Consider the following 288,358-nt stretch of genomic DNA (forward strand, 5'->3'; position numbering starts at 1 on the left):
GAGTCCTTGACAACTATGTTGGTGTTAGACGTGCGTCCGGTATCCGCCGTTAGTTCACAGGGAACTAGACAATTTATTGAGGCAGTGTGCCCCCGTTACCAAATACCATCTAGGTTCCACTTCTCTAGGCAGGCGATACCGAGAATGTACACGGACGTCAGAAAAAGACTCACCAGTCTCCTAAAAAATGCAGTTGTACCCAATGTCCACTTAACCACGGACATGTGGACAAGTGGAGCAGGGCAGGGTCAGGACTATATGACTGTGACAGCCCACTGGGTAGATGTATGGACTCCCGCCGCAAGAACAGCAGCGGCGGCACCAGTAGCAGCATCTCGCAAACGCCAACTCTTTCCTAGGCAGGCTACGCTTTGTATCACCGCTTTCCAGAATACGCACACAGCTGAAAACCTCTTACGGCAACTGAGGAAGATCATCGCGGAATGGCTTACCCCAATTGGACTCTCCTGTGGATTTGTGGCATCGGACAACGCCAGCAATATTGTGTGTGCATTAAATATGGGCAAATTCCAGCACGTCCCATGTTTTGCACATACCTTGAATTTGGTGGTGCAGAATTTTTTAAAAAACGACAGGGGCGTGCAAGAGATGCTGTCGGTGGCCAGAAAAATTGCGGGACACTTTCGGCGTACAGGCACCACGTACAGAAGACTGGAGCACCACCAAAAACTACTGAACCTGCCCTGCCATCATCTGAAGCAAGAAGTGGTAACGAGGTGGAATTCAACCCTCTATATGCTTCAGAGGTTGGAGGAGCAGCAAAAGGCCATTCAAGCCTATACAATTGAGCACGATATAGGAGATGGAATGCACCTGTCTCAAGTGCAGTGGAGAATGATTTCAACGTTGTGCAAGGTTCTGATGCCCTTTGAACTTGCCACACGTGAAGTCAGTTCAGACACTGCCAGCCTGAGTCAGGTCATTCCCCTCATCAGGCTTTTGCAGAAGAAGCTGGAGGCATTGAAGAAGGAGCTAAAAGGGAGCGATTCCGCTAGGCATGTGGGACTTGTGGATGCAGCCCTTAATTCGCTTAACAAGGATTCACGGGTGGTCAATCTGTTGAAATCAGAGCACTACATTTTGGCCACCGTGCTCGATCCTAGATTTAAAGCCTACCTTGGATCTCTCTTTCCGGCAGACACAGGTCTGCTGGGGTTGAAAGACCTGCTGGTGACAAAATTGTCAAGTCAAGCGGAACGCGACCTGTCAACATCTCCTCCTTCACATTCTCCCGCAACTGGGGGTGCGAGGAAAAGGCTCAGAATTCCGAGCCCACCCGCTGGCGGTGATGCAGGGCAGTCTGGAGCGACTGCTGATGCTGACATCTGGTCCGGACTGAAGGACCTGACAACGATTACGGACATGTCGTCTACTGTCACTGCATATGATTCTCTCAACATTGATAGAATGGTGGAGGATTATATGAGTGACCGCATCCAAGTAGGCACGTCACACAGTCCGTACTTATACTGGCAGGAAAAAGAGGCAATTTGGAGGCCCTTGCACAAACTGGCTTTATTCTACCTAAGTTGCCCTCCCACAAGTGTGTACTCCGAAAGAGTGTTTAGTGCCGCCGCTCACCTTGTCAGCAATCGGCGTACGAGGTTACATCCAGAAAATGTGGAGAAGATGATGTTCATTAAAATGAATTATAATCAATTCCTCCGCGGAGACATTGACCAGCAGCAATTGCCTCCACAAAGTACACAGGGAGCTGAGATGGTGGATTCCAGTGGGGACGAATTGATAATCTGTGAGGAGGGGGATGTACACGGTGATATATCGGAGGGTGAAGATGAGGTGGACATCTTGCCTCTGTAGAGCCAGTTTGTGCAAGGAGAGATTAATTGCTTCTTTTTTGGGGGGGGTCCAAACCAACCCGTCATATCAGTCACAGTCGTGTGGCAGACCCTGTCACTGAAATGATGGGTTGGTTAAAGTGTGCATGTCCTGTTTTGTTTATACAACATAAGGGTGGGTGGGAGGGCCCAAGGATAATTCCATCTTGCACCTCTTTTTTCTTTTCTTTTTCTTTGCATCATGTGCTGATTGGGGAGGGTTTTTTGGAAGGGACATCCTGCGTGACACTGCAGTGCCACTCCTAAATGGGCCCGGTGTTTGTGTCGGCCACTAGGGTCGCTAATCTTACTCACACAGTCAGCTACCTCATTGCGCCTCTTTTTTTCTTTGCGTCATGTGCTGTTTGGGGAGGGTTTTTTGGAAGGGACATCCTGCGTGACACTGCAGTGCCACTCCTAGATGGGCCCGGTGTTTGTGTCGGCCACTAGGGTCGCTAATCTTACTCACACAGCTACCTCATTGCGCCTCTTTTTTTCTTTGCGTCATGTGCTGTTTGGGGAGGGTTTTTTGGAAGGGACATCCTGCGTGACACTGCAGTGCCACTCCTAGATGGGCCCGGTGTTTGTGTCGGCCACTAGGGTCGCTTATCTTACTCACACAGCGACCTCGGTGCAAATTTTAGGACTAAAAATAATATTGTGAGGTGTGAGGTATTCAGAATAGACTGAAAATGAGTGTAAATTATGGTTTTTGAGGTTAATAATACTTTGGGATCAAAATGACCCCCAAATTCTATGATTTAAGCTGTTTTTTAGTGTTTTTGGAAAAAAACACCCGAATCCAAAACACACCCGAATCCGACAAAAATAATTCGGTGAGGTTTTGCCAAAACGCGTTCGAACCCAAAACACGGCCGCGGAACCGAACACAAAACCAAAACACAAAACCCGAAAAATTTCAGGCGCTCATCTCTACTATATACTGGTCACCACAATGCAGCACTGATACTGAGCACAGATATTGAGCACTGTTCAGGATACTAGAACTGACACTGGGCAGCGAGATACAGCAATGGACTACTGTACTGTACTACTATATACTGGTCACCACAATGCAGCACTGACACTGAGCACAGATATTGAGCACTGTTCAGGATACTAGAACTGACACGGAGCAGCAAGATACAGCAATGGACTACTGTACTGGTCACCACAATGCAGCACTGATACTGAGCACAGATATTGAGCATTGTTCAGTATACTAGAACTGACACGGAGCAGCAAGATACAGCAGCAATGGACTACTGTACTGTACTACTATATACTGGTCACCACAATGCAGCACTGATACTGAGCACAGATATTGAGCTGATATTTAGATGATATTGGGCTATTCAGGCAGAGAATGTAGCCACGTCCTCTCCGCTCAATCTACAATGCACGAGTGAAAATGGCGGCGTCGCGCAGCTCTTTATGTGGAATCCGAATCTCCCGAGAATCCAATAGCGGGATGATGATGTTTTCCCCCCGTTCGGGTTTTGCGTGTAAATCGGGAAGAACCGAGGCTGCCTCGGACCCGTGTAAACCACGTGAAGTTTGGGGGGGTTCGGATCTCGACGAACCGAACTCTCTCATCTCTAATATATATATATATATATATATATACACACAGGGCCAGACTGCCCAAATGCCAGAAGGGCCATTGGCTGGTGGGCCAGTCCGCTCAACAGAGAGCCGGGAAACACGCGTGCAGCGCAGCTTCAAGCTCTCTAGTCTATCCCCCGCAGCAGCCACACCCCCTGACTTGCGGCACACTCCCATTTGCAGTGTCCGTGCGCACCTTTTACGTCCCGTGCGCCCCCTTTCATGTGCACGCACACATGTATGCCTGGGCCGAAACAAGGTCCCAGTCCATCCCTGTATATATATATATATATATATATATATACACAATTACACACACATACATACAGCAGTGATGGCACAGTGGACTTTGGGGTCTTATGGGGACCCTCAGGGCACATCTGTAAGGGAGGATGGATGAGAAGGAAGATGTGTGCACATGTGTAGGAGGTGCACTTTCTTGGAGAGCAGCGCCGGATCCTAGTGTGCGCTGGCTGTGACTAAGAGGGAGCACAGAGCTTGTTTCCAACAATTTAACATTTACTCCAAACACAATGGTGCTCATGTAGAGTTGTGTCTAAATCAGCACAAAATGAAGTCCAAGTGTGTACTTCGAGACAGTAATTGTTTTGTTTTATCAGTTACGGAATAGAAATGTATGATGCAAAAACCCTAGCTACAGTATTCAGAACATGCTAGAGCTAAAAAATGTTGCAGTAATGCAGTACATTTTAGGCTTTACCAATTATTATGCACAAAATTGTACAGCCTTTAACTGCTGTTACTTGAAAAAATGTGCCTTTTGTTTGGTCCAGTATCATTCATGCAGTCTTTAACCACTTAACTATTTCCACAATTGTCTTTTGTGCTTGATATTGATTTATTATTTATTACCAGTTATTTATATAGCGCACACACACACACACACACACGCACGCACGCACGCACGCACGCACACACACACACACACACACACACACACACACTAATGCTAGGATTAATTTTGTTGGGAGCCAATTAACCTACCAGTATATTTTTGGATTGTGAGAGGAAACCGGAGTACCCAGAGGAAACCTACGCAAGTATGGGGAGAATATACAAACTCCCTCTACTTTATCTCCATCCAAGGCTTAATTAATAGACCCCTTAGTCTTAGTAACTGACAAGACTTAGAGAAAAGCGCTATGAATTGGGATATTGTTATGTAAAATGTGAATTACTGTGATAAGTCATTCTGCCACTTACACCTGCTTGTGCTTGGATCGGTTGGACAGAGGCATTCTGACATAGGGTAAATACAGTAAGGGTGTGTTCATGCAGTTATGAAAAAATGCAGACCAGATCAAAGATGCATGTTTATCTGACAAATCTGTATTATTTATGGGTCCAGGGATGGTGCTAGGGTGTTTGACGCCCCCTACAAACTATACATTTGCACCCTACCATACTTTATAAAGGGACAGCGCGCAGCTGAAAAATGGTGAGAGGTCTCACAAGAAAGGGATGTGGCCACACAGTAGTACCCCCTTTTCAAATTACGTCACATACTGTAGTAGCACAATTCTTTCCCCAGTACACCACACATAGTACTGCCACTTATACACTTAATGCCAACAGTAGTAGCACTGCTTATACACATAATGCCCACAGTAGTAGCCCCTCTTATACACATAATGCGGATAGTAGTAGTACCACTTTTACATAATGCCCATAGTAGTCTCGCCACTTATCCATAATGCCCACACCACTAGTAACACCTATACATAATGACCAGAATAGTACCACACCTTACACATAATGCCCACAGTAGTAGTGCTGCTTATACACATAATGCCCCCAGTAGTAGTGCTGCCATAGGCGGATCCAGGGGGGGCACTCGGGCTCGTTTCCCCCCCCCCCCTGTCATTTCTGACTTATTTTTTTTCAAAAGGAGAACAGCAGCAGCACTACTGCTATTTCCGTCAGTCAGATTTGATAAAAGAGCCGGCAGGCACTAGGACCCGCTGCTACTCTAACAGCAAGTCCGTGTGGTAACCAATGGGGATGCTGCAGCTCCAGCCTCCCCCTGCTCACACCGCAACCTACCTCCTCCACTGCCAGCCGGCCAGAGTCCACCCCAAGCAGGGTTCAGATGCCAGTATCGAGTAAGACTGTTACTTATGACAGCGCAGAAGGCTTCATCAGCCCTCACTGCACCGCACAGTTTCCCAGCACTTCCTCCTCTACTTCCTTTACCACCATGCTAGGTGCAGTCACACTCAGCTCAGCTTTGAGAAGGCGGCCCGTGTGATTGTGACAGGGCTGTCCTGCAGATGTCTTATGCTGCTTAAAGGAGATCCAGCTGGCTGCTTCTGCTGATCAAAGATGGGCAGTTTGTGTCCTGTAGTCTGAGTCTCACTGCAGTGCCCAAAACAAGGTATGCTGCACCTGCCACCACCAACTATAATAATTATATTGTGCTGGGGTGCCTTCCAGGCTCCCATAACTAATGGAACAGGTGACCAACATTTCAAGGCCCAATCAGCCTTTTCATCAGGGTGAAACACTGGAAATAAACCAGGATGTGCTCCTACAGCCAATCATTACCTGATGGCGTAATCTATGAGGCCACATCCCCTGTGATACCACACCCCTTATCTGGGAGCACGCGTGCCTTAGGTGCATGTAAATATAACTATTACCGTTCCCCTATCATGGTGCCCCCCTTTTATTTTCTTCTGGATCCGCCCCTGAGTGCTGCTTATACACATAATGTCCCCAGTAGTTGTGCCACTTATACATATAATTCCTTCAGTAGTAGTGCTGCTCATACATATAATACCCCCAGCAGATGTGCTGCTTATACACATAATGCCCATAGTAGTGTAGCTTATAAGGTAACGTCCCCAGTAGTAGTGCCTCTTTTACATAATGCCCATAGTAGTAGCGCCACTTATACATAATGCTCACAGTAGTAGTGCCATTTATATACATAATGCCCACAGTAGTGCCCCTTATACATAATGCCCACAGAACTGCCACTTATACACATAATGCACACACACACACACACACACACACACACACACACACACATACATACAGACATATACACACACACACACTTTCTTTCTCTCTCTCTAACTCACTCTTTTTCCCTTCACTTACATAACTAAGGGGGACATTTACTAAGCAGTGATGAGAATGGAGAACTGAGCCAGTGGAGAAATTGCCCCATCAACCAATCAGCAGCTCTGTATAATTTTATAGTATGCAAATTATAGATGTTACTTCAGTGCTGATTGGTTGCCATGGGCAACTTCTCCACTGGCTCACTTCTCTGCTCTTATCACTGCTTAGATTAGCTGAAGGCTGCATAAGCCTGAGGCCATATAAGAGCCCAACTTTTGGTGATTGGTTGTTTGATGACTAAGCAGTTGCTAGGCAGATCAATTTTCCGGTTGTTTTTTCCTATTGGATTAGAGCGTTGTCCATCAAGCTTTAAAGGGTTGGTCTTAGGATAGTATATAGGGCAGGGTCATGTGCCTCAGACTTCCTCTTGCCATTTATTGTATGGCCCAGGAAGGCTGAGTATATTCCACAGGTTATTTTGTACTGTGTTACCCTCTGTGCCTTTATATTGTTTCTCTGCTGCCCCTCCCCTTTTGTGCTCTTTCCTTTATAGAGTGATAGCCAGCTGTGCTGTGTGTTTTTGCTGCCACCTGATATGCCTCGTCCACACTGCTCCGCTCCCCCCTCCCGCCGCCTCGTGGAGGCCGTGGGCACCCCTCACTCCCGCTCCCATAGTGCGGCCCCCCGGAGGTTGCTTCCGGCAGCGGCAGGGCCGGGCCGCGGCGGCCCGCTCCCCTGCCAGCGAGATTCGTGCGGCTAGCGGCCGCTCTGCACGTGCCGCCGGGACGTGCGGCTCAGCCGGGCCGCGGTCGCGGGCGTCCTTGGCGGCCTCGGTGCACCGAGCGGCTCCCTCGCACGGTGCGCTGGTCGGCGCCGCGTCTCCTCTTCCCTCCCCGCCTACAGCTCTGAGCGACGGCTCGGGCGCCCACGTGGTGCCGGGCGGCCGCGACGGGGCTGTGCGGGGAGAGGGGGGGTTTACTTCACAAACAGGGGTTTAGAGTGTAGGGCAGCAGGGTCCTGTGACCTCGGTGCAGGGGGCTGCAATGGATTCGCCCGCATATAGGGTTGGGGATGGGGTGGCTGGGGCGGGCCCGGGGAGTTTCAGGGCGGGGAGTCTGACGGGGATTGCCGCGGCGCCTGCCCCGCTTGCAGTTTCGGGGCGTGGGTTCCCGGATGGGAATCCTGCATTGGGAACCTTTTTGCTGGGCTCCGCGTCGGCGTCCCCGGGCGTCGGGCTACAGGCGCCCCCCTGGCCCGCTGGGGGCGTTGCAGCTGGTGGCGACTCAGTCGTCCGTCGCGGTGGCGTTCCACCTATCCGGCCCTCCTCTTTCGTTTGCCGCGCCTCAAGGGTTCGCTGGGGGTCAGTTTTTCCCCAGTGGCCTTCCCTGGCCTCTTGCGCCGGCGTTCCCTGTGTCTTCTGGAGCGCCTTTCATAGGCCTACCGGTGACGTCCTCCCCACAATTTTCACCGTACTTTGCCAGCGCGGCCGTCGGCGTCCAGCCCACGTGGTCGGTCGGCGGCCCCCGGGTTATGGTCCCCCCCCCTGCCTTTGCGGGCTCGTATGCCGGGTCGTCCCCGGCTGGGGCGAACCCGTTAGCGCAATTTTTGCCCCCCCCCCCCCCCCCCCGGCGCCTCCCCAGTTCCATCCGGTTTTGTCGGGATTTTCTGGGTCGGTTGGTTACATTCCGCCTCCTGCGTTGCGGCCTGCTTACACCATTGGTGGCGCTGCGGGGGTCGGGTGTGCCTTCCCCCACGCCTTTTCGTACCCCTCCATTGTGGGTCCTCCCCCGCCGCTTCCTGCTGGCCCCCCTCCGCGGAGTGACTGGGCTTGGCCTCCTCCCCCGCCTGTTACCCCCATTTCTATTGATGCGCTGGTTTCCCCTGCACCTGTTGTCCCTTCTGTTTCTTCCTCGCAGGTGCTGGCTGGTTCCGGGTCTTCGTCGCGGAGGGGTCGGAGGTCGGAGAGAGCCGCGGCACCGACGGGGGAAGTTCCGCCGCCACCGGAGTCGGGCGCAACGGACGATGCTGTTCCGGGTCCTTCAGGCACTGGTGAGCACGTTATTAATTCACAATGTTTGTCTAGTTCTTCTTCCTCATTGTCTAGCAGTGTTTATTCAGGTTCTCCACGGCGCCCGCGTAAATTAGCTAGAATTATCGCGCGGCGCATGGCGAAGGAATCGCGAAAAGTGACAGCGCCGGCGTCGGCAATTCCCCCCGACCCCCCCCCCCTTCCCCCCGTTATACGGAGATGGTGCATCCGGGGGGTTCGTAAGCGGATGCGCGAAAAAATTAGGAAAGGGAAGTATGTTGACATCTTCACCCTTACGGATGAGATGCGGCAGGGTTTTGACGCAGCTAAGAAACCGGGTGGCATTGGGGAGAGTGCTTTCCGCAATTTTCACCAGTGGTTGCGGGGTTCTTGGTTTTTACGGCTTGCTATTATTATACATTATTATTATTATTATTATTATTATTATTATTATTATTATTATTATATTATTATTATTATATTATATTAATATATATATAATATATTATTATATTATATTATATTATATTATTATTATTATTATTATTATTATTATTATTATGCATTATACATAATGCTCACAGTAGTAGTGCCATTTATATACATAATGCCCACAGTAGTGCCCCTTATACATAATGCCCACAGAACTGCCACTTATACACATAATGCACACACACACACATACATACATACAGACATATACACACACACACACACGCACACACACACACACACACACTTTCTTTTTCTCTCTCTAACTCACTCTTTTTCCCTTCACTTACATAACTAAGGGGGACATTTACTAAGCAGTGATGAGAATGGAGAATTGAGCCAGTGGAGAAATTGCCCCATCAACCAATCAGCAGCTCTGTATAATTTTATAGTATGCAAATTATAGATGTTACTTCAGTGCTGATTGGTTGCCATGGGCAACTTCTCCACTGGCTCACTTCTCTGCTCTTATCACTGCTTATTAGAATATAATATTATCTGCGCTAACTCCTTAGTAGATTAAAAGAAAAGAAAAGAATGAAAAAAGAAGAAACAAAGACGTTTCAGCAGATATGACAAAACAAATGGTGCAGCCGTAGATCAGACCAGTACCCTCACTGGTTAAAGTTAATCACATAAGAAAATTCTTGGCGCAGCATTTAAAGGATGACAGTGAAGACAGGGACAATTGTCAGACTGAATTAATATAAATAGCATTTAATGATCACAAATTAAAAATGTTTTGCTTATTAAGCATACGGTTAAAAACACAATTCATTCACTGATAAGATACCTAATTAATTCAATAAAACGAGTATAACCTGTATAAAATACTCTATAATGGATGAATTTGATTGAAAGTCAACGCCTAAACGGCAGAAAATGTCCTGAGACCTGTTGTCCTTAGCCAGATAGGCTTGCACTTTATCTCACCAAACAGATCTGTACAGTTCAAAATAACAATCCTTTAACGGTATAGCCTCTTTCCTTTTACACTTTCCTGTGCAAATAGCTTGATACACACTGGGAACCTTTCCGTAACATACAGCTTTAATAGTATATTGGCAAGGATGGACCCACTACTTCCTGGTGATGATTAGCTGAATGCAGCGCTAATGTACCTCTCACTTTCAGTATGGTGGATCCCCATTTCCGCTGTACTTGTTCCCCTCCGCTGGTGCCGGCCGCCTCCCAGAGCCGTGGTGATCCGTCGCTCTGCACAGCTTGCAGGCTGTGGAACGCACCACTTCGGCTTCCGGTTTCACGGTTACCGGCTTCCGGTGATGTTTGTAGCCGGCATGTGTGGTCAGTGTAAACTCAGGGCTCGTCCGATCAGTTGATGCAGCTTCCAACGCGTTTCCCCCCCTTAGGGGCTTTGTCAGGGATAGCTGCTTTCAGAGTGCAAATGTCTTTTAAAGGCTAAATTGATGCCATAGTTGATCTTAATTATATGGTTACTTATTAACCCTTATGTGTCATAAAAAACTTTCTCATGCATAAAAAGCTTTCTCATATAAAAACCATTCAGTCTGACAAAAAGAAGAAAATAAAGAAAAGAGCAGAAAAGAAAAAAACGGAAAAGAAAAATATACATATATATATATATATATATACAATATGTGCACATATAAAAACATAAATATATACATATGTATATGAATATGAAACTAGATGATCAGTAGCTATTTCCTGTACTTTTTAATTTATTACAAAAAAGCAGCTAGGTCAAAATCTATATTAAGACCCTTAGGTAAAATTGTATCAATTTGATAAATCCACTTCACTTCCTCCTTAGATATTTCTGTTATCTTATCACCACCCCTCCAGTTATTCCTAATCTTTTTTTATCCCTATAAAATTCAAACCTGCAGGGTCGCTATTGTGGTGAGTTTTAAAATTATCACTGCTTAGTAAATGTCCCCCAAAGTCTTGCTGGCCGGATCTGTAGAAGCTCATCCTCCTCTGTAGCAGCCAGGTCCCATGTAGCTATGCCCCCTCAATCCAGTGTATCTCCGTCCCTCATTCTCTGTAGCTCCACCCCCTTTTCAGGTCCTGAACACTGGCGCTTTCACAGTGGGGGGAAGACATTTTAAAAGCTGCCGACACCGCTGCCTGTCACAAAGTGTGTACACCACAGCAGCAGGGGACTTCAGCACAGTTGCAAAGCAGGTAGAGTGCTTCTCCAGCCTGGCACCTCCCTGCTTTGCATCCCTTTGCTGAGCAGGTAGTGCCAGCCCTGCATGGGTCACCAGGAATAGATAAAATTAGCGGTTGATATGATGACAGTCCTCAGCACTAGTTAATTGCTTGTGAATGGCTATTTGCCAGTGATAAACTGACGCTGATCGATGTTATCTCTATTGCACCAACAGCCAACATTAGCGTGCAAGTTTAAGCAAATCTCTTTGTTTTTCGTATATGAGACAGAGAGTTGTTTCTGCTGTATAAGAGTGTTTTTTTTTTTGAAGTTTTATTGATGTCTAATATCAAATGCATTTGATGCTAATAAAATATATTATGAGTATTAAACTTACTGACCAAAATGGGATGTAAATGTACTGTATGTGACATAGCATATGCCTGTCATAAAATAGTCTTACACGGTACTGTTACCAATGCAGACACCTTAAAATACGGGCTGCTTTGCATGTGATTGCAATTGTGGCTTTTTTTTTATGAATCCAAATTGTGGCTACAATTGCAGCCAACTCTGTTTCAGCCCCATAATGTTTATAGAGGTTATACATTTATCCATGTTTTTTGATTAGTCTGTGAACTAGGATCACAAAATATACATATGTTTATTGAAATATTAACAGTAGTTTTGGGGGGTTTTTTTAAACAAAGCAATGGTAATATATTCCTACAAATTAAATGACACTCTTAAAAAAAAGAATGCCTGTCTAGTAATACATATCCACTTTCTTTTAGAATGATCAGTGGAAGTAAACACATTGCGTTGCTGTTGTCTACCAGAAATATTTTGCCTCAAGACTGCTGAGAATGATACAATTTACATTAATAGCACAGCTGCTGTATATGTGATGTAAGATACAGCACATGATCTTTCCTGATATCAGCACTGCAGGACATTAAGACAATTCAGGTAGTGATGATTGTTATTTATTTCTCTAAATGACAACACATTTTACTTTGTTTTCCTAATTGGCAAGTGCACATCTTTATATATCAAGTCTGAATTATTATATCTTACTCTAAAATTATGGTGTTCTACAGTGCTGAATTTCTGCAGAGAACAATACACCTCATGGGGGTGACTGACAGAGGCATAGCTAGTATAATTTAGTACAACTGATCCATTAATTGCAAAGAAAAAATATTTTGAATGGCACTATGGGGCCTAATTCTGAGTTGATCGCAGCAGCAAATTTGTTAGCAGTTGGGCAAAACCATGGGGGTCATTCCGAGTTGTTCGCTCACAAGCGGATTTTAGTAGATTTGCTCATGCTAAGCCGCCGCCTACTGGGAGTGAATCTTAGCATCTTAAAATTGCGAACGATGTATTCGCAATATTGCGATTACACACCTCGTAGCAGTTTCTGAGTAGCTCCAGACTTACTCGGCATCTGCGAACATTTCAGTGCTTGTCGTTCCTGGTTTGACGTTACAAACACACCCAGCGTTCGCCCAGACACTCCCCCGTTTCTCCGGCCACTCCTGCGTTTTTTCCGGAAACGGTAGCGTTTTTTCCCACACGCCCATAAAACGGCCTATTTCCGCCCAGTAACACCCATTTCCTGTCAATCACATTACGATCGCCAGAACGATGAAAAAGCCGTGAGTAAAATTCCTAACTGCATAGCAAATTTACTTGGCGCAGTCGCAGTGCGGACATTGCGCATGCGCACTAAGCGGAAAATCGCTGCGATGCGAAGATTTTTACCGAGCGAACAACTCGGAATAACCCCCCATGTGCACTGCAGGTGGGGCAGATATAACATGTGCAGAGAGAGTTAGATTTGGGTGGGATGTGTTCAAACTGAAATCTAAATTGCAGTGTAAAAATAAAGCAGCCAGTATTTACCCTGCACAGAAACAAAATAACCCACCCAAATCTAATTCTTTCAGCATATGTTATATCTGCCACACCTGCAGTGCACAGGGGGGTCATTCCGAGTTGATCGTAGCTGTGCCAAATTTAGCACAGCTACGATCATCTTGCCAGACATGCGGGGAAACGCCCAGCACAGGGCTAGTCCGCCCAGCATGTCAGTCTGGCCTCCCCGCACAAGTAAAAAAGCATCGCACAGCGGCGATGCTTTTGTACTTGAAGAGTAATTCCTGGCCAGCGCAGCTCCTGCGGCTGGCCAGGAGTTACTCATTGCTGCCCCTGGTCGCAGCGGCTGCGTGTGATGTCACGCAGCCGCTGCAGCCCCCCCCCGCTTGGTCCGGCCATGCCTGCGCTTGCCGGACCCCCTCCAGCCCAGCGACTGCCTCTGCCTGTCAATCAGGCAGAGGCGATCGCTAGGTAACCACGGCTTTCAGTCATCTGGCATGCGCCAGCCCACTGTGGCGCTGGCGCATGCACAGTTCTGACCCAATCGCTGCGCTGCGAACAACTGCAGCGTGCGATCGGGTCAGAATGACCCCCATGGTTTTGCCCAACTGCTAACAAATTTGCTGCTGCGATCAACTCAGAATTACCCCCTATGACAATGCTCAATAGTGTTTCCAAGAATGTAAGATAATGCATACCCTTAAAATATGGTCGCTTTACTATGCAGTCCTCTAGATCTCTGATGGTTTAACAATGCAGTTTCCAGATATCAGAAAGAGATTCAGATCTCTATCTATACTGAGGTCTCTTGTTGTATCTCAGTGGACACAAAGGGGGTCATTCCGAGCTGATCGATCGCTAGCAACTTTTTGCAGCACTGCGATCAGATAGTCGCCGCCTATGGAGGAGTGTGTTTTTGCTTTCAAGTGTGCGAACGCCTTTGCAGCCGAGCTGTACAAAAACAGTTTGTGCAGTTTCTGAGTAGCTCTGGACTTACTCAGCCGCTGCGATCACTCCAGTCTTTTTGGTCCTGGAATTGACATCAGACACCCGCCCTGCAAACGCTTGGACACACCTGCGTTTTCCCAAACCCTCCCAGAAAATGGTCAGTTGATACCCTTAAACGCCCTCCTTCTGTCAATCATCTTGGAGGTCCACATCTTGAACACTCCATGTCTATTATTATTATTATTATTATTATTATTATTATTATTATTATTAGCCTTTACTTATATGGTGCCACAAGGGATCCACAGCACCCAATTACATAGTACATAAACAAATAAGCAAAACAAGAAAATGACTTCCAGTTCAAGACAATATAGTACAAGTACAGGGTATATAAACGTAGTTGCATCAGCAGACGACACTGAAATAAATATCAGGGTGGCAGAAAACCAAGGGATTTTGACCCTCCTTCCAAGTTGATCGCTCAATAGCTATTTTTTGCAGAGCAGCGATCAGATAGTCGCCACCTCTAGGGGAGTGTATTTTCGCTTTACAAGTGTGCGAACGCCTGTGCAGCCAAGTGGGATGAAAATGTTTTTTATAGTTTCTGAGTAGCTCTGGACTTACTCAGCCCTTGCGATCACTTCAGCCTGTCCGGTCTCAGAATTGACGTCAGACACCCGCCCTGCAAACGCTTGGACACGCCTGCGTTTTCCCTACCACTCCCAGAAAACGGTCAGTTGGCACCCATAAGTGCCCTCTTCCTGTCAATGTCCTTGCGATCGGTTGTGCAAATGGATTCGTCGCTAGAAGCATTTCACAGCAACGATGCTGTTTGTACCTGTACAACGCGCGTGCACATTGCGGTGCATGCACAGTAGAGACCTGATTGCTGCACTGCGAAAAACGGCAGCGAGCAATCAACTCGGAATGAGGGCCTTGGTGGTGTAGTGTGTATAAGATACTTTGGGGGGTATTCAGTTGTTTGAAAAGTCAGTTGGGTGTCTTTTCTTTCCCTATCTTATAGACAGGAAAAAACAGACACCCAACCGACTTTCTCTGACGTCCTAGTGGATGCTGGGGACTCCGTAAGGCCCATGGGGAATAGCGGCTCCGCAGGAGACTGGGCACAACTAAAGAAAGCTTTAGGACTACCTGGTGTGCACTGGCTCCTCCCTCTATGACCCTCCTCCAGACTTCAGTTAGAATCCTGTACCCGGCTGAGCTGGATGCACACTAGGGGCTCTCCTGAGCTCCTAGAGAGAAAGTATATTTTAGGTTTTTTATTTTACAGTGAGATCTGCTGGCAACAGACTCACTGCAGCGAGGGACTAAGGGGAGAAGAAGCGAACCTACCTAACTGGTGGTAGCTTGGGCTTCTTAGGCTACTGGACACCATTAGCTCCAGAGGGATCGACCGCATGGAACCGGCCATTGGTGTTCGGTCCCGGAGCCGCGCCGCCGGCCCCCTTACAGAGCCAGAAGCAAGAAGAATCCGGAAAATCGGCGGCAGAAGACATCAGTCTTCACCAAGGTAGCGCACAGCACTGCAGCTGTGCGCCATTGCTCCTCATACACACTTCACACTCCGGTCACTGAGGGTGCAGGGCGCTGGGGGGGGGCGCCCTGAGAAGCAATAAATACACCTTGGCTGGCAAATATATCACAATATATAGCCCTAGAGGCTATATATGTGATAAATACCCCTGCCAGAATCCATAAGAAAGCGGGAGAAAAGTCTGCGAAAAAGGGGCGGAGCTATCTCCCACAGCACACTGGCGCCATTTTCTCTTCACAGTGCAGCTGGAAGACAGCTCCCCAGGCTTTCCCCTGTAGTTTTCAGGCTCAAAGGGTTAAAAAGAGAGGGGGGGCACTAAATTTAGGCGCAATATTGTTTATACAAGCAGCTATTGGGGGGAAAATCACTCAGTTATAGTGTTAATCCCTGCATTATATAGCGCTCTGGTGTGTGCTGGCATACTCTCTCTCTATCTCCCCAAAGGACTTTGTGGGGTCCTGTCCTCAGTCAGAGCATTCCCTGTGTGTGTGCTGTGTGTCGGTACGGCTGTGTCGACATGTGGGATGAGGAAGGTTACGTGGAGGTGGAGCAGAGGCCGATAAATGGGATGTCGTCCCCTGTGGGGCCGACACCAGAGTGGATGGATAGGTGGAAGGTATTAAACGACAATGTCAACTTCTTACAGGGCTGGATGACGTAAAACAGCTGTGGGACAGCCGGCTTCTCAGCCCGCGCCTGCCCAGGCGTCTCAAAGGCCATCAGGGGCTCAAAAAAGCGCCCGTTACCTCAGATGGCAGACACAGATGTCGACACGGAGTCTGACTCCAGTGTCGACGAGGTTGAGACATATACACAATCCACTAGGAACATCCGTTACATGATCTCGGCAATAAAAAATGTGTTACGCATTTCTGACATGAACCCAAGTACCACATAAAAGGGGTTTTATTTTTGGGGAGAAAAAGCAGCCAGTGTTTTGTTCCCCCATCAGATGAATGAATGAAGTGTGTAAAGTAGCGTGGGTTCCCCCAATAAGAAACTGGTAAGTTCTAAAAAGTTACTGATGGCGTACCCTTTCCCGCCAGAGGATAGGTCACGTTGGGAGATATCCCTTAGGGTGGATAAGGAGCTCACACGTTTGTCAAAAAAGGTGGCACTGCCGTCTTAGGATACGGCCACCTTGAAGGAGCCTGCTGATAAAAAGCAGGAGACTATCCTGAAGTCTGTATATACACACTCAGGTTATATACTGAGACCTGCAATCGCCTCAGCATAAATAGTGCTGCTGCAGCGTGGTCTGATACCCTGTCAGATAATATTAATACTCTAAGACAGGAAAAATAGTTTGCTAACATAGAGCATATTAAAGACGTCGTCTTATATATAAAGGATGCACAGAGGGATATTTGCCGGCTGGCATCCAGAATTAATGCAATGTCCATTCTGTCAGGAGGGTATTAGAAACCTGGCAGTGGACAGGTGATGCTGCCTATAAAAGGCACATGGAGATTCTGCCTTATAAGGGTGAGGAATTGTTTGGGGATGGTCTCTGGGACCTCGTATCCACAGCAACAGCTGGGAAGAAAACATTTTTTACCTCAGGTTTCCTCACAGCCTAAGAAAGCACCGTATTGTCAGGTACAGTCCTTTCGGCTTCAGAAAAGCAAGCGGGTCAAAGGCGCTTCCTTTCTGCACAGAGACAAGGGAAGAAGGAAAAAGCTGCACCAGCAGCCAGTTCCCAGGATCAAAAATCTTCCCCCGCTTCCTCTGAGTCCACCGCTTGACGTTGGGGCTCCACAGGTGGAGACAGGTGCGGTAGGGGCGCGTCTCGGGAACTTCAGGGACCAGTGGGTTTGCCCACAGGTGGATCCCTAGGTTCTGCAAATAGTATCACAGGGATACAGGCTGGAGTTCGAGGCGACTCCCCCTCGCCGTTACCTCACCTCAGCCTTGCCTGCTGCCCTCGGAGAAAGGTAATACTGGCGGCAATTCACAAGCTGCACTTCCAGCAGGTGAAATCTAGGTACCCCTCCTTCAACAAGGCCGGGGTTACTATTCCAAAATGTTGTGGTACCGAAACCAGACGGTTCGGTGAGACCCATTCTAAAATTGAAAGCCTTGAACACTTATATACGAAGGTTCAAGTTCGAAATGGAATCGCTCAGGGCGATTATTGCAAGCCTGGAGAATTTCATGGTATCACTGGACATCAAGGATGCTTACCTGCATGTCCCTATTTACCCTCTTCACCAGGAGTACCTCAAAATTGTGGTACAGGATTGTCATTACCAATTCCAGACGTTGCCGTTGGTCTGTCCCAGGCACCGAGGTATTTACCAAGGTAATGGCCGAAATAATTATCCCGTACTTGGACGATCTCCTTATAAAGGCGAGGTCCAGGGAGCAGTTGTTCGGCGGAGTAGCACTATCTCGGGAAGTGCTACAACAGCACGGCTGAATTCTGAATATTCCAAAGTCGCAGCTGGTTCCTACGACGCGTCTACTGTTCCTGAGTATGGTTCTGGACACAGAACAGGATAAAAAGGGTTTCTCCCGGAGGAGAAGTCCAAGGAGTTGTCGTCTCTAGACAGAGACCTCCTAATACGTATACAGGTGTCGGTGCATCAATGCACGCGAGCCCTGGGAAGGATGGTAGCTTCTTACGAAGAAATTCCATTCGCCAGGTCCCATACAAGGATTTTCCAGTGGGATCTGTTGGACATGTGGTCCGGGTCGCATCTTCAGATGCATCGGCGGATAACCTGTCTCCAAGAGCCAGGGTGTCGCTGTTGTGGTGGCTGCAGAGTGCTCATCTTCTAGGGGGCCGCAGATTCGGCATACAGGACTGGGTCCTGGTGACCACGGATGCCAGCCTTCGAGGCTGGGGGGCAGTCACACAGGGAAGAAACTTCCAAGGCTATGGAAAAGTCAGGAGACTTCCCTACACATAAATATTCTGGAACTAAGGGCCATTTACAATGCCCTAAGTCAGGCTAGACCCCTGCTTCAACACCGGCCGGTGCTGATCCAGTCAGACAACATCACGGCGGTCGCTCATGTAAACCGACAGGGCGGCACAAGAAGCAGGATGGCTATGGCAGAAGCCGCAAGGATTCTCCGATGGGCGGAAAATCATGTGTTAGCACTGTCAGCAGTGTTCATTCCCGGAGTGGACAACTGAGAAGCAGACTTTTTTAGAAGACACAACCTCCACCCGGGAGAGTGGGGACTTCATCCAGAAGTCTTCCAAATGATTGTACACCGTTGGGAAAGGCCACAGGTGGACATGATGGCGTCCCGCCTCAACTAAAAGTTACAAAGATATTGCGCCAGGTCAGGGACCCTCAGGCGATAGCTGTGGACGCTCTGGTAACACCGTGGGTGTACCAGTCGGTGTATGTGTTCCCTTCTCTGCCTCTCTTATCCAGGGTAATGAGAATAATAAGAAGGAGAGGAGTAAGAACTATACTCATTGTTCCGGGTGGGCCAAGAAGAGCTTGGTAACCAGAACTCCAAGAAATGATCTCAGAGGACCCATGGCCTCTGCCGCTCAGACAGGACCTGCTGCAGCAGGGGGCCTGTCTGTTCCAAGACGTAACGCGGCTGCGTTGGACGGCATGGCGGTTGAACGCCGGATCCTGAAGGAAAAGGGAATTCCGGAGGAAGTTATCCCTACGCTATTTAAAGCTAGGAAAGAAGTGAACGCTAACCATTATCACCGCATATGGCGGAAATATGTTGCGTACTGTGAGGCCAGGAAGGCCCCAAAGGAGAAATTTCAGCTAGGTCGATTTCTGCACTTCCTACAGTCAGAGGTGACTATGGGCCTACAATTGGGTTCTATTAAGGTCCAGATTTCGGCTCTATCGATTTTCTTCCAAAATGGAACTGGCTTCACTGCCTGAAGTTCAGACTTTTGTTAAGGGAGGGCTGCATATTCAGCCCCCGTTTGTGCCTCCAGTGGCACCGTGGGACCTCAACGTGGTGTTGGGTTTCCTAAAGTCACATTGGTTTGAGCCACTCAAAACCGTGGATTTAAAATATCTCACGTGGAAAGTGGTCATGCTTTTGGCCTTGGCTTCGGCAAGGCGGGTGTCAGAATTGGCGGCTTTGTCATGTAAAAGCCCCTATTTGATTTTCCATATGGATAGGGCAGAATTGAGGACTCGTCCCCAGTTTCTTCCTAAGGTGGTATCAGCTTTTCACTTGAACCAACCTATCGTGGTGCCTGCGGCTACTAGGGACTTGGAGGACTCCAAGTTACTGGACGTAGTCAGGGCCTTGAAAATGTATGTTTCCAGGACGGCTGGAATCAGGAAGACTGACTCGCTATTTATCCTGTATGCACCAAACAAGATGGGTGCTCCTGCTTCAAAGCAAACTATTGCTCGCTGGATTTGTAGCACAATTCAGCTTGCGCATTCTGTGGCTGGCCTGCCGCAGCCTAAATCTGTAAAAGCCCATTCCACGAGGGAAGTTGGGCTCTTCTTGGGCGGCTGCCCGAGGGGTCTCGGCTTTACAACTTTGCCGAGCTGCTACTTGGTCAGGGGCAAACACGTTTGCAAAATTCTACAAATTTGATACCCTGGCTGAGGAGGACCTTGAGTTCTCTCATTCGGTGCTGCAGAGTCATCCGCACTCTCCCGCCCGTTTGGGAGCTTTGGTATAATCCCCATGGTCCTTACGGAGTCCCCAGCATCCACTAGGACGTCAGAGAAAATAAGATTTTACTCACCGGTAAATCTATTTCTCGTAGTCCGTAGTGGATGCTGGGCGCCCGTCCCAAGTGCGGACTGTCTGCAATACTTGGGTTATTGTTGAGCCATCTTTTGAGAGGCTCTGTTGTGTTCATACTGTTAACTGGGTATATTATCACGAGTTGTACGGTGTGATTGGTGTGGCTGGTATGAGTCTTACCCGGGATTCAAAATCCTTCCTTATTGTGTCAGCTCTTCCGGGCACAGTATCCTTACTGAAGTCTGGAGGAGGGTCATAGTGGGAGGAGCCAGTGCACACCAGGTAGTCCTAAATCTTTCTTAGCTGTGCCCAGTCTCCTGCGGAGCCGCTATTCCCCATGGTCCTTACGGAGTCCCCAGCATCCACTACGGACTACGAGAAATAGATTTACCAGTGAGTAAAATCTTATTTTTCACACAATTGAATTCCACCCTTTAAATGGTGAATGGCTTTTGATATTTACCAATCAGGGCACCTGAAGCCATCTAACACTGCTAACACTTTGATTGGTAAAGAGTGTTGGATAGAGTACTGGGTGCTCCTTTTTTCCCCTTTATAAATGATCTCTAGATTAGTCTATTGGGGAAGCAGTTAGCGTCCCAACGGATGGGATCCTCAGTGGCAAACGCAGGATTTGCATGGGGGGGTTTCCAGAACTGGGTGGAGCCAATCACGGGGGTGGGGACTGAGGTGACCCAGTATATGCTGGGTCCGTAAAACTAGTGTGTCTGTGTATATATATATATATATACATACACACATATCTACATATATATATATATACCGTATATACACATATATATACCGTATTTGCCGGCGTATAAGACGACTGGGCGTATAAGACGACCCCCAACATTTCCACTCAAAATATAGAGTTTGTTATATACTCGCCGTATAAGACTACCCCCTTCCACTCACCAAATAAAACGTAAAAGAACATCAGATTTGTGACATACTGTATATTATGACCTGATAAGAGATTTGGATAGGGAGTATTTATCACAAGGTATGCATAAGAAGGGGGGAGGGGGCGAGGAGAAAGTTGTAAAATGTATAAAAGTATACCCCTGTGTGCATTTAGTGTTACCGGTTTCACATGAGTGCCATTAGTATTAGTATTAGTGCCATTACAGTACCTGTCATTGTCACCATTGTACGGCCACAACGCGACTGCAGCGCCTCCGGCCAGTCCCTGCATCTCCCTGTAATTGGCACTAGTGACCCGCCGCGGCCGCACTGGATACCGCGCGATACTGGATGGTATGTAGAATGAGGTGGGCGGGCATCGGGAGGCCACTATGGGCACCGGCCGAGTATCGGAAGGCCACTATGGCAGCTATGTCTATCCCAACTGAAGTGCACCCGGCGTATAAGACGACCCCCCCACTTGGAGGCATGTTTTTCAGGGCAAAAAAGTAGTCTTATACGCCAGCAAATACTGTATATATATATATATATATATATATATATATATACACATATACATAGCATATTAAACATGCATACATATATATATATACATATATACACACAGTACATGTATATATACACATGTATATATATCGTGTGTGTGTGTGTGTGTGTGTGTGTGTGTGTGTGTGTGTGTGTGTTTATATGTATGTATATACATGTGTATGAATATATACTGTATGTACTATAATTAAAATAAAGTAAACTTTTATTAAGCACTTACCAGTGCCACCAGGAATACAGCAGGCTGCAGAGGACGCTAGACAGCCATTAATAATACTCATGCAGCAAAGGAGGGGGGTTTCTGGGTGCTCGGAACCCTCCCTGGGTGCACCACTGATCCTGGTGGGGGGGCATGCGTCCCGAGTGCAGGATTTGAGGGGGCACCAAGGAGTTAGAGGAGCAGGGTTTTTTTGTTTAGTTTTTTTTACTGGCAGTGCTGTGCTGCCTTGGGAGACAGCAGACAGCTCCCAAGGCAATGTATCTGACTCAGCTGGCTCTGAAGCTGTGCGGGTGAGCTCCAGTACCTGGGATCTCTCCCATGTTGGCTACTGTCTTAAACTCTCTTCTTTGCCATGCAATGCTGCGACTAGCATGTGGTGCACCATACAAGCTACTATAGAAGCGCACTGTGCACCCAGTTATACCACTTTTACACTCGCAGGAAAGTTCATTCCCGGGAATGTGTCCCGGTATATTTGCCGGGACACATTCCCGGGAATGACCCTTTCACATTAGCGGGCTGACCCGGCATATTGCCGGGTCAGTGACGTCACCGCCGAGTCTCCCAGAGGCGGTGCTTGGAGATAATCTTCTCCAAGCACCGCCTCCTCCTATGAAGAGAACGGGTGCCGGGTCGCCTTGACCCGGTATACCCGTTTACACTGGCAGCTTCCCGGGACGGTCCCGGGTTCAACCCTGCTTTTGACCTGGGATGAAATCCCGGGATGCTCGTCCCGGGAAATTGTCCCTGTACCCATTTACACTGAGAAGAATCCCGGGATGATGCGCGTTCACGTGCAATATCCCGGGATTTTTCTGCGAGTGTAAAAGGGGTATTAGCAGTATTAACCTACGTTTTGCCTCCGAGATGGGGGGATTTGGTGTAGCTTATAGGGGGGTGTAGTGCAGTGATGTAGTGTACCATATAGGGTATGTAGTGTGGTCATGTATTGCAGTATATAGGGGCATGTAGTGCACCGATGTGGTGTAGCATATAAGGGGATGTAGTGTAGTGATGTAGTGTACCATATAGGGTATGTAGTGTAGTAATGTATTGCAGTATATAGGGGCATGTAGTGCACCGATGTGGTGTAGCATATAAGGGGATGTAGAGTAGTGATGTAGTGTAGCATATAGGGTATGTAGTGGAGTGCATAGGGGCATGTAGTGTAGTGATGTAGTTCAGCGTGTAGGGGATGTAGTATAGTGATGTAGTACAGTGGATAGGGGAATGTAGTGCAGTGATGAAGTGTTATGATATAGTGATATGTATGGGGACACACAGAGGAGCATGTAATTTAACACGCTGGTGGGGCATGTGACGCATAGGGCATTTGAGGCAAAAAGGGGAATATTGTCCAGTAGTATCAGTAGTATCCCCTTTTTTCAAAATGTTTGATAATCTGATTATTTTAGTCTGATAGGGGTTTTTTTTGTGGTGGGGGGCTCCAAATTACTGCCTTGCCCCGGGTGACGAAAATCCTAGTTTCAGCCCTGGCCATGAACTACTCAGTACCTAGGATCTGCCATGCACCATTCAGTACCTAGGATCTGCCATGCACCATTCAGTACCTAGGATCTGCCATGCACCATTCAGTACCTAGGATCTGCCATGCACCATTCAGTACCTAGGATCTGCCATGCACCATTCAGTACCTAGGATCTGCCATGCACCATTCAGTACCTAGGATCTGCCATGCACCATTCAGTACCTAGGATCTGCCATGCACTATTCAGTACCTAGGATCTGCCATGCACTATGCAGTACCTAGGATCTGCCATGCACTGCTCAGTACCTAGGATCTGCCATGCACTACTCAGTACCTAGGATCTGCCATGCACTACTCAGTACCTAGGATCTGCCATGCACTACTCAGTACCTAGGATCTGCAATGCACCATTCAGTACCTAGGATCTGCCATGCACTATTCAGTACCTAGGATCTGCCATGCACTATGCAGTACCTAGGATCTGCCATGCACTGCTCAGTACCTAGGATCTGCCATGCACCATTCAGTACCTAGGATCTGCCATGCACCATTCAGTACCTAGGATCTGCCATGCACCATTCAGTACCTAGGATCTGCCATGCACCATTCAGTACCTAGGATCTGCCATGCACTATTCAGTACCTAGGATCTGCCATGCACTGCTCAGTACCTAGGATCTGCCATGCACTACTCAGTACCTAGGATCTGCCATGCACTACTCAGTACCTAGGATCTGCCATGCACCATTCAGTACCTAGGATCTGCCATGCACTACTCAGTACCTAGGATCTGCCATGCACTGCTCAGTACCTAGGATCTGCCATGCACTACTCAGTACCTAGGATCTGCCATGCACTACTCAGTACCTAGGATCTGCCATGCACCATTCAGTACCTAGGATCTGCCATGCACTACTCAGTACCTAGGATCTGCCATGCACTACTCAGTACCTAGGATCTGCCATGCACTATTCAGTACCTAGGATCTGCCATGCACTACTCAGTACCTAGGATCTGCCATGCACCATTCAGTACCTAGGATCTGCCATGCACTATTCAGTACCTAGGATCTGCCATGCACTATTCAGTACCTAGGATCTGCCATGCACTATTCAGTACCTAGGATCTGCCATGCACTGCTCAGTACCTAGGATCTGCCATGCACCATTCAGTACCTAGGATCTGCCATGCACTATTCAGTACCTAGGATCTGCCATGCACTGCTCAGTACCTAGGATCTGCCATGCACTGCTCAGTACCTAGGATCTGCCATGCACTGCTCAGTACCTAGGATCTGCCATGCACTACTCAGTACCTAGGATCTGCCATGCACCATTCAGTACCTAGGATCTGCCATGCACTATTCAGTACCTAGGATCTGCCATGCACTGCTCAGTACCTAGGATCTGCCATGCACTACTCAGTACCTAGGATCTGCCATGCACTGCTCAGTACCTAGGATCTGCCATGCACCATTCAGTACCTAGGATCTGCCATGCACTATTCAGTACCTAGGATCTGCCATGCACTGCTCAGTACCTAGGATCTGCCATGCACTGCTCAGTACCTAGGATCTGCCATGCACTGCTCAGTACCTAGGATCTGCCATGCACTACTCAGTACCTAGGATCTGCCATGCACCATTCAGTACCTAGGATCTGCCATGCACTATTCAGTACCTAGGATCTGCCATGCACTGCTCAGTACCTAGGATCTGCCATGCACTACTCAGTACCTAGGATCTGCCATGCACTGCTCAGTACCTAGGATCTGCCATGCACCATTCAGTACCTAGGATCTGCCATGCACTGCTCAGTACCTAGGATCTGCCATGCACTGCTCAGTACCTAGGATCTGCCATGCACCATTCAGTACCTAGGATCTGCCATGCACTATTCAGTACCTAGGATCTGCCATGCACTGCTCAGTACCTAGGATCTGCCATGCACTGCTCAGTACCTAGGATCTGCCATGCACCATTCAGTACCTAGGATCTGCCATGCACTATTCAGTACCTAGGATCTGCCATGCACTGCTCAGTACCTAGGATCTGCCATGCACTACTCAGTACCTAGGATCTGCCATGCACCATTCAGTACCTAGGATCTGCCATGCACTACTCAGTACCTAGGATCTGCCATGCACTACTCAGTACCTAGGATCTGCCATGCACCATTCAGTACCTAGGATCTGCCATGCACTATTCAGTACCTAGGATCTGCCATGCACTGCTCAGTACCTAGGATCTGCCATGCACTGCTCAGTACCTAGGATCTGCCATGCACTACTCAGTACCTAGGATCTGCCATGCACCATTCAGTACCTAGGATCTGCCATGCACTACTCAGTACCTAGGATCTGCCATGCACCATTCAGTACCTAGGATCTGCCATGCACTATTCAGTACCTAGGATCTGCCATGCACTGCTCAGTACCTAGGATCTGCCATGCACTGCTCAGTACCTAGGATCTGCCATGCACTACTCAGTACCTAGGATCTGCCATGCACCATTCAGTACCTAGGATCTGCCATGCACTACTCAGTACCTAGGATCTGCCATGCGCTATTCAGTACCTAGGATCTGCCATGCACTATTCAGTACCTAGGATCTGCCATGCACTATGCAGTACCTAGGATCTGCCATGCACTATTCAGTACCTAGGATCTGCCATGCACTATCCAGTACCTAGGATCTGCCATGCACTACTCAGTACCTAGGATCTGCCATGCACTGCTCAGTACCTAGGATCTGCCATGCACTGCTCAGTACCTAGGATCTGCCATGCACTATTCAGTACCTAGGATCTGCCATGCACTGCTCAGTACCTAGGATCTGCCATGCACTATTCAGTACCTAGGATCTGCCATGCACTATTCAGTACCTAGGATCTGCCATGCACTATGCAGTACCTAGGATCTGCCATGCACTATTCAGTACCTAGGATCTGCCATGCACTACTCAGTACCTAGGATCTGCCATGCACTACTCAGTACCTAGGATCTGCCATGCACTACTCAGTACCTAGGATCTGCCATGCACTATTCAGTACCTAGGATCTGCCATGCACTATTCAGTACCTAGGATCTGCCATGCACTACTCAGTACCTAGGATCTGCCATGCACTACTCAGTACCTAGGATCTGCCATGCACTATTCAGTACCTAGGATCTGCCATGCACTATTCAGTACCTAGGATCTGCCATGCACTATGCAGTACCTAGGATCTGCCATGCACTCTTCAGTACCTAGGATCTGCCATGCACTATCCAGTACCTAGGATCTGCCATGCACTACTCAGTACCTAGGATCTGCCATGCACTGCTCAGTACCTAGGATCTGCCATGCACTATTCAGTACCTAGGATCTGCCATGCACTACTCAGTACCTAGGATCTGCCATGCACTGCTCAGTACCTAGGATCTGCCATGCACTGCTCAGTACCTAGGATCTGCCATGCACCATTCAGTACCTAGGATCTGCCATGCACTATTCAGTACCTAGGATCTGCCATGCACTGCTCAGTACCTAGGATCTGCCATGCACTGCTCAGTACCTAGGATCTGCCATGCACCATTCAGTACCTAGGATCTGCCATGCACTATTCAGTACCTAGGATCTGCCATGCACTACTCAGTACCTAGGATCTGCCATGCACCATTCAGTAACTAGGATCTGCCATGCACTATTCAGTACCTAGGATCTGCCATGCACTATTCAGTACCTAGGATCTGCCATGCACTATTCAGTACCTAGGATCTGCCATGCACTGCTCAGTACCTAGGATCTGCCATGCACCATTCAGTACCTAGGATCTGCCATGCACTGCTCAGTACCTAGGATCTGCCATGCACTGCTCAGTACCTAGGATCTGCCATGCACTGCTCAGTACCTAGGATCTGCCATGCACTGCTCAGTACCTAGGATCTGCCATGCACTACTCAGTACCTAGGATCTGCCATGCACCATTCAGTACCTAGGATCTGCCATGCACTATTCAGTACCTAGGATCTGCCATGCACTGCTCAGTACCTAGGATCTGCCATGCACTACTCAGTACCTAGGATCTGCCATGCACTGCTCAGTACCTAGGATCTGCCATGCACCATTCAGTACCTAGGATCTGCCATGCACTGCTCAGTACCTAGGATCTGCCATGCACTGCTCAGTACCTAGGATCTGCCATGCACCATTCAGTACCTAGGATCTGCCATGCACTATTCAGTACCTAGGATCTGCCATGCACTGCTCAGTACCTAGGATCTGCCATGCACCATTCAGTACCTAGGATCTGCCATGCACTATTCAGTACCTAGGATCTGCCATGCACTGCTCAGTACCTAGGATCTGCCATGCACTACTCAGTACCTAGGATCTGCCATGCACCATTCAGTACGTAGGATCTGCCATGCATTACTCAGTACCTAGGATCTGCCATGCACTACTCAGTACCTAGGATCTGCCATGCACCATTCAGTACCTAGGATCTGCCATGCACTATTCAGTACCTAGGATCTGCCATGCACTGCTCAGTACCTAGGATCTGCCATGCACTGCTCAGTACCTAGGATCTGCCATGCACTACTCAGTACCTAGGATCTGCCATGCACCATTCAGTACCTAGGATCTGCCATGCACTACTCAGTACCTAGGATCTGCCATGCACCATTCAGTACCTAGGATCTGCCATGCACTATTCAGTACCTAGGATCTGCCATGCACTGCTCAGTACCTAGGATCTGCCATGCACTGCTCAGTACCTAGGATCTGCCATGCACTACTCAGTACCTAGGATCTGCCATGCACCATTCAGTACCTAGGATCTGCCATGCACTACTCAGTACCTAGGATCTGCCATGCACTACTCAGTACCTAGTATCTGCCATGCACTATTCAGTACCTAGGATCTGCCATGCACTATTCAGTACCTAGGATCTGCCATGCACTATGCAGTACCTAGGATCTGCCATGCACTATTCAGTACCTAGGATCTGCCATGCACTATCCAGTACCTAGGATCTGCCATGCACTACTCAGTACCTAGGATCTGCCATGCACTGCTCAGTACCTAGGATCTGCCATGCACTGCTCAGTACCTAGGATCTGTCATGTACTATTCAGTACCTAGGATCTGCCATGCACTGCTCAGTACCTAGGATCTGCCATGCACTATTCAGTACCTAGGATCTGCCATGCACTACTCAGTACCTAGGATCTGCCATGCACTGCTCAGTACCTAGGATCTGCCATGCACTGCTCAGTACCTAGGATCTGTCATGCACTATTCAGTACCTAGGATCTGCCATGCACTGCTCAGTACCTAGGATCTGCCATGCACTATTCAGTACCTAGGATCTGCCATGCACTGCTCAGTACCTAGGATCTGCCATGCACCATTCAGCACCTAGGATCTGCCATGCACTATTCAGTACACACAGCATCATGCAGTAGATGAATCGTTTGCTCCTGCACAATCTCTCTAAAACAGCAATATTGGATTCATTAACACAATATTACATTTGGTTAAATAACACTTTGCTCTAACTATAACTTTTTTAATTATACCATAACTATATATATATATATATATATATATATATATATGGATTAACTATATGGATTAACTGACTATTCGCAAATACAATCTCACAAGGATTCTACAAATCTGTATCTGCAAGATTTTACAGACTATTCAGTAATAAAAAGAATTTCCAAAGTCCTATGTACTGTATAATGGTGTTCAAAGTAAATTCTGGAATAAATAAAGGACCATTTAAATAACTAAAATGTCCTGAACATTTTGGGGGATCATGGCAATCCAAGCTGCAGTTGGGTCTCTGTGTGTGCCCGGATGGGGCTCTTGCTGAATAACTGTATGATGCAGGCTGTCATGAATATTAATAGTAGAATGTCTATCACATCAATTAGTTGTAATAAGGATGTTTCTCTCACCAAATTCAAGATCTGAAGAAGCTTTTCTACCGGAAGATAGGGACAACATACATTAGAACACTGCAACTGGCTGTGTCACTACAAGTCCCGGACTCTCTTAACTGCAGCTAGACTTTCTGGATTTTCTATAGCCTCATTCTGTTTTTGGTGCTCTCATCCCTCCTGTATAGACTAGGAGGGTCATTTACTAAGGGTTAATTTTCTGTTCCATTCTATTTTAAGGTGATTTAGTGGTGATTTTGACAATCGGGTTTAGGCAAAACCGACTTCAAAATCCCCTCAAAATCACCAGAAATTCAACTTCAGTCGATTTGAAAATAGAACCTCAATCACCATTTTCAATTGAACCATCAGAAACAGCTTTGCTTGATTTTAAATCATGTGGAATCGTCTGAAACCTCCATATGATGGAAAAAACATGGGAGAAGCATGTGGGGCACTCTGTGCAAATCATGGCATTTAAAGGCACAGCGATGATTTAAAAAAATTGTGGATATGCAAATTAGCACATGAATTCAGGTGTTTGTGCATGTGAGATGTTTTGGCAAATAAGGATGCTTTGTTTAGTGAAATCTATTTTGAGTAATTTTTTTATTAGCTTTTGAGTTGATTTTGAGCGATTTTTGACTCAATTTGTGTGTGAATTCACCAGATTTAGAACTTCAAATAGAAATCACATTATCCTGCGATTTTAAATAGAACTCAAAATCGACTTTTAGTAAATGAGCTCCATCAGATGAGTCTGCACATGGGCAACCTTCTCTCTAGAAGCTCCACTGCACATACATGCAGAGGTGTCTACTTATACGAGATGCTTCCTGCTGCATTAACACATGTAAGCGTCGCTACTGTGTTTAAGTAAGCAGCATCAACGCTGTTTCCAACCAGTGACGTGCGGTGAGGTGAGGCAGAGCCCTTCCTGTCATATTAATGTATAAGCCCGAGTTTCGACTATAGAAAGTATATCAAAAATACAAAGAATATATCAGAAATACAGGTTGAGTATCCCTTATCCAAAATGCTTGGGACCAGAAGTTTTTTGGATATCGGATTTTTCCGTATTTTGGAATAATTGCATATCATAATGAGATATCATGGCGATGGGACCTAAGTCTTAGCACAGAATGCATTTATGTTTCATATACACTTTATACACGCAGCCTGAAGGTAATTTTAGCAAATATTTTTAATAACTTTTTGCTTTAAACAAAGTGTGTAAACATTCACACAATTCATTTATTTCATATACACCTTATACACACAGCCTGAAGGTCATGTAATACAATATTTTTAATTACTTTGTGTATTAAACAAAGTTTGTGTACATTGAGCCATCAGAAAACAAAGGTTTCACTATCTCACTCTCACTCAAAAAATTCTGTATTTCGGAATATTCCGTATTTCGGAATATATGGATATGGGATACTCAACCTGTATCTTCTTTGCATTATTCTAATCATTTTTATAGTCAAAAAGTAAAAAGTTTATGGCAGGTGAGGCGCCTACCTTATCCGCTCATCTTTGACAAAGACTTACCAAATTTCCAGCTGTGTATACTGCTACACTTGTCTATAATGCCCACATGGACCCTTGGGCTCATATATTGTGTGTAAATCTGGCTCTGGTACTAGCCAGTGCCTCCTGAGCCATTTACCTCACGCCACTTCCCTGTTTACAATTACATCTGAATCACCCTCTAAATAAGGATGACTTTTATAAGTGACATTTTTAATTTGGCACAAGATGCAGGAGATAACGCTTTTAATATCCCCCAGCTGGGAAAAATCTTATTTTTTGTGCACTGTTTCAATTACTGCCTGATTATCACCAGACAGTAACTACCAATATGGCACATGGTTTGAATCAGGATACGCCCCATTTCTATAGAGGGTGTTCCCATGTGTTTGCAGGCCAGAATGGGGGAGATAGAGAACGATGGCTGTTATTCAGGTTTGTTAGCAAACCACAAAAGCACACTAATGGCCAAAACCATGTTGCACTGCAGGTGGGGCAGATGTAACATGTGCAGAGAGACATAGCAGTAAAATGAGCCTCCTATCAGAAATCTTATTAGAATGGGTCAGTAGAGTTATGTAATCAAAGATGTTGTTCCCAGCTACAGCATCCAGTCAAGTTTCATATATCAATAGGTACGGTAGAAGTGGTCCACTGTTCCATTGCATTTCTACCTAGTGGTTTTTATTAAGGCAATTAGGGGCATGAGTTCACCCTGTCTATTTATGGGGAAAATTGACTTATCATGATTTTCCTGAGTGCAGAATTACACATTAGCATTATTATCCATTAACACATTTTTGATAATATACAATACCCTATACATATACAATATATTCCTACCCAATTTCAAAACGTTATCATTGTAACAGAAAAAAAAACACATGATACCGGTACTAGACGTGTCATCGTCTGTAACTTCTGATTTTATCTATTCCAAATTCCAGTTGGATTTGTCTCTAAAGTATTCCATGTTGGAATATTCTTAAGGTCTTTAATATAAAATCTCTCTGATTGATATTCTTGTTGCAAATGTGGGAAGTAGTATCACCTGAAACTGGAGGATGTGCTTTTTCCAGGATGGAAGTTCTGCAGCCACCATTTTCCTTAAGAGCATGAGAAAGGCAAATTACTTCTATAGCAATACATATCACTCTACCCAAAAAAAGATCCAGTTGGGAACCAATCTAAACCCTAATTAGCAGATCATGTTAATACATTTTAGAAGTAATCAATACATTTATATAAATATAAAAGCATCTGTCCATCAACATATACATTTAAATCCTATATAAAAATCTATATAAAAATAATATCAAAATCAATAAACTAAGAATAAATATGAGTGATTGCATATAATTAATATGAGTGATTTACTGCATGCATATAAAAAGGTTGATAAATGCAGAAACTATGTTTATAAAAATTAAAGTACAAAATTATATACATCTATTACAGTCAATTCAGAAACTCCTTCAATTGAAAGTCTTTGTTGAGGCCATTTGGAATAAGTGTTTTAATTTAGTAGATCAGTTGCACTTCTGATTTAGCTAATTCTTTTGCAAAATCATTTGTTGCTCAATTATTGCTAACTAATGTAAAGAAAGGGCAAATGTATCCAGCCTTTTTTTGTATATTCCTAAGGTGCTCAACAAATTTTATTTTTAGAGTTCTGGAAATTCTTTCAATGTAATGTTTTCCGCAGATGCACTCTATAGTGTATATTACTGTTTTAATTACTTATTGTAAACTCATCAATAGTAGTTTATTTTGAATCCAATAATACATATATCCGTTTGTTTTCACACTAAAATTTTACACATAATGCAGAAATTACATCAATAAAAAAAAATTAATGTGTACTTTACTTAGGTGAGGGAGATAAGGTGGTATGATAAGGTATCATTAAGTTATCCTTCAGATTTTGAGCCATCCAGTAAATAATTGTTAGTTTCTCCGAAATTAATTAACCCTATATCTGATTATTTTATTAAATTGGCCAATGTTTTTGACTACTCTTTCAATTTGTTTATACTGTGAATTATAATCTGTTCTAAATGCTATCTCAAATTTGTTCTTGCATTCACCTTTTTTTTTCTCTCTTAGGGCCAGCAATGTATCTTTAGTCATTAAACTAATGTTATCTAAAATCTTTTTGCGACCTTTGACTCTTTATGAACCCTCATGGTTCTGGCTTGGTCAGAGAATACAGAATATTCTGTGCAATTCTTCTCAGCCTTTAGGAATTGAATTAAACCAATAAATATTGCAGCAACTACTTGCTTGTAAATAAGTCCTGGAGTCACTAGGTTTCAAATAATTGCATGTGTGAATATGGCCCTACTTAAAATAAATATTTAAAGCCAGAGAGCTCTTTAAAACTTCACTAATATAAAACATAAGTTTAATATTAAAATTGTTCTGTCTTAAAAATTTGCAAAAACTATTTATTGTTTCACCTCTCAAATAAAAACATTATCGCTGATGAATCTCGACCAGGACACTAAATTTGTCTCAAAAGGATTATTATTCCAAATGTAACATGATTATTACATGCCCATGAATATGTTGGCATAATTTGGGATGAACTATGTGTCCATTGCTGTTCTGACTTTTTGCAGATAAAAATCATTAAAATGTAAACATGTATTGGAAAGAATAAAAGGTATACCATGCTTTACAAATTTTAAAAAAAGGTATATCTTTCTTTCTTCACAATAATTATTTTGCTTTTGAGACTGATTTTATCTGCAAAATGTTGGAACAGCAATGGGCCATGGGTTTTTCCCAAGTAATGCCACCACAGAATGTCCCGTTTAGTCAGATGCAATTATACAGCTTTTCAGCTCAACATTTAAGGGGCGATGTATCAAGCTTGGAGAATGATAAAGTGGAGAAGTGGGCCATAGCATAGCAACCAATGACCTTCTAAATGTCATAGGCTGTGCTAGACAAATGACAGAAGCAAATTGGCCTCTTTGGGTAAATTCTCCACCTTATTTCTCTGCAAGAGGCATATTCAATTAGCAGCAGGGTTTACATTGCAGTTAACTGATTATGTCACAAGGGGAAGGTTATTCAATTAATTAACCTTTCCCTTGCACAGTAATCACTGGGTTAATGCATATTATCCTATTTATTCTGCGTAAAATGCAGTAATAATAGGTTTCCAAGGGAGTTAAAATGCAGAATCTGCATTTTAATATGCAGATTTTTGTGCAAGGAAAAATCCTGCCTATGATAATTAGCACACAGAATTCCCCCACACCTAATTGAATCAAGCAGCACTGTCAATTAGGTGCAGGTAAACCAAGAGGCTAACAGAATATACCCCCAAGGCTTGATACATCTTCCCCTTAAATTGTGAGATTGATGGGCATGTTCTGAAAAATTGCAATTGAAGTTTTCTGAAAATTGCTTGAGGGGAAATGGCTATACATCCTTCTGCAAAGTTAAAAACTGCAGTTTTTGCATTACTCCTCAATACTAGTCAAAACTTACCTTTAAGGGGCATATTTAACAACGAGTGATATTCTTATTATCACTCGTTATGAATGACAAATGATGCTCTAACCAATCAGCTCCTGTCATTTTTCAAACACATGACAGGAGCTGAACACATGACAGTTAGGAACTGACTGGTTGAAGCAATAAATAAAATGTGTAACACCTTATCTGCCCCTTGTTCTCAATTCCCTCAAATGCTCCATAAACTCATAAACTTTGTCAAAACTCTAGACACACAAGAGTAAATTTAGATGCATGATATCAAAAAAAGATAATTTTGCACTACACTATGAAGTGTGAGCTAATACTGTATATTTTGTATATGAATATTGTATTATAATTAGAGATGTGCACCGGAAATTTTTCGGGTTTTGTGTTTTGGTTTTGGATTCGGTTCCACGGCCATGTGTTGGATTCGAACGCGTTTTGGCAAAACCTCCCTGAAAATTTTTTGTCGGATTCGGGTGTGTTTTGGATTCGGGTGTTTTTTTTTACAAAAACAGCTTAAAACATAGAATTTGGGGGTAATTTTGATCCCATAGTATTATTAACCTCAATAACCACAATTTCCACTCATGTCCAGTCTATTCTGAACACCTCATACCTCACAATATTATTTTTAGTCCTAAAATTTGCACCAAGGTCGCTGGATGACTAAGCTAAGCGACCCAAGTGGCCGGCACAAACACCTGGCCCATCTAGGAGTGGCACTCCAGTGTCAGACAGGAAGGCACTTAAAAAAATTAGCCCCAAACATCACATGATGCAAAGATAAATAAAAAAAAAAGAGGTGCAAGATGGAATTGTCCTTGGGCCCACCCAGCCACCCTTATGTTGTATAAACAGGACATGCACACTTTAACAAACCCATCATTTCAGCAACAGGGTCTGCCACATGACTGTGGCTGAAATGACTGGTTGGTTTGGGCCCCCACCAAAAAAGAAGCAATCAATCTCTCCTTGCACAAACTGGCTCTACAGAGGCAATATGTCCACCTTCTCCTCATCCTCCGATTCATCACCCTTTTCACTGTGTACATCCCCCTCCTCACAGAGTATTAATTCGTCCCCACTGGAATCCACCATCTCAGGTCCCTGTGTACTTTCTGGAGGCAATTGCTGGTGAATGTCTCCACGGAGGAATTGATTATAATTCATTTTGATGAACATCATCTCTCCACATTTTGTGGAAGTAACCTCGTACGCCGATCGCTGACAAGGTTACCGGCTGCAGTAAACACTCTTTCAGAGTACACACTGGAGGGGGGGCAACTTAGGTAAAATAAAGCCAGTTTGTGCAAGGGCCTCCAAATTGCCTCTTGACTGCCTGACGTGCCTACTTGGATGCTGTCACTCATATAATCCTCCACCATTCTCTCAATGGTGACAGAATCATATGCAGTGACAGCAGACGACATGTCAGTAATCGTTGGCAGGTCCTTCAGTCCGGACCAGATGTCAGCACTTGCTCCTGACTGCCCTGCATCACCGCCAGTGGGTGGTTTTGGAAATCTGATCCTTTTCCTGGCAGCTCCAGTGGTGGGAGAAAATTAAGGAGGAGCTGTTGGCGGGTCACGTTCCACTTGACTTGACAAGTGTCTCACCAGCAGGTCTTTGAACATCTGCAGACTTGTGTCTGCCGGAGAGAGAGATACAACGTAGGCTTTAAACCTAGGATCGAGCGCGGTGGCCAAAATGTAGTGCTCTGATTTCAACAGATTGACCACCCGTGAATCCTGGTTAAGCGAATTAAGGGCTCCATCCACAAGTCCCACATGCCTAGCAGAATCGCTACGTTTTAGCTCCTCCTTCAATCTCTCCAGCTGCTTCTGCAAAAGCCTGATGAGGGGAATGACCTGACTCAGGCTGGCAGTGTCTGAACTGACTTCACGTGTGGCAAGTTCAAAGGGTTGCAGAACCTTGCACAACGTTGAAATCATTCTCCACTGCGCTTGAGTCAGGTGCATTCCCCCTCCTTTGCCTATATCGTAGTCAGATGTATAGGCTTGAATGGCCTTTTGCTGCTCCTTCATCCTCTGAAGCATATAGAGGGTTGAATTCCACCTCGTTACCGCCTCTTGCTTCAGCTGATGGCGGGGCAGGTTCAGGAGTGTTTGCTGCTGCTCCAGTCTTTGGCACGCGGTGGCTGAATGCCGAAAGTGGCCCGCAATTCTTCGGGCCACCGATAGCATCTCTTGTACGCCCCTGTAATTTTTTAAATAATTCTGCACCACCAAATTCAATGTATGTGCAAAACATGGGACGTGCTGGAATTTGCCCAATTGTAATGCACGCACAATATTAGTGGCTTTGTCCGATGTCACAAATCCCCAGGAGAGTCCAATTGGGGTAAGCCAATCTGCGATGATGTTCCTCAGTTTCCGTAAGAGGTTGTCAGCTGTGTGCCTCTTATGGAAAGCGGTGATACAAAGCGTAGCCTGCCTAGGAACGAGTTGGTGTTTGCGAGATGCTGCTACTGGTGCCGCCGTTGCTGTTCTTGCTGCCGGAGGCAATACATCTACCCAGTGGGCTGTCACTGTCATATAGTGCTGAGTCTGCCCTGCTCCACTTGTCCACATGTCCGTGGTTAAGTGGACACTGGGTACAACTGCATTTTTTAGGACACTGGTTAGTCTTTTTCTGATGTCTGTGTACATTCTCGGTATCGCCTGCCTAGAGAAGTGGAATCTAGATGGTATTTGGTACCGGGGACACAGTACCTCAAGAAATTCTCTAATTGCCTGTGAACTAACGGCGGATACCGGACGCACGTCTAACACCAACACAGCTGACAAGGCCTGAGTTATCTGCTTTGCAACAGGATGACTGCTGTGATATTTCATCTTCCTCGCAAAGGACGGTTGGACAGTCAATTGCTTACTGGAAGTAGTACAAGTGGTCTTCCAACTTCCCCTCTGGGATGACAATCGACTCCCAGCAGCAACAACAGAAGCGCCAGCAGCAGTAGGCGTTACACTCAAGGATCCATCAGAGGAATCCCATTCAGGAGAGGACTCGTCAGACTTGCCAGTGACATGGCCTGCAGGACTATTGGCGTTTCTGTCTAAGGGGGAAATTGACATTGAGGGAGTTGGTGGTGTGGTTTGCAGGAGCTTGGGTACAAGAGGAAGAAGGGATTTAGTTGTCAGTGGACTGCTTCCGCTGTCACCCAAAGTTTTTGAACCTGTCAATGACTTCTGATGAATGCGCTCCAGGTGACATTTAAGGGAGGATGTTCCTAGGTGGTTAACGTCCTTACCCCTACTTATTACAGCGTGACAAAGGCTACACACGGCTTGACACCTGTTGTCCGCATTTCTGTTAAAATAATTCCACACCGAAGAGGTGATTTTTTTTTGCAATTTGACCAGGCATGTCAATGGCCATATTCATCCCACGGACAACAGGTGTCTCCCCGGGTGCCTGACTTAAACAAACCACCTCACCATCCGATTCCTCCTTGTCAATTTCCTTCTCAGCGCCAGCAACACCCATATCCTCATCCTGATGTACTTCAACAGTGACATCTTCAATTTCAATATCAGGAACTGGACTGCGGGTGCTCCTTCCAGCACTTGCAGGGGGCATGCAAATGGTGGAAGGCGCAAGCTCTTCTCGTCCAGTGTTGGGAAGGTCAGGCATCGCAACCGACACAATTGGACTCTCCTTGGGGATTTGTGATTTAGAAGAACGCACAGTTCTTTGCTGTGCTTTGCCAGCTTAAGTCTTTTCATTTTTCTAGCGAGAGGATGAGTGCTTCCATCCTCATGTGAATCTGAACCACTAGCCATGAACATAGGCCAGGGCCTCAGCCGTTCCTTGCCACTCCGTGTCGTAAATGGCATATTGGCAAGTTTACGCTTCTCCTCAGACGCTTTTAATTTTGATTTTTGGGTCATCTTACTGAACTTTTGTTTTTGGGATTTTACATGCTCTTTACTATGACATTGGGCATCGACCTTGGCAGATGAAGTTGATGGCATTTCATCGTCTCGGCCATCACTAGTGGCAGCAGCTTCAGCACGAGGTGGAAGTGGATCTTGATCTTTCCCTATTTTACCCTCCACATTTTTGTTCTCCATCTTTTAATGTGTGGAATTATATGCCAGTAATATATCAATAGCAATGGCCTACTGTACCGTACTGCTATATATATATATATATAAATATATATATATATATATATATATACTGGTGGTCAGCAAAATTCTGCACTGTCCTCCTACTATATACTGCGCACAACTACAATGCAGCACAGATATGGATAGTATACTTGACGACACAGAGGTAGAGCAATGGACTACTGTACCGTACTGCTATATATATATATATATATATAGCTTCGGATCGGCACTCACCCTTCCTTAGGTTTAATGCCCCGGTGCCTTCTGGTAACAATGATGTATCCAACGGTTCCTAGCAAGCAGCGGCACTCAAGGACTGACTCAAGAGCAGTATAAGGTGAACAGTGTTTAATCCATATCACAAGACAAATAAATCCATCCAACGTTTCGGGGCGCGAGCACCCCTTTTTCAAGGACAACAAGTGAGAAGTGAAGGAGTGAGAAAAATAATTACCTTTATGTGAGATGAAATCCCGCCTGCGGGAAGTGCGGCAATCAATCAGGGGAAGACGCTACCACGCTTCCCTGTGTGCACTGGAGTGACATCATCAACCTGTGCCGGTCACATGGTCCGACGTCGCGACGTGGAACATCCGTGTTCCCCTGGCAACCACTTACACCGGCGCTGACCTCCCGGGCAGCTATTCCTGTAACCAAGGCAACCCAGAGTATTGCGGGTAATCCAGTCGCGGCGGCACCAGTGTCGGCACTGCGAACATGTAAAAATAGTGAAGTGACTTTGAAATTTAAAATCAATGTGCAAGGCAGCATAAGTTAATAATAAATTATGTGGACAAACCATTAAATACTTCAGGTGTATGTTATCCTCACAAAACATGCAGACCTGGAGACACAACTGCTCTATACACGAACACTATACATATATTTATATATTATGCAGCAACCTGGTAACCCACAGATGGTGTCTGTAACTAACAGACTGCCCCCTGTAGTGCCAACCTGCTCTGCAAATCATTTTATGTAAGACATAATACTACTAAATGTAAATGATATAGATAATGTGCATTACTATAAATGGCAACATAAAGCAACTTTTCAGAACACACTCCATTGCATTTTATCATTTAGTCCTTTTGGCTTGATGGTGGACAAATGATACATCCATCTGGCCTCCATTCTTAACAAGTCCCCAGCTCTGTCACCACCCCTTAAGCTCTTTGTGCAGTGATCAATAATCTGGAACCTCAGATCCCCCATGGTGTGACCATGTTCAGCATAGTGGCGGGCTACTGGTTGTTCCGACGTTTTGCCCGCTAGTGCAGATTTAACAGCTGATCTATGTAGTGCAAGACGTTCGCGGGCACTGCGAATGGTCTTGCCCACATATTGTAAATTACAGGGGCACGTAATCAGATATATCACAAAAGTGCTCGTGCAGGTGAGTACATGTCTGATGCTGTATGATCTACCAGTTACACAAGAAGTGAACATGGGCCCAGCGGTCATGAACCTACATGTTTCGCACCCCAAACATTTATAGCATCCTGAGGGTCTGGATAAAAAAGTGGTAGACGTAGGGTTCCCAAACCCTGTGATATCTGTGTGCACAATTTGATCTTTAAAATAATTATTTTTCTCACTCCTTCACTTCTCACTTGTTGTCCTTGAAAAAGGGGTGCTCGTGCCCCGAAACGTTGGATGGATTTATTTGTCTTGTGATATGGATTAAACACTGTTCACCTTATACTGCTCTTGAGTCAGTCCTTGAGTGCCGCTGCTTGCTAGGAACCGTTGGATACATAATTGTTACCAGAAGGCACCGGGGCATTAAACCTAAGGAAGGGTGAGTGCCGATCCGAAGCTATATATGTACGGGACTTTGAGGTTATTACCGCATCGACCATAAGGGACAAGGCACCCCCCACTGTTCTATTGCTGAATTTATATTTCTTTGATGACTAAGACTAATACCACATAATGACCCTTCATGGAAGGATGAAAGTGTGAAGGCAATCACAGCACGGACCCCTGCACTCTCCTAAGCACCTATTTCACCTGCACATGTTTTGCACAGCAGCACTAAGCACTTTCAGCCTGGATACTGCTAAGCACTGACACTTTTCTTAAGCAGCACTTTAGTCTCAGGACATTAGCACTCGTGACTTTGTGCATATCCGTTTCAACTCAGTGTTCCTTTTTTTGATCTATATTATGGCGCATGAACACACCCCGGGATACGGGGGTTTACCGACTAATTTAACGGACACTTACAGCTTTACTGATGCGGATGCAGACAGATTGAGATTTACAGAAGATCTAACTGAAGCAGATGACCAGTTAAGCATGGAGGATATTTTTCATCAGTTAGTTAAACTGAAGAGGCGTGAACTGGATTTTCTAATGCACGGCATCTCTTTGTCAAACTATCATAGGGATAAGATGGTACCGCGGGGCTTTCGCATCCGCAATGTACCTACTATAGGACGGTTTAACTCTGAGTTCTGTAGCCGTTGGATAGGCATTTTGAACAAATGTAGTATGGATTTAATGTTGTTGGTTGTGGAGGAGGCCGGCCGGGAACTTAAGGTTACCCGTGAAAAGATTATGCAGTTGGAAACAACTCACAAGGACGCATTAAAAATGGACTCCAACCAAAACATGATCCAAAAACTACAATTGCAAGTCAATAAGTACAAAGCTGAGCTTATAAAATTTAAACGGGGGAAACAATTAACCGTCAAAGAAGATTACGAAACCAACAGGGTCTATCGCTGGCTCTCTGGTGGTGATCCAGGCAACCACAGGCCCTACAACTTTAGGTCCAAACACAGTTGGCGCAAACGTCGCGAAGATCGCCATAATGATCTTATAACTTCAAACAGTGACAGCGAGTTTGCCATGGGCGATTCAGAAGGGCCACCTGATACCTCAAGTGTCCCTTTAGGGACCTCCCCTGCCACCGCGGCAGGCACAAGAGCAAGAGGACGCCCACCCGCAGGGGCCAGCAAAACACAAGGATCCAAAAATGCTTCTACAACAACGAAAAAGAAAGCCTAATTTACAACCTGTCGGACCGACAGCTCAGTGATGTGGAAATCAAATTACTCAACAATGGTTTATCCTTTGTGCCGACCAACAAATTTGACGAACTAGGATGGCAAATCGAACTACATAAGTTCGCTCGCAAGCTTCGGCTACAAGAATTTTTCCAACAACATACTTCTTCATCTAGTCCGGATCCCCATCAAGCATACATCAGTTCCATGCGTAAATCTCAGTTTGACCCTGCGTCGACGAACGCATCTATTAAGTCGTTCATCAGACTGATAGATGACTCAGTAATTAGATACACAGCCACACCACCTGTGGCACACTACAACTTATCCAGATCCGAGTTTAGAGCAATGAAACAACTGGGTTCCTGTAGGGACATAGTCATCCGCCCCGCTGATAAAGGGGGCGGGATTGTCATAATGAATTTGGCAGACTATAAGTGACTTTGATGGGAGACCGTCTGTTATTGATGCTTGTTGTGAAGATTTCAAATTTTTCTTTGCCGCCAGTCCATAACATGAAGACGTCATCTATATATCTGGAATAGTGTAAGATGTACTTTGTGAATTCGCCACTGTTAAAAAACATTAGTTGTTCTTCCATCAACATAAATACGTTGGCAAATGAAGGGATACATTGCTCCCCATGGAGCAGCCGCTTAGTTGGCGGTAGAATTTCCCGTCAAATAAAAAATAATTGCGGGTCAGTGTTAGTTCTAATAGTTGGAGAAATAAACTGTGGTCCAAACTTTTCATGTTTGATTGGACCAAAAAAGACTTCATTGCAATTAACCCCTGATCGTGCGGGATGCTCGTATAGAGACTACAAATGTCTACAGTACAGATGATGGTCCCTGTGGGTACCATGCCCACTGTTTTTAGCTGATTCAGGAAGCTGGTGGTATCTTTGATGTAATTTTGTTGTTGACTAATGAGTGGCTGAAGGATGCTATCCAGAAAGATGAATATGGGCTGGTAAAGTGCGTTGTGCACGGAGATTATGGGCCTGCCAGGCGGACTGTCCATGTTCTTATGGATTTTGGGGACTAAGAATAATAGCGGCACTACAGGAAACTCTTGTTTAAGGGCACTGCATAATTTGCTAGACATAAATCCTGATGCACAAGCTGCATCAAGTATGTCATCAACTTCTGCCTTGTATTGTTTGGTCGGATCTGTAGTCAGAGCTTAATATACATTCGTATCCGCCAGCTGTCGATATGTCTCACTTTTATAGTCAGTCAGATTCATTATGACTATTCCGCCCCCTTTGTCAGCGGGGCGGATTACGATGTCTCTATAGGTTCCCATTTTCTTTAACGCTTTAAATTCAGATCGTGACATGTTGTAATGGTTATTTTGGTCAGCATTTGTGTATTTCGTTATTGACTCATCCAGCAATCGAGTGAAGGTCTTTATAGATGAATTGGACGAAGTCGGGTCGAATTTGGAGTTCCGTACGGAATTAATGAAACTTTGATGTGGTTCAGGTGTAGCAGTAGATGTGTGTTCCTGAAAGAACTCTTGTAAGCGGAGTTTACGGGTAAACTTGTTTAGCTCGGTTTGCCAGGTTAATTCGTCAAACCTGCTTGTAGGAACAAATGACAGGCCGTGATTAAGAACTTGAATTTCTAGCTTAGTGAGTACACGATCTGAAAGTCAACAACCAAATTACATCAAAGATACCACCAGCTTCCTGAATCAGCTAAAAACAGTGGGCATGGTACCCACAGGGACCATCATCTGTACTGTAGACATTTGTAGTCTCTATACGAGCATCCCGCACGATCAGGAGTTAATTGCAATGAAGTCTTTTTTGGTCCAATCAAACATGAAAAGTTTGGACCACAGTTTATTTCTCCAACTATTAGAACTAACACTGACTCGCAATTATTTTTTATTTGACGGGAAATTCTACCGCCAACTAAGCGGCTGCTCCATGGGGAGCAATGTATCCCCTTCATTTGCCAACGTATTTATGTTGATGGAAGAACAACTAATGTTTTTTAATAGTGGCGAATTCACAAAGTACATCTTACACTATTCCAGATATATAGATGACGTCTTCATGTTATGGACTGGCGGCAAAGAAAAATTTGAAATCTTCACAACAAGCATCAATAACAGACGGTCTCCCATCAAAGTCACAGCTCAATGTGACCCCAGCAGGCTAAATTATTTGGACGTGAACGTTACCATTAGAGATGGAGCAATACACACCGAGGTGTACCACAAGCCCACGGACAAAAATACCCTTTTGCGCTATAACAGCCATCATCCTATAGCCCTCAAAAGGGGGCTACCCAAGTCGCAATACATCAGGGCAGCCAGAATTACAAGTGACCCTGACAAACTCAAAGGGGCTTTGATGGATGTAACCGAACGGTTCAAGAACAGAGGCTACAAGAGTGGGTCACTACAGAAATATGAGCAACAAGTAACAGCTATGAACAGAGATGACCTCTTGAAACCCAAAATCAAGAGTGACCAGGCAATCATACCCTTTGTCTCACGGTACAACACCTCCAGTCCAGTGGTTCCTCGAGCCTCAATGCGCTGTGGCCCATAGTGGCGACAGATAAAAATCTTACCACGTTACAGAAGAAGAGGCCCATTGTGTCACACCAAGGGCAGAAGCATCAAAGATTTCGTGGTCCACTCTGATATTACAGGTTTCGACTCCTTACCAGTTGCCAACTTCTTAACAAAACCAGCAGGCTGCTACAAATGCCTACGCAGTGATTCATGCAAACATATGATCACCGGCCCGACGTTCACCTCCAGCTCGACAGGTAGAATATATAACATCAAGCATGTGCTCACATGCACAACGGCATATATTGTCTATTTAATCACCTGTCCATGCAAGTATCAATACGTGGGCAAGACCATACGCAATGCCAGGGAATGCTTTGCGTTACATAGATCTGCGCTAAAGGCGGCACTATTACTGAAGAGATCTGAACAACCTGCTGCCAGACATTATGTAGAAAAACAACATTCCTTGAAGGATCTACAGTTTCAAATCATTGACCACATACCCAACAATCTGAGAGGTGGCGACAGGGCTGGTACTCTGCTCAAACGTGAGGCCAGTTGGATGTTCAAGTTGGACACCGTGAGACCGAAGGGCCTCAACGACAGAATACAATGGAGTGTATTCTAATTCGTATTTCATTGGCCAACGGGGCCAAACGGAATGTGGACTATAGCTAGTGCCACATAATTGGACGTGGTGATAGTTTACTTACATAAGTCCCAGTTCATCAATAACGGTAGCTCTCAGACAATCTAGTCACATGCAGTATCTTTGTCTCTTATTTGGTTGTTTTAGCAATGTTATCACTGCCATCACCTTAGGATGTGTATCTGCGGGTACACTGTATAAGCATTTGCCTGTTCTATCACATGGTGCCAGATTCGACATCATTAACATGTTTTCATATAACATTTATTGCCACTCCAAGACCGTTGCATGCAGGCAGCTTTAATTATACGACTTAGTCTCAGACTTATAGATCCTTCTTAAACATTTACAACTGCACATGTTGGTTTTACACCTGTCACTTTTAATTCGCAGCCCGGTTCCTTCACCTCCGCGATCGGGAGACCACGGAAGTCCCAGGCATCCATGACAACATCAGCTTGTTAGGCTGCCATGGCAATGTCGGCATCCAACGATGCGCAGGATGATCATGTGACCGAGGCGCACACACGTCACACTATCTGGGACGTAAGCTTCACGTTCCCCCGGACACTGCTGTTCTTCCCGCCCGCGGGTCTTATTCACCATAAAGGTAACACTTTGTTTTTGTTCTTATTCACTCTGTATTTGGCTCACCTTGACAAAGGGGCTTGCGTGCCCCGAAACATTGGATCACCCAGCCTTTACTATGGATTAAAAAGCACCAGCACTTTACCTGTTTCCAGCCGTGTCAGTCTCTGAGTGCCGCTGATTGTATCACAGTGTCTATTTATATATATATATATATATATATATATAGGTGGTCAGCAAAATTCTACACTGTCCTCCTACTATATACTGCGCACAATTACAATGCAGCACAGATATGGATAGTATACTTGACGACACAGAGGTATAGCAATGGACTACTGTACCGTACTGCTATTTATATATATATATATATATATATACTGGTGGTCAGGAAAATTCTGTACTGTCCTCCTACTATATACTGCGCACAACTACAATGCAGCACAGATATGGATAGTATACTTGACGACACAGAGGTAGAGCAATGGACTACTGTACCGTACTGCTATATATATATATATATACATATATATATATATACTGGTGGTCAGCAAAATTCTGCACTGTCCTCCTACTTTATACTGCGCACAACTACAATGCAGCACATATATGGATAGTATACTTGATGACACAGAGGTAGAGCAATGGACTACTGTACCATACTGTTATATATATATATATATATATATATATATAAAACTAAAGATCCCTGCACTCTCACACAGCTCAGCCAACTACTGGGGTGCCAATCAGAGTCCGACCCACACAGAGGTGGGACCCATAGTACAATACAGGATGAACCACAAAGTGGAACAGATAGCACTCACCAGATTTCAAATCAAAGATTCAGCAAAAAGAATATTTAATGTAAATGGTAATCTCACAGTTCAAAGGTAATGTCCATATCTATCCGACGTTTCGGTCCAAACCAGGACCTTTGTCAAGGATTCACAGCTTTGTCAAAACAGTCAGCATCACAGCAAAAGTCAATATAATAGGTAACTGGAGTCTGGAGATGTTGCCTCACCGGCCCCTGTTAAATAGCCAGCATAATAGGCATGTTTGGCGCCTAATTCCACCCCCACTAACGTAGGAAGTGGGGTGGAACGCATTGGTGGAACGCAGACATCACTTCCGCCATTGCCGGAAGTGTGCTGGGTCCGCACTGTTGGAGGGAGTCATCGGGCGCCCCGTGCTGCACAATCAGGAAGTGGGCTGTGTGTTGGAACGCAAACGTCACTTCTGTTTTCACCGGAAGTGCGTTGAGCCCAACTAGTGTCGAGTGAACCAACGCGTTTCGTCCCATCTGGACTTCATCAAGTCCCCTTGATGAAGTCCAGATGGGACGAAACGCATTGGGTTCTGCCTTGATCTAACCTTACTCATTGAAAGTTAAGCTATACTCCTCTTTTTTTAGTTTTTGAACGCTATTTTTTCTTTTATCCATTTACCTTTTATGCTGAATGTTGCTCCCTTTTTTACGCTCTCCTGCCTGTTATAATGAGTCTTAGATGTCTATATTAGTTTTTATACTTTTACACCCAGTATTGTTTTAGTGTTTTCTATGTGCAATAAATTGTGTATACCTTTTATATAAATTACCCAGCTTTGGTATTGTTTGACACCATTGGTCGCTATTTATTACCTCACCTTCCGTCCACAAATTTGTCTCCCTTAGGTACTAATACCAGTACCTCTATATACCTGAGGTAAAAAGCTGACGCCCTGTTAGACCATAGGGAGTGTCTATAGGCGGGTTTATTTGAATTTTTTCTGCACTGTTCCCATACTAGTGTTCACAATAGAGATACTGCATCTGTGGCGCTGGTAGCTTTCCCGGTACACATATATATATATATATATATATATATATATATACTGGTGGTCAGCAAAATTCTGCACTGTCCTCCTACTATATACTGCGCACAACTACAATGCAGCACAGCCATGGATAGTATACTTGACGACACAGAGGTAGAGCAATGGACTACTGTACCATACTGCTATATATATATATATATATACTGGTGGTCAGCAAAATTCTGCACTGTCCTCCTACTATATACTGCGCACAACTACAATGTTGCACAGATATGGATAGTATACTTGACGACACAGAGGTAGAGCAATGGACTACTGTACCGTACTGCTATATATATACTGGTGGTCAGCAAAATTCTCCACTGTCCTCCTACTATATACTGCGCACAACTACAATGCAGCACAGATATGGAGCGTTTTCAGGCAGAGAACGTAGATATTTGCAGCACACTGAGCACAGATATTTGCAGCACACTGAGCACAGATATTTGCAGCACAATGAACACAGAAACTGAGAGAATGCAGCCACGTCCTCTCGCTATCATCTCCAATGCACGAGTGAAAATGGCGGCGACGCGCGACTCTTTATATGCAATACGAATCTCGCGAGAATATGACAGCGGGATGATGACGTTCGGGCGCGTTCATATTAACCGAGCAAGGAGGGAAGATCCGAGGCTGGCTCGGACCCGTGTAAACCATGTGAAGTTCGGGGGGGTTCGGATCTCGAGGAACCGAACCTGCTCATCTCTAATTATAATAAGCATCAATATTATATACCTTTACATTAAACATTTGTGGAAAAGTGTACATATTACACCATGATCTAAGGACAGACTTTTGTCTGTTTACTAGAATATATATATATGCAGAGTATACTTTTAAGGACATAACATTTCCTTTAGGATATCCCTAATAAACTGTTGAAAAAAAAGCATCAGTGTATTAGATGGTATACAGTATACTAGGATGTAACAAAGGGCCTAATTCTGAGTTGATCGCAGCATCAAATTTGTTAGCAGTTGGGCAATACCATGTGCACTGCAGGGGGGGGGCAGATATAACATGTGCAGAGAGAGTTAGATTTGGGTGTGGTGTGTTCAAACTGAAATCTAAATTGCAGTGTAAAAATGAAGCAGCCAGAATTTACCCTGCACAGAAACAAAATAACACACCCAAATCTAACTCTCTCTGCAAATGTTATATCTGCCCCCCCCCCCCTGCAGTGCACATGGTTTTGCCCAATTGCTAACAAACTCGTTGCTGCGATCAACTCAGAATTACCCCCAATGTGTATTGTAGGGATGCGGTCAGGTTCTCAGCTGTTGGTATCCCAACAGTCAGAAGACCAACAGCAGGGAGGGGATAACCAACAGTGGGGGGTTGGGTTAGGCTGCAGGAGGGGATGGTTAGGGTTAGGCTGCAGTAGGGGTGGGTTAGGAGTAGGGGTAGGAGTAGAGGTAAAATACTTACCGGGATCTGCCAGGATTCCACTGTTGGTCTTCTGACAAACATAATGTGCGCTGATACCACTTCTTTCCCATAATGCCACATAATTCGTCTACCCCTTTAAGCTGTGTAACCATGTAGTTATATGCAAAGCAGTATGTGTGTGTCTAAGTAACAGTGTATTCTTTACAAGTTCTTGTATATATCATCATCAATTTAAAACATTATGGGCCTGATTCTAAATCACACACAGACGCGGCTGTCTCATTTAACCTTTATGCTGATTTCTTTAAAACTGAGATACCCACTTGCAGTACCTTGCATCTGAGGAAATATGTCTGTGTGCATCTTCAGACTCACTATTGGTGCACTATCGAATGCACCATCAAAAAATTGTGCAACCCTATGGCAGGTGCCGTCCCTCTGAGCATGGCTATTGTGTGAGTGGCTATGGCAGAAAAAAAATGCCCATGTCTGCCTAGCTACCTCCGTGTTACCTACCAGAAACGCCCGCTAAAGTCTACACTCCCTGCATCCAAATTCATCCTGCGTCTCTGTGCGGTAACAAATAGGATGCATGTGCAGCGCTACTCAGACATGTGCAGTAAGCTATGTAAAAATATCAGCATTGGGTGCGGTTAGCCTACGACTCAGAATCAAGCGCTATGTCATGTTCTCAAAGCCTGAACAAGCTCTGACACCTAAACAATAATGAAAGTGATTGGACTTGTACACACGCTCTTTCTGACAAACATTTGCTTTGCTTTGTGTTGACGTTTGAGAAATCCCTGTGATGGGCAATTGGTGGTCCGCAAAAATTTGTGAAGAGGTGTGAGTGGCCTATGGGGAGATATGTGTAGAACGTGGGGGAGTTTTGCAGCACACATTGAATCTGAAATTTTGTATGGGCATTTTGTGGCAGATGGGAGTCTTATGGCATGTGGGGAAATTTTGGATCAAGTGGGAGGACTGAGTAACATGTGGTGTAATATTGGTTCAAGGGAGTGGCATGCCGGAGCATTATGGGATTAGTGATATGGAGGTTAAGATAAATGCATGGCCCTTTTGAATGGGAATGTAGTTATGTGACCAGAAGTCAGGAGACCGCCGGTCACAATTCTGACCCCTCCACCCCGTCCCCTGAAAATCCCTACAGTCGGCATGCCAACTATAGGGACTATTCCCACTCATGGGTGTCCACATCATCCATAGAGTAGGAATAGAACCCTGTGGCTGTGATCCTGGCATCGGGCTGCTGACCGCCTGGATCCCGGCCGCCGGTAAAGCATACCCGACCCTTTTGAATGTTAGTGACATTTGAGGCATATCAGTTGTTTACCACTGAACTATCCCATAGAGCAGTGATTTTCAACCTTTGTAAACTTGTGGCACACTAAACAACATTTGAAAATTGCCAAGGCACACCATCAGTTTTCTTAATCAATATAATATAAATATATAACAAATATAAACAGTAATAAAACAGTTGGACCCCGCAGAAATAAAATAAATAGCTTCACCCCCACTATAAAAAAAAATACATTGGCTCCCGTAGAAATAAAACATAGTAATTCCACACACTGTCCCCACATATTAATGGCACACACTGTCCCCACATATAAAAAGCACACACTGTCCCCACACAGTAATTCTACACACTGTCCCCACATAGATAATAATTCCACACACTGTCCCCACATATTAATGGCACACACTGTCCCCACATATTAATGGCACACACTGTCCCCACATATTAATGGCACACACTGTCCCCACATATTAATGGCACACACTGTCCCCACATATTAATGGCACACACTGTCCCCACATAGTAATGGCACACACTGTCCCCACATATTAATGGCACACACTGTCCCCACATAGTAATGGCACACACTGTCCCCACATAGTAATGGCACACACTGTCCCCACATATTAATGGCACACACTGTCCCCACATAGTAATTCCACACACTGTCCCCACATAGTAATTCCGCACACTGTCCCCACATAGTAATTCCACACACTGTCCCCACACAGTAATTCCGCACACTGTCCCCACATAGTAATTCCGCACACTGTCCCCACATAGTAATTCCACACACTGTCCCCACACAGTAATTCCGCACACTGTCCCCACATAGTAATTCCACACACTGTCCCCACACAGTAATTCCGCACACTGTCCCCACATAGTAATTCCACACACTGTCCCCACATAGTAATTCCGCACACTGTCCCCACATAGTAATTCCACACACTGTCCCCACACAGTAATTCCGCACACTGTCCCCACATAGTAATTCCGCACACTGTCCCCACATAGTAATTCCACACACTGTCCCCACACAGTAATTCCGCACACTGTCCCCACATAGTAATTCCTCACACTGTCCCCACATAGTAATTCCGCACACTGTCCCCACACAGTAATTCCGCACACTGTCCCCACATAGTAATTCCGCACACTGTCCCCACATAGTAATTCCACACACTGTCCCCACATAGTAATTCCGCACACTGTCCCCACATAGTAATTCCACACACTGTCCCCACACAGTAATTCCGCACACTGTCCCCACATAGTAATTCCTCACACTGTCCCCACATAGTAATTCCGCACACTGTCCCCACATGGTAATTCCACCCCCCCCAGGTAAAAAAAAAACCCACTGGCTCCAACCTCAGTATACAGCTCAGTCCTTAGCATTGGGGCAGTGAGAAGCAGCACAGAGCGTTCCCTCCCTGCATCGCGTCGGAGCAGAGCACACCATGGAGAAGCGCTGGACGGGCGGGGGACGGCGATACCACGTGGAACGGGTGACCTATGAGTCATGCGGCGGTGCATCACTGCAATAGGTCACGGCCGGCCCACGGAGGTTCTCTGCGCTGCCCAAGCCTGATATCAGTTACTGCTGCAGGTATTAGTGGTGTGGCAGGCATCTCTGGCGGGCGGGTAGCGGCGGCACACCTGAGGACTGCCTGCGGCACACTAGTGTGCCGCGGCACAGCAGTTGAAAAACCCTGCCATAGAGTCATACTAATACATGGAATTAAAGTATTAATAGTAATGAAACTAGAGTGAGCTATTGGAGTCTCTGGTCAATCTTCTTTCTGAAAATAAAGAAAAAGATATGGAATAAACAAGATAAGAAAATATCCATGTTTTTGACCATGTTCCTTCTAAGACCTTGATTTTTTTGTGCACATTTTTGATATCCTTGTAGATTTTACAGATTAAATTTAAGGAAATTTGTTCAGTTTTTACCTGATTATGTTAAAGTGTGGCCAAGTATGTTACATTATATTTTTGTGTTTGTCTTGTTTACCCTAGCAAAATGAAAAAATATTTATTTCACTGCTGCATATTACAAAAAGATACTCCAATTTTTCCATTAAATCCATCAAGCTATTAATACAAACTTGTTAATAGATATATAAACCAGTTCCAGTCGTCAAAGGATTTTGAATAGTGATGAGCGGGTTCGGTTTCTCGGAAACCGAAACCCCCCGAACTTCACCTTTTTTACACGGGTCCGAGGCAGGTTCGAACCTTCCCGCCTTGCTCGGCTAACCCGAGCGCACCCGAACGTCATCATCCCGCTGTCAGATTCTCGCGAGATTCGGATTCTATATAAGCAGCCGTGCATCGCCGCCTTTTTCACTCGTGCATTGTAGATGATAGGGAGAGGACGTGGCTGGCGTTCTCTCCGTTTATTGTAGAAGTTGATTGGTTTATTGCTTAATTGTGGGGAGGACTGGGGAGCAGCTGTTAGGAGGAGTACAGTGCAGAGTTTTGCTGATAAGTGACCACCAGTTTTTATCCGTTCTCTGCCTGAAAAAAACGCTCCATGCCATATCTGTGCTCAGTGTGCTGCATAATATATCTGTGCTGAGTGCTCACACTGCTTAATTGTGGGGACTGGGGAGCAGCTATAGCAGGAGTACAGTGCAGAGTTTTGCTGACAGTGACCACCAGTATACGTTGTCTGCCTGAAGAAAAACACTCCATATCTGTGCTTAGTGTGCTGCTTTATTGTGGGGACTGGGGACCACCAGTATAATTAATATTATATAGGAGGAGTACAGTGCAGAGTGCACTGCTGTACCTACCTCTGTGTCGTCATCCATTAAGTATACTATCCATCTACATTCTATACCTGTGGTGCATTTTAGTTTTGCAGTTTGCTGACACAGTGTCCACCAGTATACTATATATAGCAGTACGGTAGGCCACTGCTGTACCTACCTCTGTGTCGTCACTCGTCATCCATTAAGTATACTATCCATCTACATTCTATACCTGTGGTGCATTTTAGTTTTGCAGTTTGCTGACAGTGTCCACCAGTACACTATATATAGCAGTACGGTAGGCCACTGCTGTACCTACCTCTGTGTCGTCATCCATTAAGTATACTATCCATCTACATTCTATACCTGTGGTGCATTTTAGTTTTGCAGTTTGCTGACAGTGTCCACCAGTTTACTATATATAGCAGTACGGTAGGCCACTGCTGTACCTACCTCTGTGTCGTCATCCATTAAGTATACTATCCATCTACATTCTATACCTGTGGTGCATTTTAGTTTTGCAGTTTGCTGACAGTGTCCACCAGTATACTATATATAGCAGTACGGTAGGCCACTGCTGTACCTACCTCTGTGTCGTCACTCGTCATCCATTAAGTATACTATCCATCTACATTCTATACCTGTGGTGCATTTTAGTTTTGCAGTTTGCTGACAGTGTCCACCAGTATACTATATATAGCAGTACGGTAGGCCACTGCTGTACCTACCTCTGTGTCGTCATCCATTAAGTATACTATCCATCTACATTCTATACCTGTGGTGCATTTTAGTTTTGCAGTTTGCTGACAGTGTCCACCAGTATACTATATATAGCAGTACGGTAGGCCACTGCTGTACCTACCTCTGTGTCGTCATCCATTAAGTATACTATCCATCTACATTCTATACCTGTGGTGCATTTTAGTTTTGCAGTTTGCTGACACAGTGTCCACCAGTATACTATATATAGCAGTACGGTAGGCCACTGCTGTACCTACCTCTGTGTCGTCACTCGTCATCCATTAAGTATACTATCCATCTACATTCTATACCTGTGGTGCATTTTAGTTTTGCAGTTTGCTGACAGTGTCCACCAGTATACTATATATAGCAGTACGGTAGGCCACTGCTGTACCTACCTCTGTGTCGTCACTCATCATCCATTAAGTATACTATCCATCTACATTCTATACCTGTGGTGCATTTTAGTTTTGCAGTTTGCTGACAGTGTCCACCAGTATACTATATATAGCAGTACGGTAGGCCACTGCTGTACCTACCTCTGTGTTGTCATCCATTAAGTATACTATCCATCTACATTCTATACCTGTGGTGCATTTTAGTTTTGCAGTTTGCTGACAGTGTCCACCAGTATACTATATATAGCAGTACGGTAGGCCACTGCTGTACCTACCTCTATGTCGTCACTCGTCATCCATTAAGTATACTATCCATCTACATTCTATACCTGTGGTGCATTTTAGTTTTGCAGTTTGCTAACAGTGTCCACCAGTATACTATATATAGCAGTACGGTAGGCCACTGCTGTACCTACCTCTGTGTTGTCATCCATTAAGTATACTATCCATCTACATTCTATACCTGTGGTGCATTTTAGTTTTGCAGTTTGCTGACACAGTGTCCACCAGTATACTATATATAGCAGTACGGTAGGCCACTGCTGTACCTACCTCTGTGTCGTCACTCGTCATCCATTAGGTATACTATCCATCTACATTCTATACCTGTGGTGCATTTTAGTTTTGCAGTTTGCTGACAGTGTCCACCAGTATACTATATATAGCAGTACGGTAGGCCACTGCTGTACCTACCTCTGTGTCGTCACTCGTCATCCATTAAGTATACTATCCATCTACATTCTATACCTGTGGTGCATTTTAGTTTTGCAGTTTTCTGACAGTGTCCACCAGTATACTATATATAGCAGTACGGTAGGCCACTGCTGTACCTACCTCTGTGTCGTCATCCATTAAGTATACTATCCATCTACATTCTATACCTGTGGTGCATTTTAGTTTTGCAGTTTGCTGACACAGTGTCCTCCAGTATACTATATATAGCAGTACGGTAGGCCACTGCTGTACCTACCTCTGTGTCGTCATCCATTAAGTATACTATCCATCTACATTCTATACCTGTGGTGCATTTCAGTTGTGCGCAGTAAAAATAGTAGTAGGTCATTGTTATTGATACTGGCATATAATTCCACACATTAAAAAATGGAGAACAAAAATGTGGAGGTTAAAATAGGGAAAGCTCAAGATCCACTTCCACCTCGTGCTGAAGCTGCTGCCACTAGTCATGGCCGAGACGGTGAAATGCCATCAACATCGTCTGCCAAGGCCGATGCCCAATGTCATAGTAGAGAGCATGTAAAATCCAAAACACAAAAGTTCAGTAAAATGACCCAAAAATCAAAATTAAAAGCGTCTGAGGAGAAGCGTAAACTTGCCAATATGCCATTTACGACACGGAGTGGCAAGGAACGGCTGAGGCCCTGGCCTATGTTCATGGCTAGTGGTTCAGCTTCACATGAGGATGGAAGCACTCATCCTCTCGCTAGAAAAAAGAAAAGACTTAAGCTGGCAAAAGCACAGCAAAGAACTGTGCGTTCTTCTAAATCACAAATCTCCAAGGAGAGTCCAATTGTGTCGGTTGCGATGCCTGACCTTCCCAACACTGGACGGGAAGAGCTTGCGCCTTCCACCATTTGCACGCCCCCTGCAAGTGCTGGAAGGAGCACCCGCAGTCCAGTTCCTGATAGTCAAATTGAAGATGTCACTGTTGAAGTACACCAGGATGAGGATATGGGTGTTGCTGGCGCTGGGGAGGAAATTGACAAGGAGGATTCTGATGGTGAGGTGGTTTGTTTAAATCAGGCACCCGGGGAGACACCTGTTGTCCGTGGGAGGAATATGGCCATTGACATGCCTGGTCAAAATACAAAATAAATCAGCTCTTCGGTGTGGAATTATTTCAACACAAATGCGGACAACAGGTGTCAAGCCGTGTGTTGCCTTTGTCAAGCTGTAATAAGTAGGGGTAAGGACGTTAACCACCTCGGAACATCCTCCCTTATACGTCACCTGCAGCGCATTCATCATAAGTCAGTGACAAGTTCAAAAACTTTGGGTGACAGCGGAAGCAGTCCACTGACCACTAAATTCCTTCCTCTTGTAACCAAGCTCCTGCAAACCACACCACCAACTCCCTCAGTGTCAATTTCCTCCTTACCCAGGAAAGCCAATAGTCCTGCAGGCCATGTCACTGTCAAGTCTGACGAGTCCTCTCCTGCCTGGGATTCCTCCGATGCATCCTTGAGTGTAACGCCTACTGCTGCTGGCGCTGCTGTTGTTGCTGCTGGGAGTCGATCGTCATCCAAGAGGGGAAGTCGGAAGACCACTTGTACTACTTCCAGTAAGCAATTGACTGTCCAACAGTCCTTTGCGAGGAAGATGAAATATCACAGCAGTCATCCTGCTGCAAAGCAGATAACTCAGGCCTTGGCAGCCTGGGCGGTGAGAAACGTGGTTCCGGTATCCATCGTTAATTCAGAGGCAACTATAGACTTGATTGAGGTACTGTGTCCCCGGTATCAAAAACCATCTAGGTTCCATTTCTCTAGGCAGGCGATACCGAAAATGTACACAGACCTCAGAAAAAGACTCACCAGTGTCCTAAAAAATGCAGTTGTACCCAATGTCCACTTAACCACGGACATGTGGACAAGTGGAGCAGGGCAGACTCAGGACTATATGACTGTAACAGCCCACTGGGTAGATGTATTGCCTCCCGCAGCAAGAACAGCAGCGGCGGCACCAGTAGAAGGATCTCGCAAACGCCAACTCTTTCCTAGGCAGGCTACGCTTTGTATCACCGCTTTTCAGAATAGGCACACAGCTGACAACCTCTTACGGCAACTGAGGAAGATCATCAAAGAATGGCTTACCCCAATTGGACTCTCCTGGGGATTTGAGACATCGGACAATGCCACCAATATTGTGCGTGCATTACATCTGGGCAAATTCCAGCACGTCCCATGTTTTGCACATACATTGAATTTGGTGGTGCAGAATTATTTAAAAAACGACAGGGGCGTGCAAGAGATGCTGTCGGTGGCCCAAAGAATTGCGGGCCACTTTCGGCATTCAGGCACCGCGTACAGAAGACTGGAGCACCACCAAACATTCCTGAACCTGCCCTGCCATCATCTGAAGCAAGAGGTGGTAACGAGGTGGAATTCAACCCTCTATATGCTTCAGAGGATGGAGGAGCAGCAAAAGGCCATTCAAGCCTATACATCTGCCCACGATATAGGCAAAGGAGGGAGAATGCACCTGACTCAAGCGCAGTGGAGAATGATTTCAACATTGTGCAAGGTTCTGCAACCCTTTGAACTTGCCACACGTGAAGTCAGTTCAGACACTGCCAGCCTGAGTCAGGTCATTCCCCTCATCAGGCTTTTGCAGAAGAAGCTGGAGACATTGAAGGAGTAGCTAAAACAGAGCGATTCCGCTAGGCATGTGGGACTTGTGGATGGAGCCCTTAATTCGCTTAACCAGGATTCACGGGTGGTCAATCTGTTGAAATCAGAGCACTACATTTTGGCCACCGTGCTCGATCCTAGATTTAAAACCTACCTTGGATCTCTCTTTCCGGCAAACACAAGTCTGCAGAGGTTCAAAGACCTGCTGGTGAGAAAATTGTCAAGTCAAGCGGAACGTGACCCGTCAACATCTCCTCCTTCACATTCTCCCGCAACTGGGGGTGCGAGGAAAAGGCTAAGAATTCCTAGCCCACCTGATGCAGGGCAGTCTGGAGCGAGTGCTGACATCTGGTCTGGACTGAAGGACCTGCCAATGATTACTGACATGTCGTCTACTGTCACTGCATATGATTCTCTCACCATGGAAAGAATGGTGGAGGATTATATGAGTGACTGCATCCAAGTAGGCACGTCAGACAGTCCGTACGTATACTGGCAGGAAAAAGAGGCAATTTGGAGGCCCTTGCACAAACTGGCTTTATTCTACCTAAGTTGCCCTCCCTCCAGTGTGTACTCTGAAAGAGTGTTTAGTGCAGCCGCTCACCTTGTCAGCAATCGGCGTACGAGGTTACTTCCAGAAAATGTGGAGAAGATGATGTTCAGCAAAATGAATTATAATCAATTCCTCCGTTGAGACATTCACCAGCAGCAATTGCCTCCAGAAAGTACACGGGGACCTGAGATGGTGGATTCCAGTGGGGACGAATTAATAATCTGTGAGGAGGGGGATGTACACAGTGAAAGGGGTGAGGAATCGGAGGATGATGATGAGGTGGACATCTTGCCTCTGTAGAGCCAGTTTGTGCAAGGAGAGATTGATTGCTTCTTTTTTGGTGGGGGCACAAACCAACCAGTCATTTCAGTCACAGTCGTGTGGCAGACCCTGTCGCTGAAATGATGGGTTCGTTAAAGTGTGCATGTCCTGTTTATACAACATAAGGGTGGGTGGGAGGGCCCAAGGACAATTCCATCTTGCACCTCTTTTTTCTTTCATTTTTCTTTGCATCATGTGCTGTTTGGGGACAATTTTTTGGAAGTGCCATCCTGTCTTGATTGACACTGCAGTGCCACTCCTAGATGGGCCAGGTGTTTGTGTTGGACACTTGTGTCGCTTAGCTTAGTCACACAGCCACCTTGGTGTGCCTCTTTTTTTCTTTGCATCATGTGCTGTTTGGGGACAATTTTTTGTAAGTGCCATCCTGCCTGACACTGCAGTGCCACTCCTAGATGGGCCAGGTGTTTGTGTCGGACACTTGTGTCGCTTAGCTTAGTCACACAGCGACCTTGGTGCGCCTCTTTTTTTCTTTGCATCATGTGCTGTTTGGGGACAATTTTTTGGAAGTGCCATCCTGTCTTGATTGACACTGCAGTGCCACTCCTAGATGGGCCAGGTGTTTGTGTCGGACACTTGTGTCGCTTAGCTTAGTCACACAGCCACCTTGGTGCGCCTCTTTTTTTCTTTGCATCATGTGCTGTTTGGGGACAATTTTTTGGAAGTGCCATCCTGCCTGACACTGCAGTGCCACTCCTAGATGGGCCAGGTGTTTGTGTCGGACACTTGTGTCGCTTAGCTTAGTCACACAGCCACCTTGGTGCGCCTCTTTTTTTCTTTGCATCATGTGCTGTTTGGGGACAATTTTTTGGAAGTGCCATCCTGTCTTGATTGACACTGCAGTGATACTCCTAGATGGGCCAGGTGTTTGTGTCGGACACTTGTGTCGCTTAGCTTAGTCACACAACCACCTTGGTGCGCCTCTTTTTTTCTTTGCATCATGTGCTGTTTGGGGACAATTTTTTGGAAGTGCCATCCTGCCTGACACTGCAGTGCCACTCCTAGAAGGGCCAGGTGTTTGTGTCGGACACTTGTGTCGCTTAGCTTAGTCACACAGCCACCTTGGTGCGCCTCTTTTTTTCTTTGCATCATGTGCTGTTTGGGGACAATTTTTTGGAAGTGCCATCCTGCCTGACACTGCAGTGCCACTCCTAGATGGGCCAGGTGTTTGTGTCGGCCACTTGTGTCGCTTAGCTTAGTCACACAGCAACCTTGGTGCGCCTCTTTTTTTCTTTGCATCATGTGCTGTTTGGGGACAATTTTTTGGAAGTGCCATCCTGTCTTGATTGACACTGCACTGCCACTCCTAGATGGGACAGGTGTTTGTGTCAGCCACTTGTGTCGCTTAGCTTAGTCAAACAGCCACCTTGGTGCACCTCTTTTTTTCTTTGCATCATGTGCTGTTTGGGGACAATTTTTTAAATCGGCCATCCTGTCTGACACTGCAGTGCCACTCCTAGATGGGCCAGGTGTTTGTGTCGGCCACTTGGGTCGCTTAGCTTAGTCATCCAGCGACCTTGGTGCAAATTGTAGGACTAAAAATAATATTGTGAGGTGTGAGGTGTTCAGAATAGACTGGAAATGAGTGGAAATTATGGTAATTGAGGTTAATAATACTATGGGATCAAAATAACCCCCGAATTCTATGATTTAAGCTGTTTTTTAGGGGTTTTTGAAAAAAACACCCGAATCCGACAAAAAAATTTCGGTGAGGTTTTGCCAAAACGCGTCCGAATCCAAAACACGGCCGCAGAACCGAATCCAAAACCAAAACACAAAACCCGAAAAATGTCCGGTGCACATCACTAATTTTGAATACTTCAACATAACACAAATCTTATAGATGCAAGGGCATGTAAGAAGTTCTGATGGAACTCAATGGTACCAGCACCTTTTTTTTCTCCAGAAACAGGAAGATCTTTGACCATCATCACTTCATCACTGATATATTTGTCTGGAACTATTAAAATAAATAGTAATTACAGAACATAAAGCTATGAAGAACTGGTTACATACACTATACATATGGTTGATGTCAATATCAGTGACTTGTAAAAAAAAAAAAGTGTCTTTACATATGTTGCTCTTGTGGCCATACTGACTTTAACACAAACCATAATACTCAAAATAGGACAAGAGAATGGGATTAAACATTTTAAACATAAATTGCCACAACTAAGACATCGATCCCATTTGGGGTGAGACTTCTGCTGTACAAGACACACACATTGCTGTAAGTGCTCTGATCATGACTTCTCTATTACACTGTAGTTAGTTATGCACACTAGTGTAAAACTTAAAAAAAAAAAAAACATTTTTTCTGCATACTTATAGTGCAGGGTGCTCGAGTATTAATATCATATACAAACATACTTCCCAACATCCTGGAACTGCTACCCTCTATGCACCTCTAATTGACCTTTAGGCCTGCCTCACTTTCTTGTCACTCTGAGTATATACATCATGAAAAATTGTGAACTGAGAATTTTTAGTTTTCAATTCTCTGCCTTCTTGGTCAGAATTTTTTCAGTATTCATCATTCCTGCCTAATAAATGTATCACTTTCCGAAAAACTGCTCCTTTTGCTGAAAGTTATATATTTCTCCTTATTGCCGGGTCTCTTATGGTCTGTTTTGATGCAGCCGCAGCCCCCCTACCTCCCACCCCCACCTGTACCTTATTGCTGTGTCTGGCAACAGAGGTCCCCCCACCGTCCCCAGTCACTTGGCGATCAATACTGCCGGGTCGGCACCCTACAAACACTGCCGCCTGCACCCAATCCCGCCCCCTCCCATGGCATATAATTGCTGGGACCCCGGCAAATCACTGTAGCTGCAGCATCCCACACACACCCTCTATCCTCCCATTCTCCCCCACATCATGTTATTGCCCCCCACCTTTCGCTACAAAGGAAGCACCACAGCCAAGCCCCCCAGTTCGGGTCTCTCCGGATGCAGAAGTCTCTCTGTAAATGGCAGCTTGTGATGTGTTTCAGGAGCTGTTCGCCATCTCAGAATGGTGAACGGTTTCACGTTCAAACTCCGAAAATAAAGTATTTTCAGAGTTTGATGAATGTCACAATTGCTACATCCCCTGGGATGTGTGGAAATTGTGACAGTTAAAGGATAATGAATATGCCCCTCTGGGAGCATGCATGTGGCATCTATGTATTTGCGGTTCTGTTGTGCCTTTCCCCCTTTCCAACCTTTCCTCCTGCCCGACAATGCAGACAGCAGGTGGGATGGGAGGACAGTGCCTGAAAAGCAAGGCTGTTTCACCAAAATCGGGATGGTTGGGGTGTATGTGCAAATTGACTGAGAAAGGACTCCTGGCCCCAGCTCTGTACCACAATGAGGAGCCAGCAATAATGCATTTGTTTTGTCCCTCTGTGGCTGCTGACATTGAATGGGTTGTCTCTGCCTGTGCCCCCTAAAATGCTTAATGGCCCATCATGCAATGGAACTGCTCACTCTCCATGAGGCTCCTGCCCTTCCTTGGTCCATTGTTGCTGCAGATTTCTTCGAAAGGAGGGAGGAAGAGCTGTGTTAGTAGTGGATGTATATTCCGGTTGGTTCACTATAGATTTTCCTCCCAAACTTACAAGTGTCACAATCATCAACAAAATGAAAATACATTTTTCTGCATATGGCATACCATGCAAGCTATTTACTGACAATGACATGCAATTCATGAGTTCAAACTTAGACCACAAGTTGAGAACAACGTGCAAGATGTTCTGCAGAGATCCAGGCTGTGGCTCAAAGTTACCCATGATAAAACATCCACCCCACTGCTCAATACCGTTGTCCCCAGTGCTGACCATCCACATCCAGACCTCCATCAGGTTTGACAGAGTCAGGACTGTGCAGGGATCTTCAAACAGCCCAGCCAGCTATGTGGCGCAATCTGATGGTGCCTTGCATAAGTGCAACAGGCGCCAACTCATAGAGGTGTGTGAGCCAATGCCTTCACCTCACGTGACACCAACTGAAGTGGTCAGAACACCCATGGACAATCAGTTTCCTGAAGAAGCTTTTGTTTCACACTGTTCCTGCATCCAAAACTGTCTTACACTCACACAGCTGTTTATTGTTCTTTATGTTGAAAAAGGGGACTGTAGATGTATGCTGTATGTGGACAGTGGAAGCTGAATAATTGCCATCCACTTGTTATACAGGAAGTGTTTGTTACATAGGAAGTGCCTCTGCAGCTATTGTTCTGCAGGACTGCAGCTAGTAAAGACACACTTTTTCAGCTCTCCAGAATGCTTCAGTGATTTGCACACAGACCACTTTATAGTATCCATCAACAATAGTTCTATCAATATCCTCTATAGCAGGGCCACCAAGAATTATGTCAGGACCTGAAGATAAGGTGTGGACACAGAGGGCATGCACCTAAAGGTGAGGCGGGTCATGTAGCTGTGTCATATTACAGTTATACCTCCCCAAAAAAGGTGGACCCCCACAATGGCTCGAGCTGATGCACTTTTGTAGTAGACACAAGACAAGGGTTTGTTATCAGTTGGCATTAAAAAAAGTTAAAAACTATACTAAGATAGCTCTACATTTTATAAGTTGTCACATTTAACTCACCTATAGCAACAATTAAGCACATCAAAGTTATGTTTACGCCTAAATTCAATGTTACTACATAACACTTGTTAATATACAGTGTGTAACAAAACTGCAAGAACAGCAGGAACAAGATATTTCTTGTGAACACAACTCGTTTTGGATTTAAATTGAAGTTACAGTATTATATAAAAAAAAATAGATATCCTCGGTGCTGCATGGGTTTTTTCTCTGTTTTCTCCTGTCTTTCTCTTACCTCCACATCCCCCCAACCCGCACCCACACACTTTTTCTCCTCTTTTTTTCCATCTCACCTATTTCTCTTCTCAGCACTTGATTTTATAAAACATTTCTTAAGAAACACCTTTTTTTCTTTTTCTCTTACTATTGTACTTTTTAGGACATACTGTAGTCACCTTTCCTCTTCAACATAGTGCATTTATTGTACATTCTTTATGTGATCTGTGCAACCCTGTGTGCCTTTTTCCTTATAGAACTTTGGTTGATACCTCCACAATTTTGTGTGATAAAAGTGTCCTTTTCTGAGACACTGACACCAATTCTTCCAGCATCTCGCCCACTTTTTCAAGTGCTTCCTTCGGTCAATCACCACCTTCAAAAGAATTAGTGTATAGCATAAGCCTCAGTACATACTGTACATCACAACTGTCCTGATTTCATTCTTCCTGAGTTTGGCACTTTTGTTCCATCTCGCAGAACATTGGAAAGTTTGTCTGTGTCTACCATGTTAATTAATTAGGAGATAGGATTGGTGTTGATGCCAGCCTAGCTCACCTTTCAGAGTTTTGAGACAGTTTGGATAGAGTTGACCAGTGTGTTATAATAGTATCACAATTAATCTTAAAAAGAGCAGAAACATTTCCCATAACTTTTTCTACACACTTCACTAACAAACTACTTTTTGATACCCACAATTTAGATTCCTATATTTTGTAGCAAATGTCTTAAACAGGATACATGTCACAGAGTACATAACTCTCAGCTCTTTGCATTGGGATAGATAATGATGTGTGCCATGGATGCTTCACTCATGCTGTCCCTTATACCCCTTTTCCACTAGCTAAATTTACCCATGTTTTTGCACGGAGGCGCGCATCAATACAGGTTTTTAGTAAGTGGAAACGGCTCAACACGTATTGAGTGATCCTGGAATCCTACCCGTAGGCTACCTGGGTTGAACACGGTAACACGGTAATGACCCGGGTAACTGTGCAGTGGAAACGGTCTTTACCAGTGTTTTCAGACCCAAGTAACGAGTGACATCAATAGCTTTTACAGAGCTTACCCGGGTTAAGTGGAAACAGATCCGACCCGGGAATAACCGTGTCGAAGTGCAATGGAAACGGCGGGGCTGACACGGGTTGTTGCCGGGTTAAACATCCTGGATTGGAACCGGTACTCAGGTGGAAAAGGGGTATTAATCACCTCATCACCTTATATACTGCAGCTATATAGGTAGCTACATTGCTATAGTGTGCACATCACCTGTTTACCGCTGCTTTCTATACAAGCTATGGTGGACAGGACAAACTTCCCAACATTCCAACTGCCAGGATAAAGGGGCAGATGGTCGGGATAGAGGACAGCGTCCTCACATAGGGACTACCTGTATACAGGATATACGTGCTTCAAGAAAGGTGAAGTGAAGCTTTTTTAATCCTTAATGAACGCAATTACAACGCATTATGAAACCACTTTGACAGTCCTATTAAAGCAAGGATAAACTGCCACGTTGCCATTTCTATTGTTTTTCAAAACCCATGTGTACAAACCCAAAGTGCCCTGTACTAAGATGATATAATTTCAAATTTTAAAGTCAATTTGGGATGACAAAATCCACCCTTCAATTTCTGATATCCATCAATAACAGGATGATAAGTGAGTAATGAAATGGTTAGAATTGATTGCTAATGAGGTGACCCAATATACTTCATTGCTTCATAAGTGGAATTAGCTACTGACCCGGCAGACCCCTTGCTTTTATCACTGTGACCCATGACATGTAGAAAGACACTTATGTGAGGTCACTTATACATCTAGAATTTGCTTTCAGAGGAAACCAATTGCTTATAATATGATGAAAAATATTTACTGCAACAAATCTACATAAAAGAGGCAAGACTTTATCATAGGTGCATAATGTATAATGTTCATAATGCATTTACTCTAATGTAGGAAAGTTGTTAGATTTTCATATACATATTTTAGAGGAAACCATGCTTAATACCATTGCAATACCTACTGATGCATCTTATTTATCCTATGATGTCTACAATAACATGACTTTATTATTGTTTTCCTGAATTCTAGCAAAAACAATTCTAACAAATATATTGGGATGATGCATTAACTGTATTATTGCAACTGGTCTATATTTTTATAACAGACACACTCACAAATATACACACATATGCAGATAATACATTACTATAGAGCTTATAGATTCTGTGTATCACAGATACACATGTAGTGTGTGTGTGTGTGTGTGTGTGTGTGTGTGTGTGTGTGTGTGTGTGTGTGTGTGTGTGTATATACTGTATATGTGTGCGTGTGTGCAGAGACGCACACGTGTATTTGCACTGAATATATATATATATATATATATATATATATATCCTATAGTTTGTGCATAACAAAGGATGGGGGGAAGGGGACATGCTTTACATACTGTCCTGTAAACTCTCCAGTACTGCAGGTGTTAATGATCAACTGTTATTCAGGCATTAAAAGTGATAGACACTCTATAAGTGTTCAAGCTAACAGATACATACATTTATATACGCATATATAGGAAATAAGGTATATAGCTGTTAAAGAAAAACCATTATAAAAATGAATGAAATTGCAGTGGTGGCATACATGGCTAGGGGGCTGTATTTCTGGCAAGGAATGAGTTAAGGAGAGACAGGGAGAAGGAGGGAGAGGGGAAAACAGAGCAGGGAGAGAAGCATGAGAAAGAAAGAGAGAGAAACGAGAGGGGGTTGAAAATAGTGAGAGAAAGAGAGAGAGAGCCCACAGAACGGATGTTTGAGAGAAGGAGAATAAATGATGCCCAACCCCCCCACCCCTTCCCTCTCCCTCCTCTCTCTCTCCCTCTCTGTCTTGTTGTTTCAAACAATAGACACAGACTCCCTCCCTCTATCACACACACACATACACACACACATACACTCAGCAAGAGGCAGTGAAGCTCACACAGGAGCCCAGAGAAGAGAATTAAAAAAAACATACACAAAACATCAAGCCGTTTTAATGCCCCACCGGCCGCCGTGTGATGGACGTTAGGTTCTACCCTCCTGCCCCCACCAGCGTGGGCACCTTATCTACAGACCCCACCTGCCTCAGCCCCCTGGACTTTTACCACTGCAACAAGGTACCGTCTTACTAACACTCTGCGACAGCTGCTCCTCATAAATGCTCTGCTCTTACTGACTGCTTTATCTTACTGCTGGGGTGAGAGAGGGTAAAGGGCAGCCGTGGATGGGAAGTTTGTGTGGCAGCGCTGCCTGCATGGATGCTGCAGCACATCATCATTAGTCATGAGTACTCTCAGCCCTCTCCTGTGGGAGCTGCTGCAGGAGAAGTTGTGCTGGCCAGTGTTACTCTACATGCCATGGTCAGGCTGGGGGGTGCTGGGTGTCACTCACACCACCTGCTGATCTCCTCCACTACTTAGTTGGGGCTTTTACTGGAGGGCACAGGGCACAGGCTCAGTCCTGGCAGGGACTGGGGGATGCTGTTAGGAGATGGTCCATAGACAGTGTCCTACGTGCAGCACAGAGTGTAGCACTTTGGGATGACAGGTCGCTGTCTTATCAGATAGGCATAGTGTGGGATGCTTGCTTAACTCAATTGTTGCAAATAAGTTGATTGGCCACTTATTATGGATGATGCACAATATGATCAGGTGCACTGTGATAGGAGGTTGTGGTCAGATATCCCTGAAAAGAGTTAAATGGATAAAAGCCGGATCCATGCTAAGTATAATGAAGAAGCTGTATCCATACTAAGTATATTGCCATTGTAGGTAGCTTGATCCCATCATGAATGAAGGTTTGCCCATGGCTCCCTGTATGTGTCACTCCATTATCCTGCACAGGTGACAAGTCACTGAGGCACCACAAGCATGCCTGAGACATTGCCCAAGGAATACAAACACCTTACAACTCCTGACATTGCCTCTGCTATTGGCTGCACTGTGTAGGCTGTCCTTCCCACTTCCAAATCCCCCAAAACCATTCCTAACGTGTCCACCCTCCCCTCTCCGGCCATTAAAAATAAATGATTATAAGATCACGCCTTCATTTCCATGTGTATGGAAATGTGCCCGGCTTTAACCCTTCCATCTCCAGTCCCAAAATAAAAATAGAAGCTACAAAGTGTTGTAATAAAAGTGTAGAGTGCATTACAGCACTATTGTTACATGCATGAGCAGGGTTTGGGGATGTCAGTGGTTGTGGTGCAGCATGAGGCAGGAACATGCCCCCATCCCTCTGCCAGGGCTCAGAGGAAAGTTGCAGTGTGCATGGTAAGACGTGCTAGAGGCGGGCTACATACATAGCACAGGGCAGCAGCACTGTGGCCGGGCTAACTAGCCATGTTCCGGATTCTAGACAAGTATCTCAGGGTGAGTATGCCTGCAATATTATACATTTCTTCTCTTTGCTCATTTCCGATCTTACTTACTTTATGCACCTCTGTGTACCTCCAGGAATTGCTCAGAGAGGGAAGTCAGATTATTGGCATGCATGCTCGGTAGCGCTGTGTGGATTGCTTTACATTGTATTGCCTGCCCTGTACTGGTGCTAAACCTACATTTAGCTCATTCTATAGGCTTACACATTGTTGGTGTAGTAGCATCCTGCACCTGTGTGATCCCTGGCTGCCTGGATGGGGCACTTGGTGCTGAGTAAGGCGCACTGTTGGCGGAATGCACTGTCCACCCTATTGTCATTGTGACGGATCCTCACAGGGCCCTTTGTGCCAGAACAAAAGTTACAAGGACTGGGAATACCTCTGTTTACGCTGCTCTAAGCCCTATTTACAGTGTGAGCCCTGGAGATAAACAAAGCAGTGCTGCAACTGCAATGCATTATCCTGTATGTAGGGGAACTAATGAGGACTCAATAGACAAATACACTGTAACGTTTCTGCTGCTACATATTGTTTCATTTCACCATCTTCATCATTTCTTTTTCTAATTTAAAACCTACTTTATGTCAACCTACAAATATCGTAGTGTGTATACTGTTAGTAAACTAGAGTGGCCATATAAATATATAGAGAGAGAGAGAGAGAGAGAGAGAGAGAGATTTATAGATAGATAGATGATAGATAGATAGATAGATAGATAGATAGATAGATAGATAGATAGATAGATTAGATAGATAGATATAGATATAGATATATATATATTTATAGATAGATAGATAGATAGATAGATAGATACATATATAAATAGATGATAAATAGATGGATAAATAGATGGATAGATAGATAGTGTAGTAAATTAGTACTAAAGGAACGTGTCCACACGTGTTTTACAGACAGAGTATTTTGGCCACCTTGATATTATTCCTAATAGGCAGCTGACTTCTGTGACACCCAGCAGATGTCCAAACTTTTTTGTCTTGTAACAAAAGTTTAGGTGACACAATAATGAATCACCTGTCCAAATAGATGTTGCTATGTTTGGTGGTAAGTTGTAAATAAATATTGATCTTTTGTTTCCTTTGGATGATACTTGTGTGTGTATACTCCTATGTAAACTGCTACACGTATATATCTGCGGCTATGTAGTGCTAAAGTAAGTACATACACAAAACTGTATGTGTAGATTTGTGTATTGCTAACTTTTTTATGCATTCATAGATATATATACGTGTGTGTGTGTGTGTGTGTGTGTGTGTGTGTGTGTGTGTGTGTGTATATATATATACATATATATATATATATATATATATACACAGATGTGCATATTTGATCATACTGCATTTTACAAATCAAGTTAGAATTACTATACAATGTAAAGTGGAGCTTCTGTATTTGTACTGTATATTGTTGAGACATATGCATACTATGAACCTTTGTAACAATCGTGTGCATATATGGGTGTGTATTTATTTATTTATGCTATAAATAAATCTATCAATATTTTTAGTACAAATAGACTATTGCATATAGGATAATTTATGTGGAAATAGCAGTGATAATAACCATGACACCTGTGACAAACATGAGCAGTAAATGATTAGTTAATAAAGCACAAGGTGCCTACTCCTACCCCCACACACACCAACCAACACACACACACACACACACACACACACACACACACACACCAACCAACACACACAAAAGAAATATGGCAAATACTGTATACCGGTTAATGCTCTCAAATTCTCAAATGAAGACAAAATGTTATAATTATATAACTACTGAACGTTTGGGCGACACTGTACCAATAATTCAAAGTATCTAGCAATGCATCAGTGTCACAAAGCAGGCCTTTGTAAAATAAAGAGATTCAGTTCTCTGTCATCTTCCTAGGTGCACTGTCCAGGGTAAAGTGCTCCATGCCGGTACCTGAATAGGTTCTCCTTGGGTACTAATTAAACATGAGCATGGCTAACCAGGAGAGTCAGTTTCTCCTATTAAACATTTCAACCATAGAAATACATACAGAGAGATCATTTATACAAATGTACACAATTATATAGATAGTGCATATACTGTAGCATGATGCTAAAATGTCACTTTTAAAACAAAAAAAAAATATGCTGTACATAATTGCATGTGCACACACATGTATATACAGTGTGTGAGTGTGTGTATATATATATATATATATATACATATAGTGTATATATATATATATATAGTATATGTGTGTGTGTGTGTGTGTGTGTGTGTGTGTGTGTGTGTGTGTGTGTGTGTGTGTGTGTGTGTGTGTTTATATATATATATATATATATATATATATACACACACACACACACACACACATACACCATGTGTATACTGTATTGTCATATGTGTATCATAATTACAGTGAAAACAACTAAATTATGAAACTTTCACCATCCTGGATATGTATGTCAGCCTACACATGTATGCATTGACCACATGTATTTCTTCTCAGTTAATATTTTCAGAATCACTTAGGCCTCCATTTGCAAAGTAATATTAAAATAATTCTAGATTTTATGTTTTATGTTTGTATGGTAGTCTGTAATAAAAAAAATATATATATCTTAAGGTGCTGCACACTCAACTGCATAAAATGGCATGTAGACATTTCAAACATACTGTACACATGGATCAATATTATAATTGCAATGCCGAATATTACCACTTGGTGCCGCTGTGGCCTCTGCTTCAATTCTGCACTTTGCTAGGTCAGAGAGATAAGACTGAGTGAAATTGGTTTGTCACTCTTGGATTAAGAAGAAAAATTAAACCTTGCATTCACTGTTCTACATTTTTTGTGCAATTAACAAGAAAATATCAAACATCTGAAAGTGTAAGCATTTTGTGAATTAAGAGGGGAATTTAAGATTTAGATGCTCAACAAGCTGTCATTGTTATAATCCGAGTTTAGTTAGTTGGTTAATTACATGTTATTCTGCATGTTAATGAATAAAGAGTTATGGTCTGTCATTTGGTTTTGCTATGGATGTTCTGTAGCCCAGTAAAGCATTTGTGTATAAAGCATAGTTGAGGGTTGTGAAGCTATTTATAATGTAATATTTGGTACAAAGCCAACCTTTGGCTCATGGGCTGTTTGCAATGTGAACCTATTGCCAATACACAGCTCTGGCGGCCATTTTGTGCGCTGAATGATGAGGATGGGGCCTACCCATTAACTGTGAACCATTGACATCACTCAGTGGAGTATTAATTGTATTAGTAGTTTGTACTGTCATACTTTTTCCATAATTCAAATTGAGCAGATAGTAAAAATTCATATATGCTTCTTAAAAGAAGCTTAATAATGTAGAAAGACCCATAACAAGTGGGGGAAAGAATTAAGACAACAAACACGTAAATAAGAAATACTGATATTGAGAATATAGCTGTGTACTTGTGTTTACCAAGTCACATGTGTCTTGAATACAACATCAAAATCAATCAAACAAAACAGGTGCTATTTTAAAATCCTAAATCTCCAGTTCACTATCCCTTTTGGAACCATCTATTGTGGTCTGTACTCAAGTTATATGACTGTGCTCAAAATCTTTATCTTGGTAACTTTGCAATTACTTAGCAGAAGTCAGTTACCATGCATGTAAAAAAAAAAAATATGCAGCTGTAAAAGCAATACCGCAGAGATGTCATAGAATGAAAATGTCAATGCCCGCCTCTAAACCCACCTCTTCTGCACCATGCCAGCGACTCACGCCAATCTAATGCAAATTTACCTTCATGCTCGTGAACCTGGGACCTTGAAAGTGCAGCAGAATTTTGATTTATAACTACTTCTAACAGGCACCTTGGGTATTTCTGCAGTTTCCATTGAATTCACTTTTACACTCAGTACTACGAGTAATATTAGGGGTGTTGACAAGGATCTGTGGAACCTAATTTATGCTAAGTGATAGTGAGTAGTATCCAAATTATTACACATTTTGGAAGTATAGCAAAAGTCTTGAATTATATTTCATGCATTATTTGAACATCTCTGAGGTCCCTATTTATCAAAATTCAGTGATAAAGAGGATTTTAAATATTTTTCCATTGCATATCGCCTCAATTTATACATTAAAAGATAGCCGCCCTGGCTCAGCAATATTCAGCTGTCTTGGCAATTCTAGCCTTGAGTGGCAAGGGTTAAATTACTGCTGTGCTAGACTAGTCTAGGAAGGAGTATGCATTTTTGTCTAAAAATGTTTCTAGTTTGACAAAAATCTATTGCTGTTATCACGGCACTATATGAAGAAAACATTGCTGCGGCATCTGAACTATACATTGTTACATCCATGACACTAGCCCAGAGTGGTACTGGTTCATGTATTACCTTCCCAATATCTGTTTAGATATATTCATGTGTGAACTGGACAGTTGCCTTTCACTTGCACAGTGGAATGGAAAGGCCAGATTTGAGATCTCTGTTCTCCTACTAATCAATAAATTAATAGTAAAAAAATAAATAAATAAAATACATTAAAAATAAGTATAAAACTATTGGGAAAAAAAAGTATTTCTTCAAAGAATAAGGCATGGGGAAGCTAACCGGTATATTGGGCAAATTGAAAAAAACAAAACTATTGACCCTAAGAGTGCTATTTATTATATTCATATTTTAATTAATATAAATAATTGGGCTCTAGGTCCAGCTTATGTGGAAATGTAGGGATGAACAACCAACCTTATCTTGGTGCTCTATAATTCAGTGATGGCTAACCTTGACACTCCAGCTGTTGTTGAACTACACATCCCAGCATGACTTGCTTCATTTTTGTTATTTGGCCATGCTAAAACTGATGCAGGGCATGCTGGGATGTGTAGTTCAACAACAGCTGGAGTGTCAAGGTTAGCCATCACTGTTGGGTCATTTGTCTTTTCCCCTATTTATACTTTTCTTTGTTCCTGAAAACAAAATAGATATCGCTAGGACAAACCCTATTACTTGTGTGACTGTGTACAAGGAATATAGGCAAACATTTTATCAGTAGAATCTGCAATGATGCTAATATGAGATTTTCCACCTTGCATGTTTTCCATTACTCTAAAATGCAACTGGGTAGCAGTCACAATTTCTGTAACTGGTAGTTTTTTGTTTTGGAGAAACAATGGTGGCACAGTTTAAAATTAGACCTTTAGTTTTTGCAGAGAAGAATTGGTGGAAAAACGTGATTGCATGGGGGTGCAGCGTTGGATGTTTTGCCACTGCCTATAGCCCACTATCATGTCAGGACAAACACAGTAAATCTGAAATTGGGCTTCACTGTGCATACATAGCCCCCCGCATATGATCAACGGATGCCATGGGAGTATATACCGCGTTGCCAGGCCAAATTCCGCTGTGGGCCGGAGCTGATGATGCAGTGTTCCACCCCAGGTTTTCATGTTTTTCAACCATAAAGCAACAGATATAAATAATAGCAATGTCTTTTACATAATTGTTTTACAAATTGGTGAATATTCTCTTTGTCATTTAGAACATAAGTATAATACACTTGTTAAAGAACGAAAGTCATATAATGTAATGTTGCAGAGGAAAACTTATAAAACTGATTTTGTATTTCTATTTTTAAATAATTTTATAAACATTTGAGGAGCAAATTCTGGACAGCTGAGGATGGTGTAATCAAGTCATGTATAAATTATTACTGAGTACATTTGTGGCTCTGGGACCTATTTACTAAGCCTTGAATGGAGATAAAGTGGACGGAGATAAAGTACCAGCCAATCAGCTCCTGTCATGTTACAGGCTGTGTTAGAAAAATGACAGGAGCTGATTGGTTGGTACTTTATCTCCGTCCACTTTATCTCCACCCAAGGCTTAGTAAATAGACCCCTCTGTTTGGGATTTACTTTTGCTACAATATTGGATGTTGTGATGGGTAATCTGGACAACACTTTCGAGGGTATTTAGGTAAGATAGAAGTGAGATAAAATTGTGAGATAAAGTACTACCTAATAGTCTTCTACCTTACATTTTATTTTACAGGCTGTGTTTGAAAAATGACAGCTAAAAGCTGATTGGTTGGTACTCACAATTTTATCTCTCTCAGAGCTTTGATAAATACCCCCCTTTGTGTGCAGGATTGAGGAATTTTTCATAATAATACATGTTACACAGGTGATACATACTGCATTCACTGCACTTAATTAGCAATGTGTGGATGTTTAAATCTAATTCCTATGTGTCACATGGATTAAGGTTGGGAACTCTCAGTGACATACTCGTTTGGGTTATTTCCAGGTCAATTTGCTTTGCTCACTGTAAGATATATAGATATTGTATTAACCTTTGCTAGTTTCTCACTGTCTCTTCATTTACTATTGCTTATGCATTGTTAGAATAAGTTCCAAATTGTCAAATATTTTTTTATCTATAACTGTATTTCATTGGTGATTTTATTAGTTTACATTTTATTATTTCAAATACATGTACTTGTTTATTTATTAGTCTTTTATTTGGAGACAAGTTCCATGTACAAAGCTTCTAAACAAATGAGAGTGCAAGGTGAAATACTACTTTACCTAAGAGAAACTGAAGAGTGAAGACTTCTGAGTCTTTCAGTGTATAACAGTATTCATAATACAGGTTGAGTATCCCATATCCAAATATTCCGAAATACGGAATATTCCGAAATACGGACTTTTTTGAGTGAGAGTGAGATAGTGAAACCTTTGTTTTTTGATTGCTCAATGTACAAACTTTGTTTAATACACAAAGTTATTAAAAATATTGTATTAAATGACCTTCAGGCTGTGTGTATAAGGTGTATATGAAACATAAATGAATTGTGTGAATGTAGACACACTTTGTTTAATGCACAAAGTTATAAAAAATATTGGCTAAAATGACCTTCAGGCTGTGTGTATAAGGTGTATATGTAACATAAATGCATTCTGTGCTTAGATTTAGGTCCCATCACCATGATATCTCATTATGCTATGCAATTATTCCAAAATACGGAAAAATCCCATATCCAAAATACCTCTGGTCCCAAGCATTTTGGATAAGGGAGACTCAACCTGTATAAGGGAAAGAAGTGAGATAACATACCTAATTATAACATTAAAACCTTAAACATACATTTAAGATATTTATTCTGTATTTTTTTCCCTTTAATTCTAAATCATTGTATAATGTCAGGCAGCTGACATTTAATACATAGCCACTAAAGTTCTTCTTAATTTACCTGCATTCAATTTCTAAAGCTTGAGCACCATACAAAAGCCACAACTCAATAAGCAATCTACAACAGCCCACATCACAGTATTGCTACTGATGCTGGACAAGCAGGACCACATTAACAATGGCGTGGCTGGAGCTACAGCTTCAGGCATCCACATAACAATAGTCCCACTATCTCAGCAGCACGATGATGACAAGCTGCCATAAATCACAACATTATGCAATGTTTCTATATTTCTGTATTTGTAGAGAGAGTTTGACTGATGGGCAGGCACACCCATGTGGCTCTGGTCACACCTACACTGCTGCTGGTCACAGCGCATCCCCTAATGCCCCCTACACATATGGCGATCCACCGCCGAGCTGCCCAATGGCGGATACGGCCGACGGGCAACCCGGCGGTGGGGGGGAGGTGACAGGGGGAAGTGAAGTTTATCCACTCCCCCCATCACCCGGCTCCATAGCACTGCTTGCTAATATGGACGAGATTGTCCATATTGGCCTGCATGCATAAGCGACCTGGCACCAACGATGAACGCGCGTGGGGACGCGCATCGTTCATCATTGGTGCCTACACACTGACCGATATGAACGAGTTCTCGTTCATTAATGAATGAGAACGTTCATATCGTTCACTGTTATCGGCCTTTGTGTAGGGCCCTTAAGTATAGTTAGAGGGCATTGCAGTAGTCTAATCCAGATGATACAAATTCATGTATGACTTTTGGCAGATCTTCAGAGGAAATAAAGTGCTTCATTCTGGATATGTTCTGCAGATGAAAGAATGAGGATTTGACTGCGGCTGATATCTGATGTTTAAGATGTTTAAGTGTCAAGCCACCATGGGCAAAAGTATGTGGACACCTATTGTAATTAGTATGTTTGACCATTTCAGCCACAACTACTGCTAATTGGCGCATGAAATCAAACATACAGTCATGACAGCTCCATAGTCAAACTTTAGCATTGTAAGTGAGTCATATTATACTGATACTACTGAAGAGATCAGTGACTTCAGTGTGGCACTGTCATATACTGTCACCTTTCCAATAAGTTAATCAAATTTCAACCCTGCTAGAGCATGTTCCAGGCTGCCTCTGGGAGCAACATCAGCACAAGAAATGTTTGTTGGGACCTACATGAGTTGGGTTTTGATGGGCAAGCAGTCGCACACAAACCTCAGATCACCATATGCAATACCAAAGATGGCTGGAGCAGTGTAAAGCAGACATCATTGGACTCTAGAGCAGTGGAAATACATTCTCTGGGATTACCAATCACACATCATTATCTGGCAATTTGATGGATGGATCTGTGTTTGGCAGATGCTATAAGAACACCTCCTTTCTGCATGTGTATTGTCAAATGAAAAGTTTGGTGGAGGAGGAATAATGGTTTTGGAGATGTTCTCATGAATTAGCCTGGGTTACTTAAATCCAGGGAGGAGAAATCTTCATGCTACAGGCCCCTGTTTGCAAAGTTAGATACATCAAAACATTTTTAGCTGAGTATGGTATGGAAGAACTTGACTGGCCTGCACAAAGCACTGACATAGTGGGTCATTCCGAGTTAATCGTAGCTGTGCAAAATTTTGCACAGCTACGATCATCTTTCCTGACATGCGGGGGGACGCCCAGCACAGGGCTAGTCCGCCCCACATGTCAGTCCGGCCCCCCCTCGCAGAAGTGCAAAGGCATCGCACAGCGGTGATGCCTTTGCACTTCAGGAGTAACTCCCGGCCAGCGCAGCTTTAGCGTGCTGGCCGGGAGCTACTCCTCGCTCCCTGGCCCGCAGCGGCTGCATATGACATCATGCAGCCACTGCGGCCCGTCCCCCATTCGGACCGCACCACAAAACGGCGGCCAAACGCTGCCGTTTCGCCTCCTCCTGCCCATCGATCGCGGCAGAGGCGATCGCTATCCTGCTACGGCCTTCGGCTGTCCCGCATGCGCAGCAGGGACCCGTTTGCTCTGCTGCGTGAAAACACAGCGAGCGAACAGGTCGGAATGACCCCCATAATCCCATCGAATACCTTTGGGATGAATTGGAATGTCAGCTGCGAGCCAAGCCTTATTGCCTAACATCAGCGCTTCACCTCACTAATGCTTGTGTGACTAAACAGATGCGAGTCCCCGCACTATGGGGGTAATTCAGAGTTGATTGCAGCAGCAAATTTGTTATCAGTTGGGTAAAACCATGTTCACTGCAGGTGGGGCAGATATAACATTTGCAGATAAAGTTAGATTTGGGTTATTTTGTTTCTGTGCAGGGTAAATACTGGCTGCTTTATTTTTACACTGCAATTTAGATTTCAGTTTGAACACACTCCACCCAAATCTAACTCTCTCTGCACATGTTATATCTGCCCCCCCCCCTGCAGTGCACATGGTTTTGCCCAACTGCTAACAAATTTGCTGCTGCGATCAACTCTGAATTACCCCCTACGTTCCAAAATGTAGTTGAAAGCCTTCCCAGAAGAGAGGTGCCTGTTAAAGCACCAACTAGGGAACCAACTACAGTACATGTTAATGCCCATGGTTTTGTAATATGAGATGTTCAAAAAGCACATATGGGTGTGATGTTTGGGCCACGTAATATATAGATATATTGTTTATTTCAAAACATTAATCAGTGGTTCCCATGACATTTTGTGGCATTGTGTATTATACTGCTTGTCACAACTTACAAGAAGACTGTGACACCCATATTGTGTCTGCAACATATTTATCCAAGATAGAAATATGATCATATTTTTGCTCCCATTACAGGATTTACTCTTGGGATCTAAAACTAATTGTATCATTATCCGTTTACATGTTGCTTTCACGGGGAATTTAATTACATTTTTTTGTTATCTGTGTACTACAGAAATCAAATTTCAGCCAAGCTTTATGAGCAGTCCACATTATATTCATACAGCCATTCAAATAAATGTAATCAGATGGAGAATGTGCAAGGGACTGCACTGAGCCATTGTCCCCAGTAAGAGACAACCCTTCACTCCCTAACGTGGTTCTGGGCCAGCTTGTTTTGTAGTGGCTCTTCATTACAGTTGTTTTCTTGTTAGACATATTCCAAGAAATTACCGTTAATTTCAGGACAAATCTCATCTGACATCTGATTTGTTGTTTTTAAATCTTTTCATTTGGGAGGACTAAAGTCAAATATAACAAACTACATTAAAAAGCAAGAATGATCATAAACACTGTAAAATAAGATAAACTATTGTGTATATAATTCAAGAATTATGATAAGGCAGTTTAAAAGGCAAGTGTATCTTAATATGTTTAGATTTAAAGTATTTTAGTTTTCTCTACTTATTCAGTAAGATATAGCGGTATATTCAATAAAAGTCGGATCCATTCCGACATGCATTTGTCGGAAAAAACTGCCCATATTGAATAGGTCGGAACCCCTTCTGACCGATATCTGTCGGAAGCTGCCATCTTTCCGACAAGAAGGCAGCTTCCGACAGCTATTGAATACACCCCATAGTGATATTTAAGAACAGAGCATATTTCTCTGTATATTCCCTTTGATACTAGGTCATAAAACCTAAATTACTTTTTAAAGAGGTAGCTCTTTCCTTCTGTGCTTTAGCCATGTATTTATGGTATTTGAAGCAAATTTGATTCTTAAGGGGAGATTTATCAAAGCTTGGAAATAGATAAAATGGAGAGAGATAAAGTACTAACAAATCAGCTTGTAACTGCATTGTTATAGGCTGTGTATGAAAGATGACAGGAGCCGATTGGTTGGTACTTTATCTCTCTCCACTTAATATCTGTCCAAGCTTTGAAAAATCCCCCCATTAGTCTGGGAAAGCCATAGTTACATCATTGGTCACTAGATACACTTTGATGTGTCAAGATAATGGTCTGATGGGGAACCTTGGCACTCCAGCTGTTGTTGAACTACAATCATTAAGTAATAGAAGAGCATTTGTGGAACATCAGGTCTCAGAAGCCCTCACATGTTATGCTAAGCCAACTCTGCTTCATGCTCTTCAGACTGCAACTGGTATCACATCATGCCAGTGGACCCACATTATAGTGTGACCATCCCAGGCTGGCATGGCCTGGTGCTGGACAAACACTTTTGTAGCCCAAGTTATAGTGCTGGTTAATTATTTTAGACAACATATTAGTACATTATTATTTTCACAATGATTGCAGGCATATGTTTACTCTGACTGCAATAAGATACTGTATGTGGCCACATACATACGCAGTTTGATGAGTCTGTATGTACTGTATAGTGCAACTCTGATATTGTACAAAAGAAAATAATGACAATAGGCTGCAATTTCTACTACATCAGGCCCAGCATGTCCTTCTGTATCTTAGCAGATACTCTAAACTCGGAGTTAGACTGACACCAGTGTAATGGTGCGATTAGCTTCCTATCATTCCCTATACTATGCCGCATTGGCCGTCTATCTGGAGAATCGTAGAATAAGCAGCATGGTCAGGTATGTGACAAACTGATGCAGATTTAAGACTGGAGTCCCATGGATCTACAGACCTTCATTCCTCTGCCATTTTGGAATAGTTCATAGATTTAATTGCGGGCTTCACTCGTTCCTCACTGTCTGTAGAGGAAGTTGGCACCACCTGCTTCTGCAGGTCATAAATTATCCGTGGGGGAAGTGAGAAAGACAGATCAGGAAGTGCAGGGACAGCTGAAAAAGGGAGATGTACATGACTGATAATTAGGACTCGGGCACCAAATGGGAAACCGCAGAAGAAAAGAAACAGTGATGGATGAAAAATATCTGTCTCACGTTGCTATGTGGGTCACAGCAATATGGATGATGAAATGTATGCATGTATACCACAAACTGCAATGATTGGAGTGCTTGAGAAGTGTTTAAAACATATCCTGTTATAGTTTTTGTTCATTATGAATCACAAGACTTCAGCTACAAACTTAATGTTACTTTAATATATTTGGAGTGCAAGTGAACCCCTTTACCATATAACAGAAGTCAGTTTAACAACTTGTTCCAAATTGTGCATTCTTCTTGTGTGGACCAAGCACAACTATATCTGAGATATGTTCAAAACTTTTTTTTTGCCAAACTTTAGGTAGAATCCGTCTAATTAAATGGCTTCACTTAACAAGGACTGGTGCAGAGGCACAGCCAATAGGAAGCTTATAAGGTATCTAGCTACAGTACACAAACATTTCAAAGTTCTCCATCATCAATGATTTGAATGAAAGCAATACATTCAGTGAGGGTCTAATGGGGGCACCCCAGATGTGCTATTAAGGAGATGAACAAAAACATATATGAACCCCTCCTAGTAATTTTGCTGGGCCTCCGCAGTTGCTGTAGCAAATCATGGTTCTGAACGCTTCAATCTTATCTACGCCTTATTTAATGTCAAATATAAATATGATAAACCAAATTATTATGCATCAGCATCAAAAGATCATAACATACTGTGCCTCCAGTATAAAGGTATGCTAAATCAAAAACTATAAGTAAATCCTGGGGAAATAAAGAGTTAAGATTGATGATGATGATGATGATGATGATGATGATGATGATGATGATTATTGTGGTGGTGTTGTTGTTGTTGTTATTATTATTATTATTATTATTATAATTATTATTATTATTATTTTTATTATTATTAAAACAAAATTATCCCATGTACATGACATCTATGTATCAAACAAAGTATTTATATAATGCTATCCTTTCCTGCAGTAAATATGACTAGTTGCGCCAAGAGAGGGGGGGAAAGGGTACAAATTACCTGGGCCCAGGTCTGATGGAGGGGCCCAGTGGGGGATCTGGGCTTCCTCCCCCCTAAGTGGCAGCAGAAGCTGCAGCTCTTCTCCTCAGCCCAGCACACGTTGCTGTGTGCTGGTCCGCAGTGTGGCCATGGTGGCGCTTAAAATAAAAAAAAATCAGTCTTTTTTCTAAGGATGCATGGCCACACCTCCTGTGATTAGGCCATGCCCCATTAAAAGGACCTGGGCCCAGCCAGCCTCTCTACTCCCCTGAATATGACCATTTACTTAAATAAGCATTATTGATAACAGCTAGGCAGAACATATACTGTAATGAGCATAATCATCAACAGGATAAAACAAAATATGATAGAACACTAGGCCTGTATACCTATCTGCTGTGACTGGTGTTGCCTTTGATCTAATAATAAGTTATGGAGAAAGAGTGAGTCGGGGTACCTCTAGGAAACCACAAAAAAATGCAAAAATGGAGATACTACTAGAATGGTAAATTATCAGAAAAAGAGAGATCTCGTTTCATTGGCAAGTATAAGATTGGCGAAATTATTCAATCTATAAATAATTTGCGCAAAGGATTGTTTTGCTGCTTTGTTGAGATCATTTGTAGGCTGATTATGTCCAGTATCAAAAAACATCTTGCACCCCTGTCAGAAATCTATAAGTCCACCAACATTGTATTAGTAATAAAAAAAACTTTCAAACATTTTGACAAATGTAATAGCTTCTGATTGGGCAAAGTGCAGAATTTTCTAAAATTTTGCCTTGAGATTTAAAGCAATGATTTTTATTAAAGGCAGTACCAGCTTTTAAGTTGAATAAACTCACCACAACTTACTAGAATAATATGTTTGTCAGTAACAGTCATGTTTGGTCTTCCAAGTGACAATTTCAGGGAGAAGTCTTAATTAAAATTTCAAGAGTTATGCTGGTAACTTATTGTACCTAACATAAGGATTTTAATTTGACGCATAGTTTTTTTCTTTTCACAAAATCCCTGTCTTTTTTCATTACAAGAATTTTGTGTCTCATGTCAGTGATGCTAATATTTGTTAGACAATTGATACACTGAGGGGGGAATTCAGTTTATTAATTTATTCCCCTGGGATATTCAGTTTTCCCCGATACCTGAGGCAGCCGAAAAAAATCCCTGAAAATCAGCCTTATCAGCCACTTTTTTTTCCCCGCAAAAAACACATAGATCCGGGAACTTATCTCACCCAAAAATGTAAAGTTTTTCAGGAGAAAAAACAGGGATTAATTGAATTGCCTGAAGCTAAACATCAGGCAAATATAGTGATAAACTTCTAATTTGTTTTCTCCTGAAAAATTATCAGGTCCAATTGTATCTCCATGAATATTGGTTCATTCCCATATGGCTGTTTCTATAGTGTGGAGACAATAAGTAAGCAATTTAGTGATGAGCGGATTCGGTTTTACTCGGTTTTACTCGGTTCTCAAAACGGCATCTTATTGGCTCACGGATGTCACGTGTTTTGGATAGCCAATAAGATGCCGTTTTGAGAACCGAGTAAAACCGGTTCACTAGTAAGCATAACTATCAATTTGGGTATTGATTTTAACTTTCTTCCTTCCCAATTACCAAACAAGTCTCTTTTTAGTCACTGCCAGTAGGGCATTTTATCCTCACCTTATAACCATGCCTCTCTCTCCCTCTACATTTTATTGTGCTGAGTTTCTAAAAATAATTGCCTGCATATCTAACATGACTGGTGCTTCATATGTAAAATTTATGAGCTCCAGAGTAAGGAAGAAGAAAAAAACACTTTTCTTTCATTGCATTATTCATGTCACTCTCATAAGTTCATATGTAGAGGTTTAAAAATAGGGCAATGCAGCCACCTTTATATCTGTATAAAGGTGATTTTGGGGTTAACCGTAATCAGAATTTCTCATGTTTCACAGTCAAATAAACATAATTAGTAGAGAATATCACAGCAACAATAAACTTAGGGATCCTGGGCGTCTATGTATCATTTTTTGATATGTTAATAAGAGCTGGTTTTGGCTAAAGGGTGAGATGTAACTGATTATTATATAGCTGTAATATAATTTAGTTAGTGATCACAAAATAACTAAAATAGCTTTTTTTGTGTGTTGAAGTGTAAAACATTTTACAGCCCACGGTTGATAAGTACAGTACTGAAGCAGGGTTTTAGGGTGATGTAAGACAGGATCCCTCAATACTGACAATTTTACAGCCAGCAAAGTATTTTGATTTTGCTCAGAAAATGTCTTTATCATGGCCATGTGCCAGGGAAGGAGCATTCACAATTCCCTTAACTATCAACTGTTTTTTAAGCTAGAAAGCCCTTGGGGATAAATGCAGTAGGGTTCGTGTTGCCAGAGGTGCAGGACTTCGGGCGCGAATACCTGTATTTTTAAAGGGCCAATCATTGCAAAGGCTTAACCAACATGGTTATGCCATGTAAATGATTGCCGCTTTAAAAATCCAGGCATTCTCGCTCAAAGTCCCGTATCTCCAACAACTCAGACCCTATTACATTTACCCCCTTGTATTCAAAGTGCCTCTCTGACACCACCCTAAAAGGGAATATTATATCCAAATGTTGTATAAATTCTAGTGGTTATTTATTCAGGGTCAGGAGACCGATGCCGGCATCCTGGCTGTAAGTATAGCTGTCAGGTTAGGGCTGGGGGGGGGGATACGTTTAAGCTCTAATGGGGGAGGTTTAGGATTAGGCTGTGGGGAAGGGGGTTTAGGCACCACAGGGAGGAGGTTAGGGTTAGGCACTAAGGTGGAGGTTAGGGTTAGTCTGCGGGAAGGGAGGGTTAGAAGGTAGGGGAGAAGGGGTAACATACTTGTCTTTCTTCAAACATCGGGATGCCTGCATCGGTATTGTGACTGCAGGCATCGCTTCCCACGGTCAAACATACTGAACCCTTTATTTTAGAGCAAAGCTGGGTACACACTGGGCCTTTTTCAGATGTGGTTGTTCTTGCTATTGCTGTTGCTATATTGGCCCTCATTCCGAGTTGATCGCTAGCTGCTTTCGGTCGCAGCGCGGCGATTAGGTGGAAAAGCGGCATTTCTGCGCATGCGTATGGGTTGCAGTACGCACGCTCAAAGTACTTTCACACAAAACTATGCAGTTTTACACAAGGTCGAGCAACGCTTTTCTGTCGCTCTGTTGATCGGTGAGTGATTGACATGAAGTGAGTGCTTCTGGGTGGTAACTGGCCGTTTTCAGGGAGTGTGCTAAAAAACGCAGGCGTGACAGGTAAAAATGCAGGCATGCCTGGAGAAACGGGGGAGTGGCTGGCTGAACGCAGGGCGTGTTTGTGACGTCAAAGCAGGAACTAAACTGTCTGCAGTGATCAAAAGGTAGGAGTAGGTTTTGAGCTGCTCAGAAACTGCATGAAAATTTTTCCGAGCAGTTCTGCTAGCCTTTCGTTCGCACTTCTGCTAAGCTAAGATACACTCCCAGAGGGCGGCGGCCTAGCGTGTGCAATGCTGCTAAAAGCAGCTAGCGAGCGATCAACTCGGAATGAGGGCCATTATACCATACGCAATTGCGATTATATGTTAATATGGGTAGAAGCTAACCTGGGCATAGAGACTGCTGTCACATTATTTCCATCTGATGGCATATAATTGCTGATACATCAGTACCATCATCACAAATCGAGTCATAACGCATCGAGTCTGAGTGCCTCTGAAGACGCACAGGCTGAGTTGCTCTCTAAGGACGCAGAGGGCTGTCCAGCAGCAAGTAAGATTGCAACTGCTAATTAAAGCACGCCCAGAAAATGCCATCTGAACGGCCATGACATGCCTGCATTTACCCTACCACTCCCCGTTACCGCAACTAAAACTACTATATAAGGACTGCTTTGAAACTACAAACCGGAGTTCACCAACTCCTCAAAATTAACATCTGCGGTCTGTATTACCTGATAATTCAATGCTTACAATCTAGATTCCCTGCCACATGTACACGAAGACACATTCACTAGGGTTACATTTGTTGGGAGCCAATTAACCTACCAGAATATTTTTGGATTGTGGGAGGAAACCGGAGTACCCGGACAAAACCCACGCAAGTACGGGGAAGATATACGAACTCCGCACAGTTAGGGCCATAGTAGGAATCGAACACATGACCTCAGTGCTGTGAGGCAGTAATGCTAACCATTACACCACCCATACTGCTATCTCCTCTAGCCCCCAATTGTGCTTGTCTTGGAGTTATACTTGACTCCTCCCTCTCCTTCAGACCACACAATTAGTATTATGTCTGCCTCCTCTCTCTTACAAGCCCTACATTGGCTGCACCTCTCCTTCAGAACCCAATTCAAGCTTCTCACACTTGCTTACAAAGGCCTCACCCATTCCTGTCCCATTTACATCTCAGACCTCATCTCTAGGGAGGCTAATCCCGCGAATCTGATCGGCGGGATTCTGGCCCGAAAACACTGGGATTTGAATCCCGGGATTGGTGCTTCCAATCCCGGGATTCATGGGATTACACTGCACATGCGCAGTTCCCCCGCCTCACTTCCCCTGGCAGCATCTCTGCCCGGACAGCGCTGAGCACCCAACTCAGACAATGCTTTGAGAAGCCGGATAGCCTCACCTTCTTCCCCCACTGGCAGTCTCTTTCCACAAATAGTGCTGAGCACTCAGCTCAGATGCTGCTTTCTGAAGCCGGATAGCCTAACCTCCTTCCCCCACTGACAGTCTCTTTCCATGAACAGTGCTGAGCACTCAGCTCAGATGCTGCTTTCTGAAGCCAGACAGCGTTACGTCCTCCCCCCACCGGCAGTCTCTCTCCACTAGCAGCGCGGAGCACCCGGCTCAGACGCTGCCTAGCAGTGCAGCATCGCCTCCTTCCCCCACTTGAAACCCCCCTGACCCTCTCTCCCACATACATAAATTGAAGCTGGACAGGTCACTCCCAGGAGATTGAGATTTTTCAATCCCAATACCCGGGATTGAAAAAATGGCCCGGGATTGGCCTCCCTACTCATCTCCCTTCACACTCCCAACTGCACTTTTTGCTCCTCTAATGGATGCTGTCACTCCTCAGTGGATTACTTCCTCCCGTTCCCACCTTCAAGATATCAGCCATAGTGTCCCCTACCTCTGGAATTCTCTCTTGCTCCCCACCAGACTGTCCACCTCTCTACAAAACTTCAACTAGTCTCTCAAGACCTACTTCTTTAACAAAGCCATTCAGCTCTCATCCTAACCCATTGCCCTATGCTCACTGTCTACCCAGTCTGTATCACCCATGTCTGTCTGCCCCCCCCCCCCCCCCCCTTTAGATTGTAAACTCTCATTAGCTAAGCTCATTTCCCTCATGTGCATTGGCTTCCTTACCAGCATCTGCTCCATCCCTTAAATGGCACCAAACCATTGGTTTCTGCCACCATCATGCTAATTTGAGTGCCATGACCACTGATGCAGCAATGTTTATAAACTATGTACTTTTTTACCTTGTCTTGTTATGTAATTCACTGTTTTCTTATGTACTCATGTATGTATATACATTGTTAGGCGTTGCAGAACCCTTGTGGCACCATATAAATAAAGGATAATATTAAGCAGCATATGTGTGCCCCTGCTTGCACTTTTGTCATGGCACATGCACCTCTGAGTGCTGTTCCCATGGAATTCTTTGGCGCGATTTCAGGAGTGATGTTGGTGGTCCTAGACCATGACATCACTCTCAGGGGGCCCGAGCAGGAGGTGGAGATCTGTACTGCACATATGCAGAACAGATTTCCTACATAAGAGATGGGGGACCCAGCAGACAGCACAGATGCATGGTATGTGGTTGTGATAGGTAAAGCCCAGCTGGCTGCGGTCACATCCCATGCATTAGTGCCAGGTTAGTGCGTAAGACAACATACTGGTGTTAATCACATCTAAAATGTGCACGACACAACAAACCAAAGCTTTCAGTGTCACCATAACCACTGTCATGCCCACTACTGTTGCACTGCATTTCAGTTTACAAAACACATCATGTTTGATTCACTTTCATGTACCACATTTAAATGCATTCTGAAAGCCTAGTGAGCTTCAAGTGAGCTCCAAGCAAAAATGAAAAATGATATATACAAACATGTTTGACGTGTGTTTACAGTAGCATTAAAAAACAGTAACATGTTGTCAGTGGGCACTTTGCCATGCGGGCAGTGCTTTTCTGTATCTTTCTCTTAGATCACATTAGCAAGTTCAGAGCCAAAGGTTGTGTGATTAACTAAACAGTACAAATCAGTAAAATGTAACTGTGGCTATAAAGTGATATCTAGATGAAAGATCTACACTGTCTAGTTAAGCCCAGTACACACTAGCCGAGCCCCCAATGACGCCGAGATTGGTAGCGGCGGGAATCCATCGGGGACACTTGCCGATACCAGTGGGGAAGGGAGTGATGGCAGGAGGCTGCGGGAGGACAGACACCCATGCTGCAACTGCAGCATGACTGTCATTAATGAAGACCTCCCTCATCTGTACATGTTCAGATCAGGGAGGGGGCGTTAACAATGCATGGGAGCACGCATCGTTAACGACATTGAGTGTACACACTGGATGAGATTGTAATGGATCTCGCTCAGATTGGCCCTTCTGGGCGAGATCTTTTACTTTCTCGTCTAGTGTGTCTGGGGCTTTAGACAGTCAATAGCTTGACACCTTATGGTTGACATCGACATGCATTAGGTCAACAGGTACAAGCGATCAATATAAAAATGGTCGACACACAAATGGTTTTTCACGTTTTCCCAACATTTGCTTGATTTACTATCCACATGGACTATGATTGGGAATAATAACCTGTGGTGAGTGCAGCGGTAGCCTGGTGAGTGAAGCAAACCCATGAGGGTTTATGTTTCTACTGATGGTGGTCACAGAACCTGAAATATACAAGATGTGGCCACAAGACACATGTCGACCATTTTGATATTGACCATTTAACCCTGTCAACCTTAACCACTGTCATCCTTTTATCTGTCGACCTTTTGTGCCTGTCGACCATGTGGTGTCACGTTATTGACTGTCTAGACAGTGTAGATATTTTATACCACTCCCTATAAAGTAATATGCTGTGGTAGCAGTTAAACCTGAACTATTGTTATAAAGTAACAGGCAGTAGTAGCAGCCAAACTCAACCTGCAGAGATAATAAGGTAATCTGCAGTAGTACCTTGAACCTTAGTTATAAGATAATAGACAGGGGTAGTAGTGAAGCGTGAACCATGGGGGGTTTTCAGGTTCGTTAGCAAACCAAAAAAGCACACTAATGGGCAAAACTATGTGTACTGTAGGTGGGGCAGATGTAACATGTGCGGAGAGAGTTAGATTTGGGTGGGGTGTGTTCAAACTGAACTCTAAATTGCAGTGTAAAAATAAAGCAGACAGTACTTATCATGCATAGAAACAATGTAGCCCACCCAAAACTAAATCTATCTGCACATGTTACATCTGACCCACCTGCAGTGCACATGGTTTTGCCCATTAGTGTGCTTTTTTGGTTTTCTAACAAACCTGAATAAGGCCCCATGACTGCTAACTAGTATTCTGCAGTGGAAAACAAACTTTAATATAATATGCAGTCATAGCAACACAGAGTCTCCTACTAAAATCATCTATTTAAGAAAGAGGGTTTAGAAAGGAGAAATATACATTCTCCGGTTTTTACCAAGAATACAGGTTTTCCAAATCTTCTAAGAAGTAGTAAAGTAGCTTCCATTCGTGAGTGGCGCCTCATTCTAATACCCCTTTTCTACTAGCTCTAAAAACACGGGTAAATGCGCTGGGGTGGAAACCTACCCGGGTAGCTTGCCAGGTTGAACACGTGTTCAACCCGGTAAGCTGTGTAGTGTAAACGGAAGCATCGACACGGCTCCCGTTCACAGTGTATGGAAGGGTGACGCTGGGAGATCATGTGATCTCCCAGCGCCGCCCCTGCAATATGCCGGGTTGGTAAGCTCAGTGTAGAAGGGAACTCTAGCACGGGTCGCAGCCATGTCAGGCTCCCGGCTGCGATCCATGCTAGCAAGTGGAAAAGGGGTATAAGATACATATGAGCTACTTAATTCACATGTGATTCCGTGAAACACATACCCCATTGAGGACAGGTGTGAGGTTTGGGAACACTGTTTCTCTTATAGTGAAATTAAGAAAATGCATTCAAGGTATGTTCAGCTGATTATATGAGAATGTCATCACTTGACCATACATTATAATTTATAAACACCAGAAATCAGCAGCTCTGGTTACTTCATTTTAGTTGGAAAATGTCTAAATTCTCTAATAAACTGATGCATGGGGGCTCACAATACAGAAGCGCTGGCAGGAAACGAGGGGGCGTGCAAGGGAAATAGGGGACTATGTGAAAGAGGGGCTATCTATTTAGTGTACAGAAAGAAAACAGACAAAGATAGGGCAATGCGCATTGAGGAAATTCTGTGGTTTACACATGGAATAATATAGAGTCAACTGCTGTGGCCTACTAAGGGATAAACTGTTCAATGTCCATTAGTTTGTGGGAGGCCATTAACCAAACACTTCACTAACAGAAAAATTATTTTTATATGTAAACCACAAAACATTGGAATGTGCAAAATATCTCTCTGTGTGTTATGTTCTGCGTACTTGGAACCCAGGAGATTGGGTGGCGCCAGGAGAGTTCCAAGTACAGACGCGTGAAGCTGCAACTAGACTGAGATACGCAGCTTCTCCTAACAAAGATCCCTGACTCCGTTGTCCTTCCCAGTGGTCGACTAACGCCTGCAAGACTATGGTTTCTTGTGCCCATGTCAGCCGCATTTTAATGGGCAAATTAGGTCCGCCCTGACTCCGATACCCTTAATAGGAGACAAGGCGTTAACCGAGACCAAGGAGAACAAGGGGAAAACTAACTAAGACTTAAACGACTAAAGCGGAAAAGGATCCAAAAAATAACAAAGAAGTATATGTGCGGCGCGGCCACCTGGGACAACAGCAAATTAAGTAATACAGCCTAACGACCAAATACAAACCCATCGTAATAAGGCTAGGACAGCAATGCCTGCAAAAATGACACAACCAAAAATGGATAAAGAAAATATGGCTTCGTCCATAATGTGCGGCAAAGCCGCTACTCATGACACCACAAAAGGTGTGCACAGGAAACTACCAGAACCCAGAAGCTTCGGATACCAGACCACTCTGCTAGAGGGCACCTCGGAGGGCAGCAGGAAATGATCCCTCGGACTGGACTCAGGAAACTGGACACTGGAGTACACCAGCTGGATGCAGGAACACACCAGAGGCAGGAAGACAGGCTCCAAAGGAAGCTGCTGACAGGGACCAGGAACAAGCTTGCAGGAAGCTAACCAGAATCTGGAACATACAGGTACAATAACAAACTTCTATCACTGGTGCTGGATTGCAGGGCTAGCTGTGTAATAAGGAATGCACGCCCCAATCAGGATGGCTGGAAGCCAGGCACAAGGTAATGGCCAAAATACTGGCAGGTGATGCTACACAGACAAGAGCCAGACTGCAGTACACAGATTCACCACATAATGACCAAATATCTGACAGGTGAGGCTTAACACATAGAAAACAGGCTGCAGTTACACAGACTCACCACCTGCGGCCAACAAGAGTCTTCTAAACAAGTACAACAGAAATCCTGGCATGCAAACAGAAATATAACATAAAATTCATGAACAGAAAGCAAAACAGGAATGAACCACTGCTTGTGGTTCATAACACTGGTGTTTCCTTCAGAAAACGGTGTCACTGGAACATGAGTTAGCTCATTCTTATGTTCCCACCAGTAGTTTCCTTAATTTACATGTACAAGTGGAGTAAGATTTTTTTAAATAAATGACAAAACCACACAGCATTCATTTAGTATAAATATGGAAACAGCGAGGTGACAATTTTGAAGCTGCCAGATCTATATATTAGCCTGTAGAATTTATAATCCATCTAAATATTCTGCTATGGGTGATGAATCAAGTACATTCCTGAGAGCATTTAAACATTATCAAAATAAATAAATATATTAATTATATCTATACTTAATATATAGACCATGTAATATTGTTTACTATGCATTTATAGATGATCTATGGAAGTCCTGTAGTGCCGTGCCGGTATCTTGGACATCATTGTCCTGATCTGTAAATATACATGGAAAGAAGCTTGTAAGAGAGCTCTTGTACAACCCACACCTTTAGAGTGGTCTATTTTTAAATAGGGTAGAAAGACCTGAGTATGTGTACACTTCGACAGATTAATAAAATATATAAAAACTATTGACACCATTTATAAAAATATCATTCAAATTTATTACAATGAAGATTCATATAAAATTGTGACCATTCTGTATGACAGCTGTAAAATTCTCCGCTTTTTGATGTGTACAATTAGTCCTTCATAGGAGTACAGAGATTCATAATGATATTTTCATTCAGAATTTCTACACAGTAATCCTAAGCGTTTTGCCTTGTAGACTTCCTTGGGGGTATGTCTTTATAGTTTTTCAATCAAAGAAAAGATCTCCATTGTATTGCATCATTGGTTTTGATGACGTTTTGAATAAAAAGGTGGTTTTCTTGGATGGCCCTCTGTTATAGGCTTAAGGTAACTGGCTGCAATTCTTTAGAGCTTGTAAAACAAGGAATGATTGGAAACAGGTATATAATAAGGCTTCAGCAAATAAATGGTTCTTAAGTCTTGACCATCAGATCCACCAGTCTTTGTGAAGCAAAAACAATCTGCTGTAATTCAACTCAAAGTCTGAGTCTTCTTATGTTATTGTATGCAGACCAGTAAGTGTTGAGGTTGGGGCATCCCTGCCATCAGTCCAACCTGGAAAATCAGGGCACACTCCTATCATCCAAAACTACCACCTGATCTAACCAACCACATTCATTTATGGCTGGTCACAGCCCTTTGTTCAGACACATTGGGTCTGTAGTAGATGTTGGCTAGGGCCATAGAGTGTAAATGAGTTGAGGGAACATAGTGGCCACCTTGGGGCGCAAACAGTTTAAATGTGACCTGCATACTAGTCTTTCCTGTAGCAATGAAGAACTGTAGTTATAAACTTGGTAACTAATTACTATAACAATCATTATGCAAAAAAAATATAAATCAGACTTTGCTGCCATATCCAGCCAAAGTCCACCCCGTATCATAGTGAGTAATTAGCCTGTCCTGTTAGCAGTACTTTATGTTATAACAGACTATGGGCTTTATTATGCTGTTCTAAAAGGGTTCACTACGATATGCCGGCGGTCGGGCTGCCGGCGACCAGCATACCGGCGCCGGGAGCCCGACCGCCGGCTTTCCGACAGTGTGGCGAGCGCAAATGAGCCCCTTGCGGGCTCGCTGTGCTCGCCACGCTACGGGCACGGTGGCGGGCTACGCGCGCCACACTATTTTATTCTCCCTCCAGGGGGGTCGTGGACCCCCACGAGGGAGAATAAGTGTCGGTATGCCGGCTGTCGGGATCCCGGCGCCGGTATACTGTGCGCCGGGATCCCGTCAGTCGGCATACTGAAGACCACCCGTTCTAAAAGCCTTCCTAAAATTGTTATTTGTGTGGATCACACTTTCCTATATGAGATGAACCTTAACTAAGTCAAGTTCAATAGTGATAACAAAAGTAATGGAAGGGACTCAACTAACTATGTATTTTTTTTTTAAACCTACAAATTTTTCTAAATATACCTACTTTTGTACCCACAACAATATATAGACATACCTGCCAATATACAGTATTTGTCCTGGGTAAAAAAAAAACTTATGGTGTGTGTGAAAGCCGCGCCATTTTTCAGAGTCCTGCGCATGCGCTATAGACTTTGGCACTATGGCAGAATCTCTAGTGCTCAGTGCGCTAGCAGCGGCGGTGCCGGCTACGGGAGAGGAGGGGGCCCACACACGGTCACTGATAGACGCCAGAAAGGTAACTATAGAAGAAACGGGTGCAGTGTGGGCCCCCTCTGGACCCAGGGGCCCATGTGCACCGCATACACTGCACCCATTATAGATACGGCACTGTAGATAGATAGATAGATAGATAGATAGATAGATAGATAGATAGATAGATAGATAGATAGATAGAAAATAAGGCCAGATACTACTTTTATTAGTCAGATGATTATGTCATCATTGGTGTAGTATAGGGGCAGGTTGTAATGAAAAACCAGCACGGGAAACTTATAGAAGCATCCCTAAAGGGGGCAGGGTCTGTTGGAGGGTGGAGTCTGTTGAGGGGGGCGGGATTCCTCCTCATAGGGTCTGATTCTGAATTGGGATCAGTTGCGGCTTTCCTTGAATCTTTTGCTGCAGTTGCATCTGTGACTTTATGCTAATGATGCTACAATGCCATCCTGAACTCTGATCCCCAAGTCCCCAGTACCTCCTGAAAGGTGGAACTCTCTAGTTTATTATCCCATACAAAACTAAGAAATCTATTTCCAGGAACTTGAGATATCTGCAGTCAAGCAAGCTGCCCTCCCACCAGAAAATGATTAATATTAACCCCACTCCACTATCCACCCCATTCCCATATTTATTAAACACCGGGAGGCACTCAATATCCTGGCTGTCGGGATCCAGGCACTCTGCATACCAGCGCCCGGATCCCGACCGCCAGAATACCGAAATCTATTCTCCCCCTCTTGGGGTGTCCACTACTGGGGTGTCCATGGAGAGAGAATAAATAGCATGGTGCGAGCAGCGCGCCACCGTGCCCGCAGCGTGGTGAGCACAGAGAGTCCGCAAGGGGCTCTTTTGCACTTGCCCCGCTGCCGGGATCCCAAGCGTTGGTATATTGTAGTACACTCTTAAACACCTGGAAGTCATGTACCAGGGGCCCTTCATTCAGCCTAATGCCCCCTTCTACAGTTTAGTGTTCTCCCTCCCACCCCATCTGTGCAGTAAAGGAGTAATTAGCAGAAATTACTGCACCAGGTCCTACATGCTGAGCGGGAGATAGAACTCCCCCTACAGCCCGTGGGACATCAAAGCTGCCACTGATAGCACCCCCCACCCCTACCGCTGGAGGATGGGTACTGGACCCAGTGCATTGCTGTGCCCAGGGGCCTACACTGCTGTTAAGATGGCCCCGCTGCAGCATTCAGATAAGTAAAGCAGTTTATCAAAGTATCTTCTTTCAGAGCTTTATCACCTGATAGCTAATGCCATTGTTGCCTATAGGTTACATAATCACACCTTTTTCCGGTGAGGGATCTTCACAAGGCTTACATGCACATATGTGGCCCGATGCCCCTTCATAGGGATCTGTTCAGGATTCTGTTGTTTGGCATCCCGGGAGTTGGAGTGCAAACGCTGGAATCCCAACACTGCTCAGAATGCCGATGCTGGAATCCTGACATGAATAAAAATTCCGGTGCCAGGATCCTGAACGCCGGTAGGGGGTTTAGGTTTGGGCACCACTGCGAAGGGTAAGGTTTAGGTTGCGGTGGGGGGTTAGGGTTCGGGGGGTAGTGGAGGAGTGTAAACATACTTACCCCTACTTCAACATGGTTCTCTGCTTCGAGATGCTTGTGTCGGTCATATGACCACTTGCATCCCATCTGACAGGGATATCATATGTATCCTCTTTCATGGGCAATAGACAAGCTACTGTAGGTGATGTGCTATCACCTAACTATTCACTCTTAACTGAAACAAAATCTTGTCATAGCCACTGCCCCAGCCCAAAACATTTGATAAATAGTTCCAAAAATATATTCCTTATGCTGCCATATGCGGCAATAACGAATGTTACATTTCAGGGCTTAATATATTGATGTTTGCTCTAAGTTTTGGTATAACCTTTATTACTAGTATGATGGAACTACAGTATACTAGATGTTTGGCATCGTGCACCATGAATGAGATGTTGTGTTTACTCCTATAACAGTGTTAGGGTCTCCTGCCCTGTGCTGCCACGTCGTCATGGCAACCGGGAGACAAGTGCTAGTGGAGTAACCTGAGCGCAGCTGATACTCCGGTTCGGGTCTTTTGCTGTGCAGTGGTTATAGGCTCTGTGCACGGCAGGGGATCCGGTGCTGGTTTTTGTGCTCACAGTCTGTGAGGTCTGAGTGGGGCGTGGACAGCACCTGCTTTATAAGGCCTCTTTTCATGGTAAGCAGATGCTGCTGAATCTTTGTTGGTTAGTCAGTTCATGAAAGTTAGCCAGTACTGTGTAGCTTTGTATTTGTTTGTTGCTTACTGCAAATAGGCCTGGGGATTTGGTATTACACTCTGCCAATCCAGACCTAGCAGTAAGACTGGAGTCAGTCGTTTAGCTTGCTGGGGTTCTGTTACTACTCTGTGAACTTAGCAAGTTTGCGGCTGTATTCTAAGACTTGCCTGTCTAATCCTGTCTCACTGTGCTAGGTGTCAGGGGTCAGTTTAGTGGCAGTAAGCTAAAACCTGTGCACTGCAAGTGAGAATTAGGATAGTGGAGATTCTCCTTGTGTCTATCATTCCATCTCTGACCAAGGAGTTTACTGCCACACCCGTTGGTAACCCTTTAGGGTTTTGCTGTTGCCCTTAGCAACAGCATTTCGGGTTCTCTACGTATTAAAACACAACATCTTGCTTTTCCATCTGAGCAGTTCTAATACAAGGGAGATACCCAGTTCCTTAGCCTCTGGGCTTCTCTGTTCACTTTGTGTGTATTTTGTTACCCTATCACCTTCTGTGTACGTTATGTCATATCCCCCAGTTTGTCTGTGAGTCCATCTGTTTTGCATAACAGTTCAAACACCAGTACATTCCTGCAGACACTGGAGTGCATAACAGTTCTGACACCAGTACTTTCCTGCAGGCACTGGTGTGCATAACATATTCAGCAGCCTAATACTCCTGTTGAAATTTTGTGGGAATATGGAGCATACCCCTCAAAATACGTTGCAACAGGTGGTCGATCAGGTGCAGGTCCTGACTCGACAATTTAATGATTTGTCCATTAAAATGCACACCTCCCAGGCTGCTGGCGGAGCTCCCGCAGCAGCAGCACCTGCAGGGGTTAAGGAGCCGAAAGTAAATCTCCCGGATCGTTTTTCTGGAGATCGCTCGCAGTTCTTTTGTTTCAAGGAGAGCTGCAAGCTATACTTCCGGCTTAGGCCTCAGTCTTCTGGGTCGGAGATTCAGCGGGTGGGCATAGTGATTTCCTTGCTACAATGAGACCCACAGGTCTGGGCATATGGGTTGCAGCCTGACTGTCCGTCGCTTAAAAGTGTTGATGCTTTTTTTACGGCACTGGGCATGTTGTATGATGACCCTGACAAGACGGCCTCAGCCGAGGCTCAGATTTCGATCCTTAAGCAAGGGCGAAGGCCAGTTGAGGTTTACTGTACGGAGTTTCGGAGGTTGGCCCATGATACCCAGTGGAATGACCCAGCCCTGAGACACCAGTACCGAAGAGGTCTTTCTAACCAGATAAAGGACCAACTGGTACAATATCCCTTGCCTGATAGCTTGGATCAGCTCATGCAGTTATCCATCCGGGTGGATAGACGGCTGAGAGAGCGTAGGCTTGAAAGGGAGACTGAGATTTCCTTCCTTCCCAAGGGAACCTCAGACTCTGAGGAATTTTCTGAGGAGCCTATGCAGATTGGGGCTACCCGCCTCTCCTCGCGTGAGAAGACGCGGAGGAGACAGCAGGGGTTGTGTTTGTACTGTGGGAATAAAGGTCATGTGGTAGTATCATGCCCAGAAAAGCCGGAAAACTTCAGGGCCTGAGGGTGATGGGAAATATCCTGTCAGGCCAGAAGTCAGAATTTCCCAAGAAGACTTTTATCATTCCGGTGACCTTGAAGATCCTCGGTCAAACTGTCAAGACTGAGGCCTTTGTGGACAGTGGGGCCGACGGGGTTTTTATGGACCGCCAATTCGCCCTGAAACACTCTGTTCCCTTAGTACCCTTGGCATCGTAAATTGAGATTTGTGGGTTAAACGGGGAACCATTATCCCAAGGTAAAATTACCTCTTGCACTAGCCAGATTTCTTTGTTTATTGGAGCCACACACTCTGAAAAATTGTCCTTTTATGTGACTGTCTGTACTTTTGCCCCATTGGTGTTGGGGTTACCCTGGTTAAGGGCCCACAATCCTCAATTTGACTGGGTCTCTGGGGAGATTCTTAGTTGGGGTACTGATTGTTTCAGGAGTTGCTTGAGCCTTCCAGTCAGGCTCTCGCAGCTAAGTTTGCCAGGATTGCCAGGGTGTTATGCAGATTTTGCGGACGTGTTCTCCAAAAAAGTTGCAGAGGTACTACCTCCCCATCGCCCCTATGACTGTGCCATTGATTTGTTGCCAAATGCTAAGCTTCCCAAGAGCAGGTTGTACTCCCTGTCACGTCCTGAGACTCAGGCTATGGCAGAGTACATTCAGGAGAACTTGGCTAAGGGATTTATCAGACCTTCACAGTCTCCAGTTGGGTCGGGGTTCTTCTTCGTGGGTAAAAAGGACGGTTCGTTGCGACCCTGCATCGACTTCAGGGAATTGAACCGTATCACGATTAAAAACTCATACCCACTGCCTCTCATTTCGGTCTTGTTTGACCAGCTTCGTACTGCCACCATTTTTTCTAAGATTGACCTACGCGGTGCGTACAATCTAATCCGAATAAGAGAGGGGGATGAATGGAAGACTGCCTTTAATACCCACTCAGGGCATTATGAATATTTGGTGATGCCTTTTGGGCTCTGTAATGCCCCGGCAGTCTTCCAGGATTTCATGAATGATGTGCTCAGGGAATATTTGGATAGATTCTTAGTTGTATACTTAGATGACATCCTAATCTTCTCCCATTCCCTGGAGGAACATCAGAAGCATGTACGCTTAGTCCTCCAGAAACTCAGAGACCACCGGCTTGGGGCGAAGCTGGAGAAGTGCGAATTTGAAGTTCAGCAAATCGCATTTCTAGGATATATTATCTCCCCAGAAGGTTTCCAAATGGAGGGTTCCAAGGTACAGGCAGTCCTGGATTGGGTGCAGCCCACTAGTTTGAAGGCGCTTCAGCGTTTCCTGGGCTTTGCGAATTTTTATAGACGATTTATCGCTGGATTTTCGTCTATAGTGGCGCCCTTGGTGGCACTCACTAAGAAAGGGGCGGATGTTGCTCACTGGTCTTGTGAGGCTAAAGCGGCTTTTGCCCGTCTCAAAAGGGCATTTGTTTCGGCCAAGGTGCTGCGACACCCAGATCCAGAGCGTCCTTTTGTGGTGGAGGTGGATGCCTCTGAGATGGGTATTGGGGCAGTGCTTTCTCAGATGGGAGTGTCTGATAATCGCCTTCATCCCTGTGCTTACTTTTCCCGTAAATTTTCGCCTGCCGAAATGAATTATGACGTGGGTAACCGGGAATTGTTGGCTATTAAGGATGCACTCGAGGAGTGGAGACACTGGCTTGAGGGGGCTAAGTTTGTGGTCTCAATTCTCACTGACCATAAGAATCTGGCATATTTAGAGTCAGCGAAGCGTCTCAATGCCAGGCAGGCACGATGGGCTTTGTTTTTTGCTCGCTTTAATTTTTTGATACCATATCGCCCTGGGTCAAAAAACATCAAGGCTGATGCGCTCTCGCGGAGTTTTGCTCCAATCCAGGAGACCACCGAGGAGCCGTTGCCCATTGTTTCCCCATCATGTATTAAAGTGGGCATTACCCAGGACCTCTTATCATTAGTCCTTAGAGCACAGGAGCAGGCTCCTCCAGACCTTCCGGTAGGTCTTTTGTTTGTGCCTCCTAGGTTAAGACAGCGAGTGTTCCTGGAATTCCATGCCAAGAAGTCGGCAGGTCACCCGGGTATTGCCAGAACTCGGGAGTTGCTATCTAGGGCGGTGTGGTGGCCCTCGGTGGCTAAGGATGTGGATCAGTGGGTTCGGGCATGTGACATCTGTGCCCGAAATAAGACTCCTAGAGGGGTTCCTGTTGGCCCATTACATCCACTCTCTATCCCATCTAAGCCATGGACCCACATTTCAATGGATTTTGTGGTGGACTTGCCCAAATCCTCGGGGATGACAGCCATCTGGGTTGTCGTTGACAGGTTTTCGAAGATGGCGCACTTCGTTCCACTGGTTGGGCTGCCATCAGCCAGACGCCTGTCTGAATTATTTATGCTGCATGTTGTGCGTCTCCACGGGTTGCCACTTGATGTGGTCTCTGACCGCGGATCCCAGTTTGTGGCCAAATTCTGGAGGGCATTTTGTTCCGATCTCCAGATTTCTGTCAGCTTGTCGTCAGGCTACCATCCGCAGTCTAATGGGCAGACTGAAAGGGTGAACCAGTCCTTGGAGCAGTTCCTCAGGTGTTATGTCTCCAAGTGTCAGACTGACTGGGTTGCTCATCTGTCCATGGCGGAGTTTGCCTATAACAACGCGGCTCACTCTGCTACAGGGATCTCTCCCTTCCTTTGTGTGTATGGGCATCATCCTAAGGCCAATTCTTTTGACCCCCTGGACTCCACGCCTGGTGGTTCCTCTGTGGTTTCGGTCCTTAGAGGTATTTGGCGGAAAGTGAAGAAAGCCCTTGTGTCTGTGTCATTAGTGACCAAAAGGATTTTTGATAAGCGGAAAAGACCCTGCAGCTTCAAATTAGGAGACTTCGTCTGGTTGTCTACCAAGAATTTGAAGTTGAGACAGCCATCTCATAAGTTAGGGCCCCGGTTCATCGGCCCTTATAAGATCACCAGGGTTATCAATCCGGTGGCATTTCAGTTAGATCTGCCCCGTTCTTTGGGTATCAATAAAACATTTCATTGTTCCCTTTTAAAACGGGCGATTAGTAATCCTTCTTCCAGTGGAAGACCTTCCCCTCTTCTGATACGTGGCCAGAGGGAGTTTGTTGTTGAAAGGATTCTTGACTCCAAGGTGGTTCGGGGTCGGCTGTCATTTTTGGTGCACTGGAAGGGGTATGGCCCGGAGGAGCGGTCGTGGGTGCGCAGTTGTGATCTTCATGCCCCCAGACTGATACGCTCTTTCTTCTCGCAGTTCCCCGATAAACCCGGTGGTAGGGGTTCTTTGACCCCTCGTCAGAGGGGGGGTACTGTTAGGGTCTCCTGCCCTGTGCTGCCACGTCGTCATGGCAACCGGGAGACAAGTGCTAGTGGAGTAACCTGAGCGCAGCTGATACTCCGGTTCGGGTCTTTTGCTGTGCAGTGGTTATAGGCTCTGTGCACGGCAGGGGATCCGGTGCTGGTTTTTGTGCTCACAGTCTGTGAGGTCTGAGTGGGGCGTGGACAGCACCTGCTTTATAAGGCCTCTTTTCATGGTAAGCAGATGCTGCTGAATCTTTGTTGGTTAGTCAGTTCATGAAAGTTAGCCAGTACTGTGTAGCTTTGTATTTGTTTGTTGCTTACTGCAAATAGGCCTGGGGATTTGGTATTACACTCTGCCAATCCAGACCTAGCAGTAAGACTGGAGTCAGTCGTTTAGCTTGCTGGGGTTCTGTTACTACTCTGTGAACTTAGCAAGTTTGCGGCTGTATTCTAAGACTTGCCTGTCTAATCCTGTCTCACTGTGCTAGGTGTCAGGGGTCAGTTTAGTGGCAGTAAGCTAAAACCTGTGCACTGCAAGTGAGAATTAGGATTGTGGAGATTCTCCTTGTGTCTATCATTCCATCTCTGACCAAGGAGTTTACTGCCACACCCGTTGGTAACCCTTTAGGGTTTTGCTGTTGCCCTTAGCAACAGCATTTCGGGTTCTCTACGTATTAAAACACAACATCTTGCTTTTCCATCTGAGCAGTTCTAATACAAGGGAGATACCCAGTTCCTTAGCCTCTGGGCTTCTCTGTTCACTTTGTGTGTATTTTGTTACCCTATCACCTTCTGTGTACGTTATGTCATATCCCCCAGTTTGTCTGTGAGTCCATCTGTTTTGCATAACAGTTCAAACACCAGTACATTCCTGCAGACACTGGAGTGCATAACAGTTCTGACACCAGTACTTTCCTGCAGGCACTGGTGTGCATAACAAACAGTTGACCAAACTTCTGTGTTTAGAACATGATCACTGTGTGCATAAAATCTTTATTGTTGTAGTGGTACATTGTGTTATGTTACAGGTTTAGTATTGGTTGTGGATTTAACTGTCAGAGATCAAATGATATGTGTAAATGTACCACAAAGCCACACTTCCTGCTTGTATAAAATTAGCAAATAAAGGAAGTCAAGGTATACGTCCCTAGGCAAGGGTGTGAGTCAAGTGCATTATATTTGATGACAGATACATGTTATTGTCAAATCCTACAAAACTAATTAAGAAAGTGGGGGGGGAAATTGCAACACTTGCACTAAAAGCTCAAGTGTTAACAAACTTCTTACTTAAATGTTTAAGTGCAGCACATTCTTTTTGTAAATTTGTTATACATAAAACATGGGTTAGTCCCTATGCCATTTTAGGAAAGTAAACATAATTGGTGATGTATGGTTGCGTTATGCAGCTGCGCACATCACTGATAATTATGGTACCTCAACATTGCAGATTTTCCTATAGGGAAATATAAACTATATAACCATAGGTTTTCAGCAGGTCGTGTAGAAGGAGGAGGATGTGTGAAGGTCCCGGTCTGGTAGGAAAGGTTAGGACTTCATTAATTTCATTCCTAAAAGAATGTGCCTGATAATTAAAATATTTTGCAACAAATATCCATACTCTGACAAGCCTAAGTAAAAAAAGACACCTGTTCTAAGCACATGTACATTTATAATCCAATCTTTTGTTCTACAGACATACAATATTCATGTACTCCGTGCTTTCAGTGCAGTTCTGTGCATGATACTGCATACTGAATTTGCCAATTAGGAAATAATGTTTACATGAAAGAATAAGAAATGTAAATGTCACATTTAAAAACAAAAAATGCTAACAAGCTGTAGTAATACTGGTTTCATGTTTTAGATTTATAACGGGAAGTACCGAGCTTCATCAAATGATTAAAAGTGTAGTAAGCTTAATTCACTCATGTCAATTCAATTTTTCCTTTGCTTGCATTCAGTTTCCACTGTTCAGATAAATTAGTTGTTAAGAGATGGACAATTTTGAAATACACTAACACTGATACACTTGCTAATCACTTTGTCCCATTTAAGTGAGACTACATTCAAGGGCTCAAGGATGTTTTAGCTTTAAAACTGTGTGACTTTTACTGTGAAATTGCATATACTTTTCTAAATAACAATATTACCATTTGTGTCGCTAAAAATATTTGTAACCACTGTATAGTTATAACTATATGTTGCAATATATATACTATATAGTTTTTATTGTCTTTAATGTTATTTTTAGATTGAAATACTGTAACATCAGTTTCATTTAATAATACTTTATAATACTTTATTTAAATCTAAGCTTGTCGGCCAAACCAATAACATAACTAACTTCATGCAAATTGCCATGGTGGAAATGTTTACCTCTGTAACCTAGTGCACACATAATTTGTGATAAGTGTTATGAGGAGTTAAAACTTAGCTACAGTTTGTATATGTATACATTCTGGAGATAAGACATCCTCAGTCTGCAGGTGCAGCCACAAAGACCACAGACTAATCTTCTATTGGGGGAGCTACAAGCTTCTGTTCTCTATCTTCTCTCTTTCTTACCGTCTAACATTTCATATCATGATTTTTAAATTTTTTATTTTTAAATATGATTGGTTAGAAATTGTTAAGCATAACCAGACCGAACTAAAATTGAATGCAGATGCTGTTTTGTAGGTCAGCAATAGCTGGAGAAAGCTATAGATTTGTTACTATTTTTCAGTTGTTTGTGCAGTAAGATGTCACATTAACACATTACGGGCTAGATGCATCATTGCTTGGAGAGTAATAAAATGGAGAGAGATAAAGTACAAGTCAATCAGCTCCTAACTGCCATGTCACAGGCCCTGTTTGAAAAATGACAGGAGCAGATTGGCTGGTACCTCTCTTCATTTTATCATTCTCCAAGCGTTGATCCATCTAGCCCACCATCTTGTAGGCTGGACGGCTGGTCCAAAATTATTATCATTATTGGTTACTTACTGTATATAAAACCACCAATTATAAAGTGCTGTATAGAGAATAAGGGGTATATTTACTATTGGTCAGTTTTTGAAAGTCACCAATGATTGCCAGCTTTGACCAACAGTGTTAAAGCAGTGACAGAAATTAATGCTAAACCAGCCTCCTCATTATGATGTCATTAAGGGAGCATTTTTCACCCTGCGTGCATTTTTGGAGTGTTACATGACATTGGAGTACCCAGAGGACAAATAGGGATACTCTGGGAAAGATATAAACTCCACACAAATAAAAACTATGTTTGGGAATCTAAATCACCACACCCACACTGTGTGAAGCATTGCTAATGATTGTGTCATTGTCCTACTTGATCATGGGGCCCAACCATAGGCGTGCGCAGCTAATTTTATTAGGGGGTGCACTGCTGGAGGGGCGTGTCTAGCACCGCCTTTTGGGCATGTCTAGCACCGCCCAGGGACATGTCTAACACTATTTTACATTCTCTCAGTAATCAAATGGCATATTCTAATTTATCCCTAGTTCCTAATAATACAAGTAGATACAATACACCCCAGAGAAATAAAATGAAACATAATGGTGCGACCAGTAGCCACTACTGACTGTCCGCTACGGCATAACCCTGAGTCCTAGCTGCCGCTGCACCCTATCGCTGCTTAGTTCTACCACTAGGTCAGAGATAGGTTGGGGAAGTGTAGAGTGTGGTGGGCCTTGGTGCAAAATTCACATTATGCCACACAGTATGAGACGAAATTCACATTACGCCACATGGTATAAGCCAAAAGTCACATTACGCCACACAGTATGAGCCGAAATTCACATTATGCCACAGAGTATGAGCCAAAATTTACATTACGCTACATTATGCCCCAGCCTTAATAGACCCCATAGTACCCCCCAAACACATTATATAATACATAGTGCACCCTAAACACATATGCCACACAGTGACCCGCCCCCCCACTCATTATGTGACACATAGTGCCTCTCCAAATACATTATATACTATACATTATACTTTACTCATTGTGGGTGTGTTCGCAGCTGAGCGCTCCTCGACATCTGCCACTCCATGCATACACAACTACTGCCGTCCTTTCTCCTTCACCCCCTCCTTCCCTGCAGTCCTGTTTACATGTGGGTTCCAGTAGCGGGTGCAGCTGACAAATGCATCCTCTACTGCCCCTGCAGCGGTGTGTCTCTTCCCCTATCGCCAAGCCTGCTGACGGGGCGTAGCGGGCAGGTGAAGAGAGGGAAGCGGCGGGTGGAGGGCTGGCGCGGGTGAAGAGAGCGGGGGTGGGCAGGTGTAGAGAACAAGGGTGGGAGGGCATAGCGAGCAGGCGGACGGCCGTAGAGAGCAGGCAGTCTGTGCTGGCGGGCGAAGGTGGGTGGGCATACACAGTCAGGAATAGAACTGGAAGCTTGGCAGTGACTCAGTTACAGGTGTGTGTAAGGGGGGTGCCGGACATTAGGGGGTGCCTGTGCGCACCAGGCACCCCCCCTGCGCACGCCTATGGGCCCAACTAGAGTTTAATGCCAATGTTGGTGGTGGTTGTAGATGATTCACATTATTTGGGTTATTCAAGTTTGTTAGCAAACCAAAAAAGCACACTAATGGGCAAAACCATGTTGCACTGCAGGTGGGGCAGATGTAACATGTGCAGAAATATTTAGATGTGGGTTGGTTATATTGTTTCTGTGAGTGGTAAATACTGTCTGCTTTATTTTTACACTGCAATTTAGATTTCAGTTTGAAGTTGAACACACCCCACCCAAATCTAACTCTCTCTGCACATGTTATATATGCTCTACCTGCAGTGCACATGGGGAGTAATTCAGAGTTGATTGTAGATGTGCTAAATTTAGCGCATATACGATCAGTTTCTCTGACATGCGGGGGCACGCCCAGCACAGGGCTAGTCCGCCCCGCATGTCAGGCCCTACCCCCCCCCCCCCCCACACACACACACACACAGGTACAGAAGAATCGCACATCAGCAATGCTTTTGTACCTGGCGAGTACCTCCCTGCCAGTGCAGCTCCTGCGCTCTCTCTGCCGCCGCTGCAGCCCGCCCCACCCCAACGGTCCAGACACGCCTCCGTTGTCTGGACCGCACTCTGCCAACGGCGTACTAATGCCGTTGGGATGCCCCCTCCCGCCCTGGGACCGCCTCTGCCTGTCAATCAGGCAGAGGGCATCGCAGCCCAGAGATGCCGATAGCATCTCACTGGGCTCCCAAGGTGTGCACACGCAGTGCGGCTGCTGCACGTGCGCACTCCACAAAGTAATACAGACTGTGATCGTTGCTGCTGCTGTGATCCAGTCTGAATTACCCCATGGTTTTGCCCATTAGTGTGCTTTTTTGGTTTAATAACAAACCTGAATAAGGCCCTTTGTTCAGCCGTCTTCCAGTTGTTCATATCTGTTCAACAAAATTGTAATATGTCACCAGCCCAAGTGTGTTGCATGTTTTTTTTTTTAACCTATTTGCAACTGCTAATACTATTTAAACAAGATGTAATGTCAACTTAACAGACCTTAGTTTACAGCCCCAGGAAGTGGGGGCTAATATACATGACATATTTCCAAAGTTTTTGCTTAAATACTATGTTAAATACAGTCGAAGCCTCATAATAACTTGATTGTGTCATGGCTCCTGGATTGGAGGTATGGGCTAGTGTATGGTTCTATCATAAAGAGAACACTGATTTTAATAGCATTGCTCTGAAAGTAATCTAAAGTGATCCTGTTTCAAACTTCTGTCACAATGCTATTCAGATTGATTTGACGAGGAAATAGTTAAAAGTATTTATCTGTAATTATTGGGCCTAGTAAAACATTACGCAAAATATTCCTTATAGTATTTACTGCCTTACTGCATTCAAAATAACTAAATAACATTATTTTAGACTGGGTGTTTATATGGGATGTAGTTAGTTATGTGACCGCTGGTCACAACATCTCCCCCTACATCCCGCCCCCTGAGAATCCAGACAGCCGGCATGTCAACTAGCAGGGACTATTCCCACTCGTCGCCACCGAGTACACAGCATGGCGAGCGAAACAAGCCCGCAAGGGGCTTGTTGCACTCGCCCCCCCACCGGCATTCCGTTTCCGGGATCCTGGCGGTGGTATGCTGACTGGTGGTATGCCAGTTACGCATACCCATGCCATTTATATAGATATCCTGCCTCACCCCCCCATACGTCACGATACAGACATATTATCATATAGGGCCAGATGTAATAGCATCCGAGTTTGCCGGTAGTGTGGGATGCTGGTATCTCGCACCCCCGGCAAACTCGGATGCTATTACATTTGGAGCATAGATTTAGTAAGATGATTAGTAGGTACCCTATTTTGTGCAGCAAACCTAAATATGCCCCTTAAAGTCCCCGCATTCCACACGACAGTCATACTTGTTAGTTTTGATTTGTTATTGACTATGTTACCAATATTTTTTTCATATATATATCTCCTTTCCTTAAACTTTTAAATTACATAGGTGTATTAGTAATAGCACTACAGAAATATTGTCATGATTTTTTATTAACATAAGTAATAACACATTGCATTAATAATGGATAAATTGTGAGAGAACCTCAAGTCATCACCTTCTCGAGGACAGGTTTTTCAAACAGCCATTTGGCATGTTATCAAGCCAAGCTCCAATTGGCTGAGATGTGTGCCATTTTGCAAGCAGCACCTGCCATTAGCTGTACATTAAAGATGGCCACATATTAGTCTCCCTGGCGATCTTACTCAGTTATTAGAGGAAAACAAACACATTCTGGAATGTATACTATGAATAGTGCCATTTTTGCTCTCTCCTAGAATTGTCAACTTCACATAGGTTGTACTCTTGTCACAGTTGTGAATGATGTTTTGCTGCTTCTGTTTTGTTCTTTGACGGAAGTAAAGATTTATACAGATAACTAATTATATTCTGGAGGAAACCAGAAGTAATTTTTCCATGTTTCTTATCTGATGGTGCGGTGACAGGAGGAAATACAAAGTACCTGACAAGCCTGGTGTATTCAGTCGCAGTGTTATCGCTGTATCTCTGTTTTCCAGATTCAGTTAAATTGGTTTGATTTCTGAGTGCTCTTACTGACAGACTAACCTCATTTGCTCATGCAAATCTATGGGAACGATCTGAACGATGGCATTGTTTGTGTAACCTCTTGTCCAGATTAATGTACAACACCTAAGAGCATATTGTTTTACTACATCTATATGCATAAATTCTATTTTGTTTATACAGATGTAGCTAGTCTCATCATGTGTATGCACGTGTACACACATAGCGGCAGTGACAAGGTACAATCAGGTGCAACTATTCTCAACTGCGATTAGGTAATGCAAAATCTATGGGCTGCGAGTGTAACTATAAGCATGTGCCCATGTACCATTACCGTAGAATAGATGAGGCTGGCTACATCTGTATATAATACGGGTTGGGTATGTTATGCCCGCTGCCGGGATCCCGGCAGTCAGCATACCGACACCAGGATCCCGGCAGCAGAATGCCGGTGGGGGGCAAGTGCAACAAAGCCCCTTGTGGGCTCCCTGCATTCACCATGCAGAAGACTTGGTGGCTCACTGCACTCGCTACAGGTTCTATTCCCACTTTATGGGTGTCGTGGACACTCACAAGTGGAAATAGGCCCTGTCTAAAACTATAAACTTGATGGAACAGTTCTTTTGCCAGCTTACTATGTTACAGACATTGGTCAGATCCGTAACTAAACATTTTGGTTCCCTGTGCCCCTCCCCCCCTCTATTTTAAATAGGGAACCTTTTTAAGCGTGGGCCAAAAAGGGGAATGGTCACACAATAGGACCAATTCAAATTATGACACATAGTAGTGACACTTAGTCATGTTATACAAAACAGAAGTGCCCCTTATACATATTGCACCACACAGTAGTGCCCCTTATTCACAGTACACCACACAGTAGTGTCCCTTATACACATTATACCACACAGTAGTAGTCCTTTTACACTTCACACCACAGTAGAGCCCCTTATTCATATTATGCCACACAGTGGTACTACTTATACATGTTACATCAGACAGTAGTACCCCATATTATGTTATTATTACCAGTTATTTATATAGTGCACACATATTCCGTAGTGCTTTTCAAAGAATATTTGGCCATTCACATAAGTCCCTGCCCCAGTGGAGTTTACAATATATATTTTTTGTTAGGAGCCAATTAACCTCCCAGTATATTTTTGGAATGTGGGAGAAAAACAGAGTACCCAGAAGAAACCCACGCAAGCACGGGGAGAATATACAAACTCCACATAGTTAAGGCCATGGTGGGAATTGAACCCATTACACCATCTGTACTGCCCAATAAACTTTATGCCACACAGTAAAGCCTCTTAACATTATGCCACAGGAGTACCCCTTATACACATTAGACCACACATTATTGCCACTTATTCATGTTATGCCATAGTAGTACACATTATACACATTATGCCATACAGTAAGGGCCTCCCCTATTTGTTACTAAAGAGTGAACAGGGCTTCATGATCAAGGTCACTTATATAATTGTGGCATGGATACTCTGCCTGCTTAACATGACCAATACCTGGTGGTCTAGAGAGGGCAGTGGTAAATGGCCGGTGGCCAAGGCCAAGGCCACCTACCAGTAAGCAGTGAGAGGCTGCAGTTGGGAGAGTCATGTACATCTTTGCTTCTCACCACCTGCAGCACTCTCCAGTCTCAATCTTCTATCTTTTGCCACTGACCGGTCCTGGTCAGCAGCAACATATTTTCTTTTCTTATCCAGCCAGTTTCCGCCTATGTTCTTTCTTTAACGTGCTATCTTCTGACCTTTTCCACAGCTGCTAGAGGTCTTCACCTGACATCTTCTTCTCCTGACTGCTGTCGCACTGAATACTCTGCTTGTCAGAGTAATAGCCAGTTACGGCTCCTCACGTGATAGATCTGCCTGCTCATGGCATCTTGATTGGCTCACATCCAATACCTAGGTCAAATAGCTGCTGCTGCCTAATGGATGCAAGTCTGCATGCCGCCGCCAACCAACAAGCAAATACAGGTTATGCCCCCATGGCATCCTGCACCCTCTGCCATGACACTGGCCACACACCATCCTCCTCAGTTATGACCTAGGCACTGGTGTATCTATAATGGGTGAAGGGTGTGCGGTGCACATGGGCCCCTGCGTCCACACTGTACATCCTGCATCCATGTAATTATACTTGCATGTCTGCCATCTGCGACTGTAGCCGACACAGCATCAGAAATCACTGGTAAAATGACATCGTGGTCATTTTCCCAATAGAGAAGTCTTCAGGAACAAGGCACAGGTGCCATGTTCCCGTAAGTCTGTACGTGTGCAGTAAACTCTGGCATGAAGTAGAGTCTACTGCACTCAGTGCGCAGGTAGAGAGGAGGGGCCCACACGAGGAGGGGCACATGGGGCCTCTCCTCTCTTAAACTGTCCCTGGCTACTGGGTATTGCCTTTTATAATATATACATTGTTCTTGAAGAAATGACGATCTATTGCACACTGTTTCATTGCTGGGTATACAATCACTGGCATATTAGATAGTGATTAGAATTATCTCTGACATTTTATGTATTACTGGTACGATCTGGACAGTTTTTTTTCCATTTTATTTGAAAAATTGTCTAGTTCTGTATGTAAGAGGTAATGTGTGCTGAAGGCAGCAATGGATTCTATTCTGCATATAGCTTTAACTACTGTATTACTAGTGATTGACCTGGGAGACATCTCTAGTGGTACCATGGATGGATAAATTGGTAATTTTCACAGTCATCATAGGACACTACTGGGACTTCCTTTGAGATTGAAAATAGAGGGATGACACAGACATATTTGATATCTGTGGGGGTACTATGGTATTACATAATCCCAATAAATAATGCAGCAATCCCTTGAAAATGAATGTTTTTACAGAAATGACCACATTTTCTACATGAACAATAGGCCCTTAAATGTGAAAATCGCAAATTAATTAAAAATGTACACAAGTAAACAAGTATTTTCAGTAAGGGGCAGAGAAATGTCTGATTCCTAATATTTCATGCTCGGAAAAACATTGATATGATGGTTTCCGGTTCTCACTCCATGTACAAACTTACTTACGATGGAAAGATCTGTTCATCCAGAAGTTCCATACTATTAGGCCAACATGATCAATTCCTCCGCTTCTTCTATGATCCAGTGATGTGAATATAGCATGTTGATATACTGTATGTACAGCTGTTGAATGTCGAGCTGCCTTTTCCTCCCTACTTTCTGTTTGTATATTTAATTGTTTTCGGTAATATGTCAGTACTTTGGGGTCTATTTACTAAGCCTTGGATGGAGATAAAGTCGCTGGAGATAAAGTACCAGCCAATCGGCTCCTGTCATTTTTCAAACGCAGCCTGTAACATGGCAGTTAGGAGCTGATTGGCTGCTACTTTATCTCCAGCAACTTTATTGAATCAATTAATTAAATCAATATAGACTACTTTGCATACTGGCCCAATACAAAGTTGTCCCTAATAGCTACCTATTTTGTATTTATATAGCTCTAAACAAACTGCTTAAATGTTAACAAATATAATAAATAGCAATTAGCATACTTGTAATTGAAAATTGTTAGGTTGGCATAACCCGATATAACAGCTCTTCTTTTTGTAGAGTCATATGCATGCCATTTGTCAAGTTTCAGCATAATCTAATAACTCCCAGTCTTTCTACGTTTTCCAGTTGCACTAACCTGTGCTGAATATATTAATTGATGTAAAAGACCTTTTTACATTAGAGAATTGAACTCAGATTACAACAATTGGAAAAAAGTAAAAGGAACAGCAGTACCTTGTATACTGACAGAAGTGTTTTAAGAGAGGAGAAGGCCCATATGCAGGCTCAGTGCGGGTCCCCTCCTCGCTGGCTGGCATGCCAGAGTCTACTGCGCCTGCTCTGGTCTCGGGGATCTTATGGTGGCCGTGTCAGCTGTATATGGTGGCTGTGTCATGTTCCCAGTGACCGATCACATAAAAATGGCCGTTGCGCTATTTTCCCAGTAATTTTATGCTGCCCTGCAGCGCCGGTCAACATAAAACTGGGGAGGTAAGTGTTATTAAGGGTGCAGGATGTGCAGTGTGGGCCTCCCTGAAAACAAGGGCTTGTGTGCACCCATTATACTTTAGATACACCAATGTGTACTAGGTGAAGAAAGTGTTTTAGAAAGGTGTATGTTGATTAGTATAAACATGACAAGAGTAATATTCTCAGAATATGATACCTGTATGTATAGTTTTTACTCTGCCTGTAAGATAAACCTTTATATCATTGGAAACCAAAGTTATTAACAAATCATAATGCTTCATAATCCTGTAGCTGCAGTACATAAGGCAACTGTTCTGTTTTTATCCAATCAGAACGTTCATTATTCAGTCCACTTCACTTGTATCTCTACGTTCTCATCACGTGCTTCTAAATTGAAATGAGTTTTTCCCTGTACTATTTAATGAGGCTGAGCAATTACAGAGAACAGCTTCCAAACGAGAATGTTTGTGGAAAACAACATGTGCATAATTAGTCCTTAATGAGCCATTGTGTGTGTGGTTTTTTTTTCCCTGTTAAACGTGCAATTAAATGTATAATGGTTTATAAGATGTAAAATAGCATGAAAAAGGAAGCAAGTGTGGTTAGGTTTTACTGTTAACCCATTCCCTGCCATATATTAAAATATAATTTAACAAAAAGCAGTAGTTCACTGTATGTGTCTCATTTTATTTCAGAAATTGATTTAAAAGAATGCATTTTATGCAATTCTAAAAATAGTTTCCAAGTCTTTAACAAGAGCATTTTAAAATACTAAAAGTTACAGTGTTGTCAAGTGGTGTTGTCAAACTGTACTGATTAAATTAAATAGGAAATGCAACAAATTGCTAACCCTGCTAAGAATTGCATTTACAGCTTCACGGACTGTTTTTAAAATATCCTCTCAACTATTTGTTGTTTTGATAATATTGTGTGTAACAGCATTCTTTTTGGTCAAAGGGCCACATCTAATACTCGAGAAAAATATTATGTGAAGGGGTAGGAAAGACATAAGAAGATTGGGTAATGCATGTAAAAGGAATGAGAGAGATGGGGGAAAAGGAGGAACAGGGTGATGGTAAAATATTACACAGTGTTTTAAAACTGTTCGGCAGGCTGTCAGAATTATTATATGAGGCCAGTGACAGACTGGGGCTTCAGTGTGGTCCTGGAGTGTTGGGAGTCACAGTAGCATGCTGTGAGTCACTGGGCGTGGCCTCGTGGCATGCTCAAGTCTAAGCATGCTGGCCGTGCAGAGCACCATTTGACAGATGCCCCGTCTGGCCCTGTATGTGGTAAATAGGTGCATATACAGTAATGTCATTTCACCTTGTTTGTAATGACATCCGAAAAAAAAAGTAGTACAGTCAGAATGTACCACTTCTTGTTCTTGTATTGTCGTGATCTCAACACTTCAGCTCACTACCCCTGGGGTAACGAGGCGCCCAACCCTTTACGCAGCTAAACCTGATTACTATTGGCACGATATGTGTGATAACGGGGATCATTTTAGAAAGACGATTGGACGTGATATATCATTTGAATACCGCTCACTATGCTATTATGTGAATTGGAGGTACTATGTTACATAATATGAATTGGCAGCCCTACTTTGTGACATAATATGAACTACAGCACTACTAATGTTCATAAAATAAATTAGTACTATGGGGAATCCATTAACTAAGGCACTACAATGGATTAGAAAATGAACCACTGTAGGGCACAATTATGGGGCATAAATTAACAACCGCTATGGAGAGGTGTATCTCTAGAACCATTAGGACAGGGGCCCCTTAAAAAATGTTGCTATGCGGCCTACAAAGTTCTGGCTATGCCTCTTCCCAATTGTTTGATAATTTGATTTACTTAAAAACACGAATCAGGCCCTAAGTAAGATCTTGCATCACTGTTTAGCACATGGTCTCTTAGCACTAAGATGTATTAATAAGAGAGTTTCCGGAGAGGTGGCACCATAACTCACCTCTCTGGTGATCTCTGTCCTGCCTGTATGACATCAATTATGCAATATGTTACCGCTCCTGGCGGGCACACCGCACATGCGTGAGATCTCATGAAACCGCAAGATCTTAATCAGATGTCCACTTGTACCCACGGGAGGAAGCGCTGAGCAGACAACAGAACTGCTAAGCACTGTAACATTTAGCACCATTCTCAGATGGTGCCACGTGCTACAGGGCAACAATGAAAAAGCTCAGCTTAACCTGACACCCAAAGCAGCTTAGCTGGCTAGAGCAATTGCAGTACTGTATTTACACAAGTTGAAGGCACCACTGGAGAAATCACTTATTTGTCCATGGTCAGCCTTGCAATACATTTTAGGGAAGCGGTATATTGGAGGCTTTTCCGTTTTTCAAAAAAAACTGCCAAAATGTATTTACCAGATGGAAAATAAGTGGTCACCTAATAAGGACACTATTCAATAAATAAATGGTAAAATGAATCTGAAAATCGGTTTGTACATATTTATACACATAGCTCACTAGTGAGTAAAAATGTGTTCTCTGATTAGGGGTTCCAACATCTAAAAAAAAATCCCCATATCAATTAACCAAAGTACTTCATTGAACCATAATCGTACAGGGTTCGCCAAAATACAAATATACTTTGGCAAACAGAGGTCCCTGGTAGCGATGGAAGCACTTTGTTCTTCTTGTATTCTGGAAAGCGCTTTTGGGAGGCTTATAATGTCCAATACCCAGAGCTGCCCACCAAACAAACAAAAAATAAACCCCATCCACTTCATACTGTTATGGCCTAGTGGTATAATCAGATCTTTTTCATGTACATAGAGCAGGAAACCACCCCTTCATAACACTGAGGATGCATTGTTCAATCATGTGTCCACATTCCACGGGGGTGGTCTTCAGTATGCCGACTGACGGGATCCCGGCGCACAGTATACCGGCGCCGGGATCCCGACAGCCGGCATACCGACACTTATTCTCCCTCGTGGGGGTCCACGACCCCCCTGGAGGGAGAATAAAATAGTGTGGCGCCCGTAGCGTGGCGAGCGAAGCGAGCCCGCAAGGGGCTCATTTGCGCTCGCCACACTGTCGGTAAGCTGGCGGTCGGGCTCCCGGCGCCGGTATGCTGGTCGCCAGGAGCCCGACCGCCGGCATATCGTAGTGAACCCATTCCACAGTATCGGTACATTTCTGACCAGCTTTGAAGTTCATCACCTGCTCGTAATGGAGGCAGGCATTATCTGTGGTGAACTGGTTATCATGAAAATGTAGCTTAACACTTCACTAAAGGGCCTTACACATTGATCGATCCGCTGCCGAGCTGCCCGACGGCGGATACGGACGATGGGCGACCCGGCGGTGGGTGGGCAGTGATGGGGGAAGTGAAGTTTCTTCACTCCCCCCGTCACCCGGCTCCATAGAAGTGCAGGCAAATATGGATGAGATCGTGCATATGCACAGGCGACGGGGCCCCGCGCATCGTTCATCGCTGGAGCCTCCACACTCAAAGATATGAACGGTATCTCGTTCATTAATGAACGAGATCGTTCATATCTTTGAATATTATCGCCCAGTGTGTAGGGCCTATAAGAAATACTGACATCAATTTGTGCCTCATGCCACAATGGTGAATACTGGTTTAGTCCCCTGAACGACTTCATCCATTATGTGTAGGCAAAAACGCGCGCTCCCAAAAAAAACAGCCTTGCAATATTGTGCCCAAAATTCTACAAAAGACTCAAGTAAACGTTATTGAATTACATAATCTTGTTCTTTGACATTGGACCAAGATTGTTCAAGTCCCATGTAATGAAAATGTGTATAATACTGTTTTAAACCATTATTAAAACATCAGTACAGCAGATCTAGTAGAAATAAAAGGTGTTTTTATTATGTGATACAAGCACCTGTTGCATGGAGGGTGGTCAAGCAATTACTAGGTTTATAAGATTGGAAATTAATGTCCCTCATCTAGAACTCCCAAGTTCTATTAATGCTATTTTCTCTCTGTATTTCTGGTAACAAAATTGATTAAAGTCACAGTCTTGGCTTCTTCAGTTAATGATTCAAGGAATCTGAGGAATTTCTTCTAAAGTAAGAGCTTGATACAAAGTATTCACTGCTATAATAATTCTCTTCCTATGCCCAGTCCACTGTGATCGTAATAAAGGGTTCTATTCAATAGTGGCCAAATGTAATATCTAACCTTGAGGTGCACAAGAAAGCATTTATCTATTCCTTCTCTACTGTGCATCTATCACTCTCCGAATACAAAATAATTACTTCTGCAAGCAGATTACATTGGTTTACAATGTTGAACACAAAACATTGTGACACCACATTTTCTAGACAGAATCTGTGAGACTTGTTTTCAGTTTAATGTAGGTGTGTTCAGAAGTTACACAGCTTCTGCACATTGGGGGTCATTCCGAGTTGTTCGCTCGCAAGCTGCTTTTAGCAGCTTTGCACACGCTAAGCCGCCGCCTACTGGGAGTGAATCTTAGCTTATCAAAATTGCGAACGAAAGATTCGCAATATTGTGAAAATACTTCTCTGTGCAGTTTCTGAGTAGCTCGAGACTTACTCTGCCAGTGCGATCAGTTCAGTGCTTGTCGTTCCTGGTTTGACGTCACAAACACACCCAGCGTTCACCCAGACACTCCTCCGTTTCTCCAGCCACTCCCGCGTTTTTCCCAGAAACGGTAGCGTTTTTTCGCACACACCCATAAAACGGCCTGTTTCCGCCCAGAAACACCCACTTCCTGTCAATCACATTACGATCACCAGAACGAAGAAAAAACCTTGTAATGCCGTGAGTAAAATACCTAACTGCATAGCAAATTTACTTGGCGCAGTCGCACTGCGGACATTGCGCATGCACATTAGCAACTAATCGCTCCGTTGCGACAAAAAAATAACGAGCGAACAACTCAGAATGACCCCCATTGCCCTTTCTTAGTTATATTGTATATCTGCCTGATCTTCCCTCCCAACATACAGCTTTAAAATGGGAACTCTATGTGCTTATGAAAAAGACTGTTTCCTCAGGGCCTTCGTAGTAATTCTAAGGGGTCTATTTACTAAGCCTTGGATGGCGATATAGTGCATGCAGATAAAGTACTGGCTAATCAACTCCTAACAGTCATTTCTCAAACCCAGGCTGTGACATGGCAGTTAGGAGCAGATTGGCTGGTACTTTATCTCCGTCCAAGGCTTAGTAAATAGACCCCTAAAGCACCAGACAGCTGGGCACATGAGTAACAGGTGAGCATGGTGCATGCAATTCCCAACATTTCCCGGAGGCAGTACAAAGGTTCTGGCTGTAAGGTTGGTGTAACATCTTCTCAGAAAGGGAACTGTAACACCTAAATCTATGGTCCAAAGTGAGTGTTTTATCTATATATTAATAGTAGAAGGATAACTTTTATGAGTGACATTTTTATGATGCCATTATGATACTGTTATGTGGCAAAACGTCTGCCTGCAATTTACAATGTATCACCATTGTGCTCTGGAAAATGTGACAGTTGGTGAACACTCCCTGTGCACCTACTGGTTGACCTGGAACATGCAAGCTGCTGGGTGTTCTGGAAACTGTGACAGTTATTTGCAGTGACGCACTAACCAGGGATTTTTTTAAACTGAAAATTGGTCAAATGTTCTGCTAAGGAAACTTTGTCCTTTTAAAACCGGGCACATCAGCTAGTATTACAAGTTAATACTGACTAATTTAATTATTAAGAAAGTGCATTACTAGTACAGCCATACATTTCTATCTCCTAAATTATAGGCCAAGTTTCAGCTGTGGATACCTTATTACCAGTGCAATTCAGTATTCCAGTATGGGGGCAGCTGCTCCAAAAAGCTGTTGCACCACAATCATTATCACAGCTACAGAAGTTGCTGTGATATTTACCAGTGTCCATATGGCCGATTGCGGTCACACGCAGGGTCGGACAGGCCCACAGGGGTACAGGGGAAACCACCGGTGGGCCCTACTGCCTGGGGGCCCACCTACTGCTTTAAGGATCAGGTTCCAGTCTGTGCACTTGAATTATACATCATACATATGTTACCTTATACTGGACTGTGGTGTATTTTCTACAGTGCATTACTGTTATTAATCTGTTATTAATCTGGTAAATGATCATGCATGCAGCAGCTGAATTTACTGTATACATTTATGAAGGGGCCCAGATGTTGCACTCTCTAATGGTTAGTCAAACTAATGAGGTGGCAGGCCACACCCCTTCAGCAGACTTGCCATAACCCTAAACATGGGCCCCGTTGGGCCCTACATGCCCCAGTCCGACACTGGTCACACGTGCACAGCCAATGGCCGCACCATGCAGGGGTGGCAGATCACTCTTTTCAAACCCAACCTCCTTCCCATAAGAAGGAACATTGCTGTGGGAACAAATAATTTGAACTCGCACATAAACTTTCAGTTTTCAGTTTGCTGAGTACTAGGCAGTCCTATCGGGCCCCTAATAATGAATGAGCCTGTTACATAAAACATGTGGAAACCATCATATCCACATGTATAACTATCCAATAACATATGATGAATAGGCTCTTTAGTAGCAATGACAAAAGTCCATGGTAGTGATTAAATAGTAAAGTAGTAGTAGTAGAATAAATTTAACAAGCATTTCCAGCCACAAACACATCTTAAGACCATATCTGCTCATGCATGGCCTTGTAGTTACAGGGACCATTAACTTGGAAATTTCACATACAGCATTACCTCCCCACTACACTACTGAAGCTACTTCTAAATACTAAGCCCTTTGGCCAGGTCAGGTACTGAGTCACTGTGACATCACATGACCTTCTCTAGTAAATTAATCAACCATGTTGACGAAACATTGGTGGCTCTGCCCCAGTGCATAAATCCACCAATTTAATTAGTATAGGGCATTACTGAACAACAATTATTTCAAACTGGCATTCACTGTCTGCTTAGATAGTTAAGAGAACTACCTCCCACTGAACATTGCAACATGCCTCTTAGGAATGAAACAGACCATGGTATACATATTTAGTTAAGTAGAAACACTCAGATTGTTTGATGTATATTACTCATTTCAGCAATACATGGTCTATCTCTTGCTCCTTGCATCATTGTTTTAGTTTGAAAAGGAACCAAATGTTATGTAAGCAAGTCATGTCATAAGTTCTTTTACCTACCACAAGCCACCTAAACATCAATAACATATGTATTATGACTTGTTAAATAATCTAAGAAAAGACAGAATGCCCATGGTACGCTTCCAGGGGTGTATCTAGGGGTCTGAGTGCCTCTGGCAAAGTAGGGAACTGGCGCCCCCCACCTCCCCCACCCAGGGACACAGAGGGGGGAGTTACAGATAGGCTGAGGTCAGGGACACTGATGCCCCTTTCACATCGCACTGAAAACCCGGTACCGACATGGCATATTGCCGTGTCGAAACGGGTCCGTGTGCGATGTGAAAGGTCCAATTGTGAATTAGCGGGTCGCCTGACCCGGTAATTCAACCCGGTAAAAAAGAAGGGTTCTTACCGGGTTGATTACCGGGTCAGGCGCAGTGTGAATGGGAGCCGTTCCGATGCGAATCGGCTCCCATTCACAGCATAGGCAGAGGCGGCGCAGGAGATGAGCTCATCTCCCGGCGCCGCCTCCACCCCCGCCCCTGCTGCTGCTACTCCCTCCGCTGCTATGGCAACCGACCCGGTATATTGCCGGGTCGGAAAGCCAGCAGAGGAGCGCAAATGCCGGATCCCACCCGGTAAGTACACGTTTGTCTTACCGGGTAGGATCCGGCATTTGCGATGTGAATGCGGTTTGAGGGGGAATTACAGGGAGGATGCGGGTAGGGACAATGAGGTGGAGGGCTTACAGGGAGGCTGAGATCAGGGACACTTAGGGGCAATTACAGGGAGGGTGTGGGCAGGGACACTGAGGGGGAATTACAGGAGTGTGCAAGCAGGGACACTGAGGGGGAATTACGGGGATGGTACGGGCAGGGACACGGAGGTGGAATTACAGGAGTGTGCGGGCAGGGACACTAAGGGGGGAGTCACAGGGAGGCTGAGGTCAGGGACACTAAGGGGGAATTACAGGGAGGGTTCGGGTAGGGAAAATGAGAGTCAGGGCCTACAGGGAGGCTGAGGTCAAGGACACTGAGGAGCAATTGCAGGGAGGGTGTGAGAAGGGACACTGAGAGGGAATTACTGGAGTGTGCGGGCAGGGACACTGAGGGGGGAGTCACTGGGAGGCTGAGGTCAGGAACACTGAGGGAGAATTACAGGGAGGGTGCAGACAGGGACACTGAGGAGGAATTACGAGGAGGGTGCGGGCAGGGACACTGAGATGGAATTACGGGGAGGGTGCAGGCAGGGAGACTGCGGGAATTACGAGGAGTGTGCAGGCAGCGATACTGAGGGGGAATTACGAGGAGGGTGCTGGCAGGGACACTGAGATGGAATTATGGGGATGGTGCAGGCAGGGAGACTGAGGGAATTACGAGGAGTGTGCAGGCAGGGATACTGAGGGGGAATTACGGTTAAGGTGCGGGTAGGGACACTGAGAGGGAATTACAAGGAGGATGCGGACAGGGACACCGAGGGGATATATGCACACATACATACATACATACATACATACATACATACATACAGTTAAAAACCCCTCTCTAGGTGTGATGGCACTACATGTCCCAGCAAATCCAGTAGACAAGGTGTGCTGGGACTTGTAGTCTCAACACAGCTAGACAGGCAGTCACTGGTCTAGATACCTCTCCATACAGAGCTCTTTGTAACCTGTGATCCAGACTGCCAGGATAGACCATGCAGTGCAGCTACGGTACCGCAGAAAATGTACAGGTATGCTCATGCTGCACTGCTGACTGGTGCTGATTGTAGTGGCTGCTGTTTGGTGACAGACCGCGTTGGACCAGTGAGAAGGGGAGCGGATGAGGAAGAGGAGGTGCCTTGCCCCTCCCCATACCTGAAAGTGCCCCGCTCCCCGGCTATATTCACCATCATTGTGACCGTAGTCACAGAGAGTGTCAGAGTGCAATACGCTTCTGAGAGTCTGGCAGTGGATGAGCACTGCTAAGGGATGTACTCAGTGAGAACTACTATGTCATTCTATCCCCTGGTGCGGGTGGCACTGCCAGGCGGCGCCCCCCCCCCCCCTTAGCCGGCTCCCCTGGCAAGTGCCATCCTGGCCAATAGGAAGATACACCCCTGTATGCTTCTGTTAACAAGTATCTATAATGTTTAATGTGAGGTAAATAATATATTGTGTAATAAACTTTTTACCTAAAATTAGTACTTTAAGGTTTTTCTTATTCATATTTGTTTGTCTTGCAGTTTGATGGGGAGAACATGTATATGAGTATGAATGAAAGTAACCAGGACTTCCTTTCATCAAATCAGGTAGGTTCCGCTCTGCTTCCCTTGTGACACTTGTGGTATAGTGGTTATTACATATTGTAGACATAAAGGTCCTCCAAGGTTTCCTTTCTTGTGTCTTTCTTAATGGAGAAGTCTTAGGTTTACAAGATGGATGAAGATATTGGTGACATCAGGTAAGACTTTATTCCAGACTGATGATGTCACTGAAACAAGCTAAATTTGGATTGCGGAATTTAATAAAACAAAAACAGTCTAAACGATTGTGTATTTCTGCAAAATAAAATGATAGATTTATATGGCTCTGCCAGGTCTTTTGGCTTATAAATGTGGAGGAAAACAGCCTTCAGGATATTGGCTTAGTTCAGTGGTTCTCAAACTGTGTGCACTGGCACCCTGGGGTGCCTCAAGACACTTGCAGGGGTGCCCTGGGTTGGTGGATTCACAGCCAATTAAATATATTTAAGGACCATGTAATAGACAAAACAAGTGTTTGTGGCTTCCAATCATAAAATATGTGGACAAAAAGAAGTGAATCCTTCCCCTCACCACATAACTGAACCTTAGGATAACATACTGTATAACCACAATTTACTTAATTTTATATTTTTTCTGAATTTCTCAATAAGAAACTTTCGGTCTAGGGGTGCCGTGAAAAAAATTCTGATACTCTGAAGCAAAAAGTTTGAGAACCACTGGCCAAGTTGGATATATAATTCCATGATTTTATATATAAATCATAAGTCTCAACTTTGTCAAGTGTTCAGTGTTGCTATATATTGTGGACCCTAGCTTCTGTGCCCTGGAAAATATCAAGAGTGTCCAAGAGGGGTAATCCTCAAGTAGAACAGCTGTTGTTATTATTATGGGGTGCGGAATGCATGACCGGCAGTCAGGAGACCACTGGTCAGCATACTGACACCGGGATCCCGGCAGCGGAATGCCGGCTGGGGGGGGGGGGGGGGAGCGGGCCCAACAAGCCCCTTGAGTGGGAATAGTCTCTGTTGGTTGGCATGTCTACCATCAGGATTGTGAGGGGGCGGGATGTAGTGGGAGGTTATGTGACCGTTGGTCTCCTGACCGCCGGTCACATAACTACATCCCATTATTATGTTCATGTTATTTCAGTTTTATTTTATTGATTTATGTTTTCTTATACTTTGCTATATGCATACAAGTTGTATTATGTAATAAGGATACAATATATTTGCCTTTCTAATGTGTCATAACTTATAACTACAGGGAGTTATGGTTGTACTAACACCTGAGTTTTTAGATGTAGTAGAGAACTAGTGCAGCATAAGGCAAAATAACTCTTCATGTACTTCATTCTAACCTTCTTATTCTGCATATGCCAGATCATGTGACATGGGCGTCTTGACTCTGCTTTATATCAAGCCTTGCATTTGAGCTAAGTCTCGTTTTGCCTGCCTATCTGCGATTGGCTGACCCCCCTTATTACAGTAATTACCCTTCTTGTTTCACTGTTACTTTAGTATTGTTATGGGAAGAAAGCTGTTGTGCTTTATTATGTACAAATGATTCTGTTTGTGCTACCACAACAGCACAGCAAAGAAAATACCTTCTAAGTGTGCCCGATCACTGCCATTCTAATTCAGTTATGTATGTGACAGGCACATCTGTTACACTGAATTTACATGTTTACTTAGAACTATACGCCCTGCAAGCTGTGAGCTATGGACACAATGACAATGTTATAACATCACTGTACCACATGTTTTTCTCTACTGCCACAAAAGTGGGCACTCTGAGAGTATAATAGAGGCCCTCTTGGGCACACACAGTGTAAGACTTGCAGGTGCATTGACATCAGTCATGGACATTGATGACATAGAGTTACTTATGCAGATGCACTTGCGTTGCTCTTATTAAAATACAGTATCTGTGTCTTGCATAAAATGTTAAGGAATATGAAGCTCCATTAACCCCTTTAATGCCATCCATGCAACTGTTATTAGAGAATTGATTATCTAATGTAATTCATTCCCATATTAAAATGAGGGCAATAAAATATGGTTAACGTCATTTTAAACTCTCTATACCCCCAGCCATGACCAGCTAAATTGCATGGACATGTCTTGTTAGTCCCATCCAGATAAGTCATTGAGACAGCTGCCCCCTTCTTACTGCACATTATGGCAGCTTTTAGGGCTGTCTGTGCCTGCAGGAGAAATACAAATTATATAATTCCACCTATTTAAATGAAATCATGGTGACACTCCTGACTGCAACGCAGAGTGAGATTTTCCGTTCCAAGCAGACGCCGGCGGTAATGAAAGATGACATCCAGTCATTCAACAATGACCTCTTGACCCCCTTAGAGAGAGGAGTGGGGGGACACAGGGGGATATAATTTGTGTGTGACTGGGATTGTATACGGAAGCCTGCTATTGTTTAGCTAGCACAAAGAGGGGCCTTTTCTGAAGAGTTAAAGGATGAATGGAGTGTGCAAATAATTGTGTCATTCTGGGCATATAGCCATTGGAGGATTCTTGATGACAAAGCTTTAATGGTTTAACACAGCAGTACCACTATGGAGTAAAGGTGCACTCATTGTTTTAAGGAGGTAAATATGCAATTATTTACTCTTCAAGCCCTATAACTAAAATGACATGACTTTATTACATATTGCTGCTCCTGAGTCTTTTATATTGCCATGCACAGAAACAGAATATGCTTTCCTTCATCTTAAAATAAAGAGAATGATGCACAAATGTGCACTGCAGCCTACAATTCTGTTGTTATGTTGTTATGTTACTGTTTTCTTCATTTCCTTACCAACACTGCGCTCTTTTTGGTGTTTTACTGCAAGCAAGCTGTGTGTTACTTACTGTAGCTTACACTACAATCTACAGTGGCTTTTTATTTGTGTCTATGGACTTCTCTAGTGTTTTGTGTCTAGTGTCATTATATACATATATACCTACCTCCCTCAGCAGCCTTTCATTGCTATCAACTACAGGAGTCAGTCAATAAAATCTAGAAACCGGGTGAAACTGTATTAGTAGTGTGCTACCTATAGAAAAGAGAAACAATGAATTAGGGCAGTGGTATTTATTTACCATCGTTGTCTGGTATAAGATTCTGTTCAGCTCTGTTATAAGGCCACTAACATTTTATTTCCAAAGACAATTATTTATTTATTTTGTACATAAAGCGACCAACAGTATGTTTTACTGACATATTCATTTGGTGCAACAGCAACTTTCATCCAGTGCTGAAACTGTAAGTGGCATATATGGGTTGGGTATGCGTGACCGGCGGTCATATTACTTGTGCCCAGGGACTATAAGCAATGTCAAAAGCATCAGTGTCATATTTTATTGTTATTGTTGTTTTGTAAGGAGATTGACCATATTTTTTTGACATAGAATAATTTGTCTTATTTTTATACTGTCAGCGAATTTACAGCAACTGTGCATAATTTTTTATTTTAACATAACGTTTAGACAAGAAGGGTAAAAGAGCAATCCCAATTAAGGGCCTAATTCAGACCTGACTGCAGCAAATTTGTTCCCTAATGGGCAAAACCATGTGCACTGCAGGGGGGAAGGTGGGGGGGGGGCAGATATAACATATGCAGAGAGAGTTAGATTTGGGTGGGTTATTTTGTTTCTGTGCAGGGTAAATACTGGCTGCTTTATTTTTACACTGCAATTTAGATTTCAGTTTGAACACACCCCACCCAAATCTAACTCTCTCTGCTCATGTTATATCTGCCTCCCCTGCAGTGCACATGGTTTTGCCCACTAGAGAACAAATTTGCTGCTGCCATCAGGTCTGAATTAGGCCCTGAATACATTAAAGATGCATTATTCGGCAACCAAAGAACATATCAGGTGCAGTAATAAAACAATGTATCATATTATTTCCTGCGTGTATCACACAGCTATTAACCAGCAGTGAGCCTGCACAAGGATTATGCCAACATTGGTAAAAAGATAATTAAATGTGCTGGACATTGATATAATGATTGCATGTTGCTGCATTGCCAACCCAGCTTACATAGTGGAATACCGGTAGCAACGTAAGTGGCTGCCACTACTTGCTTCCACACCATTCAGGCCTCAAGAAAGGTTTGGTGCAGGATACCGGCAAACAATCTAGCTTGTTTTGTGTATAATGCATTCCTGCCTCAGTCAGACAATGGGGGCCCTTTGAAAATGGGGTTCCACACTCTTCTGACCATCTTTCACTCCATTTGAGCTGTGCACCTGTTATAGAAATGTAACTCTTTGTTTATACCATGAATGAAAGTTCAGGTGACTTAAAAAGAACTCACAGCATTAAAAAAACCTCCCAATTTGTAGTCCCCCACATACACACCGCTCTCAAAACAGAATGCAACACTTGCACTAGCCCACAGTGCTGCTGTGTTTACAACAGACAAATCTGCTTCCTTCCAACAATTCTCAGAGAGTTTGAATCTCAGGAAATGTCGCTTTCTCTCGATGAACAATAACGGAACGTTTATTAGAGGACGAAAATACTCTGGGTATAACTTCTGAGATGTTAAGGAAGGGAGATTTAGGTAAAGAGGAAAGTCATTTTGCAGTTATCTTACTAAAGAGATAAGTTAAACAATGTTTGGGGTTTTTTAGGCTTCAATACATTTTTACATAACAAAAATAAATACATCAGTTCTATAAGGAGCGTGGTGGATGAGACTAAAATCTGTAGCATGTCTAGAAATTCTTGATTATGTTCCTTCTGATTGGTTGCTCTAAGTTACAAATATGGAGGTATTTGACCATCAGGTATTTGCTTCAGACTGGCTATTCTTAAAGGAACACACCACTAAATATACAACCTCATTCGTGTTAGCCTTATGTAGCTGTTATATCCAGAAGGAAACTTTACTGGTCTACATTCCAGCGATGACCGAAGCCTTTAACTAATTCAGGCAGTATCAAGGCACCCTCTAGTGGGCACCACTACAGAGGGCCAAATCATACAGCAGTAAAATATAGAGAATAATGTGTGTTTCCTCCAAATTATGTTAAATTGGGGAAATATTATGTTTTTCAGTTTTACCTTTTGCATAAAGTTTGGTCTGTTTTATTCTAAAATCTATCCAGGAAATTTCCAATCATTAAGCAAACTTTCATTTATCACTGCCTTCTCTTCCTGCAGTTTCTAACACTTATTGTATCACCCTGAAGATGATAAATGCACCCAATGTATCTAATGTATGCCTTAAATTATGACATTTTATTCCAACCATTCCAACTAATGTGCAGAAATGTTTACTACAAAATGTTTATATACATACTCATTGTAATTTGTTATGTCATTCATAATATATTAGACTATAATCTTTAGTTTAGTTTAACAGGTGGAATTACAGACTGAGTTTAAGATATTCCCGGGGCTATACCAATAGTTAAGAAACCACGTTTAGTGGTTGTGTATATCAAATGGCAAAAAGCTCTATCAAAGGGTTTCATTGGCAATACCATGAGGTAGCTATCGCCATCACAGGATAGCAACATATTGATAAATAGGCCCAGTAGGCTGAAGATACATGGAGCAAGAACACATACACACTTTAATTGAGACAAAGGCTGATATCCTATTACATGCGGTCATTTACAGCACAGTAAAAACTGGCTTTTTAGCCTGATTTTTTAGCCAATTATAGCCCCTTTTTACTAGTGATGTGCACCGGAAATTTTTCGGGTTTTGTGTTTTGGTTTTGGATTCGGTTCCACGGCCGTGTTTTGGATTCGGACGTGTTTTGGCAAAACCTCCCTGAAAATTTTTTGTCGGATTCGGGTGTGTTTTGGATTCGGGTGTTTTTTTACAAAAAACCCTCAAAAACAGCTTAAGTCATAGAATTTGGGGGTCATTTTGATCCCATAGTATTATTAACCTCAATAACCATAATTTCCACTCATTTCCAGTCTATTCTGAACACCTCACACCTCACTATATTATTTGTAGTCCTAAAATTTGCACCGAGGTCGCTGGATGACTAAGCTAAGCGACCCAAGTAGCCGACACAAACACCTGGCCCATCTAGGAGTGGCACTGCAGTGTCAGACAGGATGGCAGATTTAAAAAATAGTCCCCAAACAGCACATGATGCAAAGAAAAAAAGAGGCGCACCAAGGTCGCTGGATGGCTAAGCTAAGCGACCCAAGTGGCCGACACAAACACCTGGCCCACCTAGGAGTGGCACTGCAGTTTTCTAGCGAGAGGATGAGTGCTTCCATCCTCATGTGAATCTGAACCACTAGACATGAGCAAAGGCCAGGGCCTCAGCCGTTCCTTGCCACTCCGTGTCGTAAATGGCATATTGGCAAGTTTACGCTTCTCATCAGATGCTTTTAATTTTGATTTTTGGGTCATTTTACTGAACTTTTGTAGTATACTTGACGACACAGAGGTAGAGCAATGGACTACTGTACCGTACTACTATATATATACTGGTGGTCAGCAAAATTCTGCACTGTCCTCCTACTATATAATACTGCGCACAACTAAAATGCACCACAGGTATGGATGGATAGTATACTTGACGACACAGAGGTAGGTAGAGCAGTGGCCTACTGTACCGTACTGCTATATATTATATACTGGTGGTCAGCAAAATTTTGCACTGTCCTCCTACTATATAATACTGCACACAACTAAAATGCACCACAGGTATGGATGGATAGTATACTTGACGACACAGAGGTAGGTAGAGCAGTGGACTACTGTACCGTACTGCTATATATTATATACTGGTGGTCAGCAAAATTCTGCACTGTCCTCCTACTATATAATACTGCGCACAACTAAAATGCACCACAGGTATGGATGGATAGTATACTTGACGACACAGAGGTAGGTAGAGCAGTGGACTACTGTACCGTACTGCTATATAATACTGGTGGTCACTGGTCAGCAAAATTCTGCACTGTCCTCCTATACTACAATGCAGCACAGATATGGAGCGTTTTTCAGGCAGAGAACGTAGATATTTTCAGCACACTGAGCACAGATATTTGCAGCACACTGAGCACAGATATTTGCAGCACACTGAGCACAGATATTTGCAGCACACTGAACACAGAAACTGAGAGAACGCTGCACGTCCTCTCCCTATCATCTCCAATGCACGAGTGAAAATGGCGGCGACGCGCGGCTCCTTATATAAAATACGAATCTCGCGAGAATCCGACAGCGGGATGATGACATTCGGGCGCGCTCGGGTTAACCGAGCAAGGCAGGAAGATCCAAGTCTGCCTCGGAACCGTGTAAAATGGGTGAAGTTCGGGGGGGTTCGGATTCCGAGAAACCGAACCCGCTCATCACTACTTTTTACTGTGCGTTAAATGACCTGTTATCGGTTGATAACACGTGGCATTCTGGATACGTTGCCAGACCCATGTGTTACTAAAATGCAGGGAATGGCATCATGGAACAGCATTCTCTTATAGTTACTCACAAGTGGAAGAAGACACTGAGGGGAGTTCAAGATCCATTCCCAGACCCTTTTCTGCACTGTGTGCCCCGGCACACTGGTTGAAAACCGCTGCTTTAGTCCATGGATCATAGGCCAAGGTGTTATACAGTAAGCATGAAACAAGAAATACTAATTCCACTAAACTATTATAAAATAAAATATGGGAGCAGATATATTCTACATAATCTAATTTAAAAAGCAAACATGAAGACTGTAAACAGTGTTAACATTAAACTCCTACTTGAATAACTGTGACCTGTGCAGCAGCACTCAGCCTATAGTCTTGTGGTTCACAGAACTATAGCAAAACTTCAGTGGGCCCCCACGCTCTATTTTCTGCACCCAGCAAGAACTATGTGCCTATAGTATCTGAGGGCCTCATTCTGCTCATGTGAGAAACACAGGAGCAACACATGCACTCTTAGGGCTTTCCCATCCACGTTATGTAGTGTTCTTTGTTTGCATAGAGCATAAGGAAAATGAATGATGAGTATATCATGATGGGTAATTGTAGTGATCTTTTTATGTATAGAGGGTTTGGGAGACTGACAGTCATGATGCAAGCAGTCTATATACTGACCCTGGCATCCTGACTGCTAAAATCCCGACAGGTGTGGTAACATAAGCTAACCTTAACCCTCCCCCCGCCTGAAGCCTAACGCTAACCCTCCCCACACAGCCTAACCTTAACCATCCCCACACAGCCTAACCCTAACCTCCCCTGTCTGCAGCCTAACCCTCCCCCATGCAGCCTAACGCTAACCCTCCCCACGCAGCCTAACCTTAACCATCCCCACACAGCCTAACCCTAACCTCCCCTGTCTGCAGCCTAACCCTCCCCCATGCAGCCTAACGCTAACCCTCCCCACGCAGCCTAACCTTAACCATCCCCACACAGCCTAACCCTAACCTCCACCAGATCCTTATGGACGGGATTCCAACATCGCCATTCTGACAGGTTGGGATTCCGGTGTCGGTCTCCTGACTTCCGCAATCCTGTACATCGGGATGCCAACTACATCCTGTGATGGGTTAGTGACCTTGATGTATATAAAGTGTAACATAATTGTTTTAGTGTTCTGCATAGTGTTCAGACCATGTAATGTAAATACTGTGTACTGTAGTATTAGCATAGAATGTAAAACCTACTGTCCAACACTGATACATGGACACACAAACAGTCACATCCCAGGTCAAGCTATGAGCCACCCAAAAAGTCCATTATGGATGATGCTCCACCCGTTGTTGTATAAACTTAAAGTCTGTCCCTTTCAAGGTCCATGATTTATTGTAGGACTTTTCCACTGAAACCTGGACAGGTGGAAGGTGTGGTGTAATAGAAAATTCTTATGATCATGTCTACTAATCAGATTATGTTGGCAATTTGATGTATCCTATATCTGCATAGAAAGTAATAGAATAATCATATGCAGTCATCATGCCCTGTGGAATAAGTTAACTTTTCTATGTCTATATCGAGGGTGTAGTACGGCTGACCGGCGGTCTCCTGACCGCCGGTCAGCTTACCGACGCCGGGATCCCGGCGGGGAGGGGCGAGTGCAGCAAGCCACGCTGCGCTCGCCACGGGTTCTATTCCCACTCTATGGGTGTCGTGGACACCCACGAGTAGAAATAGTCCCTGTTAGTCGGCATGCCGACCATCGGGACAGTGACCCGTCGGGCTGGTGGAGGTGGTCATGTGACTGTCGGTCAGCTGACCGGCGGTCACATGAATACCACCCCTATATCGAGTGTAATAGACTTGTATTGTGCTTATGTCCAATGGATAGGTCATATTGGATAGGTTTAGGGTCTGCATAGTGGGGCTAATTCAGACCTGTTCGCTCGCTAGGGTTTTTTTGCAGTCCTGCGTTAGCATAGTCACCGTCCATGGGGGAGTGTGCGAGTGCAAGTGTGCGAATGCATGTGAAGCAGAGCTGTACAAACAGATTTTGTGCAGTCTCTGAGTGGCCCAGGACTTACTCAGCCGCTGCGATCACTTCAGCCTGTCCGGTCCCGGAATTGACGTCAGGAACCCTCTCTGCAAACACTTGGACATGCCTGCGTTTTTCCAAACACTCCCAGAAAACGGTCAGTTGACACCCACAAACGCCCTCTCCTGTCAATCTCCTTCCAAACGCCCGTGCGAACGGATCCTTCACACAAACCCATTTCTGAGCGATGATCCGCTTTGTACCCGTATGACGCACTTGCGCATTGTGGTGCATACGCATGTGCAGTTTAGACCTGATCGCCCGCTGTATGAATATGCAGCCTAGCAATCAGGTCTGAATTAGCCCCCGAGTGTAAAAGAATTGTATTATGGTCACGGACAGAGGATATGTCATTTGAATAGGCACAGTGTATTATGCCTGTATACAGTGTAACAGAATAGTGTTATGTTTATATCCAGGGGTTAGATTACATGTTGGGTGATGGCTGTGTCTTACAGATAATTACTCAAGGACAGCAAAGTGAAATAGTCCCTAAATGTTCAGCAGAGGTTAAACTTTGATTGGAATGTTCCATATAATCCCTTTTCTCTGCTTCTCAATTGTAAAATGATTGCTCCTTTAAATAACTCTGTAATGTTTTTTCTGTAGTACAATGAAAATTAGTGAATTATAATCAAAACTACTTCAAATAAATCATTGATATAAAGATTGTTCTGGCAGCAACAGCAAATTGTGTCATTTTACCAACTCTAAACATCTTACTGCGGATAAAATGTATTCTGCCTCTTCTTCAAAAAAACATCTCTTTTTTCATAACGTCAGTTGCTCTATAATGCCATCGCTGAAATGATTTTACTTAATAAAAACGGTTGCCATAGAAATTCCATTTCTCTCTCTCTCTCTCTCTCTTTGCATCTGTCTCTTCTTATTTTTATCAAATCGTTCCGCAGAAGTCTCTCTCTTTTTTTTCATAAATGCAATAACCATTTCTCTGATAACACAGCCCATAAAAATGATTGCAATTCTAGTATACATATCTTGTTTTTCTTTCCTTTTTTTCCTGGTTTTGCAAATGCAGCTATATTCTACTGCCTAGTAACACATATGCGTCAGTGTAAGATGATATATGTTTTCTGCATTTTGTGCTTTTATTCATAGTTCCGTTTTTAATCTTTTGCTGCCAGTATCAGGGTTAAAAGTGGTGAGAAAAGAAATGATCCCTAAGTCTACACCTGAAAAAGATGGCATTAATATAAAACTGTAGTTATTCCCAAGCTGGTAGTTAGGCAGAAAATGCAGCTACCTTCGGTGCAGCTAAGCCTGGATCATCATCAACAAGTAAAATGAACGTGCTTTTTCTTATTAAATGCATTAAAGCACCTCAAAAGGCACAGAAGCATGAAATATTGCTGCAGGACTGGTAAACTGCCAATATGTAACAACAACATATTGCTCTGTGCTGATTAGTGAGATAGGCATAGCTTGGCTTCATTGTTGCACCTTTGGCTATGCCATTACTAACCAAAGATAGATAATAAACAGGAACTGACTACATAATTAGTAGAGACAGACAGAGGCCCAGTTAATGCCTCCGATGCCAACAGACTTGTCTCCTCTCTCCAAAATCTTTCGGTAAACCTATTAGGGTATATTCAATTGAAGTCAAAAGCTGCCGTCTGTCGAGAAGACGGCAGTTTTCGACTTTTTAAGGTCGGAAGGGGTTCTGACCTATTCAATCAAACCCCAATTTTTTTCAAGGAATTCGACTTGTCAAAAAGCATGTGAATCAGCGGAATAGCTGCCGATCCACGTGCTTGTGTAGATAACAGTTTTGGACCCCTTTTCGACCATCTCAATTCGACTTTAAATAAAGTCGAACTGAGATGGGGAGAGCAGTTCCGGAGACTGGAGAGCCGGGTTGGGGACGGGGAGAGCCGAGGCGGGGACGGGGTGAGCAGCACTGGAGGATGTCACAGCCGCTACTCACAGCAGCGTCCACTCGGCTCCAGCAAGCAAGACCTCACTTGCTGGAGCTGGGTGGACGCTGCCGTCAGCGGCGGCTGTGATGCAGGGACTGGGAGAGGAGAGGCAGAGAGACGGGGGGGGGGGAGACTGATGCAGCGGCGGCTGTGATGCAGGGACTGGGGGAGGAGAGGCAGAGAGATGGGGGGGAGACTGATGCAGCAGCGGCTGTGATGCAGGGACTGGGAGAGGAGGGACAGGAGAGGCAGAGAGATGGGGGGGAGACTGATGCAGCGGCGGCTGTGATGCAGGGACTGGGAGAGGAGGGACAGGAGAGGCAGAGAGATGGGGGGGAGACTGATGCAGCGGCGGCTGTGATGCAGGGACTGGGAGAGGAGGGACAAGAGAGGCAGAGAGACGGGGGGAGACTGATGCAGCGGCGGCTGTGATGCAGGGACTGGAAGAGGAGGGACAGGAGAGGCAGAGAGATGGGGGGGAGACTGATGCAGCGGCGGCTGTGATGCAGGGACTGGGAGAGGAGGGACAGGAGAGGCAGAGAGATGGGGGGGAGACTGATGCAGCGGCGGCTGTGATGCAGGGACTGGGAGAGGAGGGACAGGAGAGGCAGAAAGATGGGGGGAGACTGATGCAGCGGCGGCTGTGATGCAGGGACTGGGAGAGGAGGGACAGGAGAGGCAGAGAGACGGGGGGAGACTGATGCAGCGGCGGCTGTGATGCAGGGACTGGAAGAGGAGGGACAGGAGAGGCAGAGAGATGGGGGGGAGACTGATGCAGCGGCGGCTGTGATGCAGGGACTGGGAGAGGAGGGACAGGAGAGGCAGAGAGATGGGGGGGAGACTGATGCAGCGGCGGCTGTGATGCAGGGACTGGGAGAGGAGGGACAGGAGAGGCAGAAAGATGGGGGGAGACTGATGCAGCGGCGGCTGTGATGCAGGGACTGGGAGAGGAGGGACAGGAGAGGCAGAGAGACGGGGGGAGACTGATGCAGCGGCGGCTGTGATGCAGGGACTGGAAGAGGAGGGACAGGAGAGGCAGAGAGATGGGGGGGAGACTGATGCAGCGGCGGCTGTGATGCAGGGACTGGGAGAGGAGGGACAGGAGAGGCAGAGAGATGGGGGGGAGACTGATGCAGCGGCGGCTGTGATGCAGGGACTGGGAGAGGAGGGACAGGAGAGGCAGAGAGACGGGGTGGGAGACTGATGCAGCGGCGGCTGTGATGCAGGGACTGGGAGAGGAGAGGCAGAGAGATGGGGGGGAGACTGATGCAGCGGCGGCTGTGATGCAGGGACTGGGAGAGGAGGGACAGGAGAGGCAGAGAGATGGGGGGGAGACTGATGCAGCGGCGGCTGTGATGCAGGGACTGGGAGAGGAGGGACAGGAGAGGCAGAGAGATGGGGGGGAGACTGATGCAGCGGCGGCTGTGATGCAGGGACTGGGAGAGGAGGGACAGGAGAGGCAGAGAGATGGGGGGGAGACTGATGCAGCGGCGGCTGTGATGCAGGGACTGGGAGAGGAGGGACAAGAGAGGCAGAGAGACGGGGGGAGACTGATGCAGCGGCGGCTGTGATGCAGGGACTGGAAGAGGAGGGACAGGAGAGGCAGAGAGATGGGGGGGAGACTGATGCAGCGGCGGCTGTGATGCAGGGACTGGGAGAGGAGGGACAGGAGAGGCAGAGAGATGGGGGGGAGACTGATGCAGCGGCGGCTGTGATGCAGGGACTGGGAGAGGAGGGACAGGAGAGGCAGAGAGATGGGGGAGACTGATGCAGCGGCGGCTGTGATGCAGGGACTGGAAGTGGAGGGACAGGAGAGGCAGAGAGATGGGGGGGAGACTGATGCAGCGGCGGCTGTGATGCAGGGACTGGGAGAGGAGGGATAGGAGAGGCAGAGAGATGGGGGGGAGACTGATGCAGCGGCGGCTGTGATGCAGGGACTGGAAGAGGAGGGACAGGAGAGGCAGAGAGATGGGGGGGAGACTGATGCAGCGGCGGCTGTGATGCAGGGACTGGGAGAGGAGGGACAGGAGTGGCAGAAAGATGGGGGGAGACTGATGCAGCGGCGGCTGTGATGCAGGGACTGGGAGAGGAGGGACAGGAGAGGCAGAGAGACGGGGGGAGACTGATGCAGCGGCGGCTGTGATGCAGGGACTGGAAGAGGAGGGACAGGAGAGGCAGAGAGATGGGGGGGAGACTGATGCAGCGGCGGCTGTGATGCAGGGACTGGGAGAGGAGGGACAGGAGAGGCAGAGAGATGGGGGGAGACTGATGCAGCGGCGGCTGTGATGCAGGGACTGGGAGAGGAGGGACAGGAGAGGCAGAGAGACGGGGTGGGAGACTGATGCAGCGGCGGCTGTGATGCAGGGACTGGGAGAGGAGAGGCAGAGAGATGGGGGGGAGACTGATGCAGCGGCGGCTGTGATGCAGGGACTGGGAGAGGAGGGACAGGAGAGGCAGAAAGATGGGGGGAGACTGATGCAGCGGCGGCTGTGATGCAGGGACTGGGAGAGGAGGGACAGGAGAGGCAGAGAGACGGGGGGAGACTGATGCAGCGGCGGCTGTGATGCAGGGACTGGAAGAGGAGGGACAGGAGAGGCAGAGAGATGGGGGGGAGACTGATGCAGCGGCGGCTGTGATGCAGGGACTGGGAGAGGAGGGACAGGAGAGGCAGAGAGATGGGGGGGAGACTGATGCAGCGGCGGCTGTGATGCAGGGACTGGGAGAGGAGGGACAGGAGAGGCAGAGAGACGGGGTGGGAGACTGATGCAGCGGCGGCTGTGATGCAGGGACTGGGAGAGGAGGGACAGGAGAGGCAGAGAGATGGGGGGGAGACTGATGCAGCGGCGGCTGTGATGCAGGGACTGGGAGAGGAGGGACAAGAGAGGCAGAGAGACGGGGGGAGACTGATGCAGCGGCGGCTGTGATGCAGGGACTGGGAGAGGAGAGGCAGAGAGATGGGGGGGAGACTGATGCAGCGGCGGCTGTGATGCAGGGACTGGGAGAGGAGGGACAGGAGAGGCAGAGAGATGGGGGGGAGACTGATGCAGCGGCGGCTGTGATGCAGGGACTGGGAGAGGAGGGACAGGAGAGGCAGAGAGATGGGGGGGAGACTGATGCAGCGGCGGCTGTGATGCAGGGACTGGGAGAGGAGGGACAGGAGAGGCAGAGAGATGGGGGGGAGACTGATGCAGCGGCGGCTGTGATGCAGGGACTGGGAGAGGAGGGACAAGAGAGGCAGAGAGACGGGGGGAGACTGATGCAGCGGCGGCTGTGATGCAGGGACTGGAAGAGGAGGGACAGGAGAGGCAGAGAGATGGGGGGGAGACTGATGCAGCGGCGGCTGTGATGCAGGGACTGGGAGAGGAGGGACAGGAGAGGCAGAGAGATGGGGGGGAGACTGATGCAGCGGCGGCTGTGATGCAGGGACTGGGAGAGGAGGGACAGGAGAGGCAGAGAGATGGGGGGAGACTGATGCAGCGGCGGCTGTGATGCAGGGACTGGAAGTGGAGGGACAGGAGAGGCAGAGAGATGGGGGGGAGACTGATGCAGCGGCGGCTGTGATGCAGGGACTGGGAGAGGAGGGATAGGAGAGGCAGAGAGATGGGGGGGAGACTGATGCAGCGGCGGCTGTGATGCAGGGACTGGAAGAGGAGGGACAGGAGAGGCAGAGAGATGGGGGGGAGACTGATGCAGCGGCGGCTGTGATGCAGGGACTGGGAGAGGAGGGACAGGAGAGGCAGAGAGATGGGGGGAGACTGATGCAGCGGCGGCTGTGATGCAGGGACTGGAAGAGGAGGGACAGGAGAGGCAGAGAGATGGGGGGGAGACTGATGCAGCGGCGGCTGTGATGCAGGGACTGGGAGAGGAGGGACAGGAGAGGCAGAGAGACGGGGGGGGGGGGGGAGACTGATGCAGCGGCGGCTGTGATGCAGTGACTGGGAGAGGAGGGACAGGAGAGGCAGAGAGATGGGGGGGAGACTGATGCAGCGGCGGCTGTGATGCAGGGACTGGGAGAGGAGGGACAGGAGAGGCAGAGAGATGGGGGGGAGACTGATGCAGCGGCGGCTGTGATGCAGGGACTGGGAGAGGAGGGACAGGAGAGGCAGAGAGACGGGGGGGGAGACTGATGCAGCGGCGGCTGTGATGCAGGGACTGGGAGAGGAGGGACAGGAGAGGCAGAGAGATGGGGGGAGACTGATGCAGCGGCGGCTGTGATGCAGGGACTGGGAGAGGAGGGACAGGAGAGGCAGAGAGATGGGGGGGAGACTGATGCAACGGCGGCTGTGATGCAGGGACTGGGAGAGGAGGGACAGGAGAGGCAGAGAGATGGGGGGGAGACTGATGCAACGGCGGCTGTGATGCAGGGACTGGGAGAGGAGGGACAGGAGAGGCAGAGAGATGGGGGGGAGACTGGGGAGAGCCGCGGGCAGACGGGAGAGAGCAGCGCTACAGCAGCAGCTACATAGCGCTGCTCTCCCCGTCTCTCCCATCTCAATTCGACTTTTTTAAAAGTTGAAATGAGATGTCATTGAATAGCCCAGGTCGGATCCATTCTGACGAATGTCAGAATGGATCCGACTTCAATTGAATATACCTTATCTACTTACAATGGAACAACCATGTTTAGGGCAGAACCATCAGTTTATTAAGATGTATTAGTATAACTATGATTTCCAATATAGGGGGGTATCCAATTAGCCACAATGCCATTTCAACCAATCAAAATGGCCGGATACCGCGATTAATGACCGCCGTTTTGATCTGCGGAAATTGGACCCATGATCGCGCAAAAGCACTTGGGATCGGGGATAAGTACATGATCCCATTTGTTATTGCTGCTCCAGCAAGCCACATACTGTGGATTATGCGCACCCGAAGCATAATCCCTAATAAGTGCCATCATTAGGGGAGGAGTGCTCCACATTAGTGCTAATTGGATGTCCCCCAGTGATACAATTACCTGTGGTCACTGACTTCGATAATGGGATACTCCCAGAAAATGCTGCTTTTGTGGGGATTCTGTGTTTATTGTTTTGTTACTTTTATACATGCAAAAACATTGAAATGGAAACAATTTGGTATTATCTTGTTTTTATTCTAAACAGTGGGAGAATGTTAGAAGACAGGGTTTGGGTTGGGCATAAGTTGTCTTGGATGAGGCTAGAAGCGAGAGGGAAGATGGTCCAATTGGAGAGTGTCCTAGGATGTCGGATGAGGGAGAGGGAAGATTAAAAATAGGATAACTGTATCACATCAAGATAAATATAACAATGTTGCTTAAACTATCCTCAAATAAGCAAGCAACTGCATAATGTGATTATATTTATTGTTTGCTCTGATGCTCCTTCCTCTTTAAAAATTTGCTGTCATGGTATGATGGCTCTTTATCATAAATAATAATAATAATAATAATAATAATAATAATTATTATTATTATTATTATTATTATTATTATTATTATTATTATTATATAGCACTTTTCTCCTAATAGGACTCAAAGTGCTTTACAATTGTCTTTATAGCTCAAAATACAAAACAAGTTTAACAGTAGATATTAGGGAAATGCTTGAGTAAATAGGTAAGTCTTTGGTCTCTTTTTGAAGGATTCTAGAGTGGAGGCCTCTCCTCTGTGTGGGGAAATGAGTTCCATAGAATCGAAGCCACAAAGTTGAAAGGTCGACCCCCAGATGAATTCCGGAAGATTCTACATACTGTTAGTAGTCCTTCATCTACAGATCGTAGTAATTGAGTGGGATAGTTAGGATTCAGAAGCTGCTTCAAGTACCTTGGGCCCTGGTCATGTAAGGCTTTGAAAATAACTAAGCCAATCTTGAAAATTATTAGCCATTTTACAGGTAGCCAGTGAAGGGAGTAGAGAATGTGTGTTATGTGGCTGGAACAGGGCTCGTTGGTTAATAGTCTGGCAGCTGCATTTTGTACCATCTGCAAGCGGTGCATTTCTTTTGCTGCATGAGTACAGCATGCATCATGATGTCGATCAAGCTTGGAGAATTGTGTTTGCTACTTATACTTGTACAAGTACTTTCCTGTTCTCAGTAATTTTCTAGACTTGGCCATGGCCATATTGATGTTATACCACACACCCAATAATATACCTTGTCATTAGGCCATGATCCCTATGCTATTGTTTTGTGAGAACTTTATCGAGCCTCCAGTAGATTGACAGGATGAAAAAGGATTATGAAGAAGAGAAAGCAAATAAAGGAACTGAACTAGGTCATATGGGTATATTTACTAAAGAGCAGGTTTTTAAAAGTGGATATGTTGCCCATAGCAACCAATCAGATGTTACTTATTTATCTAGCACCTTTTAGAAGATAAGAGCTAAAATCTGCTTGGTTGCTATGGGCAACATCTCCACTTCTAAAACCCTGCACTTTAGTAAATATACCCAATAATATCTGCAAACAGACTTACTACTACCACCATCAAGCAAATATTTCTGTTTTTTTAAAGCTTAGACCTTTTTAAATTTACTATTTACAATGTCCAAGTATATATTATGCATTTTCCTTAGTTGTTGCTGGGCAGACAAAGGGAACATTTCTGAAAACTGTTTTATAGGTAACTGCAAAACATTGGTGATGTTCATAACCAAGGACACTTTAAGGATTTGGGGGGCTGAGGGCAAAATCCAGATTTATAAGCGCCCACCATATGGGCTGCTTCTCCAGTTTTGTATACACAAAGCTGTTAATTGTGCTTATTTTCATTTAACTAATGTCTATTGTGTTAATAAGTCACAGCAACTCTTATCTTATGTGAGACTCAAGTAGGAACCCACTCCTCATAGGGGTACATTTACTAAGCAGTGATAAGAGTGGAGAAGTGAGCCAGTGGAGAAGTGCCCATGGCAACCAATCAGCACTGAAGTAACATCTATAATTTGCATACTATAAAATTTTACAGAGATGCTGATTGGTTGGGGATCCGGTCTGAAGATCGACAGTGTCTAGGTCGACAATGTTTAGGTCAACCACTATAGGTCGACAGTCACTAGGTCGACAGGGTCAGAAGGTCGACATGTTCTAGGTCGACAGGTCAAAAGGTCGACATGAGTTTTATTTTTTTAAACTTTTTCATACTTAACGATCCACGTGGACTATGATTGGAACGGTAATCTGTGCCGAGCGAAGCGGTAGCGGAGCGAGGCACTTTGCCCGAAGCATGGTGAGCGAAGCGAGCCATGCGAGGGGACACGGTGCACTAATTGGGGTTCCCGGTCACTCTACGAAGAAAATGACACCAAAAAAATATAAATGTCGACCTTTTGACCTGTCGACCTAGAACATGTCGACCTGGCCCTATCGACCTAGTGACTGTCTACCTATAGTGGTCGACCTAAACATTGTCGACCTAGACACTGTCGATCTAATGATCCACACCCGATTGGTTGATGGGGAAATTTCTCCACTGGCTCACTTCTCCGTTCTTATCACTGCTTAGTAAATGTACCCCAAAGTTTGCTGTGTCTTATTTCTTAAAACTGAAAATATTTCATTCATTTATCTGTGTAAATTAACAGCAATAATAAGAACAGTACATGTCATGTCATATAATTGTCTTGGTTTTAGGTTTCAAAATGATGGAATCCCTCTACTGTAAAATATGCTTTTAATGAGCATAATAGAGATCCATGTTCAAGGTAATCTAACCATCACTTGTCTCCTTCTGAAAGAAACAAGGGAAATTTTTGTCCAAATATATAAAAAAAATATATATATATTAATGATAAAAACTATATTTTCTATGTAATTTGTAAAGAATTCTAACATGGCATCACTGTTGAATGCTACAGGTTTGGTATGTAATTTTACAGAAAAATAACTGCTAGAATGATCACTCTTCCCCAGGGTCACCGTGAGGAGCTGTGGTCATTTCTAAATGTAATTTGGTATATTTTGGTGATGCTGTTCCATAGTACTAAAACACCAAGGAGCGGTATATTATCAGAAGAAATGTGCATAAACGGCAATGGAAGGAAAAATTTACATACATATTTTTTTATTGATATGTACTAAAGAGAAGACGTACCTCTGCAAACAGTAAAGCAGGCAGCTCAATAGGCAACTATAGCTTATGTACACCAGCTATTATCAAGATCATTTATTACTTACCTACTCAGCAAATGATCCAGTGCCAATATCGCCATCATCAGCTGCTGAGACCTGATTTCCCTCACATGCTGAGAGTGAGGGAAACAGGGATTCTTGTCAATTATAAAAGCATAATATATATAAAGTTTTTTCAAAAATGTTTTTTTAAATTATGTCATTGTTCCTCCCATCAGTACAGTAGTAGGGTACTGGCCTGATAGAACAGAGGTGAGGATTTACTCACTTACAGCCTGTGCCGTAGTTTTACCATCAGCGTATTCTCTCACCCTCTTCGCATAGGGATTAATGGCACATTCTGCAGTAAACGTTTCCTGTTTCGCAACGATGATCAATAGGGCAGGTGCATATGGTCAGAGTTACATGTATTTTTACTACATTTGCACCCAAGTCTTATGTATTTTAGATAATAGATGCCACACCTGTTCTCTACTTTAATCAAATGTTTCATACAGCAGTTATCTCACTGTGCAGTTGTTTGGAAAATGACATGTAAGAATAACAAGCACTATTAATTGCACACAGTATATAGAAAGATGTGGCTCTGTTCATGGTTTTGTACATAGATAATTAAAATAACCAATGGGAATGATTAATACACAGGTTCTCAAAGTCAGTCCTCTGGACATCACACGGTTCCTGTTTCCCAGGTCACCGGTGGATTTTTAAAATGTGACAGTTGGTGATACATAGTGCACCTGCTGTGTGACCTGGAAAATGTGATCTGTGTGGGGTCCTGAGGACTGAGTTAGAGAACCAATGTATTAATATATAGCACAAGGGAAGTAGTGCTACACAAATGTTAGTTTTCCATAATCACTGTACCCGTGGCATTTCTAGAGAGGAGGTAGCCTGTGTGCAGCTCCGGCTGAGCCCCCTCATCTCTAGCTGGAAACGCTGTTACTCTGGGCACTAAGGTCCTTAGTGGATCCTAGTGCTTTCCCAGAACCTAGAGCGTATGCGCCAATCACCGGGAAAATGGTGCCGTGCCATTTTCCCAGAGATTTCTGCAGCGATGTTGCTGCGCAGTGGGATGCCAGAGGGTAAGTATTGAAATGTATGGGTGCAGGGTGTGCACCCATTATAAATACGCCAGTGACTGTATCCTTTTCTACCTTACTTTTTAATTACTTTTTATATCTCTTATCCCTGCTTCTCCTTTATTTAACTTTATCCCTTACCATCTGAATAAATATATATTCAGGGTAAAAGACCAAAATGTTAGCACATGCCTTTGACACTTTTGTAAATGAAACCACAGTTTTAATTGAAGATCTGTGAGTATGTTTCTTTACTTTTTCCTTTTAATATTTACAGTTTTGCACTTAAGCATGTAACTCCTCTTGCATGTTTTTACATTACACATAGGGGGTCATTCCGAGTTGTTCGCTCGCTAGCAGTTTTTAGCTGCCGTGCAAACGCTTTGCCGCCGCCCACTGGGAGTGCATTTTAACTTAGCAGAAGTGCGAACGAATATATTGCAGAGCGGCTACAAAGATTTTTTGTGCAATTTTAGAGTAGCTCAAAACCTACTCAGCACTTGCGATCACTTCAGACTGTTTAGTTCCTGTTTTGATGTCACAAACACACCCAGCCATGCCTGCGTTTTTCCGAACACTCCCTGAAAACGGTAGTTGACACCCAGAAACGCCCACTTCATGTCAATCACACTGTGGCCACCAGTGCGACTGAAATGCTTCGCTAGACCCTGTGCAAAACTACATTGGTCGTTGTGTCCGTACGATGCGCGTGCGCATTGCGCCACATACACATGCGCAGTACTGCCGTTTTTTAGCCTGATCGCTGTACTGCGAACAAATGCAGCTAGCGATCAACTCGGAATGACCCCCATGCTCTGGAATTGAGCGCATACTGATATGCACAACATGGCATTCTCACTTAGGCAATGCTCAGTGGGGAGTGTTGATGCGCGCTGGGTATGGGTGACCAGCGGCCGAGATCCTGGCAGTCATCATACCGACGCCGGTATCCTGGCCGCCAGAATGCCGGCAGGGGGGCAAGCACAACAAAGCCCCTTGCAGGCTCACTGTGCTTGCCATGCTGCGGGTTCGGTAGCTCACTGCACTCACCACAGGTTCTATTCCCACTCTGTGGGTGTCGTGGACACCCACAAGTGGGAATATTCCTCGACCCCTTGCTGGCATTCTGGCGGCCGGGATCCTGGCGTCGGTATGCTGACCACTGTGATAGTGACTACATCCCGTTGACGTGACTGCTAGCTATGCAGTCGGTGTTAAGTGAAAATATATCTGTTGCCATGCGTATCTTTTACACCTAGAATAAAGTATGTGCAAGTGCCCGTCATACTTGCCTACTCTCCCAGAATGGTAAACAAGATCATGCCCCCCTTTACACTGCCCACCTGTCCACAGTTGGTAAGTATGGTGTACACTAATGATGATGACTTGCAAGCCAATTGTACATATCATATATTTTCATACAGGGCCTGATTCTGAGTTCTGCACTGTTGCGTGGCTTCACGCAGACTTCTGATTATCGGGAATCTGTGGCTGAGCAAGGTCCATTCTGCGCGGAAATTCAGTGCTGCTCCCATGCTGTATGGTTCATCACTCTATATCGGAATCAGGTCCTCAGTACACATTTGTTTGTGTGCATGTAGTGTAGTATGGGGAATACATACAGTACACCCAAGTTCCTTCCTATTTAACATTCATCATTAAAAGTTAAATTCTAGATGTGGAACTAACCTACTTACAAACCACATTATTGATTCATTCAGTGTGCTTGATTCAGAGGTGGAAGCAGCTGCAACTGCATCTTTTGGCTGTCGTCCATTTGCGACTTTGTGCATTTGCCACTAGAAATCCCTTCCATGATGTACGTCAGTGCGTATGAATGTGCAAGGACTGAGACCCCCACTATTAGGCTCTGTAGATGCTATAATACCACATCTTTAGACTCCACCATTGGTCGCACCATTGAAACTTGCACCAGCCCTATGGCAGGCACGGCTGCCCTCAGGGGGGGACTGCGGGGACTCGAGTCCTGGGCCCGGCCAGTGAGGGGGCCCATGGACCAGATAATACAATCCACAAATTGCAGTATATTGAATCTCAAGCTGGTGTTGTGAAACCAGTAGTTCCAGTATGACTAGTCTGAAGCTGCTCTGAACTACAAGCTTCAGCATTATATATACTGTATATATATTATGTTGTCTGCAATTTCACATGTTTAAATAATAATAATAATAATAATAATAATAATAATATCTTGATATTGCTACAAGATAGATTACTTCTATATAATTGTTATATTATTTATATCCTTCCCTGCAGGAAAAAACTGCAACAATTGAGACCACTTGTAATTAAATCAGGCAGTGGGGGAAGAATGTAAAGTGATCTGTCATTCTGGGAGCTATTTTATACTCTGTTGCAATGCATATCAAACAATACCTCTTGTCTGTGGCTGCAGGTGTCCTTCTTATCTGCCAAATACTTGTGACTCCCAAATGTATTATTTGTAACTTTCTGGCATGACCTTGTGTCTTCAAAGCAGGGGGGCACCCAGATTGTCAGCTCTGTGTTTGTAATTTAACAATGGATGAGATAATTGTAAATAGCCACCAGCACTGACAAATCTTGCATTGTGTTAAATGGAAGAAAACCAGTAAAAACTAGTGTTTTACATGTTGTGATATAGGATTTGTGAAAAAAACAAACCATAGGGCAAATGTATAAAGCTGTGTTCATATGTGTGTATCCATTCACTAGACATGTTTATATTGTCCACACATGTATACTGCGTTACACACCAAGCAAAATGCTTTTTTCCCACTCACAATAAAGTGGTATGTACTGTATAATATAAAATATTCAGTCAGACTGATGCATTTTCTGAATAGTAGATGTGCCCCTCGGATTACAGGCCATTCCATTAGCGTATCCATTAGAACATGTTTCCAAGCTTGTCTGTTCTATTACATTCCAGCTCCCACCTTAACCCCTTCCTGCCAGACAACCCGGGACTTGCACACATACTAAATACAGCATTTCATTTTCCTCACATTAATTTCATTATATTCATAAGTACATTTTACATATGATTATATTTCTATGATAACATGAAATCACAGTGGACTGCTGCACATAACTCATAATCTTAAGGTCCATACACACTTAACGATATAATGAGCGACGTCGCTCATTTTCCCCCTCCTTGAGCGACGTCGCTCATTATATCGTTAAGTGTGTATGCCGCCAGCGACGATCGATGCGTCCACGACCTTCATGCAGGGCTGGCGGGGGCGTGACGTCACTGAGCGATATGAGCGGTCATATCGCTCAGTGCGTACAGGCGGCCGCCGACCGGCCGGCCCGGGAGGGGTAGACGTTAGACGATGTCGCTCACAGAGCAACATTGTCTAATGTGTATGGGCCTTTAGATTTTATAAATCTGTCTCCTTTTATTTGTTCCTCACGGAGGGGTCTATTTACTAAGCCTTGGATGGAGATAAAGTCGATGGAGATAAAGTACCAGCCAATCGGCTCCTAACTGTCATTTTTCAAACACAGCCTGTGACATGGTAGTTAGGCACCGATTGGCTGGTACTTTATCTCCAGCAACTTTATCTCCATCCAAGGCTTAGTAAATTGACCCCTTAGAGACAATTTTTTAAATATAATTTTTTACGTTTACCACATCTCATGTACTCCATTAGTGTCAATTGGTGAATGTTTGCAGTACAGTCCCAACTTATTTATTTATTATCAGTTATTTATATAGCACACACATATTCTGCAGCGCTTTACAGAGAATATTTGGTCATTCACATCCGTCCCTACCCCAGTGGAGCTTGCAATCTGTATTCCCTACCACGTGTACACGCATTCATGCTATGGTTAATTTGTTGGGAGCCAATTAACCTACCAGTATATTTTTGGATTGTTGGAGGAAACCGGATTACCCGGAGGAAACCCACTCAAGTACGGGAGAATATACAAACTCCACACAGTTAGTGCCAGGGTGAGAATCAAACCCATGACCTCAGTGGCAGTAATGCTAACCAGAGGCGTCACTTACCATGGTGACACCCGATGCACCATATGTCGCAAAAAGGGGATGTGGCCTAATGGAAGGGCATTGCCTTGCAGAGGGGGCGTGGCTTTACATCCCAGTCCCCATTTTCGACACTCCAGGGGTCTGGGAGATGTATACTGACACTGGAGACTGCTGTGGTTGCAGTGGCAGCTTCTGCCCTATGGCAGGAGCCGATCCCTGCATACATTGTTACAGTGCAGCACCTGCCTCCTGTCACTGAGCAGAACCCGTCCCCTCGCACCCCCCTTGTGACGCTACTGATGCTAACCATTACACCATCCTTGCTGCCAGAGGAGGATTAAGACCTCATGGGGCCCTAAGCAAGAAACTAATTTGGGGGCCCCCTCCCTCAAACAATCCATAGCATGATATTTTCGTTCCTGATATGTCTCTTAAATTATTTGTTGTTTTTCCTCCTTATATTCTATGACCGTACATTATTTTCCCCTTCACTGATTGCACCACATCCACTCACTGACTGCATGTTATATCAGCATTTTATAATGCCCATTATTACCCTCTTCAGTCAGTGTGACTGTATTGATTATATATCAGTGACCCCACTGGCAGGCAGGTCCCAATCACCTATACACATAGGGGGTTATTCAGGTTGGATTGCAGATTCTGCTAAAAAGCCACATGCTGGGCGCCGACCAGCGCAGGGCATGCTAATTGGCAGCCAGTGATGTGAAGATCGCAAAATAATGATGTCCCCCAGCATCCTCAGGTAGTGCTGCATATGCAGGAGGTCCGCCGCCATTTTCTTGATCATCACGCAGCCACCCCGAAAAGGGTTTGACCACACATGCATTGACCGGACCACTCCTCCACAATGGCAAAATGCTGCCCCCATGCCACCTGCTGCTGTCACTCAAAGTGTGATCACATCCCTCTGGGATGTGATCGCACTGTGACTGCTAGCGCATGTCGACCTAGAATTCTTGTTGACCTAGTTACTGTCAACCAATAGTGGTCGACCAAGACACTGTCGACATAAGTGTGGTCGACCTTCAATACCCAGGGCCGTAACTAGGTGTGTGCCAGCGGTGCCTGGCACACAGTGCATGTGTACTGTGGGTGCAGGATCGCTGGCACAACCCGCAGGGCTGCTACTGTCTATCACGGAGGCAGCTCCAAAACCACTGCTGCTAGCTGCAGCTCCTTCACGGCGCACCTAGTTACTTACATGACACAAGGCAGCACTGCGGCGGCCCATCAGCAGGCTACGCCTCCTCCCTGCAGTGCTCTCTCCGGCCACAAGCCTGCCACAACTCTTCTTGTCAATGTGAGTGCTGGGCAGCCGAAGCCCCACCCTGCCCCTAATTCCCAGGATCCATGTCCTGCAGTGCAGTGAGTGTCCACAGGCTCCGACCCCTCCCTTGTCCCCCTCTCTGGTTGCAGCTCTTGTTAGTGTGAATGGACAGCCGAAGCTAGGCCTACTCACTCCATCATGTCCTGCATTTGTATCCTGCATCAAGGAGAGTGTCCGCAGGCTCCACCCCCTCCGCCTCTCTGGCCCCAAGTCTTCTTGTCAGTGTGAGTGGGCAGCTGAAGCCCCGCCCACGCACTCCCTAATGCCCTGCATCCATATCAGACAGTGCAGAGAAAGTGTGCTTTCAGTGCCCACGCTCCCCCCCCACACACACACACACACACCTACGGTGCCTCCCGTAGGGGAACAGAAGCCGGCAGCTAAAAGTCAGTGTAGATGGAATGTAAGTAGTTGCAATAGTTGCTTTATTTCTGAGTAAGGGAAGTGGAATGCAACACACACTCTTATACACACACACACACACACACACACACACACTCTTTACCTTGTGTAATGTGTATAACGGGATTCTATAGTGTAACATGTATAAGGGGTAAAACATGTGACTAACGGATGCTACTGTGCAGTAGAATGGGACCAACGGACGTTACTGTGCAGTGTAATGTGACTAACAGACACCACTGTGCTGTGTAATGTGACTAACGTGTGCTACTGTGCTGTGCAACGTGACTAACGGACACCATTGTGCTATGTAATGTGACTAACGGACACTACTGTGCTGTGTAATGCGGCTAATGGATGCTACTGTGCGGTGTAATGTGACTGACAGACGCTACTGTGCAGTGTAATGTGACTAACAGATGCTACTGTGCTGTGTAATGTGGCTAATGGATGCTACTGTGCGGTGTAATGTGACTAACAGACACTACTGTGCGGTGTAATGTGACTAACGCATACTACTGTGTGGTGTAATGTGGCTAATGGATGCTACTGTGCGGTGTAATGTGACTAATAGACGCTACTGTGCGGTGTAATGCGACTAACGCATACTACTGTGTGGTGTAATGTGACTAATGGATGCTACTGTGTGCTATGTAATGTGAATTGGTACTATTCTGTGGCCACGCCCCTATATTTCTGCACATACTGCCCTATTTTAAACATGGAGGGGAGGGGGGGCACCAATTTTCTTTTTGGCACACAACACCAAAATGTCTAGTTACGGCACTATCAATACCACACCCGTTGAGACACAGGCAAGCGCTGGATCTGGCACCTAACAGCTGTCCCATCACTGGCAGCCTGCCAGGAGTATTCAGCCAGCCCAACACTCTGACATTTTTGGCAGAGGTTGCGGTCCACCGGAAATGCCCTCTATACAGCCTTATTGGCGTGTCCCCACCCCCGGAACCCACAGGGCCCCCTGTTACCCACAGGGTCCTAAAAAGCTGCCTTGGTTGCCTTGTGGTAAAATCTATTCTGCTTGCTGCCCATCCTCTAATTCCATGCATAGGCACACAGTTTGGGAACCATTGTAATATATGCATGCATGCTACTGTATGTAAATTCCCTCTAGACATGCTGATTCTCAGTTGTATTTCTATGTAAAAACACAGGTGCATTTACCCAAAAATACACAATTACATCTATACATGCTGAGTCTCTATTAACAGTATTATCATGTTTGCAGATTCACACTCGGTTATCATATATACTGATTCAGATGGATCTTAAGGTCCATGCAACTCATCATATATATGTAATTGTGTGCTTTTGTGTGAACGCATTCTCAGCATTAGCCTCTATATGTATAGAGTATATATTTACATAGCATGCATGCACATACAGTATGTTTAATAAAATGTTGTGAAGCGTGAGCAGGTACATCTATACTGCCTAGTCCTTGGTGATGAAGGGATTTGTTGTGTAACCAGTGTAATTATGCTGATTGGTTATTGTGCAGTGTGATTTTCCTGTATATATGATCTTCAAAAAGAGATCTCACTGAAATCTGACCCATTTAGAAATTGTTTTTAACTAGTGAACAGAGACATGTCAGATACACGTCAGTTACAGTCTTTATGTATTCATACAGTATATGGCCTCAGTTGGGGGAGTATTTATTGAAGTATTTTTGTAGTCAGTACATCAAATAAGACCTATTTTGGAGAATTGATGCATTATTTAAGTATTTAGGTTATTATGAGGTTACCACACAGGCGCTGTAAGAGAGGAAGAGGCCCGTACGCAGTCTCCAGTTGGGACCCCTCCTCTTCGTTGGTGCAGTAGACTCTGGGATTGTGCCAGAGTCTACTGCACATGTACTGGTCTCTGGGAACATGGCGCCCGCGCCACGTTCCCAGGGACATCTCTACCGCGCATGTGCGAATCACCAGAAAATAGCTGCTCCAGCCATTTTCTGAGTGAATTTTGCCGCTCTGCAGAGAGGAGATGGAGAGGTGAGTATAGATAAATGGGTGCAGGGTGTGTGGTGTGTGGGTCCATCTGGACCCAGGGGCCTCTGTGCACCACACACTTTGCACCTATTATAGATACACCAGTGCACAGAAGGTATCAGAGATCTCTGCGGGGGGGTCTTTTGTTTTCAGTCCCAAAAGCAATGCCTGGAGCTTTTTATAAGGACTGGAAATACGCACAATTTACATGGTGTTATCCATTGTAGTCTATAGGCTACATTTTCACATTTATTTTTGTGTATAAGGATCTCGTTTCGGCAGCCTATTCTTCATATGACTGACCTGGTAACCGCTGAAGCACAGTAGGCATGCCACGTCCAATCACATCATTCGACCTTGTTTCCTGTAATGCAATGCATGAACCATTAATCCACACAGAGGATGATGCAGTTAACTGAGAATCGCAACATCACGCCCCCTATACATGCATTTCACTAGGAATAGGTCGGTTGTATGCCACACTCATGGTACCATCAGACCAAAATCTACGAGTTTGGGGTGAGATCAGGCCGCCATGGGGTGAGTTCAGCTGTTGTTGCCAGAGTTTCTATGCCATTGCAACAGCAACTCGACACTCTTGCTCCTAATTAAATTGAACCCTGGAAAATGTTTTGAGTTTATCATAAATTTGTGTGTGTCATGCATTTATTTTAAATACTGTAAATAATACTTTTTATTGTTCCCATGTAATAATGTTAGTATGTTGTGCTTCTGTATAATCTCTATTGTTTAATTATGTGTACCACCACAGAACTTGTTAAATAGTCTTCCACATATGCAGACATAACCTCAGAGAGTTAGACAGTTATACTTTATTTCCTCTTTATTTTAAATATTTTAAAATAAAAATGGTGATTTTTATTTTATTTTATTATTATTATTATTATTATTATTATTATTATTATTATTATATTTATTTTCAAAAACATTTTTAATAATCGCAATATAATCAGATTGGGTTTTTTAATGTTCCATTGCAAGGTGTTTGATTACTTTTCAGGAAACATTCAGGATTGACTGATTGATTGATTGATTGATTGATTGATTGATTGATTGATTGAATGAATGAATGAATGAATGAATGAATGAATAAAAGAAAGAAAGCTTCAGCTGAGTGCAGATGAGGAAGAGAGAGGTTTTACAGATAGAAGCAGGCACATGCAACTGATACCGCTTTCACATCGCTAATGCCGGATCCCACCCGGTAAAAGAAACGTGTCCTTACCGGGTGGGATCCGGCATTTGCTACCCTCTGCTGGCTTTCCGACCCGGAAATATACCGGGTCGGTTGCCATAGCAGCGGAGGGGCGCAGCAGCAGCAGGGGCGGGGGTGGAGGCGGCGCTGGGAGATGAGCTCATCTCCTGCGCCGCCTCTCCCTATGCTGTGAATGGGAACCGTGTCGCATCGACGCGGCTCCCATTCACACTGCACCTGACCCGGTATTCAACCCGGGTATAATCCTTCTTTTATACCGGGTTGAATTAGCGGGTCAGGCGACCCGCTAATTCTCAGAAAGTGCTTTCACATCGCACACTGACCCGTGTCGACACGGCAATATGCCGTGTCGATACCGGGTTATTTGTGCGATGTGAAAGGGGTATGACATACCAATCCACCCAACCTAGTTTTAGTTTTGTATGTCCCTGTGAATTTGCGACATTCCACTAGGTGTTGTGAGTATATTCTGCCAGGATCCCCCTGTGTTGTTATTTCAGATTAACGAGACAAAAATATTGTGATCTATATTAATGGTTATGTGGTTATGTTATGTTTATTATATGTACTTTATGGAGTCGAGTTATTAAAGGTTCTACAACTGAAAAGTGGTGGTGTTGCCTATAGCAACCAGATTCTATCATTTTCTAGGATGCAATTGAGAAATGACAGCTAGAATCTGATATTTAAATTACAATTGCCTCCAGGTTGCCAGCTATACTTGCCTGTATTATCCCCTCTTGAGCCGGATCTAGACCTTTTGGCACCCAGGGCAAAAAAATAGGGGCGTGGCTTCATGAAGAAGGAGCGTGGTCAGTTATGACCCCTGTAGCTGGGACCACAGGAGTATTGCCCCCAGTACTGTGCCCCCTCTAGAGTTGTGCCCCAAGTAGTATTGCCCCAGTACTGTGCCCCCTGTAGAGTTGTGCCCCAGTAGTATTGCCCTCAGTACTGTGCCCCCTTTAGAGTTGTGCCCCCTAGTTGCGCCGCTTACAAAAAATAAATTAATTAACTAATACTCACAATCCCCACTCCAGCTTCCCGACCGTTGCTGCCCTCCATCTCCAGCCGCCAGCGCCGCTCCTCGGATCTATGGGAGAGACGTCATGATCCTTTCTTATCTATGCATAGTACATATATATTAATAGATATAATAATAACCCATGTTAAACTTGGATTCAGTATGATATCCCAGTTGTCAGGATCCCAGCGGTCAGGAGACCGAAGCTGGGACCCCAACAGCCGGAGTACCGGCATGAGCACAGTGTGTCCCCTAGCGGGCACGCTGCGCTCACCGCGCTTTGGGCACGGTTGCTACCTTTGGTCGCCACAGGGTTATATTCCCCCTCGGATGTGGTGAGTACCACCATCCGATTGGGGATTCCAGCTGGCAGTCAGGATTACGACTGCCAGTATTTCACCCGGTTTCAGGATTCCGGCGTATCTTGACAGCCAGTATCCCGACAACCGGCATAATTAATGCCTCCCGTTAAACTTAGTGATAGTATAGGTAGATGTGAAAACTCTGCAAAAGGGTTGGTGCAGTTGGTCCAACACCAGTAGCCAGAGATAAGTGATGTGATGCAATGTGTCAGGACTATGTAAAGACATATTTTTCACTTTTTATACAATCTAGTTAAATCAGTTTTTTTCCCCAAACATGTACTCTTTACACCTAATAAAGCAAACCGACAGATTCCAGGTTTTTTCCAGGAGGTAATTATCTCTAAAATGAATGTGCAGCTGTCACAATAGGCACATTATTAAGATCCCCATTCTATAGTAGTGTTGAGTTACTCTGACAGCACCAACATGGAGCTGATAACGCTTAATTTGCATTTCTATTATGGGCAATGAATGTGCAGATATTCCCACAATGCTTTGCAATATTATTATGTTATTTTTTTCATTTGTTTGTTCACTTCCTGGATACTGTGAAATATTAATTTCCTACTGAAGAAGAGCTGCTATAGTAACAAAACTGTAATATAGTTACCATATACTACAAATTTATATCTCTCTATATATATATATATATATATACACATTAATCATACATAGTCGGCACTCATCTAATTGCATTCTAAACTATATTTTATCTAAAATCAGGGAATTTTAGTTTCCAAAATATTGCAATAATCTGTCAAGCTGACCAACCACAGCAAGGACTTCCCTCCTGGTTAGTCCCTACACTGTTTCTCAAAAATATATAAGCATTGCTCTGCATTATTTGCCTCATGTACCACACAGACTTTAAATATAAATTATACTTCCATGGGTTTAAGTACTGGCTCACTGGCTTAAAAAAACAGAACCACACCCAAGCATATCAATTACTGAGCACCCTTCCCAAGTATACCTTGACTTAAGGCCAGCGCCATCTTCTCAGTGATATCTTCGGAAAGATGGCACCCACACATTGAAAGCAAAAACTCTGGCACTGGGCCATAGTCTTTTCTCTCTAGTGCACATGCGCCATCTTCCCAAATATCACTGAGCAGAAGGTACCCACTTCCCACAAGCGAGGTAGAAGCAAGTGCCCTCCCCTTGCCCCCTCCCCCCCAGATAGAATGGCACCCCCCGTGGAGTGCACGGGGCCACGCAATAATTACTTTTTTACATTGTATTATTTTAGGAGGCATGGATACACACCCTTTTAGGCCACGCCCCAGTTCATTCTACATCCCTGCATTTGAGAAACCCACTCACATAGATATACAGAGAAAAAAAGTGAAAATGTTGACGCTCCAAGACTCAGGAGCACCAGTAAAACTCAGAAATTCAAGAGTTGTGTCATTTGTATAAAGCATTTATACAATACTGCGATAGCTTGACAAGCTTGGTATTCTTTCACTGGTTTTCTAAATCTTCACTGAAGCTATCCCCACACCAAGGAGAGATTTTTGGATGTGATGATAGCAAGAGTCAACTGTAATATCCCATGATTTGTGGGAGCCAAAGCAATTCTGGTGAGGCACATGGAATACTTGGGTGGTGCCCATAGGAATGGATGTGCGGTGCAACTCAACGTACTAAGGCGCACACGAGCCTAGACACAGCACGTGTCCCAGCACGGCTGTGCTGCAGGCTAGATGAGCGTGGCTCTATCTGTAGCTATTACATAGATAATGCCGGCATAGGATGTCCGAGACTGTAGAAGTGCATGAAGGAGATGTTACTAGTATCATCATTGAAACTATCTGAAGACCCATTGCAAGAATATTCATATATATATATATATATATATATATATATATGTACTCAGGGACGGTTTAAGAGCTTAAAAGAGAAGGGGACCCATGTGCATACTCCTATCTGTGTCCCCCTCTTCTCTACAGTGCCATAGACTCTGCACATGCATAGGTCTCTGGAAACATGGCACTTGCTATGTTCCTGGAGATTAATCTCTAGTGCACATCTGCGGGTCTCCAAAAACATGGCACCTACCATGTTGCCAGAGACATATTTTAACTGCAAAAGGGAGAATCACCAGGAAATAGCCACAGCACCACTTTCCGAGTGATTTTTCTGGCATCAGTAGTGTTGATGTGGTACTCCGGATTAAATATGAGTGCAGAATGTGCAGTGTGGACCCCATTGGACCCAATATAGAATCACCTATGTCTGTACTGCTTGATAACCTATTGATCCAAAATGTTGCTGCAGTTGCAAATAAACTCATTGGGGGAGATTCAATTGTTTGAAAAGTCAGTTGGGTGTCTGTTTTTTCCTATCTCATAGACAGGGAAAAAACAGACACCCAACCGACTTTTCAAACATTTGAATTCCCCCCATTGTCTGGATTGCAACTTTGTTTGAAAATATAGTTACCTTAATGTGCAGGGCTGACTACTTAAGAGCTGATTGGGGTCATTCTGACCCGATCGCATGCTGCAGTTTATCGCAGCGGTGCGATCGGGTCAGAACTGCGCATGCGCCGGCGCCGCAGTGCGCCGGCGCATGCTAGACAGCCAAAGGCTGTCAGGCCACTACGATCACCTCTGCCTGATAGACACAGCTACGATCATCTCGGAATGACCCCCCCCGATATGTTAGAATAAGAAGAGCATTAATCCTTGATGGAGGGGGAGAGATAATGTATACACCACTTGGTGACAAATCTTGAAAGAGCACAGATTTAGAAATATGTGTGTTTTTGTCACTTGAGAGGAACCACAGAGAGATGATTGTTAAATTGCACTCAGGTAGTTTATTAAGCATTACTATGAATGCATTGCCTGACAATGTCCAGCAAGTTTACACCCTGTGATATAAATCACTGATGTATTATCATGCTGTTGTGCAGTCTTTACAGGACTTTTCTGTTAACAACAAGACTTACAGATCAATCACTTAAGATTCTGGCCCTCATTCCGAGTTGATCGTTTGCTAGTTACTTTTAGCAGCCGTGCAAACGCATAGTCGCCGCCCACGGGGAAGTGTATTTTCGATTTGCAAGTGTGTTAAACACTCCCTGAAAACGGTCAGTTGCCATCCACAAACGCCCTCTTCCTGTCAATCTCCTTGCGATCGGCTGTGCGAATGGATTATTCGTTAAATCCATCGCTCAGCAACGATCTGCTTTGTACCCGTACGATGCACCTGCGCATTGCGGTGCATACGCATGCGCAGTAGTAACCTGTTTGCTGTGCTGCAAAAAAACGTCAGAGAGCGATCAACTCGGAATGACCCCCTCTGGCTCCTGAAATTAGTGAGTCAACATGTGCTGCTTACATTAGTGCCCAATTGTAATGGGACAGACACAGTTTGCTATGGTCAAAAGGGGCATTGTCAGAAAAAGAGATGTGGTCTCTCAGTTTATGCTTTTGATATGGTTACGTGTAGAGATGTGCACCGGAAATTTTTCAGGTTTTGTGTTTTGGTTTTGGTTCCGCTGCCGTGTTTTGGATTCGGACGCGTTTTGGCAAAACCTCCCTGAAAATTTTTTGTCGGATTCGGGTGTGTTTTGGATTCGGGTGTTTTTTTACAAAAACCCCTCAAAAACAGCTTAAATCATAGAATTTGGGGGTAATTTTGATCCCATAGTATTATTAACCTCAATAACCACAATTTCCACTAATTTCCAGTCTATTCTGAACTCCTCACACCTCACAATATTATTTTTAGTCCTAAAATTTGCACCAAGGTCGCTGGATGACTAAGCTAAGCGACCCAAGTGGCCGCCGCCGGCACAAACACCTGGCACATCTAGGAGTGGCACTGCAGTGTCAAACAGGATGGCACTTAAAAAAAATTAGCCCCAAACATCACATGATGCAAAGATAAATAAAAAAAAAGAGGTGCAAGATGGAATTGTCCTTGGGCCCTCCCACCCACCCTTATGTTGTATAAACAGGACATGCACTCTTTAACAAACCCATCATTTCAGCAACAGGGTCTCCCCCACCAAAAAAGAAGCACTCAATCTCTCCTTGCACAAACTGGCTCTACAGAGGCAAGATGTCCACCTCCTCCTCATCCTCCGATTCATCACCCTTTTCACTGTGTACATCCCCCTCCTCACAGAGTATTAATTTGTCCCCACTGGAATCCACCATCTCAGGTCCCTGTGTACTTTCTGGAGGCAATTGCTGGTGAATGTCTCCACGGAGGAATTGATTATAATTCATTTTGATGAACATCATCTTCTCCACATTTTGTGGAAGTAACCTCGTACGCCGATCGCTGACAAGGTGACCGGCTGCACTAAACACTCTTTCGGAGTACACACTGGAGGGGGGCAACTTAGGTAAAATAAAGGCAGTTTGTGCAAGGGCCTCCAAATTGCCTCTTTTTCCTGCCAGTATACGTACGGACTGTCTGACGTGCCTACTTGGATTCGGTCACTCATATAATCCTCCACCATTCTTTCAATGGTGACAGAATCATATGCAGTGACAGTAGACGACATGTCAGTAATCGTTGGCAGGTCCTTCAGTCCGGACCAGATGTCAGCACTCGCTCCAAACTGCCCTGCATCACCGCTAGCGGGTGGCCTCGGAATTCTTAGCCTTTTCCTCGCAGCGCCAGTTGCGGGAGAATGTGAAGGAGGAGCTGTTGGTGGGTCACGTTCCGCTTGACTTGACAAGTGGCTCACCATCAGGTCTTTGAACATCTGCAGACTTGTGTCTGCCGGAAAGAGAGATACAACGTAGGCTTTCAACCTAGGATCGAGCACGGTGGCCAAAATGTAGTGCTCTGATTTCAACAGATTGACCACCCGTGAATCCTGGTTAAGCGAATTAATGGCTCCATCCACAAGTCCCACATGCCTAGCAGAATCGCTCCGTTTTAGGTCCTCCTTCAATCTCTCCAGCTGCTTCTGCAAAAGCCTGATGAGGGGAATGACCTGACTCAGGCTGGCAGTGTCTGAACTGACTTCACGTGTTGCAAGTTCAAAGGGTTGCAGAACCTTGCACAATGTTGAAATCATTCTCCACTGCGCTTGAGTCAGGTGCATTCCCCCTCCTTTGCCTATATCGTAGGTAGATGTATAGGCTTGAATGGCCTTTTGCTGCTCCTCCATCCTCTGAAGCATATAGAGGGTTGAATTCCACCTCGTTACCACCTCTTGCTTCAGCTGATGGCGGGGCAGGTTCAGGAGTGTTTGCTGGTGCTCCAGTCTTCGGCACGCGGTCGCTGAATGCTGAAAGTGGCCCGCAATTCTTCGGACTACCGACAGCATTTCTTGCACGCCCCTGTCGTTTTTTAAAAAATTTTGCCCCACCAAATTCAATGTATGTGCAAAACATGGGACGTGCTGGAATTTGCCCACATGTAATGCATGCACAATATTGCTGGCATTGTCCGATGTCACAAATCCCCAGGAGAGTCCAATTGGGGTAAGCCATTCTGCGATGATGTTCCTCAGTTTCCGTAAGAGGTTGTCAGCTGTGTGCCTCTTATGGAAAGCGGTGATACAAAGCGTAGCCTGCCTAGGAACGAGTTGGCATTTGCGAGATGCTGCTACTGGTGCCGTCGCTGCTGTTCTTGCTGCGGGAGGCAATATATCTACCCAGTGGGCCATCACGATCATATAGTCCTGAGTCTGCCCTGCTCCACTTGTCAACATGTCCGTGGTTAAGTGGACATTGGGTACAACTGCATTTTTTAGGACACTGGTGACTCTCTTTCTGACGTCTGTGTACATTCTCGGTATCGCCTGCCTAGAGAAATGGAACCTAGATGGCATTTGGTACCGGGGACACAGTACCTCAAGAAATTCTCTAATTCCCTGTGAATTAACGGTGGATACCGGACACACGTTTAACACCACCACAGCTGCCAAGACCTGAGTTATCCGCTTTGCAGCAGGATGACTGCTGTGATATTTCATCTTCCTCGCAAAGGACTGTTGGACAGTCAATTGCTTACTGGAAGTAGTACAAGTGGTCTTCCGACTTCCCCTCTGGGATGGCGATCGACTCCCAGCAGCAACAACAGCAGCGCCAGCAGCAGTAGGTGTTACACTCAAGGATGCATCGGAGGAATCCCAGGCAGGAGAGGACTCATCAGACTTGCCAGTGACATGGCCTGCAGGACTATTGGCTTTCCTGTCTAAGGAGGAAATTGCCACTGAGGGAGTTGGTGGTGTGGTTTGCAGGAGCTTGGTTACAAGAGGAAGGGATTTAGTTGTCAGTGGACTGCTTCCGCTGTCACCCAAAGTTTTTGAACTTGTCAATGACTTCTGATGAATGCGCTCCAGGTGACGTATAAGGGAGGATGTTCCTAGGTGGTTAACGTCCTTACTCCTACTTATTACAGCTTGACAAAGGCAACACACGGCTTGACACCTGTTGTCCGCATTTCTGTTAAAATAATTCCACACCGAAGAGGTGATTTTTTTTGTAATTTGACCAGGCATGTCAATGGCCATATTCGTCCCACGGACTACAGATGTCTCCCCGGGTGCTTGACTTAAATAAACCACCTCACCATCAGAATCTTCCTTGTCAATTTCCTCCTCAGCGCCAGCAACACCCATATCCTCATCCTGGTGTACTTCAACAGTGACATCTTCAATTTGACTATCAGGAACTGGACTGTGGGTGCTCCTTCCAGCACTTGCAGGGGGCGTGCAAATGGTGGAAGGCGCCACCTCTCCCCGTCCAGTGTTGGGAAGGTCAGGCATCGCAACTGACACAATTGGACTCTCCTTGGGGATTTGAGATTTAGAAGAACGCACAGTTCTTTTGCCAGCTTAAGTCTTTTCATTTTTCTAGCGGGAGGATGAGCAGCTTCAGCACGAGGTGGAAGTGGATCTTGATCTTTCCCTATTTTACCCTCCACATTTTTGTTCTCCATCTTTAATGTGTGGAATTATATGCCAGTAATATATCAATAGCAATGGCCTACTGTACCGTACTGCTATATATATATATATATATATATATATATATATACTGGTGGTCAGCAAAAATTCTGCACTGTCCTCCTATATACTGCGCACAACTACAATGCAGCACAGATATGGATAGTATACTTGACGACACAGAGGTAGAGCAATGGACTACTGTACCGTACTGCTATATATATATATATATATATATATACTGGTGGTCAGCAAAATTCTGCACTGTCCTCCTACTATATACTGTGCACAACTACAATGCAGCACAGATATGGATAGTATACTTGACGACACAGAGGTAGAGCAATGGACTACTGTACCGTACTGCTATATATATATATATATATATATATATATATATATACTGGTGGTCAGCAAAATTCTGCATTGTCCTCCTACTATATACTGCGCACAACTACAATGCAGCACAGATACGGATAGTATACTTGACACAGAGGTAGAGCAATGGACTACTGTACCGTACTGCTATATATATACTGGTGGTCAGCAAAATTCTGCACTGTCCTCCTACTATATACTGCGCACAACTACAATGCAGCACAGATATGGAGCGTTTTCAGGCAGAGAACGTAGATATTTGCAGCACACTGAGCACAGATATTTGCAGCACACTGAACACAGAAACTGAGAGAACGCAGCCACGTCCTCTCGCTATCATCTCCAATGCACGAGTGAAAATGTCGGCGACGCGCAGCTCTTTATATGCAATACGAATCTCGCGAGAATACAACAGCGGGATGATGACGTTCGGGCACGTTCGTGTTAACTGAGCAAGGCGGGAAGATCCGAGGCTGGCTCGGACCCGTGTAAACCACGTGAAGTTCGGGCGGGGTACGGATCTCGAGGAACCGAACCCGCTCATCTCTAGTTATGTGTGGTTCCTGAGGACTGGGGTTTTGGCTTCATTTTTCCATATTCTGCAGTTACTTATCATTTCATCTTTGTCCTATACCAGTTCACCTTTTAACATTTTCCAAAATTTGTAGGGGTGGGTCATATATTTTGGATGGGAAGTAGAAGAGGCAGAGAATTAGTAAGCTTTACTAATGACAAAGCAGTAGTGGTAAGACTGAACATGTCATTTTTACCTCTTGCTTTATGCATCAAAATTTTACATTTCAGGTTTACATTGTCCTTTAAGTCACCTCTTCCTTTGTGTAGGCCAGCATCTTGGTTGTCGCTGTCTATTTACATGTGCCATTGATTTATGTGGGCCATACCTCTACCCTGCACGTCCCTGTTGCTGATACGATGATCAGCCATCCGTTCCAATTGGCGGAATCCGATGATCAGTGATTTGTCGGGGGATCAGCAAAGTTCTTCATGTTAAATATCCCTAATTTGCTGATTATATTTTTGGCATCGGCCAGTCAAGAATTTCCAACATATTAGATTTTGCAGATGACCTGACCCAGTCATCGGCAAAACACGGAATTGCTGCTATTAATCACAAAAGTATGGGCCCCTTAAGTTGTGAAGTTGTTTTTCCATTTCATGTAGACACGTGTTACAATTCATGCAATGATGTAGTATTTCCTAGTTCCTAAGTGTATGGCTCATTGTGAGAGGACAGATATCTAGACAAATAAAATAAAATGACATTTTTAGATATGACCCTTGACTCTCTTTGCTTGTTTTTTACATGCTGTTTTACAACCAAAACCTTGAGTATGAATAATAAACATTACGTGGACATATTGTTCATGTAAAGGAATTAAAAATGCTTATAGTTGATTAAGTTTTTATTAATTTCAGACATACAACAATCAGAATGAAAGCAATGAAGACTATGAGATCCCTCCAATCACTCCACCAAATTTACCAGAGCACTCTCTCATGCACTTGGTTGACCATGAGTCTGGATATCATTCACTGTGTCACAGCCTCCCTCCAAACAGCCTGATACCAGCTTACTCATACCAGAACATGGACCTACCTGCAATCATGGTCTCTAACATGTTGAGTCAGGAAGGACATCTTCTCTCCTCTCAGCTGCCAACAGTAAGTCCACAATTATATTAGTCATAGAGCGAGAATGTGTATGGTCTTTATGTTGGCTTGGTACATTACAATTTCCTATTTAGTTGTGATGGAACCTTCCTGTTCTGTACCACCATGTTGTATTATTGAAAGGTTTCACCATGATGGATGGCGACTTGTTTTTAATCTAACTAAATGTGCATTGAGGTAGCTAAAGGCATATTTTATAATATATGACCTTATTTACAATCTTACGCAAGTATTGCAGAATATGTCTACACTATACTATCTTTAAACCTTTGGACAAAAAATGTTCCTCTATCTTAATAAATGGCACAAAAAAGCAATTTGCATAATTATTTTCTATTAAATGGCTCACAATACATAGAATGCAGAAGTACAAAATGATGATGCTACAGTAAGTAACCATAAAGATTTGTTAGTCTTTGTAGATACTGCAGTAGATCAATATTCTGCCATGAAAGCTTTATATCACCCTCTGTTAATACAAAAAAGAAAAACAGTTTTAAAAGTCTGACCGATTGTGTAATATATTGGCTGTCATTGTATAGATTTTAAATGTTCACCTGTCATGTTCATCTTCTGTTTTTCTGTGTTTCCCTGAATGTCCAGTTCAGTGTTACTGAGATATGTACTTAGTTTTTTTTTTAACTGGTATTGACCTATTGACTAAATAAAGAAACAATTACATTAGTAATATAAAATTAAATACACATCCTTACAATAAAAAGTAATGTCATCATAACAAATTTACTGTAAATTAAAAAAAATGGTTTACATCGGACAAACACATCAAATTGTCCCAAATGATGAGAAAACATTTGAATGTTGATGATAAACTAGAAGGGCAATTGATAAAGCCCAGCATCATATATCCATGTAGAGGGAAATTACATTCCAGCTTGCTGAACAATTATACACTTGTTTCACTGTTAATAAGTATCTAATTCAATTATACAAATATGATATTGTAATCTTGCCATTAGCAACTAATTTAGCATGGTAGAAAATCCAGGCTTAAATTGCATATGCACATAGGATTGTCTCATCATAGTAGGAAAAAAACAATGGATCTTGCACCTTTAAAATTAACTTAATTTGGACCGAGTTATAGCATACTGTAGATAACATAGTGAGTTATCTATCAGGTCAGTGGTCTCTTTGATACCTTAATGTGACTAGATAATAAATATTGTGCACATCTTACCAGGGCAAACTTTTGTATTCCCAAAGTATAGAAATTTAGGGCAATTTCCACTTTTTTATTCAGATTTATCTAATGATTATGCATGTTATAAGTTTGCCAGACATTTTCTTTTTGTGTCTGTAAGATTTATAAAACAAGGGCCTGCCTATTATACTGTAACTTCTCTTATGCCTGAATATCGTGCAAAATTAGAAATTATGGGGGTCATTCCGAGTTGTTCGCTCGTTGCTGATTTTCGCTATATTGCGATTAGTCGCTTACTGCGCATGCGCAAGGTTCGCAGAGTGCATGCGCTTAGTTATTTTACACAAAAGTTAGGTATTTTACTCACGGCATAACGAGGATTTTTCATCGTTCTGGTGATCGTACTGTGATTGACAGGAAGTGGGTGTTTCTGGGCGGAAACTGGCCGTTTTCTGGGCGTGTGCGAAAAAACGCTGGCGTTTCTGGGAAAAACGTCTGAAGAAACGGGGGAGTGTCTGGGCGAACGCTGGGTGTGTTTGTGATGTCAAACCAGGAACGAAACTGACTGAACTGATCGCAATGGCTGAGTAAGTCTGGAGCTACTCAGAAACTGCTAAGAAATTTCTATTGGCAATTCTGCTAATCTTTCGTTCGCAATTCTTCTAAGCTAAGATACACTCCCAGAGGGCGGCGGCTTAGCGTGTGCAATGCTGCTAAAAGCAGCTAGCGGGCGAACAACTCGGAATGAGGGCCTATGTGGGAAAGGCAGTTGATAGGATTATGAAGAACAGATTTTACATCAGAAGGGGCATGCTGGGACTTGTGGTTTCATAACAGCTAGAAAATTATAAATTGTATACCTGCATTTCTGATCGTAACAAAATGAACCAGCAGCAGCTATTGTTCCCTAAAACATTTTGAAGTCAGCACAAAGATATCAAATGTTAAGGAAAAAGAAAATTAAAAAAGACAGGGAAGAAATGTTTATTATACGAGCTGATTTTCAAGTTACAGTGTCCTCAGTCTGAGTCTAATTGTCTCCAATGCATATGTATGAGTGTTCTCTGCTGATTGGTGATTGAAGGAGAGAATGGACCTAATGTCTGATGGGGCATGTTTGGCAAATCAAGCTTTGCAGGACAGATCGCATGTTATGAATTTGCATGATTCCTTCTTGCCTCTTTGCATCACAAGTTTCCATTTAGAAAATCCATGTTTATTATTTTTTCCTATTGGCTTAACTGAATTCAGAAGCCGCATAGAACATAAGAATGTAAAATAGATGTCTGCAGCACAGTGCCAACTGCAGCCCCCGCTGTCTGGTATTACAAGTGTAACACTGAGCTAGCACTTGTTATTAGAGACTGAATCTAGATCCAAAATATAATTAAGTACATTTGTGACATTAATAATTCTTCAAATAGTGTTCATTTATGCTGTCTGATAATACAAACATTACATGATTTTACTATACAAATGACAATCAATACAATACACTAAAAACCTATAACTTCCTGGACATGCCGGCCTTGGGCATCTTTACATGTGGAGCATATCACCTTGAACTGACCTTGTGCTGGTGGCTCAGAACCTCAGTAAATCTAAACCCAATGTTAAAGCTCTCAAGAAAATCAGCAGATAACTGCAACCACAGTTTGTTGGGTCATCATATAGTACACTATTTTCTCTGAATTATCACTATTTACCTACATTTGACATCACATCACAATCTAAAGTAATGTCTAGTCAGGGGCTCGTCATAAACATCCTTAGTGCACGTTGGATGTGAATTCCTCTAATACTAACAACCAACAAAATGGCCAAATGACCATAATAAAAAAGTCAATGCAATTTCACCCATTCATAGCACTCAATAATTTTTGTAGTGACAGAAGAAAATTATTTCCCTGTAAAATTTAATAATTAAGCTGTAGTAATTAAGCTCAGAAATTTTAGCAAGATGCATTTGCCACACAGTAGCACAATCTTATTCACATTACACCAGATAGTAGTGTCCCTTATAAGTGTTATGACACATTAGTGTCCCTTATACACAAAGCCCACAGTAGTAGCACCCCTAATACACATAATGTCCACAGTAGTAGCACCCCATAATACACATAATGCTCACAGCAATAGCGCCCCTTATACAATGCCCACAGTTGTAGTGCCCCTTGTGCAATGTTCACTGTACTGGTAGTGCCCACAGTGGTAGTGCCCCTTATATAGAGCCCATAGTAGTGGTGCCCCTTATGCAATACCCCCAGTAGTAATGCCCCTTATGTCCCCAGGAGTGGTGCCCCTTATGAAGTGCCCCCTTTACAATGCCCTCATTAGTAGTGCCCCCAGTAGTAATGCCCTTAATAATAATAATAATACCCCCAGTCATTTAGCGCCCAGTAGTTATGCCCCCTGTAGTTATGCCCCCAGTAGTTTAGCCCCCAGTGGTAATGCTCCTGCGGTTATGACCCCAGTAGTTTACTCCCTCTTTAGTTTAGCTCCCCCAGTGTTAATGCCCCCAGTAGTTTAGCCCCTGTAGTTATGCCCCCAGTAGTTTAGCCCATGTAGTTATGCCCCCAGTAGTTTGGCATCCCTGTAGTTTAGCCCCCAGTGGTAATGCCCCCTGTAGTTTAGCCGCTGCAGTTATGCTCCCAGTAGTTTAGCCTGCCTGTAGTTTAGCACTCATGTAGTTTAGCCCCTCTGTAGTAATGCCCCCAGTAGTTTAGCCCCCATGTAGTTAGCCCCCAGTAGTAATGCACCCCAGTAGTAATGCCCCCCTGTAGTTTGCCACCATTAGTTAGCTGCCCTGTAGTTAGCTCCCTTGTAGTTTGCACCCAGAAGTTTATCCCCACCAGTAGTTAGCCCACAGTAGTAATGCCCCCAGTAGTTACCCCCCTTGTAGTTTGCCCCCAGTAGTAATGCTCCCCAATAGTAATGCCACCCAGTAGTTAAACCCTTGTAGTTTGCACCTCTGTAGTTTGCCTCCTTGTAGTTTGCCCCCAGTATTAATGCCCCCCAGTAGTTAGCCCCCCTGTAGTTTGCCCCCTTGTAGTTTGCCCGCAGTAGAAACATATGAAAAAAACCACAATACTCACCAAGCCCCACTCCCACGTCCGACCGCTGCAGTCCTTTCGGTGTCCGCTCCTCGGCACTATGGGAGAGACGTCATGACGTCTCTCCAATAGGGCTCACTGACAGAGCTGAGAGCCAGAAGCCGGAGCTCAGTAGTGAGCTCCTGCGATCAGCTTTCACTGTGGAGAGAGAGCCAGGCGACCACTGGTAACACAATCTCAGCAGGCGCTTGGCATCTCCCTGCGACGCCGGGCTCACATCGGGTTAGGTGAGCCGGAGGAAGCAGATCTGCTTTCCGTCTCCAAGTGGAACTGACGGAACGCAGTTCCGCCCCGTTCCGGCTCACTTTAACCCCTCGTTACTTCAGTGCTGATTGGTTGTCATGGGCAACTTCTCCACTGGCTCACTTCTCCACACTTTTCACTGCTTTGTGAATAGACCCCTAAGGGCTAATATCCACCACTCTTTTCCCATCTCCATGTTGTGTGATGCCCTACTGCAAAATCATCTGAGTGGACATATATGTAGATCAGGATGAACAATATATGGCCAGTACGGACAGCACTTCTATTTTCAAATGTCCAGTGTACCAAGAGATACAGACCAGAGTGTGCTAGAAACACCAGAACAAAGAGCAACACCCCAGGCAGGAAAGAGGAACTGCATGGGTTGTGACAGGTGCAGGGTGCTAGAATGAACACTAGTATTCAGGATCTATTTTGGATTTGTAAAACATTCTTTATAGAGATCACTACTTTTCGGTCCTTTCATCAATTGTACAAACACCAGCAACCATGTCAGCTTGCCTCAGTCATCTTTCCTGGACGGACACATTGTTAAAGCCAGTAAACTATGTATAACTATAACAATTTTTTATTTTATTTTTTCAGTTCACAATATTAAATGTGGAAGGAGTCTTTGCAATTAGTTTGAAATTTTTTCTTAGTGGTACTTATAGTAAAAATGAGCGTGGTCACCTGTCCCACGAAACTATCGGAGTGGCTATATGACAATAGAGGTATGGCCACATTATGCCACACACCGTAATGCCCCTTACACATTATGCCACACACCGTAATGCCCCTTGCACATTATGCCAAACACCATAATGCCCATTACACATTATGCCACACACAGTAATGCTTATTACACATTATGCCACACACTGTAATGCCCATTACACATTATGCCAGACACGTAACACCAATTATACATTATAGCACACACTGTAATGCCCATTACACATTATGCCACACACCGTAATGCATTATATCATACACCGTAATGCCACACAGTTATGCCATTGACACCATTTTATGTCTAACACACAAAAATGCCCCTTGTAAATTACACCGCAGCGGTGGGCTGGGGTACGCATTCTTAATGGTACTCCGTACCACCCCATACCACCTTACTTTCAGCACTGATCTTATGATAAAACAAATTTAGTGTGTGCCGTAGCCATGTGGCAAAATAATAGAGGCGTGGCTTCATGGGGAAGGGGTGTAGTCACAGTTATGCCCCCTGTAGCTGCGCCCCCTGTAGCTGTGCCATCAGTAGTTGTGCCCCTAGTACTGTGCCCTCAGTAGTTGTGCCCTCTGTAGTTTTGCCCCCAGTACTGTGTCCCCTGTAGCTGTGCCCTCAGTAGTTGTGCCCCCGGTACTGTGCCCCCTGTAGCTGTGCCCCAATACCAAATAAATAAATAAATAAAAACTCACCATCCCCACTCCTGCTTCCCGACCGCTGTTGCCCTCTGTCTCCGGCCACCAGCGCCGCTCCTCGGATCTATGGGAGAAACATCATGACGTCTCTCCCATAGCACCGCACAGACACTAGAGGTCAATTATGACCTCTAGCATCTCTGGTCGCTCCCACAATGCCGTGCGGTGTGCGATGACGTCATCACGCACTGCACCAGTAGCGGATCTTGCCATGGCGGTGGCGCCCTCGGGACAGCGGCGCCTGGGCAAAAATCCTGCTTGCCCTTGGCAAGATCCGCTACTGAACTAGAACTCGATGAGGCGACTCCTGCTACTCTTCATATGCCAAATAGATTTAGATGTCCGCCATGGTATTCTAAAGTAATAAGATATGTACAAAAACTTTCTCGTATTCCAAATTACTTCCTAAGACTATCTGTCGCTCATATCGAAAGGTTCTGGAAACTGCCAAACACATATATTTCCAGTCTTTCATCCATGCTCAAAATTCTAATACCAAGCTCATTTTTAATACATTTAAGAGACTGATTCTGAGTTACACATAAAGTGGCTGTAGCTGTGGGCAGCCGCGGGAGCGTGTTTTACTACTTTATGCAAATGTCAGTATCCGTTGAACTAATGTGGGAGTTTCTACATGTGAAAGCGAAAAACCAGTGCTGCCCATTGACTTTGTATTAGCAGAAGCAAATGTCACCATTAGTAGCTGCATTTGTATCAGCCCATGCTAGATGCAAGAGATCCATCATAAACAGGCTTTCCTTCCCTGTACATATGGTTCAGAATAACATGGAGCGTTTGATATTTTGCCATGTCACTCTTACAGGTTATGGTGGCTCCATGCAATTGCTTTGCTACCACACAGAATGCCCTATTCCATGGAAAGACAGAACTGGCTAAGTTGCTTTCGACTTAGAGTAAGACAGGAATCTGCAAAAAAATGTGTAGCCACTTCTACGCATGTGTTGTATGCAAAAGCTTGCTGTTTGTGTCTGTGAAGAGCGATCTGTGTGACTAAGAATCAGTTCCTAAATGTCTGCTTACTCCTCTCACACTAAACCTTCTATCAATGCCTAAGATCGTGCTTCCTACTTCTAGGACAAGATTGTTAAGAAACAAAATGAAATGGTTCTTCCTCAGCCAGTGACCTGCTCAGTTCCTTCCAAGAACCCTCTGCCACATTTTCTTCATTTTATCCCACAAATGAAAATGATCTACTCTCTTCTTATCTCCCTACTCTACTACATGGCACCTATACCCTCACAAATCAGTAGAACTCTGTCTCCTGTGCTCATATCAACCTTAAATAAAATCTGTAATATCTCTTTATTGGTTTTTTTCATCATTATTCAAGCATGTAGTGATGATTCAATTCTGACCCAAACTCTCTCTCAAATTAGTACCCCATTTCTCAGCTCCTTTGCCCCTCCAAGTTGCTCGAGAGACTTGTCTACATTCACACACATTCTTGACTTGCATAGCTTATTGGACTCACTTCAGTCCGGGTTTTGTTTCTGACTCTGCTCAGAGACTGCACTAACTAAGGTGGTGAATGATTTGTTCATTACTAAGTATAAAGGCTATTACCACTAATTCTCCTGGATTTCTCTGCTGTGTTTGACACTGTTAGCCACTCTCTTTCATGGACAGCCTGCAATCTACAAATCTTCAGGCCACAGTCCAATACTGGTTCTCATCCGACTTATGAAATCTTGTTCAGTGTTTGCTTCCTGGATCCATCTGTTCTATGTTTTCTTTATCAATTAGAGTACAACACGGCTCAGTCCTGTGTCCTCTGCTATTCTCTATACCACCTCTCTTAGCAAACGTATCAGCTCTTTGAGATTTCAGTGTAATATTACAAATGGTTGATACACAAAATTTGACTTACCCTCTCTAGATTTGTCATCATGTGTTTTGGCCTGCATTACTGAATGTATTCTGCCATTTCATCTAACCACCTCAAACTAAATCTTTCAGAAACAGATCTATTAATATTCCCATTGGCCAATACTAATTACCAACCTGACATCTCTATTTCTGTTGACAACACAACAATTGATTATTGCAATAGCCTCCTTACTGGTCTTCCCATAAACAGACTTTTACTCCTACAATCTATTTTTAACGCTGCAGCTAGACCAGTGGTTCCCAAACTGGGTGCTGTGACACCATAGGGTACCTCAGAGCACTTGCAGGGGTGCCTTGGAAAATTAGTTATGGTCCATGTAATAGGCAAAACCAGTGCTTGTGGCAGCCAATCATAAAATATGTGGACAAACCACATAACTGGAGCTAAGGATGACATATAAACACATTTTACATAATTTAATGTTTTTAGAAACTTTTGTCATAGGGGTGCCGTGAAAAAACTTCTGATACTCTAGGATGCCGTGATTCAAAAAAGTTTGGGAACCACTGGACTAGTCTGATCTTTCTAGCAAAATGTTTCACTCTGTCATTCCCTACATTAGTTACCTGTTTTTTTACCAAAATCAATATAAAATACTTCCACTTACACAAGTCTATCAATCAAACTATGCCAACATATATCTCTTTGCTGAACTCAAAACATCCTCCAGATAAATTCCTCCGCTTGTGCAAGATCTGTGTCTCTCATCCGTACTCTTTATTGTTCCCACTCACAGTTACAGGACTTTTTGGGGGTCTGCACTCACTCTATGGATTGTCCTCCACAGCACAACACTTTCTTCTATTCTCCAAACCTTCAAGCAGTCTTTGTAAACCCCATCAAGCAAGTGTATCAAATTCCAGAATCACCGATATAACTTGCATAATCTATTCTACCCAATTCACACATAACTGTTCATACAGTACACTGGGGCAGATGTATTAAGTCTGGAGAAGGGATAAAGAAGTGATAAAGCAGTGATAAGCGCAAGGTGATAACACACCAGCCAGTCTGCTCCAAACTGTAATTTTTCAAATTCGTAATAATGACTGGCTGGTGCATTATCACCTTGCGCTTATCACTGCTTTATCACTTCTTTATCACTTCTCCAGGTTAATACATCTGCCCCAGTATGTTCTATTTGTATGCTCATACATCCTGCTAACCCCAGGCCAACATTGCTGTGTGACTAGATTTTACAGCCCACCTCTGTAATCTGGCTGGACCAATATGCAATATGTAGCGATTATCCTCATGTATCAAATGCCTATGGTCCTATAGATTGTACATGCAAGCAGGGCCCTCTTATCTCTTTGTCTGACTGTTATTACCCAGTCTTGTTTTATCACTGTTTTGCTCCCAATTGTGACGAGCAGTGGTATATGCTGTACAAAGGTACATATTAATTAATAAATAAATATCATCGACTCAAATGTTTTAAATTGTCTTCATCTGCCAATGGGTTCTTTTAAATAGGGGTGGAATGAGGCATTGCCAGTGTTCTGACTTCTAAATAAATGTTCGCCAGACAGTTTATTGCTCAATTAACATGCTTAACTTGAACTTGGTATTGGAAAGGAGTTGGGTAAATGGAAATCCAGATTACTTGTGAACAGCATGCTGTTTTATTGGTCCCAGTTAAGAGTCCTGTTTATCAGCTCTTGGAGTGTGTAATTGTTCATGCATGCTCTTCCATGCTTTTCTGTAGGAGTATGACACCATAAATCTGCCAATTCATTGCCTCGGAAGTCCCAGGTTCTGAGAAGCATACAGGTCTATTGATCGATGCTGGCTGTGGACAAAGGATTCTTGTGCTGCTTTTGACTTCTTGCCAATGGTCCCATTTTTTAATATCTTGGCATATAATAAACTCAATACTAACTAAGACCTCTCCTTTTCCATTTATTTTATAATTCCTCTGGATTCATCCCCATCTTCCTGGATTATCAACTTTATTAATATAACTTTGGAATCAGTCCCTGTTGGCTACTAATAACTACTAGGAAAAGTAATAATTTATTGCTATATAAAACCCACAACCCTTACAATACACTACAGACACCTAACTCCATAAGGGTATGTCTGCTAGCACTAATCAATAGCCTGAAGTATAATTTGGAGTTACTCTCTTAAACAGCTTTGAGACTTGAGTGAATCTAGGGAATGTTCAATCCTATTTGACAGGAACACTTTCAAGTACTGTAGCAACTTCATTAAACTGCTTTGGTGTCTTGAGAACATCAGACCAAAATTGCCTAGCTGACCCTGCCTCAATACCAGAAACGTTTCCAATAGCAGTGCATTGCCCTTCCTCTAACCAAATCCCTAGCTACGGGAGCCATGTTTTATGGCTGTGTTATTAGAATGCTTGCAGAAGATCTCCTTTTCAAAGAGTAACTCTGGCCTTAAGGAACAGCTGCCAGCAAATGAGGGGGGAGGATAGAGATAAAACACAACATGATTAACAGAACAGCAAACGTTTCTGGCACAAATAGCTGCCATAACAAATCCATAAGTATGAACTTTTGACCTAGAAATTGTTATTTCTTTGTTAAAAGGTCAGTTTACTTTATATTAGTACTACAATAATGTAAAAACAATATCATTTAATTTGCTTGACCACTTTGTTCTTTGCATATTAGCAGAAAAAAATTGACGTGTAGATATTGGTGCCTTCCATGAGCATGTATTATACAGTATATACACTGCATACATGATGCATGCAACCCTACCAAGGAGCAGCTTTTTCTTCCCCCAGCTGTGCTAATAATGCTATCAGGACCATCCACCTACTTTTCTAAATAAGAAACCATAGTGATTCTTATTGCTCCATAGGACACCTTCCTATGTCAATACTATGAGAAATCACTGTCTCCGTGATTTTATAATATAATACTTAGAGTTCCCAGTACAGGAATATATATAGTATGCTAATGTTAGTCGTCTTAACAACCTTACATTAAATCCCATACCCCTACTGCTACTACTGTATTTGACCCTATTTTCAGACCATAATAATTTTTTCTCTTCCTTTTCTGGCAGAAATAATATATGTGTAAATCAGATTTTAAAATACATTCAGGGGGAGTAATCGGGGTACGAGGGGGAATTAGGATTTATTAAGCAGCTTCTTGTGCTCGAAAATCATGTACTCTTTGAGCAGGCCTTGGAAAACAGTCTATTTTTCTGTTTTATTGCTTAGTTTTACAAATGGAGCTTTTGGATGCTATAAATTAGAGTTAGCTGAGATGAGAACTGTTTCGTTTACCATCAAACCCCATCCAATAAAGATGAAAATGAATACCCACATTCTCTTGGTTAATGTAAAGAAATGCTCATTTAAAGGGTTTTCGGAGCCTGGTTTTATACTCATTTGAAGTGTATTTTCAAATTATTCTAGTTCTACTCCCTACTATTTCTCCCCTAAAGACAAATATTTCAACATGAATCAGTTAAGTCACATGAAAGAGAACTGTGAATTATATTAACTTTGATTCCATGCATTTTAACCATATTATTGCTAAAGTATTTACTGTATGCCATGAGTAATTCAGCTCTGTTTAGGAGTGCCACTTTATCACATGTGGATTGAAATAACAATACTGACCCAAAAAGCAAAGTAATGTATAAAGTACTGTTCCTTTTAAAAAATAGGTCAAAGAGGTCTCACTATATCACTTAGAGATGCAGTCAACATTTTGCTCAGTTGGGCTTGTAAAGTGGATAGTTGCTCACTGACCTAATTTCCAGGAATGTCCTAGGTTATAGGCCCTCATTCCGAGTTGATCGCTAGTTGCTTTCGTTCGCAGCGCGGCGATTAGGTAAAAAAGCGGCACTTCGGCGCATGCATATGGGGCGCAGTGCGCACGCGCGACGTACTTTCACAAAAGCCAATGCAGTTTCACACAAGGTCTAGCGACGCTTTTCAGTCGCACTGCTGGCCGCAGAGTGATTGACAGGAAGTGGGTGTTTCTGGCTGGTAACTGACCGTTTTCAGGGAGTGAGTGAAAAAACGCAGGCGTGTCGGATAAAATCGAAGGAGTGGCTGGGGAAACGTAGGCGTGGCTGGCCGAACGCAGGGCATGTTTGTGACATCAAAACAGGAACTAAACAGTCTGAAGTGATCGCTAGCTAGGAGTAAGTCTCAAGCTACTCTGAAACTGCAGAATCTTTTTTTGTAGCAATGCTGCGATCCTTTCGTTCGCACTTCTGCTAAGCTAAGATACACTCCCAGAGGGCGGCGGCTTAGCGTTTGCACTGCTGCTAAAAGCAGCAAGCGAGCGATCAACTCGGAATGAGGGCCCTAGGGACTTCACCTTACAATATTGTTTCTTCCTGGTCTCCCCTATGATGATAATAGTACTATAAGGACTTTAATACCAGTGGACCAGTTCTTCAAATATTTGCGAGGTCACCTGTGTCACACTATTCTTTTTCTTGACCATAATTATAACTCCCTTGTCTATAACCAACACTTCTTTGTGACTTTGGTGCTTGTGTTAAGACAAGGAAGTAGTGATGAGCGAATTCGGTTTTATCCGGTTTTACTCGGTTCTCAAAACGGCATCTTATTGGCTCACGGATGAGTGTTTTGGATAGCCAATAAGATGCCGTATTGAGAACCGAGTAAAACCGAGTAAAACCGAATCCGCTCATCACTACGAAGGAAGTACATGTTTTAAAAATTTTCCAGCCTTCAGATCTGCTCTTGCAGATATAAACATTCTGTATTTAGCAATATATCAGACTACTGTCCCCAGTTACCAAGTGGGTGTCCTGAACTTGGCACTTTCTGTACTGCCTACCTTGTACATGCAGTGCTGGCACTACTCACCTACAGCCATTGGTCAGGGTCTCCACGCCTGCAGCTAACATGCATAAGTGATGGGGTATAATGAAGGACATAGCACAGAAAGATTATACCGTAAAGAAAGTTGGGCAAACTTATTGCAGCACCTAAATAAAATATGTAATGCTGGCCTACTGTCTCTTTGAAAGAATCCATATGGTTTTAGATTTAAGGAACCAGCTTTTGAAATCCATATTATTTTTGAATATGCCTAATTAACTGATGCAAAGTTACGTCAGTTATTTCTTTTCATTAGATCTTGATGTTTTAGCTGGTATGTTATACCTGGTGTTAGATGTGTTCTAGCAAGGCAGATGTCCTTGCCATAGAAGGAATTCAATCTTAGACTGATCCACAGGCAGGTTTTGCATAATATAATACAATGAGAGGCTGCAATATAGTCTAGTGAGTAAAATGACAATAATGATAATAACCTTGCTCACTCAGCATCTCCATGTATTTCCCCATCTCACACAGTATGCCACACTTATTGCAATATAGATGTCATTTCACATTATTGTTGCAAGGTCAAGAGTATGAGAGTGGTTAAGTAAATTCACAATGATATTATTTCATATACAGTGTTAATAGTGATTATTAGTAGTGTTTGCTGGTAAAGAGAAAGGTAGCCGTTTATCAAATTTTTTTGCCTTTTTTTCTTTTAATTATTTTGATGTATTCAAATGTGTTAATATAGTGCCTGTATACTCCGTAGCGCTTTCCAGTTGGGAACAAACACAGTAATAAAATGAGTCTGGGTATTCTCAGACGGACAGAAAGGTAAGAAGAGGACCCTACCTAAAAATCAGAAACTACGTACAAATTATTCAGAGCTTTTTCCTCTACATTGCAGCTTTAAATAATATGTGATCGATTCCACATGTCCAAATCATTCGGATACAAATGGAACAGGGCACTCTACAACATAATGTGTGACATACTTACTTGACAGTACCTAAAAACACCTTTACTAGAACAGCTCACCATGAAATGTTTTCCAGACAAGTAATTTCATAGCACAGTGTTCCACCAGTGTGGTGTATTGTTGGCACAGATGGAATCTGTGGAAAAAGCTCACTCTGCTATTGTAAGGCCACCTATCACATATTTAACATCAATTTTTGTTTGTTACGTCCATGTCATTTCTTTGCTACTCATAGTTTTATACATCTGTGTGATACAGTTTGCATTGTCTTGGTGTGTCAGCATCCTATACCCTAAGGGGCCTGCTTACTGTTGTCCTGAACACGTACAGCATCATCAATCTGTAGGAAGTGTGAGTGCATGACATGTTGCCCACAGGATGGTCTCCACCAACAACTAATCTACATGTTGTCTGATATAAACTAGAATCACACTACACACTACAACTGCAGCTTCTTAGCTGATATGTTCAAATACCATTTTTTCAGGATTTGAGAAAAGGAAATAAAAATATTTGCAAGAGTTCTAAAACTAAGTAGGGTAAACGTAAAACTTGAGGACACCCTCTGCTGTACTGAAGGCTTCCCACTCTTTAGAGTAGTTAAGAGTAGTCACTGCCAATAGGAGTGATCTTGTTGGACTGTATATTCAGTCATACATACAGAGGTTTCCTAAAAAGCCCATCGTGTACATGCTATTATTAAGTTTAAATATATACAGTATATATATATATATATATATATATATATATACAGATGGGTCCATATTTATCTTGACCTTTAATAGGATTAACTGAGACTGGGCAGTCGGACTTAATCCCCTGCTGTAATGACTTATTCCCTGCTGTATTGTTCTCTGTATTGTATTGCAGCTGAGAACAATAGATGAAGGATTTATGTTAATAAACCATGTTGTGCCTAGGCGAAGCAAACTAGCCAAGATAACCGTGGACCCATCTGTATATATATATATATATATATATGTATACCTGACCAAAGCATAAAATTCTCAGAGCTTAGATTGGCACACTTCCTGGTCACATTGAGCTATTGACATTTTCTTTTGTTTGTTTTGTTATTGTTAATTGATAAAGTACATAGAAAAAGTATGTTATCTGTTCTTAGTTCCATGTTGTTTCTGCGTGTTCACTGCATTAGTTCACATACAAGTCTGTCCAGGGCTCAGGATGCAAGTTTTACTATTTTAATTTTTTTTATTAGCAAAACCAGAAGTTTCCATGTGATATATAATGTACCCTATTACATAGAAACAAAACATGAAGATAACTTCCCTACCGCACATACACAATTTTTTAAGCTAATCTGCAGTAAAATACATGGAATAGAGAGATAAATCCATCTCAGTACCCACGAGATATCTACTGCACGGTATGTGTGTGGAAGACGGGTGCTACAGTATGTGCAGTGTCTGACATTTTGGTTGATCAAACTGGGCAATCTGTGTGATACACATCAGCTTGTTTTTTTGAAGAGACAAAGAAATATCCTCAGAAGCCAGCTCATTAAAATGAATTTAGTTCCAAGGTAATTCATATATTGTGCTATTATATGTACTGCTTCTGGTGGTTTGGAGAAATTTTTATTTTTTTTCCAGCATGAAATTATATTCCTCACATAGTAATGTAGTTTAAAGTTTCCTTAGTATGTAATTTGTGCACATTTCTGAATCCAATAATGGCAGAGAATATAAAACCATTAACAAACACACAGATACAAACTAGTAGGTTCCAATCCTCACATCCTCTGCACTAATACTGATTTAAAGCAACCTTTCCACCAAATAAAAAATAACTTTAATTGGAGTAGTTGCCCATACAAACCAATCAGCTTCCAGCTAGAATGTATCAAGTATTTTCTATAAAATGCTAGGTAAAAGCTAATTTGTTGGTACATCTCTCCCCATACAGTGTATATCTATGTGCAATTTTCTTTCTTGGGATATGCCACCATGCTGCCCTATATAGATAAATAGGGGACTAGGTAAAAACCATAATGGTCCGGACCCCAGAACGCCGGACCGGCTTCCTGCAGCAAACTCTCCATTCTGGAGCTTGTAGGGCTTATCAACATCCGTCCCTGTCCAGTGGGTGTCCTGTCTAGGGGGGGTGTCTGTGACAGCTGTCACTAAGGAGGTGGGGATGGAGTGATTACAACTTCGCTGTATGGTCCGGACCATTCCAGTTATTACCCCATACCTGGACCATACGGTGAGGCTGTAATCTCTCCCACTCCACCTCTTCTGTGACAGCTGTCATGGACATCCCCCAGACAGGACACGCCCCGGTCGGGGACGAGTACTACAAGCTCCGGAATGGCAGAGTTTGTTACAGGGAGCTGGTCCGGCGTTCCGGGGTCTGGACCGTTCCAGCTTTATCCAATCAAGATAAATAGTATTGGTGTTAGTGGTGAGTTTTCCTGCAAATGTGTTTTTCTCTTCTCTTTCTTCTTACAGTGTACTTCCACCCCACTGTGTACTATTCCTGTAATGTTTACCTCCATTGATAGCACACCCTGCCAGCAGTAACCTACGCAGTGCGCCCCACATGGCTGCCTCGGATGGTTCCTCCGTGGGCAGGGTGTGCTTCATTTGGATCTTTCCATGCAGGGTATACTCGCTGAGGCTGGAGGAGAGAAAATTCCTTACGCAATGGAGGAAAGGGTTCATCACTGTTAGGGCAATAAGGATTTGGAATTCCTTGCCAGGGACGGTGGTAATGGTGGCTCTGTAAATGCATTTAAAAGGGGATTGGATGAATTTCTGATTCAAAAGGATATCCAAGGTTACAACATTTAAAATACTGACGTTGTTAATCCGGGGGTAACATGATTTGTAGTTGTCAACTAGTCATAAAGCATCCTTCAGCAGGTACAGTAAAATCAACTCAGCGTAATAAAAAATACAGGTTGAACGCGATGGGCATTTTGCCTTTTTCCAACCTCAATTACTACCGTATATACTCGAGTATAAGTCGACCCGAATATAAGCCGAGACACCTAATTTTACCACAAAAACCTGGGAAAACTTATTGACTCGAGTATAAGCCTAGGGTGGGAAATGCAGCTCTACCCGTACACAGACCTCATAGTGCCAGATATGCCCCACAGTGCAGATATGCCCCACAGTGCCAGATGTGCCAGATATGCCCCACAGTGCCAGATATGCCCCACAGTGCCAGATGTGCCAGACATGCCCCACAGTGCCAGATATGCCCCACAGTGCCAGATATGCCCCACAGTGCCAGATGTGCCCCACAGTGCCAGATATGCCCCACAGTGCCAGGTGTGCCAGATATGCCCCACAGTGCCAGGTGTGCCAGATATGCCCCACAGTGCCAGGTGTGCCAGATGTGCCCCACAGTGCCAGATATGCCCCACAGTGCCAGGTTTGCCAGATATGCCCCACAGTGCCAGGTGTGCCAAGTATGCCCCACAGTGCCAGGTGTGCCAGATGTGCCCCACAGTGCCAGATATGCCCCATAGTGCCAGGTGTGCCAGATATGCCCCACAGTGCCAGGTGTGCCAGATATGCCCCACAGTGCCAGGTGTGCCAGATATGCCCCACAGTGCTAAATACTTACCCTCCGTCACTCCCGCGCTGTCTTCTGAAGGAGGGACATGGAGAGCGCAGCACGCGGCTCTCCTGTGTCCCTCCTGCATCTCCGGCGGCAGCGGCGTGTGTTAAAGGAAGTGCCGGTTCGTGCACTTCCTTTACCACTCAGACGCCGCTGCCGACGGAAATGCAGGAGGGACACAGGAGAGCCGCGCGCTGCGCTCTCCGTGTCCCTCCTTCAGAAGATAGCGCGGGAGCGACGGAGGGTAAGTATCTAGCACTGTGGGGCATATCTGGCACACCTGGCACTGTGGGGCATATCTGGCACTAAAGCTGACTCGAGTATAAGCCGAGGTGGCTTTTTCAGCACAAAAAAAAGTGCTGAAAAAGTCGGCTTATACTCGAGTATATACGGTATGTTACTATGTTGCTATAGCATACTCCTACACATGTGTCAGTTTTCCCGTACATGCATTTGGCCCTCGTATGGCTCATCTCCCACTGTTTAACCTTCTTAGTGCGCCCAATATGGCTGCCTTATACGGTGCGCTTATGGATGGAATGAAAAATACATGGACCTGATGGTTTTGTTGGAACCCTACTCCGAACTTTAGGACTCTAAAATCCCCCCATTTTGTGTCATCTCTTCTAGGGGTGGAATATTCCACCCTGGGTAGTCCTACATAGTACGCCTAAGGTGGCTGCCACACCTGGTACCTTGTGAGATACACAACCTTTGGAGGTTTTATCCAAAATGCCTACACCAATCATGCATTATGCTTTCTGTGTGCTCAAGGTTTTGTTTGTTTTTTTATGACTGTGTGGTTTATCTTTTGATGTATTACTTAAATCTTCTGTATTATGTGCATTGTTTGTGTTCAAGTTGGCGCCGTGGATGGCTGCCTCGGTGCTGCTCTGCCAAGCAGCCTTCATTTTTAATCTTACATGTATAAAATGTCTAATATGTTGAGTCTATTGTACAGTTGCAATGTGCAGTTTGGACTCAGACGTGTAATGTTTGTAATGTATGCTACGTTTTACCCCCTTCTTATACTATGTATTCCCCCTTCATGTTGCTGCTTGGCAATGAATTGTACCACAAAAAAATCCTAGTGTACATGAGTACACCTGGCCAATAAAGCTGATTCTGATTCTGAGACTGGGTTTAGAGAGCACATTGCTAATTCTAGAAAGCCCCTTGTTGTTTCAAACCTTATAACAGCACATGACTTTTACCATCAAATATGGCTTTGCACATTAGTCTCACTCTGTTGTCATCTTTCATTTAACAATAGTAATCATGGAGAGTCTCTAGATGAGGTTCCAGAGACTCCAATGTAGGAGATGGGGATCACAAGTGCCAAACCTTATACATAATAAGCTGACCTGATCCATAAAGCGTACTCCTGCTATTAGGCTATTGTTTCTCCATATTGTGACATTTTCACATGTCAATGTTGTAAGGTCATTTTTTATGGGGTTTCACCTTTTATCACATTTTACATGTCACGTATGGAAGACACTGTAATTTTTGCCAATAAGTGATTATTTATTATCTCTCAGACCTGACACATTAAATGTGTCTCTGCCTTTCCATCCTACATAAGGACTGACCCTGAAATGATATATTTTCTTGCCATAAGGCAGCTTGGTTCCTACACCAGACAAATATTTCAATCCATTAAACCTAGTACTGTCATTAACTCAGGTTTTGCCTGCATGAAACTGACCCTTTAATATGACTATAAACCCCGAAAAACCAATAACCCAAAAGAATTACTGTTCTTTTAAATTTCTAAAAATGCCTTGAAAAAAAAAAAAAAAAAATTGCTTCCCCATATATCCAACTGCTCAGCCACAATTATTTATTTTCAAACAGTCTTTTGGGGGTAATGTTCCATTTTCTTATTTCACACTCCTTTTTCTCATAAATGAACCATTGCTTCCATAAATCATTATGAAAACAGAGACTAACGCTGAGCCTGAAAGGTTGAGAGATTTATGTAACACGTTTATGTTTCCAATTTTCTCGTCCCGGAGCCGAGCCCGCTACAGCTAAGCTAATAAAGGCAACTATTAATATTTCTTGTTGCCCAGCAACCGCGGGGGAGAGAGTAATGGCTTGAGCTGGGAAAATAGATGACCGATAAGAGAAAAAAAAAATTCAATTCTTTTATCATCTCTGGGGAAAGAGGTTTCACACGTACATGATGATGAATGAGGGAGGCCAAGAAGAGAAAAATACATATATATTTATATTTTTACCTTTAATACATTATTTGTTTGGTCTATATTATTCATGTGTGTATAATATTTTTTTGGAGTGTGGAAGACTGAGGTAAATGTAAAAACACAAACATGACAAACCAATGTATAAATGACGATCGCTATTCTTGACTTGTAACCACCATTTTGAGTGACGGTCTTTCATTTACTAACCATTAATCCCTTACACTTGCTTCAGCAAAGCAAGTGTTAAAAGATTAAGCTGTTCCTGGTAAAGTCCTGGAATTACCCAGGCTTGGAAATATCAAATTTCTGCCATAAATTTTGCATTTTCCTGAGGAATATTATTACAATATTTATTCAATATGTTTCATTATGGAGAGAATTTGCATTTGTTTGGATTTGCATGAACAGCCCTGGGTAGTGAGGGTCATTTATAACTTGCTAGTGAACACAATGACAGGCTTCATATACAGCACAACCTCAACAAGACAAATATTCTCCCTCATTCCAAATAACCCCTTATCTGCCAGACAGCACAATCGTTACACATAAAATACAGAAAGAAAAATTATATATATATATATATTGTCGCCGGCATGATTTTATTAGCATTAGTATATGCAAATGCATTTCTGGAATACACAAGTGGTTTATAATGGCCACATACCCCATAAATTATAAATTACAATATTTTCTAGAGAAAACAAATAATGAAATCACAATGAAATAGGTGTAACTTTATTGTATTATTTAGAAAAAGGACATGAAAACTTTATTGCTATGCAACTGTCAGTCATCATAACATTCCTGAGAACTCATGTACAAAAATAACCCAAAATATATGTAAAATATATTATAAACTGTAGCATTTTTTTTTATTTATGGACAGTGAATAAAAATCATGACTCGTGTCAAGTCAGCATGTTTGTTTTGTTGCTTTATTGGGATTATATTTACAAATTTACTATCACGTTATGGGGGAGATTTACTAAAGTGTGATTTCACCAAACTGTATGGTTATTGGCGTTTTTACAATATGTGTGGCTTGTAAACCCTGCCATTTACTAAAGGCTGTACCACATTATTTCAATCTGACAGATCTGAAACCTCCATCTATGTTTTACACATGGGAAGAATATATACCAGCAATACACTGAGCTGTGGTTTGCAAACCCACACAACAAACCGCCAGAAAAAAGTCAGACATTTTAGACATGGATCTCATAGGGGAGCTTGCACAAATTGTATGCCACTTCAGTATGCTGGCTATAAAAAGAAATGTTTCTTATCTAGTCTTTATACGATTGGTAGTGTTTTAGGCATAATACATTCCAATGTTTATTTGGGTTAAGAAATAAAAAAAACAGCGTATACAGTATTATTATTGAAGGAGGGAGCTTTTTGTTTGCAATTACATCCTGTGCAATGATGAAACTGCAGTAACTGAATTATCCAGACTGATTCAAATGCTTGGGCAATAGAACTTGGGAGAAACAAAAGAGAAATCTGTAATCTGCTGTAAACAAGGCTTTTTTCCTCTCTTTGGTTGTTTTTGCATGCGCATGTTAATAGTTTGTCAAATCTCAATTATTCTGCTAAAGAATCATTTTGAATTCTTAAACCTTTTAGTGTAAGATACAGAACACTGCAGAGACGATTTGATATTTGATGTGTGGTTTAAGACTTAAGGGCTGATTCAGAAGTGTGAGCAAAGCAAAAAAAAGAAAGTGTGTTGGCGGGGTAACCTTACATCTTGGCAGAACCATATGGCACTGCAGGTTGGGCAGATTACTAAAGCCATCCAGTATTTATGGGCTACATGCAAAAGCAGCTAGTATTTACCCTGCATGCAAAAACAATAAATGTATTTGCTACCCTTGCATTACCACATGGTTTGTCCATGTGCAAAGTTAGTCCTTTGTATTGCTTTGCTCACAACTCAAAATCAGGTAATTAATGGACATAGTTACTGAAATACACATCTTAGATTCACCCAATACATTGCAAGCATGTATGAACTACTGCATGCAAGGACAGAGCTTGTGAGAAAGTTCTGTCCCTGCCAAACTTTCCGCTGCACTTCTTTGGATATTTTTCGCATCACTGAGACACAAAAGGCTGATCACAGGGGCTGGCTCTGAACTCTGCTCTGCCTATCAGAGCAGAGCAGAGGTAGTAGAACCGGAGGAAAGCCTGCATAACGCCATCTTAAATTGGCGTTATTACCACGAGTCTCCCTCTGGTGGTTTTTTTTATACAATTTTATTTTAGTAAATTTGAGCAGATCACATTTCCCTCTACAAATATGGGAAATGTTATCTGATTACTAAAAAAAATTGAATGTAAGGGTTTGTAGGAAAATTAAGTAAATTCTTCTACTGCCCATTAGTATGTGTGATGCTAATTTTAGAAAAGATGCAGTAATACAGGTTGAGTATCCCATATCCCATATCCCATATCCAAATATTCCGAAATACGGAATATTCCGAAATACAGAATTTTTTGAGTGAGAGTGAGATAGTGAAACGTTTATTTCTGATGGCTCTGTGTACACAAACTTTGTTTAATACACAAAGTTATTAAAAATATTGTATTAAATGACCCTTAGGCTGTGTGTGTAAGGTGTATATGAAACATAAATGAAGTGTGTGAATGTACACACACTTTGTTTAATGCACAAAGGGGGTAATTCAGAGTTGATCGCAGCAGTATATTTGTTAGCAGTTGAGCAAACCTATGTTGTGCACTGCGGGGGGGGGGGGGCAGATATAACATGTGCAGAGAGAGTTAGATTTGAGTGGGTTATTTTGTTTCTGTGCAGGGTAAATACTGGCTGCTTTATTTTTACACTGCAATTTAGATTTCAGTTTGAACACACCCTACCTTGTGCTAAAAATCTTCATATTTTATTTTAGGATTTAGATCTGATGTATCCTTGATAACTAGACCGCTATATATACATTAAAGCATTTCTTGTCCAGATTACATGCATCAAACAAGTCTTAACAAATGGGAACCAGCTCTCACACCACCTGCCTTCTTGTAGAACTTGACATACAAGGCTATAGTGTTTCTGACTTTGTTGCAATAATGTTGCAGCTCTGTGAAAAATAGGCTTTAGGTTAGTTACATACTAATGTCAAGAAAACACTGTTATAGCTAGCAGTTACAAACTGTAGCAATCGGGGAGTTTAGAGTGGAGGATACTCAGTCCAGTGATGCAAGAAAATGGAGCATGCAGTGTCTAAAGGGCCCCATACACTTATACAACATGACGGTCCGTCATGTCGTATAAGATTTCGTCCAACCTCCAGGCAGCCTCTCCGCTGGTAAGATAGTATTAGATATATGCAGGTTTTTTTGCATACGATGTATCACGAGTGCAGCACTCGTGATATGTCGGATCTAGGGGGATCCGATCCAATGCCCAAAGGAACGCGCATCGGATCGGGGGGAAAAGCACCCCGAAAATGCCCGATTTCACCCAATATATCAGACTGAATGCCCAAATTGGGCTGAAATCGGGCATAATCAGCCTAGTGTATGGGGCCCTTAAAAGATGCTGCCATGTTGCCACCACTACTGACTGTTGGTGCAAGGTGAAGTGTTCATGGGGTTATTGGCACTATTAGGTTCCAGCCCCATACCCTTTGCAAAAGTGTTAGTATAGTAAATGCATGCTTTTTAATGCCACTGAGTACCATCAACAGCTGGAGCGCAAGATGTTGCCTAAGTATGCTTACAAAATAAAACATATAGCGGGACTATTTATCAAATAATGTTTGTGGGTAGTCTGTGAAAGCATACATTTTCAGCAGATACCACAAATATAAAGTATACCAAAGGTACCATGGAGGAACTACAGCAGATATTACCATAGCTGCCACAGACTCTACATTTTTTACAGCAACTGCAAGCCCCCTTTAGGGCTGTGAATCTCTCAGATTTACCAAGCTTTGGAGTGCAAAGCAGTCACAAGTTTGGTCCCAGAAAGTAATGCCATCTGAAGTCTGGGTTAGCCCATAATAGTTCATGAGCTACATTTTACAAAATGTACTGGGAGAGGGTTACTCCAGAAGGCAACCTTCCCCGGCAATGGCCCCCACACATGTGTGGTCAATAGACCACACATATGGAGGAGCCCCGATAGAGCGGTGAAGAGACCACTGATGCGGTCACGTCACTCTGAACACATTGCAGAAATAAGCACCTCTCGGAGCCCCTGTCTCCGCAATTGTATATTGATACACTTGGGCAGGCTTTAATTTTTTATTGCCATGAATTACAATTATTGGCTCTAAAACCTGATAATTGATAAATATGACCCAGATTTTGAAATAAGCCAGCATACAGGGCATGAGAAGTCATACCACTATAAAGCAGGATATCTTTAAAAAATGTTTAAAGGAAAAATCTTAAAAGTGCAGCTGCAGTACATGTTATCAATTTTCAAAATGAAATAATATTCACCTTTAGCTTTTTAGAAAATGTAACTTAATCTTTTCTCAACCTTTATAATCACAAGGTCATTTAAATTCTAGCATGAGTAATAAACACATTAACTAAATGTACTTAATGGGTTTTTTATCATTATTCTTGCCGTGCTCACCCTTGTCACAGCTCATCCCTAAGGATTGACACCCTGGAGAACTTTAAATTTTTACATCAAGCAAACGATTTTATGGAGAACGCTAATTGCCAACACAGCAACCTGTCCAATCAGTTTCCACATTACATTTGAACAAAATCCTCCAGGGTGTTGCTCTCTGGAGAAAGGACATTAACCATCCAAAACAGGGTGGTTGTACAGTAGAAATATTAGTGGTCTAGGTCTCAGGACTGTGAGATTTATGTCATTTGGGGAAGAGAGAGGTTTTACTTAGTAGTCTTCTGTAAGATTTCTTCTTTAAGATTTCAAAACTAGCATCTCATTAGCCGTATTCTCACTCTTTGCCTCTGGGTGATCCCAGCCCTTCAGGACATACTGGACTTACTGGGGGAGATTCAAATGTTTGAAAAGTCGGTTGGGTGTCTGTTTTTTCCTGTCTATTAGATAGGAAAAAACAGACTCCTAACTGACTTTTCAAACATTTGAATCTCCCCCACTGTATGTGTCTAGTAAAAGGGTGGCACAGTTGAGCTAAAACAGGTTATAGTGGTCTGTGGGAGACAATCATAACACAATGGCTATTTTAGAAATAACATAGAGTATTCAATATGGGAAATCTTTTAAGCATATTGATGTATTGGTGTTTTATGTTTAGTTTTTTTGTTTTTTTTATGAAAAACCATTCAAAGGGCAGTATTCAATTATTTTCACCCCCTTTCATGCCCATTCTGTTTCTGCCCTTGGGGGCAAGGTATCATAATTTTAGCATGCCACACTTGGGGTAGCAAGGCGCCCAACCCATTACACATCTAAACCTGATTACTATGGGCATGATATGCGCAATAACAGGGATCATTTAGAATGGAGTTTTGGCATGATATATCATTTGAATACCGCCCAAAGTATCCCAAAGGGTTACAATATGCAGACAGAGAAAGCAGCATAGTGGCAAGATGGGGTAGTGACTAGCACATCTGCATCATTGGGACTTGGGCCTTCCGTGCTATACTGATCAGAATGTTATCTTCATGAGTGTTTTGGGTTCATATAATTGCATGGTTCTCTTCTGGTTGCTCTGGTTTCCACCTACAGTCAAAAGATATACTAGCCGACTAACTGGCTAGAAATAAAAGATTGTTCTAAAAGAAAATCATTTTGTAAATATTTTATTATGATATATTTTTAATGAATTGGGAAACAAAAAAATATTCATGCACTTGCTCATACAAGTCTTTACTTTATAAAAAAGGGACAGTTTCAAAAGATAGTCAGACACTTCAGAAGTATGAAGTAATGCCTCCAAGTTCTTATGGGAATAGCTCTACAAGAGCCTCTAATTCAACCTTGTGGTGGCCTAGGAATTATTCAGGAGGCCCTTTATTTAAAGGCTAAAGTCTCGTTCAAATTTGAATTTGACCCAATTGTTAATGAGATGTCTTGTGTCACACAAATGCCACCCTCAGCCATATCCTAACCTTGGTGTAGTCTAGCACTGGGGTAAAGCTGTAAGTTACCCATGTAGTACTAAGTGAGCAAAGGACCCTGATGTGTCCTTTGTCCAGGGTTCACTACTGTCACTAAGGGTTTCTAACAGTAACTATTTGCATACAAATAGTTCCTTCCATCTCTATCTCTCACTCATGTGGAAAGATTGCTAAAGTCCGTGCTGGTTAATTAAACTGATAAACACCAGGGATATTGATAATTCAGATCCAAATATTGTTTTCTTGCAGCTGCTAAATAAACATGAAGGCTCATTATCTCGAAGCAGGAAACAACTGTTTCAGGAGGAGCCTTTGGCAGACACAGTATAATAGAAACTGGTAAAAGAATTTGAAACTTCTTTCTAATGAGTCAGTTCATTAAATAAAGCATTTGTCTGACGCTCTTGGAGAGGTTGACTGTACAAAACAGTGTGTATATATTAATAGGGTAATTAAAATATCACTCTGCATGTGTTTGAAAGGCTGCCAAATTTGCAGTGGTTACCGCGTCAGGCAATTAGGCTCAAATCTTTCCCATGGAGAATACAGATTGTTCTCGTTGAGACAGGAGTAATTTCAATGGAAGGGGGTTTTCCTTGTATTTTCATAAGCATAATGGTCATTGGTGACAGCACGATAAATCTCACCCATACAGTGGCAGTCTGAAAGGCCCGACTCAACATGATATACAGTAGTTAATTCTCTGCACATAGTCAAGCACAGAGGAATGCTACAATAGGAGGACACTCTATAATACTGTGCTCTGATTGTAAACCCTCCCAGTCGGTTCATGTGTTACATACTGTAGCATGTATTATGAGCTTCTACTGGGCAAATTAGTTGACAGTTAGTCCTGCTGCGTCCATAGGAAAACTTACAATGTGCCAGAAGCATCATCTCTCCCAAACACCTGCATACTTTTTTTCAAATGCTTTATTTTTTGTAAAGTTTCCTTTTGGGCAGATTCCATCATGTGTTACTTTCTACAAGTCTCGCACCCCAGTTGCCTAGTTTCACAGAACGTCTAGAAGACAGTGGACTCCCATATTTTGGGCAGCCTGACACCTCCCGGATTTGCATTATCAGACCTTGCCTCTACGGCCTGAGGAAGTTATTCACATTTTGATGCAGTTGTGAACGGAACCTGAAGATACAAATCATGTCATTGGGGCCCTACTGAGCAATGACCCAAATCTCATTAATGCACACCAGAGGGCAGAGCAGCTAAGATGCAAATCATGTCATTCTGACTGTGACACCTGCCCCTATGACCTCCCCTACCTACAAAGGTAAACAAGGATGTTATTCATTGTTATGATAATATATTAGAGAGAGAGACAATGTATTCACATGAGTGCTTGCCCTAGTAAAGTTTACAGTCTACGGGGTCTATGTACTAAGCCTTGGAGAGAGAGAAAGAACCAGCCAATCAGCTCCTAACTGCCATTATACAGGCTGTGTTTGAAAAATGACAATTAGGAGCTGGTTGGTTGGTATTTTATCTCTGTCCAATTTATCTCTCTTCGAGACGTAGGGAGATATGTACTAAGCAGTGATAAAAGTGGAGTAGTGAGCCAGAAGAGAAGTTGCCCATGTCAACCAATCAGCTACTCTGTATACTTTTATAGTATGCAAATTATAAATGTTACATCAATGCTGAATGGTTGCCATGGGCAACTTCTCCACTGGCTCACTTCTCCACTTTTATCACTGCTTAGTACATCTCCTCCTTATTAAATAGACCCCTAAGTACCTAAACCCCTATATTCTCTACCACATAAACAAATTTTAACCAATAATTATGTTTTGTGATTGTCAGAGAATATTCATGGGGAGAACATACACACTTCACACATCCATACAGTACTCCTGGTTGTAAAGGAACCCATGGCCCCAGCACTGTGACATATCAGTGCAAGCCTCTATACCAGCATGCCATTGATACATGGAAGCAGCAGACATTAATCCCAGTTTGGTGGTTAGGTACTAAGAATAATTTGGGAAATTTTCAGACAATTAGAAAGTCTCCAAAATTGTTCTTATTTACCCCCACATATTACAATAAATACAGCCATACATTGTGCAGGGCTTTAGTAACAAGGTGATGTAGTCAGGATTCCGGTGGTCAGAATCCTGACAGCAGAATCCCAATGATCATAATGCAGATGGATCCTGATGGTGAGTATTAGGGTTAGGGTTAATGTTAGGGTTAGGCACTAAGGGGAGGTTTAGGGTTAGGCTGTGGGTGGGGACGGTAAGGGTTAGATACTAGGGGGAGGTTTAGGGTTAGGCTGCGGGAGGGGATGGTTAGGGCTAGGCACTAGGGGGAGGTTTAGGGTTAGGCTGCAGGAGGGGACGGTTAGGATTAGGCTGCCTAGGGGGGCAGTTAGGGATAGACTGTGGGAGGGGTGGGTTAGGGCTAAGGTTAGGCTTAGAATGCTCACCAGGATTTGTCGGCATTGTGATCATTGGGATTCCACTGTTGTTTCCAACCCAGTAACAAGCACTGTTAGGGTAACATTGTTATCTCACATAAACAATAAGGCACTGACTAGGTTTCTTCAGAAAATCACTTCTTATTCATGTGTCATTACATGTTAGATGTGTAATCTACCTGGACATTTTTCATTGCCATAAGAACATAGAATAATGTGCTATAACAGACAACCATCGGCTTTTGCTACTTTTATATGGCAATTTAGAAAATAAATTAACCACTGCTCACATGCTATTGGCTAGAGTGACTGGACCAGTGTCCAGTCACTCATTGGTCTGCCATAGTCCCAGGGCCGGAGCTTCCACTAGGCAGCTTTAGGCAGCTGCCTAGGAGCCCCGGGACCTGAGGGGGCGGCCTGTTACAGCTGCATGAAAAAGGTAGCGTGGTCCTACCTCTCACAACCGCCGCAATCCCCCCAGCACTCGTATCTGCAGTAGCCACGACTGCCAAGATCCTGTATTGCAGGGTGACATGCGGTGCTGCTCTTCATTCCAGGCTCTTTCACAGACTACTCAGTCCCATCTCTGCATCGCAGCCTGCAGGTGAGGTGGCTACACAGTGCACTGTCCGCATTTGATAAGGAAAGAGGGGGAGAGCAGCAGTCTTGGGGGGCGGGTGCTGAGATGAGCAGCAGGCATGCACACTATCTGGGGTGGATGAGCAGCAGCATGCAAACAGATGGTAGAGGGGATAGAACAGAAGACATTTAAAAGAGTAGGGGAAAGGGGGTGAGAGCAGCAGGAATCCACACAGACTATGGAGATGGGGAGAAGAGAGCAGCCATGCAACAGACTGGGGTTGGGGGAGGGCAGCAGTATGCTTTTCACCTGAAGGCTGGTTAGGGGGAAGGGGCAGTAGGCAGAACTTTTGCCTAGGGTGCCGAGAAACCTTGCACCGGCCCTGCATAGTCCCCAACATGCCTCATATAATTAGTTCCCCACCACCACCTGCTTGATTATATAAATATTATTGCCAATGGTAGGAACGATAGGAAATACAGTAGCAGAGTGAGAGGCAGCCAGGGGATGTAGGTGGTTTATGTCTTAGACACACATTCTATAAGCACTTCTAGCTAACATACACAGAGACTTTATATCACTAACCTGCAGAAATACATTTATAATGCGCTTACTTAGTGTTTTTGCTTTTCAAACCATTTACATAGTTTCCTCTGTATACTTTTCCATTTTATATATATATTGATATGAATGCTGTGCATGCATGAGGGATGGCAGAAGTCTCCTTATGATATGTGATGGCTGCCAATCTAACTTCTGCTATAGACTTATTTTTAGCTCCCAGCTCAATACTGTAAAGAAACAAACCTAGATGTATCATGTATACTGTATATGTAAGGTTTTGCCTTGTATGAGACAAAGAAGCTCATCATACATCACAGAAAGTGTGCACATGACAGCCTATTATGTCACATGAGACATAATAAGGACTCAGCATCTGTAACTCTCTATTTACACCTATGAGAGATTCCGAGGAACAAGAGAAAGAAACAATGACAATCACTATTGGACACAGAGCTGCTGAGATGGTGTAAGAGAAAAACACCGGTTTCGGGGTAACAATCCCCTTCCTCAGACACAACAATCCCCTTCCTCAGATTGTTACCCCGAAACGTCACCATTAAAGCATGCCCTGCAGGGATTTTCACGTTTACTGATGTCTTGCAAGTCTCTGAGTGCCGCCCATACATGGAAGGAAATATATATGCAGTTTCACATCTGAGGGGAAGGCACCTGAGCAGGGTACATGTAAAACCAGAGTGCCGGGGATACTTTTTGTTGTTGTATATATATATAATATATATATATATATATATATAACTCAACAACACGCATCATGCTCTATTATTTGCATAACTCTGTTTGACAAGTTAACCACAAGGCGATATCTGGTGAGCATGCTTTGTATACGGGTGTGTTAACACCACAGAGAGTAAGTGTTACAACTGCAGCCCATAATTTCTTTTCACAGGAAACTTTATTTTGCACCAAACTAATATTACAGTCTATCCAGTAATGGTGTCTGTATAAGTGGGAAATGTACATAGAGCTTTTTCCTTGTATTTATGTGAGTTAATTTTATGTAGAGAATGTGTTATTAACACTTGCATTATTTTATGTATTTAGTGATAAAGGAGCTACAGTATTTAGAGCTTTACTAATCAAGTACATCAGTAAATGGAACAGACACAACTCTGCCAAAATAAGAAATACCATCATGCAATACATCAGAATCACAGAATGAAGATGGCCTGTCTGGCATATGTCCTAACTAAACAATCTGGGCATTTTTGGTCATTCATACGTTCCACCAAGACCACAGCACTAATTAATAAAATCATGTCCCTGATCTGTACAACTGCTTTAATGCACCTTGGCCATAAAGATGAAACCCTGTGGGGGAGAGAGCCTATGCTTTCAATTTTAATACATAAAATATTGAGCTTTCTTACACTGTAGTAGCTGTCACCCTGATCCACAAGAGTCACCAAAGCCATCAACATTCTACTGTCTCCTCTTGTACATACTGTAATTGGCTCTTTGAAACAGGCAGCTGCAGATTCAGTAGTTTTAGGTTGAGTTTTTCACATTAAGCTAAAGGTGCATAGACACGGTGAGATATTAACTATCTCCGATTTTGACTATGCGATTTCCCTTGAATTCACCCGATCGCAGAAACACCGATTTTGACTATATTTACTTGCAATTTTGACTATATACAATTTTGATTATACTAGAAACTGTATTGTACACAATATAGTCAAAATTGCCTTGCCTGCACAGTCTATTTTTTCTTGCGATACCGACCCTGCGGGAGCGTGCATCAGTATCGCAAGCTATATACAAACGGTACGATATGTGCTAACTTTTCTTACAATTTTGGCTATATAGTCAAAATTGTAAGCAAACATCACACCGTATGTATCACCTTAAGTCTTTTTTCTCTAAAGTCATGTGATAAATACTGAATGCTAAGATGTGCACTAAAGTCAGTCTGACTTTAACTGTGACCATTTGGATTATTGATTTGGCCATCAATTGGACGGCTTTCTTCCGAATATTTGTGTAATTTCTTCTATTATTTTATAAAGAACTTTGCTGGATACCTTCTTCCATAATTGTTTTCAAGCTCTTCTTATATCACTAGCCCCACCCCCTCATGGCATAATGACGCAAAGCACAGGTCTATTAAGGTGTGGGGGCAAAATTATGGGATTTTCTTAGAAATATGTCCAGGAAATATTTTTGAAATCTTCTGCTTTATAGCTTTGTTATATAAGGGTTATACCTACTTCTGTCTTAAACACGTGGAAACAGCTGTTTAAGGACAGAACTACTTTGATAAATAGGTTCTATCAGGCTTGGAGTGGTCCACAGGGGTACAGGGGAAACCACTGCCTGGGGGCCCACCTCCTGCTCTAAGGATCAGATTCCAGATTATGCACTTGAATTATACAATATACATATGTTACCTTATACTAGACTATGGTGTATTTTCTACAGTGCATTGCTATTATTAATCTGATACACTATCATGCGTGCAGCAGCTGAATTTACTGTATATATTTATGAAGGGGCTCAGATGTTGCACTCTCTAATGGTTAGTCAAACCAATGAGGTGGCAGGCCACACACCTTCTGTGGACTGGCCACACCCCTAAACATGGGCCCCTACCACTGCATTCCCCCGGTGGGCCCTACATGCCTCAGTCCAACACTGGATTCTATAGATAGGATGTTTGATGTACAACGTTGTAACAGGGCTTTACTGCGCCCAGTGCCGGCAGATACCCTGAGTGCATGATGTCATGACATAATCTGAAGGCTGCCAGAGCCAGGAATTACAGCACTGCCCTGAGCATCCAAGGGCTGTGAGAACTGCAGTATGCATATCTGGAGCATTCAAAGGATGCACCAGCTGACATTGCAGTAGTGATTCTGGCTGCAGGGTAGCAGGAACCATGCTAGGCAGATGCAGTGGTCGTGGGAGAGCGGTGGTGCTCTGCATTCTGTGTGGTGGTACCACTCGAGCACCCCTGTTGATGTGTTCAAGAGAAAAGTCGCCCACCTCAATCAAATTGCCTAATTAAAAATATTCTTCCCTCTATAGGGTATATTCAGTTGATGTTGGATCCTCTCCGACGGAGAGGATCCGACAGTACACTATTCAATGCTGGCTGGAAACGGCCAGCATTCCGACAAATGCAGATTCGACTTGTGAATAAGTCAAATCTGCATTACCCTAAAACTGTTAAAAACAGACGTTTTCAACAGCCATTTTTGACAGAAACACATGTCGCCGATCCACGTGTTTTTAAAAAAGTAAGGTTTTTTTCCAACAGTCGGAAAAACGGCACTTGCATTGAATAGGTCGAATACAAATTCGACCTTTTCCTGTCGGAAGTGCCGGTATTTCCGACAGTCGGAAATACCGGCACTAATTGAATAGATCCCTAAAACTCTTAACCTATATCTATAACACATATATACTTTGTAAAACCTAATTTTCTATAACTTATTGCATTACGCAATGGGTTCTTTATCAAAGGTTACAGTTACAGTATGTTCATCTTCACCCTAGTCCTAGTATTCATTCTGCTGCAATAATCACTTCTTGTCCTAAAAATTATGCTACAGTTTGAATGGAAAAGTCCCTGTGTGTCTCACAGACTTGTCCCGCTGTTCCCATGATATTCCCACTTCTAATAAGCTGATCAGACCAAGCATAGGCGCTTCTGTTATTTTAACGGATAAATTAGTTTGACTCTTAACTCAATAATTAAAACTGTTATGGCTTCAAGCCTGCAGAGATAATGTACCATTATTATGGTCGTTTGTTTCAATTAAATGCTTGCTGGTTTAACAATAGCAGCTGGGCACCTGTGTGTAAGCAGCCATTACTCTGATCATAGAGACAGCTCAAGTTCTACATGCGGGAAATCACTGTAGCAGGGAATCTTTTATAGGAGGCTATGAGGTTTTTTTATACAAGATATTACATAGAAACATGGAAATATAGAATTTCACGGCAGATAAGAACCACTTGACCCATCTAGTCTACCCAAAACACATGTACACGCACACACTCACTAGGGTTAACTTTTTTATTGGGAGACAATTAACCTGACAGTATATTTTTGGATTGTGGGAAGAAACACGAGTGCCCACGCAAGCACAGGAAGACTATACAAACTCTACACCAGGCCTGGCCAACCTGTGGCTCTCCAGATGTTGTGAAACTACACATACCAGCATGCCCTGCCACAGTTTTAGCATTCTCTAATAGCAAAACTGTTGCAAAGCATGATGGGACTTGTAGTTTTACAACAGCTGGAGAGCCACAGGTTGGCCAGGCCTGCTCTACACAGTTAGATCCATGGTGGAAATCGGACCCCTGAGCTCAGTACTTTGAGTCAGTAATGCTAACCATTACACCATTAAACAGTACAGATCAGGAAATATTAATTAATATATATTGGAGATCTTCACAGTTTATCTATAGATTGGATATAAATGTGTGGTCTTAGACAGGGCTGGCAAGCCAAACCTTCGACTCCGAATCTTCTACTTTACTAGTGTCTGACTCTTTCATAAATAGCACATTTATAATAACAAGTTTTGTTTTCTACAAGATAATAATCAGGGTCAGGGTCAGCAGGAGTGTCAGGCAAAAGGGAATTATAAATCATAGATGCATACATCCCAACTTTCCGGCTTCTTGCTTCTTGGGGACTGTCCTGCCATCACTCCCGCAACAGCAGTATCTCACGGGGAGGAAAAGTTGGGGGAGAGCACTGTCACCACTGCATCTGTTCATAGTGTGGGGAGAGCCTGGGGGGGGTAGGTTTATAGACACCGGTACACAAGTTAATATTTATACACTATACCCCTCTTTTTTCTCTCCCGTTTTTTGATCTCTCTTCCTCTTTTTGTCTCCTCCCCTGTTTTCTCTCTCTAGCTACTGTTGTCTCTCTCCACTGTTACTGTAGCTTGTGTATATTATAATAATCATGCTGAGATGCTATGCAGTGCTTAGAAATACTTTTTAAATATTTGTAGCATTAAGATAGAAGGCGCAAATGTTACCAGTGCTTCTTCCCTCCCCTTCCACCGCATTTAGTTGCTGACATCCAGTATAACTTTGCCTCATAATATACTCTGGCCCACGGGTGAGACAGCAGCACAGTCCCAAAAAGGAACTGTACCGCGAGAGTCTGGACAGTTGGGAGGTATGACAGACCTGGTCTTAGGTATGTTTTCAGGACCAATGCTTGTTTCATCCTTTAGTAATATGTACACAAAAATTATTTACAGGCAGTAAATTTATCCACAAAAACAATATACATTATGGTTAGGACAAAGGTCCAGACAATCTGTGATGTGACGTTTATACAGTATATCTCCTCCTGATAATGCATTCAGACTTCTGTGCTCTATAAGAGTTATTTATACAGACTTGTACCCCTTTTCCACCTGTAGCACGGGTCGCAGCCGGGAGCCTGACACGGCTGCGACCCGTGCTAGAGCCCCCTTATACACTAGCTCACCCACTTGGCATATTGCCGGGTTGGTGCCGCTGCTGCTGACGCAGCAGGGGCGGCGCTGGGAGATTATGTGATCTCCCAGCACCGCCCTTCCATACACTGTGAATGGGAGCCATGTCACATCGACACAGCTTCCGTTTACACTACACAGTTTACCGGGTTGAACACGTGTTCAACCCGGCAAGCTACCCAGTAGGATTCCCGGATCACTTGATCCGGGAATTTGCAGGGAGGGCCGTTTCCACTAGAAAAAAACACGGGTAAATGCACACCCCCGCGCATTTACCCATGTTTTTAGAGCTAGTGGAAAATGAGGAACTTCAGGACACACAAGCTCTTCCAGGAGACAGGAGTACAGCCCCATTTAGGATAAGTACACATGCCATTGATGTGTGAAAACCCGAACAACCTTTTATAAGGAAAAACTTACATTGTTTATATTGTTGCAAGATCCATTATTCCATATAAACCAGTGATGTATATACACCCTGAGCATTGTACTCAGTAATTTGTAAGTTACAACAGATTTTCTGAAACACATGTATGTGATTGAGACATGTCATGACAAGAGATGGTCAAAGTAGCTGCTGTTTCTTGAACCGGCTTCACAAATGTAGTCTAAAAATGAAGTTGGCTGCAGGGCCGTCTTAACAGTATTGAAGTCCCTAAGCAAAGCAATGCACTGGGACCCCTACCCTCCCATTCATGGAAATAAAATAAAAAATCTTAACGTATCCCTCCTGTGGACCAACACCATCTCTCCAAGTGCTTCCATACAGTGAATGGCTATCAGCACTGTGATTGGTGGATAGCTCCAGCCATCCACCAGTCAGAATTCTGACAGCCATTCACTGTCTGAATGCAGGCTGGGAGGCAGGTAGCGAATGCTGCCTGGTCACTCTGTGTGTAATTCACAATCAGCGAGGCAGGGCAGCATTCTCTACTTACTCCCAGCCTGCATTCAGACAGTGAATGGCTGTCAGCATTCTGACTGATGGATGGCTGGAGCTATCCACCAGCATGCTGATAGCCATTCACTGTATGGAAGCATGTGGATAGATGGTGTTGGACCTCAGGAGGAATATGTTACGATTTTTTTTTTTTTATTCCCATGAATGCCTACCGAAAAGCTCTGGAGGCACTAGCCCGGGAAACAGATGCCCTCTGGCCCTGCTCACTCATAGTCGAAAGCCCCTAGAATCATGGGGCATTGGGCAGATGCCCTGTATATCCAGATGTTGATATTGCCCTGGTCAGATGGGTGGGCTCTGATAAGTAACACTGCTATAGCTGTAGCGGCAGTAGCAGTGTGAGGGATTGAGGGAGCAGCTACTTTTCTGAGCAGCTGTTTCCAGCCTGGTGCCATACTGAATTGCTGTGGTAATTAGGTGTCCACCATCACAACTTGCAGCGAGTTGGATTCTTAGGGGTACATTTACTGAGCAGTGATAAGAGCGGAGAAGTGAGCCAGTGGAGAAGTTGTCCATTGCAACCAATCAGCACTAAAGTTACATCTATAATTTGCATACGTATGCAAATTATAGATGTTACTTTAGTGCTGATTGGTTGCAATGGACAACTTCTCCACTGGCTCACTTCTCCGCTCTTATCACTGCTTAGTAAATGTACCCCTAAGTGGTATATAAAATTAGTACCGACATTTCAGAATTGAAAATCGGCACTAATTCGACCTCAGCGTATTCAATAGGGTTCCGGTATGAATGGTCGACCATGTTAGGGTCGACAGTCATTAGGTTGACCACTATTGGTCGACATTGACATGGTTGACATGGACACATGGTCGACACATGAAAAGGTCGACATGAGTTTTTTTACTTTTTTTGGTGTTGTTTTTTGCGTAAAGTGACTGGGAACCCCAATTAGTGCACCGCGTTCGCTCGCCATGCTTCGGGCATGGTGCCTTCGCTCCGCTACCGCTTCGCTCGGCACAGATTACCGTTCCAATCGTAGTCCACGTGGATCGTAAAGTATGGAAAAGTTCCCCAAAAGAAAAAAAAGTTAAAAAACGCATGTCGACCTTTTCATGTGTCGACTTTTCATGTGTCGACCTTTTTCATGTGTCGACCATGTGTCCATGTCGACCATGTCAATGTCGACCAATAGTGGTCGACCTAATGACTGTCGACCATGTGAACGGATACCATTCAATAGCAGGCATTTTCGTCTGTTTTTTAATCCATTTTCGGCCATGCCTTTTCATTTATTTTTTTTGTCAAATCGGCATGAGCAAAAACAGACCCAAAAATTTTCAAACACGCCCACAAATTCGACAAAACACGTGGACCGGTGGCGAATTCACTGATCCACGTGGTTTTCGCCCATGTTGAGAAAAATGGCATGGGCATTGAATAGATCAAATGTAAATTCTACCTAAAAATGGGTGAAAAGTGCAGTTTTTTAGATTGGTCGAAAAAACGGCACTAATTGAATGCCCCCCTTAGTCATCAGGTGCCATCTGGGAAAAAGCATCACAGAAATAGCTGACTAATACAGAACTGCCCCAGTGATACTGTCCCGCAGCAGTTACATGTAATTGCTTTGCCAGTATCTGCACAGTACGCATGCTGCTAATGCAGGCTTGGCTTTTCACTTCCAGTACTAGAAATAAAAACTCCAAAGAAACTTAGAACCTTTTTGGAAAAATAAATCAATATTTTATAACATTAATGCATTTAATTTTAAAGATGCTTTTGTTCTGTTACTGTCATACTGAGAAGTACTTTACTGTTTGCCCCACGTTGATTCTATCATATTCAGTAAAATGAAGTACGGTAATACACAGTAGCTTGGCAAAAGGAGAACTGGAGAAGACAACTAAAGTAGTACAGTATTTGCAGATTTATTATGTTAGCTCTTTGTTTTCCATGAATCCTATTGTTATTGGAGAACACAAGTCAGCAAGGACAGTTTTCTCAGTCTATAAACTAGTATGTACAACATTTTGACATATTAATACAGAGCAGTCATGGTTGACGACACTAAGCAGTTGGATTGTGCATGACTTCTTTTACTTCACTTCATTTTGTGCTTCAGTCAGGCTGTTAATGAGTTGTTAACTGATCATTAAAGATAGTTTTACAAAGGAATGAGTGCAGTATGTGAGTTGCTATATAGAAGCTATTTCAGTAAGTGACATTTACCAGATGTTTATACACTTACTGAATTTATGTCCTATGTATCCGAACGCATTTGTATCACTGCTAATATAGGTACATGGTACCACAACACAGTAAAAGCAGCCATTTTGCAAACTAAACCATATTACATTGTTCATATGGCACTGTCAGGCTGAACTCACAAGCATATTGGTGCAACCCACACAACATTGTTGTATGTTCTGTTTGTAAATGATGAGTAAATTTGAATGCTTGTATTTTTAAGGTATCTTGTTTATCTATTGTGAACATGGTGAATTAAAAATGTTACAGGTAGTAAATAGAGAGCCTGCATAGAGCAGTGCCTAAAAATGTATGCTTTGGAGAAATTGGCAGTATACCTTAGCTAGCAAGAAATGGTAGAAGGTGTTGAATAGAGAAATAAGGAGTATGTATTAAGACTGTCAAGCAGTAGTAAGCTGATTTTCCATCTTGTTCTTGTCTCATACTGTTATTTCTGCCCGTCAGATACAGGAGCTGGTACACTCTGAAGCATCCTCCTATGATCACAATCATCACGGTTCCCTGATAAACCGATCTGGAATGCTGCCCAGTCACATGAGTGCACTCAGCCAATCGCAGCTTATCTCACAAATGGGAATGAGAAGTGCAGTTACTCATGGATCTCCTTCTCCACCGGGTAGTAAATCAGCTACGCCCTCCCCTTCTAGCTCCACCCAGGAGGAGGACACTGACTCTCACTATAAGGTAGATAATACTGTTCTCTAATGTTGCTTTCTCTATAATTACATCTACTGTAGTGATAGTAAATCCAGCCTTGGAGTAGAAATAGTAAATCCAGTCTTCAAAGTAGGTTGACTATACTGAAGTATGAATTCTCCACGCACCAATCTGACATTACTGCATACCTCCCAACTGTCCCGATTTTCGCGGGACAGTCCCGTTTTTTTGGGACTGTCCCGCTGTCCCACCCGCAGGCTGCTGTGTCCCGCGGTGGGAGGGGAGCAGTTGGGAAGCTCCTGCACTCGCTGCTCTGCTTAGCAGAGCAGCGGTGAATAGAAGCTGTGCGCATGCGCACAGTGTCTATTCAGTGGAGACAGGTGGAGAGAGGGCATGCCAGCAGCTCACAGAGCGCTGGGCATGCCCCCTCAGTGACAAAAATGGGGGCGCACGCAGATGTCCCTCCTTCGAATACACAGAAGTTGGGAGGTATGATATTGTACACCCAAAAAAACAAATCATAAAAGTTTTATAATGTATTAGTACATAATATTAAAATTAATAAACCAATTTCTGAATTCATTGCATTCAAATACTTCCATTTATTTATAAATACATTGTTTGTAGTAGTCTATATAAACAGAGGTTATTTATCAATTAGCTTTGTCCTTTTAATGCAATTTAGACAATACAAGCAAATGGCTCTTGTTTCTTAATTATTAGTGCACATGTTTTGTACTGGAGCATTTTGTTAGTCACTAACTACCTTCTTTTAATGCATTTTGCTGTTTTAGAGCTTGCGCACCAATGCTACCAATATTTACTGTAATAACAATTGACCGCATCTTTTGCAGGTTGCTGGGGAAAAACGACCTTCAGCTGACCTTGGGAAAAAACCCAAAAATCAGAAGAAAAAGAAAAAGAAGGACCCAAATGAGCCCCAGAAACCTGTGTCTGCGTATGCCCTATTTTTTAGGGACACTCAAGCAGCAATCAAGGGTCAGAATCCTAATGCCACATTTGGAGATGTGTCTAAAATAGTTGCATCTATGTGGGACAGCCTGGGCGAAGAACAAAAACAAGTGAGTGTGTTCTTCTTATTATCTTACCCAATAGGCAGATGGTGATATTTCACTTAAAAATATTATTATTGAAGATAGATGAAATTGAGTCGTGTTGAGGTCAAAGTATCAAGAATATTTTTACCACAGTTGTCCACCAGTTTAAGATGTCCAGCTAAACAACTTCCACTCGTTTCTGAAAACAGAGGGAGTAATTCAAATCTGATCACAGCAGCAAATTTGTTAGCTAATGGACAAAACCATGTGCACTGCAGGTGGGGTAGATATAACATGTGCAGAGAGAGTTAGATTTGGGTGGGTTATATTGTTTCTGTGCAGGGTAAATACTGGCTGCTTTATTTTTACACTGCAATTTAGATTTCAGTTTGAACACACCCCACCCAAATCTAACTCTCTCTGCACACGTTATATCTGCCCCCCTCCCCTGCAGTGCACATGGTTTTGCCCATTAGCTAACAAATTTACTGCTACAATCAGATCTGAATTAGGCCCAGAGTTGTATTTACCATACTAACAGAATGGCAGGCTCATGCCGTGTTGACATTTTCTTTAAACTGCATAGAAAGTTTTTTATTTTTTTATTTTATGTTTTCATATTTATTTCTATTTTTTTATCTTTGTTTTTCCAACCACCACAATAATTGAGATGAGGCAGGGGCTGACTGGGATGGAAAACCAGCCCGGGAAATTTATGGACGTAGCCCTAATGGGGGTACTGTCTGATGCGGGGGTTGGATCTGTTGAGGGGGGTTGGATCCCTCCTCATATGGCCTGACTGTACGCAATTGCATCCTTTCTTACGTCTTTTGCTGCAGTTGTGCCTGAGACCAGGGGTGGATTGGGAACTAAAAGTGGCCCTGTAATATTTTGTAGAAGTGGCACGACATGGGCAGCACAAGAGGTATTACATACCGTGTAGCCATGGCAGCATCACTGGATGGCAGAGTTGCTGTACTACAGAGATGGAATAACAGAATAAATGAGGACAATGCAGTGTACTGAGTGCAGTGGGCTGCCTGTCATGTGGGGGGTGGGGCCACATGACAACAGACAAAACAGAGCCCACAGACACTTCAGCCTACTAGGACTCTTCCTGGTGAGCCCTATGGCTAAGCGGCCCCTGAGATTGGCAAAAGCAGGGATCCCTCCTATCATGCTTTTACTAGTATAATACTATTTAGTCCATCTGAAAGATCTACTTGTGTTTCCATATTATCCATAAATTATAATACAGAATGGCTTCAATAATCGTTTTACTTCATTTGGGAAGTATTTTGCAAATAAGCCACTAGAGTGTATGTAATACTTACCTTTCCTGAATTTCCTGTCAACTTGGTGGAACCAGCTGTAGTGAGTCCTCCATCCATCGCAGCATCCTTGCCAACATAATTGGATTTGAACTGAGTAGCACAAAAATCTATTAATTGTATGTTTGGTTGGTAAAGCTGTGGGGAGGACCAGCCATATACAGAGGGCTGAGTTCAGCTGAAGCTTCAGGACAGGTAAGGGGTATCTATATAAACTCTACTAGACAGGGGTTATATTTGCAAAATAGCTCTTCATGAAAAAAGTGACAAGCAATGCTCAGATGATTATTACTTTGCACTTTATGAATGTAAGGATGTGTGGTGCATAGAAGAAAATTCAACAATGTATCACTTCACAGAGACATAGTGATAAACAACTTAAGTGGACTAAGGGGATGCGGTCAAGATCCTGCCAGACGGAATCCTGCCATCGGAATATCGACACTGGAATCCCGACCGGCACAATCCCAACATATTCTCCCTCTGTGGGTGTCCACGACACCCATAGAGGGAAAATAAATTAGTGTGCCTAGCGTAGCGAGGCACCGTGCCCGCAGCGTGGCGAGCACAGCGAGCCCGCAAGGGGCTGCGTTGCGCTCGCCCCCCTGTTGGGATTGTGCCGGTCGGGATTCCGGTGTCGGGATTCCGACCGGCGGGATTTCGTACTGGTACCGGACTAAGCACTCGTCCCAGGTAACATGTAAGCATAGCATAGAGTTCTAGAGTGAGGCAAATAAGCTGAACAGTGATGGAGAAAAGGTACCTTTAACAGGAACCCTTATAATAATGGTTGATGCTTGGCATGATGATGTGTCCTCACTTACCTTGTATTACATGGAAGAAAGGCTTGTTTCAGTTTATTTGTCTCTCAGACTAAGGCATATAGTGGCATGAAGCAATGGGAAAACTCCAAGTATGTCCCACATTTCTGTTATAGCTAATCAGGATTTGGTGGAGTTGGCAATGAAAACCCTATGATTCATACTGCACTGTAGTGATCCATACTGTTTCTGGAAGTGGTCTTCCAGAAAATGAGTGATTAGTAAAACAGTTGAGTCTAGCGCCAATCATTTTACTATGTCGGAAACGTAATAATTATCCTTTTTTTTAATATTTATATTGTTTTTCGATCAAGGACTAATAAAAGTAAAATAATGTGGGACACAGAAGAAAAAAGAAGGGTAAGGGTGGATATATTGCTGAAAACAAAATGTGCCCACGCACACACTATTCCATCTTATGATCTGCAGCCTATACAGTTATAACGTTTTTTTAGGATCCTGGGGTTATTATACTGTATGTACTTGTGGCATTCCATTGGAATCCATTCATGCAGCAGCCAATCCAATGCTCTGTGTCATTCCCTCATCTGCACAATGCTATGAATTTGAGAAATGTGACTGTATACTGGTACTGCATGCGTTTATGTCATACTACAGGGTCTTTATTCGGTATTCTGAACAGCCCATGGCTATCTCAAGCTGTAGGTTGGATACACTGAAACTAATGTGTTGATATTGCAGTACTGTATATTTATATTCCATTACTGAATAATATTAAGAGAACACTCTTTACAACATGAATGACATGTTATTCAGAAAGCTTAGTTGCTGTTATCAAACAACCACACAGTCACACCAAGCACAGCTGTGGCGGTCCCAGTTTGTGCCCTTGTTGCCTTGTTGCCAGTTGCCCACTGCTTTTTGTTGTTAGTTACCGGAAGGACAGTATTACAGATGGGTATAGAGAAACCACACACTGCAATGTTGTGTCCAGGAAATACTGCAGAAGGTTACATCTATATGATGATATACACTGTAGCAATATAGGAAAACCTTATCAGGCACTTACATGGTTTATTCCTGACAAAAAGATCTTTTACAAAAGTACAAAACTAACCATCACACATACTGTAGATTTCCATTGTGTGCATATGATTGTTGCATTGTTTGCCAACCACACAAATTCTGGTTTTGGGATATACACTAGGAAATCAAGCTTAACTACTCACATGCTTAATCCACCATCAGCAAGGAGCACCCTTATCCACCCAACTCCCCCCTCAGAAGATACACCACTGTCACCCGCATTCTGTTGCACAATTAATGTATAATGTGGAAAATGAAGTACATCTCTGGTAGAAGAACATACGCAAGTGACATATATATTGCGGAAAGCCCTTTTTTTTATTTCCTATCCTAAATAATTCTTAAAAGGTGGAGCTCAGTTCTGAAATATTGGAGCAGATGTATTAACCTGGAGAAGGCACAAGGAAGTGATAAATCAGTGATATGTTCAAGGTGATAAAGGCACCAGCCAATCAGCTCCAATATGTAAATTAACAGTTAGGATCTGATTGGCTGCTGCCTTTATCACCTTGCACATATCATTGGTTTATCACTTCCTTTTGCCTTCTCCAGGTTAATATATCTGCCCCAATGTACTTAATATCAGTTATAGATCTTCAAAAATAACGTATATGTGATGTGCCTGAGCAGTGTCTCTTCTAGTGCTTCACCCCAAAGGTTTGTAAACGTGCAGCAAAACACACTCATCATGATGCAGTTATTAAGTCCAGTTATTGTTTTAATAATTCTACTTAATGTTAATTGGCATCTTTTCCGGAGACCCTGTGGGTGAACTTTACCTTTTGCAGTGGTTATGTTGCCCCTGTAGTGTCTGCTAGAAGTATGTATGCCCTGTTTGTCTGATCCATGAAGTAACAGTCACACATAAGTGAAACAAGTAAGATTAAATGTAAGTAACAACTACACTAATTTTGATGCCTAACTGTGTTTTCTGCAGGCCTACAAGCGAAAGACTGAGGCTGCCAAGAAGGAGTATTTGAAGGCCCTTGCAGCCTACAGAGCAAGTCTGGTTTCCAAGGTAACAGGCTGAAATATTATTAATGTCCCACTCTGAGCATAGACCCTAATTACATGCATTATTTAGAGTCTACTGTATATCCAATACAAGATAACAGATTATGCATGGTTTTAAACTCAACTAAAAATATTACATATAATATTTATAACATTTTCAAGGATTTAAATATATTTTACTTCAACTATAAACCTTTTTAATTATGAAATGTATATAGTTATTATTTTATTTTTTGTGCCATTGTTTTGTTTCCCAGGTATATTGTGTATTTCAATGATTGCTTCTTGCATGCGGTTCTGTAAATATATCCTTTAGCAGAAATAGATAATTCAATCATATTTGTTAAGCCTTAATTGACTTAATTATACTAAAAAGATAATTTTGATGTTTGTAAAAATGGTAGCAAGTTTAATTATAAATATTAGATATTGTGGAGTCTGACATTATTTTATTATAACCTAGAGCTACGCTGACCAAGGAGAGACGAAGAACTCCCAGCCCAATCAGCCTTCCAAAATGATACTCCAAAAGCAGTCTATGTATAACCTGCCCCCACAGCCTTCCTCACCATATCCTGGGCTGGCTTCTTTTCTGTCCCCTGCAGACCTGCCAAGCTACCGCGGGCACCCTCACCCCAACCTCTCCCGAAGTCTCAATGCCAAATCTATGTTGCCCAGCATCAGTGCCTCACCTCCACCCCCTTTCCAGATTAGCCCTCCCCTCCACCAGCATATGCGTCACCCTTCTAGCTCTCTCATTAATCAGTCCCTTAATATGCAGCAACAACCTCCCATCCTTTCTCCCAGCATTGGATTACAGTCACCTATGAGCTCATCCCCTACAGGTCAACAGGTGAGTACCGTTGTTTTATTTAAATCTTCTCACTCTTTATAGTCTTAATTCTTCACTCTTCTACCAAGGTCACCATTCTGTCATGCGTATCTTGCTCTTCCTTTCAGTCTCTTTTTCCCTCTATAGTCCCTCACCAAGCTATTATTCTCCCTTAGCTCAGTTTCACTTGCTTTTCTCAACTCAGTCTCTTCTCTTTTTTTACTAATCTTCTTTTCCCTGTTCTGCAAACTCTGTATTTAATATCTTTGAATGTTATGTCTTCTTTCCCCACTTTCCATTCTGATCGCTACTGATCTTTTCTCAACATGCCATTTCTTTTATATGTTTCCCTTACTTCCATTTCTCCATGTTTTTTATATTCTGCAATTTAAAGTTTGCAACAAATGTGTAGATCACTTTTTACCAGACACAACTGGGGGTTAATTTACTAAGGTGAGAGTTTTTTTTTAGAACTGGTGATGTTGCTCATAGCAACCAAGCAGATTCTACTGAACATGTATCTAGTTGCTTCTAGAAGATAATAGAATCTGATTGGTTGCTATGGGCAACATCACCAGTTCTGAAAAACTCCCACCTTAGTAAATTTACCCTAACATGTCTGGCCCCAAAACTATAATAAAATGTAATTAAACCACATTTATTTGAATGGAATGTAAAATACTTTCAGTCAATAATCTATGCAATTTGCCGACCTGTATATTTGACAGAACCACTTGATCAGTATTTAGTTCTGTACATGTTTGGGGGATATATTTACTAACATGCGATTTGTCAATGTTGCCGATGGCTTTCACTGATTTTTAAAACGGCAACAGAAATCAGTGCTAAACAAACCTAACTTAGCATTGATTCCTGTTGTAATTTTAAAACAATTGGTCAAGTTTGACGATCATCGATGTCTTTGACCAATCACCCTTTGGTCTCCATAAACTCTTGTCTTTTATTATGTAATATTTCCATAATATATTACCTTTTTTTCTACCATTTGCTCCGATACCTGGCCCGAGCATTGCATCTCTCTACATTTTGACATTGCATCTTTCAGTGTTATTGTATTATGTATTGATTGCTCTGTTTATTGCCTTATAAACATTTACCTCTTTTCCACAATTATCTCTAGGACTTCTCACATCTCCCATCAGAATTTCCAAACAATGTTGACCCACGATCCCCTGCCTCCTCCAATCCCCCAGGAAGCACAGAGTGGGACAATGAGTTTCCCAACAGAGAGTGCGGAATTAACCACTGCAAGTGAGTAGTATAATAAAAAAAGGGAAAACTAACTGTACTGGTAATGTATAAGAAACATTGGCTCTAGAGATAGTAGGTCTCATTCATGGCTAAACGTTACAGAGTAAATAAGTGGGCTTTGTGTAGAAGATTTGCATCTGCCTTTGGATATTGAGCACACCTAATTTCAATCTCCAGCATGTCATGAGACTATCTGTCAGAAATTCTTGCCAGATTTTGTACAAGCAGTAAATACAAGAAAGTCAGGTGAAAGCCTATTCAATTACTTTACATGCATAGGTTTGTCTATTTTTGGTGTATCGCATTAACAAGCAGCACCCCATTGAAATTTGTAATTGATTCAACTTTGGGTGGGACTTTAAAATAATGTCTTGCTGCCATACAAAGTAGAGAATCAGTAACGCTAATAATTGACTTTTCTAAATTACAAATTATATAAATTATGTTACTTTTTTAATATATACTTTTAAGATTATAAATATATAAAATAAAAATGGCCTTTTTTATGTAAAAACCCTCTTGAGTTGGGTTTGATGTGAAAAGAATGACACTGAAGAATATCTCCATCCCATTTGTTTTATATTGTCTTTGCAATAAATCTTATTTTGTTTTCTGCTGCATTATGGGTGAAATACAGGGCTTCATTTTGTAATTTTATTTTCTAGCAGGATTCAGATACATTTCTGTAGTCTGTTTGAAAGAAAAATAGTGGTAGGCTTTGGTGGGCATCCTTGAGACACCTTAGTATCTCTTCAACACAGTTAACTCTCAATAGTCCTGATTCAGAGATGGATGCTGAGCAGTGGCAGGTGCGACTTTAGCTGCAGCCACTACTATGAAGTTTCAAACTAATACTGCAGACAATGGGCTGTCTATTGAGATGTCCACTGGCTGCAGCCTTAATCTGCTGTGGTGCGCACAAAGCTGCACCTCAAGTGACTTCCGACAGTGGAAACGCTGTCCATTGCAGTCCCTGACACCAGCACTCCCCCAACATGCCGTCCATCACTGTATAAGGCCCAGTGTCACAGAGAATACCGTATTTCAATCATAACAATGCACACAAATATATTGTGAATATTGTGAAATATGGGTTTACAGAAAGTAGTAGTAGTCCACTTTAACATTACTTAGACTATAGTTTTACTTTTTTTCTTTTGTTATCTCATACTAGTCTCTTTTGCTTTCTTTAAGTTCTCTGCCAGGAGACAAGTCTCTCTACCTCACCTAGAACCACAAACACATTTGTAAATGAAGGCTAAAGGAATGGACATTTCAGAAAGTCTACAGCACTGGACTTCAAAAACAAGGATGGCACAGTCACCAAGACACGCATACTTTAGTGGTTGGTTCTTCTAAAGTCTCAGAGAATCTGCTTTGTTTGCAAATATAAACTTGGTGGAGCAAGAAGCCAAACTCCCATAACTTCTAATGAACAAAAGAGACACCTCTTATTGCCACCATCTTTGTTATGGAAAGCATGGGGATGAATAGTAAACGAGAGGGGGTTGCTCTTTCAAAGTTCATCCAGGCACATAAAATGTGTAAAGAGGTTTGTTAATATTGTATATTTGAAATAACCCCTACCCCACCAAAACCAAACAATAATTCTTATAAGTGGAAAAAGACAAATACCTTAAAAAAAATTGTGCAAATATACAAAAAACACAGAAAAATGTCATTAAAAAAAATAAGAGTATGAAAAATATAATTTGTTGAATAGTTGTAAGTAGATTTATCATGTGGTTTAGGACTGTGATAAAGACATCTTTACAATTTTTTTGTGTATAGAAATAAAAGGAGTAGCTTACTTTATAGTAAAAGCATTTTATATTAATTGTAGCACATTTTTTAGTTATACATAGGATGTATAAATTACTGCCAAATTTTTTTTCTTTTCTTTTTTTTTTCATTTTCTTTTTACAGTAAGAAAATAATTTCTTTACAGTAAGAAAATAGTTTCTATCTGTGCTAATTCATGAAGTTATTCTATTTTTTTTTCAGTCACAATTTCACCTTATTTCAAATTGTTGACAACGATTTTATTTATGGGAAGAAAGAGAAAAAAAACAAGCAGGTTTCTGATTTAATAATAAAATAGCTTTTTTATGTTTGGTCTGAGCTGCCTATTCCTGTCCAGCCAGAACATTCATTTGGTTTCACAACTGCTTATTTGACTTTTCTTTTTAATAAAAACATTTGAAAAATGTGTTTGAATTTGGATTTCTTTGTTTTACTCACATTGATGTTTACTAACAGAATGTTAGTAGATCTAATCGTCAGTTTAATTCGATTTGTTTTGTGCAATTCACACTAATGAAAGCACAGCTCTGATTGGATGCAGTGGTTAGCACGCTCTCAGTCTTTGTCAGTTACCACTCTCTCACAGGGATTCACACATTTCTAAGTACAGTGCTTGCTAACATTTGAAATGTTTTCCATGAACACTTTGCTTTTGAATTGGGGCAACTATGCAGGTACCACATGAAACTGTTATGATGAAATCTGGAGCACTACAAGTCCCATTATGTCTTGTGTTCTGAATGTAGTAATAGTGTACTTTTTTGCATTATAATTACTCTTTTTCAATAAATTTGAACTTCTAAAGCCCAGAGTATATCTATAGATGGCAAAAATTAGGGGCATAGCAAGATATTACTAGGGCCCATAGCAAAATTATTAAAAAAATACATGTCCATGCATTCTGAGGGCCCCTTCTCTTCCCTTTTGAGTATGTACAAGAGTCAAGGCATGCTCAGTAGTCTTCACTGCACATATGCCAGTTGTAACTTGTAGCGCACGTTCAGAAGCAGAGCAGAGGCCTCTGGGACAGATGCACTAATATTGCAGGGCCACCATCACCTTTAGGCTGTTCCACTTGTAGTTCCGCCACTAGTGACTGGAATTTGTTACAGTATGTGGATTACACTGAAAGAATAAGGACATTCCCACAGGCAAATCCTTCCACAGACAAATTTTTCAAACATGGAATTTTAGGTAGAAATTAGGGAACAATGGGGGTCATTCCGAGTTGTTCGCTCGCAAGCTGCTTTTAGCAGCTTTGCACACGCTAATCCGCCGCCTACTGGGAGTGAATCTTAGCTTATCAAAATTGCGAACGAAAGATTAGCAGAATTGCGAATAGACACTTCTTAGCAGTTTCTGAGTAGCTCCAGACTTACTCGGCATCTGTGATCAGTTCAGTGCTTGTCGTTCCTGGTTTGACGTCACAAACACACCCAGCGTTCGCCCAGACACTCCTCCGTTTCTCCAGCCACTCCCGCGTTTTTCCCAGAAACGGTAGCGTTTTTTTCGCACACACCCATAAAACGGCCAGTTTCTGCCCAGAAACACCCACTTCCTGTCAATCACATTACGATCACCAGAACGAAAAAAATCCTCGTAATGCCGTGAGTTAAATACATAACTGCATAGCAAATTTACTTGGCGCAGTCGCACTGCGGACATTGCGCATGCGCATTAGCGACTAATCGCTCTGTTGCGAGAAAAAAATAACGAGCGAACAACTCGGAATGACCCCCAATGGCAATTATGTCCTTAGTACAAAGTCACGCACATTATATTGCACGTTTGACATTTTTTTATCATGTTATTTTTTTCTGATGTTTTTCTAAACAAGATTTGGAAACCAAAACATTTTTGATACACACAATATTCACAATTCCATAAAATCTAGAGTCTGCATTTTCAAATACAAATGTGCTTCAAAATTTAAACATTTTACATTATAAGGGCATAGGGCCTAATTCAGAGTTGATCGCAGCAGCAAATTTGTCAGCAGTTGGGCACTACCATGTGCACTGCAGGGGGGCAGATATAACATGTGCAGAGAGAGTTAGATTTGGGTGGGGTGTGTCAAACTGAAATCTAAATTGCAGTGTAAAAATAAAGCAGCCAGTATTTACCCTGCACAGAAACAATATTACCCACCCAAATCCCTAAATCTAACTCTCTCTGCAAATGTTATATCTGCCACACCCGCAGTGCACATGGGGGGTAATTCAGAGTTGATCGCAGCAGCAAATTTGTTAGCAGTTGGGCAAAACCATGTGCACTGCAGCGGGGGCAGATATAACATGTGCAGAGAGAATTGGATTTGGGTGGGGTGTGTTCAATCTGAAATCTAAATTGCAGTGTAAAAATAAACCAGCCAGTATTTACCCTGCACAGAAACAATATAACCCATCCAAATGTATCTCTCTCTGCAAATGTTATATCTGGCCCCCCAGCAGTGCACATGGATTTGCCCAACGGCTAACAAATTTGCTGCTGCGATCAACTCTGAATTGCCCCCAATAGTCTAAGAGCTGTGAGGTTTACTGCTCAGCTAAATCTATGTCTGGAGCTATTCAATGAATGCTACTACCCCGCTCAGTAAGCCCCAGAGAGTGCACTTATCTCAGGATCTGAAGAATACTGTCTGGGGCTTTCTGCACGGGGTAACCCACTGATTTCAGGCTCTGAACCCGGAATCTGTGGGTAATGCGTATTATTCGTAGGCTTACCATGCAGGGAAATTTACTAATACTTGAATAGCTCCAGCTTTTAAACCTGTAGCTTTAGCTTTACAATCTGTCCCAGTAGCTCACAATGCAAAAAACACTGGGTCAAATTCACATCAATTCTGGATTTCTTTTCCCTGCGTATAGAGGTACAGATTTCACTGTGGGACTGACAGTTCTTTTCTGTTCTTATATAATATAAAGTTAAGGAATTTGAAACATCAACAGACATGAGTTTCTCTAAGCAGGTGACAGAGCCTCTCTACATTCTGGACAAGCTACTAAATGTTTTGTGTAAAGGTGGTGTTGCTGGGTGAAAGGACTAGACCTGAGACACCAAGGATTGTACACTTACTGGATATAAGTGCACCCAAGTTGGCTGCCTCAGCGGTACTCTTGTGAGTGGAGTAAACAATCTCTATATCGAGCCATGCTATGGTCAACCTGTATCTTACAATTGTATATATAACGGTTGCTTCATATTTCCATATGTTGCTCATTCTACCTATTGTAAACTTTATAGTGTTCCCTACGTGTCTGTCTTGCCTGGTACTTTCCGTAATGGAATAGAACATCTGGGGAGTTTATGAATCTTGTGGTTTGTATATTTTATTTTCTATTTAGTAATCTTATCTCCACATGTCCATCCCACCCATTGCAACCTATGTAGTGTGCCGCAGAGGGCTGCCTCACCTGGTACTTTTGTGGCTGGATGTACAATGGCCAAGAATGTTTAGAGCTTTGTAACCATGATGCAAGTGTTTTAACTTTGAACATGCCGGTAAGCATATTTAAAGTAATGACACCTGCACAGTTAAAATACTGTAAGTAGTATTACACCCATGTTGGGGGAAAAATACATGTAGATTAGTATTGTTTTATATGTTTTAAACTTCTTTAAAGTCAGGACTTACAGTCCACTGCACATGTATGAACCATCAAAGCAACTTCAGGCACGACCGACTCGAGAGCTGTTTGAATGGAACACCACCCGGAGCAGGACTGTCTGTGGCTGTGCTGTACACTGGATCACCATATCAGCTATGTCCTTGCTCCTTAGTAAATTGTAGCAATAGAAGATCAGTAAGAATGCCGCAACTTAATAATGAGGCGATATACTCCTATACCTGTGGCCATTTTCCTTATTTTTCGGCTGCATCTGTACTCCCAGGAATTTTAATTCCTAATACTGACACAAAGCAGATCGGGGTCCACCCAGCTAAACATCCTAATGTGATTTAGATGAATGTGGACAGGACACACTCTGACATGTTGAAGTATAGTACAGCAGGTGAGGGTTGAAGTAGTGGTCCAGCCGCAGGCAAGAAAATGTGGTAAGTAGCATAAATGGGTCATGGTCCACATTCAGGACAGGCGGCAGACAAAGAGTAATTGGTAAAAAAGACCAAGGTCAGGATAAGGAGCAATCAGATGAAGGTTAAAGCATTCATGTAAACAGTGAAGAAATATCGACATGATAGAATGTCGACATACTGTACCTGGTGGCCTAGCATTGACTAACCTGCTGCCAATGACTGCAGTGGTATATTCAAGCAGTCATGTGACTGTGACTTCCGGGTCAAACCTCCAAACCTCCGGTGTTCAGGTATTTCTGCCCTATCCTTTATCCCTACCTATAACCTTCCCTCTTGTGCCTACCACTAACATCGCCTCCTCACACACTTTATCCCTAACCCACCCGCGGTATCCCTCCTGCCTACAACTTAACCCTAATGTTTACATTCTAAAGTTTTTACATTTCATCTGTCGACATTCTGGGGATATCAACAAGTTGCCTGTAGACATTGTCATTGTCGACCTTTTGACTATACCATCTCATGGGTAGAAGGCTATATAACTAGCATTGAATGTTTGGTGGCCGGGTGGAATGCCAGGTGAACGTGGACATTTTTTTATAGAGGCAATCACTTACAAGGCAAAAACATGTCTTGTAAGTGATTGCCCCTTTAAAAAAATGTCCGAGTTCGGCTGGCATCCCACACGGCCGCCAAACTCGGGCGGCATTACATCCTGCCCCTTGTCTTTAATACCTACAGCCTGCAGGGGATTGACTGTAACCAGAAAGTATCCAGAAAACAAAAGACATTCAAGAGTTACACAGTTAAAAGAACAGAATGGAAACTAAACTTTAGTTGCTTTAACTCAACTGGCACGCCTGGCAGAGGGTTTGGGATCATATCCCGTGGAGAACATCAGTGATTTTTATTATGGGATCATAACACCACATTTCAAACAATATTATCATTAAGTCTCCAGACCGCACACTTCACTGGGGTACTGGGGAATCTTGAAGGCTCGTCTATTGTCCCGTGAGTCCAGGAGAGTTCCCCACAGTTTGCGAGTCACATATTCAGAGAATAAGCAAGTATGGAGCGTACAGTATATAACTAAGCACATAAGCCTACACAAGAAGGGAAAACACCAAATTTGCAGCAAATTTGGTTGTTTTATATGACCCTGATAAAGCTAAATATTTATCTTATAACATTCACTATATATTGGTAAGAGACTCAGTACGCAATGGGCGTACGGGGTACCGTAAGGGTACGCACTTAGCGTAGCAGACGCTAGGCCGTGGTCGAGACGCACGAGCGGCACGTTCGCTCACGGCTTACGCTGGGTATCGAGCACGCTATAGGCGGTCCGAGTACCGTAATGCTACGCTACTAGCATAGCGGATGCTGTGCCCACAAGAGGAACACGAGCGGTGCAGACGCTCACAGGATGACACACAGTAAACCTTGTATGCAACACAATGTAACACTGATTAACCTCTATTATATAAAAGCCGCTTGAGCGATTGAGACGCTCCGAGTACCCTTAGCAATGTAATGATAAACACACAATACCTTGTAAGGTTCCAAAACCTTTATCTAGATGATTTTAGTATGTAAAAGGGGAAAACAGTTACAGCTTATACACTACAGCACTAACATAAACACCTAAACAGTATAACTGAAATTATACAATATACAACAGTTTCTTAATCCTAAACAAATAACAGAGAGAGAGAGAGTATGGCAAATAGAAACAGAGAATAAGTTGGTTACAGAGAAAACGTACACGCGTGGGAATGACTTCGCCGGCGCAACCTGGACCAGGGCTCTAGCCTTCAGTGTGAAAACCTTGCAGAGTCTTGTGTCACCAAGCCTATTGCAAGCTATATTTATTTACTAACTCAAGACATACTACAATAGATACTGTGTGCTCTCTTTCCATTGGTTAGGGGGTGGGACATGTACTGCACCTGGGATCATTGGTTAGTTCAAGAAGTGGGCGATGGCTAGGACTTGTTAGTATTCTAAATTCCTCTTTGTCTGATTATATTGAGGAAAGCTATTGTTTTGGATCTTCCAAACAAACTCTGTCTCTGGGCTTTGTTTACCCCACCTTCAGTTGAGACAATTGACAACTCAGCACTCATTATTCTGGAGAGAAACCTGGTTCTATTCATAAACAAAGGTGTAAGCCCTCTTCATAGAATCTCAAAGCTTAGTGTAAATAAGGCTATTGTATTCAGTCTGTGGGAAAGAAATGACTGAATTCCATTCACCTACCCTGCACTTATGTGTAATTTATTCAGAATGCAATTAATCTTATTTTCTACTTCTGTGCATAACCATGATCAGGAACTATGTGAATCCCTCCCAATTATCATAGGCACAACACCCCTTCAATACAGCACAGCTGGACACCATACACTACCCTCCAACCTTTGTCTGAGCCCTCCCAGCATGCAAAGAGGAATCTCTCTGTCCCTGAACCAGTTACACTAATCATACTTACAGATATTATTAAAGGGAATATTACCTATAAAAACATTATTTGGATTAAATATGTAACGATCGAGTCGCCCACCAGACGCACACAAACTCTACCGTAAATGCACATACCACGCGCCTGAGCGCACGACCGTGGAGGCGCCGTCACGCAACTGCGAATATGCGCACGCACGGGAGAGAATGTGCACGTGCAGCGGGCAAACGCATGGGGTTAATACAAGGCATCATAGGTCGCTATATTTTTCGACTTTGACAACCCCGAAAGTGTACAGAGAATTATTTTACTTCAGTGTCTGATAACTGATCATCTATTTGAAAAACTAGTTTTCTTGCTAAAGGTTATGCACCCACAACAGAGTAGCTCTGGCAATAAGTGTCTGTGACTGGACACACCCCATTTCATTGTAATGGTTTCCCAGGAAGTAAATGAGACATCAGAGGTTGATAGACAGGACATAGAGATATTCTGAGGACCATGTGTCCAGAGATGCACAACTGTGAGTTTAAATAACAAGAGCTGTGAGTGGAGCTCATTTGATAATCCTGGAAAAGAGAGTAAAAAATGAATGTGCAGACAAGTTCAATAATTACAGCTGACCGCACTAAATCAGTACTTGCTGAAGTGACAAATTACTGGTGTAAATGCAGCCGTGTACTTCTGAGGGTTTATGTCAGGAGAGGAGGCTGCATTAATCTTCTGCCCTATCACTCTAACTCTTCTCACAGCATTACAGAGTCTAGTAAAACCTTTAATAACGTTACAGTTCCTTCAGGATGAACAAATAAACTGGGAGTCACTTTATTTACACACAGTCCATTTGTACTTAATAAGATGGATAGATCGATAGATAGATAGATAGATAGATAGATAGATAGATGCAGTTTGTAAATGATCACTTGTGAGTTGCTGCAATTCCAGCTGCAATTTACCCAACAATCTGAAGCTAGTAATGAATACAGAAATGGTTATGTATAAAAATGGTTATGTATAAAAGTGCAGACAGCACAAATGCCCCCTGACATCATGCTCCTTAATTTGCAGTTTCTCCTGGCAACCAGCCACTGTCGGGTTGCAACACTTAACGGGTTGGACATCTGCTGTAAAATATTATTTAGAAACAGGAATGTGTCCAACTGGGAAATCCAAATGTTGCAGGGTGTGATATTCAATTAAAGCTGGAGCAGTGGACAATGAGCAAATGCAATAGGAGGGCAGTGCTAAATTACTTTCACAGGGGAGAAAGTTTGTGTACTGCCCATTACTATCACTGGTATAACGTTTTGTACTCTGTTCACACCTCACGTTGATAGTGCCACTGTGAGTGTGAGCAGAATTGGTGTAGCATGCTCCGTTGCACCCACTACTGTTTTGGAGTTTTGCCTTTTGACTCCCTTTAAATCTAAAAATTTAACACAAAAGACAATCCCAATGTCACCTTACTCATATTAGTTACTTATGGATTATATTTTACCTAATCTAACAGCGTTTAGGTAAGAATAAATGTAATTAAACGTTTAATCCAAAATAAACAGCAGACAGGGCTGAAGTTTTTACCACCATGCCTTATCCCAGGCCAGACAGCAATCCTGCAATTCTCAGCCATATTTTCTGCATAGAGGTGCTGCATTTCAATGGAAATGTGGTACGTAGTGTATAGTGTTGAGATAGCTACATTTTCACAACGATTTTTAATGGTCAATTAGCATTTTCATGGCATTAAGTAGCATTACACTCTTTGTTGTTGTCCGCTTACAATTAAGTCTTCATTGTTGTCAAATTTAATAATAGTGTTCAGCTCAGCTAATCATGAAAGCCAGGGGTTGTGGTACTTTATGGAGTCTCAGTCAGGTCTGGTGGCCCTAAACCTGTTTTGACACCTACTTCATGTGCCCCATAGGTAATAAACTGCTACTGTACATACAGTAAGCCCAAACTACTAGCTAGAATGTAAAAGAGTGTGTGTGTGTGTGTGTGGGGGGGGGGGGGGGGGGGGGAAATATTGATAGTGAGTGCTTTACAGAAACTTGGCCAATATGACTTCCGATTAACCCTAAGAAGCCCTGTATCCAATTAGATTATTGTAGTCATTGCAATTTTTTTTATAAAATGTGTGATTGTTATATTCATTGCATGAAAATGATAAAGTTTTTTAACTGATGATCTTAACCACTTAACTGACGATTTTTCCTTTCAAAAGCATTAACTACATTGTTTTTTTACATTTATTTTATTTAATAAAGTTGAAAAAGTATTTTTTTAAATATTTAAACATTATATTATGCACATCTGCAGAACGGATCTCCTCGTCAAAAACGGGGGACAGGGTGGGATGACGCAGTTGCATGAAATCTGACCATGCCAGTTAAGAGCATTGGCAGAACTATTGCAACTTCAGGGGCTGCAGCTCAAAAGGGCATGGAGGTGCGCTAATCAGGAAATGCAGACTAGGGGCCTCTTCTGAGGATGCGCAGATTGGGGATTTAATAAGCCTGCTCCAGACTTGCATCACACACATTGTTCTGCCTTAAGGTGAAGCTGGCACAAATCATTTAGCAAAGTATCTGTTAAATTAATAGTTAAATGTACACGTGTATGTACCTTATTCTTGTGAGCACCTTCCTGAGCACTTTGATAGTGGGAAACAATTATCTGCAAATAGCATTACAGAATATGTTGTTATTGGTACCACATGGTGGAATCCCAGTATATAGCCCATGAGGTACGTCGCGCGTTATATAAGGTGTGCGATAGGCCAGTTTCACACATATCATACGTTCCTGTCATGGGGCAAAGGGGCAATTTATTCTAGTTGCAAAAAAGGATGATTATCGGCTTTCGGGCCAAGGGTGGCAGTATTTCTGACGCAGCGCAGTTTGTGAACTGTTGGAGTGCTGCTGTGGTGAAGGTGTTTCGTGACTGGACAAATTGCCACCATTGCAAATAACTGATGTGGACATTACGGAGCACCACGTGGCACTGATGTGAAAGGTAAACGTTGGCTAAAAAGGAGCATGAGGGCAGACCGACAGCTCACCATCAAAATGAACCTGGGGTCTACCAGACATGCGTCTAAGACAACAGTTCAGCCCGTCTAGTTGTTGTCCGTGCTGCATATGGCGGTTACTCTGGCTATTAGCTGGTGGTCATAATAATGTGACTCAGCCATGTATGACTCCTGTGCGGTCTTTCCCTTTCTTTACTTTTACTTCCAGAAGTAATAGGAGTGTCGGATAATAATATTGTAGTGGTTGGGTTAAGGCATAGTAGTCCCCATATGAAGACAATCAGAGCACTTGATCCAATTGCAGTTGTTTGAGATAAAATAAGTGACAATTTGCTCCTGAACAATTGCCCCCTGACAGTTGCTTGCTTAGTAACTCATCTGTACCGTCTGTTTGTTTTTTTTTTGCTGTCATTACCCTAATTAGTAATCAGCTGCTTCCTCTCTATTACCTGCTATCTATTGTTTCTCCTTGCTTTGATACTTGTCTGGGCTTGCTGCTTCTTTTTTACTATTCTTCAGTTCTGCTCCAAAACAGGTCCCGGCAACAGAAATTTTGGGACCCGGTACACTCATGTTACTGGGGCCCCCATCCTCATAGGAGAGGTACAGGTAAGTCGCCCATTGGGTTATTCCCCCCCCCCGTGTCTCTCCAGACCCACCACAGTGTCTTCAGCACATCCCCCTGTCTGTTTCTCCAGCAACTGCCTAATCCCACTGTCTCTCTCTCCATTTATAGCCTATTCTCTCTCTCTGTGTGCAGAGGCACCACCCTCCTTCCCTCATTCTGTTCCTCTCTGACTGATCCTCTCCCTGTTTCTCTCTTGCACAGCAGCTCACCTACGTAACACCCCCCCCCCCCTCCCCACAAGTGTCTTCCCAGCTCCAGCACAATCTCCATGTCTGGCATGGGTGTAGCTAGGTTGCGGGGCCATGGTGGCAGTCAGACTGGTAGTGATGATGACTGAAGAAGATATAGTCCTTTTGGTTAAAGGGGAACTAGGCTAAACCCTCCACACTAACCTTGCCTGTCTGTTACGACAGGGACAGGATCTTCTTAAGGAAGCTGAAGCCATGATATCTTCTGGGCAGAGACCCTTGTACACCCAATAGCTGTTTTTTTCCCTTAAGGCTTGACGTGCCTACCAGTACTGGGATGCCACCAGGACTTTTGCTACTGATAGCAGTACAAGCTTAAACCTGAGTGACCTGAATCAATGCCAGTAAGGAGAAAGACTAAAGAAAACACAAGGAAGCAGGAACTAGATAAAAGGACGTAGAGAAAAGACAATGATAATGAGGTCCAGAACATAAACTGAGCACAGTATGGGAGAACAGGTGTACCTAGAATATGAACCAGGCAGGATATATGGGAGAAGAGAAATGAGATGGAGAAAACCACACACTCAAACAAACAGGCAAGGTACAGGAACTAAGCTACCGCATAACTTGGGTACCAAGCTAATGCTAGTATGAGTATGAAGAATAAACAGGGTAAGCAATAAATGGCAAACAGATAAAGATTAAGATAATTACAAAGACAAGCAGTACTGGAAAAGGGAACAGATATAAGCTGCATACAGAATACAGCGAGTCTTGATGGAACAAGAACCAAATTTAGTGCTGCAAGCAGTAACTCTTGTACAGGGAGACAAAGGCTCCCGCCGCGACCAGGCACTATGATCAGCAAGGAGTGAGAGGCAGACACAGGATATAAAGTGAGCATGAGCCAATCAAAAACACAGCCCAGGCAAGCACACCCTTAATTAAATATACTCTGCAACTGTCCCGCTGCACTTACCACAGTACCCCTGCCTCCCTAGCAACCCCGACCACCGCACTAGCAAGCGTCCCAGATTGCCGAGGATCCAGTGGCTGGGGAGTGGAAGTTCGCAATCGTCGAGTCGCTTAGTGACTACCGGATGCTGCGGAAGTCACTGCCCATGGTGGTGCGTAACACTGTATTCACATACACTTCTCCTACTCTCTTCATTCAAGGTGCTCTCCAGTGATCCTTTAAAATTAGACTGTAGGGATAGGGTACTTTGCACAGAACTAGGGGGTAGATAATGTTTAGGCTATAACTTACTGTCTAGTACTTTAGAGCTGTTCATTCTCCCTGTTCAGCGAGTATTAATGCTCAAATGTGCAATTTCTCCGGAGCAGTTTTCCACAAATTGTATGCTACATGGTAAACTATCTTTCTCTGACATTTTTGCACTGTCTCCTAGACAATTGTACTAATACCAAAGGTACACCTGTCAATTCCAGAATTCTTTTACCAGATTCAATCTTTTCATTGATGGTATCCAGATGACTGGTCTACAATCAGATTCTCGACAACAGAAGGTCGACAGGCTCATTAGGTCAACAGAGTCATTAGGTCATCAGTATCTATGTTAACATGCATTTAGGTCGATACATTCGAAGGTTGATATTAACATGTTGACACAAAAATGTTGACTTTTTGGGGGGATTTTTAAATTAAGGTTTAGGGTTAGGTTTAGAGTTAAGCTAAAAATTTGCACACAAAAAACACGTCATCATTTTAATGTTGACATGTTCAATGCCGACCTGTCAGGTCAGGCTGGAATGTAGTATCTGATAAATGGGCTTGAGTGGAGGAGGCAGAGACCACTGATGGAAGAAGACGTGGAGGCCGGATATAGTTCCTTCTCATGGGCTCCCAGGGATGAAGGATTAGCACACTATGACAACTGGATATGAAATAACTGGGCTAGGAAACTGTTGCTGTGAAGTTAGGGAACGTGGTTAATGTAGCAAGGATGATAATAACCGCAAAGACTGGTACTTGATTACTGCGGCTTGGAGATAATAGCTGTGAAGACTGAGAGTTGGATAACTAACTTTAGGACAATAACCCGTGAAGACAGAACACTAGATGAATATGACTTGGAGACAACTGTAAAGACTGGATACTGGAAGACTGTGACTTGGAGGTGGCAACTGTAAACACTAGATACTGAATGACTGACTTGGAGACTGTAACTGTAAAGACAAGTTACTTGGTGACTGGGACTTGTAGACAATAACTGTGAAGACTGGGTACATGATGAGTGTGACTTGGAGACAATAATTGCGAAGACTGGAGATTGGATTGATGTGGGTCAAAGACAAGAACTAAGAAAACTGAATACTTGGAAAACGTGACTGTAGAACGCAGACTTTGGAAACTGGATTCTTGGAAGACGTGACTGAAGAACTCACACTATGGGAACTGGATTCTTGGAAAACGTGGCTGAAGAACTCACACTCTGTAAACTGGATTCTTGGAAAACATGACTGAAGAACTTGGGCTGTGAACTCTAGATACTTGATGAATGTAACTGCAAGACTTAAACTATGAACTCTGGATATTAGGTAAGCGTAACTGGAAGTCTTGGACTGTGAACTCTGGATACTTGAAAAATGTGACTGAAAGACTTTGCATACTCTGGATATTTGGAAAACGTGACTAAAATACTTGAACCGTGGACTCTGGATACTTGGTTACTGAGCACAGAACTGAAGGACTCACCTACAGCTCCGGATAACCCACCGCTTCTATCTTGCAAGCTGGTATGCGCAGGAGGCGGTGCCGGTATCAAACTCAAATCCAGAACACAGAGGATAGCGGAGAATAATGCTGGAGAGCGAAGCAGGAGATTTCCAGGGACTCAAAGCATCAAGCAACAATGACGTCTGCAGGAGCATAGATCTGAAGCACCTTCTAAGAAGAGCAACATAAAGCACTGGCAGTGTTTGATTCAAATTAAAGATGAGCAGGTTCGGTTCCTTGAGAACCGAACCCTACCGGACTTCACTGCCTGAGCACGGATCTGAGTCAAGCTCGGGTTTTCCCGCCTGACTTGGAAACCAGAACGAGGCAAAACGTCATCATCCTGTTGTCGGATTCTCACGGGGTTTGAATACCATATATGGAGCCGCGCGTTGCCGCCATTTTCACTCCGGCATTGGAGAGTGTAGAGAGAGGACATGTCTCCATCATCAGTTCAGTGTTAGTATCTTGTGCTGCATCAGTCCAGTCACAGTGGTGGTGTCCTCTGCTGCCATATGTCCAGTGCTGCTGTATAAGTCCAATCCATTGCAGTGGTGCTGTGTTGTCCTGCATCAGTCCAGTGGTGGTGTACCTGTGCTGCCATATATGTCCAGTGGTACTGCCGTATATGTCCAGCGGTACTGCCATATAAATCCAGTGATCCTGCCATGGAATTCCAGTGATCCTGTCATATAATTTCAGTGGTACTGGCGTATAAGTCCAGTGATCCTGCAGTATAATTCCAGTGATCCTGCCGTATAATTCCAGTGATCGTGCCTTATAATTCCAGTGGTACTGGCGTATAAGTCCAGTCCAGTGATCCTGCCGTATATGTCCAGTGATACTGCCGTATATGTCCATTGATATTGCCGTATATGTCCAGCGGTACTGCCGTATAAATCCAGTGATCCTGCCGTATAATTCCAGTGATCCTGCCGTAAAATTCCAGTGATCCTGCCGTATAATTCCAGTGGTATTGGCGTATAAGTCCAGTGATCCTGTAGTATAATTCCAGTGATCCTGCCGTGGAATTCCAGTGATCCTGCCGTATAATTCCAGTGGTACTGGCGTATAAGTCCAGTGATCCTGCAGTATAATTCCAGTGATCCTGCCGTATAATTCCAGTGATCGTGCCTTATAATTCCAGTGGTACTGGCGTATAAGTCCAGTCCAGTGATCCTGCCGTATATGTCCAGTGATACTGCCGTATATGTCCATTGATATTGCCGTATATGTCCAGCGGTACTGCCGTATAAATCCAGTGATCCTGCCGTATAATTCCAGTGATCCTGCCGTAAAATTCCAGTGATCCTGCCGTATAATTCCAGTGGTATTGGCGTATAAGTCCAGTGATCCTGTAGTATAATTCCAGTGATCCTGCCGTATAATTCCAGTGATCCTGCCGTATAATTCCAGTGGTACTGGCGTATAAGTCCAGTCCAGTGATCCTGCCGTATATGTCCAGTGATACTGCCGTATATGTCCATTGATACTGCCGTGTATGTCCAGCGGTACTGCCGTATAAATCCAGTGATCCTGCCGTAAAATTCCAGTGGTACTAGCGTATAAATCCAGTGATCCTGCCGTATAATTCCAGTGATCCTGCCGTATAATTCCAGTGGTATTGGCGTATAAGTCCAGTGATCCTGTAGTATAATTCCAGTGATCCTGCCGTATAATTCCAGTGATCCTGCCGTATAATTCCAGTGGTACTGGCGTATAAGTCCAGTCCAGTGATCCTGCCGTATATGTCCAGTGATACTGCCGTATATGTCCATTGATACTGCCGTATATGTCCAGCGGTACTGCCGTATAAATCCAGTGATCCTGCCGTAAAATTCCAGTGGTACTAGCGTATAAATCCAGTGATCCTGCCGTATAATTCCAGTGATCCTGCCGTATAATTCCAGTGGTACTGGCGTATAAGTCCAGTGATCCTGCCATATAATTCCAGTGGTACTGGTGTATAAGTCCAGTGATCCTGCCGTATAATTCCAGTGGTACTGGCGTATAAATCCAGTGATCCTGCTGTATAATTCCAGTGATCCTGCCATATATGTCCAGTGGTACTGCCATATAATTCCAGTGATACTGCAGTATATATATCTACCCTGTTGCAAAGCGGATTACTGAGGCCATAACAACTATGCTGGTGTTAGACGTGCATCCGGTATCCGCCGTTAGTGCAGTGGGACTATAGTACCAACCCTAGATGGGCCAGGTGTTTGTGCCGCACACTTGTGTCGATTAGCTTAGTCATACAGCTACCTCATTGCCCTTTTTTACTTCTTGGCATGATGTGCTGTTTGGGTACTATTTTTTTTTAAGTGCCATCCTGTCTGACACTCCAATGCCACTCCTAGATGGGCCAATTGTTTGTGTCGCTTAGCTAAGTCATACAGCTACCTCATTGCACCTCTTTTTCATCTTTGCATGATGTGCTGTTTGGGGCCTTTTTTTATGTCTGCCCTCCTGTCTGACACTGCAGTGCCACTCCTAGATGGGCCAATTGTTTGTGTCGCTTAGCTTAGTCATACAGCTACCTCATTGCACCTCTTTTACATCATTGCATGATGTGCTGTTTGGGCCCTTTTTTTTATAACTGCCATCCTGTCTGCTACTGCAGTGCCACTAGATGGGCCAGGTGTTTGTGCCGCACACTTGTGTCACTTAGCTTAGTCATACAGCAACCTCATTGCACCTCTTTTTCTTTTTTGTATGATGTGCTGTTTGGGGGCTAGTTTTTTTAAGTGCCATCCTGTCTGCAACTGTAGTGCCACTCCTAGATGGGCTAGGTGTTTGTGCCGCACACTTGTGTTGCTTAGCTTAGTCATACAGCCACCTCGGTGCAACCTCTTGGCCTAAAAACAATATTGTGAGGTGTGATGTGTTCAGAATAGACTGAAAATGAGTGGAAATTAATGTTATTGAGGTTAATAATAATGTAGGATCAAAATTACCCCCAAATTCTGTGATTTTAGCTGTTTTTATGTTTTTTTTAAATCATGCAGATCCAAAACCAAAACCAAAACACGAGCGGGGAATTAGAACCAAAACCAAAACACAAAACACGAAAATTGCCCGCTGCACATCTCTTCAAATACAACCCCTTTTGAAAGTGGAAGCAGACTGGGATTGGCTGAGAAACCAGAGAGCACTGGTATTTGTTACACTGCATGCATTAGTCTACAACATGGCGGCTCCCATAACTGCAGACACGCAAGGAAGCACTCGTTTTCCCTGCTGAGTTCCTAATTCCTGAGCTTCAGTGCTCACACCAGCTGACTCTGCCAGACACACTGCAACCTCACACCACAAGTGGGAACCGGTCACCCACCGTCACAGCACTGCCATGACCCGAACAAGGAGACCCCGAAATCCAGGGCCGATGGTAAGACTCCGGACCCTGACACAACCTTATAAATGTGTCAATCTTTTAACCCTGTCAACCTACAGTTACATGCATGTCCACATAGACACCATCACCCTAATGATCCTGTTGAACTAATGACCCTGTCAACCTAGTGCCTGTCGATCCTCTGGTGTTGAGCTTCTGATTGTAGATGCTGGACACTTACAATTAGATGCTGTTCATTTCTGCTCACAGACATCTTCTAATGATGCCTTGATGTTGTAACAGTGTGGAGTGGAATGGGAGGAGTGGTCAGTACTTTAAAGTATATCTGAGAATTTTGTGAGCATGATAAGTGGTTTGGTGAATGTGTTGGTTGCATGTTTTACACATGTAAGTCATGTCTTTGTACATGACTTGTGTATTTAGAATTCAAGAATTTAGTTTTGATAGCAATGGGAGGAGGTGGGGTAAGATAGATTGGCATGTCTGATTATTGATTAATAAAACTCTAAAAAGTTGTCTTGAGTGAGCAATTGCAAGGTGGAAGGATGGCAAAATGTGTAAAAACGTGAAAGGGAAAATTCTTGTAAAATGGAACAATTAACAAAATGGCTTCGCAAGAGAGATGGTCTAGCACCTATTCATTACGGACGGTGTAATGGTTAGCATTACTGCCTCACAGCACTGCGGTCATGGGTTCGATTCCAATCATGGCCCTAACTGTGCAGTGTTTGTATATTCTCCCGGTACTTGCGTGGGTTTCCTCCAGGTACTCTGGTTTCCTCCCACAATCCAAAAATATACTGGTAGGTTAATTGACTCCCATCCCAACAAAATGAACGCTAGTGTGAATGTGTCTGTGTGTACATGTGATAGGGAATATAGACTGTAAGCTCCACTGGGGCAGGGACTGATATGAATGGCCAAATGTTATCTGTAAATCGCTGCAGAATGTGTGTGCGCTATATAAATAACTGGTAATAAATAATAATAATGAAATAAATAAATAAATTTGACAACTGTAATTGTTCTGCGCTACTATACATAAGTTTAACTTGTTAAATAACCTGCCTGTGCAGGTGCAGCTGTTATTCATCTACTCACTGTATCCTGAAAACAAAGAATGAGCAAATGTAGGACTCAATAGAAAGTAGAAAATCCATCTAACCCTAAGGACTGTTTTTATTCAAATTAATTGTAAGTGCTTGTTTATTACATTTTCCAGATACTGTATGGATTGACTTCATTTTGTTGGTGCTGTATTAGTAATATACAGTATGTTATGATCCAGGGTTATCCGTTACATAACAGGTTTGCTGAGGGCTTTGAACATGGCGACATGTTGGTTAATTCCTATGTTCAGGATAAGCTGTTTTAGTGTGAAATAAGGGAGCACTCAGCTTGTTACAGTATGATATAATGCTACACAGTGACTCCCCAAGAACATGGTCAGTAATAATGAAACCATAGAAGGTCAGAGGAGGTTTTAAAGTTTCTTTTCTCTCATGCTGCTCTTCCTATAACAGGAAGTGTGTGGGTTTTCTTTACAAGAACAATTAATGGGGTTTGAGTTAAAGTGCTCTGTGTGCTACAAAGTAAACCACACTGACACAATCAGACATTTGCACGCATTTTATTAGCTGATTTAACCCTTTTGGTGTAGGAGTAGGGGCAACAAAATAAATATAATCTCTTTTCAAGAAGGGGAATAAACTCAATTTGATATTACATATTTAGGAATATTTTCTACAGGAATAATTTATTCTTTTTTTATATACATTTTTGTTTATGATGTGAAAATTGTCAAAAAAAAATGACCTGAACAGAAACGGTAGTTTTACAATCTCAGTTATTACTGACATGACATGGCAATTTCTCTCCAAGGAAGTTTTGCAGCCTGATTTGTATGCTTAGAGCAAAATTATTACAAAGACAAAGGTAAATTCGGCAGCATGGTGGAACAGTGGTGGCAATTGCTGCCTTACAGCACTGGGGTTAAGTGTTTGATTCCAGCCACGACTCTCCCTGTGTGGAATTGGCAGATTTTCAGCCTGTTACAGTAGCTCCAGTTTCCTGCTTCAAGGGGCAGGGACTGATGTGAATAGTCTTTATACAGCATTGCATGATATATCAGTACTACGGTATATAAACAGATAAATGATGATGATGATGATAATAATAATAATAGAGAAAAAAAATCAGATCACAGGTCTTTACGACGCCAATAGTTCATATGTGCTGATGCTGTCTTTTTGCACCCACATACAGTATTGTTACATAATTTGGTCTAAAATAAACAGATTGTCCATCAAAAGTATCACAGGCATGTGGTCAGCATACTGTCATACTACGTCCACGACCTTAAAGGACAAATCCACGTGTAGTAGAGGCAGGCCAGCCATCAAGGGGGGACGGTCAGGACTCCAGTCCCAGGCCCGGATTCAGTAGGGGCCCCAGTGGCAGCAGTAAGGATCAGGGCTGGGCCAGCTGCCTGCGCACCGACAAGCAGACACGGTGGGACAGAGCTGCAGTGGTTTTCTGACTATAGAGCTGGTCGTGAGCCAATCGGAGGTCGCGGACCAGCAGCCAATCAGGATCTGCCTCTGACTATTAATGCGGAACTGAGCATAATGAATAAGCTGCCTAGAATTCTTAGTAATGCTATGTTAAATAACTTTCATAAAGCTCTACAGTAGAGCTATGGTAGAGCAATAATAGAGTTATGGATGGACACCAATTATAGATGAGAGAACAAACCTGACTAGAGATTAATTCATTTCACATGAGGTGTTCCTCAGGAGCTGTCTATTCCATCCATAGTTTATTTTTTATTTTTTTTTGCCATATGTATTATTCATCTAATTTTGGATTACTTCAGAAAAAGAAAGGAAGATGATTTTAGGTAACTGTTTAGCAGGAAGCAAAATATATTTTATGTGGATTTAATAATTTCTTCAAAAAGGTGGTCATATTAATTTGTAGTTTTAAACAAGAGGAAAGTAATGCATCTTTTCATATTACTGGGGAGAGGGACAGAGCCAGTGGAACCCGCTCAGCGAAGGGAAGCAGTGCAGGTAGGCGCCAGGCAGAAGAGGCGCTCTAACTGCTCTGCATCCCTTCACTGTGCGCTGTTGTTGCCTGCTACCGCTGCCCCTATCACCGTACAAGCAGCGGCAGCCTGGATCGCGGATCTTCTAGTCCCCCTCACTCCAGCCCCACCGCTGATGTCAACTCCTCCCGTCCTGTGTCAGCGCTGTGACGCTAGCAGTAGGAGGGGTGGGGACGGGACCAACAAAGGACGGCTTCAGGAGCAGAGAGCTGCAGTTACTGCTGACTGCAGTACTGCCAGGAGCCACTAGATGACCCCATCTCCATGGACGGAGCCATCTCATCACCTGACAGGACTCAGGAACAAAAGTGAGACTGCCCAGGACCAGTACAGAGGAACTAAAGTGAGTTTTCTTTTTATGTGTGATTGTCTGTCTGTCTATCTATCTATCTATCTATCTATCTGTCTGTCTGTCTGTCTGTCTATGTGTCTATCTATTATCTATCTATTTATCTATGGGTCTGCCTATTATCTATTTATTTATGTGTCTGTCTATCTATCTATCTCATATCTATATGTATTTTAGCATAGCAGGGCTGAGAACGCTTGTGCAGCCCTGCTATGCTAAAAAAGTTTAAAGCAAAACAAGACCAGCCCTGCAGCTACTCACCAGTGCGACGGATCCAGCGATGATGTTCCCAGCTGTGACGTCAGACATCCGCCCTCCAGACGCCTGGATTCGCCTGCGTTGGACTCACCATGCCTGGAAAACAGTGAGTATCCGCCTCGGAGCGCCTCCTGCCTGTCCGTCTTCTTGCGATCGCCGATGCGATCACATTTCTCGCTGGCGGCGTTGCTTCCCGGTGATGGCCGTCGCCAGGCAATGACGCGCGTACGCAATGCGTCTGGCGCGCATGCACATTTCCGACCCGTTTGCACCCCAGCGAAGAACCGCTGCGTGCGAACGGGTCGGAATGACCCCCAATGTGCGGTGTAACGTGAAAAAGATTGTGCTACTTTGTGGAGTAATTTGAATTGGTACTATTGTGTGGCCACACCCTACCCGCTTCTTGCAGCGTGCGACTTCGGTGCGCACTGTCCCTTTATTAAGTATGGGAGGGAGGGCGCAAATTTATAGTTTGCAGGGAGGCGCCGAACACCCTTGCACCGGCCCTGGAGAGGGAGTTAATATTATTGAGTTTCAAACGACAGGGACAACAGTGTGCACTCTGTGTTGAGAGTATGACCCTGGTACACAATGGCCAAAGTTACCAAGAGGGGCCCAGGCACTATGTAGTTGAAGCAGAGTCAGATTTAGACCTCATGGGGCCTTAAGCAAGACACCTATTTGGGGCCCCGTTCCTCAAACAATTCCCCCCAGTCAGACAGTATATTCCAAATCCACACCACCACTCCTCCCAGTCAGTCAATGTATGCCAAATCCTCCCCACCACAGTCAGTGTATGCTAAATCCCCCCCAAAAAGGGACATGGCCACATAATAGTACAACTAATTTAAATTCCGCCACACAGTATTCCCCCTTATTCACATTTCACAACACACCAGAGCCCCTTTGTCATGCCTGAGGGTTGGGTTTGGTTTGGGCAGGCATTTGTAGATGGAGCTGACAAAGAGGGAATATGAAGGACGTGAGGAGGCTTTAACCAGGTATGGTGCATGTACTTGGAAGAATCGTTGGTGATCTAGCAGGGACATGCCCGGAGGCAGCTATAGTATAAATAAAACTTTATGAAAGAACAACGTCCATGAATCACTGCAGATACTGTATGATGACAAAAAGATACAAGGTTAGCCACTGACATGATGACCGGAATGGAACCGGAATGGTGTCCGGAATGGACTGAAAAAAGACAAAGTTCAAATAACAATAATAACCGGAATGGAACCCAAACGGACTGAAGTGCTGACCGGGCTTGATCCGTAATCTTGACACTGACAGTATTGAAGAAAGGACAAAGTTAAAATAACAATAGTATACGGAATGGAACTGGAATGGACTGGAGTGCTGACCGGGCTTGATCTGGAATCTTGACACTAGCAGTACTGAAGAAAAGACAAAGTTCAAATAACAATAGTATCCAGAACAAACTGGAGTGCTGACCGGGCTTGATCTGGAATCTTGACACTGGCAGTATTGATGAAAAGACAAAGTTCAAATAACAATAGTATCCCGAATGGAACCGGGACGGACTGGAGTGCTGACCAGACTTGATCCGGAATCTTGACACAGGCAGTACTGTGGAAAGACAAAGTCACTGGACTGAAGGAGCTCAGCACAGAGCTGTTACTTCCTGTATAGAGACTGTTGTACTGATGAATTGGTAATCTCTAGAAGTTCCCTTTATACCTTGCCGTGTGAATTTATTGGATGTTGTAGTCAGCTGACAAAAGGAGCACCAGGATTGGACAATGGATGATCAGCTGATAGAATCCAAGATGGCAGTGCCCATGTCCGGACTTGGAGGGAAACTCTGACTAAGCCCAAACACCAGGAAGTGAGTATAATGAAGAACAACATTAAAACAATGGAAGACAGTGATGTGAAGCGATAGCACAGAAGTAGCAGCTGCTGCAGGAGACCTTATGAGGAATCAGCGCAGGCGGATGTCTGGGAGCGATGTGCGGACACAGCACGCACGGACCTCTGCGCCAGCCAAGACAGACATTGCATAGGTAAGAAAGTACTTTTAAAAGTGTGACACCCTTATTGACATTACGTTACAATGTAGTACCTCTTATAGTACTCCTGTACACTCTTACCTTCCTAGCTACCCATTCCTCTCTCTCCTGTTCCCGATTACCCTCCCTTCTCTCTCTGCTTTTCTGGATTACCCTTCTATCTACCCACTGATCACTTTCCTGTTCCCGATTACAATCCTATCTACGTTCTGATCTATTTCCTTTTCATGAATACAATCCTAGCTATCCAATCCTATCTTTCCTGTTCCCAATTACTCTCCCTTCTCTCTCTCCCTTTTATCTTCTTTCCCTCTTATCTTGCATCCATCCATCACACTTTCATGTGATCTCTCTCCTCTCTGACTAACCTCCCTTTCCTCACACTCCCACCCTCTTCATTCATTTCAAGTCTCATCCTGTACTACGTAATCTCCATTTCCCTTGTCAACGCCTTGTTAACCCACATTTTTGCATAGTGCTATGTATACATGTTCTTATTTACACTATAATTTCAATATTCCACATTGTTCCTTTCTTGACATTTTACCATTTTTTAACCTGTTAAATCTATTCTTCCTCTCCTTTTCAGCTCTCCAACTTTAGCTTTCCCACATCAGTAATTAGTTTCTTAATTTTTGCCAGCTCCAATATACTTCTAGCCCCCATGTAAATGTCTATGCCCTCTTTCCCCCAATTAGCCCCCTCCTTTCTGCATAATAGATCCAATGCCATTCTTTCCCATACAGTTGCCCTCCCTCCTACGCAATTCCCCTGTACCACTTCCCCCCACATTTTTCTACTTTAACCAACCCAAATGCTATGTCCCCTCATATAGATCCCTCCACAGTGTCCCATGCAGACTTCTGCTTGCCCCACTTGTGCACTTTGCATTCATCAGCCCTGCAGTTTGCATCTCCCTTTCTGTTTCTGTCTCCCCAATATGTTCTGTGCACCTAATCTACTTACCCAATTGCACTCTTCTAAATTAAATTATCTCCCTGTACTTTGAACACATTTAGTTTTTAACCATTTTCCTAATTTCACTATATTTTTTACAAATTAATTTGTTCTATACACAAGCACATCCCCCCTATTCTCCTGTCCCATCTCTCTCCTTATTATACTGTCTCATGCCCCCATCTTCTCCTGTGCCAACCCCCCTCCTTCAGAATGCTGCCTCTCCTTGGCTCCCCTGGCTCACATTTCCTGTAATCTCCCAGTAGAGCCATAAATGATTCTAACACCATGGGCAGTGGCAGGGTCCCGTGTATCAAAGCTCTGCACTGCCGCCCCAAAGTTCCTCCTGCTCCTCTCTCCTCTCCCCAGTGCTTGCACTCCTCTTCTAGGGTGCTCTCCTTAGGTATCCTCCCCCTCACCCTTGATGTCCCCCTGGTCCCCAGTACCTGCTGCAATAATCTAGCTTTGTGCTGACAAGGAAGAGGGGAGTGGTTCCTGGCTGTATTGCTGATCGGCACCAGTGACTCCCTGCACTTAGAACCAGAGCACACTGCACTACAGTGATTCAAACTCAAAATAAACTACAGCACCCAACAACCCTTACTGCTGGGAGCTCCTGGCAGCAAGGGTTGCTGGAGCTGTAGTTTATATTTAATTTCATTGTAGTGCGGTGTGGTGCCAGACTCCAGTGCCAGTACAGTGTCTCCTACCCAGATTCAACCCTGTCAGCGGGCACACTGGGCTCCACTGGGCCGGACAGTAGATCATGGATGGATGCAAGTGCACAAAAATGAGGAGGCAAGAAAGTGGAGAGATGAGGACAAGGTTTGAGGGGTCCAACGGACATAGTGGTTTTAAAAAGTTTTGGGGAGAGTAGATTGTAGGCATTGAATGGAGCCCAGGGTTGGGTTAGATGTCTCCAGAAACCATGAGAATTAGCAGGGTGAGAAATAGGACCAGCAAGGAAGATTTCTGGCATAACTTTTGTATCTGCTTGGGAAGATCATTTAGTGATACTACAAGCAAAACAGTTTATGGATGCATCCCTGTGAGGGTGACATAAGGATTGGGTGTTATGAAACCCATGAATAAGATACATTATTAAAACCAACATTCAAGAGGTGGAAGTTGGCAGTAGCAAATAACATTTATTTTGCAGAGCAATACCAGAAGAATTGATAGAAAGAAAACCTGCTGCAAGCTAATATGTGAACTAAAACAAAAAACAATCGAAGCACGGCTGGTGAACTCAGAGACAAGAACTAACAATATACTCTACTAGCAGTGTTCATTGCAATAAAATGTATTTTAATTCACAATAAAAACATATACAAATATCCCCCAAATAAAAATAAAATCAATAAGAACAATTGTCCGTAGAGAGGCTGTTTGGTTGATGCTCAACTCTAAAATAGTGCACACTTATCACAGGCAATTTTTAGCTGTCCCAGATAGAATGTTCTGCTAGTGAGCAATACTAGATTTATCAATGTTTCTCATTTAGGATGCATAGCACTCCTTGCTCACTTTTTTACTGGTGCTGCTGTCCATATTCACATATCAGTTCATTAGACCGCTCTTTTAATGAAGCTGATAATGTCCAATAGCGACACAATTTGTATCATGAGAGATATATATACCTGGGTCTGATCCTGCCAGTATTTTACAACATCGGTGGGAATGAAGGTGTGGGTAGTCTCCGTGATCCCGGTCTCTTTTATACGGTCAGCGGTAAATCCGTCATGCACTCCCACAGTAGCACTTCTCCGTTAAGCCACTTGTGTAACGCATTTCCCCACCTTTCCTTTCAGCGGCTTCCTCAGACACATGTTTGGGCTCCACGGTATGCTTATTTATAGCGGCCGGTTCTCGGCGTTTCCGCGCCACAGTGCGGTCACATTAAATTAAAGCTAATGGAAATATATGAAATACATGTAATAAAATAAAATATAAAAATAAAAATAAAAATTAAATTGTCTAAGAAGAATGCAAAGAATATGATTATTTATTATTAACAACTACGGTAATACAAGAGCGGTGTCTGTTGTGGGAAAAACTGTTGTGTTTTAATGATAGTATTTATTGTTATTAAATGTGTCCGAGAAGACGATAATGAGGCTTGAATTTATTCCATCAAAACTAATGCTATTGATAATGAGGCTTGAATAGCATAATTAAAGATGGCCTCCTCCTTTATACTATGTGAGGATAGAAACACCAACATGGATGATATATTTAACAAAGAACCACCAACAGTGGCAGGGGCGTCAGAACGTTTTTAGGTTGGGGGGGCAAGATATAATCTAATTTCGGCGCCCCTAAATTGCTGAATCACTAAATGTTACCCCCTCAAACCAGCAGCAGCTCTCCCAATAGCCACACTGCTGCTGGGAGAGCTGCTGGCGGTGGACACTGGAGATGAGCAGAATTGTCCCCAAAGAGTAGCACCAACAGGGACAGTTCTATTTTTTTCTTTATGTGGAGCTGACAATTGACATCACCCACTGTGAGAGGTTTGTGTTGCAGGTTCAGAGAAAGAGAAGGAAATCAAAGGGGAGCAACGACAAAAGAGAGAGAGAGACTGTGAACAAGTGCAAGGAACAAGATGGGAGCTGGTGGTAGACGTTCATGAAGAGAGAGCAAGAGAGGCAGAAAGAGAGGAGAGAGCGAGCGGCAGAGAGATGCTGAGAGAGGAGTGCAGCGGGAGAGAGAGAGAAGCAAGAGAGCCAGAGAAAGAGAGGAGAGAGTGAGTGGCAGAGATGCAGAGAGAGGAGGGGGACCAAAAGAGATAAATAGAGAAGAGAGATGCAGAGAGAGTAGCGGGATAGAAAGAGATAAATAGAAAATAGAGATGAGAGAGAGGCAGAGATAGTATGGGGGGTAGAGAGAGATGAGAGAGGCATAGAAAGGAGAGAGATAAGGGGACAGAGAGGAGAGAGAGATGCACAGAGAGGAAATGAGATGAGAGAGAGAGGCACGGAGTGAGAAAGAGGCATAGAAAGGAAAGGGGGCAGAGAGGTGATTGAGAAGTACAGAGGAGAGAAAGAGAGAGGCACAGAGTGGAGAGGAGAGAGATGTTGGAGAGGCATAGAAAGGAGAGAAAGAGGGGGCAGAGCGGTGAGAATGAGAGAGGCATAGAGAGGAGAGAGGGGGCACAGAGATGAGATAGGAGAGAGAGAAGCAGAGAGAGAAGATAAAGAGAGGCACAGAGAGGAGAGTGGGGGCACAGAGATGAGAGAGGAGAGAGAGAAGCAGAGAGAGGAGATAAAGAGAGGCACATAGAGGAGAGAGAAAAAGAGAGAGGAGGCAGAGAGGGGAGAGAGAAGCATATAGATAAGGAGAGAAGGGGGAGGTCAATGAGATTGCATGGAGTCATCTGTATAGCTAAAATAAACCTAGCTAAAATGATATTGTGCTAATTCATGCTCCTCTTTTTCACATATCTGGATGCCTACTCGCTCCTGTAGTTTAAAATCTCCTGGGACTCTCCTGTCCAGCACTGCACAACTGATGTTAATGACAGCAAACAAGAGAGCCAGGAGGGATCTGCAAACTCATCCAGAAGTCTCACCCCTCTGTATGATACCCCTCCTCCCCCATATGACGCACAGTGTTACCATACACAATACTCAGGCTCAGGATAAAGCCGATGGGCAATGCAGAATCCCCCTCAGAGCCAGCTGCTGTCCTCCTCCTCCTCCTCATTGCTGTCACTGGCAGCTCCCCTCACACTACTCACCTGCCCCACAGCCCGGCGCTGAGTTCCTGTGTATCAGTGGTGGAGAGATCAGCTGAGATGGTGCGCTGCATGTGATGTATGACGTCCCCGTCCCAGGCCACCTTGCTGCTGTCTGCAAGGTCTCATCCCCTTGCTGCCGGGGCCAGTCAGGGAGGGCAGGGCTGTATCCACAGGCGGGTGTCGGGCGGCCACAGCACGGAACCGACGGGAAACAGCGGAGCGGGAAGCACAGCAGGAATCCTGGCTGGCTCCCAGTGCACATGTGACGCTGTGCAGTGTAGAGGATGGACCCACAGGAGCAGTGCATCGCGTAGAGGTGAGGCTGGCAGGGACCCACAGGAGCAGTGCATCGCGTAGAGGTGAGGCTGGCAGCCGAGACCAGCAGGGAGTAGGAGGGGCGTAACATGCACAATGCTGCTACTGCTGCAACTACATTCACTGACTGCACAGAGTGGAGGATGTAATGGGCGGTCTTTCACCTGACCGCACATCGCACCTCTGCTCCTTCAGTACATGATCGCGCCAATATTATATATATTTCTATATTTCTATATTCTCTCTATATTTGAGGGCGAGCTGCCCCCTTGCCCCCCAAGTTTCGACATCCCTGAACAGAGGAGAACAGTTTCTGACCAAATTTACTGTATTAAATTTTGAAAAATGTATAGAAATTAACAGTAGTGAAAAATAACAACCATTAATAAATATCTAATGGCCAACATAATATCAAGGAGGGATGGAGTCAAAATGTCGTCACTACAATGATATGTTCAGTTAGAGGGGGAGATTCAAATGTCAGTTGGGAGTCTGTTTTTTTCCTATCTAATAGGAAAGAACAGACACCCAACTGACTTTTCAAACATTTGAATCTCCCCCAGAATGTCAACGTGTTCATAATTTCGACACTGACAAAATGACATTTTCAAAATGTTGACATTATGAACTTACCAACAAATGAAATTAGTGTTTGGGTGATGACAGGGGTTAGTGTTAGGGATAGGCTAAAATAGCAATCTCAACATAATGACTTTCAACATTTATGCTGGAAACCTAATTAACACAAGCATTAGTCATGATGATGGAATAAGAGCAGTTAAACACTTTCTGCAAACAGAAGGAATGAATGATTTTAAGGAATTCCTACTGGAACTTTTAGAATTCGGACTCAAGAGGAACCACTTTACCTTTGATCACAAATACTACCTCCAAGTCCGAGGAACAGCGATGGGCGCAGCATGTGCGCCCACATACGCCAACCTGTTCCTCAGATGGTGGGAGAGAGAGTAAGTCTTTAATGAAAACAATGAGAATTACACCTGCCAGATAACAACTTGGATCCGGTATATAGATGACATATTCATGATATGGCATGGCATGGAAAGTGACCTTATGAATTTCATTGGGGAACTGAATATCAATGACTTGAACATGAAACTAACTCATTCCATCAGCAAACAACAGGCGACCTTCTTGGATTTGTATCGCTATGTCAACGAAGAAGGATACCTCCTCACAGAGCTATACAGAAAGGAGATAGCTATGAACAGCCTCTTTCATAAAGAGAGTGCACACTCACCCCCCCCCCCCCCCCCCCCCGACAATTAAGAATCTGCCAAAAGGGGAATTTCTGCGACTCAGGAGAAACTGCACTACTGAAAAAGCCTATCAGGAAAAGAGTGAGGAACGCACTAAGAGACTCCGAGAGAGAGGCTATAGTAAGAAACTCATAAAATCAGCTAAGTTCCACGCCTCCAAAATCAACAGGGAAACATAAAATTTTTCCTGATAACAAAAATAAAAAAAGAATCTACCACAATCAGATTTGTAACAGAATTTTGCAGTGAATGGAAAGAGCTACAGGAAATCATAAACAAACATTGGCAGATTCTACTCATTGATGAGGATCTAAGAGAAACACTGCAAGAAAAACCCTTTTTCAGTTGGAGAAGAGTAAGCAGTCTAAGAGACAAACTAGTGAGAAGTCACTTTACGAGAAATCCAATGAGGGAACCCAAACTTAAGGGCATGTACCCATGTGGGAAATGCAAGGCTTGAACCCACATGATAAAAAAAGACTACATATGTGATAGATATGGAAATAAGATCAAATTACAGCAATTTATCAACTGTGATGCCATGGGTTTGGTATACTGCCTAGAATGTAGCTGTGGTTTGAGGTATGTGGGAATGACAACCCGTATCTTCAAACAAAGAATTCTGGAACATATAGGCAACATAAGGAATGCCGAATCAGATTTACTGAAAGACAAAAAATTTACATCTGTGGCAGGACACTTTTTCAAATACCAAAAAGGTATAACTCAGGTATAACTCAGGACTTGAAATGTTTTGGCCTAGAATGGGTCAGATTGGGGACACGAGGAGGGGACCTCACTAAGGAACTACTTCGTAGAGAGAGTAAATGGACTTTTAAATTGAACACTGTTAGTCCAAAAGGACTAAATGAAACAATTATGCTGCCTTGCTGTAAAAACAGGATCCTCCCCGGAATCTCAACTAATTAAGATCATCATTAACAATCCAACAACCTTACAACCTCTATTAATTGAATCTAAAAACAAATGGTTAATCCAGACACTCTTTAGAGGACACCGCTGGACATCACAATTGATACATGTCAACACCACACCTACCATATATATCACATATTTGCATCAATTAAGAATAACTATCTCTACATAGCAATCTCATACTTCCCACACATCACACACATAAATTATCAACTCTCACAACCCTACCAGTTACTACTGGTTACCACAATCTAATGAAAATTCACGATAGTAACACATAATGATAGAACCACCCAATTCTATATAATCTAAGTGAATTTCTCCCCTCTGATCATCATGTCCCTATCATCAAATCACATGCAGGTTCCCTATATAGGACACCACAGTGGGACATATTACCAGTTTATTCAATTTGTGTATACCTACATACCGCACTACAACAATCAGGAACATATATAGGATTATACACAACTATAATTGGACTGCTATGAGAGACATATTTAGCAGTTGGTTATAGCTACAATTATTGCATGTGAAGTGTGCAAACACCTATATGAGATGGCGGGTGGTCTTCTGTATGCCGAATGTCGGGATACCGGCGCACAGTATACCGGCGCCGGAATCCCGACACCCTGCATACCGACAACTATTCTCCCTCGTGGGGTCCACGACCCCCCTGGAGGGAGAATAAAATAGTGTGGCGCGCGTAGCGCGCCACCATGCCCGCAGCGTGGCGAGCGCAGCGTGGCGAGCGCAGCGTGGCGAGCGCAGCGAGCCCGCAAGGGGCTCCTTTGTGCTCGCCACGCTGTTGGTATGCCGGCGGTCGGGCTCCCGGCGCCAGTATGCTGGTCGCCGGGAGCCCGAGCGCCGGCATACCGTACTACACCCGAGATGGCACATGCATAGACATTTAATCTGTCTATATATGAAAATATACACAATGTCAAACACAACAATCAGATAAAACACCCATACACTGCAGGCATTAAAAGCCTCACAGGTCAAATCGTTTTAATTGCTCTGTCCTGGAACTAATTCTAACTATGATTAGGATAATGAGATCCCTTTCCTCCCTGTTTCAACACTGTTTAATACAGTTTATTTCAGCTTCTACCGGATTAGCACAAATACATGCTTTTTATGTTTATTTATGTGCAATTCTCAATATCTAGACCAGGGGTGTCAAAGACAAGGCCCGCGGGCCAAATCCGGCCCGCCAGACCTCGTCTGATGGCCCGCGGTGCCGCCGCCATGAAACCCCCTTCTCCCGAGTGCCCAGCTCGGGGGGGGGCGGGGTTTCGCGGAATGACGCGATTGCGTCGTGACGTCACGGCGCAAACGCGTCATTCAACGAAACCCCGTCGGAGGAGGGAGAAGGGAGCCGCGCAGACGAGGAGGGAGAGGCGGCTGAAGAGCGGCGAGAACCGCTTCAAATGTAAGTCAGCCCCTCTCCCTTCCTCTCTTTCTCTCTCTCTCCCTCCTTCCACCACCTGCCGCAATGTGTAAAATGGGGACCTGTGCCTGCCGCTATGTGTAAAATGGGGACCTGTGCCTGCCACAATGTGTAAAATGGGGACCTGTACCTGCCGCTATGTGTAAAATGGGGACCTGTGCCTGCCACAATGTGTAAAATGGGGACCTGTGCCTGCCACAATGTGTAAAATGGGGACCTGTACCTGCCGCTATGTGTAAAATGGGGACCTGTGCCTGCCACAATGTGTAAAATGGGGACCTGTGCCTGCCACAATGTGTAAAATGGGGACCTGTACCTGCCGCTATGTGTAAAATGGGGACCTGTGCTTGCCACAATGTGTAAAATGGGGACCTGTGCCTGCCACAATGTGTAAAATGGGGACCTGTGCCTGCCACAATGTGTAAAATGGGGACCTGTACCTGCCGCTATGTGTAAAATGGGGACCTGTGCCTGCCACAATGTGTAAAATGGGGACCTGTGCCTGCCACAATGTGTAAAATGGGGACCTGTACCTGCCGCTATGTGTAAAATGGGGACCTGTGCCTGCCACAATGTGTAAAATGGGGACCTGTGCCTGCCACAATGTGTAAAATGGGGACCTGTACCTGCCGCTATGTGTAAAATGGGGACCTGTGCCTGCCACAATGTGTAAAATGGGGACCTGTACCTGCCGCTATGTGTAAAATGGGGACCTGTGCCTGCCGCAATGTGTAAAATGGGGACCTGTGCCTGCCACAATGTGTAAAATGGGGACCTGTACCTGCCGCTATGTGTAAAATGGGGACCTGTGCCTGCCACAATGTGTAAAATGGGGACCTGTGCCTGCCACAATGTGTAAAATGGGGACCTGTACCTGCCGCTATGTGTAAAATGGGGACCTGTGCCTGCCACAATGTGTAAAATGGGGACCTGTACCTGCCGCTATGTGTAAAATGGGGACCTGTGCCTGCCGCAATGTGTAAAATGGGGACCTGTGCCTGCCACAATGTGTAAAATGGGGACCTGTGCCTGCCACAATGTGTAAAATGGGGACCTGTGCCTGCCACAATGTGTAAAATGGGGACCTGTACCTGCCGCTATGTGTAAAATGGGGACCTGTGCCTGCCACAATGTGTAAAATGGGGACCTGTGCCTGCCACAATGTGTAAAATGGGGACCTGTACCTGCCGCTATGTGTAAAATGGGGACCTGTGCCTGCCACAATGTGTAAAATGGGGACCTGTGCCTGCCACAATGTGTAAAATGGGGACCTGTACCTGCCGCTATGTGTAAAATGGGGACCTGTGCCTGCCACAATGTGTAAAATGGGGACCTGTGCCTGCCACAATGTGTAAAATGGGGACCTGTACCTGCCGCTATGTGTAAAATGGGGACCTGTGCCTGCCACAATGTGTAAAATGGGGACCTGTACCTGCCGCTATGTGTAAAATGGGGACCTGTGCCTGCCGCAATGTGTAAAATGGGGACCTGTGCCTGCCGCAATGTGTAAAATGGGGACCTGTACACTATAAAAGGGGGCACATGGCTGGGCACTATAAAAGGGGGCACATGGCTGGGCACTTTAAAAGGGGGCAGATGGCTGGGCACATATAAGGCAGGTGGAGCGGTAAATTTTGGATAGACCTACAGATACAACCGGCCCTTTGATGGGGACCAAACTGCTGATGCGGCCCCCGATGAATTTGAGTTTGACACCCCTGATCTAGACAATACCTAATAAGTATAGGACAAATCTCTATATCTGGCAACTGACTCCATAGCATATCTCCCGACCAATCAGGATACTTACACAACGTGGATATCATACCCTCCAACTGTACCTTTTTAATAGGTACAGTACCTTTTTTTTATGGTCTGTACCGATTTTTGACTCTGCAAACTTCCAATGAAAGTATAGGAAAAGGGGCGTGACCCCCCCCCCCCTTACCCGTGGCCACACCCCTTTTTCGGATTTGTACCGATTTTTATGTGTAAAATGTTGGAGGGTATGGGATATATTATTTTAATACAAACAACTGGGAATCCTTTTCATTTAGCATTTACAGCACATGCTTTGATTAAACACGCCAGTTACAGGTCTCTATACATAATTGTATCATTACAAAATGACACTCTGATAATTTGAACGCTAAAAACCTGAATGATTATTGCGGTTACCTAGCAATCATGTCACATGACACCGCCTAACGAATCAGGGCACCGCACACAAGGAGAGCTCACCAACGAATCAGAAGGAGCTGATAGAATGCTCCTCATGACAAATGCTCTGTGATTGGCTGTCTTCAGAGATAAAGCTTTTCCCAGAGTCCCGGGTACCCGGAAGTCTCACTGATGAAGCTCATAGCGAAACAGCTGTCTGAGAGGTGCGGACGGCCGCGAGTGGGCCGCCGCTACAGCAGCACAGCCGGACCATAGCAGCAGAAGCAGCCATATTCACATCACACTACTGTACAGGTACCTCATATTCTCAAACCGTGGTTAAGATACATGACCGCATGGTTGCTCAGAGATCCTGCAAGACTATTCAGTATCAGGGTCTCTCCAGCATTAGGGGAATGGAGTTAACCATTTGACTGCCTCTTTCCAGCACCTTTACACAGTATATTGCTCACTCTGCATCAAGGCTATAGGCATATGCAGAGAAGCAGCATTTGCTGGATGGTGCACCCTGCTTTTCCACTCCCTACTACTACCTAGTGATGTGCACCTGAAATTTTTCGGGTTTTGTGTTTTGGTTTTGGGTTCGGTTCCGTGGCCGTGTTTTGGGTTCGAACGCGTTTTGGCAAAACCTCACCGAATTTTTTTTGTCGGATTCGGGTGTGTTTTGGATTCGGGTGTTTTTTTACAAAAAACCCTAAAAAAACAGCTTAAATCATAGAATTTGGGGGTCATTTTGATCCCATAGTATTATTAACCTCAATAACCATAATTTCCACTCATTTTCAGTCTATTCTGAACACCTCACACCTCACAATATTAATTTTAGTCTAAAATTTGCACAGAGGTCGCTGGATGGCTAAGCTAAGCGACACAAGTGGCCGACACAAACACCTGGCCCATCTAGGAGTGGCACTGCAGTGTCAGGCAGGATGGCACTTAAAAAAATAGTCCCCAAACAGCACATGATGCAAAGAAAAAAAGAGCTGCACCAAAGTCGTTGTGTGACTAAGCTAAGCGACCCAAGTGGCCGACACAAACACCTGGCCCATCTAGGAGTGGCACTGCAGTGTCACGCAGGATGGCCCTTCCAAAAAATACTCCCCAAACAGCACATTACGCAAAGAAAAAAAGAGGCGCAAGCTCTTCCCGTCCAGTGTTGGGAAGGTCAGGCATCGCAACCGACACAATTGGACTCTCCTTTGGGATTTGTGATTTCGAAGAACGCACAGTTCTTTGCTGTGCTTTTGCCGCAAGTCTTTTTTTTTTCTAGCGAGAGGATGAGTGCTTCCATCCTCATGTGAAGCTGAACCACTAGCCATGAACATAGGCCAGGACCTCAGCCGTTCCTTGCCACTCCGTGTCGTAAATGGCATATTGGCAAGTTTACGCTTCTCCTCAGACGCTTTTAATTTTGATTTTTGGGTCATTTTTTTACTGATCTTTTGTGTTTTGGATTTTACATGCTCTGTACTATGACATTGGGCATCGGCCTTGGCAGACGACATTGATGGCATTTCATCGTCTCGGCCATGACTAGTGGCAGCAGCTTCAGCACGAGGTGGAAGTGGATCTTGATCTTTCCCTATTTTTTTAACCTCCACATTTTTGTTCTCCATATTTTGCGCACAACTAAAAGCCACCACAGGTATACAATGTAGATGGGTGGATAGTATACTATTATTACTTATACTTATGGACGACGAGTGACGACACAGAGGTAGGTACAACCGTGGCCTACCGTACTGCTATATATATAATATATACAGAATAATAATAACGGACCTGGTGGACACTGTCAGCAGACTGCTAAACTAGTATGAAGAAAAATAAAACACCACAGGTATACAATGTAGATGGATGGATAGTATAGTATTATATTACCTATGGACGACGAGTGCACTGACGACACAGAGGTACGTACAGCCGTGGCCTACTGTACTGCTGCTTATATATATAATATACTGTATAACGGACCTGGTGGACACTGTCAGCAGACTGCTAAACTAGTATGAAGAAAAAAAAAAACACCACAGGTATACAATGTAGATGGATGGATAGTATAGTATTATATTACTTATGGACGACGAGTGCACTGACGACACAGAGGTAGGTACAGCCGTGGCCTACCGTACTGCTGCTTATATATATAATATACTGTATAACGGACCTGGTGGACACTGTCAGCAGACTGCTAAACTAGGATGAAGAAAAAAAAAACAACACAGGTATACAATGTAGATGGATGGATAGTATAGTATTATATTACTTATGGACGACGAGTGCACTGACGACACATAGGTAGGTACAGCCGTGGCCTACCGTACTGCTGCTTATATATATAATATACTGTATAACGGACCTGGTGGACACTGTCAGCAGACTGCTAAACTAGTATGAAGAAAAAAAAAAAACACAGGAGTGTTTTTCAGGCAGACAAACGTATACTGGACTGGTGGTCACTGTCAGCAAAACTGTGCACTGTACTCCTGCTATAACTGCTCCCCAGTCCCCACAATTAGGCAGTGTGAGCAGAGCAGTGCACTCAGCACAGATATATCATGCAGCAGTACAGCACACTGAGTGAGCACAGATATGGTGGTCGGAGCGTTTTTTTCAGGCAGAGAAACAAAGGATTAAACTCACTGGTGGTATAATCAAAACCCTGCACTGTACTCCCTAACAGCTGCTCCCCGTCCCCAATCCTCCCCACAATTATAACTAACTAAGTCACTCTGTGTTCTACTATAACGGAGAGGATGCCAGCCACGTCCTCTCCCTATCAATCTCAATGCACGTGTGAAAATGGCGGCGAGCCGCTCCTTATATAGAATCCGAGTCTCGCGAGAATCCGACAGCGGGATGATGACATTCGGGCGCGCTCGGGTTAACCGAGCAAGGCGGGAGGATCCGAGTCGCTCGGACCCGTGTAAAAAAAAGGTGAAGTTCGGGCGGGTCGGATTCCGAGGATCCGAACCCGCTCATCACTACTACTACCTCATCTATATACTTATTCTATGCTCTTTCATTGTGATTGGTAATCTTGGGGATCCTTGCGCTGATTTAACAAGGTGACCCAGACTATCACCACAAAAGCAGAAGCAATACTTGCCTAAGGCCCTCATTCCGAGTTGTTCGCTCGGTAAAAATCTTCGCATCGCAGCGATTTTCCGCTTAATGCGCATGCGCAATGTCCGCACTGCGACTGCGCCAAGTAAATTTGCTATGTAGTTAGGAATTTTACTCACGGCTTTTTCATCGTTCTGGCGATCGTAATGTGATTGACAGGAAATGGGTGTTACTGGGCGGAAACAGGCCGTTTTATGGGCGTGTGGGAAAAAACGCTACCGTTTCCGGAAAAAACGCAGGAGTGGCCGGAGAAACGGAGGAGTGTCTGGCCGAACGCTGGGTGTGTTTGTGACGTCAAACCAGGAACGACAAGCACTGAACTGATCGCAGATGCCGAGTAAGTCTGGAGCTACTCAGAAACTGCTACGAGGTGTGTAATCGCAATATTGCGAATACATCGTTCGCAATTTTAAGATGCTAAGATTCACTCCCAGTAGGCGGCGGCTTAGCATGAGCAAATCTGCTAAAATCCGCTTGCGAGCGAACAACTCGGAATGAGGGCCTTAATTTCTAACCCTGAGGTGTACAAGGAACACGGTCACTCGCTGTACTAATGCCTAGCACACAGTGAGCAGCAGCTGTTCCACTGGCACCAAAGACAGGTGTGTCTCCATGCTTATACCTGTACGCTGGTAAACAAACATATGGGGTAAAAATTGCAAGGAATACCTGTTTTTCTTAATATTTGCATACAACATTAATTCAATGAAAAGTTTTTCTTTTTCTTTGCAAGGAGTGGGAGTGGTATACTGGATGGTGTATGAGATATGAGAACAAAAGACATAATACAATAAGCATTTCCTCCTATACTAAACGGAGGAATTAATATTTGTATTTTTCAAACCATTACTGATTTTTCTACTTTGCTGATACTCAAAGAGTTTCTCTGTACAGTTGTGATTTTCTGCTCTATGTATCTGTATGATTACAGTGATATACAGTATTGACAAATAACCAGACTTGTAAATCCGGTGATCTGCGCTGCTGTCCATTTGCTACATAGCCAGGGTATATAACCAATTAAGATATTCATCTGATTAGTATAGGGTATCTTTAGCATTATATACCGTATTTGCCGGCGTATAAGACGACTTTTTACCCCTGAAAAACATGCCTCCAAGCGGGGGGTCGTCTTATACGCCGGGGGTCGTCTTATACGCCGGGCGGGAAGTCGCGCTGTGGGAAGTCGCGAAACAGGGGCGTGGCCTAGCATAAGGGGGCATGGCCTCGCGGTCGGACCGCCGTTTTCAGCAATCCAGGGGGTTAAGAAGATGATGTTGGCTGCCCACCCCACTTCCCCCGTGAAGTGCCTCTATCTGTACGGTGAGTGTACGGCGCTGCCGGCGGGTGAAGCTGTGTGAAGTCCGGCTCCTACACAGGGACAGGAGCCAGGTGCTGCACGTATTGTTACAGTGTGCAGCACCCGGCTCATGTCACTGAGCAGGAGCCGACATTCAGCAGTGACAGGCGGTGCATAAGAAGGGGGGGGGGGGGGACAGCGGCTTAGGCAGGGGGGACAGCGGCAGCACTGCAGGGAAGCTGCAGGTGAGGGGGGCTTACAACTTTATGTGGTGGGTTAATACTGGTACTACAGGTATCTTGGATTCAAGGGCGGACCAGACGGATCTATTAAAAGGTTATACACGAGGAGGTGGCGCCCGCTGTTTTTCTTCTAGTCTTCTACAGTGTGTTGCCAGAGTTCCTCTGGGTTGTGGGCTGCCTGCCTGTGTTCCTGAGAAATCAAATCAAATCTGATGTTCTTTTACGTTTTATTTGGTGTGTGGAAGGTGTGCAGAAGAGGGGGTAGTCTTATATGGCGAGTACATAACAAACTCTATATTTTGAGTGGAAATGTTGGGGGGTCGTCTTATACGCCCAGTCGTCTTATACGCCGGCAAATACGGTAATTACACTTCACTAAGCTTGCCATTCTGAGAACCATCTCATTGCTCAAACCTGTCTGCATATGATCAATTATGTTTTTTATCTATATGTAATGTCTGTGTTTTTTCTTTCTGTTTGTCTTTTGATATACTCACCCCCTTTTTTTATAATTGATCTAATAAAAGTACATTTTTAAATATATCATACAACATAAGAGTGCCCCCAAAACCAGAGAGTTTCTTTTTCATTCCTTTGGAACCCAATTAACAGGTCAGCATTATGCCAGTGTTAACATATGACACCAATCTAAGGGCCTGAGGATTTTTAACGATCCAATATTCACTTCCATTGATAAAATCCTCCAGATGTATGGCACAAACCTTTAGATAAATGCTCAATGAATCTGATTAAATGAATTATTGAATATAGAAGCAAATAGAACAGGTTGAATGAAAATTAGAACCACCAAAGAATATGAAATATGTTTCTAAGATAATGAAATATGACAAAAACTAATTAGATTTGAAATGACATGGTCATAGGTTATCCAAGGGATTTGCAATAGTCAATGCAACAGATTATGGGTCTCTTTTAGCGACTGACTTATTTTGTGCCTGAACCTAAGCATAAATATTCTGTTGCAAAAGTTCTGGTCTACATACAGTATTTCAGGCTAGCCCACAACTTAGTACTATTTCTATGTCAGAAATATGTCAGCACAGAGGCGTCACTGAGTGTGGTGACACCCGGAGCCCACTCTGGCTCTCCCACGCGCCGGAGGCACGCTCACAGCTAAAAGGGTGCGTGGTTGCACATAAAGGGGGAGTGGGATCCTGAGATCATCACTCCAGGGGACTGCCCAGCATCTTCCTGCACTGTCGGCTCCTCATGTGACAGAAGCCAGGTGCTGCAGGAGACTGTCACACTGCAGCACCCGGCTTCTGTCACTGCAGAGGAGCTGGCATTTTGGTGTCCCCTCCTCCGAGGGGAACATCCGGGTGCAGGTTGCACCCCCCTTATGACGCCACTGTATCAGCAAACAAATGCATATAATTACACCCAATTAGTACAGATCCTATTCTACAGCAAAATTTTATTTGCACAGAGTGCTGACTTCCATAGGACAGAATGGAATACATATGGGCAACCGGCAGACAGGATGACGGCGGTCAGTATACTGACAGCAGCATCCCGTCAGCTGAAATCCTGGCTCACTGCACTCACCACGCTTCGGGCCCGGAGTCGAGCTTCGCTTGCTACAGGTTATATTCCCACTCGGGTGGTGGTGTGGACCCACCTCCCTGAGTGGGAATACAGGGCTGCGGTCGGATTGCGACCACTGGCATTTCACTGACTGTAAGGATTCCAGCATCAGTATCCTGAACGTAGCGGCCCCGACAGCCAGTATATTAACTGCATCCCGAATATATCACAGTAGCATCGAGTCCCAATAATGGGAACCCACATATTGCAACATTTTAGCAGACAAGGTAATTTTTTTGTAAAACAAAAAAACACAAATAGGCAAATATCTTGAAGCTCCATAACTTTGATAATCAGGTATTGGGTGTTGCTGCCTCAAATTACAGGTGCAATAAACCTTTATGATTCAGAAATGATTTCTTCATTTCAAGATTCTCTGCAGCAAATCATAAGCAAATAGTACCTTGTTGAGTGTTCTCTCTGGCTTGTTTACAGGTGTTCCTGGCCATGGGAAATCTAGCATGGATTTCATGTACAGTATTTGTAAGGATTCCCAGAAGATTATATATAAGGAAATAGAGGAATCGTAAGGACAATGTATAATATCAAAGTTTTTTCCATTTCAAGCCCAATAAATAAATTAGAACATGAAAATGATTATGCTAATAATGAAGAAGATTCCTATTTTGTTCTAGCATTGTTATTAACATCAAGGGTTTCAAATTAGTATTTTTGTTGAAAATTGCATATTAAGATAATGTATATTTCTGAGGAATGTTATACAATCATTTCTTATATATGTTTTACAATAGTTTTTTTGAGTGAAGGTTTTGAAGTTATTAAGAAAAAAATGGTTAGTGTCTAAGTGACTTAGCAAGAGGATAATGTGTTATCTTAGAAGTAAGTGGTGTCTGGAGTTGTGCAATAAAATAAATTGAAAGAAATGAAGAAATGTATGTCATCCATGAATAGCAAAGTTAATTGAGAATTTATGAATAAAATCAAGGAAAATTCAGGAATCTATTTGAAACTGAATTATACACTTGAGTGTCAGGCTCTGGGGACGAGTATCTTCCAAATAGATGGGTACTTGACCTTAAACCCCATTGTTGAGCCACACAGAAGAGTCAGAGGAGTAGATTTATGATGGTGATGTTGCCTGTAGCAACCAATCACATACTATCATTTTCTAGAATGCAATAGAGAAATTAAACTGATTGGATGTTATGGGCAACACCACATTTCAGGATTAGAAGATTTTCGTAAATCTACCCCAAAATGCTGCAGTTTTAGTTACAGGTTGTTTTCAAACTCATACATTCATCATCCCATAATATCCAGCCAATGATTCTGTAATAATGGCAAATGCAAGGAATAATTTTGGAAGAATTCAGTACCAAAATCATAACTTTCTCTGAAAACTGGGATATACAGTATACTGGAAGCCAATGGTTATATTGTATATTAGAAGACAACTTGTAAGTATATTTGGACCCGATCATGGTCACCTGTCGGGTCTCCTGGTTGTCTGCTGGGTCTCGGGTCCTGGCAGCTCAGCACACCATCTGCAGTAGGGTGTAGCAGCGGTGCCAGATCTAAAAGGACTCCTGCACCAGCCACGAATGTAGCTTGACCCAAAGAAGGCATCAGGCCTGAATCCTTTAGGTGTGGGGCAGAAGTAGTTGGTTGTTGCCACTGCCCTACGGGCATAATGGCGGCATATTCAGTTTAAAAAATGGTGCCGCAAGCCATTATTGGCTCACTAGCAGTGACATTTCTAAGGTCCAAGATGGCCACATCATTCCCCCATCCCCTTGGGCCAGCTAATATTAGCCAGTGTAAGGCAGCGGCTGTCAGTCCAATAGCTGGGAGAGAGCAAGAAAGAACTCCCGAAGACAGTAGACATCTGAAGTCCTTGGGAGGCCATGCAAAAGAGCTTAAAAGCGGTCATCCCCCAACCCCCTCCCCCCCCCCCCCTTCCCACCTCCAGGTGAAATTGGCGTGCAATAAATTTTAAATAAACGTTAGGTGTCCGGCTTTATTTTACAGGTGGATTACAGGTGCAGATGGGCACTTTTTTGGGGGGAGCGAATCTGCATGGGCAAAAACAGACCCAAAAACAGGTGAAATAGCCTGCAAATCTGACAAAACATGTGTATCGGCAACGAATACGCCGATCCGTGTGGTTTTAGCCAGTGATGGAATTTTCAATTTGACGAAAAATTGTCACGGGCATTGAATAAAAATTACGAAAATTGCAGATTCTTTGACCAGTCGAGAAATCCGGAAATAATTGAATATACCCCCCTAGGTCTGCAGTAGCCTGATCTCCTGAAGATTGGACAAGTGTGTACCCTGCTTTAAAAGATGCCCTTATCAGTTCCCACACATGAGACATCAAAGGGGGAATTTCTAAAGGTCAGGTAATCAGGTACCAAGAAGGAACTGGTGGCAGAGAATGCTGGGAGAGAAGATAACAAGAGATTAACTATATTACTGGAAAATGTTTAAGCAGATAGTTAATAAGGAAATAAGAACAGTATAAAATGTGAAGAGTGCAAGCAGGTAATAGCAGATGGGTGTCTAAACAGATTCAGTATGATTTACCGGGCGACGGGATGCTGGCTGTCAATATCCCGACAGCGGCATCCTGTCTGCTGGAATGCCGGCAGTGGGGCGAGCGCAAAGACTCCCCTTGCAGGCTCACTGCGAGCTCGGCGGGGCCTCGCTGTGCTCGCCACAGAATCTATTCCCACTCTATGTGTGTCATGGACACCCACAAGTGGGAATAGCACTGTTGTGCTGGGATTCCAGATGTCGGTATTGTTGGCTGTCAGGATTCCGGCATTGGTATCCTGACTGCCGGGATCGCGACAGCCAGCAAATTAAACGCATCTTGTCTAAACATATTCTTCACTGTTTAAAGAACCCTCTACACATTCACATTTTTGTTGGTGAGTTTACTGTGCACTGTGCACTTAAATAGGCACAGAAGAACCTAAATTCCTCACCTGTGGAACTATGGGGACAAGTGCCAGATTAAGGTACACATGGGCCTGGAGCTGAAATTCATGAAAGGCCTAATGTGTGCCGCTGCAGGGGGTGTGGCCAGTGCTGCGGGGGAAGGGGGGTAATTTTTTTTCTTAGTGGGGGCATGTCCAATGGTGTGTGGGCACCACTGTGGACGTGGACTGGTGATGGTCTGTGGTCATCTCATAATATATAGCTAGGGAGATGGGACAGACTTAGGAGAGGAGCCTGGACTTAAAGGATAGTGTGAGGGGAGTGGTGTGGCCTCACAGGCAATGCCGCTCCCACAGCATATTTATAGTTTAAAAAAAAATACATACACAATGTCTTTCATTGGAAAGAAAAATAAACACATTGCCTCTCACAGGAAAAACAAACAAATTGGCCCTAATAGGAAACAAAAACAAACACACTGCACCCCACAGGAAAACCAAACACACTGGCCTTGATAGGAAGCACAAATACATTGACCCCCAGAGGTTAAAATAAAACACATTAGCCCTACAGGTTAAAAAAAAATGTCTCCCACAGGGAAAAAAAAAAATACATTGTACCCAGCAAGAAAAAATTAAAACACATTTGCCACCAGCGAAAAATAAATTGGCCCCACACACACATTGGACCCCACAGAGAAAAAAATACCCCCACCCCACCAGACACTGACATGACAGCAGCAGAAGCCATGGGTGGCACAGATCTGATGTTTGGCAGGGTGAGAGAGACTTTGGAGAGAGGTCTGGTGGGTGACAGAATGAGTGTGCGGGGACACATCTGGTTGGGGAGAGAGTAAGTTTGTGAGGGCAGGTCTTGTAGAGACAGGTTGAGAGTTTGGGGACAGGTCTCGTGGAGAAAGGTTGAGTGTGCGGGACAGGTCTGATGGGTGTCAGGGTGAGTGTGCAGAGACAGGTCTGGTAGGGGACAGGGTTAGGGGACTGGTCTGATAGGGGACTAGGTGAGAGGACAGGTCTGGTTGGTGACAGGGAGAGGGTGCGGGCACAGATCTGGTAGGGGACAGGGTGAAAGGACAGGTCTGGTGGGGGACAGGGTGAGGGTGCGGAGACAGGTCTGGTCAGGGAGAAGATGCGGGGACAGGTCTGGTAGGAGACAGGGTGAACGGACAGGTCTGGTAGGGTACAGGGTGAGCGGATAGGGTGAGAGGATAGGTCTGGTAGGGAATAGGATGAGGGTGTGGAGATAGGTCTAGTCAGGGAGAGGGTGCGGGGACAGGTCTGGTATGGGACAGGGTGAGTGGACAGGTCTGGTAGGGAATAGGGTGAGCGGAGAGGTCTGGCAGGGGATAGGGTGAGGGTGCTGGGATAGGGAGAGGGTGCGGAGACAGGTCTGGTAGGGGACAGGGTGCAGGGACAGGTCTGGTAGGGGATAGGGTGCGGGGATAGGTCTGGTCAGGGAGAGGGTGCGGGGACAGGTCTGGTAGGGGATATGGTGAGCGGACAGGTCTGGTAGGGGACAGGGTGAGGGTGCTGGAACAGGTCAGGTTGAGGACATGGAGAGGCTGCGGGGACAGATCTGGTAGGGGCTCAGAGTGAGTCTGTGCAGGCAGGTCTGGGCACAGCCCCCTTCCCCCCATGTTGTCCTCTTACACCAACCTCCACCCCCTAATATTCACCTCCCATTGCTAATGCTAACCCCCTCTTCAATATTCTCCATCACTGTACTTCACAGTACATTTCACACAGTATCCTCCCCACAGGAAACAATAACATTACCTTCCAATAAACGCCGCTGCGCCTGCAGTAGCTCTCCCGGCAGCCTGGCCTGACGTGACGGACTGCAGAGGAAGAGGGGAGAAAAGGGAGGCGGAGCTGCTCGGCCGCAACACAAAGCGGCCGGGTATGAGTGCCTCCTGTCCGCAGCCAGCCATGCCCATGTGGCTGCGGATGGCCATCTGTGACATATTTGCAGCCTGACCTCCCCCTCCCCGGTCCATCCAGCCACTGCGATGTATAGCCCGGCTCCAGCCAAGATCAGAAAGCTGGAGGCGGGACTTGGATACCCTCAACCCTGAATGCATGGGGGAGGAGCTTCATGCTTGTGCGGGCCATGCATCTGCCTGCAAATTTAAAATCTCATAAACGACAGGAGAGGGGGGGGGGGCGACGACACGTGCCTGGGGGCCTTCCTACCCTGAGTCCACCACTGGGGCAGAGGTTAGCATGGCAGTCGCTGGCAGCTTGTGACAGGAAAAGATTTTTTCCTGTCACCACTATCAGTCTCCTTGGGTCTATTTTCATGGGGAGGCCTGGAGCTGCAGATCCAGCCACGCCCCATTGTTAATCTGGCCCTGATGGGGACATATAGAGGAAATGCCTCCTCATTCCACTAATGTCAGCCCTCAGGTTGTACGTGTAAAATATAATAATTTACTTTATATGTAATTCTTACTTCATTTTTAGACTACATGGGTCAAAACTGTAAAATGACCCATGTGTCCCATCTACTTCATCTACTTACCTTTCTTAAATGTTACTTTAATAGCCTCAGACTCACCTGTTCTGTCCCACTTAGATAACCTTAGGGCTGCTGTGTACACTTAAGAAACATAACCCTCTTGATTTTATGTCAAACTCAGTATCTTTACTGTTATATGGTTTGGGATTATTCCCAAATAACAGTTAAAATCAGAATGGGGGAGGGAGCAAACGTAATTATATTGGTTTCATTTTCCATTCTCACTGATGGAGAGAAGGATTTGTGAGTCTGCAGAAACAATTCAATATACTCTGAAAAATGACAAAAAAATAAATTAATTAAACATTACTGTAGAAGAGAAAAGATGCACACAGAATTAATCAAATCGAATATATGTAGCACTAGCTCCACCTGCAGGCGGAATTCAGAAAAATTTGTCATTGTACAATAATTCAAACAATCTAACCTGCAAGTCTAATTTGTTGCATTTTCTTTTCCAAATCTTCCACAATAATTTGTGTAATGTGCTGGCTACGTATGTAATGTGCTGGCTACGTATGTAATGTGGTGGCTACGTAAGTAATGCGGTGGCTACGTATGTAATGTGGTGGCTATGTATGTAATGTCGTGCTATACGTGTAATGCGGCGCTATACGTGTAATGTGGTGCTATTTGTGTAGTGCGGTGCTATACGTGTAATGCGGTGCTATACGTGTAATGTGGTGTTATTTGTGTAATACATGCTATTTGTACAATGCAGTGCTATACGTGTAATGTGGTGCTATTCATGTAATACGGTGTATTTGTGTAATGCTATTCATGTAACGGTGTATTTGTGTAATGAGGTGCTATACACGTAATGTGGTGCTATTCGTAAAGGAGTCCCCAACTGTGTCTATCTCAGAATCAGGACCTCTAAGGAGTGACCCCACCCTCTTGACAGACCCCTGCCCCAAAACAGACTCCACCCCCATTAGGGCTGCTTCCATAATTTTCCCGGGCTGGTGTTCGATCCCAATCTGCTCCTGCATATCACTATTTATAAAAGTGGTGCTTCAGCCACACTGTCATCATTCTCAGTAGTAATTTTGAACATAAGTTTTAGGCCGCTATTAATTAATGTGCACAGATAATGCATGCCAGACATACATGTGTGCTATGCCTCTGTGTAGGCTACACAGTATGAGCAAACTCAACTAAGATGTGACTCTTCCTTCCTTTTACCTACTTGTGGTGGTTTTTGAAACTGGCCGCACTGGGATTATCAAATTTAAATAAAAATGAGAAGAGACCTCTTGAGGAGATGAGAAATGTATCTGTTTCTTTCAGTGATGTTGTCTCTCTATAAAATAATTTCATGACGCTCTTTTCCTACACTGACTGGCACAAAACATGGTTAGACAGATTTCTTGCATTTGAGATTTTGGGGTCTATTCATGAAGCAGTGAAAAGAGTGGAGAAGTTGCTCAACCAATCACTTGCTCTGTACAAATATAGTATTCAAATCATAAATGCTACTTCAATGCTGATTGGTTGTACTGGCTCACTTCTCCACCCTTTTCACTGCTTCATGAATAGACCCCTTTGTCTCAGTATTGCTTTTACTACTCATGTTGTAAAGCATTGACTCAGGACAGGGCAGAGAGTTGACTATTCCTGCATTGGAGTTACTAGTTTGTTGCTGAGCACAAAAATGATTTTTTTTTTTTTGTTTTCTATACAGTAGGTCTGGCCTGTGTTAAACTTCAAATTCAAAATTTGTTTATTTGCAACAAGGTAAAAAAAATTATAATCATTTCATGTTTTCTAATGTTGTAGAAAATGTTACGTTCACAAACACTTAAAACATTGGTTTCTACAATTAATATGCACAAAAGAGATAGAAACAGGGTGTTATATATGTTTATTAGTAACCATGATAAATTATTATTATTATTATTATTATTATTATTATTATTATTATTATTACACACCACTTTTTATTACAAATATGATTTGAACTGCTGATAAGCTATTCATTCTATTTGGGCTTCAGCAGTTATTTTATAGGCCTCATCCTTTTGTAGGTGACATTACATAAAAGAACATAAACTGGACTAGTCACATAAAGGTGCCTGGGTTTGAATGTTGAATATTGCATGATTTGTTGTATTATACTAAATTCATTTATTGAATAAGATAATATAAAAATATGTACAAGCAAAATGCACCTCCCTACTACAAATGTATATGACATAGACAGATAGATGTAACAATGGTAATATAAATGACATTTTGCTTTTTTCCCAGGAGCACAATGATTAGCTCAAATCCTTGTAAAATTTAGAAATTTCACATTATAGGACAGAATGGAACAAAGTTGTATTCGGAATTCTACCTCCAGCACTGTACTATTCATGCTTCCAGCCACTAACAATATACAGTATAATACTAATGAGAGATAATACTACTACTATAAGACATAATGGGGAGCAATAGTAGAAACTATTCAATCATGATAGGATTAATGAGCAGTTATTAGATATAATATGAAAGAAAAAAAATATAACAACCTGCTGTTTTCATTAAAAAAAACAGAATACACTTTTTTGCATTTCAATGTATTGCTCAGTTATCCCCAAGTATCAGTAGGGGTTAAATGCATGTCAGTGATTTTTCTGGTTTAAATGAGTTTAATATTTCTGTACCTTTCTCAGAAGCCCTCCCTTCTCCCCCAATCACTTCATTCTGGTTTCCATGACAATGTGATTTTCCATTCTCTGTATAAAACAAAAGATAATATTTTTTCCAGGCCTCTCTAAATAGGAAAATAATAAGCAGACTTAATGTTCTCCTATAATATATATATTTTTTTTACAAAAGGATATATAAAGTTAGCAATCACCTCAAAACATTATAGAGTACAGACGTCTGTGTTAAAAATCAATAGATAGCATATTCTGGCCATCACCATTTTATTAGCCTGTGATTTCTAAGATTCAGACATATATTCGTCAGTTGTGAAATCTGCAGAGAAAAATGAGATGTTTACAGTGCCGGACTGGGGCATGAATTGCCCACCGGGGGGATACAGTGAGAGGGGCCCATACTTAGGGGTGTGGACAGCCTACATAGGGGCTGTGGGCAGCCTCTACAGAGGCTTGAAATACACAATTGTCTTTTGCCGTGTAATGCATCATATCTACCATGCATAATACAAGTGCATAGTCTGGAACCTGACCCCAAAGAAAGGAGTGTGCCCTAAGGCAGTGGGGCCCAACGGTGGTTTCCCCTGTACCCCCGTGGGCCAGTCCGACCTTGGATGTAAACTATACTGTAGCATAGAAATATGGGTGATGAGCTTGAAAATGTGTATGTGAAGACATGTCAAGTCCAACAGCAAATACACATGGAATGAGAATCTTCTGATGTTCAACAATACCAATGTCATGTCTATCCTAATAGATATCATGTCTATCCTAATAGAAAAGCCAATTTCACTTGTGGTACTTTAAATCAACAAATGTGACACTGCTAAAATAGTTATTTCATTTTTTCTTGTAAGCATGAAAAACACAAATGTGGAATCTAATAGATGTCACTAATTATAAAAGATAATAACAGGTAGAGAAAGTTAAAGCCAACTATCTCTTGCCCAATGTGCAGTCCATTGCCCATCCTCATGAGTACCTGACTATGGGGTCTATTTACTAAGCCTTCGATGGAGATAAAGTACCAGCCAATCAGCTTCTAACTGTAATTTTTCAAACCATCCCAGGCTTGTGGATCTGGAGCAGGGACCAGCTGCTGGAAGGCTGATATCTTTGGTTCTTGGTATAGTAGAAACAAGTTGCCAGTGTCCACCGAAAGGGGAGAGTCACAGCTTTTGGACTATACCCTCAAATATCTGACCAGGAAGACCAATTGGCAGGTTCGGTTCGGGACCGTTCCTTTGAAGTCGCATATCTCTGGTTCCCCAGGGCAGATTATCAAAAATCTGGTACCCCTGGAAAGAGAGGGCACTCAGCTATCAGACTGTGACCTTTAGACTCTTGGGGCCTTTGGGCAACTGGCCATTAAGCCCAATGGAAAAGACAGCCCTGGCCTGGTCTCTAGGTGTGCACCACCCACAGTCTCTAGATAGCTAATTGAAAAAAGGAACATTTATTTTGTAGGTATTTTTTGAATGCTCACTGTCATTACATTTTGGTAGGCAAGATAACTCAGCCCACAGATGGCATGAGATATCTCACCAGTCAGAGGCAGGTCTAAAGAGCTTTTTTGTTGTTGCTTTGTGGTTTAACGTGCAGTTTTGCTCACTCATTTTGTATACAATCAAATTTAAAGGCAAGCTATGTTTTTGTAGTTTTGCCTTTAGTAAATCTCACAGAATGGTACAAAAAGGGCCTGATTCCAAGACATTCACAATCAGCACGCAGTGCTTATGTTTACGTAGTTGAGCGATTTTTATTGCAACTGTGCACATAGGCGTGCGCACAGGGGGTGCCTGGTGCGCACAGGCACCCCCTAATGTCTCCCGCACGCCTGCAGCACAGTGATACATGCTGCTCATGCCTGTTCCTCCTCCCTCCCCCGCTGTGCCTGCCGTGCCCGCTGTGCCCGCTGCACAGTCAGGAGTCAGAACTGACTGTCTGTGACTGACCGGCGGCTGCACTGGATGACAGTGGATGCGATGTGGTCCACTGAAGTACAAAGCTACGCCCCGCGCCACAATGTGACATCACGCCGCCTGCTCTCGCACTCTCTCACCCTCTCTCTATTGTATGCCACTGCTACCACAGCCGCATAGCATGGAGTTCCTTTCTGGTGGAGTCCAGGACGAGGACCCGGAGGCAAATTCAGCTCAACACAGACGGTTCAGAGACTGCCACGCTCAGCTCAGTCATTGACTAAAGTAAGTAAACTACTGCTGTGCTGCAGCTGAGCCTGTTCCTGTTTTTTCATATATACTGTACATGAAGTTGCCCCCCCAAAAAATATAAAAAAATAAATAAATACATCTGTAAGTGTACTCAGAGAAAAAAACTTAATGAACAGAAAAGAAGGGTTATAAAAATATATTAGCTGAGCCAAGCTCTTAGTAGTTTCCTGAGAGGGGTTTTAAGGGTATCTGGCACTGGGTCACACCATGTGGCGTAATGTGAATTTGGCTAATACCGCATGGCGTAATGTGAATGTGGTTCATATCGTGTGGCGTAATGTGAATTTGGCGCATACTGTGTGGCATAATGTGAATTTGGCGCACACTGTGGCGTAATGTGAATTTCCGCTCATGCTGTGTGGCATAATGTGAATTTGGCTTATACTGTGTGGTATAATGTGAATTTACACTCATACCGTGTGGCGTAATGTGGATTTCCACTCATGCTGTGTGGCGTAATGTGAATTTGGCTCATACTGTGTGGCATAATGTGAATTTACTCTCATACCGTGTGGCGTAATATAAATTTTGGCTCATGCTGTGTGGCATAATGTGAATTTCAGCTCATACTGTGTTGCGTAATATAAATTTCGGCTCATGCTGTGAGGCGTAATGTGAATTTCAGCTCATACCGTGTGGCGTAATGTGAATTTCCACTCATGCTGTGTGGTGTAATGTGAATTTGGCTCATACTGTGTGGCATAATGTGAATTTACACTCATACCGTGTGGCATAATGTGAATTTCTGCTCATGCTGTGTGGCGTAATGTGAATTTGGCTCATACTGTGTGGCATAATGTGAGTTTACGCTCATACCGTGTTGCTTAATATAAATTTTGGCTCATGCTGTGTGGCGTAATGTGAATTTCAGCTCATACTGTGTGGCCTAATATAAATTTCGGCTCATGCTGTGCGGCGTAATGTGAATTTCAGCACATACTGTGTGACGTAATATAAATTTCGGCTCATGCTGTGAGGTGTAATGTGAATTTCAGCTCATACCATGTGGCGTAATGTGAATTTCAGCTCATACCTTGTGGTGTAATGTGAATTTATGCTCATACCATGTGGCGTAATGTGAATTTATGCTCATACCATGTGACGTAATGTGAATTTATGCTCATACCATGGGGCGTAATGTGAATTTACGCTCATACCGTGTGGCGTAATATAAATTTCGGCTCATACTGTGTGACGTAATGGGAATAAGGGGTAACTGGTGAGCATGGGGACCTGTGTCCTGTGGACGAGGAGTCTGATGGCATAGAAAGAGGCAGATGTGTTTCTATTGGCACATGTGTAAATTTTTAACTTTACTTGTGTTATATTAAAACTCAAACGTTCGCCCCCCTAAATCTCCCATACTTTTCTGAGTGTCCCACTCAAAATCAGTGTGTTGGTGCTGGGCGGTGCAAGGGGTGGGGGGGGGCGGGGGGTGTGGAGGGGAATGTATATGCACCTCGGCCCACCACTCTCTAGTTCCACCTCTAGGTCAGGGATAGGTTGGGGAAGTGTAAGCAGCGATAGGGTGCAGAGGCAGCTAGGACTAAGGGTTATGCCATAGCGGGCAGTCAGTACCAGCTGATGGTCGCACTATTATGTTTTATTTTATTTCTCTGGGATGTATTATATTTACTTTATTAGGAACTAGGGAGAAATTAGTTTACGCTATGTGATTTTACTGAGGGAATGTGAAATAGTGATAGACACGCCCCTGGGCAGTGCTAGATACGCCCAAAAGGTGATGCTAGACACGCCCCTCCAGCGGTGCACCCTCTAATAACATTAGCTGTGCACGCATATGACTGTGCATACTCGTACATTTCAGAAAACTCACACATTGCATACGTTACACAGAGTGTACACACAAGGTGATGCTGTGATCTATTTATGCAATATCAGAAATATTGTGGAAAAGTGATGGGCATCCTTGGCAGTGACTGGAAGGTGGCTAGTATTGCATGCAACAAATCTCCATTCATGGGTGTATTATGGGTGTGACGTGGGCAAATCATTGCAGGCAGTTGCATTCCCTAACGAACAGAAGTATGCATAGGAGGCCATAGTCTTCAGACAGAGAAACTGCACCTGTCATAGAGCTGGTGTAGTTTTCCATGGTGAGACCGATGGTGACGTCTAAGGATGCACCATCCGGTGTCACAGCATGCACAAATGCTAAAACCTTGCTTGCACATATACACAAGGGAAGGAGTTTGTAGTGACATTTGGAGACATAGAAGGACGACCATCAATAGTCACCACTGTGTGCACTTCTGCATGCGACTAAGAACCAGGCCCAAAATCTCCAAAAAATGGGAGGTTTTGTATTATTGCCTAATAGAAATGTAACAATGACATGAAGAGTACATAAATGTATTTTAGAATTAAATAATAGGAATATATATATATATATTATTTTTAATACACACATTAATTGCATTGAATAGTTCTCCAACGACTACTCATAGACCATTCAGTCAGTTTTCTAATTGAAACCAAAATCTACGCAGCAGAAATGAACAATGAAGCAAACAATATAAAAAGTACATAAGTAACCCTAGCACTAAAAATAATCTAAAAAAGACACTGCGATTATTCTTCAACTCTCTTGTAGAACCAGTCTATTAACATTCTGCCTGCTGCCTTCATATTGGAAACCTCTACTAACAAAAAAATGGAATGGAAACATTTTTTAACAAGCATCTCTTGGCTTGTCCGAAGCAATTCCTTTTTATGTATTTTGTAAAACATTAATTTCACATAAGAGATTTCTGTTTTATAGCAATTTTGACATTGACAACAACATTGTTATACTGAAGATGTCCTGGATAAATCACCTGGAGTCACTTTGTGGTTGCTTAATCAAGGGGGGCAGATTGCTGGCATAATCATTACTCCTCATGGTACTAAATTTAATAGCAATTCTAATGATGATGTTCATGCTTATTGGCCTCTTTTAGGCTCAATCTCAATAAAAGTAACATGACTTAGGGCTTGACTCCAGTCCTTAAACACAACCACAGAGTAAAGATAATGTAAGGAATAAATAAAACCTCAAGGCTAATTATGCTCCTCTGATTTATAGGTTTCATTATAATAACACCTGTAAAGAGATGCAGCTGCTGAAGCAACACAGGTCAAGGGGATCCGCACGGCATTCTATGAGGTCATATCACGGTATTCTCAGTCTGGTTTTCAACTAGCCTCGTCTAGGTGTGTCCAGCGATATTTCACACACTTTTACAGCACCAATGAGCAAAGTAATAATACTTAAAGATTTGTAATCCCAAAGCTTTAAAAACAAACAAACATACAGTATGATTACAAATATACTAATCAGTGAAATTGCCATGTTTCTGGATTCTAAGATATTGTTCATACCTGGAAATGAAAGTGTACAATTCCCCCAGCAAACAGAAGGTAAGTTAGCTAACCACAAACCATTACAAAATTCTATTTAGATTGCATTTGTGGCGATGACTAGGCAGCTTGTGTACAGTTTCTACATCGCACCTGTAAACATCATATTACAGCACAGCTGACCTCTTCTGTTTTCAAGGGCACTAACTGAAGTGGGAACCCTGGCAGCATCCAAATATGCTGAATACACGCAGGGCTGGGGATAGCCACTTACCAGCTATTCCAGAAGTGAGACGCCATACTGCCAGTGTCTCCATCTTCTAAGCACACGCGGAGGATGAAAGGCCTAACAGAACACTCTTCTCAAGCACATTTGCTGACTGTTAAATGTTGATTAAAAGCAACAGTGACAGATTTGTAATCCTCTATGGCAGGGGTTCTCAAACTCGGTCCTCAAGAGCCCACACAGTGCATGTTTTGCAGGTAACCCAGCAGGTGCACAGGTGTATTAATTACTCACTGACACATTGTAAAAGGTCCACAGGTGGAGCTAATTATTTCACTTGTGATTCTGTGAGGAGACCTGCAAAACATGCACCGTGTAGGCCCCTGAGGACCGAGTTTGAGAACCTATGCTCTATAGCAGTGATTCTCAAACTCTGCCTGTAGGACCCCATAAAGTTCATGTTTTCCAAGTCACTTTTAAATCTTTAAAATGTGATATACCTTTGCATATGCTAGGTGGTCTGGAAAATGTGAACTGTTAGGATCGTGAATGAGAAATACTGATCTATAGCTATCATTGAAGAAGGAGGACTGACATGTTCAATCCGAAGAGTATTGATTCCTCAGGCTATCAATCATTGAGATGCAGACATCAGTTATTAGTGTTATTGGACTGTTTTAAGTTGATTGACGTTGTGATCAGCCAATAAGTTTAGAGAAGTGTTTGCGAGTGGAGTTTAGTAGGTTATAAAGTAGTTGTAATGTCATAGTCTGGACTCTTTGTACCTGATTCACTGGTCAAAGAAGTACTTTATATGGCTGCCTCTGTGTAGCATATTATTGGGTCTGATTCAGATGCGATCTCAATGCCAATACAGCAGTAATCTTATTTAGTGGTGAAACTGTGAGGCATCAAAAGTCTAGCAGCCTCCAAAAGTGAACAGAGATGTCCACCAAAGTCATTGCAATATGCTCAGCAACGGTGTAATTCATTGCAATCACAACACAGATGAGAGGAACATTGACTCCCTGAGTGCTTCAATGGCTGTGCAGAATCGATGCAGGTGCCATGTTTTACGCATACAAGATTACAGTCGCATGCCGAGGGCAGTGGAAAAAAACACACTGGACCCCACAGGAAAAAAAAAAGAAACATATTGGCCTCCAAAGTAAAAAAATAAAACACAATGGCCACTGACAGAAAAAATACACAGATTGTCGCCAAAAGAACAAAACCATAATGGCCCCCACGGTAATAAAACACAATAACTCCCAACAGAAAAAAAACACACATATTGGCACCCACAGTAAAAAAAAAAAACATTGACCCCCACAGTAAAAAAAAACTGCCCCCCACAGTTAAAAAAACCCAAATACATTGCCCCCAAAGTAAAAACATAAATACATTGTCCACCACAGTAAAAAAAAAAAAACATTGGCCCCAAAATAAAAATATAAACACATTGTCCACCACAGTAAAAACAAAAAACAAACACACATTATTTGTCCCAGCCCACCACCAAAGACTTAACAATGGCACCAGGATCAGTCAGTGCAGCCTCAGTGATGCAGAGGATGCACTGTATAGAAGCGGTGGCATGCGGCTGAAATATGATGTCATGATGCCACATCAACATAGGTCATTGTACTGCACTCCCATTTGTCCACTTTGCTTGTTAGTGTCAGCAGAGATTGGAGAGCTCCTTCCAATTGCATGGATCTCCCGTCCCCAAAACATGGCCCTGGTAATCACCAAAGAAGCCATCCCAAAGATAGCTATGATGGGAGAGAGTTAACATAGCTGTATTGGCCTCCTCCATTGTGATATCACCATTTCCTTAATAATTTGGGGGAAACAGATTTCAGGATGTAACATAGTAACATTGTTTCTGAGGTTGAAAAAATACAATTTGTCCATCGAGTTCAACCTGTTATTGCTCTCCTACACTGAAATATTTTTAAGACTAATTTTAACTGTGGTGAATGTTTAGCCGTAAACTAAAATACTCCTTTGTTGGGTTTTTTTGTTGTTTTTTTATTACTATTGTATATAATTTACCCACCATAACTCTGTATTTCTATATCTATTATGAATTTATCTAGCCCATTCTTAAAAGTAATGACCGAGTCCACCATTACTACTCTCTCAGGCAGGGAATTCCAAATACGTATTGTCCTTACTGTAAAGAAACCTTTCTGTCTCTGTGTGCAAAATATCCTCTCCTCTAACCTAAGCACGTGTCCTTTTTGATGATCTTACCAAAAACAAATCCCTCGCTAGCCTAGCAAGCCTTTCCTCGTATTCTAGCGTCTCTGTCCCCTTAATCAATTTGGTCGCCCGTCTCTGAACCTTTTCTAGTTTCAGGATATCCTTTTTGTAGTATGGTGCCCATAATTGTGCACAGTATTCAAGATGTGGTCTCACTAGTGATTTATATAATGGGAGTATAACACTATCATCTCTCATCTCATGCCCCGCTTAATGCATGCTAATACCTTGTTTGGCTTTTTTTGCTGCATTCTTACTTTGGGTACTACTGTTAAGTTTGTTATCTATGTGAACACCTAAATCTTTTTCCAGTACAGAAACCCCTAGTTTCTCTCCATTTAGAATGTAGGTAGTGTTCTTGCTCTTGCTACCGAAGTGCATTACCTTGCATTTGTCTATATTGAACCTCATTCTCCATTTTGAAACCCATGCTTCCAGTTTAAATAAGTCCTTCTAAAGAGACTAAGCAGAGCCGGCCCTAGCCAAATTGGTGCCCAAAGCAAGGTTTCGTCTGGTGCCCCCCATGTGGGGGTATGGTCTCACGGGAGATAGTGTGGTCCCCTTCCCTCATTGTGCTGTGCTCCCATACCATGCATCCCTGTTGCCGCTTATTTATCCAGTCCCAGCCCACAGTGCCCTGGGGTACCCTCTCACGATAACTGCGCGTAAGTGTAGCCCATAGGCAACAACAACTAAGGTAGCTGTCTCTGAGAAGCATCATATAAAATAATCCATATATAATATAAAGTTATCCAACCTGTGTCTCCTACAACTCCTGTGTACATCCACCTCTTCCCCATATCTGTTCTATTTCACCTTTCTTTAATGTCTCATATGTCACCCCAGCTCCCCTAACTTCCTCCTTCCATTACATACCCCCTTGCACCTCTCATGTCCTCTATTCCTCTTAGCCCTGCAGTTTTCACTCCCTCATTCCATCTCTGTCTCACTCTTGCACCTCTCACTCCCTCCTTCACTCTATCACCCATGTACCTCACTCCCTCCTTCCATCTCTCACCTCACACCAGTACCTCACTCCCTCCTTCCATCTCTCACAACTCTACTTTGCTCCCACCTTTCATCTCCCCTGCACCTCCCTCCCACCTTTCATCTCCCTTGCACCTCCCTCCCACCTTTCATCTCCCCTGCACCTCACTCCCACCTTCCATCTCCCCTATGCCTCACTCCCACCTTCCATCTCCCCTATACCTCGCTCCCTTAGACAGATCATTTCCCCCCTAGTACAGATAATCCCCCTTTCCTCTCAGACACATGATTATGGCCCCCATTTATCAATTCTTAGAGAGTGATAAATAGCATGGTGACAAAATATCAGCCAATCAGATCCTAACTGCCATGTTACAGGCTGTGTTTGAAAAAGGACAGTTAGGAGCTATTGGTTGGTACTTTATCACCATGCTATTAATCACTCTACAAGGCTTGATAAATCTGGGCATATATCCCTTAGCACAGAATTGCCCCCTCTGCTACCCCAATACAGAAGATTACCCCATCCCCCTGAAACAGATCTCCCCCTATCAGCCAGTGCAGCTCACACCCAGAACCTTCTCCTGCTATGCGGGGTCAGCTCCATCGACAGGTTAGGATCACTCATGGCAGGTGGTGTCACAATGGGAGCCGGGATGAGACAGTAACAGCACAGTGTTACTTATGCATAATTAGTTAGCTAGTGCTCAACAGGGCTGGTTCTATATTAAACATTTGTGCAGCATCTGACCAGGCATGTGGGGGTTGCCCAACATTAGGGTGTGCCTGTGCACACATGGCACCCACTGTGCACATGCCTATTCCCCTTCCCCCCATAGCAGTGCTATTAGCTCTCTGATGTGTCTCTGCCTCCCGCCCTCCCCCCTATCAGTGTTATCCTCTGCTCCCACACCCCCATGTCTCCCCCCATGAACAGTGTCATATTCCCCTGTGCCCCCACTTTCCATAGGTCTCCCCCTCCTCCATAGCAGTGTTATTAGCCCACTTCCCCCTACTTCACATAGGACTTGCCCCATAACAGTGTCATTAGCCACCTTCCACTCTCCATAAGTCTCCTCCTCCCTCATACCAGTGTTATTAGCCCCCTTCTCACTTTCTGTCTGCGTGAGCAGAGAGATTCGGCTCTGTGTGCTGCTGCAGCCTCCATCCTGACTCTCCTCTCTTCTCTATCCTCCTTTCTGGCTTCAATATTCACAGAGCTGGCCATAGCTTTGGGAATGTATGCCCCTGGGCAATCCAGATGCCCTAGGCATTTGCCTATAATGTCTATTGGCTAGGGCCGGCTCTGAGACTAAGCATCCTCCACTGAATTTATAACCTTACACAGTTTGGTATTGGCTACAAAAATTGACAATGTGCTCTCTAGACCTACTTCTAGATCATTTATGAAAATGGTGAACAATAGTGGTCAAAGTACAGACCCCTGTGGCACACCACTGAGTACCTCAGTCCATTTTCGAAAAAGTTCCATTTACCACCACTCGCTGCTCTCTTTTATCCAACCAATTACTCACCCAAGTACATAATGTGCTCCCTAGCCCGAGTTCACTTAACTTGTAGGTAAGACTCATGTGAGGTATTGTATCGAAAGCTTTAGCAAAGTCTAAAAAGATTACATCCACCTCTTTACCCTGATCTAGGTTTGCACTAACTGTTTCATAAAAGCCTATTAAGTTAGTTTGACATGATCTATCCTTCACAAATCCATGTTGGTTCCTATTAATAACCTTATTGGTTTCAAGGAACTCCTGTATTCTATCCCTTAAAGTACCTTCTAGTACTTTCCCCACTATAGATGTAAGACTTACTGGTCTATAATTACCTGGTTCAGATTTACTTCCCTTTTTAAATATTGGCACTACTTCCACTAAACGCCAGTCTTTGGGAACCATGCCTGATGTGAGTCAATGAAAATCAAATATAGAGGTCTTGCTAATTCGGAGTGTAGCTCCATGAGGACCCTTGGGTGAATTCCGTCTGGACCAGGTGACTTATTAATCTTAATTGTTTTAATCGGTCACAGACTACTTTCTCACTTAAATAAGCGCTTAGCAGTGGGATATTCTCATTGCTGAGGTTATACGTCAATCCCGCCATCCGGTCCTCTCTTGTGAGTACTACTGAGAAAAACTCATAAAAATTTTCCGTTATGTCTTTGTAGTCTTTGATTAGGATGCCCAGCTTGACCTTTAAAGGGCCTTTACTCTCTTTCTTTAATCTTTTGCTGTTGATGTTTTACTAATGATATCAATATTCTGCATTACACGAGAATACCTAACAGTAAGTTTCTAAATTCTATGAAAGGCATTCACTTTTTACATGTTTTTTTTTTTGTGCTAAATTTTTGCACCAAACTTAAATTATTAATCAACTTCTTATTTTAAAACAAAATTAATGTCACTTATGTAAAAATGTCCAGATAACTAAAATTTAATCTTTATATACATATACTATTTTTTAAAATCATTTCTAAATGTTAAGGACATTCTTATGTCAAAATAGGTGTCAGTACAGTTTTCTGAGGTAAATTATGTAATTGATGTTATTGAATTCTTGAACACTTCTTGGTCTATTCTGGTCTATCTTAGATTTTAGTTGCGGAGGAGCCAGAGAAGGAGCACATCATCCTCGCTGTCATGGATTCTGCTTAGGTTGAAGAGGAGTCAAAACCAGGATCCTTTCTGCCCACATAGGACCTCCAGCAGGACTTGCCCTCACCACAACAGCCAAGTTTATGCCAAATCTTTTCATGAGTTCCGCCAGCAGCAATTTAGCATTACACGGGACCAGTGATGACAATTTGCATCCATCAGCTCCCAACTGAGAAAAACTACTCAGAGCAACAACAGCAACCCAAATTAGCTGCAACAAAATGGCCTGAAATATTTATAGAATGTTGGTAGGATTAACTGAAGCCATTCATGAGCAAACCAAAGATCAAATTCTGATACATAGGGGGCAACAGGAACAATAGCCAAATGTATAAACTGGGATGCCATCATAATTTACAAACAACCAGACAACCACACTACCGGCATTTTCTATACATTCTCTGTGGTTGTTGTCCAGGCATTTGACATACTGTATATATCTGCTTGATGCCTATTTTTGTACATCAAATTGTTCGCAATACATTACTGATGTTCCATATCTTGAGTTCACAACAATTTCTGTATTGTATGTACCTTTATCACTGTATTTCAATAAATATAAGTATTAGAATGGTCTAAATCTATTAATAATAATAATAATAATAATAATAATAAAAGAAGAAGAAAAAATTATGTGTAATCGGGAATCGGGGTGAGTTAACTGTGTCCATCTGTAATGGCTATACTAAACCAATGGATGCAATGATATGTATATCAGAGTGACATACTGTATTATGCAAACTGATGTCCAAACAATAAAATGGAACAACAAACAAGAAATCAATAGAAAGATATCTAAACACCTATTTGCCTGTGTTGCCCATTTTGCACCTCACCCTGCATCAGCCCCAAGAAGAATCATTTACAGAAAATGTTTTTATGGTTGTTTTAAACACACTGCTATTTCTAATGTTATTATATAACAATCATGTGAAAAAGAAACCATTTTTTAGATTTACTGTTTATATATAGTAAAACAGTTTGTTACAGTACACTTAAAAGTGTTTGTTGCAGGCTTATTGTTTAACTTTTTTTTTTTTTTACTGCATTCCAAAATCAAGCATTTAGATAACACTTAACCATAAATCTAAATAGAATATGACTGCAAGTGGATTTGATTAAATGATAATCCATTCTTGATTAAACCATATAAAAGAATATTAAATGCCAAAAACCATGCAATAAACTAAAACTAAATTATTAAATGAGGTTATAAACTATAATGAATTGTATAAAATGTAATCTGAGTACTATAAATATTTTGAGGGCAGAACAATATGCAATTGTCCCTAAAAGACCAAATTAACAAAAAACAAATGGCAATGCTATACAATAAAGGAATAATAAAAAAAACAGAAAATGAATACATTTTATAGGTAAAAATATTTATTAAAAGTCAAAAGAAAGTAAACTGCGTCATCAATTAAATTATTTAGAAGTACTCTTCTGAAAGTTAAATGTTGTTGGGGGATGGGTGGTGAGATCAGAATAATTGAACAGCAAAGGAGACATACTTCCTACATGATAATAGTAATGCAGAGATCTCTGTTACATACATTTACAAACATATAGTAAGCCACCAGCCAAGGCAAGTCTTCTCTTCTCTGGTGGTCATACGTTACAGCATCTACATACTTTGGATCATAAATTTCTAAAGTTATCATGTAGCGTATGACCATCAGAGCAGAGGCACCTTGATGTGGCTGGTGACTTACCATATGTTTGCAAATGTATGTAACTGAGATCGCTGCATTATCATTATAATGTAGGATGTATGTCTCTTTAGCTGGTCCATTATGGAGTGCTGGTGGAATTTTTCTTCTTCGGCTCTAGATTAACCCCTCAGTTACATTCACCTGTAATGGAACAATACATTTTTTTGAGAAATTACCATTCTGTGTATCACAGAAACTCACTTACACAAACTATCCTACCAAGCAGCAGATTTCCTTAGTTCAAAAATCATGATTGAAGACATTTGTCAAGTTATGAAGACCCAAAATGCAAGCAGAGCCCAAGACCCAGATGGCTTCTTGGCCTAGTGTCACAAGATGTTTGCCAATTTTTTGATCTATCACTGCCTTACAATCTTCAACAAAATATTAAAAGGAAATTCCTTTTCTAAGAAGTCTTTAGAGGCTAGGATTACTAGAATTCATAAGAAGGGGAAAAATACATCCACAACTGTGCTAGTTACGACCCCATCCCTCACTCTGGGGGTGATTCAGACCTGATCGCTGGGCTGTTAAAATTGTTGTCCTGCGATCAGATAGTTGCCGCCCATGGGAGTGTATATTCGCCGTGCAAGTGTGCGTCACATGTGTACGCCGAGCAGCTAAAAAATCCCTCAGTCAGCGGACAGCTGCAAATACCTCACTCACCAGTGAATGATTTTAACCACTGTGTGCAGTCTGTGCGCAGCCCAGGACTTAATCCTACAGTGCAATGAGAATGGGCTGTTTGGGGCCGGAGCTGACGTCACACACCCTCCCTGAAAACGCTTGGGAACACCTGCATTTTTCCTGACACTCCCAGAAAACGATTAGTTACCACCCACAAACGGCTTCCTCCTGTCAATCAGCATGCAAATGGCTGTGCGATTAGAATCTTCACACCATCCTGTAGCTGACCGGCGATGCCTGTTGTTTGCCGATGCATGGGTGCATTGCGGTGCATACGCATGCGCAGTTAATCGCTGATCACCCACTGTGCAAAAATTCACAGCAGCGATCTGGTCTGAATCACCCTCTCTATATGTAAAAACCTTAGCAAATAGGCTAAACACTTAGGACCTGAGTCATATGCACAGCCAATGCAGGATGCAGTAGAGCAATATTTTCCACTGTGCATGCATCAAAGTCACATTGCACATGCCTCCCATTTGCGCACAAAGTCTGGTACAAGTTTCAATGGTGCGACCGATGGTTGCATCTAAAGATGCTCTAAGCCTGATTGCCACGTATGAAGAAGCTCAATGTGAGCATCTCATTCCTTGCACATTTTGACACATGGCTGTACACTAAGGTAGTCTTTGTACTGGTATTAGCATAAAGTCACAGGCATGACAGTGGCACAAGATGTACACATTCCCACAACTGCATCCAAGTTTTAATCAGACCCAATGTGTGGCCCTGTCAGTGGTGCACTATGACCAAGTAAGCTTCACATTGGGAAGGCAAGCTAGGGATTGTACGATGTCATGCAATTTAGGACTTTATAACAGGAGTCAACGCTCTCTATTCACATTCTTCAGCTAGCCGTGGTCCCTGACACCACATCATACACTATTTAATTAAAAATGTTATTATTCAGAGATGCCACCTTCCCATATCTGCTCCAGAGATAGAACTGCAAGTGGCAACCATCAGGGACTCAATAGACATAAGGAGTGTGAGGGCTGGGCATGTGAATCCAAAATATATCTATAGATGATATGACACTTCCATAACTGAGAATTTCTTTACCAAATGTATTAAAAATGAAGCACCTTTAACAGTAACTATAGGTGGACACAGAGCCTGATTCATATTTGCAAGTAAAGCATAAAAGCAAGCAACTGGGCAAACCATGTTGCACTGCAGGGGAGGGCAGATGTAACATGTGCAGAGAGATTTAGATTTGCATGGGGTATGTCGAAGCAAAATCTAAAATAAAGCTATCTAAAGGGGCATACACACGTTGCGATTTGTGCTAAGCGATTTAGGGTAGGCGATTTCCCTTGAACTTCCCGGTGTCTAGATCGCCCATACACACGTAGCAATGTGTACTAAGTGATGGGTGCTAAGCAAAAAAAAAAAAGGTTATTTTAAATAGTGGGTTGGTATTACAGGAGGAGGTGTGTGTCTCTTTACAGTGACATGGTGCCCCATGCTGCTGCCGCAACCCCACCCGGGATGCCACATTAAACACGGTGGTACAGTGTATTACTTACCAAACTCTGGACTCTGCTTCAGGCCCCTTGTTGTTGCTCAGCATCGCGGAGTATGGATAAAACAAAAGGAGGGTTCAGGGAGAGGCACGGGATTGGTTCGGGTGACGTAGATCGCTATCGCTGTACACACGTAGCGATTTTAACTCACTTGCTAAGCGATCTAACTAGATTTTGACTGCATGCACACAAGATATGAGCCGGCGATAGCGACGCGTGGGGCCGCGCATCGCTATCCCTATGGGATGAACAGACGGAGCGATTTGTGCTTAATTTCTAAGCGATCTAGATTGCTTAGCACAGATTGCATAGAAAATAGGCTAAAATCGCAACGTGTGTATGCCCCTTAACATTTGTGGGTTACATGCTAAAGCAGCCAGTATTTACCCTGCATAGAAATGATATAAATATATTTGCTCCCCTTGCATAGCAACATGGTTAAATCCAGACACAAGGTTGCATACTTTTTTTTGCTTTACTTACATATATGATTCAGGCCCACAGTTCGGAAGTAACTGCTTCACATTGCATGTGGAGGTTCTGCAACCGGGCCACCCCTGTACACCAGGCTTTATAGTCATCATCACTGTGAGTGTGCACTTTCACCAGCCCTGTATTAGGTATATTAGATGACACTGCACAGTGAAGGCAAAGACTCTGGCAGTGTGCAGGTGTCTTTGGTCTCTAGTGCACATGCACCATCATCCCAAATATCACAGAGAAGATGGTGCTGGCCGTGAAGGAGGGACCCGCTTCAAGCAAGGTAAGATGCCTTCCCCACCCCCAAGCTCCCACCCCTGATCTGAACGGCACCACCCTGTGGAGCGCACGAGCACGCAGTTTTGTATTAGTATTTTTTGTCTAGAGGATGTGGACATGCCCCCTATTTAGGCCTTGCCCTCATGCACAGTACTGTTGTCTGGTGCTGCTCCCTAGTGCCCAGCCTATTATAGCCCAGTTATACCACTTTTACCCACAAGTGTAAATGTGACTGAGTTGTGTGGAGTCTGCATTGCCTGTACATGTGTACACTCGGCACAAGAGCATGTGTAGTCCAAAACTGACATGTATTCAACTGTGCATTAGCCCCTGTGCACTTAGGGGGTAATTCTGAGTTGATCGCAGCAGGAACTTTGTTAGCAGTTGGGCAAAACCATGTCAACTGCAGGGGAGGCAGGTATAACATGTGCAGAGAGAGTTACATTTGGGTGGGGGGTGTTCAATCTGCAATCTAAATTGCAGTGTAACAATAAAGCAGACAGTATTTACCCTGCACAGAAACAAAATAACCCACCCAAATCTAACTCTCTCTGCACATGTTATATCTGCCTCCCCTGCAGTGCACATGGTTTTGCCCAACTGCTAACAAAGTTCCTGCTGTGATCAACTCAGAATTACCCCCTTAATCTTAACCAAGGGGGTCATTCCGAGTTGTTCGCTCGCTAGCAGATTTTAGCAGCATTGCACACGCTGAGCCGCCGCCCTCTGGGAGTGTATCTTAGCTTAGCAGAATTGCGAACAAAAGATTAGCAGAATTGCGAATAGAAAATTCTTAGCAGTTTTGAGTAGCTCGAAACTTACTCCTACACTGCGATCAGCTCAGCCCGTTTCGTTCCTGGTTTGACGTCACAAAAACGCCCTGCGTTCGGCCAGCCACTCCCCCGTTTCTCCAGCCACTCCCGCGTTTTATCCTGGCACGCCTGCGTTTTTCCGCACACTCCCAGAAAACGGTCAGTTTCCGCCCAGAAACACCCACTTCCTGTCAATCACACTCCGATCACTTCAACGATGAAAATTCTTAGTTCGGACGTGAGTAAATCTACTAAGTTTTGTGCTAAAATACTTAGCGCATGCGCACTGCGTTCCAATGCGCATTTTTTACTTAATCGCTCCGTTGCGAAAATCGGCAACGAGCAAACTACTCGGAATGACCCCCCATATGTCTAAACCATTGTATATGAGTCTCACAGCAAAGTTTGTGACATGATCAGGTGATACACATTTAGGGCCAAATGTAATAGAGTGAGAGTTTCAAAAAGTGAGAGATTTGGTAAGGTTTTGCCGTTTTTTTAAAGTGGCAATCATTTACACAGCAAGATCATCCTGGTTTTGCAATGTAAATGAGCCACTTTTTAAAAAAATTAAAAACCTTACCAAATCTCTCACTTTCTGAACTCTCACTCTATTACATTTGGCCCTTAATGTCTAATGTAGAGCATGTGATGATTAGTCATTTGCTCAATATAGCAGCACTGTAGGTCTTTGGTCTAGATATAATCATAATAAATAGTGAAATAATTGCCCTATACATCGTCCTGATAACGTCCCTCAGTGCTGCAACAAGGGCACAGCCCTACACAATTTTTTTTAAAGTAATTTTGTTTTTCATCATCATCATTTTATATGTTTTTTATATTCATGTTATGGTGTTTAGGCACCTAATAAAAATTGTTATGCACATCACTGTGCGATATTTTATATATTTGGACAGTTGGCGTTATCCTTCATAGGCGCAGGAACAGGGATTGGGGCAAGGGACGGCTCATCCCTCCCAAAATATTTGAGAGGCGCCAAAGTACTTGGTCGAGGGTGTGCAAATATCTACAGTTAATACAGGCAGTGCCAGGAGAGAGATAATACCCTTTCTGAGCTGCTCCACTTCCTCACTCCCCACACCCCTTTTCCAACTACCTCGAGTGCCCTCCGGCCCCCTACACACAGCTCCAGCCCCTACAGTATGTGGCTAGTTTACTGTGGGCTGGCCCCTCCTCTTTGTCCTCCCACCACTGGGTTCAGTTGAAAATGTACCCTGTAAAATCTGCACTGCATACACACCTGTGATCCATAGGACTGCATGATTGTGTATGCTCCCATGAATGGACGCAGCTAGTTACAATTGTGATGCAGCCACAAGTGCGACTCTTTCTGTAAATAGATAGATAGATAGATAGATAGATAGATAGATAGATAGATAGATAGATAGATAGACATGTAGTTAAGTCACAATACCGGCACCTACATCCTGCCCCCTTACTATCCTGATGGTTGACATGCTGACCAACAGGGACTATTCCCACTCGTTCCGCTCACCACCCTGCCGGGCATGTAAATGCCAGGATGCCGCCATTGGTATTGTGACCGGCGGTCACACATACCCAACTAGATAGATAGGTAGATAGATATCGCTGTCATCAGGTAGGTGGTGTGGCGGGTAAGTCCAGGTGCCCCTGAGGGGGCGACATTCAAAAATTTAGGGGCACCAAGATTAAATTATATCTTGCCCCGCCAACCAGAAAGGTTGTGGCAGCTCTGTACCCCTTACATATCTAGATAATGATAAGGTCACTCTTAGAAATCCAACCATGAGCCCATAGCCATCACTAAGGGTTCCTAAATAAACCTTGATTTGTACATGATATTTTGAGTTTGGATGCATAGGCATTTCTATAATGCATGCACCCTCTTTGAATACCTACCTTTCCGGAGTCCAGTGTCAGGCGGGCGCCATGTTCTGGAGACCTGCGCATGGGCTGTATATCCGGTAAATGCCGGAGACTACTGCGCTGAGCAGAGGAGGGTGCGCACCCGGAGGTGCAAACGGACCCTCTCCTCTGTTGAGATGCCCCTGTTTGGGTGAGAACAATATCTGTTTGGTTTGCATTTACTATACCTCACATGATTACATGTCCTTGTTCTGTTTTATTTCTGCCACCACATTGAAGGAGAAACCTTGGAAATTTCCAGCAGGTTCATTCCATACACATCCGGTACTGAAGGAGGTTGGATTGCAATATAGAAAAGGTATCCTTGTCCAGCGGAAAAGAAACCTTTATATATATATATATATATATGATCATCACCTACTGTATATAAGGTGAGTGAAGCGGCTGTGCATTTCTAAACACTCATAGAACATTACTAGAATTTCACCTTTGTGCCTTTCCTTCTATTTTAATGGTCTAATGATGAGACAGTGAAATACACATCGTAATGACGGAAAGATACACCTACCATTGGATAAAAGGAATCAAAAATCAATGTTTTTTTGGCCTGTCCAATGTTAATCTTGTGGTATTGTATGAGTGTCCACGTACCTCATGTTAAGGACTAAGCAGCTGGTATTGGAAAGCAGGTTACAAATGTATATCTCTCTGTGTACTAATCGTACTAATAGTAAAATGCTCACATGATGTAACAGCTGACTTTGTATTCTCTGCTGACGAAATACTTACCTGTTTGTTCAGCATCCGACTGCCTCCCACAGATGTGGCTAATCTTGCCTAGCACACTGACAGAGTAGCATACACTGTATTTGTTGTGCAGCGGACTCTACTGATATAACTACACACAGGAGAAACATGTCCTAATAGCATTGTATGAGCTGTTAAACATCCGTGCACTTTGTCAGACATATGACTTAGTAGCAAATCTGCTGGCTGATGGATCCAGTTTCATAAAATATTGAACAAAACCGTAATTAGTAAGGTGCAGAATTGGAAAAAGGAACAGGCTTGAAGTTAATGATATCTTTCCTATTGTGCTGATGTGTCACTAATAAAGAGATAAATGTTCATCTGCTCTCAAATGAGACAGTGTATTGATCTGTTACAAATAAGTATAACATATGGGCAAAACAGATGTCTAATACACTATGGGGTCTGTCTATGTACTAAGCCTTGAAGAGAAATAAAGTAGACAGAGATAAAGTACTAGCCAATCAGCTCCTAACTGTCATGTTACAGGCTGTGTTTGTAAAATTACTGTTGGAGCTGGTTGGTTGGTTGTGTCAAAGTCAGAAAAATATCCCCATACACACTGCCATATTTGCACCGCACACTGGTCCGCGCTGCGCATGCGTACGCTCTCCCGTGAAGGCGCATACCCGCAATAGCGTGCACCCGCGGGCGCACGGTATGCGTATTTACGGTAGAGTTTATGTAGTCGTAGCGTGCGACTCATTCGTTACATATTTTCACAATTAATGTAGTTTGTAGATCATGGTCCCTTTGATAGATTCTGAAAGTTTGGTTAATATAGAATGTCCCTGAGCTGAGGAATCCCTCTTTGTATTGTAGGAAGGGTCTAACAGGAGTCATGCAGTAGTGTTTGGTACCCATCGGAAGAGTATTTAAATAGCAATATTCCGGTGTTGGTTTGGAGCGTATTAATCGCTCGTGCGAATAGTTATGGACATAAGAAGTTTATGTCCATTTCTACTATTTACTCATACTCAGGTATGCGGCGGGAAACCTAGTTCCCCACCCACCTGAGCTGTTTGAAATCGTCACAGCCCACCTGTATGAATCAACCTATGACCTTTTGTTATGATGCAGGGCCGAATTCCGACGTCCAATGGACAATGGGATTGTAGGGACTGTAAGATTGCATTGTGTGTGGGGCATAAATAGGCAGGCCGACCACATCCAGCTCTCACTCTTCAACGGTTCTCATTGCTGAAAATCGGGTGCTGGATGTCCAGGCGCATGCGATCGTTTACCCTTGTGCGTAAGTTTCTCTCCGTAATCATATTGTCTTACTGTGAGCCAATCTCTCTCTCTCCGTCTCTCTCTCTCTCTCTCTTCTCTTTCTCTCGTATCTCCCATTGACTAGTATTGTATAGTATTAGATCAGCATAGTATTGTAGTGTATTTCTTGTATAGTTATTTGGTTAGGAAGTCTCTGTTATATTGTAGTGTATCATTTGTACTGTGATTCTTTTTGCAAGTATAATAGTTATAATACAGATAATAGGCTTTGGACCCTAAACAGGTATCTGTGTATTTTCTCATAGTGTTGTGTTCACTTGAGCGTCGGTGACGCTCAAGCAGCTTTGTAGTTAGTCAGGTTACACAAGGTTGCACTTACACCCTGTATTCACATTAAGGTATTCTGTGTATTTCATTGATAAAAGGTTTAGTCATAAAGGTATAGCGTTGTGAGCGTCTGCGCCGCTGGTGATCTCCTCGTGGTCTCGAGCGTCCGCTACGCCGTAGCGAATCATTACACTAATCATAGCCAATAACGTGCTGTCCTGTGATCTCTGGGCCGTGAGCGAACGTGACGCTTGAGCGTCTCGCCTACGGCTGAGCGATCGTTACGCAACTAGCGTACCCTTACGGTACTTCTTAAGTAAACAGCGTACTGTGTTCTTAGACTTCATTAAGGGTTGTTTATACGACAAAAGAATTTAGCATTGTCAATTGGGGACTCGTCCTGTCCTTCTCATATCTGCACTAGGTAGATCAGCAGACATTATCCCCCAGCAAAGGGTGGGAGGTTGTCTCGCAGTGCTGACGGGATAAGCGTCTGCTTCGCTTAGATAAAGAGTGCTGAAGGAATCCGGGAACCGGAAGTAAGAACAAAACGCTTGTGTCTTTTAAAACTGTATTTCTCTTCTGTCTTGCGTATACACGCACGCATACATATATATCTGCATTTCTTTTTCAAATTTCGTATATCACTATTCCTGTTTGCCAATTTTTATAGTTGATAGAAAGTGCTAAAAGAGATTTGCTGTTATTTCATAGTAGAGGTAATAGTTAAAATATAGACCAACACACGGCTTGTCTGGGAGATAAGGCAGTCAGTGTGGTGTGCGGTAGATGATCAGGGATCATCTACATTGATAAAGGTAGAAATTGTGTTACGGTGGATCTTTGTTTTGCGTACACGTGTCTCTAACAAAGACTAGCGTACGCAATCCAGAGGCAGACGCACGCAGCGTACATTACGCAACGTAGCGTCCGGTTACGTCCACGTAGCTCAAGTCACGAAAAGTTGGATTTTAGCGCAAAGCGATAAATAACGCACAGCGGTAGATAACGCGACGCGGTAAATAACGCAAATCTATTTTTGGAAAAATCTGAAATTTAGTTTAACAGATCCTGCTCCTAATTGGTAACACAGCTGGGCTGAAGACAATTTCTGCGCAGAAATAGATATAGAAACAAAGTGTACATGTGTTGAGTGAGTGTGTTTTTATCACATAAGTTTATATAACTTAGAGGTTGAACCAAAAGGAAAGTCGGGTACTCGTCAAGGAACATACGTGTAAGTGACATATACGGTGGCTAGGGAGGCATCCCTGGTTAAATAATATTTGAGCATTAGAGTATAGCGGACCATAAGGTAACAGACCAGGAGGTCATAAGGTAACAGACCAGGAGGTCATAAGGTAACAGACCAGGAGGTCATAAGGTAACAGGTAAAATAGACAAAGAGGTCCGCTATAAAGGTACAAGAGGCACAACGCCAGGGGTGTTGGTGCAGAACCCATATAGGCCATACAAGCTCATGCTGAAGGAATTCGCAGCCGAAATTTTCGATTCCATTGATCTTTCAGTACAATAACAAGTAGTGCTTATGTACTGAACGATTGTACCGCACGTAATTGTGTGCAGTAGTTAGTAATCTGACCTAATACCATTAGAGTAAAGTGGTCACAAACGCTATTTGTACATTCTGACGTGATTTGTGTAATTTTTTATTTTTGGAAGGGAAGTTCGCTGGTCACTCAGGAACTATCTAACAACCCCACCTTTACTGGAAAGAGTAAGTGTCCTGCGGGTAACCCTCATATGTTCCAGTAAACAGAAGGTTCCATAGGGGCCCTGTATCGAGTACGCCAGCACCATATCGGTGTGATCAGGTCGTATTGGTCGAGGTGGGCGAGTGAGTGGGGTACTCGGTAAACCGCCACCGCCGGCCTATTGTGAATAATTTGGTTTGCTGTAAGGGTTCGCTGAAGACCGTGATATAAAGATCACAGGAGTAGTAAGCAACACCTGCAGATTATGGGGGCCAATTGTTCAGGTAGGGGGCGATCAACCTCGGTTCGGGTTGATTCAGAGAACCGACCAGTTGGGTCGGCAAGGTACATCATGTGTGAAAAATACGGAAGTCACACAGAATCTTTATGTGATGAATGGGAGAGAATGACTGTACAAGACAGGGAGAAATTCCCAAGAATAGGTAGCTTCAGTCCAGAAGTGTTACAAAATTTAAGGAGGAGGATATGTCTCATAAAATCAACAAAGAGACGAATTCAGCATCATGATTATTTACAGTTGTGGCAGCAGGAAGGTGAGATACAGAGAGGTGTGGCTCTGGCGGCGGGATCTGGGGCAGTCAGGAAGCTGATAGCCACAGCCCCTCCTCCACCATACATTGCAGGAGAGAAGTTGATTGCGGAGAGAAACGCACTGGGTTGTAAAACACAAACTCTTAGTAACCCTGTAAATGTCAATGATGTTAACCAAGTAACCCAGGCAATTATTAACCCGTGCAAGTTGTACCCTGTTTTGAACTTTCCTCAGGAGTGTGATCAAGAAGACGATTCGACAACAATTTCAGCGCTCTCTCTAGCGGCCACCATATCAGAAACCACAGTAGGAACTGCACCTCTCACGAGATTAGTGAAGGCCCCTAGCGGAGGGATAGGTGAGGTCGTGTCAACGGGTAAGTATGGCACCATGCATTACACTGAAACAATTTCACCACAAGCTGTAGAATCTACACAGAACGAAGTTGTTAGAGTTAATCCAGTTAAGGTGATAGTAGTTCCCAATGGGAAAACAGATGCATCAGGAGCCACACCCGTTAGGAACATTGCCATGTATTGCCCGTTTACCAGAATGGAATTGAGGACTATAGTGTCTGAATTCCCAGACCCCAGAAAAGATTTAGTGGCAAGCCAAAAATACATCAGGGATCTAGGAAACACTTTAGAGCCCAATAATAAGGATTGGCAGATAGTGCTAAGAGCTTGCTTACCTTCCAATGTCGACTCAGTTCAATTCTTGACTGATTGTGGACTAGATAAAGATGTACCGCTTACAGATGTGTACGATAAGGATAATGTAAAAAGGATAAATTTGCAGCTAAAAGAGTATTTCCCAGCCGTTGCTAAATGGAATAAAATATTTTCCATTAAGCAAAAGGAGTCCGAAACGGCAACAGAATATTTTCACCGGGCACTATTAGAAATGGCAAAATACACTGGTATAGAAGACATTAGGACCAACCCAAACCATCAAGAAGTAGCAGTATCTGTACTGATGGATGGTTTAAAGGAAACATTAAAAGCTAGGGTACAGACCACGCAACCATGTTGGCGAGGTCTGTCGGTGTCCACTTTGAGAGAGGCTGCTATTGATCACGACAGAAACATCACCAGGCACAGAGAGTCGCAAAGTGATAAGTTGATGTCAGTAAGTATACAGGCGCTGACCACAAAGCAGCCTGCGTATGTACCATCGAATCCTGTAAGTAAGTCAACTGTAATAACTTGTAATTCCTGTAACAGACCGGGACACTATGCACGAGAATGTAGAGTAAGAAATGTACCAAAAATCTTTTCAACCCCCTAGACAACGACACGACACACGACATTGGGAGCAGGGTCCACAGAGGCGGAGTTTTGAGCCACATACAGGGGAAACAAAAAGATATCCCCCGAACAGAGACTGGCATGCCTCTGGTAGTTCCCAGCTAACTCCCTCACAAGTAGTCGCTGCCAGCGGGGTACAGGCAGGTCACCATACCCAATAGGGGTGTGGCCATACCTGTAATCTGCAGCCAGTTAAGTTGATTGCCAGTCTTGGAAGCGAACCAGAGATTGCAATCAATGTAGCTGGTAAAACTTTAAACTTTCTTGTAGACACAGGGGCGGCCAAGTCAGTGATAAATTCGACAGTGGGCATGAGAACCACTGGTAGGACAATTCCAGCCATGGGAGTAACAGGAGTAGTCCAGCACTACCCTGTTAGCAAACCAGCCGAGATTACAATAGGGCCTTTGCATACCAAGCATTCCTTTTTGCTGGCTGCATCTGCACCAACTAATCTCCTGGGTAGAGACTTACTATGTAAAATGGGTTGCGTCATTTATTGTACGCCTGAAGGTGTATTCTTGGACATTCCTGAGAATCACGCTCAGGAAGTACGAGACATGTTAGACTCCCCATCAAAATTAATGTCACATTCCATTATGACAAATAGGAATCCATCCCAAGTAGAAGAGATGACATCTCAGATACCAGAGTCACTTTGGACAAAAGATGGACAGGACACTGGATTAATGGCAAATGTAGCTCCAGTAGTTGTACAAGTAAAAGATGGTAGGATAGCTCCAAAAATCCCACAGTATCCTCTGAAGCCAGAGGTGGAGTTAGGAGTTTTCCCAGTAATAGAACGCTTGCTGCAACAGGGCATTCTGGTAAGAACGTCCAGCACAGCCAATAGTCCCATCTTCCCTGTTAAAAAGAGTGGGGGGAGGGGTTACAGACTAGTGCAGGATCTAAGGGGGATTAACAAAATAGTTGAGAGTCAGTTCCCCGTAGTGCCTAATCCAGCTGTCATCCTAATGCAAATTCCTCCCACTGCCAAATTTTTCACTGTTATTGACCTCTGCTCCGCTTTCTTTTCGGTACCTCTGCACCCTGACAGCCAATATTTGTTTGCTTTTACATACAGAGGAGTCCAATACACATGGACTCGGTTACCCCAAGGTTTCATAGATAGTCCAAGTATATTTTCTCAGGCTTTGCATGATTGTTTACAGTCTTTCCAACCAGACAGTGGATCAGTATTGATACAGTATGTGGACGATTTATTACTGTGTTCAGATTCACTGGAAGCATCTCTGAAGGATACGAAACAGCTCCTGTTTCATCTTTCAGACACCGGACACAAGGTGTCCAAAGACAAGTTGCAATTATGCCAAACTAAGGTAAAATATTTGGGACACTGTCTAACACAAGGACTGAGACACCTGACCGCTTATAGAATCCAAGCAATTAGAGACATGACACTGCCACAAACCCAGCAACAGATCAGGACGTTTTTAGGAATGTGTGGGTATTGCCGTAATTGGATCCCAGGGTTTTCCATATTGGCGTTACCTTTGCAGGAAATGGTCTCCTCAAACAAACCTGATAGGATCTCGCATACAGACGAATCCGAAACAGCATTTGAGAGACTCAAACAGTGCCTAACGCAGGCGCCAGCACTAGGTATGCCAGACTATGGGAAACCCTTTGAACTATACGGAACAGAAAGTGCTGGTTGCGCAGCAGGTGTACTAACCCAAAAACACGGTGATGCCAGCAGGCCAGTTGCATACTACAGCGCTCAGCTAGACACGGTAGCGCGATCCCTCCCCACATGCTTGCGAAGCGTTGCTGCGATAGCATTGCTAGTGACAAAAAGCGAAGACGTCGTGCTAGGCCACAACCTCACAATCCATACGCCACATGCAGTATCTGCCTTATTGAATTCTGCCCAAACCAGACACGTCTCATCAGCAAGGTTCACAAGATGGGAATTGGCATTAATGGCCCCAGTAAACATCACCATAAGGAGATGCAGCGCATTAAATCCTGCAACATTTCTCCCAGGTGTGCCTGGTCAGACACAAAGGGTGGAAGGTGAGAGTGATGGGGAAGGAGGATTTAATGCAAAGGAAGATACACATGATTGTATGGAATATTTGACCCAAAATTTTACCGCAAGGCCTGACATCAGTGACAACCCACTGGAAGATGCAGAACTCACGTTCTACACGGACGGTAGTTGTCACAGACAGTCAGACTCGGGAGACTTGTGTACTGGATACGCAGTCGTAGATGACCAAGACACCATAGAAGCGGAACCGCTAGGCCCACCTCACTCAGCCCAGGTTGCTGAACTGGTCGCCCTAACCAGAGCATGTGAATTGGCTAAGGGTAAGTCAGCCAATATCTACACCGATTCTAGATACGCATTCGGGGTAGTCCATGATTTCGGAGCCCTATGGCGTCTCAGAAACTTCATGACGGCCGCTGGTACACCGGTAGCGCATGCAACCCACATAAAAAGGCTTCTAACAGCGATACAGGAACCCGACAGAGTGGCTGTTATCAAATGTAAAGCACATACATATAGCCAAGACCCGGTATCACTTGGTAACAGCCGAGCAGACGAAGCTGCTAAGTTAGCAGCTGCTACCCCCATACAGACAGACACCACACAACTGATGGTATTTAATACCATCAACACACAGAAGTTGTGTGAGATGCAGAATTTGTGTTCCACACAGGAAAAGGCAGTCTGGAAGGCAAAGGGATATGGCCAGGAGTCCTCAGGGCTCTGGACGGATGGACATGGTAAACCAGTGGCCCCCAGGACATACCTTCCATGTCTGGCTGAAGCAGCTCACGGGCTGACTCATCTAGGCAAGGAGGGGATGTGCAAATTGGTAAGAGCATACTGGTGCGCCCCAGGATTCTCCTCTCATGCAGGTAAAAGAGCAATGTCATGCCTTACCTGTTTGAGAAAGAATATTGGAAAGGCAATACCTACAGAACCATCCCATATCCCACCTGCCGGCGGCCCTTTCCAGGTAATACAAATTGACTTCATTCAATTACCCCCATGTCGAAATTTGAAATATGTACTTGTTTGTATAGATGTTTTCTCGAATTGGGTCGAAGCATTTCCAGCAGCTACAAATACCGCTATGTTTACAGCTAAGAAAATTGTGCAGGAATTTGTATGTAGATATGGTATCCCTAGAATCATTGAAAGTGATAGGGGTACCCATTTTACAGGTGATGTCTTTCAAGGAATGTGTAAATTAATGGGTATTGATAGCAAGCTGCACACTCCGTACCGTCCACAGGCGAGTGCGAAGGTCGAAAGAGTGAACAGCACTATTAAAAATAAATTGAGTAAAGTAATGGCAGAGACAGGATTGACGTGGCCAGAAGCTTTACCCATTGTTTTGTATAGCATCAGAACCACTCCCAGGTCCCCTCTTAATCTGTCTCCTTTTGAAATCTTGTTTGGTCGACAACCGCATGTCATGATTAACCCTCAGGATGATTTGAAATGTAACAATGAAGTAACTGTAAAATACTTGATTAACATGAGTAAACAGTTGAGGAATCAAAATGATAATCTGAAATTGGTGATTCCTGATTTACCAGATAGTAATTGTCATGACATTGAACCTGGGGATTATGTAATGATACGAAATTTTCTACGCTCAGGTTGTCTTATTGATAGATGGGAAGGACCATACCAGGTCTTATTGACTAGCACCACAGCATTGAAGGTTGCTGAGAGAGAGACTTGGGTCCATTCATCCCACTGCAAAAAGGTTGCTGACCCAGAGAAGTCCCGTGATAAGGAACAGACGGTAGAGGTTGTATCACTGGAGTGTCTGTTCCAGGAGGACTGAGGCGGCACCTGAGCCTTGAAGACCGAAAGCAGCTGTCGACTCCCCACTCCCTTTTATTGTTTTCCTCCACTTCCCATCCCCTCTCCCTTAAAATTTCTTTTTCCCCCTTCTCATTCTTCTCCATTTCCTCCTCAAAGATGGACTTGCCCCAAGAGACTGTGATCCGGATTTTGATGTTAACTATGATGTTGACCAGAGCAGTCTGTTCCGGCGAGAGTACCATGGAGGTCGAGAGAGGTTCTGGAATGGGTTCCGATTATGATGATGGAGGCGTAGTTTTCCAAGATCAACCAAACCAACAAGCAAAGGCGAGTATCAGAAAACGATCCGATAGAAGAAATTGTGATGGATTGTTAGCTGAAGAAAACTGTATCTGTAGGCTTTGTGACAATTTGGTTGAAGATGGATGCATAAAGAAATGCCAATCCAGTTTTAATATCCATATGGACCGGCATCCATTGAGTGACTATCACTCCTTAGTGGGTAACGTGTTAAACCAAACAGATTGTTGGGTATGCTCTCAAGTACCTCAGGGTCATAGCAAATCAGGGCTAGTACCATTTCCTTTAACGTTAGGGGAGGTACTTGAGCTAAGTGGTGGGAGACCGGTGGACCGGAGGTTTAATATCTCCAGCCCTCCTAGTTTGAAGCTCCACCAATACCATGTGGATAGGTCCCTCTTATGTTTTAATATCTCCAATCCCCGTAAGCCGGGAAATTGGGAAGTGTCATGGAGCAACCTTACCATGACCTTTTCACACAGAGCAGATAGAATGCCTACAGATACAGAGCTTGTACGCCACATAGCCAGTAGAGGAAAATCTTTCCGGTATCGATATACCTTAGGAAATAGGATTACTAGAGTTGGAGAGGTATCACCAGGATACTGTGCACATATCGTACAAACTGATACGTGCCTTAAACAGATGGAAGAATTAGGGTCAGGAGATTTCACCTGGAAGGTTTGTAACATGGTAATGTCCTTCTCCGTCCCATATGTTCTCCCCGATGATGCATATTTCATATGCGGGAGAAAGGCGTACAAGTGGCTTGCCCCAAACTCTGAAGGATTGTGTTATATTGGAAAAGTATTGCCTGAAGTGATGACTGTTACACATAACAAAATGAAGGACATACACCGTGGTGCCCAAGCTCCTTATACTCACACTCATTACGAGCACCGAGTTAAAAGACAACTGTCAGAAAGGTTAGAGCATCCGGCCTCTGATCTTATCCATGAATCCACCGGGATTCAGGTTCTGGTAGCGTTAGATTTCACTCGCACCGCTCGAGGAGTGATGAATTATAGATACATTTCCGCACTCGCCAATTTGTTAGATAATATCACTGAAATGTATGATGACACGTTTAGATACACTGGAAGAGAACTTCAAGCTTATAAAACAGAACTAGTTCAGCATAGGATGGTTCTTAATTATCTTACAGCAGAAACAGGCGGATATTGTGTTACATTGGCAACACAGTACGGCATAAAGTGTTGCACGTATATCACGAATAGCACCGAGGATCCGGTAGAGGTCATAGACCAAAAGATGGACGATATTCTCCAATTGAAGTGGGAATTTCGTCGAAAACACAATCTCACCCTTGCTGCTGTAGGTAATGAGCTGACTGGTTGGGTGTCATGGTTGAACCCGCGAAATTGGTTCTCCGGTTTAGGAGACTGGGCTCAAGGAGTCATAATGGATGTTGGAAAGTTCCTCCTATGTATCTTAGGTGTTGTTATATCTATTGGATTGATATTTAGATGCGGGCAGGCTTTAATGAGGTGCAAACAAAGTACAAAAGTGATGAGCTTGAGGAGTGAGGAAACTGTAATTAACCTGGATTTGATTTATGACCCAATGATAGAAACCAGGATGTGATGAAAAATGCGATTATACGGTCCGTTTCTTTCACCTGTTTTTCTGCTTTTCTCCAAGATACAAAGACCCCCTTGGACGAGGAAGTTGACGAGACGCTATACAGACAACAGACAAGCACCAAAGATGAAGTTTTGACCACTTGAGAAATGGACATTTGATGAACTTTGCCATGGATCCCCAGTTTCCCTAGTATTTTTAAACTCACGCTAGCCCAACATTTTTTTTTGTAAATCTGATGGCACTGACAAAGCTATTTGCTCATGCCCAAGGAGCAATACAGCGCAAAGAAGACGACTCTCAACAGATACCGAACAAAACTTCAACGACAGATGTACATTTACCTGACATAGAATAAAATTGCATTCCCCATAAGTGTTCTTTATCTTCATCTCTACAACCCTCAGGTAATAACACACATAGTAAAGGGAATGCAGGCACAGATATCAGCAATCACATATCCCCCATTCATGTATCATCAACTAAAATGTGCTCCCCATTTTGTTCAAAATCCGAAAAGAGCTCGGTAAAGTTTGACAGCCCATCCACAGACCTGTACCACAGGATAAGAAGGAATTCAAATGTATACTTCGCAATACCTCGAAGCTTGATTTACAACACGTACGGCACGATGATACATGACCCCCCCAAACATGGACTCATACACACATGCTTCTGCTATCACACTAGGTCATACCCTCTTCACACCTACTCCTCTCTCCTCCCTCACCCAACCATGGAAATGAATTAACCCCTGACATATATTTTTCTCCTTTTGAAATGTTTTCAGGAGGTGGCAGTTATTATTGACTGCCAAAGGGTGGACTGTCAAAGTCAGAAAAATATCCCCATACACACTGCCATATTTGCACCGCACACTGGTCCGCGCTGCGCATGCGTACGCTCTCCCGTGAAGGCGCATACCCGCAATAGCGTGCACCCGCGGGCGCACGGTATGCGTATTTACGGTAGAGTTTATGTAGTCGTAGCGTGCGACTCATTCGTTACATATTTTCACAATTAATGTAGTTTGTAGATCATGGTCCCTTTGATAGATTCTGAAAGTTTGGTTAATATAGAATGTCCCTGAGCTGAGGAATCCCTCTTTGTATCGTAGGAAGGGTCTAACAGGAGTCATGCAGTAGTGTTTGGTACCCATCGGAAGAGTATTTAAATAGCAATATTCCGGTGTTGGTTTGGAGCGTATTAATCGCTCGTGCGAATAGTTATGGACATAAGAAGTTTATGTCCATTTCTACTATTTACTCATACTCAGGTATGCGGCGGGAAACCTAGTTCCCCACCCACCTGAGCTGTTTGAAATCGTCACAGCCCACCTGTATGAATCAACCTATGACCTTTTGTTATGATGCAGGGCCGAATTCCGACGTCCAATGGACAATGGGATTGTAGGGACTGTAAGATTGCATTGTGTGTGGGGCATAAATAGGCAGGCCGACCACATCCAGCTCTCACTCTTCAACTGTTCTCATTGCTGAAAATCGGGTGCTGGATGTCCAGGCGCATGCGATCGTTTACCCTTGTGCGTAAGTTTCTCTCCGTAATCATATTGTCTTACTGTGAGCCAATCTCTCTCTCTCCGTCTCTCTCTCTCTCTCTTCTCTTTCTCTCGTATCTCCCATTGACTAGTATTGTATAGTATTAGATCAGCATAGTATTGTAGTGTATTTCTTGTATAGTTATTTGGTTAGGAAGTCTCTGTTATATTGTAGTGTATCATTTGTACTGTGATTCTTTTTGCAAGTATAATAGTTATAATACAGATAATAGGCTTTGGACCCTAAACAGGTATCTGTGTATTTTCTCATAGTGTTGTGTTCACTTGAGCGTCGGTGACGCTCAAGCAGCTTTGTAGTTAGTCAGGTTACACAAGGTTGCACTTACACCCTGTATTCACATTAAGGTATTCTGTGTATTTCATTGATAAAAGGTTTAGTCATAAAGGTATAGCGTTGTGAGCGTCTGCGCCGCTGGTGATCTCCTCGTGGTCTCGAGCGTCCGCTACGCCGTAGCGAATCATTACACTAATCATAGCCAATAACGTGCTGTCCTGTGATCTCTGGGCCGTGAGCGAACGTGACGCTTGAGCGTCTCGCCTACGGCTGAGCGATCGTTACGCAACTAGCGTACCCTTACGGTACTTCTTAAGTAAACAGCGTACTGTGTTCTTAGACTTCATTAAGGGTTGTTTATACGACAAAAGAATTTAGCATTGTCAGTTGGTTGGTTGGTTGGTTGGTTGGTTGGTTGGTTGGTACATTATATTTGTTGCTGGGTTTTGAAGAGTACAACTGGTGGATTCCAGTAGCAGGAGGAAATGCACAGTCATTAGTCAGCAAGCTGTATTCACCATAGGAGAGTGGAACTCAGTCTACAGAAGCATCCAGATTGAGCATTCGCAATGGAAAAGACCCAGCAGGAAAGTCATCTAGGACAAAGGGTCACGAGCCAGAAGGGTAAGTGATGGAAGCCAAATATCATAACAGGTAAATAATGTAATAATTTATGAGCACAAGCTACAACAAGCTAATTCACAAAGACAAAGCTCAATAAACTGAGAAAGTGTGGGTCTCTGGAAGCTGCTTAACAGGCCTGCAACAAACCTAATTCATGTTTGTACACAATCGCCGATGTTTTCTCAAGTGAGCAATTATCTGCAGACCGGCCCCACTTAAATATGCTTCCTGATCATGGGGGTAATTCTGAGTTGAT

The 288,358-nt window shown here is 43.6% G+C and overlaps 1 protein-coding gene and 1 long non-coding RNA gene across 4 annotated transcripts; one reads left to right on the top strand and one right to left on the bottom strand.

The window, feature by feature from the left end:
- Positions 1–31,852: 31,852 nt before the first annotated feature.
- LOC135055768 (uncharacterized) lies at positions 31,853–67,611 on the bottom strand. Its single transcript, XR_010243807.1, has 2 exons — positions 67,386–67,611; positions 31,853–32,050 (listed from the first exon to the last, which is right to left on the bottom strand). It is a non-coding gene; the product is annotated as an uncharacterized LOC135055768 (long non-coding RNA).
- Positions 65,804–207,846, top strand: TOX2 (TOX high mobility group box family member 2). 3 transcript variants are annotated; one of them, XM_063960198.1, is made up of 9 exons: positions 65,804–66,072; positions 119,805–119,870; positions 159,564–159,809; positions 198,050–198,289; positions 199,117–199,344; positions 203,457–203,537; positions 203,997–204,386; positions 205,507–205,637; positions 206,832–207,846. In XM_063960198.1, the coding sequence occupies exons 1-9, from the start codon at positions 65,974–65,976 to the stop codon at positions 206,866–206,868; spliced, it is 1,518 nt and encodes a 505-aa protein (XP_063816268.1). In that variant the 5' UTR covers positions 65,804–65,973; the 3' UTR covers positions 206,869–207,846. The 3 variants fall into 3 exon arrangements, with proteins under 3 accessions (XP_063816268.1, XP_063816269.1, XP_063816270.1); XM_063960199.1 differs by lacking the exon at positions 65,804–66,072 and adding an exon at positions 67,018–67,326; XM_063960200.1 differs by lacking the exons at positions 65,804–66,072; positions 119,805–119,870 and adding an exon at positions 138,897–138,920.
- The last annotated feature ends 80,512 nt before the right edge of the window (positions 207,847–288,358 follow it).

Source organism: Pseudophryne corroboree, chromosome 3 (assembly GCF_028390025.1).
Source record: "Pseudophryne corroboree isolate aPseCor3 chromosome 3, aPseCor3.hap2, whole genome shotgun sequence".
Lineage (NCBI taxonomy): Eukaryota > Metazoa > Chordata > Amphibia > Anura > Myobatrachidae > Pseudophryne > Pseudophryne corroboree.

What these genes read in the sequence shown, in the direction of transcription:
- TOX2 (XM_063960198.1), top strand. Translation starts at nt 65,974, where the DNA reads ATGGACGTTAGGTTCTACCCTCCTGCCCCCACCAGCGTGGGCACCTTA. An exon ending in ACACTGACTCTCACTATAAG is followed by an intron (nt 198,290 to 199,116) that starts GTAGATAATACT and finishes CATCTTTTGCAG; the next exon opens with GTTGCTGGGGAAAAACGACC. An exon ending in GAGCAAGTCTGGTTTCCAAG is followed by an intron (nt 203,538 to 203,996) that starts GTAACAGGCTGA and finishes ATTATAACCTAG; the next exon opens with AGCTACGCTGACCAAGGAGA.